The sequence below is a fragment of the Coregonus clupeaformis genome, chromosome 15 (assembly GCF_020615455.1).
Source record: "Coregonus clupeaformis isolate EN_2021a chromosome 15, ASM2061545v1, whole genome shotgun sequence".
Lineage (NCBI taxonomy): Eukaryota > Metazoa > Chordata > Actinopteri > Salmoniformes > Salmonidae > Coregonus > Coregonus clupeaformis.
Genome location: NC_059206.1, coordinates 53,424,621 through 53,712,978, shown reverse-complemented (window position 1 = coordinate 53,712,978; position 288,358 = coordinate 53,424,621). Strand labels below are relative to the sequence as shown.

At 43.7% G+C, this 288,358-nt stretch overlaps 3 protein-coding genes and 1 long non-coding RNA gene across 6 annotated transcripts; 1 reads left to right on the top strand and 3 right to left on the bottom strand.

Annotated features, from left to right (window-relative positions):
- Positions 1–49,003: 49,003 nt before the first annotated feature.
- On the top strand, positions 49,004–54,815 carry LOC121583391. Its single transcript, XR_006003512.1, has 3 exons — positions 49,004–49,044; positions 51,128–51,263; positions 54,680–54,815. It is a non-coding gene; the product is annotated as an uncharacterized LOC121583391 (long non-coding RNA).
- Positions 54,816–78,716: 23,901 nt separating this feature from the next.
- Positions 78,717–100,738, bottom strand: LOC121582724 (mothers against decapentaplegic homolog 7-like). Of its 2 annotated transcripts, none has more exons than XM_041898775.1 (4): positions 99,201–100,738; positions 98,087–98,140; positions 93,183–93,254; positions 78,717–79,643 (listed from the first exon to the last, which is right to left on the bottom strand). In XM_041898775.1, the coding sequence occupies exons 1-4, from the start codon at positions 99,667–99,669 to the stop codon at positions 79,105–79,107; spliced, it is 1,134 nt and encodes a 377-aa protein (XP_041754709.1). In that variant the 5' UTR covers positions 99,670–100,738; the 3' UTR covers positions 78,717–79,104. The 2 variants fall into 2 exon arrangements, with proteins under 2 accessions (XP_041754709.1, XP_041754710.1); XM_041898776.1 differs by having other exon boundaries at positions 93,183–93,245.
- Positions 100,739–115,437: 14,699 nt separating this feature from the next.
- Positions 115,438–277,773, bottom strand: LOC121582723 (dymeclin-like). 2 transcript variants are annotated; one of them, XM_041898774.2, is made up of 17 exons: positions 277,600–277,773; positions 269,559–269,764; positions 265,736–265,788; positions 260,025–260,118; positions 253,411–253,544; positions 248,346–248,418; positions 245,208–245,333; positions 239,076–239,218; positions 207,047–207,235; positions 206,785–206,963; positions 194,182–194,307; positions 186,315–186,428; positions 186,086–186,180; positions 163,728–163,833; positions 136,731–136,913; positions 129,897–130,010; positions 115,438–117,868 (listed from the first exon to the last, which is right to left on the bottom strand). In XM_041898774.2, the coding sequence occupies exons 2-17, from the start codon at positions 269,696–269,698 to the stop codon at positions 117,719–117,721; spliced, it is 2,019 nt and encodes a 672-aa protein (XP_041754708.1). In that variant the 5' UTR covers positions 269,699–269,764; positions 277,600–277,773; the 3' UTR covers positions 115,438–117,718. The 2 variants fall into 2 exon arrangements, with proteins under 2 accessions (XP_041754708.1, XP_041754707.1); XM_041898773.2 differs by having other exon boundaries at positions 269,559–269,759.
- Positions 277,774–279,139: 1,366 nt separating this feature from the next.
- LOC121582721 (UPF0729 protein C18orf32 homolog) lies at positions 279,140–287,963 on the bottom strand. The gene is made up of 3 exons (XM_041898772.2): positions 287,863–287,963; positions 281,100–281,337; positions 279,140–279,541 (listed from the first exon to the last, which is right to left on the bottom strand). Exons 2-3 carry the CDS (start codon positions 281,307–281,309, stop codon positions 279,461–279,463), a joined length of 291 nt encoding a protein of 96 aa, XP_041754706.2. The 5' UTR covers positions 281,310–281,337; positions 287,863–287,963; the 3' UTR covers positions 279,140–279,460.
- Between the last annotated feature and the right edge of the window lie 395 nt (positions 287,964–288,358).

Genomic DNA, 288,358 nt, shown 5'->3' with positions numbered 1-288,358 from the left:
GATTTTACATATATGGCCACTCCTCCACCTTTCTGTAATCTGTCACATCTAAATACATTATAGTAATTTACTTCAATGTCTTTAACAGAGACAGAACCATTCTGAGAGAATCAGAATGTCAGGAAATGAGTCCTGTACCAAATGTCAATTGTGTCAATTTTTTCAATCATACTTCACACATTTACTGTACGTGCATTAGCACAAGCCCCTTACTAAATTTAAAGTCAGAGTGGTTATTAAGCTCATTCCCATAAGAGCTAACAGGCATAAGGTCATCTGCGGCTATTTGTTGAGTGAGCTGAGACTTTGCCAAGGTCCCTTGCCAACCACATGAGAGCAGAGCAGACTAAGCATTTGACAGACCTCCCTCAAGTCACTGGATGCAGGGGCTGGGGCGGGAACAGGGTGAGCAGTGTTGGAAGAGCTCAGTCAACCCAGACGAAGCGCCCACCAAGGGATTTGAGCTGCTGCAGGGGACCGAAGTGGCTGCCAATGCTCCATTCTGGGTGTGCACTGGGACACTCCTGCCATGGGGGGCAGGAGTGTCCCAGTCCTGTCCTGGCGATAGGAGTAGGGAGGGGAACCAAAACTAGCCTGGGATGGAGGTTGTGGGGAAAATTGAGGAGGGTGGTGTGGAGGGCAGTGTGGCTGGCGAAGCTCCAAACTCTCAGCATATGTAGGCTGATGATGTGAATGATACATGGTGTGGACTGCATCATGTGGTGCACTACCCTCAACAGTGTATTGCCAGACCCTAGGGTAGTGGTTGGTGCTGTGTAGAGCTGGGTTGAGTTGAGGTGGGCCTGGTCTGGTAGAGCTATGCTGTGATGGGCCGGGTCTGGTCGAGCTGTGCTGATCCGGGCCAGGTCTGGATGAGCTGTGCTGTGATGGGCCTGGCCTGGTAGAGATGTGCTGTGATGGACCGGGTCTGGATGAGCTGTGCTGTGATGGGCCAGGTCTGGTAGAGATGTGATGTGAAAGACCGGGTCTGGTTTAGCTGTGCTGTGATGGGCCGGGTCTGCTAGAGCTGTGCTGTGATGGGCCGGGTCTGGTTGAGCTGTGCTGTGATGGACCGTGTCTGTTTGAGCTGTGCTGTGATGGACCGGGTCTGGTTTAGCTGTGCTGTGATGGGCCGGGTCTGCTAGAGCTGTGCTGTGATGGGCCGGGTCTGGTAGAGCTGTGCAGAGGCGGTCCGGGTCGCTCTGGATGGTTTCAGGGTGGAAATCTTTCCTCTGGAACAGGGTAGATATTACAATCTTCGCAAGGGGGAAGATGGTGGAGGCCCTCTCTATCACTCCCCTTAGTGATGTGGCCACCCTCTCCTGTTGGGCTCGCAGGAAATTGGTCCCCGTGTGAATGATGATACAGCTGGGGGAGCCAAGCTCGGCCACAGTCAAGAGCTCCATAGCTCTCTCTGTTGTGGGGAACTGTAACTTTTTCACCTTTTTATTTGGGGAAAGTTTATTATTTATTATAATATAAACTTTCCATTGGAGTCTGGCTCCTCGTCAGGTCTGTGGAGGATGGCAAGAGTGATGGGAGTAATTACAGTCCGTGAAATGGGGGTGGAGGGGGTCAGCTGGGTTGGTGCATTGGTTGGTTGGTTGGTTGGTTGGGTTGGTTGGTTGGTTGGTTGGGTTGGTTGGTGGGTTCTGATTCAGCTGTTGGCTTTGTCCTGGGTTTTTGTGGGACTCTTTGTAGAGTGGATGGTGGTGGTTGAGAAATCTCTGCCTTAGCTAAGGTAACTCCTTCTACAGGTCCTGTGGCTGGTGTTGACTGTGCTGGACAGTTCCTCTCTAAGTCTGCACACCTCCATCCTGAGAGCCTGGTTGTCCTCCTCAATGTTTTTCATTGCACACTGCATCTCCCGGATCTCATCCCTATGCTGACGCACCAGGCTGATCTCCTCCTCTATAAGATGCTATGGTACTGCAATTGTTGCCAGCAGCACAGTTACAGTCACCAATGCTCTGGATAACATGAAAACAGCCTAACCAGCTCTGCTAGGGCGAGAAAAATGGTCAGAGTGAGGTGTTCTCTCATTTATGTCTGGAAGTAGCTAGCAAGCTAGCTAACTTTAGCCAGTTAGCTTGGGTGCTTGACTGCCGTTGTGAGTCCAGAATGCTCGGATCAACCCTACTCCTCGGCCAGAGCGTCCAGTGTGCGCTATGAACGCTCCGAGAGCGAAACGCTCTTAATTTACGAACGGCCAGTCTGACAACGCTGTCACATCTGCTCCTGCAACGCCCTCTACTGCTCATCCTGTCTCCTTGACCTGCCGCTACTCCCCCAGTACTCTCTCCCTCTCCCTCTCTCTCTCTGTGTGTGTGTGTGATTGTGTGGGCGGAGACAGATGTGCTGGAGTCAGAGCAGATCCCCACCAGCTGCAACCTGTTCCATAATCAAGACCTCTACAAATACTCAGTCCTGCCACTTCCACACTGCCAGATGGTAATCTCTGCTCATTCTACCCGCTCTGACTCTGGTCCCTGTCTCCAGTCCCACGTCTCGTCATCCTGCTACTCTGTCCTGGATTCCCCACTCTACTACTCCCTTGGATTCCCCTCCAGACCTGCTCACCCTGTCTCAACCCCCCTCGCTCCGGCCTCAGCCTCTGCACCTGGTTTCCAGCAGTTTCCCATGACCTGCACTCCATCTTCCACCTGTGTTTCAATAAATACCTTGGTTACTTCATCCCAGTCTCCTCGTCTGAGTCTGCTCTTGGGTTCCCCTGTTCCACTCCACAAAACAAATGCTCTGAATTTACGAATGCCCAGAGCGCACTCTGAGCGCTCTCTGGCACTCCAGAGCGTATTTACGAACGCACCCTTAATAAGACACTCACCGGACAACTTTGATAGGTAGCTAGCTAGCTAGATAGCTTGGTTTCCATTTTCCAACAAATTTTCTTATCCCCCTGATTGGTTGTCAACGGTTACTGGTCTTGGAGCTCATGTGTTAACCAGAAACGTATTCTGGTAAACTGTTTGCCGCTAGTGGCAATACATATTGTTGCCACAGGTTTGCCACAGATTCAAATAGAATCTTGAGAGAATAGTTTCCCAGAAAAAACCTCTGGCAATCTTCTGGCAACATTTTATGCACACTATTTAGTTTCCCACAACAAGTTCATTTTTGTAAGTAGAGAGAGAGAGAGACCACAAATTCCAATTGGCTGTACTTAAACTCTTTAACATCATCCTTAGCTCTGGCATCTTCCCCAATAATTGGAACCAAGGACTGATCACCCCAATCCACAAAAGTGGAGACATATTTGACCCCAATAACTACTGTGGGATATGCGTCAACAGCAACCTTGGGAAATTCCTCTGCATTATCATTAACAGCAGACTAGTTCATTTCCTCAGTGAAAACGATGTACTGAGCAAATGTCAAATTGGCTTTTTACCAAATTACCGTACGACAGACCACATATTCACCCTGCACACCCTAATTGACAAACAAACAAACCAAAACAAAGGCAAAGTCTTCTCATGCTTTGTTGATTTCAAAAAAGCTTTTGACTCAATTTGGCATGAGGGCCTGCTATACAAATTGATGGAAAGTGGGGTTGGGGGAAAAAGATACATTATAAAATCCATGTACACAAACAACAAGTGTGCGGTTAAAATTGGCAAAAAACACACGCATTTCTTTCCACAGGGCCGTGGGGTGAGACAGGGATGCAGATTAAGCCCCACCCTCTTCAACATATATATCAACGAATTGGCGAAGGCACTAGAACAGTCTGCAGCACCCGGCCTCACCCTACTAGAATCTGAAGTCAAATGTCTACTGTTTGCTGATGATCGTGTTCTTCTGTCACCAACCAAGGAGGGCTTACAGCAGCACCTAGATCTTCTGCACATATTCTGTCAGACCTGGGCCCTGACAGTAAATCTCAGTAAGATAAAAATAATGGTGTTCCAAAAAAGGTCCAGTTGCCAGGACCACAAATACAAATTCCATCTAGGCACCGTTGCCCTAGAGCACACAAAAAACTATACATACATCGGCATGAACATCAGCGCCACAGGTAACTTCCACAAAGCTGTGAACGATCTGAGATACAAGCAAGAAGGGCCTTCTATGCCATCAAAAGGAACATAAAATTCGACATACCAATTAGGATCTGCCTAAATATACTTGATTTAGTTATAGAACCCATTGCCCTTTATGGTTGTGAGGTCTGGGGTCCGCTCACCAACCAAGAATTCACAAAATGGGACAAACACCAAATTACGACTCTGCATGCAGAATTCTGCAAAAATATCCTCAGTGTACAACAAAAAACACAAAATAACGCATGCGGAGTAGAATTAGGCTGATACCCGCTAATTATCAAAATCCAGAAAAGAGCCGTTAAATTCTACAACCACTTAAAAGGAAGCGATTCCCAAACCTTCCATAACAAAGCCATCACCTACAGAGAGATGAACTTGGAGAAGAGTCCCCTAAGCAAGCTGGTCCTGTGGCTCTGTTCACAAACACAAACAGACCCCACAGAACCCCAGGACAACAACACATCTAGACCCAACCAAATCATGAAAAAACTAAAAGATAATTACTTGACACATTGGAAAGAATTAACAAAAAAACTGAGCAAACTAGAATGCTATTTGGCCCTAAACAGAGAGTACACAGTGGCAGAATACCTGACCACTGTGACTGACCCAAACTTAAGGAAAGCTTTGACTATGTACAGACTCAGTGAGCATAGCCTTGCTATTGAGAAAGGCCGCCGTAGGCAGACCTGGCTCTCAAGAGAAGACAGGCTATATGCACACTGCCCACAAAATTAGGTGGAAACTGAGCTGCACTTCCTAACCTCCTGCCAAATGTATGACCATATTAGAGACACATATTTCCACAAAGAATTCAAAAACAAACCCAATTTTGATTATCTCCCATATCTACTAGGTGAAATACCACAGTGTGCCATCACAGCAGCAATATTTGTGACCTGTTACCACAAGAAAAGGGCCTACCAGTGAAGAACAAACACCATTGTAAATTCAACCCATATTTATGTTTATTTATTTTCCCGTTTGTACTTTAACTATTTGCACATTGTTAGAACACTGTATATATACATAATATGACATTTTAAATGTTTTTATTATTTTGGAACTTCTGGGTGTAATGTTTACTGTTAATATTTATAGTTTATTTCACTTATGTTTACTATCTATTTCACTTGCTTAGGCAATGTTAAAAGCATTCCAGGTGAAGCTGGTTGAGAGAATGCCAAGAGTGTGCAAAGCTGTCATCACGGCAAGGGGTGGCTATTTGAAGAATCTCAAATATAAAATATATTTGTTTAACACTTTTTTGGTTGCTACATGATTCCATATGTGTTATTTCATAGTTTTGATGTCTTCACTATTATTCTACAATGTAGAAAATAATTTAGTAAAAATGAAGAAGAACCCTTGAATGAGTAGGTGTGTCCAAACTTTTGACTGGTAGTGTATACATATTTAAGTGATAATGCCAGAGAAGCCGGTATTTGGAGGATATATTGGCACGGGTGTTGTTAGGCCCGAGACGAATTTGAAGCCGTTCATGACACATTCATGAGAGTTGTATGCCTATCATTCATTACATGAACCTTCATGATTGATGTGTTCATTCAAAATCAGTGTTTCTCACAAGTAATGTTTTGTCAACACATCAGTTTAATTTTATTGTGTGTTATGTGAAGAAATACATTTTGCACATACTGTAACTGTGTGAGTCTCCACAATAGGTACAGCCAGACATAAACTCATCTCAACAATAGACAACTTTTTAGGTCAGAGAACATTTGACAAACTCTCTTCAGTCTCAGTATCTGAAAATATCAAGTATGGAAAGTCTTTGTTTGGGCAATTGTAATGTCAGTGATATGATGAACTGTTGCCACATAAAGCAGAATTTGCAGAAATATTAAATATGTGTATGTTGTGTATTTGACACTATATAGGCTTGGTCTACGTGAAGCATCATCTTGACACAATGACACTGCAACAGAGGCAGCATTCATTTAATAAAGATGATTTCCTCTCATCACTGATGCCAAAAAGGTCACAAGGTACAGGGGAGCCGGATGGGTACCTTGCCTGTGTGTCAGACAAGATGGACTTTCTTAATTCCTTTCCATACATAAAGAAGCTGTCTCTCAAACTGAACACAGACCTGCCTGCCTCTGCCATCTGTAAGCATCTTTTTAGCTGTGCTGGACTGCTCTTCAATGCAAAGTGAGCCAGGATAGACTCGATTCACTTTGAAAATCAGTGTTTGCTGAAACGGAACAGTAAATTCAGAGAGAAGGGAAGGCACTAGAACAGAACTCCTTTGTTTTTTCTCAAGGAACACTACATAACCTAATGCACTCTGTACATGTAGCCTATAGCTTATGAATCTATTGCAAATCTATTGCCCCTTTTCTATTTCACTGGGTCTCAAAGATTTGTTCTTTCGTTTTGCATTTCCATGAGGTTCTGCCTCTAGAGCAGGGTTCCCCAATAGGCCTGCGGGTGATTTCATTTGGCACCCAAAGTTTTCTAAGCAAAGTTATTATTTAAAAAATTATACTAATCGTTGTTGGACATCAAAGACTGTAAAATCACCAGGAAGTCAGCTCAAACTGATTTTATTTTAGGAAATCTGTTCCCAAGTATTCCCATGCATAAATAGAGAGGCATATGTGATCGTATCCCAATGTAATCAATGTTTGAAATTATTCTGTTTTTGTCAAATACTATATCTGTTTGGGATTCTTGCGGTCAATTGCAGTGTACAAATGATTTATAACTATGTTCCAGCCCCCCGACCATCCGCTCAAGGAATAATCAGCCCACGGCTGAATGTAATTGGGGACTCCTGCTCTAGAGCTAATTTGACATCAAATCCTTTAGGCATGTCCATTTGGCCTTGTATCGGTGAGTGAGTGAGTGAGTGAAAATTTGCTCTTTTAGTATTTCTCCAGTAGGTTTCCTCAAGACATTACTGTAGTATTTACACTATAGTAGTAGTAGTATATACTACAGTTTTATTTTACTGCAGTATTTATACTATAGTTAACTGTAAATACTACAGTATACTACAGTAAATAGTTGAGTCTGCAAAAAAACTACAGTGAATACTACAGTAAAGTCCGCAAAAACACTACAGGGAATGTTATAGTATTTATACCATAGTATACTATAGTATTTTTTCATGTGGGTACTCATAACATATAGTGCCACCCACACACTAAGTGACAGTCCTGTGCAACAAGAAGACCTTAGTATGTCACTCAAGAGCGTGTCATGTGTGAGACAACTTTTTCCCAATTTTTCCTCTGTGAGACTTTTTAATCAGTTGTCAGACATTTATGATTTAATTAGTGTGACAGAAGAATCCTGCTTTTATAAATGCCTTTGAATTTTCTCTCTATTTCTGAGATGGAGATGTGGTAGACACACATACACACGCATGCACATGCACACACACAAAAACACACACACACAGGCACACACATACACCCTCCTCTGTTTCCTGACTGATCTACTCACTAACAAGACTCCTGGGTGTTCTATAGAGAGGAGCTGAGGAGAAGACTGAATAACATCTGCTAAATTAAATTGATTTAGTCCAATCTCTCTCTCTCTCTCTCTCTCTCTCTCTCTCTCTCTCTCTCTCTCTCTCTCTCTCTCTCTCTCTCTCTCTCTCTCTCTCTCTCTCTCTCTCTCTCTCTCTCTCTCTCTCTCTCTCTCTCTCTCTCTCTCTCTCTCTCTCTCTAAGAGTTTGCTTTGGATTGACTGAGCAGACAGTGAAACACTCTCTGCTTGTTCTATAGATGTACAGATGTAGGATCTTAATTTGAGCCAGTTTGCTACAGCAGGAAAATAATCCTGCAGCAACAGGAAATGTGAATTATTATGTGGATTATAAATCATGGACATTTTTGTAGGGGTTGATACATTTTTCGTAAGGGAAAATCAAGTCTGAAATTTCAAAGTTGAAATTACAAAGTATTTTTTAACCTCAAAAACACTACACGTTTAAAATGTCCTGCATTGCGGCAAATTATCCTGCAACAGGGTGATCAAATTAAGATTCTACATCTTGTATGGTATTTTTTATTTTTTTATTTTATTTTATTTGACCTTTATTTAACCAGGTAAGCCAGTTGAAAACAAGTTCTCATTTACAACTGCGACCTGGCCAAGATAAAGCAAAGCAGTGCGATAAAATCAACAACAACACAGAGTTACATATGGGATAAACAAAACGTACAGTCAATAACACAATAGAAAATCTATATACAGTGTGTGCAAATGTAGTAAGTTATGGAGGTAAGGCAATAAATAGGCCATAGTGCAAAAATAATTACAATTTAGTATTAACACTGGAATGATAGATGTGCAGAAGATGATGTGCAAATAGAGATACTGGGGTGCAAATGAGCAAAATAAATAACCATATGGGGATGAGGTAGTTGGGTGGGCTAATTACAGATGGGCTGTGTACAGGTGCAGTGATAGGTCCTCTGTAGCTCAGTTGGTCGAGCATGGCGCTTGTAACGCCAGGGTAGTGGGTTCAATCTCCGGGACCACCCAAACGTTAAAATGTATGCACACATGACTGTAAGTCGCTTTGGATAAAAGCGTCTGCTAAATGGCATATTATATTATAGATAAGCTGCTCTGACAACTGATGCTTAAAGATAGTGAGAGAGATAAGAGTCTCCAGCTTCAGAGATTTTTGCAGTTCGTTCCATTCATTGGCATTAGAGAACTGGAAGGAATGGCGGCCAAAACGAGGTGTTGGCTTTGGGGATGACCAGTGAGATATACAGTTGAAGTCGGAAGTTTACATACACCTTAGCCAAATACATTTAAACTCAGTTTTTCACAATTCCTGACATTTAATCCTAGTAAAAGAATCCCTGTTTTAGGTCAGTTAGGATCACCACTTTATTTTAATAATGTGAAATGTCAGAATAATAGTAGAGAGAATGATTGATTCATTTCAGCTTTTATTTATTTCATCACATTCCCAGTGGGTCAGAAGTTTACATACACTCAATTAGTATTTGGTAGCATTGCCTTTAAATTGTTTAAATTAGGTCAGACGTTTCGGGTAGCCTTCCACAAGCTTCCCACAATAAGTTGGGTGAATTTTGGCCCATTCCTCCTGACAGAGCTGGTGTAACTGAGTCAGGTTTGTAGGCCTCCTTGCTCACACACGCTTGTTCAGTTCTGCCCACACATTTCCTATAGGATTGAGGTCAGGGCTTTGTGATGGCCACTCCAATACCTTGACTTTGTTGTCCTTAAGCCATTTTGCCACAACTTTGGAAGTATGCTTGGGGTCATTGTTCATTTGGAAGACCCATTTGCGATCAAGCTTTAACTTCCTGACTGATGTCTTGAGATGATGCTTCAATATATCCACATAATTTTCCTTCCTCGTGATGCCATCTATTTTGTGAAGTGCACCGGTCCCTCCTGCAGCAAAGCACCCCCACAGCATGATCCCGTGCTTCACAGTTGGGATGGTGTTCTTCGGCTTGCAAGCACCGACCTTTTTCCTCCAAACATAACGATGGTCATTATGGCCAAACAGTTCTATTTTTGTTTAATCAAACCAGAGGACATTTCTCCAAAAAGTACGATATTTGTCCCCATGTGCAGTTGCAAACCGTAGTCTGGCTTTTTGATGGCGGTTTTGGAGCAGTGGCTTCTTCCTTGCTGAGCGGCCTTTCAGGTTATGTTCATAGAGGACTCGTTTTACTGTAGATATAGATACTTTTGTACCTGTTTCCTCCAGCATCTTCACAAGGTTCTTTGCTGTTGTTCATCTCTAGGAGACAGAACGCGTCTCCGTCCTGAGCGGTATGACGGCTGCGTGGTCCCATGGTGTTTATACTTGCGTACTATTGTTTGTACAGATGAACGTGCTACCTTCAGGCGTTTGGAAATTGCTCCCAAGGATGAACCAGACTTGTGGAGGTCTACAATGTTTTTCTGAGGTCTTGGCTGATTTCTTTTGATTTTCCCATGATGTCAAGCAAAGAGGCACTGAGTTTTAAGGTAGGCCTTGAAATACATCCACAGGTACACCTCCAATTGACTCAAAATATGTCAATTAGCCTATCAGAAGCTTCTAAAGCCATGACATCATTTTCTGGAATTTTCCAAGCTGTTTAAGGGCACAGTCAACTTAGTGTATGTAAACTTCTGACCCACTGGAATTGTGATACAGTGAATTATAAGTGAAATAATCTGTCTGTAAACAATTGTTGGAAAAATTACTTGTGTCATGCACAAAGTAGATGTCCTAACCGACTTGCCAAAACTATAGTTTGTTAACAAGAAATGTGTGGAGTGGTTGAAAAACGAGTTTTAATGACTCCAACCTAACTATATGTACACTTCCGACTTCAACTGTACCTGCTGGAGCGCATACTACGGGTGGATGTTGCTATGGTGACCAATGAGCTAAGATAAGGCGGGGATTTGCCTAGCAGTGATTTATACAGTGAGGGGAAAAAAGTATTTGATCCCCTGCTGATTTTGTATGTTTGCCCACTGACAAAGACATGATCAGTCTATCATTTTAATGGTAGGTTTATTTGAACAGTGAGAGACAGAATAACAACAACAAAATCCAGAAAAAAAATGCATTTTAATGAGGGAAATAAGTATTTAACCCCTCTGCAAAACCTGACTTAGTACTTGGTGGCAAAACTCTTGTTGGCAATCACAGAGGTCAGACGTTTCTTGTAGTTGGCCACCAGGTTTGCACACATCTCAGGAGGGATTTTGTCCCACTCCTCTTTGCAGATCTTCTCCAAGTCATTAAGGTTTCGAGGCTGATGTTTGGCAACTCGAACCTTCAGCTCCCTCCACAGATTTTCTATGGGATTAAAGTCTGGAGACTGGCTAGGCCACTCCAGGACCTTAATGTGCTTCTTCTTGAGCCACTCCTTTGTTGCCTTGGCCGTGTGTTTTGGGTCATTGTCATGCTGGAATACCCATCCACGACCCATTTTCAATGCCCTGGCTGAGGGAAGGAGGTTCTCACCCAAGATTTGACGGTGCATGGCCCCGTCCATCGTCCCCTTTGATGGGGTGAAGTTGTCCTGTCCCCTTAGCAGAAAAAACACCCCAAAGAGCATAATGTTTCCACCTCCATGTTTGACGGTGGGGATGGTGTTCTTGGGGTCATAGGCAGCATTCCTCCTCCTCCAAACACGGCGAGTTGAGTTGATGCCATAGAGCTCCATTTTGGTCTCATCTGACCACAACACTTTCACCCAGTTCTCCTCTGAATCATTCAGATGTTCATTGGCAAACTTCAGACGGGCCTGTATATGTGCTTTCTTGAGCAGGGGGACCTTGCGGGCGCTGCAGGATTTCAGTCCTTCACGGCGTAGTGTGTTACCAATTGTTTTCTTGGTGACTATGGTCCCAGCTGCCTTGAGATCATTGACAAGATCCTCCCTTGTAGTTCTGGGCTGATTCCTCACCGTTCTCATGATCATTGCAACTCCACGAGGTGAGATCTTGCATGGAGCCCCAGGCCGAGGGAGATTGACAGTTCTTTTGTGTTTCTTCCATTTGCGAATAATCGCACCAACTGTTGTCACCTTCTCACCAAGCTGCTTGGCGATGGTCTTGTAGCCCATTCCAGCCTTGTGTAGGTCTACAATCTTATCCCTGACATCATTGGAGAGCTCTTTGGTCTTGGCCATGGTGGAGAGTTTGGAATCTGATTGATTGATTGCTTCTGTGGACAGGTGTCTTTTATACAGGTAACAATCTGAGATTAGGAGCACTCCCTTTAAGAGTGTGCTCCTAATCTCAGCTCGTTACCTGTATAAAAGACACCTGGGAGCCAGAAATCTTTCTGATTGAGAGGGGGTCAAATACTTATTTCCCTCATTAAAATGCAAATCAATTTATAACTTTTTTTACATGCGTTTTTCTGGATTTTTTTTGTTGTTATTCTGTCTCTCACTGTTCAAATAAACCTACCATTAAAATTATAGACTGATCATTTCTTTGTCAATGGGCAAACGTACAAAATCAGCAGGGGATCAAATACTTTTTTCCCTCACTGTAGATGACCTGGAGCCAGTGGGTTTGGAGACGAATATGTAGTGAGGGCCAGCCAACGAGAGCGTACAGGTCACAATTGTGGGTAGTATATGGGGCTTTGGTGACAAAACGGATGGCACTGTGATAGACTACATCCAATTTGCAGAGTAGAGTGTTGGAGGCTATTTTGTAAATGACATCACCGAAGTCAAGGATCGGTAGGATAGTCAGTTTTACGAGGGCATGTTTGGCAGAATGAGTGAAGGAGGCTTTGTTGCGAAATAGGAATCCAATTCTAGATTTAACTTTGGATTGGAGCTGCTTAATGTGAGTCTGGAAGGAGAGTTTACGGTCTAACCAGACACCTAGGTATTTGATGAGGTATGGTAGCTAGATAATTATATTTATTCTATACTGTACATGGTTGACATTCTTTCTTGGTGAGCAGACTGAGTTTTACTGTACGCTGTCTTGGATATTCAATATACTATGGTTTTCTATCTTAGATCGAAATGCTGAAACAAAGATCATTTCAGAAGAGGGTCTAGCATATATAAAGGATTATTGTGAATAACTAACGGCTATCAACCAATCAGCAACCAAGCTAGAGAGCCAGGTAAAGTATTGCCTCTTGAAAAACACACATCAATCCATAAAATGCACAGCAGACTGCAGCTGTGACGTCTGTTAGCTGACCTATTGTAAAATGTATTTGAGCTTTACAGAGGTTAGAGAAATAAAACAGTATTAAATGTACAGAGAAGATTTGTTTCCATTAATATTTTCTCTACTCTTTTTCTCTTCACGCTCGCTGTGTGTGTGTGTGTGTGTGCGTGTGCGTGTGTCTCTGTTGGGTACTAGGATCAGACAGGATGCCTGTCTAGTGGAGTATAAAGGATTTAGGGCTGATCTAGGATCTGTGATAAAGATCAGTCACATCCCCTGGAAGGAGAGATACGATCACAGACTATACTTTACAGAACAACAGACAGTATGTAGCCGCCAGCTCTGTCGGCAGGATACCCACTCAGTCCGAGTCTAACTGTCTGATGAGTATCACGCAAAGTCCACGGGTGGGTATGGGGGTAGGTATGTTCATTTGTTAGAAGGAGTGTGATTGTGTGTGTCTTAAGTCCAGTGTGTGTGTGTGTGCGTGCGCATGCTTTTAGCTGTGCACGTGCAGTTTTTATAGTCAGGGTGTTTTCTGGACTCCCCGCTGTTCTCCTGTCTGACACTTTAATTAGATAAAAGACTGGGATTAAAGAAAATCTCAATCCTCATCCCCCTCTCCATGGAGAATTGATTTATGGTGTATTAGTGAGAGAGGAGTGTTTAGTGCAGGTCAGACAGGAGACGACATCCTGGAGGCTCCCCCCAGCCCCTCACCCCCCTTGTCAAGGAGCCCCAACCCCCCGCTGTTCCCCCTTCCTCAAGCCTGAGCCTGAGCCCCTCCAGAGCAAAACCAGACAGGACCCTGCTGTCACCCAGACTGGGGGGCCAAGCTAGCCCCACAGGGGAGTGGGGGAACTTGAAGGATGGTGGGAGGCAACCTACCGCACAGCACACAGTTAGTGCTTAGAATATGCCAGTATATTTTAAGAGTACAAAAGTCCCATTGAAAACAAAGAGACCATGGCGGTGTCAAAAACGGCACCCTATTCCCTGGTAGTGCATTAGTGAATAGGGTGCCATTTTGACACCACCATGAAGAGACGTTGAACCTTTTAGAACAATTTCCTACAGGAAGGGATGTATGTAAATCCGTCAGCGAGGCTAATTCACTGGCTACTCTAAATATTTACCCAAGCTTTAACTCTGGACCTCACCGGAATCTTTACGTTAAATAAGCAGTCTGATTTCATCTTGTAGTACATCAGCTTTTCACTTCTAAAGGTTTCTTCAGTTCGGTATTGGTGGTTCTGATGAGAACATTAACCTATTAATCCAGGACTAGGCCTATTATTTTACTCCAGGACTATGCTTCATCTGTGTCCGGGAAACTAGCCCCTGGAGTTCTAACTTCTACCCAGGTTGCTGTAGCTGCCAGGGACCAGGGGCGGGGTGGGGGCTTGGGCTTCAGCCCAGACGGCCCACCACCGATGTCTACAGTCAGTATGGCTGTCTCCAGTCGGGGGTTGGTGGGTTGGTGGGTTGTCCAGTTTGGCTGTGAAGTCTGAAGTTCTCTGGTTACCCAGGGGATGATTTTTGCAGCTCTACTTTCCAACCAGTCATTTACTTTACTGCAACAATCCACACAGGAATTCACTGAAGTCAGCATTTCATCCTTCCAGCCCAGGCCCTAACTAATAGCGGAACAGAAGTTAACCGACACAACTCAAAACATTTACCCCAAGATACTCACACAAACCGACCTCTGCTTTGTCTAGCTTTCATATTCTTCATACAGAGAGATCAATGTTTGCCTATTTAATTTCTTCAAGAAAATTCGTCACACTTTATATCTTGAAAGCAATTTTTTTGTTTTACTGTTGTAGTTGTAGCAGGGTTGTAAAATGTCAGAAATGTTGTAATCGGCATGTGGGTGTTTGTGTCTTTACACCAAACTGTGGAGAGAGCTGTAAAAATAGTGGTTCGCCCTTTGACCTGGGCAAGAATTCATTCTGCTGGAGAAAGAAAAGCTACTATCACCTACAAGACCTCTCAACAGTCTTAACATCATGTATCGCTCTATTGTAAAACAAATAATTAGATTGTTTTTATAGTACAGTTAGTTGCAATTTAAATGCACTTTCAATTAAGTTTTATTTGATTTTATATGACTGTTACAGACTGCTCTCTCCTCCATCAAACCAAATCTTTAAAATAATGTGTTTATGAATTGATGTTATTTTGTCACTGTGAGTAGAGTTCAAGAAAAGGGAGAAAGAAAAGTCAACCCTTTGGGTGTCGGATGGATCTTTCCTGTTTCATATTCTTCATATTATGAATCTTATTGGCTCATTCTTTTCACAGTGTGTTCTCGTTCTATCATTATTATTAATGTAGCCTTTTCTTTATTAAAGTCAAGACTCTGGCAGCCTAACTGACATGGCTTGTTATGGGCTGCATCCCAAATGGCACCCTATATATGGTACCTTATATAGTGCTAAATAGTGCACAAAATGTTGGTATTTCTTTGTATTTTATTGGGATCCCCATTAGCTGTTGTGAAAGCAGCAGCTGCTCTTCCTGGGGTCCACACAAAACATGAAACATCACATAATACAGAACATGAATAGACAAGAACAGCTCATGGACAGAACTACATACATTTTAAACTTCACACATAATCTACATATCAGTACATACACACAAAATACACTGCTCAAAAAAATAAAGGGAACACTAAAATAACACATCCTAGATCTGAATGAATGAAATAATCTTATTAAATACTTTTTTCTTTACATAGTTGAATATGCTGACAACAAAATCACACAAAAATTATCAATGTAAATCAAATGTATCAACCCATGGAGGTCTGGATTTGGAGTCACCCTCAAAATTAAAGTGGAAAACCACACTACAGGCTGATCCAAATTTGATGTAATGTCCTTAAAACAAGTCAAAATGAGGCTCAGTAGTGTGTGTGGCCTCCACGTGCCTGTATGACCTCTCTAGAACGCCTGGGCATGCTCCTGATGAGGTGGCGAATGGTCTCCTGAGGGATCTCCTCCCAGACCTGGACTAAAGCATCCGCCAACTCCTGGACAGTCTGTGGTGCAACGTGGCGTTGGTGGATGGAGCGAGACATGATGTCCCAGATGTGCTCAATTGGATTCAGGTCTGGGGAACGGGCGGGCCAGTCCATAGCATCAATGCCTTCCTCTTGCAGGAACTGCTGACACACTCCAGCCACATGAGGTCTAGCATTGTCTTGCATTAGGAGGAACCCAGGGCCAACCGCACCAGCATATGGTCTCAGAAGGGGTCTGAGGATCTCATCTCGGTACCTAATGGCAGTCAGGCTACCTCTGGCGAGCACATGGAGGGCTGTGCGGCCCCCCAAAGAAATGCCACCCCACACCATGACTGACCCACCGCCAAACCGGTCATGCTGGAGGATGTTGCAGGCAGCAGAACGTTCTCCACGGCGTCTCCAGACCCTGTCACGTCTGTCACATGCTCAGTGTGAACCTGCTTTCATCTGTGAAGAGCACAGGGCGTCAGTGGCGAATTTGCCAATCTTGGTGTTCTCTGGCAAATGCCAAACGTCCTGCACGGTGTTGGGCTGTAAGCACAACCCCCACCTGTGGACGTCGGGCCCTCATACCACCCTCATGGAGTCTGTTTCTGACCGTTTGAGCAGACACATGCACATTTGTGGCCTGCTGGAGGTCATTTTGCAGGGCTCTGACAGTGCTCCTCCTGCTCCTCCTTGCACAAAGGCGGAGGTAGCGGTCCTACTGCTGGGTTGTTGCCCTCCTACGGCCTCCTCCACGTCTCCTGATGTACTGGCCTGTCTCCTGGTAGCGCCTCCATGCTCTGGACACTACGCTGACAGACACAACAAACCGTCTTGCCACAGCTCGCATTGATGTGCCATCCTGGATGAGCTGCACTACCTGAGCCACTTGTGTGGGTTGTAGACTCCGTCTCATGCTACCACTAGAGTGAAAGCACCGCCAGCATTCAAAAGTGACCAAAACATCAGCCAGGAAGCATAGGAACTGAGAAGTGGTCTGTGGTCACCACCTGCAAAACCAGTCCTTTATTGGGGGTGTCTTGCTAATTGCCTATAATTTCCACCTGTTGTCTATTCCATTTGCACAACAGCATGTGAAATGTATTGTCAATCAGTGTTGCTTCCTAAGTGGACAGTTTGATTTCACAGAAGTATGATTGACTTGGAGTTACATTGTGTTGTTTTTACAAAGTGTTCCCTTTATTTTTTTGAGCAGTGTATATAGGTCAAATAGGGAAGAGGTGTTGTGCCGTGAGGAGTTGCTTTATCTGTTTGTTTTTTTAACCAGGTTTGCTGTTCACTTGAGGAATCTGAGATGGAAGGGATTTCCATGCAATCATGGCTCTATTTAATACTGGTCGTTTTCTTGAATTTGTTCTGGATTTGTGGACTGTGAAAAGACCCCTGGTGGCATGTCTGGTGGGGTAAGTGAGTGTGTCAAAGACTTAGTTCGATGCAAGTGGAGGTCATTAGTAAAAATAGAAATAGAAAAGTAGAGGGCCAATAGGAAAGTAGAGGGCCAAGAGAGCTGCCCTGCGGCACACCGATGTTCAGGACCAGTTTATTACTGGCCACCCATTCCAAAACAGACTGCAACTCTTTGTTAAGGGTTTCATTGACTTCATTAGCTGTGGTTGCTGATGCGTATATGGTTGAATCATCAGTATACATGGACACACATGCTTTGTTTAATGCCAGGGGCAGGTCATTGGTAAAATAGAAAAGAGTAAAGGGCCTAGAGACCTGCCCTGCGGTACACCACACTTTACATGTTTGACATTAGAGAAGGTTCCATTAAACAAACCCCTCTGAGTTCTATTAGATAAAGTGCATTCGGAAAGTATTTAGACCACTTGACCTTTTCCACATTTTGTTACGTTACAGCCTTATTCTAAAATTGATTAATTGTTTTGCTCATCAATCTACCCCATAATGACAAAGTGAAAACAGGTTTTTAGAAATTTTAGCAAATGTATTAAATATGAAAAACATAAATACCTTATTTACATAAGTATTCAGACCCTTTGCTATGAGACTCAAAATTGAGCTCAGGTACGTCCTGTTTCCATTGATCATCCTTGAGATGTTTCTACAACTTGATTGGAGTCCACCTGTGGTAAATTCAATTGATTGGACATGATTTGGAAAGGAACACACCTGTCTATATAAGGTCCCAGTTGACAGTGCATGTCAGAGCAAAAACCAACCAATGAGGTCGAAGGAATTGTCCATAGAGCTCCGAGACAGGATTGTGTCGAGGCACAGATCTGGGGAAGGGTACCAAAACATTTCTGCAGCATTGAAGGTCCCCAAGAACACAGTGGCCTCCATCATTCTTAAATGGAAGAAGTTTGGAACCACCAAGACTCTTCCTACAGCTGGCCACCCGGCCAAACTGAGCAATCGGGGGAGAAGGGCCTTGGTCAGGGAGGTGACCAAGAACCCGATGGTCACTCTGACAGAGCTCCAGAGTTCCTCTGTGGAGATGCGAGAACCTTCCAGAAGGACAACCATCTCTGCAGCACTCCACAAATCAGGCCTTTATGATAGAGTGGCCAGACGGAAGCAACTCCTCCGTAAAAGGCACATGACAGCCCGCTTGGAGTTTGCCAAAAGGCACCTAAAGGACTCTCAGACAATGAGAAACAAGATTTTCTTGTCTGATGAAACCAAGATTGAACTCTTTGGCCTGAATACCAAGCGTCACGTCTGGAGGAAACATGGCACCATCCCTACGGTGAAACATGGTGGTGGCAGCATCATGCTGTGGGGAATTTGTTCAGTGGCAGGGACTGGGAGACTAGTCAGGATAGAGGGAAAGATGAACTGAGAAAAGTACAGAAAGATCCTTGATGAAAACCTGCTCCAGAGTGCTCAGGACCTCAGACTGGGGCGAAGGTTCACCTTCCAACAGGACAACGACCCTAAGCACACAGCCAAAACAATGCAGGCGTGGCTTCGGGACAAGTCTCTGAATGTCCTTCAGTTGCCCAGCCAGAGCCCGGACTTCAACCGGATCTAACATCTCTGGAGAGACCTGAAAATAGCTGTGCAGTGACGCTCCCCATCCAACCTGACAGAGCTTGAGAGGATATGCAGAGAAGAATGGGAGAAACTCCCCAAATACAGGTGTGCCAAGCTTGTAGCGTCATACCGAAGAAGACTCGAGGCTGTAATCGCTGCCTAAGCTGCTTCAACAAAGTAATGAGTAAAGGGTCTGAATACTTATGTAAATGTAATATTTCCGGTTTTTATTTGTAATACATTTGCAAAAATTTCTAAACACCTGTTTTTGCTTTGTTATTATGCGGTATTGTGTGTAGGTTAATGAGGGGGGAAAAACAATTTATTTAATTTTAGAATAAGGTTGTAGCATAACAAAATGTGGAAAAAGTCAAGGGGTCTGAATACTTTCCAAATACACTATAGATAGCTCTGAATCCACGATATGGCAGAGGTTGAAAAGCCATAACATATATATTTTTTCAACAACAGGTTATCGGCAATATTATCGAAGGCTCCACTGAAATCTAACAGTACAGCTCCCACAATCTTCTTATTATCAATTTCTTTCTACCAATCATCAGTCATTTGTGTCAGTGCAGTACATGTTGAGTGCCATTCTAAGCATGCTGAAAATCTGTTGTTAATTTGTTTACAGAGAAATAGCATTGTATCTGGTCAAACTAAAGTTTTTCCAAAAGTTTGCTAACAGTCAGCTTTTAAAACCAGTAAAGGGTCCTTTACCATTCTTGGGTAGTGGAATGACTTTGGCTTCCTTCCATGTCTGAGCACAATTTTATTTCTCCAGACCCAGATTAAAAATATGACAGATAGGAGTGGCAATATAGTCCGCTACCATCCTTAGTAGCTTTCCATCTAAGTTGTCAATACCAAGTGGTTTCTCATTATTGATGGACAACAATAATTTTCCACCTCAACCACACTTTACAGAATTCTAAATTACAATGCTTTTCTTTCATTATTAGGTATTTTATGCATGAGTATGATGGCTCACAGTTTGTTGTTGGCATTTCATGCGTACGTTTGCCTACTTTGCCAATGAAATATTCATTAAAGTAATTGGCAACATCAAAAAGTTTTGTATAAATGAGCCATCTGATTGAATGAGAGTTAAATTAGTCTTTCTGCCCATAATACCATTTAAAGTATTCCAAACCTTTTTTCCATCATACTTTATGTAATTTATCTTGGTTTCATAATAACATTTATTTTTGTTTAGTTTAGTCACATAATTTCTCAATCTACAGTACATTTGCTAGTCAGATGTGCAGCCAGACTTCACCACTCCATTTCTTCGTCCCTCTCAACCATACAGCTTTTCAATTCTTCATCAATCCACAGGGTCTTAACAGTTCTAACAGTCAGTTTCTTAATAGGTGCATGCTTATCAATAACTGGAAGAAACAATTTAATAAATACATAAAGTGCAGTGTCTGGATGCTCCTCATTACACACATCAGACCAACAAATAATTGTTGTATATTCAACATAGGAATCAATGCAAAACATGATCTTTTATACACTATTTTAGATATGGCCACTATATTATGGTCAGTCCATCCAATGGGTTTGGATACAGCTTTAGAGCAAAGTTCTGCAGCATTGGTAAAAATGTGATCAATACATATTGATGATATAGTTGGTGTCCTGTTTGTAAACACCCTGGTAGGTTGATTAATAACTTGAACCAGATTACAGGCACTGGTTACAGTGAGCAGCTTCCTCTTGAGCAGACAGCTTGTTGTCTATATTCAGGTCACCCAGAAAATAGACCTCTGTTAGCATCACACACATTATCAAGCATTGCACACATATTATCCAGATAATTAATGTTAGCACTTGGTGGCCTATAGCAGCAGCCCAAAATAAGAGGCTTTAGATGAGGCACGTGAACATGCAACCATAACACTTCAACAGCATTAGACATGAGATCCTCTCTAAGCTTTAGAGGAATATGGCTCTGAACATATACAGCAACACCTCCACCATAGGCATTCCTGTCTCTTCTGTAGATGTTATATCCCTGTATTGCTACTGCTGTATCAAAGGAATTATCCAAGGGAGTCTCAGAGATGGCCAATATATGAATGCTATCTAATTTTAGCAAGTTATTGATTTAATAAACCTTATTTCTAAGGCTACATACAGTTGAAGTCAGAAGTTTACATACACCTTAGCCAAATACATTTAAACTCAGTTTTTCACAATTCCTGACATTTAATCCTGGTAAAAATTCCCTGTTTTAGGTCAGTTAGGATCACCACTTTATTTTAAGAATGTGAAAATAATAGTAGCGAGAATTATTTATTTAAGCTTTTATTTCTTTCATCACATTCCCAGTGGGTCAGAAGTTTACATACACTCAATTAGTATTTGGTAGCATTGCCTTTAAATTGTTTAACTTGGGTCAAACGTTTCGGGTAGCCTTCCACAAGCTTCCCACAATAAATTGGGTGAATTCTGGCCCATTCCTCCTGACAGAGCTGGTGTAACTGAGTCAGGTTTGTAGGCCTCCTTGCTCGCACACGCTTTTTCAGTTCTGCCCACAAATGTTCTGTAGGATTGAGGTCAGGGCTTTGTGATGGCCACTCCAATACCTTGACTTTGTTGTCCTTAAGCCATTTTGCCACAACTTTGGAAGTATGCTTGGGGTCATTGTCCATTTGGAAGACCCATTTGCGACCAAGCTTTAACTTCCTGACTGATGTCTTGAGATGTTGCTTCAATATATCCACATAATTTTCCTTCCTCATGATGCCATCTATTTTGTGAAGTGCACTCCCACAGCATGATGCTGCCACCCCCGTGCTTCACGGTTGGGATGGTGTTCTTCGGCTTGCAAGCGGTCCCCTTTTTCCTCCAAACATAACGATGGTCATTATTGCCAAACAGTTGCAAACCGTAGTCTGGCTTTTTGATGGCGGTTTTGGAGCAGTGGCTTCTTCCTTGCTGAGCGGCCTTTCAGGTTATGTCGATATAGGACTCGTAATGTTGTACCTGTTTCCTCCAGCATCTTCACAAGGTCCTTTGCTGTTGTTCTGGGATTGATTTGCACTTTTCGCACCAAAGTCTGTTCATCTCTGGGAGACAGAACGCGTCTCCTTCTTGAGCGGTATGACGGCTGCGTGATCCCATGGTGTTTATACTTGCGTACTATTGTTTGTACAGATGAACGTGGTACCGTCAGGCGTTTGAACATTTCTCCCAAGGATGAACCAGACTTGTAGAGGTCTGCAATTTTTGTGTGGATGTGAGGCTGAAGCTATGGACCCGGAAGTTAGGCTTTCTCACTCCTTCCAGTCTTTTGGGAAGGCGGGTGGACAATGAGCCTGTCGTAGCAGATGTAAGCAATGTCTACACGCTCTCTGGCAGCTTCCATGGCTGGGATAAGTTATTCCGCCTCTGGTGCACAGCTTCCGAGTAGTCCTCGTTAAGGAAGACCCCAGCTAACAAAATTACGTTCCAGGACTTCACAAAGTTATTTTAGTCCCCACATAAGTCATGATGGCATTATTGTGAAATGTGCCTTCTACGTAGCTGTGGTGTCCACTGACAAAACTTACGTCTCAAGTCTTTTCAGGACGTAGAAATGTGGGGATTTTAAACAGCTAAACAATGTCATTCAGTAATGTTATAAGAGATGTCCTTGAATCTTCCATGAACGTGCACACTGTTACGTGCCTTATTGGTACTGTAGGTACCCACTGATGAAAGTTACGTTCCCAGTAGATACCAGAAACTGCATTTTGTGGGGCTCTCAATGTACTTTCACGTTTAGCGACGTTATGAGGTTGACATAAAAATAATGTTTTCATGAAACTTCTCCTAGATGTACCTGTGGTGTCAGTTGACACAAGTTACGTCCCAAGTCACTTCAGGATGTTGAAATGAGGGGTTCCCTGAATATCTAATAACATGTATTTTTTATTTTACCGCCTTTTTGTCATATTGGTAGTTACAGTCTTGTCCCATCGCTGCAACTCCCGTACGGCCTCGGCAATGGTCGAGAGCTGTGTATCCTCCGAAACACAACCCCGCCAAGCTGCACTGCTTCTTGACACAATGCATGCTTAATACAGAAGCCAGCCGCACCAATGTGTCGGAGTAAAAAACACTGTACACCTGGCGACTGTGTGTGCGCCCGGTCTGCCACAGGAGTCGCTACAGCGCGATGAGACAAGGACATCCCAGCCGGCCAAACCCTCCCCTAACCTGGACCCAATTGTGCGTCACCTTATGGGCCTCCCGGTCGCGGCTGGCTGCGACACAGACAGGTATTGAATCAGCATCTGTAGCAACCCAGCTTGCACTGCGATGCAGTGTCTTAGACTGCTGCGCCACTCGGGAGGCCCCTTAAGACATGTCATTTAATCTACCCTGAACATATACACAGTATCCTGTCGGTAGGTGTCCACTGACGAAATATGCAAACTTCTTATTTTCTGGAATGTATATTTTTTATTATTTTACTTCAACTGTATCACAATAGATTAGTAAACAAAATCACAGCAATAAGCTCACAAAATAACAAGTCAGTAAAAACATGAACACTGCACTCCAATCAAGAACTGTAAAACTACTTAAAGCTAAAAGTGAATAACTATGTTATGTTTATTCAGGTGCTGCTGCTCCATCCTCATCCACTGTCACTTCCTCGACCAGCTCCTGGAAGTCACAATAACACAAATTGATCATATATTTTCCGTAAACAAATTATCAAAATGTCGGTTTAACTTCGACTCCCTACTACATTCCTTTTGTACTAGCACAATAATTTAGCTATACTGACCGACTGGATTCAAGTGAAGTAAAAAAAAATCAAATTAAACATAAAGTGTTATTTTTAATCATACCTTTCTCTTACTCTTGAGCCGAGCTGGTGCATGTTTGAGAGCTTCTGCTATTGTGTCATCTACCTCTTGGTAGGTAGCCTTGGGGTGTGCTTTCAGGGACGCTCCTATGTTATGAAAAAAATTGAAATAGTACATTCCATGTCATATCACCACTTTTCCACCTATGCTGGCTGAGACAGAGGTTGGATATAGACCCTCTCTTCCCTCATATGCAGTTTTGGCCATGAGACCTCTTTCCTTCACCTTTCCTTTGTCCTCTCTCTCTGATCTTAACAGGTGGTAGGATTTCACATTTAGTTTGTAACTGCCTTGTTACTGATTTAATTCATTTGAAATTGTCATAAATACACATTTGACCTACCATCACTTGACCAATAATACTATCTACTAAATAATAATAAATAACAATCTAAACTTGTGCATTTACTTACTTGTGACAGCATCATAGATTGATAGCTCATGAAAGGCCCTCTTCCCCATCCTGCCCTTCTAGGTGTAACCTGTCCACAGCTCCTCTGTTCCAATTTTTCTCATCATTCGTCTGATTCCTGAGCCCAGGTCCTGGCCACAGCAGAGGGTCAGGTATCGGATCATAAAAATAAAAATCCCACTCATTTGTGTGTTCCTCAGCTAAAACAGCTGGCCATACAGTTCTGATTGATTGTAATGAGAAATCATTTTTGTAGTGTATCATGTAATAATGGGCTAAAACTTGTGTAAACAGGCAGAGGGCTGATTGTTTCTTCTTAAGATAAGTTAAGTGTTAATTGGGAAATCAATCCAAACACTAAATAGGCATATGGCATAAATGACAACTGCATTTCATTGACATTAAGATATTTGGATTCAATAATATTGCAGGTTGCAATCTTCTCTCAAATCTGGACGCATTCAAGTGGCTCTTGATAACCAGCAAACGTATTTTTGTCCATTGCTGTTCAAATACGTGATATAGATTTCAAAAATGTTACAGGCAGATACATTTTAAATGGCCATCCCTACCATTTTCTTTCGATAGTGGGAGTCTTTAAGTGTTCACAGATATCCTTCAGTTCCTCATTTGTTTCTGCAGGGTTTTGCAGCATTTCAAGTTGCCCCAAGGACTGACTCCTTTCGCTGCCGGACTTCTATGGCCTCCATAACTTGGTTCAGAGCAGTCCTGAACTCTGTACGGATCATCTCCAGTTTCACCATTATCCTCATCTCCACTGCTTGAAGATCGGGCAAAATAATAAAGACTCAACAGTTTAGCTGCAAGCAGCGTGACGATACAAGCCATGAGTACCAGGCAGGACATGTATGAAGGCCATGTGAAATACCTCGATCAAAATATCCACCCATCATATATATTAGTAGTATTGATAACCATATAGCTCCTGACAGCCATGCAATTTGGAATTGATGTTGATAATACAAGAGAAGCAACATTTTGTAACAATAAGGCTAGCATAATATACCTTATATGTATCTAGCGGGCATCTCAGAAGCCACAGGCTCATCAATCAGGGATGGCAGCTCTTGGTCTAAAATATAAGTACAAATTCATGCTGTTATTTACATTTTCTAGATTTATGATTTCGAGATCAATACCTTGATGGCTAAAGAAACCTGATTCTGATGCTCTGTCTTGGCCAGCTTCTTCCTGGCTGCCAATTGGACTAACTGAGATTACAGAAGGAAAAAATTTAAGACATACTTTGCATGCTTTTGAAACTGGCACAGAACCAAAAGTGAAGGGATGTCAGTCAGGAGCTCAGTGGGAAGGTTAATGAATCCCAACAAAAATAAATCCTAAGCATCATTTTTTGTTTTAAATAATGCTTTTAGTTTGATGGCAAATACATACAGATATTTACAAACATGGCATCACACTTGCGTTTTACCCCAGAAGAGTATGGGGATTTCACTACTGTTGTCAGTACAAGTTTCACCCATACACAGCACCACAAGTATTTGGAAAGTTCTAACACTATGCACAAAGTAGTAATACGACTTTAAATAACCTAATGTATTCTATTGAGTGGCTTTGAAAGGTTTGTAAAGCTATAATACTTCATACAATTCAATTGTTTACCCTAACAAATTACAACCACACACTTACTGTCGCTCTGGCTTGAGGTGGCACATGGCCTCAAGTCCTCCGCATCTGCAACTTCAGAGAATATCACAGATGTCAAATCGTTACCACATTTACAGTACACGCTTAACAGATTTTCCTGTCCATCCCATACAGTTGGTGGGAACAGAACTTTGAGAAAGTAGGCTTGTTTATCAGACTTGAAACATGATGTACCTTATAGGGGAATTTCAAAGACACTGGCTCTTGAAGTTGCTAATAGAAAAAAAAAGAACTTTTACACTTTGGTAATGTGACTAATAATCAATTATGTCAAGATCAGATGGGTGTGGTAATTTCTTGTCATATCAACAGTCATTAGGTTATGATTTCATGCTGTCTCTACAATTTAAGACTAGTACTTGCATTAACTGTAAGCTTTTCTTCACCCACATACTTGAATGTGTGTCAAACTTACCATCAACTTGCTGATTATACATTTAATGACCTAGTAGCCTAATGCACGATCTTACCACTATGGGCTGGCGGAAGCTGGGGCACTGGAAGCTGGGCTTGTCTGGGTTCATTTGTCTTTTTCTGGAGTGCTTCACTTCCATCATCATCTTACGAAGCACAATACAAAAAAAATAGTCATTATTTTAATCTACTTCCTGATGCATGTAATGCACACAATGGAATAAGAGTAGTTAACAAATCCTCACCAGGTGGCTCTACACGGAATCTGATTGGTTTAGTCACCGCCCTCTTCGCTGATTCCTCGTCAGATTCAACATTGGAGATGTCAACCCCACGTTTGGCTCGTTTCTCTGCCACAGAGTAATTGTCTGTACGTGCAATAAACATAGACATAAATACTTTCCTATTAACACTGGCAAAACAGGGTCAATTGAGTATTAGTAATTCACATAGTAATACTTTCAGCAAATACATATAGTACTTAAGAGGGGGAAGTTACTGACTCTACTGACCAGGAGTGGGTTGCACCAGTTAGACGCTAATAAGGTGTAAGAGATAAGTTGGGCCTACCTACGCCCGACATAATGATTTAGAAAATTGAACAAGATGCGACATGACTAGACATGAAACACTTACCTTGGAAACTAGTTATAGATTTATACTATACGTCTACCCCACATTATACTTAGCTTTTACACCCTGACGTAGCAAACGCTATTACTTACAACCAGGTGGTGACACAGGTTTACGCCTGGCTTAGAACATATTCTACATTGGAACTAGCCTTACATATAGGAGTATGTTCAACTGATGCAACCTGCTCCAGAGTCACACAACCAAGCATACATAGCAATATAAACGGGAGTGGATGGATACAGTATAATATTATTTTGCCAGTGGATGAAAAGATGGAAATTCTGTACTTCTCCCATAATATTTTGTCGGGCCGGTCTCCTCTCTTAATCATTGTTGCGTTGGCATTTCTTGGCCAGTAGCAACACAGGACCTGCAAGATATGAGATGTTTAAAGTCAACTATTTATCCATCTCTTTGCATGAAAAGGGTAAACCATTTAACTGATCAACTCACCCCATCTCTCTTCTCCACTGCTCTGGTACAACTTCAACAGTGTTCTCTTTTACAAAATGTACAACATAATAACGCTGTGTGCCCTGTGCAGAAAAACAAAACACCAATTCCACACTGTTCAGTCTCTTGATTTACCAGCCAAGATAGCTTGCAAAACTAATACAGCTTGTGAACTTGGCTGTAGCTAAATGGGGCTTGCTACAGGCTGTGCAAGATGGTAAGCACAACACGAGTGCCATGGTCCTCCTCAAGTATAATAGCTCGCTTAACAAGACTGCTCTTTGCAATGAGACGCATTTGTGCACTCCTCGTAGTGGTGCGGAAAGTTCAATACAGTCTTGAGTCACAAGGACTCAGCGTGTAAGATTCCAGATGCTGAAACACCCTGCAGAGGTAAGTATCAGAGGCATCTTCTTGGCTCACTATCTCACAGCATGACCTATCATTAAGTATGTAGGCATTGTTTGGCCGTCTCATTTTGATGACCTGTTGGCGGGGAGAAGCTCTAACAGTGCGTTCTTGCACTCTTTACAAATTTGCACAAGTGGCCACCTCCCTGAACGGACCATCTTCTTTAGTTGTTGCAAGTAGTTCTCAAACTTGAAAGCACTACAGTTGCTAAGTCAACCGTGTTCTTAAGCATCAGCAGTGAGGTGTAGGAGGGAGTGAACATTATACACAAGAAATGTGTCTCCATACAAAACCCTTCCCTGCTCCACAAAGAAGTTCAGTAAAGCATGAGCATAGGCACTGTAGATTGATGAACGTTGAGGAGAAACCAAAATGCACATGGCAACACTGAAGGCCATGAAGTGTGTGTACTGTTCTTTAAACAAGATTATTCTCAGGACTACTTTCCCAGTATAGAGTAGAAACTGTCTGAATTCTGTGGCCTTCCAACAGTCAAGGTCATCCAATCCCCGTGGTTTGCGAGCAAAGCAGTCTGGAATTGAATCCTTTAGTCGCTTTAGTCGTAGACTGACCTCCTTGACTTGCACCAATGACAACCTGGCCCCAGTCTTTCCCCTAGTCCACATCATCAAGAGCTTCCGGGTTACGCCGAGGCAACAAAGGCGCATATAGTCAATTAGGAATGACTTCACCATATCAATGGGGAGGATGCAAAAAGGAGAGGTTTTCCCTTCATGGTGATGTTCTGGCTGTACCAATTCTCTAAAGGATTTGTCAGTTCTGAGACACAGGTTTTTTACCTGCGGGTACGTCATCCTCCCATCATACCTGCCTTTTTGTGTGCACCAGTCACAGCCATAGTAGCCAGAATACATCTTTATGCATTTTACCATGGCTTTTGCAGGTGCATCACATGTTACAGAACAAACTTTCACTTGCAGTGTTGTGTCTCCCCATTTCAAACTGGTCTGCATCAACTCTTTAAACTCCAGCAAAGTGTCATTGAGGAATTCCAGGGAGCTTGGTTTTGATGATGCCATTGCAAGTGACAGAGGAAACACTGTGGGTGGTGATAGATTGATGGAGCACAAAAGTGACCATAACGACATATTGGTACTTTTTAACAAAGGGAGACCATCCAGATTAAGGGATATTTCTAAAACATTCAATCCTCCAACCACAGATTGAGGATAGATGCTTAGATGTTTCACTAACTCCACCTTCACTTTAAATCTGACAAACTCCACGTTAGACTTGACTTCAACATAAACATTGGTATTTTCTAGAAGAGTTCTAGCAGTGGAAGGTAAATCTGGAAGTGCATCAATAGCATTGGAGTAGTACCACCTACTGTCTGAAATTCACCATCTGACTCTTCGTCAGCATGTGTTGGAAGTCTTGGAGGAGTACCACCTACTGTCTGAAGTTCACCATCTGACTCTTCGTCAGCATGTGTTGGCAGTCTTGGAGGAGTACCTTCCATTGCCTCAACTTCACTATCTGACTCAATTTTACACACAGATTCAGTAGAACTGGCATCTTCACTCTTCGTGTCAGACTGGCTGATGAGACTACAGTGCCTTGCAAAAGTATTCACACCCCTTGGCGTTTTTCATATTTTGCTGCATTACAACCTGTAATTTAAATTGATTTTTATTTGGATTTCATGTAATGGACATAGTCCAAATAGGTGAAGTGAAATGAAAAATATAACTTGTTTCAAATCATTCTAAAGAATAAATAATGGAAAAGTGGTGCGTGCATATGTAATCACCCCCTTTGCTATGAAGCCCCTAAATAAGATCTGGTGCAACCAATTACCTTCAGAAGTCACATAATTAGTTAAATAAAGTCCACCTGTGTGCAGTCTAAGTGTCACATGATCTCTGTATATATAAACCTGTTCTGAAAGGCCCCAGAGTCTGCAACACCACTAAGCAAGGGGCACCACTAAGGAGCACCATGAAGACCAAGGAGCTCTCCAAACAGGTCAGGGACAAAGTTGTGGAGAAGTACAGATCAGGGTTGGGTTATAAAAAATATCAGAAACTTTGAACATCCCACGGAGCACCATTAAATCCATTATTAAAAAATTGAAAGAATATGGCACCACAACAAACCTGCCAAGAGAGGGCCGCCCACCAAAACTCACGGACCAGGCAAGGATGGCATTAATCAGAGAGGCAACAAAGAGACCAAAGATAACCCTGAAGGAGCTGCAAAGCTCCACAGCAGAGATTGGAGTATCTGTCCATAGGACCACTTTAAGCCATACACTCCACATAGCTGGGCTTTACGGAAGAGTGGCCAGAAAAAAGCCATTGCTTAAAGAAAAAAATAAGCAAACAATAGCTGGAACGACCGAGCGAACAGACGCGAACTGGCTGAGTCAATTCAGTGGCTAGCTTTGCACTTGGCTAGCTAACAGTAGCTGCTAGGGGTAAGTCATAACCTACACTTGTGTTTTGTTTTTTACATATTGATAGCCCGAGTCGCTCAAGGAATTCGGGACATGGGTGACTAGTTAACGTTAGTTTGGCTCTCTCTGTGTGTTCGTGCCGTGAAAGGAGGGGTTCTTCTTTGTCTGAAAGCAATGGCTAGCTAGTTTGCTAACTATTCTAGCTAACTAACTGGCTGAATAAGTTGACGACGGACTCGCTCAAGCTGTCGGGACTAACCCACAACGTTAGACACGGACGATCTGCTTGTGTGTTGATACACTGGTGGTTGTTGTGGCTGAGTATTGGCGCTAAACCCTGCTGTTGGAGACCGGCATGCTAGCTGGCTGTGGCGTCTTATGACGAGGTGCCCGGACGTTTTCACGGAATAATACTGCACCTAGTTAGCTAGCTGAATAAACTAGGTTAGTCTATTTCTAGAAAACATTGAACCGCTGTAGTTTACAACAATTATAGTTTCTGAGGTGGAAGTTGGGAGAGTTATATTTGGGAGTTGTGGTGAGGGAGGCCCCGCTCTCTCCTTTCCCAGATGTTTAGTTCATTTTATTCCGATCTCCTCTGCATTATTGTAGCCATCTGCTGCAGCCTGTCAACTATGCCTCTGCCTATCCCTGTTCTCTCCTCTCCGCACAGGCTACACAAACGCCTCACACCGCGTGGCTGCTGCCTCTCTAACCTGGTGGTCCCTGCACGCACGACCCACGTGGAGTTCCAGGTCTCAGGCAGCCTCTGGAACTGCCGTTCTGCTGCCAACAAGGCAGACTTCATCCCAGCCTATGCTACCCTCCAGTCCCTCGACTTCTTGGCACTGACGGAAACATGGATTACCACTGAAAACACTGCTACTCCTGCTGCTCTCTCCTCGTCTAACCATGTGTTCTCGCATACCCCGAGAGCATCTGGTCAGCGGGGTGGTGGCACAGGAATCCTCATCTCTCCCAAGTGGACATTCTCAATTTTTCCCCTGACCCATCTGTCTGTCTCCTCATTTGAATTCCATGCTGTCACAGTCACTAGACCATTTAAGCTTAATATCCTTGTCATCTATCGCCCTCCAGGTTCCCTTGGAGAGTTCATCAATGAGCTTGACGCCTTGATAAGTTCCTTTCCTGAGGATGGCTCACCCCTCACAGTTCTGGGGGATTTCAACCTCCCTACGTCTACATTTGACTCATTTCTCTCTGCCTCCTTCTTTCCACTCCTCTCCTCTTTTGACCTCACCCTCTCACCGTCCCCCTACTCACAAAGCAGGCAATACGCTTGACCTCATCTTTACTAGATGCTGTTCTTCTACTAATCTCACTGCAACTCCCCTCCAAGTCTCCGACCACTACTTTGTATCCTTTTCTCTCTCCCTCTCCTCCAACACTACTCACTCTGCCCCTACACAGATGGTAATGCGCCGTCGCAACCTTCGCTCTCTCTCTCCCGCTACTCTCTCCTCTTCCATCCTATCATCTCTTCCCTCTGCTCAATCCTTCTCCCTCCGATCTCCTGATTCTGCCTCCTCAACCCTCCTCTCCTCCCTTTCTGCATCCTTTGACTCTCTATGTCCCCTATCCTCCCGGCCGGCTCGGTCCTCCCCTCCAGCTCCGTGGCTTGATGACTCATTGCGAGCTCACAGAACAGAGCTCCGGGCAGCTGAGCGGAAATGGAAGAAAACTAGACTCCCTGCAGACCTGGCATCTTTTCACTCCCTCCTCTCTACATTTTCTCCATCTGTTTCTGCTGCTAAGGCCACTTTCTACCACTCTAAATTCCAAGCATCCGCCTCTAACCCTAGGAAGCTCTTTGCCACATTCTCCCTCCCTGCTGAACCCCCCCCTCCTCCCTCTTTGTGGATGACTTCGTCAACCATTTTGAAAAGAAGGTTGACGACATCCGATCCTCGTTTGTTAAGTCAAATGACACTGCTGGTCCTGCTCACACTGCCCTACCCTATGCTTTGACTTCTTTCTCCCCTCTCTCTCCAGATAAAATCTTGCGACTTGTGACGGCAGGCCGCCCAACAACCTGCCCGCTTGACCCTATCCCCTCCTTTCTTCTCCAGACCATCTCCGGTGACCTTCTCCCTTACCTCACCTCGCTGATCAACTCATCCTTGACCGCTGGCTATGTCCCTTCCGTCTTCAAGAGAGCGAGAGTTGCACCCCTTCTCAAAAAACCAACACTCGATCCCTCTGATGTCAACAACTACAGACCAGTATCCCTTCTTTCTTTTCTCTCCAAAACTATTGAGCGGGCCGTCTTTAGCCAACTCTCTTGCTATCTCTCTCAGAATGACCTTTTGATCCAAACCAGTCAGGTTTCAAGACTGGTCATTCAACTGAGACTGCTCTTCTCTGTGTCACAGAGGCTCTCCGCACTGCTAAAGCTAACTCTCTCTCCTCTGCTCTTGTCCTTCTAGACCTGTCTGCTGCCTTTGATACTGTGAACCATCAGATCCTCCTCTCCACCCTCTCCGAGCTGGGCATCTCCGGCGCGGCTCACTCTTGGATTGCGTCCTACCTGACCGGTCGCTCCTACCAAGTGGCGTGGCGAGAAGCTGTCTCCGCACCACGTGCTCTCACCACTGGTGTCCCCCAGGGCTCAGTTCTAGGCCCTCTCCTATTCTCGCTATACACCAAGTCACTTGGCTCTGTCATATCCTCACATGTCCTCTCCTATCATTGCTACGCTGACGACACACAACTAATTTTCTCCTTTCCCCCTTCTGATAACCAGGTGGCGAATCGCATCTCTGCATGTCTGGCAGACATATCAGTATGGATGACGGATCACCACCTCAAGCTGAACCTCGGCAAGACGGAGCTGCTCTTCCTCCCGGGGAAGGACTGCCCGTTCCATGATCTCGCCATCACGGTTGACAACTCCGTTGTGTCCTCCTCCCAGAGTGCGAAGAGCCTTGGCGTGACCCTGGACAACACCCTGTCGTTCTCCGCTAACATCAAGGCGGTGACCCGATCCTGTAGGTTCATGCTCTACAACATTCAGAGAGTACGACCCTGCCTTACACAGGAAGCGGCACAGGTCCTAATCCAGGCACTTGTCATCTCCCGTCTGGATTACTGCAACTCGCTGTTGGCTGGGCTCCCTGCCTGTGCCATTAAACCCCTACAACTCATCCAGAATGCCGCAGCCCGTCTGGTGTTCAACCTTCCCAAGTTCTCTCACGTCACCCCGCTCCTCCGCACACTCCACTGGCTTCCAGTTGAAGCTCGCATCTGCTACAAGACCATGGTGCTTGCCTACGGAGCTGTGAGGGGAACGGCACCTCCGTACCTTCAGGCTCTGATCAGTCCCTACACCCAAACGAGGGCACTGCGTTCATCCACCTCTGGCCTGCTGGCTCTCCTATCTCTGCGGAAGCATAGTTCCCGCTCAGCCCAGTCAAAACTGTTCGCTGCTCTGGCACCCCAATGGTGGAACAAGCTCCCTCACGACGCCAGGACAGCGGAGTCACTCACCACCTTCCGGAGACATTTGAAACCCCACCTCTTTAAGGAATACCTGGGATAGGATAAAGTAATCCTTCTACCCCCCCCCAAAAAAATGTTTTTTAAAATAAACATTGTAAAGTGGTTATCCCACTGGCTATAAGGTGAATGCACCTATTTGTAAGTCGCTCTGGATAAGAGCGTCTGCTAAATGACGTAAATGTAAAAATGTAAAAGGCATGTGGGAGCCTCCCCAAACATATGGAAGAAGGTATTCTGGTCAGATGAGACTAAAATGGAGCTTTTTGGCTATCAAGGAAAACACTATGTCTGGCACAAACCCAACACATGTCATCACCCCGAGAACACCATGTTTTTCATCGGTAGGGACTGGGAAACTGGTCAGAAATAAAGGAATGATGGATGGCGCTAAATACAGGGAAATTCTTAAAGGAAACCTGTTTCAGTCTTCCAGAGATTTGAGACTGGGACGGAGGTTCACCTTCCAGCAGGACAATGACCCTAAGCATACTGCTAAAGCAACACTTGAGTGGTTTAAGGGGACACATTTAAACGTATTTTGAATGGCCTAGTCCAGGGTTCTTCAATTCCGGTCCTGGAGGGCCGAAACACTTCTGTTTTTTATTTCTACCTGGTAGTTAATTGCACTCACCTGGTGTCCCAGGTCTGAATTAGCCCCTGATTAGAAGGAGAGGATGAAAAACAGAGGTGTTTCGGCCCTCCAGGACCGGAATTGAAGAACCCTGGCCTAGTCAAAGCCCAGACCTCAATCCAATTGAGAATCTGTGGTATGACTTAAAGATTGCTGTACACCAACGGAACCCATCCAACTTGAAGGAGCTGGAGCAGTTTTGCCTTGAAGAATGGGCAAAAATCCCAGTGGCTAGATGTGCCAAGCTTATAGAGACATACCCCAAGAGACTTGCAGCTGTAATTGCTGCAAAAGGTGGCTCTACAAAGTATTGACTTTGGGTAGGGTGAATAGTTATGCACGCTCAAGTTCAGTTTTATTGTCTTATTTGTTGTTTGTTTCACCCAAAAAATATTTTGCATCTTCAAAATGGTAGGCATGTTGCGTAAATCAAATGATACTAACCCCCTAAAAATCCATTTTAATTCCAGGTTGTAAGGCAACAAAATAGGAAAAATGTCAAGGGGGGTGAATACTTTCGCAAGCCACTGTAGGTTACTTTACTCAGTAGCTCAATGGAAGTGGTCTGAAGTGTTGGTGATTCAAGCCACTGTAGATGAAAATGATTAAACAATGATATGACAATGGCTCTACACATACAGTACAATATGAATAACCAGTTAGACAACACACAGGTTTACCTTTTTTGAAGACATTTTCAATATTCAGAACACTAAGTAAAGAAATGGAAAGAACATTAATCTCTACTACCCAAGACGTTATCCATAATATCCATCTTGAATCAGAACTTAAATGAGGAAAGAGGTGACTACAGCTTCTCAGGATATCGTGACACTGCAAGGCGTTTGAATAATGTTAATGTTATAGGAAGGATAAATTGCATTTTTCATAATTTGGATTGTGCAAATTTAGACAGCCCTTTAGTAAAGATGTATGTATCAAGCCATAGCTTGCATTATATTTTTTTACGTGCTTATGCTAGTAATAGACCAAGAACACAATTACTGAACCCTGTAACACAGGCTGTGATTACACGCAGCACTATCCAAGTAACGTAGCTAGGCTAAACTACAGTGGGGAAAAAAAGTATTTAGTCAGCCACCAATTGTGCAAGTTCTCCCACTTAAAAAGATGAGAGAGGCCTGTCATTTTCATCATAGGTACACGTCAACTATGACAGACAAAATGAGAAAAAAAATCCTGAAAATCACATTGGAGGATTTTTAATGAATTTATTTGCAAATTATGGTGGAAAATAAGTATTTGGTAAATAACAAAAGTTTCTCAATACTTTGTTATATACCCTTTGTTGGCAACGACACAGGTCAAACGTTTTCTGTAAGTCTTCACAAGGTTTTCACACACTGTTGCTGGTATTTTGGCCCATTCCTCCATGCAGATCTCCTCTAGAGCAGTGATGTTTTGGGGCTGTCGCTGGGCAACACGGACTTTCAACTCAACAAAGATTATCTATGGGGTTGAGATCTGGAGACTGGCTAGGCCACTCCAGGACCTTGAAATGCTTCTTACGAAGCAACTCCTTCGTTGCCCGGGCGGTGTGTTTGGGATCATTGTCATGCTGAAAGACCCAGCCACGTTTCATCTTCAATGCCCTTGCTGATGGAAGGAGGTTTTCACTCAAAATCTCACGATACATGGCCCCATTCATTCTTTCCTTTACACGGATCAGTCGTCCTGGTCCCTTTGCAGAAAAACAGCCCCAAAGCATGATGTTTCCACCCCCATGCTTCACAGTAGGTATGGTGTTCTTTGGATGCAACTCAGCATTCTTTGTCCTCCAAACACGACGAGTTGAGTTTTTACCAAAAAGTTCTATTTTGGTTTCATCTGACCATATGACATTCTCCCAACCCTCTTCTGGATCATCCAAATGCACTCTAGCAAACTTCAGACGGGCCTGGACATGTACTGGCTTAAGCAGGGGGACACGTCTGGCACTGCAGGATTTGAGTCCCTGGCGGCGTAGTGTGTTACTGATGGTAGGCTTTGTTACTTTGGTCCCAGCTCTCTGCAGGTCATTCACTAGGTCCCCCCGTGTGGTTCTGGGATTTTTGCTCACCGTTCTTGTGATCATTTTGACCCCACAGGGTGAGATCTTGCGTGGAGCCCCAGATCGAGGGACATTATCAGTGGTCTTGTAAGTCTTCCATTTCCTAATAATTGCTCCCACAGTTGATTTCTTCAAACCAAGCTGCTTACCTATTGCAGATTCAGTCTTCCCAGCCTGGTGCAGGTGTACAATTTTGTTTCTGGTGTCCTTTGACAGCTCTTTGGTCTTGGCCATAGCGGAGTTTGGAGTGTGACTGTTTGAGGTTGTGGACAGGTGTCTTTTATACTGATAACAAGTTCAAACAGGTGCCATTAATACAGGTAACGAGTGGAGGACAGAGGAGCCTCTTAAAGAAGAAGTTACAGGTCTGTGAGAGCCAGAAATCTTGCTTGTTTGTAGGTGACCAAATACTTATTTTCCACCATAATTTGCAAATAAATTCATTAAAAATCCTACAATGTGATTTTCTGGGGAAAAAAATCTCAATTTGTCTGTCATAGTTGACGTGTACCAATGATGAAAATTACAGGCCTCTCTCATCTTTTTAAGTGGGAGAACTTGCACAATTGGTGGCTGACTAAATACTTTTTTTCCCCCACTGTATCTATTAGCCAACTGGCTAATTAGCGAACTGTCTTTAAATGTCTTTATCTGGGGAGCTGGGAGTACACTAACTTACTTGTAAGGTTTAAATAGTACACGCTGGATAACTTACCTTTCGTAAAAACTTCCAAGAGGTGAACTGTGTTCGGTCAGTTGGAGTTGATGGCGTCTTCGCTGTTCAGCCGTGTTGTTTCACTTTCACCAATTAGTACTGTAGGTGCTTCTTTCTGGTTCCAGCCTCAGAATTGTTAGTTGCCACACCCACTTTTATATTTGCAATGACGAATAATGGAGTCAAACGGAATATTCAGGATGAACCGCTGTCAGGCCACCACTACTGCTAGCTACTTTATAATTATTTTTTTAAATTATTTTTATTGTTATAGGCTACATTAATAAATGAAAATTTTATAAAAAAATATTAGTTTCAGGTAACGTTCCCTCTTCCATAGGCCTATACTGAGGTCAAAATGACATTATGAATTTCCATACATTTATTAAATCGGTAGAATTATGGAAAAAATAATTGCGGAGGGGAAGAGCTGGATCCACTTTATTCCAAGCACAAGTATGCTGGCCCCAATATCTTGGGATCTCTGTCGTGGAGTGATATTCAAAGTTCAGGGTAGATATCCTCTCTGAATAACCTCTGTTTAACATGAAAGCAAAGCTGAATTGTGCCACATTCAAGTTAATGTTGAGACTTAAATTCCTGAATTTTCCTGCATGTCTTCTTTAGAGAATAGAGAAAGGACAGCCCTAGCAACATTTTACTTTAAATGTTTATTTGGTTTTAGCATTGTTTTAATATATGTATTATGAAATACACTGTATTTACTTTAAGTGTATATATTCCAGAATGTCTATTTATTACTCTAAATGGTAACTTTATGTATATAACTCTATTAACATTATGAAATGTTCGTAGAAAGATGTTAGATAACAAGGGAGTTTTAAGTAAAATATTTAAATGTTTCTTTAGTAACACAATTGCAACGTTGTTTGCAGACACATCACAACTCTCAAATAAACATTCCAAAATGTTCTTTGGATATTCAAAAAGTAGTCTGACATTCTGTACATTTGAGGAACTTTTTGTGAACATTACAAATACTACTACAATGTCACCAAAGTGTCCTGACATTCAGAATGTCTAAAGTACTTATTCAGAACGTAACAAATGTTCCTACAAACTTAGAAAGACAACGTTACAAGTGTACCACCACTTGACTTACAGACGACGTTCCAAAATATATTTATATCATTCCGATTGTAACGTTATATGAAGACAAACCATAGCTCTAAATGTAACGTTATGAAATGTTCCTAGGATATCTCCAAAATAACATGATATTCAGAACCTTTCATGGACTACCAAGGAACGTTTTTAATGTTCCCATGATGTCTGTATAGCGACCGGATATTTATAACCTCTATAATACTTATTAGAAACGTTATGAATGTGCCTATAATGTCCCAAACGGGCTATGACATTCAGTACCTCTGGAAGACTTAAGGGGAATGTTACAAATGTCTCAGTTGGGATGTTGGTTCCTCTCAAGTTCTTGGCTCTCTCCAGAACAGCCATCTTGTCCTTAAACCTTAGGAGTTGACCACTATCGGCCTGGGTCTGTCACCTGGGCTGGTTACAGGTTTTCCAGAACTGTGGTCGCGCTCCAGCTCAATCTTCCTATGATCCATCTGCAGCTTTTCAGTGATAATTGTTTTTACTTTCTCCTCAGGCTCGGCCCAGTTCTCATGTGAAGACTCTGGTTTGCCATCCACAACGATGTTATTCGTCCTCGATTGTCCCTCTAGATAGTCTGTTTTCCCAGTCATTGTTAATAATGATTCACAAACAGTGCTGATGTCATCTCGTGTGGACTAACAGTTTGTTCGCATATTGCTGCAAGTCTCTTTCAGGACATCCTCCTCTCCTTGGGAGAACTGCAAACTGTTCTTAAGGTCCTTGACCTCTCTGGTCAGGTCATCCATTCTTTTGTTAGTTGAGTCCATCAATATTTGGACAAAGCTCTTGAACCTACTGTATTTTCCTGTTGTTGTAACAACTGCTTGTAGAATCATTTTTGTTCATTTAAAGATCCTTCACCTGTGATAGAGAAACACTGTCCTCTCCGTTACTCCCACCGGCTTTGATTTTGGATGTCATGGTAGCAACGTAGGGCAGGTTGCAGGGCAGATGGAAACAGCAACAAACAGCAGGGATTTAGACAGCCACAAGCCCGGGACAATCCGCAGTCCCAGCCACAAGGGCTAACCACGTCGCAGGCTGTGTTCAAGCTTTTAGGAAACCTTGCTAGCTTGATAGCTTGTTAGCAGCTAGGCTAGCTGCTACACCAAGCAGCTCTTTTGTTTGGCATGATCCCTGGACAGATAGTAGCAGTCCCAGAAACTGATTCTAACCATGTCATGGGATTCAGATCAAAAGTAACCAAACTTTTTCAATAGAACACTTTTTCAGAGACTTTCAAAACTTTCAAAATGATCAAAACAACAAACCAAGCTCGGTTGGAGTTCTTTGGTCCCCAGTGGTGTAAACCAGTAGTTAGACCGGATGGCAATCAGTTGTGAGGATGGGGAATACGGTGTCATTTGGAATTCTGCCTAGATGTCGTGATATCTCTCCCAAGGGTAATATTACAGAACTAAGTACGATTTATAGTAGGGAGGGAACGAAAAGTTGCCTTGCCTAATGTAATTGAAGATAAAAAAATGTAAACCATTTGAAGAATATTCAAATTCAGCTCTTCTTGACTGATATTAACCCTCTGGTTATTATTCCTACACCACAATCCAAGTATGATCTGTAGATTCAGACAGAGGTATCCCCTCCTTGATTTGAGGTAGAAATTAGTGTCACGAGTTGCTAAGCCAGAACCCAGAAGCAGACCAGGACAAGGTAAGTGAAACGAAGGTGAGTGTTTATTTACAAGTTCAATAGTGATGCTGAATAATCCAGGGAACAGAGCGGGCGGCGTTGATTAGTTGTTGGGGGTGCAGTGGTTGATCCCATCCTGGGTCGGCAGCCGCCGACCACCAGGCAGAGGTTGGATGAAGGTTCCGGACGGGTGACTGCAGATGGAACAAAACGGGGGTGAGTAAGCAACAAACCAACAAGGTGCAAAAACAACAAAACTAACGCTAGGCTCTAAGACTGATACTCTGGTAAACCTACTGTTCATGGCTAACGATCCGGCAGGAACTGGATGTTAGGCCAGAGCCTAAGAAGGGTGATGATCAGGACCAGGTGTGCAGATTGCTGATGGGATGCAGGTGCGGAAATCAAGAGAGCTCCCCCGGAGCGTTCCCGAACCCTCGGGAAACTGGAGATCACGAACAGAAAAACTAGTCACCAGACAGGACCCGACTCAGACTGCCGGGATCGTTACAGTACCCCCCTCCGACCAAACGCCACCGGGCGGACTCCCCGGAGCGCCAGGATGGAGGCGGTAGAAGTCACTGATGAGGTCAGCATCCAGGACCTGTCGCCGCGGAATCCAACTCCTCTCTTCAGGACCATACCCCTCCCAGTCCACGAGATACTGGAAACCCCGGCCCCGCCGTCTGGAATCCATGATGCGACGCACCGTGTAGGCAGGACCACCTCCGATCATCCGAGGAGGAGGAGGAGGAGGCGGGGGAGGCAACAGAGGACTGAGGAAAACAGGCTTGAGGCAGGAGACATGAAAGGTGGGATGGACTCTGAGCGTCCTCGGGAGTTTGAGTCGAACTGCCACCGGATTGATCACCTTCTCCACCACAAACGGACCAATGAACTTCGGTAACAACTTCCTAGACTCAGTCCGTAAAGGAAGATCCCGTGTGGCCAACCAGACCCTATCTCCGATGGTGTAGGTGGGAGCGGGGATCCGGCGACGATTCGCCTGGAGCTGATACCGGTCCGAAACTCTAAGGAGTGCTTTTCTGGCCCGATGCCAGGTCCGGTGGCAACGACGAATATGGACCTGAACAGAAGGCACTGAGAGCTCCTTCTCCTGAGAAGGGAACAAGGGAGGTTGGTAGCCATACAGGCACTGGAAGGGAGACATCCCAGTGGCAGATGTAGGGAGAGTATTGTGGGCATACTCAACCCAAGGCAACTGAGAGACCCAGGAGGTGGGGTTGGAAGAGGCCAGACAGCGTAGCGTGGATTCCATCTTCTGGTTGGCTCTCTCCGCCTGACCATTAGATTGGGGGGTGAAAACCAGATGTGAGACTGACTGTAGCTCCAATGGCCAAACAGAAGGACTTCCAGACAGCAGAGGTAAACTGAGGGCCACGGTCGGAAACGATATCACTGGGCAACCCGTGGACCCTGAAAACCTCCCTAACCAGGATCTCGGACGTCTCCGAGGCAGAGGGAAGCTTGGCAATAGGCACAAAGTGGGCGAACTTGCTGAATCTGTCCACGATAGTCAGAACGACCGTGTTCCCCTCAGAAGCGGGCAACCCAGTGACAAAGTCCAGGGCCAGATGCGACCATGGTCGCCGGGGAATAGGAAGGGGGGTGAAGTAGTCCAGAGCTGGGCCGATTGGTACTCTTATTCTGCGCACACACTGGACAGGCAGCAACATAACCCCGAGTATCCTCGGCCATGGCAGGCCACCAAAAAGCGTCTGCGAAGAAACGCCATTGTCCGAGCCACGCCAGGGTGACAAGCCATCTTGCTGGCGTGGGACCATTTGAGGACAGCAGGACGTACCGACTCAGGCACAAACAACCGACCGGGTGGACCGTTACCGGGACCGGGCTGAGTCCGAAGGGCCGCCAGCACCTCCTCCTCAATCTTCCACGTAACTGCTCCCACGACGCAGTTCCGGGGGAGAATTGTCTCGGTCTTGGACCCACTCTCCTCCGTCTTGGAGAACATCCGGGACAAGGCGTCCGCCTTGCCGTTCTTAGATCCAGGTCGGAACGTCAGGGAAAACTTGAATCGTCCGAAAAACAACGCCCACCTGGCCTGACGGGAGTTGAGACGTTTAGCCGATTGCACGTAAGCAAGATTCTTGTGGTCAGTCCAGACAATAAACGGTTGCTCCGCCCCTCCAACCAGTGGCGCCACTCCTCCAAGGCAAGTTTCACCGCGAGAAGCTCCCGGTTACCCACATCGTAATTCCTCTCCGCAGGCGAAAGGCGACTGAGTAGTAGGCGCAGGGATGGAGTTTACTGTCCGTGGAGCATCGCTGCGACAGGATGGCGCCAACTCCCACATCAGACGCGTCCCACTTCAACGACGAACTGACGGGCCGTGTCCGGTTGAGAGAGAATCGGTGCGTTGGTGAATCGCCTCTTCAAATCCAGAAACGCTCGATCCGCCTCCGGATTCCACTTGAAGGTCCTGATACTGGAAGTCAAGGCAGTTAACGGAGCGGCCACACGGCTGTAATCCCGGATGAATCTGCGGTAGAAATTCGCAAACCCCAAAAATCTCTGGAGCTGCAATCTCGTACCGGGCTGGGCCCATTCCAGAACCGCTCTAACCTTCTCCTGGTCCATCCTAATCTCTCCCCTGGAGATGATGTACCCGAGAAAGGATGTCGTGTGGGCGTGAAACTCGCACTTCTCGGCCTTCACGAACAGGCGATTCTCCAACAATCGCTGCAGAACCTGCCGGACATGCTGGACGTGGTCGGAAGGTTCCTTCGAGAAGATCAGAATGTCATCCAGGTAAACAAACACAAAGAGACCGATCATATCTCTCAGGACGTCGTTCACCATACTCTGGAATACCGCTGGAGCATTGGTCAGTCCAAACGGCATCACCTGATACTCGAAGTGACCCATCGGTGTATTGAAACCCGTCAACCACTCGTCCCCCCTCTCTGATCCGGACCATGTGATACGCATTGCGTAGGTCTAGCTTGGTGAACACCGTAGCACCCTGTAAGGAGTCGAAGGCAGAACTCATCAAGGGCAGGGGATACTTGTTCTTGACCGTGATGTCATTCAACCCCCCGATAATCAATACACGGTCGAAGAGAGCCATCCTTCTTACCCACAAAGAAGAATCCTGCCCCCAGGGGTGATGACGAGGGACGAACGAGACCAGCAGCTAGGGACTCCTTGATGTAGGTCTCCAAAGCCTCACGTTCAGGTCGGGAGATACTGTATAACCTTCCCTTGGGGTAGACAGCTCCAGGGAACAGGTTGATGGCACAATCATATGGTCGGTGGGGAGGGAGTGACAGAGCCTTCTGCTTACTGAAAACTTCCCCCAAATCGTGATATGTCTCGGGAACCAGGGACAAATCTGGGGGTTTAGCCTCAATCACCTGACTGGGAACCGAATGGGGGCAGGCAGTCTTGAGACAGTTAGCATGACAATCAAGGCTCCAACTCGTTACCTTGCCCGTCACCCAATCGAACGTGGGATTGTGTTCCTTCAGCCAGGGGTATCCAAGGACCAGAGGAACCTGGGAAGACGGCAGAATGAAGAATGAAATCATCTCAGAATGATTCCCCGACAACCGCATCTTAACCGGTTCAGTCCTCATCGTGATACGTGCCAGACTACTGCCGTCCAGAGTGGTAGCTTCAATGGCTTCCGGCAATTGCTCCTTGGAAAGCCCCAGCTGTTCCACCAACTCGGCATCTAGAAAGCTTCCATCGGCACCTGAATCGATAAAAGCGTTAATCGCTAAGCTCTGATTCCTGTTCATAAGGGTAGCCGGGAAACGGGGTCTGACAGAGGTATTGAGAGGTCGAAACTGGCTCGCTAAAAGTCCTCCCAACTTTAGCGAGCCGCGCGGTTTGACGACCCGACTGGAACCTGAGAAGCTGATCGGTTGGACGGAGCCCATTGCTTCTCCCTCCTTCGCTCTCGGACTCGATTATCCACCCGAATAGACAAGGCTACCAAGCTGTCCAGGTCACTAGACTCCGGATAGGAGATCAACTCATCCTTGAGCTGCTCCGACAGACCCTGGTAAAAGGCCGCTTGCAGAGCCTCCTCATTCCACCCACTCTCCACAGCCAACGTCTTGAACTCGATCACGAAGTCGGCCACGCTGCGAGTTCCTTGGCGAAGCGAAAACAGGCGCCTAGCTGCGTCCCTCCCTCGGACGGAATGGTCGAAGAGCTTCCTCATCTCGGCCGTGAACCCCTGGTATGAAGCCATGCAGGGATCCTGTCGTTCCCAAACGGCTGAAGCCCACTCCAGCGCTCGACCACGCAGCAACTCAATCACAAAGGCTATCCTAGCCTTGTCTGTGGCATAAGAGTAGGGCTGTAGATCGAACACTAATCCACACTGCATAAGGAAGGAACGGCATCTTCCCAGCTCCCCCTCATATTTATCCGGTGTCGGAACCTTGGGCTCACGGAAGGACACAGCTTCAGAAGCGGCAGGCGAGATGGGTGAAACCGGTAGTGGATCTTCCACCGGACACTTGCGTTGGTTCTGGACCTCCGTCAGACCGGTAGAAAGGTTCCGAACTGACAACGCGATCTCCTGTAGTACCGTGCTATGATGGCCCAACATCTTCTCCTGCTGGGTAATGGCATGGCGAACAGAGTCCAGGTCCGCTGGGTTCATTACTGGCCGGATCGTTCTGTCACGAGTTGCTAAGCCAGAACCCAGAAGCAGACCAGGACAAGGTAAGTGAAACGAAGGTGAGTGTTTATTTACAAGTTCAATAGTGATGCTGAATAATCCAGGGAACAGAGCGGGCGGCGTTGATTAGTTGTTGGGGGTGCAGTGGTTGATCCCATCCTGGGTCGGCAGCCGCCCGACCACCAGGCAGAGGTTGGATGAAGGTTCCGGACGGGTGACTGCAGATGGAACAAAACGGGGGTGAGTAAGCAACAAACCAACAAGGTGCAAAAACAACAAAACTAACGCTAGGCTCTAAGACTGATACTCTGGTAAACCTACTGTTCATGGCTAACGATCCGGCAGGAACTGGATGTTAGGCCAGAGCCTAAGAAGGGTGATGATCAGGACCAGGTGTGCAGATTGCTGATGGGATGCAGGTGCGGAAATCAAGAGAGCTCCCCGGAGCGTTCCCGAACCCTCGGGAAACTGGAGATCACGAACAGAAAAACTAGTCACCAGACAGGACCCGACTCAGACTGCCGGGATCGTTACAATTAGGGCCTCGATGTAATCCGCATAGCAGATGTTTTGGCGGTATTGGAGGTATAACTGCGGTATGAGCTGACAAATAGGTGAGCGGCTGCTCATGTGTGTCACAAACCACTCCCTTCCTTATAATCCCTACCATGTTCAAAATGGCGATACAAAGTGTAGGCTAAAGCATGTTTTCATGTTAATTTGGATGGGGGGGATTTATAACCTATAAATCTAATAGCGTGTATAAACTTGAAACACGGCTGCATGAATGTCACGGATTCTGCCGAGGCTGCCCCTCCTCCTTGCTCGGGCAGGTTTCGGCGTTCGTCGTCACCGGAGTACTAGCTGCTGCCGATCTATGTTCTATGTCTACCTGTTGTTGTCAGATTGTTTCACACATCTTGTAATTACTTCGCCCCTATTTAACCCTGGGGCTCCCATTGTGTTCTGTGCGTGTTTGTTGTTTGTTTTCGGATGTCGTTGGTGAGCGGGTTTATTCCTCCCTGCGTGGAGGTTTATTGATTCTTTACGTGTTTTAGTAAAGATACGTTTTCTTTGAGTTCTGTGTCCTGCGCCTGACTTCGTCTACCGCATTACACTGACACCGTGACAGAAACACGCACCTATATGGAGTCAGCAGGAACAACTGCATCTACCGAGACGATGGAGGAACGAGTCCAACGTCAAGAGACGGTACTTCAGAATCTCGGTGCCACAATGGAACGAGTGTTCCAGATGATGGAACGATTTGAGAGAGGTGGTATCCCTTCACCATTTCCAACCACACAACCACCTACAACACTGGCTACCACTTCGCCACCTGGGTCCAGTGGAATTCGGCTCTCGCTACCGAGGGCATATGACGGTACACCTGCCGGGTGCCAGGGATTTCTCCTCCAGGTAGAGCTCTACCTGGCCACCATTCACCCGGCGCCCTCGGGATACGAGAGCGTGTCCGCCCTCATCTCCTGTCTATCGGGGAAGGCGCTTGAGTGGGCCAACGCCGAGTGGGGAGGTATAGACTCGAGAACTGTCCGCTACGAGGTTGGATAACCTGTTGGCAGCCCGCGGACGTTCTGATGGGGGGCTGTCCATTCCATCCCCCAGCACCTCCGAGCCTACCCCCATAGAGCTCGGCGATGCTGCAGTTAGGGAGACTGGGAGAGGGACCGTCCCCTGCACCAAGTGTGGCCGCAGAGGACACACTGCTGGTCGGTGCTGGGGAGGGTTCTCAGGAGGTCGAGGTAGCAGGCAGAGCACTGGTCGACCGTCTCAGGTGAGTAGGCACCCGACTAACCCAGAGCTCCCTGTTGCTAATATGTGTATTGACATTATGTTTCCCGAATTTTCTCCCCATTCCCAGCATAAGGCGCTAGTAGATTCAGGTGCAGCTGGGAATTTTATTGATCGCCAGTATGCACGTAGTCTAGGGATTCCCACAGTGTCTGTTGATAAACCTTTCCCTGGTCACGCATTAGATAGTCACCCGTTAGGGTCAGGCATAATCAGGGAGGTCACCGCTCCACTGCTGATGATGACTTAGGGGGGTCATGAGGAGAGGATTAGCCTCTATTTGATTGATTCTCCTGCGTATCCTGTGGTGTTGGGACTTCCCTGGTTAACCATTCATGACCCCACGATTTCATGGCAACAGAGGGCTCTCAAGGGATGGTCCGGTCAGTGTTCAGGGAGGTGTTTAGGAGTTTCCTTGGGGGCAACTTCGGTGGAAAGTCCAAACCAGGTTTTCACCATGCACATTGCATCCGAGTATGCCGATTTGGCTATCGCCTTCAGTAAAAAGAGGGCGACTAAATTACCACCCCATCGTCCGGGGGATTGTGCGATAAATCTCCAGGTAGGAGCTGCACTTCCCCGGAGTCACGTGTATCCTTTGTCTCAGGAGGAGAAGGCGGCTATGGAGACATATGTCACCGAATCTCTGAGGCAGGGATACATTCGGCCATCCACTTCACCTGTTTCCTCAAGTTTCTTTTGAGATGGTGGGTTACGCCCGTGCATTGATTACCGTGGCCTAAATCAGATTACCATCAAGTACAGATATCCATTACCTCTGATAGCTAGTATGACAGAATCATTGCACGTGGCACGCTTCTTCACAAAATTGTATCTCAGGAGCGCGTACAACCTAGTGCGTATCCGCGAGGGAGATGAGTGGAAGACGGCATTTAGTACCACCTCTGGACATTTTGAGTATCTGGTCATGCCATACGGGTTAATGAATGCTCCATCAGTTTTCCAATCATTTGTGGATGAGATTTTCAAGGACCTGCACGGACTAGGGGTAGTGGTGTATATTGATGACATCCTTATATACTCCGCTACACGGGCCGAGCATGTGTCCCTGGTGCGTAAGGTGCTTGGAAGACTGTTGGAGCATGACCTGTATGCTAAGGCAGAGAAATGCCTGTTCTTCCAGGAGTCCATCTCTTTCTTGGGGTACCATATGTCCGTGTCAGGGGTGAGGATGGAGAGTGACCGCATTTTGGCCGTGCGTAATTGGGCGACTCCTACCACGGTAAAGGAGGTGCAGCGATTTTGGGGTTTTGCCAATTACTACTGGAGATTTATCCGGGGCTTTGGTCAGGTAGCAGCTCCCATTACCTCGTTACTGAAGGGGGGGCCGGTGCGTCTGCGGTGGTCAGCTGAGGCGGACAGGGCTTTTAGTCGTCTGAAAGACCTGTTTACCTCGGCTCCAGTGCTGGCTCTTCCGGACCCCTCCTTAGCCTTCACGGTTGAGGTGGATGCGTCCGAGGCTGGAATAGGCGCTGTACTGTCTCAGCGCTCGGGTACGCCACCTAAACTCCGCCCCTGTGCCTTCTTTTCGAAGAAGCTCAGCCCAGCGGAGCGCAACTATGATGTGGGGGACCGGGAGCTGTTGGCTGTGGTCGAAGCTCTGAAAGCGTGGAGACATTGGCTTGAGGGGGCTAAACACCCTTTTCTCATTTTGACTGACCACCGCAATCTGGAGTACATCCGGGCAGCGAGGAGATTAAACCCTCGCCAGGGAAGGTGGTCCATGTTTCTCACCCGTTTTGTTTTGACCCTTTCTTAAAGGCCAGGTTCCCAGAACGTACCGCTGGATGTCCGCGATCGGTTGATCTATTGGGCTCACACGTCACCCTCCTCTGGGCATCCTGGCATAGGTCGGACAGTGCACTGTCTTAGTGGGAAGTACTGGTGGCCCACCTTAGCTAAGGACGTGAGGGTTTATGTTTCCTCCTGCTCGGTGTGCGCCCAGTGTAAGGCTCCTAGACACCTGCCCAGAGGGAAATTGCAACCCCTACCCGTTCCACAACGACCATGGTCCCACCTATCGGTGGACTTCGTGACGGATCTTCCCCCCTCACAAGGGAACACCACGATCCTAGTCGTTGTGGATCGGTTTTCTAAGTCCTGCCGCCTCATTCTGCTGCCCGGCCTCCCTACGGCCCTACAAACGGCTGAGGCCCTATTTACACACGTCTTCCGGCACTACGGGGTACCTGAGGATATAGTGTCTGATCGGGGTTCCCAGTTCACCTCTAGGGTTTGGAGGGCGTTCATGGAATGTCTCGGATTTCACCCCGAGAGTAACGGGCAGGTGGAGAGAGTCAACCAGGAGGTGGGTAGGTTTCTGAGGTCGTATTGCCAGGACCAGCGGGGGGAGTGGTCGGTTTTCCTCCCCTGGGCAGAGATAGCCCAGAACTCCATCCGCCACTCCTCCACTAACCTTTCTCCATTCCAATGTGTATTAGGTTATCAGCCGGTCCTGGCACCTTGGCATCAGAGCCAGATCGAGGCACCTGCTGTGGACGAGTGGTTTCGGCGCTCGCAGGAGACCTGGAACGCTGCTCATGTACGTCTGCAGCGGGCCATCAGGTGGCAAAAGGCGAGCGCCGACCGCCACCGCAGTGAGGCCCCGGTGTATGCACCGGGGGACCGGGTCTGGCTCTCGACCCGAAACCTGCCCCTTCGCCTGCCCTGCCGGAAGCTGGATCGGCGGTTTGTGGGGCCATTCAAAGTCCTGAGGAGATTGAACGAGGTATGTTATAGGTTACAACTTCCTACTAATTATCGTATTAACCCCTCGTTCCATGTGTCTCTCCTCTGGCCGGTGGTAGCTGGTCCACTCCAGGAGTCTGAGATACGGGAGGTTCCTCCGCCCCCGCTGGACATCGAGGGGGCACCGGCGTACTCGGTTCGTTCCATATTGGATTCGAGGCGTCGGGTGGGGGGCCTGCAGTATCTCGTGGAGTGGGAGGGGTACGGTCCGGAGGAACGGTGCTGGGTTCCTAGGAGGGACATCCTCGATCCCTCCATGTTGAGGGATTTCCACCGCAATCATCCCACTCGCCCCGCGCCGCGTCCTCCTGGCCGTCCCCGAGGCCGGTTTCGACGCACGGCTGGAGCCGCGCGTCAGGGGGGCGGGGGGGGGTACTGTCACGGATTCTGCCGAGGCTGCCCCTCCTCCTTGCTCGGGCAGGTTTCGGCGTTCGTCGTCACCGGAGTACTAGCTGCTGCCGATCTATGTTCTATGTCTACCTGTTGTTGTCAGATTGTTTCACACCTGTTGCCCATCTTATAATTACTCCGCCCCTATTTAACCCTGGGGCTCCCATTGTGTTCTGTGCGTGTTTGTTGTTTGTTTTCGGATGTCGTTGGTGAGCGGGTTTATTCCTCCCTGCATGGAGGTTTTTGATTCTTTACGTGTTTTAGTAAAGATACGTTTTCTTTGAGTTCTGTGTCCTGCGCCTGACTTCGTCTACCGCATTACACTGACACCGTGACAATGAACTTCATGGGATTTGTCGGATTATAAAGTCTGGTGGTTTTGTTGCATCCAATGGCAGTGTCCGCGATAAGCTAATGCAAGGAACTGCTTGTGGACTTGACAGCTCTTACACAGTTCCACCTCTGACACCGCCAAAACAACCGCTATGTGGGTGTCAGCTAGTGCAGATATGAGTGTAGGCATAAGGTTGTAGCACCACCAAGCTCCTAGTATTGGATGGTTCCAGGGGTTGAGGAGATGTTGGGGGTTGGATAGATCCAGAGAGTGGGATGTCTTATTGGGGGTTGTGTTGCCTGCCTGCAAAAGATCAGAGGGTGTATAGGTAGAGGGTTGTAGCACCACCAGGCTTTAAATAAATGGCCTTGGAGCATCAGTTCTCTGATGACATAATGCCCTCATCATCCCTCTACAATAGAACTACATACAAGGCACATACAAATACAAGACATACAAAGACATACAAGGTAAACCAAAACCTACTACAGTACAACACACATACGCAAGGAAAATCTAAATACATACTGTAACGTACACTGAGTGTGTAAAACATTAGAAACACGGTTCCGAACAACTGCTCTTTCCATGACATAGACTGACCAAGTGAATCCAGGTGAAAGCTATGATCCCTTATTGATGTCACTTGTTAAATCCACTTCAAGCATTGGAGCCAACATGGGCAAGCCTCCCTGTGGAACGCTTTCAACACCTTGTAGAGTCCATGCCCCGACGGATTGAGGCTGTTCTGAATGCAAAAGGGGGTGCAACTCAATGTTAGGAAGGTGTTCCCAATGTTTTGTACACTCAGTGTACATACACAAATACATAGATCCTACATATACATATATACAGTACCGCATAACTCCACAACATTTCATTATCCAAATCAGACATTATCACGGGTATTAGGTTGCATGAATTTGAAAAAGGAAATTCAAAGAACGATGAATGATGTCTGCGATGGTGCAGCTCCGGTGAGAAAACTGGAGTAGAGGAGCCTCCCCATATACTTCAAAGTGAAATCTGTATAGTACACTTATAGACAGTCATGGTGGTGTACAGTACACACACACACACTGTTCATTCATGCCACCAGACCAATACAAATAGATTCCATGAGTCCATTCATTATCAGTGGAGCGCTGCCTTCCAACATGAGTCATAGTTGTTCCATTCAGTCCCTGTTTGTCTCTGTCTTTCTCATGTACGCACGCACACAGTCTGTGTTTGACTTTGTGAATTCTGAGATGTCTAAGTTTAACTTCATGGAGAAACTTGTTCCCAAACCTATGATGGCACTGCTGTAATGGAATGTATCTGCTATTTGTATTTACAGCTAAGTCCCCTCCTGTTCCCTGATGAAGAAGGGATGAACACTCCACTACCAGAGTCAACTCTCTGATAAGAACTGAAGCCATGTCTCATGTGCCCTCTCATCCACTGGATGTTTGAATGTTTCCTTTCCAAGCTCTGTGAGTAGCCCTGTCAATATATAATATTCTCTCATTACTGTATGTAGAGTCAATCACATACACAAACACAATCGCATTATTACATTTTACATTTTAGTCATTTAGCAGATGCTCTTATCCAGAGTGACTTACACATTTGGTGCATTCAACTTAGGATAGCCAGTGGGACAACCCTTTTTTTTATGGGGGGGTGGGGGAGTGGGGGGGGGGTAGAATGATTACTGTTATACTATTCCAGGTATTCCTTAAAGAGGTAGGGTTTCAAGTGTCTCCGGAAGGTGGTCAGTGACTCCGCTGTCCTGGCGTCGTGGGGGAGCTTGTTCCACCATTGGGGTGCCAGAGCAGCAAATAGCTTTGACTGGGCTGAGCGGGAACTGTGCTTCCGTAGAGGTAGGGGGGCTAGCAGGTCAGAGGTGGATGAACGTAGTGCCCTCGTTTGGGTGTAGGGTCTGATCAGAGCCTGAAGGTAAGGAGGTGCCGTTCCCCTCACAGCTCCATAGGCAAGCACCATGGTTTTGTAGTAGATGCGAGCTTCAACTGGAAGCAAGTGGAGTGTGCGGAGGAGCGGGGTGACATGAGAGAACTTGGGAAGGTTGAACACCAGACGGGCTGCAGCGTTCTGGATAAGTTGTATGGGGTTTAATGGCACAGGCAGGGAGCCCAGCCAACAGTGAGTTGCAGTAATCCAGACGGGAGATGACAAGTGCCTGGATTAGGACCTGTGCCGCTTTCTGTGTAAGGTAGGGTCGTACTCTGCGAATGTTGTAGAGCATGAACCTGCAGGATCGGGTCACCGCTTTGATGTAAGTGGAGAACAACAGGGTGTTGTCCAGGGTCATGCCAAGGTTATTTGCACTCTGGGAGGACGACACAATGGAGTTGTCAACCGTGATGGCGAGATCATGGAGCTGGCAGTCCATCCCCGGGAGGAAGAGCAGCTCCGTCTTGCCGAGGTTCAGCTTGAGGTGGTGATCCGACATCCACACTGATATGTCTGCCAGACATGCAGAGATGCGATTCGCCACCTGGTTATCAGAAGGGGGTAAGGAGAAAATGAATTGTGTGTCGTCTGCGTAGCAATGATAGGAGAGACCATGTGAGGATATGACAGAGCCAAGTGACTTGGTGTATAGAGAGAATAGGAGAGGGCCTAGAACTGAGCCCTGGGAGACACCAGTGATGAGAGCACGTGGTGCAGAGACAGATTCTCGCCACGCAACCTGGTAGGAGTGACCTGTCAGGTAGGACGCAATCCAAGAGTGAGCAGCGCCGGAGATGCCCAACTCGGAGAGGGTGGAGAGGAGGATCTGATGGTTTACAGTATCAAAGGCAGCAGATAGGTCTAGATGGATAAGAGCAGAAGAGAGAGAGTTAGCTTTAGCAGTGCGGAGAGCCTCCGTGACACAGAGAAGAGCAGTCTCAGTTGAATGACCAGTCTTGAAACCTCACTGGTTTGGATCAAGAAGGTAATTCTGAGCGAGATAGCAGGAGAGTTGGCTAGAGACGGCATGCTCAAGAGTTTTGGAGAGAAAAGAAAGAAAGGATACTCGTCTGTAGTTGTTGACATCGGAGGGATCGAGTGTAGGTTTTTTGAGGAGGGGTGCAACTCTCGCTCTCTTGAAGACGGAAGGGACATAGCCAACGGTCAAGGATGAGTTGATGAGCGAGGTGAGGTAAGGGAGAAGGTCTCCGGAAATGGTCTGGAGAAGAGAGGAGGGGATAGGGTCAAGCGGGCAGGTTGTTGGGCGGCCGGCCGTCACAAGTCGCAAGATTTCATCTGGAGAGAGAGGGGAGAAAGAAGTCAAAGCATAGGGTAGGACAGTGTGAGCAGGACCAGCGGTGTCATTTGACTTAATAAATGAGGATCAGATGTCGTCAACCTTCTTTTCAAAATGGTTGACGAAGTCATCCACAGAGAGGGAGGAGGGAGGGGGAGGAGGAGGAGGAGGATTCAGCAGGGAGGAGAAGGTGGCAAAGAGCTTCCTAGGGTTAGAGGCAGAGGCTTGAAACTTAGAGTGGTAGAAAGTGGCTTTAGCAGCAGAAACAGAGGAAGAAAATGTAGAGAGGAGGGAGTGAAAAGATGACAGGTCCGCAGGGAGTCTAGTTTTCCTCCATTTCCGCTCGGCTGCCCGGAGCCCTGTTCTGTGAGCTCGCAATGAGTCGTCAAGCCACGGAGCAGGAGGGGAGGACCGAGCCGGCTGGAAGGATAGGGGACATAGAGAGTCAAAAGATGCAGAAAGGGAGGAGAGGAGGGTTGAGGAGGCAGAATCAGGAGATCGGAGGGAGAAGGATTTAGCAGAGGGAAGAGATGATAGGATGGAAGAGGAGAGAGTTGCGGGAGAGAGAGAGTGAAGGTTGCGACGGCACATTACCATCTGAGTAGGGGCAGAGTGAGTAGTGTTGGAGGAGAGCGAGAGAGAAAAGGATACAAAGTAGTGGTTGTAGACTTGGAGGGGAGTTGCAGTGAGCTTAGTAGAAGAACAGCATCTAGTAAAGATGAGGTCAAGCGTATTGCCTGCCTTGTGAGTAGGGGGGGACGGTGAGAGGGTGAGGTCAAAAGAGGAAAGGAGTGGAAAGAAGGAGGCAGAGAGAAATGAGTCAAAGGCAGACGTAGGGAGGTTAAAGTCACCCAGAACTGTAAGGGGTGAGCCATCCTCAGGAAAGGAACTTATCAAGGCGTCAAGCTCATTGATGAACTCTCCAAGGGAACCTGGAGGGCGATAAATGACAAGGATGTTAAGCTTGAATGGTCTAGTGACTGTGACAGCATGGAATTCAAATGAAGAGATAGACAGATTGGTCTGGGGAAAAAGAGAGAATGTCCACTTGGGAGAGATGAGGATTCCTGTGCCACCGCCGCGCTGACCAGATGCTCTCGGGTATGCAAGAACACATGGTTAGACGAGGAAAGAGCAGTAGGAGTAGCAGTGTTTTCAGTGGTAATCCATGTTTCCGTCAGCGCCAAGAAGTCGAGGGACTGGAGGGTAGCATAGGCTGAGATGAACTCTGCCTTGTTGGCCGCAGAATGGCAGTTCCAGAGGCTGCCGGAGACCTGGAACTCCACGTGGGTCGTGCGCGCAGGGACCACCAGATTAGAGTGGCAGCAGCCACGCGGTGTGAAGCGTTTGTATGGCCTGTGCAGAGAGGAGAGAACAGGGATAGACAGACACATAGTTGACAGGCTATAGAAAACGCTAAAATAAGAGATCGGAATAAAATTAACTAAACATCTGGGGAAGCGAGAGAGCGGGGCCTCCCTCACTTACCTTTCACTGAAACGCTCAATTATAACTCTCCCAACTTCCACTTTAGAAATTATAATTGTTGTAAACTACAGCGGTTCAATGTGATTTTAATCCTTGCTTGGACTAGTCTTTTGTCTAACTGTGTTGTGTTATTGTTTTTTGTCTTCCCAGTCAAATCCTTTCCTGCCCTCAGTGGACTAGTTGAGCTCTTCAACACCATCCATCCATGATGAGCCTGTCCTGCACTGAAGCCTCTGAACACCTCAACCTCTGTCCTGCACTGAAGTCAAGCCTCTGAACACCTCAACTCATGCCTCATACCCTCATTCAATCACTGCTGTGATCCCTTCCCAACACTGTGTAAGAAGCCCTCTCAATCCCATTCCCCATAATATTTGACTACAAATGTCTTTAATAAATGTTTTATGTTCAAATTATTTGTCTTTGAAACATGCTTTGCCGTCTCTGTGCGTTCCGCACCTATACCGTTGGTCTCCCAGCCTCCACTGACGCACGCACAAACACACGCACACACGCATGCACACACAGTCACTATCACGACTCAGGATATGACCCAGATGCAGACACAGGAGGCGGATAGTACAGTTCTCCGAATATTTATTATACAAGGGGACAGGCCAAGGCAGGTCGAGGTCAGAAATCCAAGGCAGCTATAAACAGGTACAGAGCGGCAGGCAGGCTCAGGCTGTTTTACATACAGATCTCATATTAATGTATTGAATTATATATATATATATATATATATATATATATATATATATATATACACAGTGAGGGAAAAAAGTATTTGATCCCCTGCTGATTTTGTACATTTGCCCACTGACAAAGAAATGATCAGTCTATAATTTTAATGGTAGGTTTATTTGAACAGTGAGCGACAGAATAACAAAAAAAAAATCCAGAAAAAAATGTTATAAATTGATTTACATTTTAATGAGGGAAATAAGTATTTGACCCCCTCTCAATCAGAAAGATTTCTGGCTCCCAGGTGTCTTTTATACAGGTAACGAGCTGAGATTAGGAGCACACTCTTAAAGGGAGTGCTCCTAATCTCACCTTGTTACCTGTATAAAAGACACCTGTCCACAGAAGCAATCAATCAATCAGATTCCAAACTCTCCACCATGGCCAAGACCAAAGAGCTCTCCAAGGATGTCATGGTTGGAATGAGCTACAAGACCATCGCCAAGCAGCTTGGTGAGAAGGTGACAACAGTTGGTGCGATTATTCGCAAATGGAAGAAACACAAAAGCACTGTCAATCTCCCTCGGCCTGGGGCTCCATGCAAGATCTCACCTCGTGGAGTTGCAATGATCATGAGAACGGTGAGGAATCAGCCCAGAACTACACAGGAGGATCTTGTCAATGATCTCAAGGCAGCTGGGACCATAGCCACCAAGAAAACAATTGGAAACACACTATGCCGTGAAGGACTGAAATCCTGCAGCGCCCGCAAGGTACCCCTGCTCAAGAAAGCACATATACAGGGCCGTCTGATGTTTGCCAATGAATATTTGAATGATTCAGAGGAGAACTGGGTGAAAGTGTTGTGGTCAGATGAGACCAAAATCGAGCTCTTTGGCATCAACTGATGATCAGTCTATAATTTTAATGGTAGGTTTATTTGAACAGTGAGAGACAGAATAACAACAACAAAATCCAGAAAAAACACGTCAAAAATGTTATAAATTTATTTGCATTTTGTGGAGGAGGAATGCTGCCTATGACCCCAAGAACACCATCCCCACTGTCAAACATGGAGGTGGAAACATTATGCTTTGGGGGTGTTTTTCTGCTAAGGGGACAGGACAACTTCACCGCATCAAAGGGACGATGGACGGGGCCATGTACTGTCAAATCTTGGGTGAGAACCTCCTTCCCTCAGCCAGGGCATTGAAAATGGGTCGTGGATGGGTATTCCAGCATGACAATGACCCAAAACACATGGCCAAGGCAACAAAGGAGTGGCTCAAGAAGAAGCACATTAAGGTCCTGGAGTGGCCTAGCCAGTCTCCAGACCTTAATCCCATAGAAATTCTGTGGAGGGAGCTGATGGTTCGAGTTGCCAAACGTCAGGCTCGAAACCTTAATGACTTGGAGAAGATCTGCAATGAGGAGTGGAACAAAATCCCTCCTGAGATGTGTGCAAACCTGGTGGCCAACTACAAGAAACGTCTGACCTCTGTGATTGCCAATAAGGGTTTTGCCACCAAGTACTAAGTCATGTTTTGCAGAGGGGTCAAATACTTATTTCCCTCATTAAAATGCAAATCAATTCATAACATTTTTGACATGCGTTTTTCTGGATTTTTTTGTTGTTATTCTGTCTCTCAATGTTCAAATAAACCTACAATTAAAATGATAGACTGATCATGTCTTTGTCAGTGGGCAAACGTACAAAATCAGCAGGGGATCAAATACTTTTTTCCCACTCTACTATATATATATATATATATATATATATATATATATATATATATATATACAGTTGAAGTCGGAAGTTTACATACACCTTAGCCAAATACATTTAAACTCAGTTTTTCACAATTCCTGACATTTCATTCCAGTAAACATTCCCTGTCTTAGGTCAGTTAGGATCACCACTTTATTTTAAGAATGTGAAATGTCAGAATAATAGTAGAGAGAATGATTTATTTCAGTTTTATTTCTTCCATTACAATCCCAGTGGGTCAGAAGTTTACATACACTCAATTAGTATTTGGTAGCATTGCCTTTAAATTGTTTAACTTGGGTCAAACTTTTCGGGTAGCCTTCCACAAGCTTCCCACAATAAGTTGGGTGAATTTTGGCCCATTCGTCCTGACAGAGCTGGTGTAACGGAGTCAGGTTTGTAGGCCTCCTTGCTCGCACACGCTTTTTCAGTTCTGCCCACAAATTGAGGTCAGGGCTTTGTGATGGCCACTCCAATACCTTGACTTTGTTGTCCTTAAGCCATTTTGCCACAACTTTGGAAGTATGCTTGGGGTCATTATCCATTTGAAAGACCCATTTGAAAGACCCATTTGTGACCAAGCTTTAACTTCCTGACTGATGTCTTGAGATGTTGCTTCAATATATCCACATAATTTCCTTCCTCATGATGCCATCTATTTTGTGAAGTGCACCGGTCCCTCCTGCAGCAAAGCACCCCCACAGCATGACGCTGCCACCCCCATGCTTCACGGTTGGGATGGTGTTCTTCTGCTTTTTTCTCCAAATATAACGATGCTCATTATGGCCAAACAGTTCTATTTTTGTTTCATCAACCCAGAGGACATTTCTCCAAAAAGTATGATCTTTGTCCCCATGTGCAGTTGAAACCGTAGTCTGTCTTTTTTATGGCGGTTTTGGAGCAGTGGCTTCTTCCTTGCTGAGCGGCCTTTCAGGTTATGTCGATATAGGACTTGTTTTACTGTGGATATAGATACTTTTGTACCTGTTTCCTCCAGCATCTTCACAAGGTCCTTTGCTGTTGTTCTAGGATTGATTTGCACTTTTCGCACCAAAGTACGTTAATCTCTAGGAGACAGAACACGTTTCCTTCCTAAGCGGTATGACGGCTGTGTGGTCCCATGGTGTTTATACTTGCGTACTATTGTTTGTACAGATGAACGTGGTACCTTCAGGCGTTTGGAAATTGCTCCCAAGGATGAACCAGACTTGTGGAGGTCTTAGCTGATTTCTTTTTATTTTCCCATGATGTCAAGCAAAGAGGCACTGAGTTTGAAGGTAGGCCTTGAAATACATCCACAGGTACACCTCCAATTGACTCAAATTGTGTCAATTAGCCTATCAGAAGCTTCTAAAGCCATGACACCATTTTCTGGAATTTTCCAAGCTGTTTAAAAGCACAGTCAAATTAGTGTATGTACACTTCTGACCCACTGGAATTGTGATACAGTGAATTATAAATTAAATAATCTGTCTGTAAACAATTGTTGGAAAAATATCTTGTGTCATGCACAAAGTAGATGTCCTAACTGATTTGCCAAAACTATAGTTTGTTAACAAGACATTTGTGGAGTGGTTAAAAAACAAGTTTTAATGACTCCAACCTACGTGTATGTAAACTTCCGACTTCAACTGCATATATACAGTGAGGGGAAAAAGTATTTGATCCCCTGCTGATTTTGTATGTTTGCCCACTGACAAAGACATGATCAGTCTATAATTGTAATTGTAGGTTTATTTGAACAGTGAGAGACAGAATAACAACAAAAAAATCCAGAAAAACGCATGTCAAAAATGTTATAAATTGATTTGCATTTTAATGAGGGAAATAAGTATTTGTAAAACCCTTGTTGGCAATCACAGAGGTCAGACGTTTTTTGTAGTTGGCCACCAGGTTTGCACACATCTCAGGAGGGATTTTGTTCCACTCCTCTTTGCAGATCTTCTCCAAGTCATAAGGTTTCGAGGCTGATGTTTGGCAACTCGCACCTTCAGCTCCCTCCACAGATTTTCTATGGGATTAAGGTCTGGAGACTGGTTTAGGCCACTCCAGGACCTTAATGTGCTTCTTCTTGAGCCACTCCTTTGTTGCCTTGGCCATGTGTTTTGGGTCATTGTCATGCTGGAATACCCATCCACGACCCATTTTCAATGCCCTGGCTGAGGGAAGGAGGTTCTCACCCAAGATTTGACAGTACATGGCCCCGTCCATCGTCCCTTTGATATGGTGAAGTTGTCCTGTTCCCTTAGCAGAAAAACACCCCCAAAGCATAATGTTTCCACCTCCATGTTTGACGGTGGGGATGGTGTTCTTGGGGTCATAGGCAGCATTCCTCCTCCTCCAAACACGGCGAGTTGAGTTGATGCCAAAGAGCTCGATTTTGGTCTCATCTGACCACAACACTTTCACCCAGTTCTCCTCTGAATCATTCAGATGTTCATTGGCAAACTTCAGACGGCTCTGTATATGTGCTTTCTTGAGCAGGGGGACCTTGCGGGCACTGCGGGATTTCAGTCCTTCACGGCATAGTGTGTTACCAATTGTTTTCTTGGTGACTATGGTCCCAGCTGCCTTGAGATCATTGACAAGATCCTCCCGTGTAGTTCTGGGCTGATTCCTCACCGTTATCATGATCATTGCAACTCCACGAGGTGAGATCTTGCATGGAGCCCCAGGTTGAGGGAGATTGACAGTACTTTTGTGTTCCTTCCATTTGCGAATAATCGCACCAACTGTTGTCACCTTCTCACCCAGTTGCTTGGTGATGGTCTTGTAGCCCATTCCAGCCTTGTGTAGGTCTACAATCTTGTCCCTGACATCCTTGGAGAGCTCTTTGGGCTTGGCCATGGTGGAGAGTTTGGAATCTGATTGATTGATTGCTTCTGTGGACAGGTGTCTTTCATACAGGTAACAAACTGAGATTAGGAGCACTCCCTTTAAGAGTGTGCTCCTAATCTCAGCTCATTACCTGTATAAAAGACACCTGGGAGCCAGAAATCTTTCTGATTGAGAGGGGGTCAAATACTTCTTTCCCTCATGAAAATGCAAATCAATTTATAAAATTTTTGACATGCGTTTTTCTGGTTTTTTGTTGTTGTTATTCTGTCTCTCACTGTTCAAATAAACCTACCATTAAAATTATAGACTGATCATTTCTTTGTCAGTGGGCAAACGTACAAAATCAGCAGGGGATCAAATACTTTTTTCCCTCACTGTATATATATACACTACCGGTCAAAAGTTTTTGAACACCTACTCATTCAAGTGTTTTTTGTTTTTTTTACATTGTAGAATATATATTTTTTTTACATTTAAGCAGACGCTCTTATCCAGAGCGACTTACAGTTAGTGAGTGCATACATTCTTTTTTATACTGTCCCCCGTGGGAATAGAACCCACAACCCTGGCGTTGCAAACGCCATGCTCTACCAACTGAGCTACATCCCTGCCGGCCATTCTCTCCCCTACCCTGGACGACACTGGGCCAATTGTGCCCCGCCCCATGGGTCTCCCAGTTGCGGCCGGCTACGACAGAGCCTGGATACGAACCAGGATCTCTAGTGGCACAGCTAGCTCTGCGAGGCAGTGCCTTAGACCACTGCAGTGCCTTAGCCCACTGCGCCACTCGTTTGATATAGTGAAGATATCAAAACGATGAAATAACACATATGGAATCATGTAGTAACCAAAAAAGTGTTTAACAAATCAAAATATATTTTATATTTGAGATTCTTCAAATAGCCACCCTTTGCCTTGATGACAGATTTGCACACTCTTGGTATTCTCTCAACCAGCTTCATGAGGAATGCTTTTCCAACAGTCTTGAAGGAGTTCCCACATATGCTGAGCACGTGTTGGCTGCTTTTCCTTCACTCTGCGGTCTGACTCATCCCAAACCATCTCTACACTGTGTGCACAATTATTAGGCAAGTCAGTATTTTGACCATATCATCATTATTATGCATATTTCCCAACTCCAAGCTGTATAAACTGGAATGCTTATTGGATTTAAGCATATCAGGTCATGTGTATTTGTGTAATGAGAGAGGGTGTGGCCTAAGGAGATCAACACCCTATATCAAGGTGTGCATAATTATTAGGCAGCTTCTTTTCCTCAATCAAAATGGGCCAAAAAATAGATTTAACTGACTCTGAAAAGTCAAAAATTGTAAAAGAAATCTTTCAGAGGGATGCAGCACTCTTGAAATTGCTAAGATATTGGGGCGTGATCACAGAACCATCAAACGTTTTGTTGAAAATAGTCAACAGGTTCGCAAGAACCGTGTTGAGAAAAAAAGACGCAAATTAACTGCCAAAAATTTGAGAAGAATCAAACGTGAAGCTACCTGGAACCTATTATCCTCCAGTGCAGTCATATTCCAGAACTGCAACCTACCTGGAGTGCCCAGAAGTTCAAGGTGTTCAGTGCTCAGAGACATGGCCAAGGTAAGGAAGGCTGAAACCCGACCACCACTGAACAGGAAACATAAGGTGAAACATCAAGACTGGGCCAAGAAATATCTGAAGAGAGATTTTTCAAAGGTTTTATGGACTGATGAGATGGGAGTGACTCTTGACGGTGCATAATAATTGTGCACACTAATAGTTGCCCAATAATTGTGCACACATAGATATTCTCCAAAGAAAGCCAAAACCTCACTTTTACTTTCTTAAATATTCAGGTTTGAGGTTTATTCACATTTTGGATTGACCGAGAGCACTGTAGTTGTTCAATAATACAATTAATCCTCAAACATACAACTTGCCTAATAATTGTGCACACAGTGTATTTGGTTGAGGTCGGGGGATTGTGGAGGCCAGGTCATCTGATGCAGCACTCCATCACTCTCCTTCTTGGTAAAATAGCCCTTACACAGCCTGGAGGTGTGTTGGGTCATTGGCCCTTTGAAAAACAAATGATAGTCCCACTAAGCCCAAATCAGATGGGATGGCGTATCGCTGCAGAATGCTGTGGTAGACATGCTGGTTAAGTGTGCCTTAAGTGTGTCACCAGCAAAGCACCCCCACACCATAACATCTCCTCCTCCATGCTTTACGGTGGGAAATACACATGCAGAGATCATCCGTTCATCAACACTGCATCTCACAAAGACACGGCGGTTGGAACCAAAAATCTGAAATTTGGACTCCAGACCAAAGGACAAATTTCCACCGGTCTAATGTCCATTGCTCGTGTTTCTTGGCCCAAGCAAGTCTCTTCTTATTATTGGTGTCATTTAGTAGTGGTTTCTTTGTAGCAATTCTACCATGAAGGCCTGATTCACACAGTCTCCTCTGAACAGTTGATGTTGAGATGTGTCTGTTACTTGAAATCTGTGAAGCATTTATTTGGCCTGCAATTTCTGAGGCTAGTAACTCTGATGAACTTATCCTCCGCAGCAGAGGTAGCTCTGGGTCTTCCATTCCTGTGGCGGTCCTCAAGAGAGCCAGTTTCATGGTTTTGATGGTTTTTGCGACTGCACTTGAAGAAACAAAGTTCTTGAAATTTTCCGTATTGACTGACCTTCATGTCTTAAAGTAATGATGGACTGTCATTTCTCTTTGCTTATTTGAGCTGTTCTTGCCATAATATGGACTTGGTATTTTACCAAATAGGGCTGTATCCCCCCCCCCCCTACCTTGTCACAACACAACTGATTGGCTCAAACGTATTAAGAAGGAAAGAAATTCCACAAATTAAATTTTAAGAAGGCACACCTGTTAATTGAAATGCATTCCAGGTGACTACCTCATGAAGCTGGTTGAGAGAATGCCAAGAGTGTGCAAGCTGTCATCAAGGCAAAGGGTGGCTATTTGAAGAATCTCAAATATAAAATATATTTTGATTTGTTTAACACTTTTTTGGTTACTACATGATTCCATATATGTTATTTCATAGTTTTGATGTCTTCACTATTAGTCTACAATGTAGAAAATAGTCAAAATAAAGAAAAACCCTTGAATGAGTAGGTGTTCTAAAACTTTTGACCGGTAGTGTGTGTATATATATATATATATATATATATATATATATATATATATATATATATATATATATATATATATATATATATCAGTGCTATGAAAACATATTTGCCCCCTTTCTAATTTTCTCTACTTTTGCATATTTGTGATACTGAATGTTATCAGATCTTCAACCAAAACCTAATATTAGATAAAGGGAACATAAGTGGACAAATAACACAACAATTACATATTTATTTCATTAACAAAGTTATGCAACACCCAAAACTATGGAAAATATGGGAAACCAGGCCTGCTATTCATAGCAGACTTCGAAAAGGCATTTGATAAAGTTTGACTGGGGTTTATATATAAATGCCTGGAGCATTTCAATTTTGGAGAATCTCTTATAAAATGGGTCAAAATCATGTATAGTAACCCTAGGTGTAAAGTAGTAAATAATGGCTATTTCTCAGAAGGTTTTAAACTGTCAAGAGGAGTGAAACAAGGTTGTCCACTATCGGCATATCTATTTATTGTGGCCATCGAGATGTTAGCTATTAAAATCAGATCCAATAATAATATCAGAGGATTAGAAATACAGGGCTTAAAAACAAAGGTGTCATTGTACGCTGATGATTCATCAGTCCACAACTAGAATCCCTCCACAGCCTCATAGAGGATCTAGATACATTTTCTAACCTCTCTGGATTACAACCAAATTATGACAAATGTACTATATTACGTATTGGATCACTAAAAAATAAAAATTTTACATTACCATGTAGTTTACCAATAAAATGGTCTGATGGTGATGTGGATATACTCGGAATACATATCCCAAAGGAAATAAATGATCTCACTTCAATAAATTTTAATAGAAAGTTAGCAAAAATAGATAAGATCTTACTACCATGGAAAGGTACTTTTTGTGGAAAATTCGTGGAAAAATCACCCTGATTAACTCTTTAGTATTATCCCAGTTTACCTATTTGCTTATGGTCTTGCCTACGCCTAGCGAACAGTTTTTTAAATTATATGAGAGAAAAATATTCAATTTTATTTGGAACGGCAAGCCAGACAAAATTAAAAGGGCATATTTATATAATGAATATGAATTCGGAGGACAGAAATTATTAAATATTAAAGCATTAGACCTATCACTAAAAGCTTCAGTCATACAAAAGTTATACTTAAATCCGAACTGGTTCTCCAGCAAATTAGTAAGATTGTCTCACCCAATGTTCAAGAAAGGCCTTTTTCCCTTTATTCAGATTACAACCTCTCACTTTCAGTTATTTGAAAAGGAAATAATCTCCCAAATATCACTATTTCTAAAACAAGCCATAGAAAGTTGGTTGTAATTTCAATTTAATCCTCCAGAAACGACAGAACAAATAATGCAACAAATATTGTGGTTAAATTCAAATATACTAATTGACAAAAAACCTTTATTTTTGACAGAATGTTTAAAAAAGGTATAATCTTCGTAAATGATATCATCGGTAGGACTGGTGGAGTTATGTCGCACATGCAGCTAACAAAAACATATGGAAATGTCTGCTCTACCCAAAATTACAACCAAATAATTGCAGCCTTACCGCAAAAGTGGAAGAGGAAAGTGGAAGGGGGAGAAAGTAAGGAACTTGTCTGTCGGCCTTGCATTAAAGAACATAATTGGTTAAGGAAAACTGTGATAAATAAAAAAGTATATCAGTTTCACTTAAGGACCAAAGGATTGACAGCCGTCCCATATAGATTGCAAAATAGTTGGGAAGAGATCTTTGACGTACCGATCCCATGGCATAGTGTTTATGAACTGACACGCAAAACGACACCGGATTCAAAAATTTGAATCTTTCAATTTAAATTATTATATAAAATTCTTGCTACCAATAGAATGCTATTTATATGGGGGATACAATCTTCCCAGCTCTGCAGATTTTGCTGTGAAGAGACAGAATCATTAGATCATTTGTTTTGGTTCTGTCCATTTGTAGCTTGTTTTTGGACACAGGTCCAGGAATGGCTAAAGGATTGCAATATTTACCTGGAGCTAACCTTGCAGATAGCATTACTGGGTGATCTGAAAAGTCATAGTCAATCAATCAATAATATAATAATACTTTTAGCAAAAATGTTTATTTTTAATTCACAATCTGTAGAAGCAATGAGAATAGAAAGGTTCAGAACTTTTGTAAAACATCACAGTACGGTTGAAATATATATGGCAAATAGAAATCCTATATGGATGGTGTTAAGAGATAGATGGGAGGTATTGAATAGAGTTGAAGGATGGGACTAATAACAAATAACAACAAATAATAACAAAGATAGCTAATAATGTAAGCATACTGTGTCCATAATAAGTATATAGGTTGTATGTTGGGAGCTTTTGGGAAAGAGCACAGTTAGAAAGATATGGCATATAGAAGCAAACCGGATGGACATCATGAAAATGATCGGAGAGGTTGAGAGTAGAAGAAGTTCAGGAGCAAAAAAAACAAACAAAAAAATGTGTGTATATATATATATATATATATATATATATATATATATATATAGAATTATTGTAAAATTAACTCTGTCCATAAGGTGTAGATAGTAAGTATAGAACGGAAGTAGAGGCCTGGGCATTGTTGTTCACTAATTTACTCCAAGTAGGGAAAGGATGGTGGGGTTGAAAAGTAATAAAGGGGAGTATATATATAATAAAAAAAACATGGGGGATTGGAAGTGATGCAGACAATTACAGTGGGGAAAAAAAGTATTTAGTCAGCCACCAATTGTGCAAGTTCTCCCACTTAAAAAGATGAGAGAGGCCTGTAATTTTCATCATAGGTACACGTCAACTATGACAGACAAATTGAGGGAAAAAAATCCAGAAAATCACATTGTAGGATTTTTTATGAATTTATTTGCAAATGATGGTGGAAAATAAGTATTTGGTCACCTACAAACAAGCAAGATTTCTGGCTCTCACAGACCTGTAACTTCTTCTTTAGGAGGCTCCTCTGTCCTCCACTCATTACCTGTATTAATGGCACCTGTTTGAACTTGTTATCAGTATAAAAGACACCTGTCCACAACCTCAAACAGTCACACTCCAAACTCCACTATGGCCAAGACCAAAGAGCTGTCAAAGGACACCAGAAACAAAATTGTAGACCTGCACCAGGCTGGGAAGACTGAATCTGCAATAGGTAAGCAGCTTGGTTTGAAGAAATCAACTGTGGGAGCAATTATTAGGAAATGGAAGACATACAAGACCACTGATAATCTCCCTCGATCTGGGGCTCCACGCAAGTTCTCACCCCATGGGGTCAAAATGATCACAAGAACGGTGAGCAAAAATCCCAGAACCACACGGGGGGACCTAGTGAATGACCAGCAGAGAGCTGGGACCAAAGTAACAAAGCCTACCATCAGTAACACACTACGCCGCCAGGGACTCAAATCCTGCAGTGCCAGACGTGTCCCCCTGCTTAAGCCAGTACATGTCCAGGCCCGTCTGAAGTTTGCTAGAGTGCATTTGGATGATCCAGAAGAGGATTGGGAGAATGTCATATGGTCAGATGAAACCAAAATATAACTTTTTGGTAAAAACTCAACTTGTCGTGTTTGGAGGACAAAGAATGCTGAGTTGCACCATACCTACTGTGAAGCATGGGGGTGGAAACATCATGCTTTGGGGCTGTTTTTCTGCAAAGGGAGCAGGACGACTGATCCGTGTAAAGGAAAGAATGAATGGGGCCATGTATCGTGAGATTTTGAGTGAAAACCTCCTTCCATCAGCAAGGGCATTGAAGATGAAACGTGGCTGGGTCTTTCAGCATGACAATGTTCCCAAACACACCGCCCGGGCAACGAAGGAGTGGCTTCGTAAGAAGCATTTCAAGGTCCTGGAGTGGCCTAGCCAGTCTCCAGATCTCAACCCCATAGAAAATCTTTGGAGGGAGTTGAAAGTCCGTGTTGCCCAGCGACAGCCCCAAAACATCACTGCTCTAGAGGAGATCTGCATGGAGGAATGGGCCAAAATACCAGCAACAGTGTGTGAAAACCTTGTGAAGACTTACAGAAAACGTTTGACCTGTGTCATTGCCAACAAAGGGTATATAACAAAGTATTGAGAAACTTTTGTTATTGACCAAATACTTATTTTCCACCATAATTTGCAAATAAATTCATTAAAAATCCTACTATGTGATTTTCTGGAATTTTATTTCTCATTTTGTCTGTCATAGTTGACGTGTACCTATGATGAAAATTACAGGCCTCTCTCATCTTTTTAAGTGGGAGAACTTGCACAATTGGTGGCTGACTAAATACTTTTTTTCCCCACTGTACATTGATAGAAGATACAATCTATCTGCAATATTAAGCTGATCCATTCCCCCCCCCCCAAAAAAAAAAATTAAAAAATAAAATACACCCAATTCCCCTGTGTGAAAAAGTAATTGCCCCCTTACACTCAATAACTGGTTGTGCCACCTTTAGCTGCAATGACTCCAACCAAATGCTTCCTGTAGTTGTTGATCAGTCTCTCACATCGCTGTGGAGGAATTTTGGCCCACTCTTCCATGCAGAACTGCTTTAACTCAGTGACGTGTGGGTTTTCAAGCATGAACTGCTCGTTTCAAATCCTGCCACAACATCTCAATTGGGATTATGTCTGGACTTTGACTAAGCCATTCCAAAATTTCCAATTTGTTGCTTTTTAGCTATTTTCATGTAGACTTGATTGTGTGTTTTGGTTCATTGTCTTACTGCATGACCCAGCTGCGCTTCAGCTTCAGCTCACAGACGGATGGTCTGACATTCTCCTGTAGGATTCTCTGATACAGAGCAGAATTCATGGTTCCTTCTATTAAGGCAAGTCGTCCAGGTCCTGAGGCAGCAAAGCATCCCCAAACCATCACACCACCACCACCATGCTTGACCTTTGGTATGATGTCCTTACTGTGGAATGCAGAGTTTACAATACGACCAGCTGGATGGCAAAAACAGTGCTAATAGTACCTCAAAAGTAATATTAATCAAAAAATAACTATTGACCATGCCAAAAGAGTTGAAAAGGAAAGTTTTGAGTGAGGCAAAGAAGGGGTCAATTCTGGCTTTACTGGCAGAGGGATACAGTGAGCGTCAGGTTGCTTCCATCCTTAAAATTTCAAAGACGGCGGTTCATAAGAACAAGGTCAAGCAGCAGACATTGGGGACAACAAAGCTACAGACCGGCAGAGGGCGAAAACGACTCTCTACTGACCGGGATGACCGCCAACTCATTTGAATGTCACTCAATAACCGTAGGATGACATCAAGTGACCTACAAAAATAATGGCAAATGCCAGCTGGAGTGAAGTGCATAGCGAGGACGGTTCGAAACAGGCTCCTAGGGGCAGGGCTGAAGTTGTGCAAAGCTAGACAAAAGCCCTTCATCAATGAGAAGCATTGAGGACTGGAGTAAGGTCATTTTCTCTGATGAGTCCAATTTTCAGCTTTGCCCAACACCTGGTCGTCTAATGGTTAGACGGAGACCTGGAGAGGCCTACAAGCCACAGTGTCTCGCACCCACTGTGAAATTTGGTGGAGGATCGATGATGATCTGGGGGTGCTTCAGCAAGGCTGGAATCGGGCAGATTTGTCTTTGTGAAGGACGCATGAATCAAGCCACGCACAAGGTTGTCCTGGAAGAAAACGTGCTTCCTTTTGCTCTGACATTGTTCCCCAACTCTGAGGATTGTTTTTTCCAGCAGGACAATGCGCCATGCCACACAGCCAGGTCAATCAAGGTGTGGATGGAGGACCACCAGATCAAGACCCTGTCATGGCCAGCCCAATCTCCAGACCTGAACCCCATTGAAAACTTCTGGAATGTGATCAAGAGGAAGATGGATGGTCACAAGTCATCAAACAAAGCCGAGCTGCTTGAATTTTTGCGCCACGAGTGGCATAAAGTCACCCAACATCAATGTAAAAGACTGGAGGAGAGCATGCCAAGACGCATGAAAGCTGTGATTGAAAATCAGGGTTATTCCACCAAATATTGATTTCTGAACTCTTCCTAAGTTAAAACATTACTATTGTGTTGTTTAAAAATGAACATGAACTTATTTTCTTTGCATTATTTGAGGTCTGACAACACTGCATCTTTTTTGTTATTTTGACCAGTTGTCATTTTCTGCAAATAAATGCTCTAAATGACAATATTTTGGGGGGGAATTTGGGAGAAATGTTGTCAGTAGATTATAGAATAAAACAAAAATGTTATTTTTACCCAAACACATACCTATAAATAGTAAAACCAGAGAAACAGATAATTTTGCAGTGGTCTCTTAATTTTTTCCGCAGCTGTATAGGTGTTTTGGAATGAAACTCTTCAAATGGAATAGCCTCACAACTGCAAACCCCACCCATCTGTCTCTACAGGCAGGGGCAAGCAAATTCTCAAAGTATTTAAAATATTTAAAATACTATTTGAACCCAGTTCTGTGGCTAACTCACTCCGAGTGCTGCAGCACAGCCTGGCTGGGTCCTTGTTGTTGGACAGTGCCTTCAGAAAGTATTTACACCCCTTGACTTTTCCACATTTTGTTGTGTTACAAAGTGGGATTAAAATGGGTTTAATTGTCGTTTTTTGACAATCTATCGACACGAAATACTACACAAAATACTCTAATGTCAAGGTGGAAGAAATATTCTAACATTTGTAAATAATAAAATATATATATAAAAAAGAAAACACAAATATGTCTTGATTAGTTAAGTATTCAATCCCCTGAGTCAATACATGTTAGAATCACCTTTGGTAGCTATTACAGCTGTGAGTCTTTCTGGTTACGTCTCTAAAAGCTTTGCACACCTGGATTGTACAATAGTTGCACATTATTCTTAAAACAATTAATAAAGCTCTGCCAAGTTGGTTGTTGATCATTGCTAGACAGACATTTTCAAGTCGTGCCATAGATTTTCAAGCCGATTTAAGTCAAAACTGTAACTAGGCCACTCAGGAACATTCAATGTCATCTTGGTAAGCAACTCCAGTCTATTTTATTTTCCAGCTGAAAGGTGAATTTTTCTCCCAGTGTCTGTTGGAAAGCAGACTGAACCAGGTTTTCCTCTAGGATTTTGCCTGTGCTTAGCTATATTCCGTTTCTTTTTATCATAAAAAACTCCCTATTCCTTTCCAATGACAAGCATACCCATAACATGATACAGCCACCACCATGCTTGAAATTATGAAGAGTGTTACTCATTAATGTGTTGTCTTGGATTTGCCCCAAACATAATGTTTTGTATTCTGGACATTACGTTAATTTCTTAGCCAATTTTTTTGCAGTTTTACTTTAGTGCCTTATTGCAAACAGGATGCATGTTTTGGAATATATTTATTCTGTAAAGGCTTTCTTATTTTCACTCGGTCAATTAGGTTTGTATTGTGAAGTAACTACAATGTTGTAGTTTTCTCCTATCATAGCCATTAAACTCTGTAACTATTTTAAAGTCACCATTGGCCTCATGGTGAAATCCCAAAGCGGTTTCCTTCCTCTGCGGCAACTGAGTTAGGAAGGACACCTGTATCTTTGTGGTGACTGGATGTATTGATACGCCATCCAAAGCATCTGCCAATAGGTGCCCTTGTTTGCGAGGCATTGGAAAACCTCCCTGGTCTTTGTGCTTGAATCTGTGTTTGAAATTCACTACTCGACTGAAGGACCTTACAGATAATTGTATGTGTGGGTTTCAGAGATGAGGTAGTCATTACAAATCATGTTAAACACTAGGTGGTAAGGGTAGGTAACAAAGTTACGCTGATCCTCAACATGGGGGCCCCTCAGGGGTGCGTGCTCAGTCCCCTCCTGTACTCCCTGTTCACCCATGACTGCATGGCCAGGCACGACTCCAACACCTTCATTAAGTTTGCCAACAACACAACAGTGGTAGGTCTGATCACCGACAACGATGAGACAGCCTATAGGGAGGTCAGAGACCTGGCCGTGTGGTGCCAGGATAACAACCTCTCCCTCAACGTGATCAAGACAAAGGAGATGATTGTGGACTACAGGGAAGAAAAATGGACTGAGAACGCCCCCATTCTCATCGACGGGGCTGTAGTGGAACAGGTTGAGAGCTTCAAGTTTCTTGGTGTCCACATCACCAATGAACTATCATGGTCCAAACACACCAAGACAGTCATGAAGAGGGCACGACAAAGCCTATTCCCCCTCAGGAGACTGAAAACATTTGGCATGGGTCCTCAGATCCTCAAAAAGTTATACAGCTGCACCATCGAGAGCATCCTGACTGGTTGCATCACCGCCTGGTATGGCAACTGCTCGGCCTCCGACAGCAAGGCACTACAGAGGGTAGTGCGTACGGCCCAGTACATCACTGGGGCCAAGCTTCCTGCCATCCAGGACCTCTATACCAGGCGGTGTTAGAGGAAGGCCCTCAAAATTGTCAAAGACTCCAGCCACCCTAGTCATAGACTATTCTCTCTGCTACCGCACGGCAAGCGGTACCGGAGCGCCAAGTCTAGGTCCAAAAGGCTTCTCAACAGCTTCTACCCCCAAGCCATAAGACTCCTGAACAGCTAATCATGGCTACCCGGACAATTTGCACTACCCCCCCCACTCCCACCCCGTCCCCCTTTTTTACTCTGCTGCTACTCTGTTTATTATTTATGCATAGTCACTTTAACTCTACCTACATGTACATATTACCTCAATTACCTCGACTAGCCGGTGTCCCCGCACACTGACTCTGTACCGGTACCCCCCTGTATATAGCCTCCCTATGGTTATTTTATTTTACTGCTGCTCTTTAGTTATTTGCTTAAATTTTTTTTGCTTAACACTTTTTTTATTTGTTTTACTCTGCATTGTTGGTTAAGGGCTTGTAAGTAAGCATTTCACTGTAATGTCTACACCTGTTGTATTTGGCGCATGTGGCAAATAAAATTTGATTGATAATAATAATAATATGCCATTTAGCAGACGCTTTTATCCAAAGCGACTTACAGTCATGCGTGCATAAATATATATTTTTTTTGTGTATGGGTGGTCCCGGGGATCGAACCCACTACCTTGGCGTTACAAGCGCCGTGCTCTACCAGCTGAGCTACAGCGGACTATGATATTATTGCACACAGAGTGAGTACATGCAACTTATTATGTGACTTGTTAAGCACATTTTTACTCCTGAACTTATTTAGGCTTGCCATAACAAATGGGTTGAATACTTATTCACTCAATACATTTCAGCTTTTCATTTTTTATTCATTTGTTTTTTTTAAATGGACACTTTGACATTATGGGGTATTGTGTGTAGGCCAGTGACCAAAACATTTTTTTAGCCATTATAAATTCAGTCTGTAACACAACAAAATGTGGAAAAAGTCAAGGGGTGTGAATACTTTGTGAAGGCATGTCCCAGAGAGAGAGCCCAGTCGATTCACCTGCTTGCCCTGCGTGTAGTTTCCAACTTTGTGTGCTTGAATAAAAATATGTAATCATTCTCCAAAAATGCTACTTCGTTTTTTTAAGGGAAAGACCACGACCTTTCACATAATGTTCAAAGAAGTCAAACAGAGGGCTTTTTTTCTTGTTGAAGTTGATGACTAAACTGAACCCCTCCTTGTTTTTGGGGGGTTTAGAAAGCATTAAGAATACGACTGCAGGGCAGCTTAGGCAAATAATTAAGCATAAGAATGCTTGAAGTGGCTGCCTCCCTCCCTCCCTCCTCCCCCCTCAACTCTCCAAGACTTGCACCACGCCCACCCTGTAAACAGGCCGCCTCACCCCCCTTCCCCGCTGAGACTGAGCAGACAGACAGTAAAGTGACTTATCTCTCCCCCAGTGGAAGAGGGGGATGGGGGGATATGGGCAATGGGGGGAGGAGGAGGGAAATGGAGTTGGCTTTGTGTCTCCCAGAGATGTGTACTCAGTGAGGTATGCTATCCACACACACACACACCTAAAGGCATCAGCATGCTTCAGTTCGGCTGGCGCCTAGCCAGGGGAGACACAAAGCCGAACCGAACGAGTGTGCTCGCATACTCCCTTAAAAGACCTTCGCTTGAAAAACTTGAAAAAAGCGGCAATAATTTTTTTATATTTTAGTCATTTAGCAGACGCTCTTATCCAGAGCGACTTACAGTTAGTGAGTGCATACATTTTCAAACTGGCCCCCGTGGGAAACGAACCTACAACCCTGGCGTTGCAAGCGCCATGCTCTACCAACTGAGATACAGGGGACTACAATAGTACTGTTTGTCCATTTTGAGACGCCGTAGTCAGTATAGTCAGAGTTAATCTAAGATAACTCAAGAAGTTGGTCATTCATTTTGATGTTTTTGCCGAGGAGATCTTAGTCGTGCAATTTTACATCTAGCTAAGATGTTGGTGCAATATTTCTCAATGAAAATATGTGCATGAAAACGAGTCGTCTCTTGTTGAATAACAACAAAGACTTTATTGAAGAATCCCTACTGTTGACCAAACACCTTCGAAAGGGCATAGACTTCGGCTCCGAACTTCAGCTTGCCTCCATAAAAAAATGTGTGTGTGTCCCCCCGCCCCCCCTCTAATCCCTGATCACCCCACCACACTGGCACCTCCCATCCTCACCTCCCCCAGGCTGGCCCCACCAGGCAGACCTGCATGGAGCTGATTGGAGGGGTCCGTTTGTGAAGGCTGAGGGCAGCCCACCCAGCAGCACCTACAGACTGACACCATTGTGGATTCCAGCAGGGAAATTAGTCTACAGTCATCAGGGAGAGGAGGTCAGGAGAACTGCTTTTCACACACAGAAAACTAACAACAGCAAACAGAACCCCAGTACCCTCACCCTACTATACCACCACTTCCACCTTCACCCCCCTGCAACCTCTCTCCCCAGCTCAGCTCCAGGGGTCCTAGGCTGGGTTCCGCAGGGCAGCAGACAGGGTGCCCTGTTCCTGGAGAAAGCAGCTCTGGTCCTGTGTTTGTTTGGATAGTCTCTGTGGCCCTCAAACCTGTCCGCATCCCTGTACACTACCCAGACCCCAGGTCTTAGCCAGGGCCAAGCTAGAGACCTGTACTCAATTTGGTATCCACGCAGCACGCACGCACGCACACACACCCCTCCAGCTCCATGCCCAGCAACCCGACACAGCTCAGGGGAACTCCAGCTCATTCATCAACATGGCCTGGCTCCTGCTGCAGTCTGGAGCTCGGAACACTCTGAACACTCTTCTCCTCTGTCAGTGGTCGTACTGGGGTGACACATGGGCCGGGGCCTGGTTATGGGCTACAGACAGTCTGGAGATCCACTGCAGGGAAAGGCCAGGCTAGTGCCGAGAAAAGACCCCTTGTGCTGTGACGTCTCTGGAATGGTGGAGCCACTGTGCCTGGATGTCTGGCTGGCAGTGACCAGCCAGTGTATGTATAGAACAGTCTGTCTGTGGAGCTGCTATGAATGGATATCAAACAACACACTGTTAAAGAGCTCCTTTGTACAGTATAATAATATTAATAGGCAGTTTTTTTAAACGTGCAAACCAAAGTATTACAGTGTTCAGAGTACTAGTAGACTAACCATTTTAATTAATGGTAGTAGTAGGTGTTGCAGTAGTACTCAGGTTTATGTTTATTGTCATTGAGCGATTTACCCTTAGATAGGCCAGCTGCAACATCAAAATTGGCTATATTGTAAAATGTCATGAAAACAAAAATACACTTTTTGGTCTTAATTTAAGGCTAGACATTAGGGTTAGCAGTGTGTAGTAGTAAAAAATAACATTTTATTGTCACATACACTGGATAGGTACAGTGAAATGTGTTGTTTTTACAGGGTCAGCCATAGTTGTACAGCGCTCCTGGAGCAAATTAGGGTTTAGTGCCTTGCCCAAGGGCACATTGACAGATGTTTCACCTTGACAGCTCAGGTATTTGAACCAGCGACCTTTCAGTTACTGGCCCAACACTCTAACCGCTAGGCTACCTGCTGCCCTAATAGTAGTAGCAGTAGTAATAGTAGTGACAGTAGAAGTAGTAGTACAGACGTAGGATCTTAATTTGATAACCATGTTGCAGGAGAACTGCAATGCAGGACATTTTAAACTTGTAATGTATTTGATGTTTAAAAATGCTTCGGAAGTTTGTAGTTGTATTAGTATAGACCATTGGTAAAATAGCTGGCAACAATGGTAGCTAATAGTAATTGTTTTAGTGGAATTATATCTAAAAGGAATTGGGGCCGGGGTCAGCCTGTCTTGTGCGGCCGCGACACCACCCCTCCACTCCCACCTCCCCTCCCCAGCTCACCCACCCCGCTTTAGCAGCATTAGCCGAGGCCAGGGATTACAGCAGCTAGTGAGGGCACCACCCGAAGTCTGCTACTGCCAAGGAATAGACTCCCACCAAGCCCTGGTTCTACCCTCAGCCCCAGTTTTAGCCTGGGCTCTAGCCCCAGCCCCATGCAGCCCCAGCCTCATACCTATCCCTCAGGCCCAGCACCAGCCTCATACCTCTCCCTCAGCCCCATGCAGCCCCAGCCTCATACCTATCCCTCAGGCCCAGCACCAGCCCTGGTTCTTGCCCTAGCCTAGCTCCAGCTCTCAGTCCCTATCCACAGTCCAAGCCCTATACCACAACCCCAGCCCACCAGTTCTATACCGCCAGCCGCTCTCTGTTCGGTCCAGAGAAAAGGGAATCCAGACTGGGGTCAACTCCATTCCTCGCACAATGGGATTAACAAACAGTGTCGTGGTTATAACGGAATCAACATTCTATTTCCTAATAAAGTTCTAAAAGCATTCTCTGGGGGTTGGGAGGGAGTTAGTGGAAACTGGGTCTTGATTAATGTAGGTCCCTAGGTGAGACAGTGAGTGTGGGTAAATCAGGTTTAGACTGAATCTCAAATGGCACCCTATTCCACTTATAGTGCACTAATTTTGTCCAGAACCCATAGGGAATCCCATAGGGCTCTGGTCAAAAGTAGTGCACTATATAGGGAATAGGGTGCCATTTGGTACAGCAGGTTTACTGTAGTAATCCCATGGGCAGACGTTCATCTGACAGACAGCAGTAGTCTAGACATTATGTTCAGAGTGGAGCAGAGCAGAGCTCTGGATGCATCTCAAATGGCACCCTATTCCCTATATAGGGCTGTGGTCAAAAGTAGTGCACTATATAGGGAATAGGAATGCTATTTTGGACACAGTCTCTCCATGAAAACAGTCAACGAGTTCAGATTTTAAAAAATATGGTGTTTTGTAATTCGATTGACTTCAAAGGACTTGCATATTTCCATTCTGGAAAACCAACAAATTGTATTTTTTAAAATAATTTACCCAAACAGTCAATCTCAACGATATTAGCATTTCTTTCAGCCTGGTCTCATAGACTAGACGTAACATAGTAAAGGTAAATCCGGGACACTCAAATTAGTATGAAATGTTACGTTTGGTATGGTTACATAAGAAAGAAAGGTTACTTAAGGCAAAAATGAAAGGATGGAGGGTGGGTGGGCGTCATCACGGACAACTCTTGCATTTTAGCTGATTAGCAACTTTGCAACTACTTTTTAGCTACTTAGCATGTTAGCTAACCCTTCCTCTCACCCCCGAGTGGCACAGTGGTCTAAGGCTGTGCCACTAGAGATCCTGGTTCGAATCCAGGCTCTGTCGTAGCCGGCCGCGACCGGGAGACCCATGGGGCGGCGCGCAATTCGTCCAGGGTACGGGAGGGAATGGCCGGCAGGGATGTAGCTCAGTTGATAGAGCATGGCGTTTGCAACGCCAGGGTTGTGGGTTTGATTCCCACAGGGGGTATGAAAAAATATTATGTATGCACTAACTGTAAGTCGCTCTGGATAAGAGCATCTGCTAAATGACCAAAATGTAAATGTTAACCTAACTCCTAACCCATCTAACATAGCCACCTAGCTAAATGGAGGGAGACAGATTTACATTTACTATGTTATGTCTACCCCTGAGTCCAGGTTGTTCCTTTCATTTTCATTTCAGGCAGTGTAGGCTACGGTTTGTTTTGGAGAAATATGTATTTTCTCCTACACTTGAATTTAATTTCTTCACTTCCACCGTTAATAGCACATTTGTGCAAATTTGAATCTGCTGTACCAATCTATGACTCTCACCTTATAGCTCTGAAAGTTATTCATTAGGATGTTTCTCTCTTTGTAAAGAGACTCTCAGAGTCATTAAGTTATATTTTAGCACTAGGAAAACACTCATTACATGCCATCTGTTAGCTAGGAGCCGGGCACACACACATGCTAGTTAGAGAGAGCTGGGCAGCGCGTCACAGCCCTGCATGGTGTTGTGTTGGTTCTCAGAATGCTCAGCCAGCCAGACACAGCCAGTGTTTTAAGTGCCTGTTAATTTTATAGGCTGCTGTATGTCATTATTATTGCTTCCTTCCTGTGATGTCATCAGAGCAGAGGGGTGTACTACGATTGAAACTAGATCTACTCAGGGTTTTCTAAAGCTAGCTAGCTTCACATTCCAGCTCAGGCTTCATCCGTACTATGACAGTGGATATTGTTAGACCGCCTGCCGCTAATTCTAGCAGGCTTGTAACTGCGTGTGCATGTCGCACGTGGCTAGCCGAACTCTTCACTGAGACAATGCTGAAACATCAATCCATTGGCGTAACAGTGGCACATTTTCAATTGTTATCTTGCAAATTCAGCAGATTATGGGCATTTCAATAATGGGCTTGTTGAAATGCCATCTTTACTTTATTACTTATCGTTAATGTCGCCTTTGGTGTGCTTATCAAGCACCTTTTTCCCCCACTCCTATCGATAAAATAATTGTGTGTGAAGTTCCAAATGCATTCTGTCATTACTAAATGTGTAATGTGATAGGTATTTTAACATGACTATTTTCTTACACAAAAAAACGTTGAATATTTAATCAGTTGTCTTCCTCAAATGAAGGGGATGATGACTCAATCTTTGCGAGAGGGAGGGAATCTGATTTTATTGGTCCTCCACTTGCGGCTCAGACACTTCATTCAGGATAAATGGAGTTCAGAGGAGGCTGGTGGGAGGATCAATAGGAGGACAGGCTCATTGTAATTGCTGGAATAGAATTAATTCAATTTATTCCATTCCAGCCATTATAATGAGTCCATCCTCCAATAGCTCCTCCCACCAGCCTCCTCTGATGGAGTTAGCCTGCCCAGGAGCAGGTTAGTTCTGAAGGATTTGTTGCCATAGAAATTACCTGGCTAAAAAGTACCAGTTATTCCGAGTTGACCAAAGTTATTTAGCTAACTCCTCAAACCAGGTACGTAGTATAGGGCTTTGGTCGGTTAATAAGAGAGGAAGGAGAGAACATTAATTCTTCAGAAAACAACAAGAGAAAAAGCCCCAACAAGCATTTAAAAAGAGGGTGACAGACAGAGATGTGAGTTTAGGCTGTGTTAAATGACTGTAAATGGTACAATGGTTGTAAAACAATATAGAAAATAGACCACAATTTGTTGACGTTGTTTACAATGACAAGGTTAGGCAGGTGGATTGTGTCATGTTGGATAGGGGTCTGTCAATATTTAGTTGCCTTACCAAAATTCAAAAACAAAAGAGCTTTTGAGACTAATCCAAATGCCAAATTACTGTTAAGTGACAACTGACAATTGTAGTGCATGTTAGCTACTCATTTCAGCCTCTTTTAGTCCTACAGTGGAAGACATTATCATGTAAGAACATTTGCGTTCGCCTTGGTACCTACAGCACACCCATAGCAAATAAACACCAGTAGAAACATTTATTTGTATTTGTATTTTTATTTTGGCATTTCTTTGTTTGCATTTATATTAAGCAAAGTGCATCTTATTTAATTTTTTCTCATCAACACATTGCACAATACATAAATAATGATGCATATAAAACGTCTTCATATTTACAAGTAATAATATATTTATATATAACATAAAATACATTTTCGCTTTTTATTTTACTTTAATTAAATCTTAGAGTAATTTGTCATATTAAACAAGTTAATTGGGGTTTGTTTGTCTCTTCTTTTTTCTTCAAACATCTTAATTTTTTAACCTTTGTCTTCTGAAAAAAGGATTGGTAAGGGCTAGTCCGTGTCCTCGGTTCACTCCTAGGAAGAGGAGGGAGAGGAAGGTTAATCCATAATCCATTGCCTCTATCGGTTGTTGAATATAACCTCCAACCAACAGGGGCAGCTACTAATAAACTGTCTTGTGTAGCACTGGCCCCAGCCCTTCACAAAGCTGATCTGTACAGTAAACCCAGTCCTCGGCTGCTGTGTGAACTCGTGATCATTAGGCCTCTGCAGGCTGTCTGCCTTCTCAAAGTCAAAGGCCTTTATGGAGAAGCCAGGGAACACTTTATGCACCAGTAAAGTCCGCGAGTCGGGATTGTCCAGTGTGGCCGACTTGATAAAGATGGGGTAGCAGCTGCGGTTGTACACCCACACCCCGTCGGGCTCGCGACTCAGCTGGATGCCATAACCGATCTTGGTCCGCACCATTTGAACCAGCGTGCTCTTGTTGTCAGAGCTGAGCTGGCCCAGGCAGAAGCCGTTCCCCTGAGGTAGGTCGTAGAAGATGTCCAAGGAGGGCTCCTGGACAGAGTAGAGGCGCCCCACGCGTGTCTTCTCCTCCCAGTACGCAACCACACACCAGTGGGATCTGTCACCCGACTCCTGTAGAGCTTGGGAATCTATGAGAGAGAGAGAGAGAGAGAGAGAGAGAGAGAGAGAGAGAGAGAGAGAGAGAGAGAGAGAGAGAGAGAGAGAGAGAGAGAGAGAGAGAGAGAGAGAGAATGGTTACAACACTGGACTGAAGATACAACAGTTTAAAATCTGTAATTCAGAAGGAAAGATGATAGGACAGATGAGGATAGAGGGATAAAAGGAGAGATGAGGGTAAAGGATAGAGGGGAAGCAGACTGGCCAAGATTGACTTCCATTAGTGAGTCAACAGGAAAACAAATCTGGCTTTTTACCAGCATGGTGATGCAGTGGCTGAGAGCTGGGAGAGGAATTCCTATCAACAACTACTCAATAAAAGTCTTAAAAAGTCATGATACTTGGAGATAAAAGACAAACAAAACTGTTTTACTACTTCCAACTCTGACTAAATACTGTATAGACATTTCACAATATGTTCAACTACAAAGCCCTATGACTCAAAAGTACAATCAATATCACAGTGCACAAAGGAAACACGTTACTTCGGCTGCCAAATACCGCTTGTTGCATCCTTAATTTCACAATCCATCCAAGAAAACAGTACAGGAATTTCTGGAATTCGCACAAGAAAAGCAACCAGCCCAAAACACTAGGACACACACACACGTGCACACGCACACAGCCATCCAAACCCTGTTTATACAAGCCTTAATGGTTATCTTTGGTCTGGAGCCTTGTATTTTCCTTACAGGCCGACTAACAATGTGCTGGCGTCAAGTGGACGGTAAATCTGTCCTAATCATTGATTTATGGCCGTTCCCTCATTCTACCAGAGGAAATTATAAGTAATAGGTTTAATATTCAAGAGAGGGGAACCATGAAGAAATTTGGCCTATCTTTGAAAGGCAGTATAAAACCATGCTAGGACAAGGGCTGTGTCTTGAATGTCCCCCTATTCCCTCTATAGTACACTACCTTTGGTAGTCAAAGGTATTGTACTATAGGGAATAGGGTGCCATTTGCGAGGCAGACTATGAGAGCTGCTCTCCTCTCCACTCTGCGCATAGGAATGGGTTTGATTAAAGGAGAGGAGAGAGAGGGGGCCAATAAAACACACAGCAATGAGAAGCAGCAGTGACCAGAAAGCCCGTTATACTACAGCTACAAAGAACTATAACTCAAAAGTCTTCATTCCACAGTACATGAGGTAAAGAAGTTCCTTTAGTGGAAAACTAAGTGGTCTTCTGAAGAAAGGCACATAAAAAGCTGTAAATGGACAACAACGGCAGCTATGTGACTGGTTGAAAAGCTACGCCGCTCAGAAGGTCTAGAGTTTCCCCCGAGCGTAAAGAGTGTAGCGTTCAGCTCTGGTTTCCCTCCGACCCCCTTAGCGTGCCTCCCGTCTCTCTCCCTATCCCTGCCTCCATATCTCTATCCCACAGAAACCTGATTCCTAGGCAGGGGAGGGGGAGTCAGCCAGGCAGAGAGGGAGAGGAGAGAAAGAGAGAGAGAGAAAGAGCAAAGGAAAAAGTGGGCTTTTTTCACAACTTTACTTTTGCATCTCAACTTCCTCTCAATCCTTATACCGCCATGGCCTAATTACAAACAAAACTATAAAGTATAAACTGCAGAGGACCGACAGTAAACTATTTACACAGACACACACAAAGACACACACACACACTCAGCAATTATTCAGTGTTGTAGCCTATCCTCTGAGAAAGTCAGACATTCAATGGTTAAAAGTTAACTAGGAAAAAGAAAAAACCTGGAACAGAGCCTCCTCACAGACATTTCGCTCCACCCCAATCCATCCCCCCTCTCTCCAATCCTTTCATCTTTCTGGGCCGGCCGAGTGTACCCAGTAATTTGGCCAGCAACCCCGTCAGAGGAACCAGAGCCGAAGCAGAGCAGAGAGAACTGTCCAGTTATGTTAATGGGGAAGTATCTTAGTCAGCATCCCTTTTGACCAGAGCCCTGGTCAAAAGTAGTGCACTATATAGGGAAAAGGGTGCCATTTTGGATGCAGCCACAGTCTGGTCTGGCCTCCTCAGGCTGCTCTGCTACACTACAGGCATGTTATTAACTCAGCATCCAGGCTGCGACTGAAATGGCACCCTATTTACTACTTTTTACTAGGGTCCATTTGGTCCTGGTCAAAGGTAGTGCACTATATAGGGCAGGGCGGTCCAACCCTGTTCCTGAAGAGCTACCGTCCTGTAGGTGTTCAATCCAATCCTAGTGGTAACTAACCTGATTCAGCTTATCAACCAGCTAATTATTCAAATCAGGTGCGCTAGATTAGGGTTGGAGTGAAAACCTCCAGGACGGTAGCTCTCCAGGAACAGGGTTGGAGAGACCTGGTATAGGGAATAGGGTGCCTTTTCGGACGCAGCCCCAGACCTCATGAAGAACTAGTGAAAACAAGGAAAGGACAACACTAGGGAGGGGAAAACATTTCTTCCATAAAATGATTGGCTGTTCGTGGGCCGTTCTCTTTGAAGTCAGCCAATGTAAGGCTGAGGGGAATTATTGTAAATCCACCCAGCTAGCTCCCCAGCTATTAGGGACAACGTTTGTATTTACATTTTCTCAAACCGACTGAAGAGAAAAGACTGAGAAAGGAGGCATAAAGGGTGAGGAGGCCGCTCCTATGTGCTTGTCTGTGTGTGTGTGTGTGCTTGTTCGTGTGTGTGCCATCTTAAAGGCCTCAACGTTAATATTCTCATTGTTCCTTGGATGTGAGTGACTCGAGGCAAAGCTCTTAGAGCTCACCTGTGGGCTGTGCTCTCTACTCTTTCCCTCGCTCTCTCTCCCACACTACCCCCCCACACACCCCCTTTCCTCTGTTTTTTATACCTGAAAGAGAGAGAGACAGAGAGAGAGCGAGAGACTGGGCTGGCTGGCGTCGGAGGTCATTATTACACGGCTGCTTGTCTGAGCCTGTCATCACAGCCTGAAACCACCGAGGTATTCATCACACGACTACACACACTACAGAGACAGAGGGAGGGAGGGACTAGAGAGAAAGAGAGGTAGAGAGAGATAAATAAAAGAGCCCCTACTCCTGCGGTTCTGTTTCCTAGTCAAACACACACACACACACTTTACAAGTGAACACAAAAGTGAACCCACACTTCACAGTCCTGCCACCATAGAAATACAATTACAACACTATTATCTATCTCTGTGCCTGCTGTCACTGACTACAGTACAACCCAGGGAAAACCCACAGGGAAAGTATGTGGCTGTCCAGCCATCTATCAGTCCCAGGGCTCTCTATGTATCAGTCTAAACTATGTCACCCTGCAGGGTCAGACACTTCCCTTCCATCCCTCCCGCTGTCTGGCCGTCTTTCAGTGCATTGTCGTGACGATGACGGTGGCAGCTGAGGGCCTATTTTAACGTGGCTTGCTGCCTGTCGGGCGGGAGGGCTGGTGGACAGACGGCCACTATAATGACAGCATTAGAATGCATTCCATTCCAAAGTAACAGTGTTAGATAAGAGCATTAATGATCTGAGGGCTGGAACACCGAGAGACAGGGAGAGGGGCCAAGCCTCTAGTACATAGCCATGACAAAGTATGCCTAAAACCGTCCAACACACACTGTTATAACACAACTACTAAGCTATAGTTAACCATAACAGACTATTACAACATTGCTACTAAGCTACAGTTAACCATAATACAGCCATGACAAGGTTACAGCTAAAACCAACCAACTACTAAGCATCAGTTGACCGTAACAAGCTACAGTTGTTAAACCATAATAACCACAAACACTCTGTAACAGTAAGACAGAGCAGCTAAGGTTAGCAACACAATATAGAGACAGTCTACAGTAATGATTAACAGCTAAAATTGTGCTAGCTAACACCCTTAACAGACTGTTGCAAGTTGCTACCACAAGCAAAAACATAGCTAAGGCAGTGCAGTGACACTAAGGCTAACTGACTAACAGGGAGTTTGAAAGCCTGCCTCCGTTTGTGGGGCACACACACAGCCTAGTCCTGAGAGGAGTGTGTTCACAGCTTGTTCTGACAACCAGCGGGCTCACACGAAATGAAGAGAAATGGCACTACACACAGAGAGACTTGGCTGAGCCTCGCAGCGCACACACGGAGTTCCTAACACACACATGCCCTTTACATGGCAATCATACTACTCACAACCAGGTTTAAACACATTCACATTTCTCTCACGCATTAGGAGAACACATCTGCTAACACAAGAGCAAGCCTATGGACCTCCAGCAGAGCGTGTGTGTGGGTGTGAGAGAGGTGTGTGAGAAAGAGGGCCTCCCTCTCTCTCTCTCAGCCCTCTTTCTCTCCCTATCTCTCAGTTCTCTCTCCCATGGGGCTGTGGTTGTTTCCCCGTGTTGCATATATGCAGACTATGTCTAATTCCCCTGACTGTCTGTCTGGCGCTGTGACACAGTGGCTGTAGTGCTGTCTATATGTACGCACAGCCAGGGTTTTTGGCAGACAGACAGGCAGACAGACAAACACACACACAGGGAGAGAGGCAGACAGGGACTGCCGTCAGTATGACTGGACCAGAGACAGGCAGATGAATTACAGCCCTGAGCTCCGGCCGGTGGCAGCCCTCCTTTCCTCCCTCCTTCTTCCAGACTGTAGGGCAGGCTCTGCTCTGGGCCTGGGTGGGACATTCCAAACCCCGCCAACACCAGAGCACTGTTTCCACTTACTCTCCCTCCCTCTCTTTCTCTCTCCACCACTCTCTCTTGCAGCAGAGCAGAGTACAGCTCCCTCCTTTTTTTCACCCTCTCTCTGTGCGTGCTGTTTTTGTTGTCGTAGGCTGGCGTCATTTCAAACGGGTCAGTCTGAGGGGTACAGAGTGGAACAGAGAGGGAGCAAGGTACATTACCCACTCCTCCCTCCTCTTCTACCCCACCACTCCACTCCAACAAAAATCAACGATATACTCTGAAAGACAACGTATGTGTCCCAAATGACACCCTATTCCCTATATAGTAAAGTTGTGCACTATATAGGGAGTAGGTTGCCATTTGGGACACAGCCAAATACTGTGTGGCTGTCTCAAGTCCCCGCCTATCTACATGAAGATTACTAGGCTAGGCTGGCTGCTGCCATCTGCTCCAAGGCTCTTTGTTTGGCCTGTTGTTTTCTGGGCCAGCCTCTGTTCTTATAGACTCAGGTAGATGGTCTGGAATAATGTCAATACATACTCAGGCTAGGTAATGGACTTGTTTTAGCCTGGTTTAAACCATCAATCTTTACAAAACCACAAGCTCATGGACCTACGTTAAACACTAAAAAGACAAGATTACAAGCTAGTAGTAGAGGCATACAGGTCTATCACCAAGGAGAATGGAGAAAAGGAAGCTCTCTCTTTCACAACTCTGAAAGAAGCATGTTCTTTCAGTCCTCCAACAATGTGAAACATTTAGCTCCATTTCACAGGGAAGCAGACAGGCCTCCCTCTTCAACCCCCACCCCCTGTGGATCCCCATAGCCTTCTAATGGCTCCTTGTTTTACAGTCCATGGTAGCCAGCTGTAGCTGAGACTATTGGGCAGCGGAGGAAGAGAGGGGGGACGGGAGAGAGAGACTGGAGACAGCGAGCAGAGCAGTCTGGAAAAGTTAATGATTAATTCTGTCTGACTCCACACTCCGATCATTACTATTTCTGGATGTCTACACAAACACACACACTGTGAGACACACACGCGTGTACGCACGCACGCACACACACACACACACACACCGACTCGGTACTGGTACCCTGTGTATATAGCCAAGTTATCGTTACTCACTGTGTATTTATTCCTTGTGTTATTCTTTTTCAATAATTTCAATTTTTTTCTCTCTGTATAGTTGGGAAGGGCCCGTAAGTAAGCATTTCACTGTTAGTCTACACCTGTTGTTTACGGAGCGTGTGACAAATAAAATTTGATTTGAGGCACATACAAACATACACACACACCACGGGAGGCTGCTGAGGGGAGGACGGCTCATAATAATGGCTGGAATGGAGTGAATGGAATGGAATCAAGCATGCGGAAACCATGTATTTGATGCATTTGATACAATTTCACTGATTCCGCTCCAGCCATTACCACGAGCCCATACTCTCCAAATAAGGTGCCACCAACCACCTGTGACACACAGAAGCATTTTGTTATTTTTTCGCTTGCTGTTTAACCTTCAAATGTGAGTACACACTATCAACATTGGTAAATACAGAGAAGACACCTGAGAATGAGTTCTTATTTATCCTGACTTTGTCCCAAATGGCACCCTATTTTCTCTCTCTCTCCCTCCCTCCCTCCCTCGACATGAAGGGAGGAGGCGTCTTTGTCTTTCATTCATAGTCTCAACACCCTGCTCAGCCTGGGGCAAGTCTATTTCAGGGGTCACAGGTCATGACAATACATTATTTTGTTCTCTGTGTTCTCTTCTCTTCTGCTGCCTGCCTGGCCTCCTCTGTCTCTGTCTGTCTCTTCCTCTGTTTGACTACAGCTGAACTGCCTTTAATGAAAGGAAAGGCTGCATACTTTGTCAATCTTAAAACGATCTAGTAGACTGGTACGTATTGATTTATAAGCAAACACACAACACAAGTGACCTTTTAGTTCCTTTAGTTCTTATAAATGTGTCTTTGTTCTATGTCTTGTGCAAATATACAAAACAATTTATCACAACACACAAGGGATCAACTATTCTGACTATAGGAGACATTCAGTGCTTGAGCGGTGGAGTCACGTCAGTATAGTACAGTCACTGGAAGGAATGGTCCAGCTAGCCTACTGACATAATTATAGGACCATAACTTAATAATAATAATAATAATACAGAGGCTCGGCTAGATCCAAGAAGAATACGGTTCTCACACTCACAGGCCAGAAGACTGGCCAAACACACATACACACAGACACGCGCACACACAGACACTCTGTAAAAGCTCTCGAGAGGCTCCAGGGCGGGGCATGCAGAGTTATTACCCTTCTATAAATGTTATCTTTTTCCTGAGGCATCAGCCCTTCTGACAGCAGCACAATCTCAAGAGGCATTCCCTCCCCAGAAATTAGCCAAGGTAAACTCTAGCCAGTCTAAACACAACAGAGGAGGAGAGGACTGGCTCTACTGACCTACGGCTGGGGAGAGAGAGAGAGGTAGAGAGAAGAGAGAGGGCGAGAGAGAGAGGGGGAGTGAGAGAGAGGACATGAGTGTCAGAGAGAGTGACATCAGTGCTAGTATGGCTGTTCTTGAGAAAGAGAGAGAGAGAGAGAGAGAGAGGAGAGAGAGAGAAATAACATAAGTGTTGCTTTGTTTGCTAGGCCCTGTTCTGTCCCCATAGGATGCCAATGAAGGGGGAAACTGCTAATTAGGGAAGAAGCATTACATAACAGGGAAGATGTCAGCAGCTCTTTCCTCCAGTCCAGGAAGTCTGTCCATATATACATACTGACCCAATTCGCAGGAAGGGGACATGAGTGGCTGCACATACACAGAGGGGGGGAACATGTAGCTAGTGCTTCTAACTTATTTATCAATCTGAACAAATGCGTACAACAAAACAAAAAATAACTAGTACACACAAACAACAGGGACACATCTCAGAGATGGAACTAGGACCCTGCTTTTGTCATTACTCCACAGGCCAACCCAGAGGTCACTTATGTGATGATCACAGGAATTTCATTTTACTTCCTGAATTGACTGGATTGAAATGGGGGGACTAACCCATCGCCCGGCACCTTCCTAGTTCCTATACCCCACAGCCCCAGTCACAATACCCCTGGCCTTCCCTTTCTACCCCGGTCCAGGCTGGTTAACTGATTTATTATTCCAACACTACATCATTTGTGAGGCAGGGAGGTGCACCCATCCTGCCCTCCTCTGGCCCCCCTCCTCCGGCCTAGACGTCCCTGAGCGACAGAGTAAGCAAACACTACAGGGTGGAAAAGCAGGAGATGGTGCTGGGGCGGGAGGGAGGCATGCAGAAAGGCAGAAATGATGATGTCATCATGGGTCCTTCACCCCACCACAGAGCTGCCAAGAGCAGGGCTTGACTAGAACCCTGTCCCTCTGACACCGCTGTAGCGACACAGACTGAACAACAGGCAGCATTGTTCTACATCAGGATGTCAGGGATCTCCGTGGGAACCAAACCGGCGCCAGGCTACGCTGCCACAGCAACGACCATAGCGCTGGTGACAGAGCCATCATATTACAGGGAGTGCTGTCTGTCTGTCATGCAGACAGGCAAGGGTGCTTGTACCCGGACATCTGCTGTAACCAACCAGCTTTACTGACTGATTACACATGAATGGTCTGGCTGGCCGTGGTTGGAAATAGTAGAAAGAGGAGAGAGAGCACGTTGCACAGAAATCTCTCTCTACCGCTCTCTCCCTCCACCTCTCTCTCTGTGGCTAGGGGACTGGTGGTGGTGAAAAAACACACCAGGGAGAAGGAATGTTCCCCTCTCTTTTGATCATCTTCATACAATGAGTTATGTGAAAAGCCGCTGCCTTCGAGCCGCTGAGGCCAAACAATGGCCACCTTGTTCCCTGCCGGCCTCCCACCAACTCTCTCTCAGAACCCTACACAGCTACATAAGCAAGGCAGAGCCCACCCTAACCTTTCACTCTTCTCTGCCTGCCCAGAGGTAAAACTCTAGGCCAACCCGTCACTTCTTCACTCTGCCCAAAGGTAAAACTCTAAAAAAAGAAACAACCCAGAGAAAAACTCTCTACCCAGGAAAAACTCTCTCTCTCACACAACTACAGGCAGGGCCTTTCACTAACTTCACTCGGCCTGGCCAGAGGTAGGACTCTGTCAACTCTGTTCGGTGCCCCTCGAGCCTAGAGCAAAGGAATCTGACTGGACTGGAGGAGGAAACGTTGAGGGTAATAAATATAGTTGAGGTTAGGGTTGGAGATGGGGAGTGGAGCCTTACAGAACAGTCACAGAGTGGGTTTGTGTGATTTCCTGGGGGCCCAGCCTGAGCCTGTAGCATTTACTACTAATGTGTAGAGAGCCTGAACTAAACTAAATGCCTGGCCATGTAGAGTAACTGGACTGTTTTTCCTCTTCTATCCTCCCCCTCTCTCTCTCACAGTTTTTCAGATTCATGCACCATAATGACAGTGGGTGGGGAACCGTGTACGGCCAGAACCAAATTAACTCCCCGCCCGCCAAGAGAACTCCTTGGCCGCAGCTCTTGGAGAGGAAGTGGAAAGTAATGAAAGTTCCTCGCTCAGTGCAGCTCAGTCAACTGAGAAACACACAGATCGCCTTCCAAATGGCACCCTATTCCCTGTATAGTGCACTACATTTGACCAGAGCCCTATGCGGTCAAAGTAGTGCACCCTAAAGGGAAAAGGGTGCCATTTGAGACGCAACCACCGAGGAGAGGGCTGTTTTGAAATTACAGAGAGAGAGAGAACTGCTTCTCCTTTGACCATGCCTTTTCCCCTCTCTGCAAGTAAGAAAAACAAAGGAGAGAAATAAAATAAGTTTGGGGATTGAACTGAAAAGCTAGAGAAGGTTGAAGTCAAGATGTTTGGCCATTTGATTAATCAGGGATCTCTCTAAACTGTGACGAACTGGGTGTTCTGTTCAGCCTAACTCTCTCTTTCTTTCTTTCTTTTTACTGACTGACTGTCTTTAATGTTTGCTTTCCATTCAGAGGAGGCCACCCTCATCTCCCTCCCTGTTCATTGCCTTTTCCTCAAACACATTAGGTAATTTCCTGTGACTGCCTGCCCTTTCCTTCTCTGTTAACCCAAACAAGACAGGAATTGAACTAAGGGGGGACTGTAGACTGTGGCTGCTCTGTTGGAGCTGTTCTCTGAAGGGGTTCACCTCCACCACCTCACCTCTCAGAGTGGGGCCAGGGGACAATAAGGAGCTAGCTGACAATGCAGAGACTGAGAATGTGGCATAGGGTGAAAGGACTGAGAGAGGAGAGGTGTAGGCTGTAAGACTTAAACATTGAAGATAAGACGGAAAGAGAAAAGGAACAGAGTACAAAGAGACAGGCTCCTACAGCCTGGGTCAGTCACTGGTCTTCACGGTCAACTTGATGGTAGGAAGAAGAAACCCAATTGTAATGTTACCAGAGTCACCTAGTTTACACCTTATGTTAAGTGGCCAGTAACCAGTTCAGAGGGGCTAGTGGCTGGGTTCGCTAGCTAACAGTTTAATAATATACTTCGACCTAAATGTAACTTGCTGAGAAGAGGAAGCTAGGCTAGTGCCTGTGTGACAGTAGGCCGCCATCCAGTGTGTGTGTGTGTGTGCGTGTGTGTGCCCCGTCAGCCAGACAGTCTATGTCCCTGTGTGGGTCATTCTATCCCATCGTCTGACGGCCAAGGCCGTGGCCTGTCACACATACACACACACACGAACAGTGTGCCTGTCAGCTCAGCGCCACCACAGCAGAGCAGTGAGCCAGAAGGATCCTGTTACACCAGGCACTCTGGGGTCACTCCTAGCCGGCACCAGCCAGGCATGCCACCTCCGGCTTTGAACCCGACCCCCACCACTACTCACACGCACAGGGACAGAGCCCCAGCCACTCACGACATGGACCCATAGAATATAGAGGAGATACAACACCTAACCCCCCTCCAACTCTGTCGCCCACAGACAAAGTCATATAGCCTCCCAGCACTCAATCGCGCAGTGCACCAAGGACAGGAGATAGATACAACACCTCGCCCCCTGTGACCTGACTGTGCCCCCTCCACCCCCCAAGTCTCATTCACCCACAGGAGATACAGTACATACAACACCTAACGCTTTCCTCACCCCCACCTCACCGCCATCACCGCATCTGGGCCAGCCTCAAGCACCCCACCTTCTTCTCATCACCCCCTGGTCCCGACCCTTGGCGCCCACCCCAATGTACACACTATGAATCACCAATAGTACCTATACCATTACTATACTATATAGCACTTTGTGACATCTGCTGATGTAAAAAGGGCTTTATAAATCAATTTGATTGATTACAATACCACCACCCACTCAGCAAGGTCCCTCTCCGCATCCACATACAAATATTTTAATACAACAAATACAACAATCGCAAACTAAACACAAAGCCCACCCTGACCGGGGTAAGGGACCTGTCTGTGCCAGGAAAAGACCCATGAGTAGGAGGAGGAGGAACTGGAGCAGAGAGAAAGGGGCCAACATATACAAAAGAACAGACCCACTACTATGGCCAAATTCTGGTCTCTGTCCATCCCGGACTCGTGACCCTCTGTCCCAGCCTCAGGTCCAATCCTGGCCCAGCCCCGGGCCACGGCCAGTCTCTCCGGTCATCCCTGGCTCTCCTCCCTTTGCTCCACTCAGATGACGTGCTAGAGAAGGCTTTCATGCTCCTAGTCTGGCAGGCAGCCTAGTTCGCATTTGTGCTTGTCACTGTCACATTGAGGTTAACTCCTTAATAACCCTGCTTTCCAGGACCACAGAAGGCCGAGGTTAGGGACAGGGACGAGTCTGGGGCTAGGGGCCTCCCACCAGAATATAATCCTAACCAGAGCAGACCAGTTACAGTAACTAGCCTGTCTTCCTCCCACCAGATAATCTAGACCAGACCAGAGCACTAGTCTGTCTCACTATATAATCCTGATCCTGAGCCGACCAGACCAGACCATAATCAGGCAAAGGGGGAGGGGGGGAAGAGAGAGAGAGAGAGAGAGAGAGAGAGAGATAGAGATAGAGATAGAGAGAGAAAGATCTGCTATTGCTCTTTTCCCCCATTGTTTTTTCTCTTGATCGTTTCAAGTATTTAATATTTTGTCAATATCTAGAACCTTAACTGCAGATGGTTGCAAAATCATTTTTTTATTTTTTATTTAGGAATATAAAAGCTTAATGTGTTAGATACTTAGGCTTAGGTAATCTTCTTAGAATGTCATATTCCAATTTCAATAGGCTGTGTACTGTATGTGTGTATATAACAGCAGTACCATCCTCCTCCCACCCTCTTTCTTCTGTAAATAAGTCGAGAGCGCAACATAAAAAGCAGACCATCTCCATCATCCCTCCCTCTTCTTCTGTAAATACGTCTGGGTAGCAACATAAAAAGGGCAACGAGAGTGAATTAAAAGGTCAACATGGAGCCTCCGGGAGGGGCATGTTTCTTTTGTGAGAGCCCCGGGGGGAGCACAGTTTTCTTCCCTTGCCAGAGAAATCAAATCCTTGGCTCCAGGCGCCCGGGCCCTTTCCTCCTTCACTCCCTGCCGCCCCCCTCCCCTCCCCTCACTGAGCCCCATTCACTAAGGCTGGCCGGCCTGCATTGGCTCAGCCAGGAAGGAAAACAGGGGAGGGGTGCATGCCTGAGGGAGAAGAAGAGGGGGAGGGAGGGGAGGTGAGGGGATTAGCTAGTTAGACTCCAGTCTACGATTTCACAGTTTGCACTGGGGTTCTAAAAAACAGGCTAAAAACCTCTCCACAACAGAGACAGAGAGCTGCACTTTTCTGTTTCTGGAGGCTTTGTTTGCTCTGTGTTTATACACTCAGCCAGACAGCCAGCCCAGCTCACAATCTGAGTCCCCAATCTAAAAAGCCCCTATCTGGAGACCATTGACCCTCCCCCTCCTCCCTCCGTCCCTCCCAGCCAACACCCGCTCCTCTCCTAAACAAAGGAGGGGGAAGAAAAATAGGCAGTGAGCGAGCTAAGCACCCCGACCAACCAACATAAAAAAAACTTTAAAGTCTCTGTAATGAGAAACATCTGAACGAGAGAGAGAAAGCACAGCTGAATTCTTTATTTTCTTCCCTCTTTCTTTTACCCATAAACACCGTGTTATCTGCTTGCCTCTGGATGGATGGCGGGATGGAGAGAGACGCGAGAAAGGTGGTATAGCCTACAGGATTATAGGAGAAAATGTAAGACTTAGAGGCTGTCCAAAAACACCTCCCTCCCTCAGGTACAGAATATGTTATTATTACCAGAGAGAGAGAGAGAGAGCAGTAACACAGGTTAAGGCTAGCAGACCTCCCCTGCTAGCTGAGTGCATTGTGTTCAGAATAACATGGACTCAACCCCATGACCAGTCAACCTTAACCAACCCTCTAAGCAGCTTGCATGTCTGTGTTCATGTTCCCATGGAGGATATAGTATTGATAGGGCTTCATCCAGCTTTAGATGTTGTGGCCCCTTGCAGGTATACTGATGACATGATTATCGCCTCACAAAATGTATATACACACACACACACGCACGCCGTAACATCTCAGCTCAGATCCTCATCAAAGGCAAAATCAAGAAGAGCGCAAACACACACAATATACAGCGCTCTCTAAAGCAAACAGCCCTATTTTCTGTTTGGATTACATTAAACAAAACAGCATGAGGGAAAATGAAAGGCGGTAAAGAGCGCTTGTTCAATGAGCCGGGAGGATTTTATGTGGATCTCTAGAAACACTCCTCCCTTCTTTTATTACAGCGAAGAGGGGAAGTAGGGGCCCCTCCAACTAGCCACTGCATCATGACAGAAAGAGAGAGGGAGGATGGGAGGGAGGGAGGGAGAGAGAAAAATAAAAACCATGGGCTTGCGTCTTACCTGAGAGCCCCACAGGGGCCGAGTAGGTAGTTCCTCCAGTCTCAGTGGATGAAGGACCCGAGTCTAGAGAATCTGAACAAAGAGAGAAGAGAGAGAGAGAGAGAGAGAGAGAGAGAGAGAGAGAGAGAGAGAGAGAGAGAGAGGAAGTGTGTGTGTGTTAGAATGAGAGATCAACCACAGTGTGAGCAGAGAGAGCAGCTGTGAGAAGCTGTCAATCACACAGTGAAATCAATTCCTAATGAAGACACTGGACCACTGAGCTCTGGGAGTCACTCAGTCAGTTCAGACAGCTAGCCAGGAGCACCACTAATAACCTCACAGATCCACACACACAGCTCACTCCTACAAACTCACTACCTCACTGCACTTCTGTCTGGTGAAATTACCTCAAATATACCAGTATTAGATACATCATTTTTGTAGTTTGTCATTTTTTGTAATCATACAGTATTTGCGACTGAACCTTTGGTAGCACAATAATATGACAAAACAAAATAGATCAGATTCTTAACATGCTAGTTAGTGGATAGTAACATCATGAAAGTTGGCGATATCTCGAAGACACATCAAGTCTTAGCAGCCCTTCATCGACAGAGTATGAATAGTACTGACTACTAATGTGGGAGGCCTGCCCTGTGACGGCCTTCAACACTAGCCACCACTAATCCCATAATCCTCAGCAGTCTTTACTCAGTGAGACAACTAGAGCGGCCATGTTGGTGGAGAGAGAGGGAGAGAGAGAGACATAGCGAGGGGGGGGGCTGGCAGAGGCTCTGACGACAGGCTCTGGCAGGTCTCGACACACACACACAGCACTTAAAACACACAGCAGCGCCCCTGCTCTGCTCCTTCTCCCAGTCCCAACACCGTAAAACCAACCAAGACTCCCAACACAATCACATTTTCCTTTTTCCTCCAACTTTCTAAAAGGCCCAGAATAAATAAATGCCTGGCTTGGAGGGAAAAGAGGCGTTGACTTGAAAAACATGTCTGCCTCCACTGTAGCCTAGCACTACTTCACTTATCAGAGCCTGGTTGCGTCCCAAAATGGCACCCTATTCACTATATAGTGCACTACCTTTGACTAGAGCCCTATGGGACTCCCTATGGGCCCTGGTCAATAGTGCACTACATAGGGAATAGGGTGCTATTTGGGACACTGTCAGACCTAGTCTCTAATAGGAATATACAGTTTAGCAGGATACACTCCATCAAACCCAAAACAATGAGCGAAACAGGAAATAGCCCCAGCCTTGAAAACTGTGTACAGCGCATTTTCTTAATAGCATACTAGCCGACAGAGGAAACTCTCGCTCCCTCTCTTCTCCTCCTCGGTCTCCCCCCGTCCCTGCTAAGATTAACCCCCTGTGTTCTTGTGGTGGTGCCACCAAAAGGAGTTGTAGCAGCGAGGGAGACGGGTATTACACTTCAATGTAATAACTTTTCTATGTAGTATTATTATCTGTCTATAAGACTACTACTGATGAATCGGTCTGTGTGAGCCAGTCATGAATCTGTTCCAATATGTGGACTGTGACTCTGTTAAGTCTCAGCCTCCATAGGATCAAAAGGACTCTGTCAAAACGGTACTGTGGTCAACCTAACGAGATACAGGGCCACGGTCAAGCAGCCTGCCTCTCTTTCATGGCTGTCCAGGCTGCAGGCCTGGTTTCCTGGGCACGGTTCACCACAGTACCGGGGCTGAGGTGGAGCTAGTCCAGACCCAAGACCTGGAAGAACTACTGAGAGAGAGAGATGGAGAGCGGTGTAGATAGAAAGTCACGGGGATGGAGCGTAAAACAAATAGAAACAGAAAATGTGGATGAAGAGTGTGGGAAAGAAGAAAGATGTGAACAGAGTGATTTAAAGTAAGTGACAGAGAGAGAGAGGCAGGCAGCTAGCGTTTTACGACGGCAGCTTTGATATTGACAAATTTTTGGCAGTATGGAGAGAGACACGTCCATCTGATTCCTGTTCCTTAAAGAACTTCTCTCTCTGTCCTTCTCTCCCTCACTCTCCCTCTCTCACACACACACACACACACTCTCCTGTTCAGATTTACGCATGCAGCAACAGAAATTGAAACACATACCGCTGACTCCCCTTTGATGTTTTTTATAGCCGAATTATTATAGCATAAACTTCAGACATTGGAATCATCAATACACTACTAAGCCCTCATTGTTGACTGACTATTGATCATCTGTTGCTCATGTCCTGTAGGTAAACTATCCACATACACACTCAGACTTGCAGTGCCTCTGACGTGGCAGTTAGTCTATTGAACTTGGCCCGCGACCGACCAGCTCCTACCTGGGTCCAGTGAAGACTGTCTGTCTACCTTCCTGTCTGTCTCTCGAGTGGATCCTTGTCCCCATTGTACATGGCTGGTTCTGCTGGTCAAGGACGCAAGCCTTACAACATCATGCTCCTAACCCCAGGGGAGCCAAAGTTTGCATACACACACAGTACAACCCAAGGCCAGGCAGAGAAGAAAAAATGTTCTACTACACACCTATACCTCTCATAATCCATAATATATGTGTTATATATGCAGGTACACACTGTACTAGCACTCCACCATGGGGTATTCCTCCTATTGTGGAGTGATGAGGCAGGACATTGCTATGCAGACCAGACCACCATGTAATCCAGTAAGATGTTAGCATGGTAATGTGGCCTGTGAAACAAATTGTGGTGAAGAGTCAGAGGACTAAATAGAGCTGGAGTGGACACACACACAAGGACGTGCACACAGACACACGGAAGAGGAGAGGAGTCAGAGCCTATATAGAGTGGGAGGACTGGATGACTGACAGCTCCCTTGGCCCAGAGGGAATTCCCATGTCTGTCTGTCAGGCATCTCATCTGTCCTCTACATCCAGGCTCAGTGTGTGTGTGTGTGTGTGTGTGTGTGTGTGTGTGTGTGTGTGTGTGGCGTGCGCGTGCTATCGGTGTGTGTGTGTGTGCATCCGTGTGAGTCTCTCTCCCTACCCTCTGCAGCCCAGCCACGCTCCACTCTATTGTCCTATTAATATCTGTCCTCTCTCACACTCTTTAGTTTCCCTCTCTCTCGACTATATTAACATCCACTGAACCCTCGAAGAATCGCAGCTGCACATGACTTCCTCTCTTTTCTTTCCCTATGTTCAATGAAAGACACTTTCTCCTTCTCTGCTGCTGCTGTTGGGGAAACTTCTGCTGCTTCCTGCTCTATTGTTTCACTGGGCTTTTCTCTTTCTGTTTTCCTCCGTCTTTCTTTCTTCTTTCCTCCTTACCACAACCAGATGAGAGACTAGAGTGTGTGTGTGTGTGTGTGTGTGTGTGTGTGTGTGTGTGTGTGTGTGTCGTTCTCTCATTGGGGACATGGCGTATTCGTCCACATCACTCACTAAGAAGCGGCACTCCAAAAAGAGCTGCGGAAGTGTAGTAAACGGTTAATGGAGCCCTACAAGCATCCTCACAGGAAGCTGCCTCCCAAACGATGTCTTCCTACCCAGCGCTGATCCAGCCCCATTAGCAATGATGTCCCTGGGACCCTATTCCCTATATAGTGGACCATAAAAATAAAAATAAAGTAAACAGTAGTGTACAATATAGGGAACAGGGTGGTATTTGGAACGTCCCCGGAACGTTCACTCTGTGCGGCCTGATCGGAGCATGCAGGAAACCCCAAAACTGTCTGATTCATAAAAGGAGTGACTCACTCACAGCCGCCGCCAAAACACTTCAACTCACGACCTCGTCCTTGCTTAACTAAACATTGTCTCTTCATTCTCTATCTATTAAATGATGAACATGTTTCTAATGGTTTCACTTCAATCTTTAACATACACATAAAATATATCTGACCAAAGTAGAGCAGGCTATAAGGATTCATTCCATATCAGGCATGGATGAGACCCATGATAGCCTACAGCAGCAACACACACAGCATTTCATTAACTCCCAACTTCCCTTTTTTGGCAGACATTTCCTTCTAAAATGGCTCACAGACTAAACCACAGGCCTGCATACACACACAAGAGCTCCAAACATACACACATGTGACACTCCCAAATCCTCAGCTGTAATCTACAGTCAGATTAATTAAACAGATAAAACATGGCTCCAGAAATCTTTGTCTTTTTCCCTTGTGTGATCCACATTTCCCCCCAAACTCTCCCTTCACTGCAGATGCCACCACCCCCTCACTCACGCACGCACATACACAACGCGTGTGTCTTGCGTGTGTGTGTGTGATTATTTTTGTGTAACCTCCTTGCGTGTGTCTCCGCTCTCTCTCTCTCCTCTGGTGCCAATGCTGTTTATCTGTCCTGCCAGGTCACCCCCTCCAGCCAAAAGTTTGTGCAGACAGACAACCACTACAGAGCTGGTGCCAGCCTGGAATGGGCCCTGGCCTTGGCTACCTGCCATTCTATTACAGGGCCCTGATCTGCACTGGGCTGCATTGCGCGGGCAGGCATACCACTCTCAGTCTGACTACCATCATAAATCAAAACAGAGAAGGGAGCATTTCCATATACACAGAACAGAACTCAATGCACCTAATAGTGTGAATGACTGAGTTAGTATGAGACTTCCTTTTCACTAGTGTCATAATAACATGTTGTTTAGAAATTACTAGGCAAAAGTATAATGTTGTTGTCATAACTTATGTTTAACTTATAAGTTATAAGCCTATAATATGCCTTTTAGTTTTTACAAATGGAATATAACTATAATTTTCATTGAAATGAAGTGGAAACAACATTGATTAAACCAGTGTGTGCCCAGTGGGTATGCTCATTGGAAAAATACAAACACAACCAGAAACCTCAACATATTCAATTCATATTCTACATTCAAGAGAGAAACATTCATGAAAAACTATATATATTTTTTAAAGTAATAATAAAACTCACCGGGTGGTTTAAGAAGGTCCATTGGATATCGGGAATAAGGCGGAGGGGGAGACTCTGAAAATGAAAAGAAAGAAGGCATTAGAAAAAGGGTCCAGGGGAAGATAGAAACTTATGATAACAGTTTGCATTCTTTTTGAAAACTGTTTGTGTTAGCAGTGAGGGTTGGAGGCACGGCAGGCAGCAAGGCTGCGATTGCCTTGATATCTGGTGGAGATAAACAGGGGGCGCCTGGCGCCAGCCTCCAGGCAGCTATCTGACTAGGCTCCGACTCAGGCTGTAGGAGATACGGGTCTCTTCTGGCTCACAACAGAACAGGACACTCCAGTCGCAATCTCTGCCGGGCTGGCTGCAAGCAAACTAACTTGGTCTAGACTGACTGTCAAATACACATGATAGTCTACATGAAAGGCTAGGACATTTAAAATAGTTGAACATTGTGTAGGTCTGTCTTGTGTGTTATATTAGTAGTAGTCCTGACATGAAAACATGATAATGTTCAATCAAATTACTTTCAACTATATTTTTTTATGAGACAGTGGGAGAACTTGGGAAACCACATTTAACATGTGTAGGCCATGCATTCAGTATAAAAAACATAATATAAACATCTAGGCCTATTTGAATTCTTTATAAGCTTTTCCATTTAGATTTTAAAGCAAAAACAAATCTATAAATACAATACCTAGGCCAAGCTTTGCCAAACCAATAAAGAGACTACATAATATAAAATACTGCATATTATAAATTAATAAGGACATCATGTAATTACAATTGCGTTGATCTTTGTAATCTCTACATTACCTGTGAGGAGTCATTCAAAGCAAATATATATTTTTATTGTATCCCAGATAGATAAATAATAAAATGAGGGACCTCTGCCATATGGACAGATGTGATGCTGCTAAAACTGTTCTAACGTCACACCAACTAAGTCTGACCTGTGCTATTGCAATAGACACCACCTGTAATTGTGTCAACATGTCTGGCAAAGTGACATGCCAATCAATTTACCCACATATAATATATAATAGTGAAACAGATAGACCATGCCTATAATTTGCAATCAATGATTGTTTTTTTTAAACACATTATCGGTCCGTGTATATTAACTTACCGAGTTCACAAAGTCTGCTCATGTGGTGAGGATTGCAGCAAACAAGTTCTGGGTTACTTTTCCCATAGGATTCACAGCAAGATAGCCTTTTTAATTCCGAGCAATGCCTGAGGTCCGACCACCGAAACACTTTGTAGAGCAGCAAGGGGAGGGAATAAGACTGCTGACCCAGTTTGGTGTCCACTTTGCTGGGTAGGAGCAGGCAGGGGCTCCGCGCACCCCCCTTTGACTCCACCGCTTGCAAGAGCCCCTCTAATTGTTTGTCTTTAATTTTTTTCAGTATCGAGTGGGTCAGGGCTTTCAATTCAGCCTCCGTTCCGACGCTAGTTTTTCCGGCAACCTTCGTCGATTTACCCATACAGCAACCCCCGGATCCATGCGTTCGTGTATCCGCCTCCCCCTCGCCCTCGACGGGCGCACGGCTCCTCCAGAGTCGCCGGACGAGCCCCGTTCGTTTGGTCCTAAACATGCGGGACGAAAAGAGGGTTTCCCGGCTAAAAAACGAGCATGATGTCCGCAAATCATGAAGATTCCGGGATCCGAGTCCAGGCAACGACAAGCAGCCTGAGATATTATTATGTAGAAACTGGGAGGTGGAGAAGCAAAGAAAATCTGTAGCATACGCCAGTCTAATTTTCTAAAAACTAAACCCCACAAAAAAAAATCAAGGCTCCTGCCGTGATAGTAACCTTCTCTGTAAAGAGAAATTAACCATCACCTATTACTATAATAATCCTACTAATATGCAGCTATATCGAAATATAAACCTTTATATCAATGTAGGAACGCTGAGCATCTAGAATACAAAATAGCAGCATAGAGAATTTGTTACAATGTAGAGCTAGTCTACTGTGAACATTAAATGCTACATTCGTTCCATTCCATCAGTATGCTATGTATAAAGAAAAAACATTCTAACATTACTTTGCGCATATGGTTATGAGTTGGGTTTTTATGGTACTCTGAGCCAGTAGGCTAAATAGCCTGGTAAAATACTAGAATTATATATCCATGAAAAAAACGAAGCTCGCCCGTTTTCTTTAGAAAAATAATAATCCACACAACCCTTGATCCGATAGCAAAAAGGCTTTAACAAAGGCGGGTGTCTATGTTTTATCCCTTATCTTCTAAATATCATAACCGTCTGCACATGATGTGATCTTCAGTATAGATTTAGACGTTACGAGAGAACGAAATGATCCTCCAAACAGATCCAAAGCGATTGAGCAAATCCAAAACTGGAGCCGCTGAAGTGCCAGACAGAAATCTACCCCGAGTAGAGTAGTTGCGTTTCCAATTGAATACTGAACAGAGTCTTGGTTATGTTCCGTTTTACAATAATTACCTATAGCCTATATTTCTAAATATCCCTTGATAAATTAATCCAGCCACTTTTTGAATGAAGTTTCTGTAGTCTGAGGAATAAAGTGAGTTGAGTTTGACAAAGAAGTGATGCGATCTTCAGAAAAGGTCTGCGAATGACGCGAATAGCTCAAGTGCCCTTGCCTTCTCTCACTCGCTATCTCTTTCTGACTCTGTGCTCTTAGCTGTGTCTCCAGTGCGCATTGGCGCGCCCCGTCACGTGGTTGTCTAGACACCCTGTCGCTTAAAAAAAAAAAGATTGTGTTGCGCAAACAAGAGATCAAGTAGCTTACGTACAGAGAAATCGTTTGGGGGAGGAAAAGTTTCATTTTCCAAAAGTTGCAAAGTAACACAATTTAAAAACATGGCGAAACGTGTGGAGCTAGAATGGCTATTTTACTATATAAATGAAACACACTCTCGCTCTGAAAGAGAGATAAGGGTTGCCTCAGCGTAATATTTGACCAAACATTATTTGTTTGACCTTTTATTTACTTTGCCCATATGATCACATTAATGCAGTAGGCCTAAATATGAATAGGCTAACTATGATTGACGTTGATCACAATAGTAGGCTAATGAGAATAATAAGAATAACAACACTAATAATAAGAATAACACAACACATAATAAGTGTTGGTGTTATAATAATAACAATTAGGCTACAACCATATTGTTATTGTTATTAGGCTATTATTATTATTATTAGGTTTCCCTTTCATGGTGGGTAACTTAGTTGCATGTCTCTGAACCTTTTTCCCCTGAATGGTCTCAACGAACTACTGCCTCCCTCTGGTCAAATAGTTATTTCCCTGTGAAATACATCTGATGTAGGTTACCTACTTATTTATTACACATTAGGCTACTCATGGACAAGTTCACTGATGTTGTACAAAACGTTTTGTTGTATTTTTTCTTTGGTTGTCCATCCTGTTCATGTCAGAGACTGGTGACTGTTGCCAATCAGACTATAGGCCTACAGTAGTAGTTTACTAGTCACAGTTTGTCTGAGTAGGCTACTTCAACAAACCATTAACATAAACTAATCCTCTGGACTGGAGCACCACCATATGAAATAGGTTTCCTGGCCCATTGGGCTACTGTAGGGTATCTTTCTTGTGTAACTTTTCCTGTTGATACAATCAGCCTGATAGTGTAGACTAATAGGGCTCCGACCATCTGATTAAATATAGCTAAATTAATTTAGAAAATAGACCAAAGATAACCTAATTGTAAAACATCATCCAAATAACAGAATAAATAGAATACAACTTCTTTATCTATTCATTGACATAGATGGTTGAAGTAAATGTTCTGAAGAATAGCCTACTTGGGTGTGGGAAGGAGACAGAAGACCACCTTACCTCTCCAAAGTCTACAAACCTCCACCAAAAGGAATGATAACATATGACCCTTTAAAATGACTCGTTGCTGTACAGACAGGTCTGTCTCTGACTCGGTCTGTGTGTGAGTAAATTGAAGAATGCCATCCGCTGTAGCCTAATTGTGTCCTAGACGTAAGGGGAGGCAGGCAGGCAGCAGTAGCCTACTATGTTAATGTGGGTGCCAGTCAGGCAAGGCAGTGAGTGTCGCTGCAGGGCAGTGGGATGGGGTGGATGATGGTAATGATGATGGGATATGTGTGTTCTGTTCAGGATGGCAGGCGCCGACAGTCAATGGCTCAGTCTCATTGTTCCACAGATTTCCCACTGGCGCCGCACAACAGTTTAAGCTCAACCAACAGCAGCAGCACGCAACATATTTAAGGTAGTCAAAGTAATCTACACTGAAAACAACCGCTGTTCAGAACATAAAGAGTTTGTAGAATCCATTTTGTCTCTCTGTGTAATGAAAGTGGATTCACACAGCCTACAGGAAGTATTTTTATCAATACATTTTTTATTTCAAATTGGCAAAATAAAAAATTGTAGGGTAACTAGCCCCCCGAGCAAAAGGGGTATGCAACTTAATATTGGGAAGGTAATCTTAATGTTTTCTAAACTCAGTGTGTGTGTGTGTGTGTGTATATATACACTACCAGTCAAAGGTTTGGACACACCTACTAATTCACTGGTTTTTCTTTATTTTTACTATTTTCTACATTGTAGAATAATAGTGAAGACATCAAAACTATGAAATAACACATATGGAATCATGTAGTAACCAAAAAAGTGTTAAACAAATCAAAATATATTTGAGATTTGAGATTCTTCAAATAGCCATCTTTTGCCTTGATGACAGCTTTGCACACTCGTCATTCTCTCAACCAGCTTCACCTGGAATGCTTTTCCAACAGTCTTGAAGGAGTTCCCACATATGTGGAGCACTTGTTGGTTGCTTTTCCTTCACTCTGCGGTCCGACTCGTCCCAAACCATCTCAATTTGGTTGAGGTCGGGGGATTGTGGAGGTCAGGTCATCTGATGCAGCACTCCATCACTCTCCTTCTTGGTAAAATAGCCCTTACACAGCCTGGAGGTGTGTTGGGTTATTGCCCTGTTGAAAAACACATGATAGTCCCACTAAGCCCAAACCAGATGGGATGGCGTATCGCTGCAGAATGCTGTGGTAGCCCTGCTGGTTAAGTGAGCCTTGAATTCTAAATAAATCACAGACAGTGTCACCAGCAAAGCATCCCCACACCATAACACCACCTCCTCCATACTTTACGGTCGGAAATACACATGCAGCGATCATCCGTTCACCCACACCGCGTCTCACAAAGACATGGCAGTTGGAACCAAAAATCTCCAATTTGGACTCCAGACCAAAGGACACATTTCCACCGGTCTAATGTGTTTCTTGGCACAAGCAAGTCTCTTCTTCTTATTGGTGTCCTTTAGTAGTAGTTTCTTTGCAGCAATTCCACCATGAAGGCCTGATTCACACAGTCTCCTCTGAACAGTTGATGTTGAAATGTGTCTCTGACTTGAACTCTGAAGTGTTTATTTGGGCTGCAATTTCTGAGGCTGGGACTCTAATGAACTTATCCTCTGCAGCAGAGGTAACTCTGGGTCTTCCATTCCTGTGGATGAGAGCCAGTTTCATCATAGCGCTTGATGGTTTTTGCAACTGCACTGAAGAAACGTTAAAAGTTCTTGATATTTTCCATATTGACTGACCTTCATGTCTTAAAGTAATGATGGACTGTCGTTTCTGTTTGCTTATTTGAGCTGTTCTTGCCATAACTTGGTATTTCACCAAATAGGGATATCTTCTGTATACCCCCCTGCCTTGTCACAACACAACTGATTGGCTCCAACACATTAAGGAAATAAATTCCACAAATTAACTTTTAACAAGGCACACCTGTTAATTGAAATGCATTCCAGGTGACTACCTCAAGAGTGTGCAAAAATGTAATCAAGGCAAAGGGTGGCTATTTGAAGAATCTCAAATCTCAAATATATTTTGATTTGTTTAACACCTTTTTGGTTACTACATGATTAAATATGTGTTATTTCATACAATGTAGAAAATAGTAAAAATAGAAAAACCCTTGAATGAGTAGGTGTTCTAAAACATTTGACCGGTAGTGTAGGTCCCAAGACCCAGTGAGTTGAGATCATGACAAGTTAGAGACCACATTTGTGGTCTTGAGTGGTCTCAAGACCAAGACCAGTAGATCAAGAGTCTATGGGCCCTTTCTTAATTTGTAAGAAACTCAAGTAAACTTGTATACAGTACAGCACAGAGTAGGGTGCAGTATAGTAGAGTATAGTACAGTACAGTAGAGCACAGTAGAGCACAGTACAGAAGTGGTTCCCAACTGGTGTGCAGCCGCAAAACTTTTCCTAATCTTGATTATTTTGTGTAACACTCACCTATAAATGTGACCTGTGGAATGCACATGGAATCTTGACTTGGGAGCACTAGTGCTGGTCAGATAATACATATAAATGACACATGGTTACATCTGTATCGTTATTTCAAGTCCAGTGCGCCCAGTCTGTTGATACATTTGTATCATTTGAGGGGCGTGCATCTTGAGCAAAGTCATTTACAGTGGGGGAAAAAAGTATTTAGTCAGCCACCAATTGTGCAAGTTCTCCCACTTAAAACGATGAGAGAGGCCTGTAATTTTCATCATAGGTACACGTCAACTATGACAGACAAATTGAGAAAAAAAAATCCAGAAAATCACATTGTAGGATTTTTAATGAATTTATTTGCAAATTATGGTGGAAAATAAGTATTTGGTCACCTACAAACAAGCAAGATTTCTGGCTCTCACAGACCTGTAACTTCTTCTTTAAGAGGCTCCTCTGTCCTCCACTCGTTACCTGTATTAATGGCACCTGTTTGAACTTGTTATCAGTATAAAAGACACCTGTCCACAACCTCAAACAGTCACACTCCAAACTCCACTATGGCCAAGACCAAAGAGCTGTCAAAGGACACCAGAAACAAAATTGTAGACCTGCACCAGGCTGGGAAGACTGGATCTGCAATAGGTAAGCAGCTTGGTTTGAATAAATCAAATGTGGGAGCAATTATTAGGAAATGGAAGACATACAAGACCACTGATAATCTCCCTCGATCTGGGGCTCCACGCAAGATCTCACCCGTGGGGTCAAAATGATCACAAGAACGGTGAGCAAAAATCCCAGAACCACACGGGGGGACCTAGTGAATGACCTGCAGAGAGCTGGGACCAAAGTAACAAAGCCTACCATCAGTAACACACTACGCCGCCAGGGACTCAAATCCTGCAGTGCTAGACGTGTCCCCCTGCTTAAGCCAGTACATGTCCAGGCCCGTCTGAAGTTTGCTAGAGTGCATTTGGATGATCCAGAAGAGGATTGGGAGAATGTCATATGGTCAGATGAAACCAAAATATAACTTTTTGGTAATACTCAACTCGTCGTGTTTGGAGGATAAAGAATGCTGAGTTGCATCCAAAGAACACCATACCTACTGTGAAGCATGGGGGTGGAAACATCATGCTTTGGGGCTGTTTTTCTGCAAAGGGACCAGGACGACTGATCCGTGTAAAGGAAAGAATGAATGGGGCCATGTATCGTGAGATTTTGAGTGAAAACCTCCTTCCATCAGCAAGGGCATTGAAGATGAAACGTGGCTGGGTCTTTCAGCATGACAATGATCCCAAACACACCGCCCGGGCAACGAAGGAGTGGCTTCGTAAGAAGCATTTCAAGGTCCTGGAGTGGCCTAGCCAGTCTCCAGATCTCAACCCCATAGAAAATCTTTGGAGGTAGTTGAAAGTCTGTGTTGCCCAGCGACAGCCCCAAAACATCACTGATCTAGAGGAGATCTGCATGGAGGAATGGGCCAAAATACCAGCAACAGTGTGTGAAAACCTTGTGAAGACTTACAGAAAACGTTTGACCTGTGTCATTGCCAACAAAGGGTATATAACAAAGTATTGAGAAACTTTTGTTATTGACCAAATACTTATTTTCCACCAAAATGTGCAAATAAATTCATTAAAAATCCTACAATGTGATTTTCTGGATTTTTTTTTCTCATTTTGTCTTTCATAGTTGACGTGTACCTATGATGAAAATTACAGGCCTCTCTCATCTTTTTAAGTGGGAGAACTTGCACAATTGGTGGCTGACTAAATACTTTTTTTCCCCACTGTATATAATTTTACTTAGTCTGTGAAAAACATTAACATAGGCAGAGCCATTAGGCTTAGCCAGAGTCATGTATTTATTTTGGCTCTGGGCTTAGCTATACCACAGCCTCTACCATCGTAACAAAAGAGCATGGCTTTGTGTCCATGGTTGCACCTTTGCAATGCAGAAAACTGCTCAAAATTAAAGTAAAGCCCTGTTTTACCAGAGCTATGTTGTTTTTCTGGCACAGATTCGCAGAACGCTCTTAAAGGGGCACACACATATGAACCATTATGAGTAAGGAACTATCAAAACTATGAAAATATTTCAAATAAACCCTATTTAATCTACACTGAACAAAAATATAAACACAACGTGCAACAATTTCAAAGATTTTACTGAGTTACAGTTCATATAAGTAAATCTGTCAATTGAAATAAATTATTAGGCCCTAATCAATGGATTTCACAGGACTGCGAATACAGATATGCATCTGGGGGTCACAGATACCTTTAAAAAAAAAGGTAGGGGCGTGGATCAGAAAACCAATCAGTATCTGGTGTGACCACCATTTGCCTCATACAGCACCACACATCCTTCGCACAGAGTTGATCAGGCTGTTGATTGTGTCCTATGAAATATTGTCCCACTCCTCTGCGAAGTTGCTGGATATTGGCGGGTACTGGAACACCCTGTTGTACACATCGATCCAGAGCATCCCAAACATGTTCAATGGGTTACGTGTCTGGTGAGTATTTATATTTTATTAGGGATCCCCATTAGCCAAGGCAGCAGCTACTCTTCCTGGGGTCCAAACACATTAAAACACTTATATTACACGTAAAACAAATGATAAAACAGTACATCATATAACACTGTCACACCAACACAACACAAAATATATGACACCACTATACAACAATATTACAATGTATGTGTGTGTAGATTGTTTGTGCTAGAGCCCGTCTGCGTATGCATGTCTGTACCTGTGTGTGTCTCTTCACAGTCCCCACTGTTTCATAAGGTGTATTTTTATCTGTTCGTTTTTTTATCTGATTCTACTGCTTGCATCAGTTACCTGATGTGGAATAGAGTTCCATGTAGTCATGGCTCTTTGTAGTACTGTGCGCCTCCCATAGTCTGTTCTAAACTTGGGTATTGTGAAGAGACCTCTGGTGGCATATCTTGTGGGGTATGCATGGGTGTCCGAGCTTGTGCTAGTAGATTAAACAGACAGCTCGTGCATTCAGCTTGTCAACACCACTTACAAAAACAAGTAGTGATGAAGTCAATCACTCCTCCACTTTGAGCCATGAGAGATTGACATTGATATCATTAATGTTAGCTCTTGGTGTACAATTAAGGGCCAGCCGCGCTGCCCTGTTCTGAGCCAATTGCAATTTTCCTAAGTCCCTCTTTGTGGCACCTGACCACACTACTGAAAAGTAGTCCTGGTGCGACAAAACTAGGGCCTGTAGGACCTGCCTTGTTGACATTGTTGTCAAGAAGGCAGAGCATCGCTTTATGTTTTGACCATGACAGTTTACAATCCAGGGTTACTCCAAGCAGTTTAGTCACCTCAACTTGCTCAATTTACACATTATTCATTACTTTGGGTTTGGGTTTAGTGAATGATTTGTCCCAAATATAATGCTTTTAGTTTTTGAAATATTTAGGACTAACTTATTCCTTGCCACCATTCTGAAACTAACTGCAGCTCTTTGTTAAGTATTGCAGTCATTTCAGTCGCTGTAGTAGCTGACGTGTATAGTGTTGAGTCATCGCATACATAGACACTGGCTTTACTCATGTCGTTAGTAAAGATTGAAAAAATTTACTAAGGGTTGGTAACAGGCTGATTGGTCGGCTATTTGTGCCAGTAAAGAGGACTTAACTATTCTTGGGTAGCGGAATTACTTTTGCTTCCCTCTAAGCCTGAGGGCACACACTTTCTAGTAGGCTAAGATTGAAGATACGGCAAATAGGAGTGGCAATATCGTCCGCTATTATCCTCAGTAATTTTCCATTTAGGGTGTCAGACCCCAGTGGCTTGTCATTGTTGATAGACAATCCTTTTTTCACTTCTTCCACACACTTTACGGAATTCTAAACTACAATGCTTGTCTTTTATAATTTGGACAGTTATAATTTGTTGCTGGCATGTCATGCCTAAGTGAGCTAATCTTGCAAATGAAAAAATCATTAAAGTAGTTGGCAATATCAGTGGGTTTTGAGATGAATGAGCCATCTGATTCAATGAACGATGGAGCGGAGTTTGCCTTTTTGCCTATAATTTCATTTAAGCTCATCCAAAGCTTTTTACTATCATTCTTTATGTCATTTATCTTTGTTTCATAGTATAGTTTCTTATTTTTATTCAGTTTAGTCATATGATTTCTCAATTTGCAGTACGTTTGCCAATCGGTTGTGCAGACTGACTTATTTGCAATTCCTTTTGCCTCATCCCTCTCAACCATACCATTTTTCAATTCCTCATCAATCCATGGGGATTTAACCGTTTTTACAGTCATTTTCTTAATGGGTACATGCTTATTAGTAACTGGGATAAGCAATTTCATAAATGTGTCAAGTGCAGCATGTGGTTGCTCCTCATTACACACCACAGACAAACCTTACACCAACAACATAGGAATCACTACAAAACTTATTGTATGACGTCATACACTATATTAGGCCCTGCCTTTGGAACTTTGGTTTTCCTAGATATGGCTACTATATTGTGATCACTACATCCGATGGATTTGGATACCATTTTTAAAACTATTTTCTACATTGTAGAATAATAGTGACGACATCAAAACTATGAAATAACACATATGGAATCATGTAGTAACCAAAAAAAGTGTTAAACAAATCAAAATATATTTTATATTTGAGATTCTTCAAAGTAGCCACCCTTTATTAAGTGGCTAGCTATCTAGCTAGCGTTAGCAACATTTAGTGATCAATGAGACAGAGCTTGCTAACCAGCTGAGCAAACAATGTAACAAAAGTATAATTTCGGATCTGAAAAATACTCCATGAACAGGCTCTGCATTTCAGGAATCACAGTAGCAGGTACTCCTGGTGCACTGTTCAATTATTTAGCCACTTAAACACTTATTTTTTGAAGAAAACTCAGATTTTACACACTGGCTTTAATGCGATTGAAGCGTGAGCTTGTTCGAGGCGTTCTGGGGCGGGGCTTAGCGAAGGGTCAAATGTTACCCAGAAATGAGTCTATATTTTATTTACATATCATTATGTAAATAAATGTCCTAAGTTTGGAGACTTACGCTTTTATTTTTTTTAAATCGTTTTTTGGGGGTGGGACTGCAATTTGCACCACTTCTGTAGAATCAGCCATATAGTACACAACTTTTGACCAGTCCCCTATGGGGTGGCAAAGTGAATAGGGTGGTATTTCAGACACACCCTGTATATTGTGGAACAAACATAACAGACTTACTTACAGCATGGGGTCATTGGCAGGACGGGCATAACTAACCTTCTAGACTTAAATCTTACTGTTTTAGAGGGAAGGAGAGAGAGAGAGAGAGAGAGAGAGAGAGAGAGAGAGAAAAGGCTAATCTAGAGGCTAGCAGAGAGAAGTTGTTAAGGCTCCAAAGGATTTATGACAAAGAATTGAACTCTGAACCCCAGTTTTAAGGCATTATATGACATTAAAGCATGTTGTAAAAAAGCACCGTAATTTCTCTCCACAAAGAGAAAGGCAAGCTGAGGGCTACATGTACGTAATAGCCATTAGCCAATTTTTTATTTGTTTTTAAACTGCATGGATTTGGCAAAGAATTGTATGCTATGAACTCACCACCTTGATTTGAAGTTGGGAAAATTCCCTTTGATAACAGCACTATGACAAGCTGTCAGATTATGAGGAATAAAACTGTAGCTAGTTCTAACCTGAGGGAAAGGAGACGCAGGTTGTTAGCTCTGCGGTCTGGAAGTCTTGTTCACACCAACATAATGACGGCATACATTAAATTTGAAGGTGCATTGGTTGACAGTAGTGCTGCTGCTGACAACATTGCTTTTTCGATGTGCAAAGAGGAGGGATTATTGCTATGCTCAAATGTTGCAAAACTTTTTTCTTTCACTAGCCTGAGAGAACACATTCTCTAACACTACTTTGCATGTACAGTTGAAGTCAGAAGTTTACATACACAGCCAAATACATTTAAACTCAGTTTTTCACGATTCCTGACATTTAATCCTAGTAAAAATTCCCTGTTTTAGGTCAGTTAGGATCACCACTTTATTTTAAGAATGTGAAATGTCAGAATAATTGTAGAGAGAATGATTTCTTTCAGCTTTTATTTCTTTCATCACATTCCCAGTGGGTCAGAAGTTTACATACACTCAATTAGTATTTGGTAGCATTGCCTTTAAATTGTTTAACTTGGGTCAAACGTTTCGGGTAGCCTTCCACAAGCTTCCCACAATAAGTTGGGTGAATTTTGGCCCATTCCTCCTGACAGAGCTGGTGTAAACTGAGGTTTGTAGGCCTCCTTGCTCGCACACGCTTTTTCAGTTCTGCCCACAAATGTTCTATAGGATTGAGGTCAGGGCTTTGTGATAGCCACTCCAATACCTTGACTTTGTTGTCCTTAAGCCATTTTGCCACAACTTTGGATGTATGCTTTGAGCCATAAGGGTCATTGTCCATTTGGAAGACCCATTTGCGACCAAGCTTTAAACTTCCTGACTGATGTCTTGAGATGTTGCTTCAATATATCCACATAATTTTCCTTCCTCATGATGCCATCTATTTTGTGAAGTGCACTCCCACAGCATGATGCTGCCACCCCCGTGCTTCACGGTTGGGATGGTGTTCTTCGGCTTGCAAGCGGTCCCCTTTTTCCTCCAAACATAACGATGGTCATTATTGCCAAACAGTTCTATTTTTGTTTCATCAGACCAGAGGATATTTCTCCAAAAAGTACGATCTTTGTCTCCATGTGCAAAGTTGCAAACCGTAGTCTGGCTTTTTTTATGGCGGTTTTGGAGCAGTGGCTTCTTCCTTGCTGAGCGGCCTTTCAGGTTATGTCGACATAGGACTCGTTTTACTGTGGATATGGATACTTTTGTATCTGTTTCCTGCAGCATCTTCACAAGGTCCTTTGTTGTTGTTCTGGGATTGATTTGCACTTTTTTCGCACCAATGTATGTTCATCTCTAGGAGACAGAACGCGTCTCCTTCCTGAGTGGTATGACAGCTGTGCGGTCCCATGGTGTTTATACTTGCGTACTATTGTTTGTACAGATGAACGTGGTACCTTCAGGCATTTGGAAATTGCTCCCAAGGATGAACCAGACTTGTGGAGGTCTGCAAATTTTTTTCTGAGGTCTTGGCTGATTTCTTTTGATCTTCCCATGATGTCAAGCAAAGGCCTTGAAATACATCCACAGGTACACCTCCAATTGACTCAAATGATGTCAATTAGCCTATCAGAAGCTTCTAAAGCCATGCCATCATTTTCTGGAATTTTCCAAGCTGTTTAAAGGCACAGTCAACTTAGTGTATGTAAACTTCTGACCCACTGGAATTGTGATACAATTGTTGGAAAAATTACTTGTGTCATGCACAAAGTAGATGTCCTAACCGACTTGCCAAAACTATAGCATCATTCTGGTAACTTACCATTTTTCTTGTTAAATTCTGGTTGGATGAGTCCGGATTTCCTACTTAATCCCTCCGGATTCTGAGCATATTCCAACTGGGATTTCAGGCAAACTTGGGAAAGTTACTGGAATTTTGCAATCCTAGGAGTGGCGATGTTGAGTTTGATGTGGTGGGCTGATATCTGCCAGGCACAAAGAGATGCGAGTCACCACCTGGGTGTCAGAAGGGGGAAGGAGAAAAGTAGTTGAGTGGCATCCGCATAACAATGACAGGAGAGACCATGTGAGGATATGACGTAGCCGAGTGACTTGGTGTATAGAGAAAAGAGGAGAGGGCCTAGAACCGAGCCCTGGGGGACACCAGTAGTGAGAACATGTGGTGCAGGCACAGATCCTGTCCACGTCACCTGGTAGAAGCGACCTGCCAGGTAGGATGCAATCCAAGCGTGTGTAGAGCCTGAGACGCCTAGCCCTGAGAGGGTGGAAAAGGAGGATGTGATGGTTCACGGTGTCGAAGGCAGCGGATAGATCTAGGAGGATGACAATAGAGGAGAGAGTCAGCTTTGGCAGAGTGGAGAGCCTCTGTCACGCAGAGGAGAGCGGTCTCAGTTGAGTGAGACGTCTTGTAGCTTGACTGGTAAGGGTCAAGAAGATAATTCTGAAAGAGATAACAAGAGAGTTGGTCAAAGACAGCACGCTCAAGTGTTTTGAAAAGAAAAGAAAGAAGGGATAATGGTCTGTAGTTTTTGAAGTCAGAGGGGTTGAGTGTTGATTGCTTAAGGAGGGGAACGACTCTGGCCATTTTGAAGTCAGAGGGGCGCAGCCAGTGGTCAGGGATGAGTTGATGAGGGAAGTGAAGAATGGGAGGAGGCCTCCAGAGATGGTCTGGAGAAGGGAGGAGGGGACGGAGTCGAGCGGGCAGGTTGTCGGGCGGCTGGACATTACTAGTCTCAGGATACCATCTGGAGAGATATAGGGCTAGGCGTCCCTATATTTTCAGGTCAAGGTGTATGGTAGTTCTGTGAGAGTGGGACCAGTGGATTCAATAGGCTGAATGAATGAGGAGTGGATATCGTCAACCTTCTTTTCAAAGTGGTTGACCAAGTCATCCGCAGAGAGGGCGGGGGAGGAGGTGGAGGATTAAGGAGGAAGGAGAAGGTGGGAAAAAAGTTTCCAAGGGTTAGAGGCAGAAGCTTGAAATTTCGAGCGATTGAAAGCGACTTTAGCAGCGGATACAAAGGAAGAGAAGGTAGAGAGGAGGGAATGGACGGATGATAGGTCATCCGGAAGTTTAGTTTTCCTCCATTTCCACTCAGCTGCCCACAGCCTTATTCTATGAGCTCACAGCGAGTCACTCAACCACGGCGCAGGAGGGGAGGGCTGAGCCGGCCGTGAAGAAAGGAGACAGGGAGAGTCATAGGATGCGGAAAGGGGGGAGAGTACGGTCGAATAAGCATAATCAGGAGAAGATAGAGATGATATGATAGAAGAGGAGAGAGTAGTGGGAGAGAGCGAAGATTGCGACGGGGCGTGACCATCTGGGTAGGGTCTGAGCTGAGTGGGTAGGGTTGGAGGAGAGAGGGCGAGAAAAGGAAACAAAGTAGTGGTCAGTGACATGGAGGGGGGTTGCAGTGAGATTAGTAGGCGAACAGCCTCTAGTAAAGATGAGGCCAAACGCATTGCCTGCCTTGTGAGTGGGAGGGGACTGGGAAAGGGTGAGGTCAAAAGAGGAAAGGAGTATTTGTATTTATTAGGGATCCCATTAGCTGGTGCCAAGGCAGCAGCTACTGTTCATGGGGTTCAAACAATGGAAAGAAAGAGTTGGAAAGAAATGAATCGAAGTCAGGTGTCAGGAGAATTAAGTCACACAGTACGATGAGTGGTGAGCCATCGTCGGGAAATGAGCTTATCAAGGTGTCAAGCTCATTGAGGAACTCTCCAAGGGCACCTGGTGGGAGATAGATGACAACAATATAAAGCTTGAGTGGACAAGTGACAGTGACAGCATGAATGTCAAATGAGGAGATAGTGGAGATTTTCTATTTTCCCCGTCTCACTCTAAGGAGAAATGAGTTGCCCTGTGCCACCACCGTAATGACCAGATGCTCTCGGACTGTGAGTCAGTTGACGAGAAAGCATCTGGAGTATAAGTGTTCTCTGGTGTAATCCATGTCTCTGTCTCGGCCAAAAAGTGTAGGAACTTAAGGGCTGGACTCAGCCTTCTTGACCGCAGGTTGGCAGTTCCAAACGCTGCCGGTGACTAGGGATTCCACATGGGTTGTGCACGCAGGGTACACTAAATTATAAAGGTTGCAGCCATGGGTTGGGGAACGTCTGTAAAACCTACAGGGAGAGGAGCGAACAGGGATAGAAAACACACACATAGTTGAAAAAGCTTCAAAAGAGCAAAATGAGATCTCAAAATAACTAGTTAATATACTCAAGTAAGAGAGTGGTGTGGAGCCTTCCTGTTTCCTTCCTCATATAACTCAGCAACTCAGCTTTGTTTCGGCGACGGTCTTAGTTTTGGCGACGAGACCGCCGCTGACACGACCGCTGGCAACCAGGGATCAGGGTCGCATTCACTACACACCAAATGGAAGAAAACAGACCAAAATATCCACCTGAAAAAGACCCAGGTTGAGGTCTCTATTGCTTCAACTACATCTCCCAGAAGCGGTCACCTTGACTGCGTCCCAAATAGCCCCCTATTCCCAATAAAGTGCACTACTTTAGACCAGAGCCTTATGGAACCTGGTCAAAAGTAGTACACTATATAGAGAATAGGGTGCCATTTGGGACGCATTGTAATGGAAGCCCTCTGTAAGGTGACCCCTACTACAGGAAACAACAAGGTGAGCGTAGCTAACATGGCACTTTACCAAGACCTTAGCCATCTGGCGCATCTAGAATAGGTGTGTAGGTGTGTGTGTGTGTGTCATGCGAGTTGGCTAACGAAAGGAAAGAAAAGAGCAACTCTATAGTTTTTGTAACAGGCTTTGCACTACTCATCTCATATGTTTATACTGCATTCTATTCTATAATATTCTACTGTATCTTAGTCCAGGCCGCTCTGTCATTGCTTATCCATATATGTATATATTCTTAAATCCCATTCCTCACTAGTTTTGTGTGTATTGGGTATATGTTGTGAAATTGTTAGATATTACGTGTTAGATATTACTGCACTGTCGGAGCTAGAAGCACAAGCATTTCGCTACACCCGCTATAACATCTGCTAAACATGTGTATGTGACAAATAAAATTTGATTTGATTTGGAGCAGTCCAAACCCAGAAATGGAGTAGAAATGTTACATCATTGTTAGTAGCCATCTTATGGTCTATTCTTCACATTACATTAAATCAAGTATTATTGTTCTTCAGAAAGGAAAATGTAATTCAGCCATGAAAATCGATCAAATAAAGAGGAAAATGCTTGAAATTCCCTTCAATAGCGTTGACATAAACACACAAAGGATCACATTGTATTGTTAACTCCAGCTACCTAAGTGGATTCATGCTTCAATTTCACCTCCTTATAGAAAACAGTCTGTCTCTCTGTCGTCATTGTAATAGAGTGATATACAGATAAAATGTACTCAAGATCTGTACCTACCAACCCATAATTATTTTAACATACAATCATTTTTTACAACAGCTGTTTTTTATTTATGTTTGTTTACATAGGAGGTATAGAAGAGAACCATTACATTTGAAGTAGAAAGGGGGTATTATATGAAGGGAGGTGGTTGTAAAATAATCTAAAATGTAGAAGCATGGTACTTTAGTCTGTTCTTAGTGAAGTAACATTCTAGAATAATTTACTTGCACGCAAACAGCAAGTTTCCAGTTTTAACACATTGTTCTTTTTCAGCTGAAAACAGCAGTCATAACAACCCCAAATAAATATAGAGAGATAAAGAGATGATGACAGAGAGATAAATATAATGCTTTCAAGAGTGCTTCTCAAGGGCCTCACTATAGACAAGACTCTTGTTACTGAATGCAAGTAAAGAAATCTTTGGGTACATCCGAATAATCTCTCCTTTCTCCCAAAGTGAGTACTTGTTCACCACCCTTCAATGGTTTTAAATGTGTGGGAAGTAGTGAACAAGTGCACACTTCAGGAAGAAGGACAAATTATTGGGAGGCACCCCATCTTTGACTGTGTAGTTCTGTAACAGCGATGTTTACTTAAAACAGTGGATCCTACAGGTGACAAGTCTGCCTATAGGGACAACCTCTCACTCAATCATGTTTTATTATGCATGTCATGTTGATTCATACATAAATATAAATGTATATTCATTCTAAATATATTTGTCCGTTTATTTTTTGCTGAACTAAAAATATTTAAAGCGACAAAGTTTCAATAAACAGGGCACTACTTTTGACCAGAGCCCTGTGGCCCTAGTAGTGCACTATAGAGGGAATAGGGTGCCATTTGGGACACTTCAAGGAACATCTTCCCTTCAGATTCATATGGAACAACGTCTAGGAAAAGCAACAAACTTATGTTTGTATTTGTCTATAAAATAATATACATGTGTTCCCTGATCAGTACAACATTGGGGTTTCATCTCAAATGGCACCCTAATCCCTACAGTGCACTATTTTTGACCAGGCCCCATAGGGCTCTGCTCAAAAGTAGTGCACTATATAGGGAATAGGGTACCAATTTTGACGCATCCTGGAACATTTACACGTGACACAGTATACAGTTATTTTTCTATAGATAATAATTATGCTTCCTAAATTCAACTTTAAATTTGCAAATCTGTCAGCTGTTGTTGTTCTATATTGACATTAAGACAACTACATAACTACCAGGAAATAAGATAGCGTAAAAAAAACTTTTTTGATGTTTCTTTACAAGGATATTAAGGATATCATTTTGCTACTGTTGTTGCTGTTGATTGTTGTTTATGTTTTGGTGGGGACAAATATAAAAATCCATACATGAAAATAAATACAATCATAAAAAAACAAATCATATAAAACATGCAAATAAACAAATAAACAAACAAACATGATTGTGCACAAAATAACATTGGGACAACTGACTGAAAATAAGGAGAGTTGAATCAAACTGATGAAAAACGAGGACCCCTGTTTTACTAAACTACTGATAGTAAATCGTTACTGTGGTAAAGACGTGACTTAGGACAGTCACAAAAGCCTGGTCCCAGATTCTGTTTGTGACAAGATCTGGGACCAGGCTACAGCGACAAGTATCGTATTGATACCTTTAGGCCATCACCAACTGTCAACTGTCATCAACTGTCCCGTCCTCAACCCAGGATCCCAGGTGACCTGTTCTAAATTCTGACATTTTATTTATTTATTACTTCATTACTTCATTAAAAAAAAGAAAGTACAATTCAAGCAAACCCAAAAGAATCAAGGGTGAATTTGAGGTGAGGCAAAACCAGAGAAAACCAGAGAAAGACTGGACAAAAACTGTACCAAACTCCCAATAATGGAGAAAACAAAATGTCTCTGTAAAGAGGACCATCCCTAGTATTCAGTGCTGCTGTTGAGGTCTGGTTGTGGAGCTGAACCATGTGGAAGCTAGCCTGGTTGTACCAGACTGAATGATGACTCACAATGGTGAGCTCAGTGTTCAGTCTGGACTAACCAGGCTAAGTGGAAGCACAGGAGAGAAGACTGTCTGATTTGAACAAATAGGAGCAGAAAGGAAGACCGGTACTGTCCTCCTGTCGAACATCCCATAGTAACCCAGGGATCTGTCTGTGAGGGTAGAGGCACTTCCAAAGCAACGCGCACACACACACACACACACACACTAACTTCCACTAAGGTAAAATGTTCCCTTCCTCTCCCATTTACATCAATGCATGACTAAGGGAACATTTGACTAAAGTGGAAGTTTGGATTGGCCCATAGCATAGACAGACGTGAACCTCCACAATCAGCCAGAGTCCATGCTGAATAGTTCTATGCCTGTAGGGCTCCAGTGAAGGCCCACTCCAGAGTTGAAAACCAGAGACCACACATAAGGGATGAAGAAGTCTTCAGGCTGGTCCTCCTCCACGTACTTAAACTTCAGCTCCGGGAACTTCTGTTGAGAGACACAGAAAAGACAGAAGAAGAAAATGTTAAGATAAAGATCAATGGACAGGACAACCACAGAGATGGAGCCTTGATCTTTAGTCTTGGTCTGGGTCTAGAGACTTCTGGTTTTGACGCAATCTCTGGACAAACATATATGACCAGAGAAATGTCTGATTAAGTGTCTATAACTCCCTGGTTTTACTTACAGATGACAACACAAAAGAGTCAAAGTCTCTGCAGCCGGTTGGTGACAGCCAGTCAGGACAGGAGCTAGCTAGCTACAAGCAAAAACTGGCCCTGTGTAGCTCAGTTGGTAGAGCATTGCGCTTGCAACGCCAGGGTTGTGGGTTCGATTCCCACAGGGGGCCAGTATGAAATAAAAAAAAATAAAAAAAAATGCACTCACTAACTGTAAGTCGCTCTGGATAAGAGCGTCTGCTAAATGACTAAAATGTAAAATGTAAATGCAAAACCCATCCATCTGATGTAATTCCATCTGTACCAGTCTAGTTGCTGAGGTAAAGGTACTTAGGTGACCTCTGACCTTTAAACAGGCCCAGTTAACATGTGATCAGCCCTCCATTGACCTAACTGGGACACTGGAAACCATAAACTGGGAGACACAGTGCCGTGAAAAAGTTCTTGCCCCCTTTCTGAATTTTTGCATATTTTTATCAGATCTTCAACCAAAACCTAATATTACAAATAACTTATTTTATTTATTGAATTAACAAAGTCATACAACACCCAATTCCCCTGTGTGAAAAAGTAATTGCCCCCTTACACTCAATAACTGGTTGTGCCACCTTTAGCTGTAATGACTGCAACCAAATGCTTCCTGTAGTTGTTGATCAGTCTCTCACATCACTGTGGATGAATTTTGGCCCACTCTTGCATGCAGAACTGCTTTAACTCAGCAACATTTGTGGGTTTTCAAGCATGAACTGCTCGTTTCAATTCCTGCCACAAAATCTCAATTGGGATTAGGTCTGGACTTTGACTAGGCCATTCCAAAACTTAAAATGTGTTGCTTTTTAGCCATTTTCATTTAGACTTGATTGTATGTTTTTGATGATTGTCTTGCTGCATGACCCAGCTGCGCTTCAGCTTCAGCTCACAGACGGATGGCCTGACATTCTCCTGTAGAATTCTCTGATACAGAGCAGAAATCATAGTTCCTTCTATTAAGGCAAGTCGTCCAGGTCCTGAGGCAGCAAAGCATCCCTAAACCATCACGCTACCACCACCATGCTTGACCGTTGACTGTGGAATGCAGTTTTTGGTTTTCTCCAGGCATAGTGCGACCCATGTCGTCCAAAAAGTTGACTCAAGTTTGCCAAAAAGCGCCTGGAAGCACCTGGATGATCATCAAGACTCTTGGAAGAAACTTCTATGGACATATGATTCAAAAGTATAACTTTTTGGACGACATTGGTCCCATTGGCCTACTCCCGACCGCTGTCCCAATCAAAATGGTGCTGAAATTATAATCTAGTTGACCACATGCGGTTGGATAACTTTGGGAGTTTCAGTATGCAACAATTTGATACATGCCTTCAATTGCATTAGCTTACTTTATTCCAATATTTGTCATTCAGTGATATTTATTCCCACAATAATTCTCTATGGATCCATCCAGTTGTGGTTAAGAAAACATTGCATGCTTAGTGGTGGGCTATGCGAAGAGATAGGAGAAGTGACATGCCTTGCAAAGTTTAGAACTGGCAGGAGGATGGTTAACTGGCGCTGCCTAGCAACCATCAAGAGTTTAAGAGCACAGCACGTGCCAATGCCGCCTCAGCATTACGGCTACATTTCATACTAAGCCGTAGGCAGAAGTTTACCGAAATTATTACTAGGTCGTTAGGCGGAAATAAACGTTTTGGCTTTGATACCGGCAATACCTTTCAGATATACGGAAAAGGCAGAAAAAAGTTGGCGGTATGGTAAAGTTGGCTGAAAAAACGACTTCGTATTAAAGGAATATTAGAGACTCACTCAATCAGGGGGACGTGGTGGTGACCGGCCAGTGTGTGTGTGTGCGTGTGTGTACAGTGCCTTCAGAAAGTATTCACACCACCCCTTGACATTTGACACATTTTGTTGTGTTACAGCCTAAATTTAAAATTGATTAAATTTAGATTTTTTTGGTCACTGACCTACACAAAATACCCCATAATGTCAAAGTGGAATTATGTTTTTTTTTTATGTTTACAAATTAATAAAAAATGAAAAGCTGAAATGTCTTGAGTCAATAAGTATTCAACCCCTGTGTTATGGCAGGCCTAAATACGTTCAGATCACATCAAGTCACATAATGAGTTGCATGGACACACTGTGTGCAATAATAGTGTTTAACATGATATTTGAATGATTACCTCATCTCTGTACCCCACACATACAATTATCTTAAGGTCCAGTGAATTTCAAACACAGATTCAACCACAAAGACCAGGCAGGTTTTCCAATGTCTCGCAAAGAAGGGCAACTATTGGTAGATGGGTAAAAATAAAAAAGCAGATTTGAATATCCCTTTGAGCATGGTGAAGTTATTAATTACACTTTGGATGGTGTATCAATACACACAGTCACTACAAAGATACAGGTGTCCTTCCTAAGTTGCCGGAGAGGAAGGAAGCCTCTCAGGGAGGCCAATGGTGACTTAAGACAGTTAATGGCTGTGATAGGAGAAAACTGAGGAAGCCTGTACAGAATCAAAATATTCCAAAACATACATCCTGTTTGCAACAAGGCACTAAAGTAATACTGCAAAAAATGTGGCAAAGCAATTAACTTTTTGTCCTGAACACAAAGTGTTATGTTTGGGGCAAATCCAATACAACACATTACTGAGTACCACTCCATATTTTCAAGCATTGGTGTGGATGCATCATGTTATGGGTATAAATAATAATAAATGCTAAATAATAAATAATAAATGGGTATGCTTGTAATCGTTAAGGACTGGGGAGTTTTTCAGGATAAAAAAGAAATGGAATGGAGCTAAATACAGACAAAATCCTAGAGGAAAGCCTGGTTTCCACCAGACACTGGGAAATTCATTCACCTTTCAGCAGGACAATAGCCTAAAACACAAGGCCAAATCTACATTGGAGTTGCTTACCAAGAAGACATTTACATTTACATAATTTAGCAGACGCTCTTATCCAGAGCGACTTACAAATTGGTGCATTCAACTTATGATAGCAAGTGGGACAACCACTTTTTTTTCTTTTTTAATGGGGGGCTGGGGGGGGGGGGTAGAAGGATTGCTTTATACTATTCCAGGTATTCCTTAAAGAGGTAGGGTTTCGAGTGTCTCCGGAAGGTGGTCAGTGACTCCGCTGTCCTGGCGTCGTGGGGGAGCTTGTTCCACCATTGGGGTGCCAGAGCAGCAAATAGCTTTGACTGGGCTGAGCAGGAACTGTGCTTCTGTAGAGGTAGGGGAGCTAGCAGGCCAGAGGTGGATGAACGTAGTGCTCTCGTTTAGGTGTAGGGTCTGATCAGAGCCTGAAGGTAAGGAGGTGCCGTTCCCCTCACAGCTCCGTAGGCAAGCACCATGGTCTTGTAGTAGATGCGAGCCTCAACTGGAAGCCAGTGGAGTGTGTGGAGGAGCGGGGTGACATGAGAGAACTTGGGAAGGTCGAACACCAGACGGGCTGCAGCGTTCTGGATAAGTTGTAGGGTTTTTTATTATTTATTATGTAATGGCACAGGCAGGGAGCACAGCCAACAGCGAGTTGCAGTAATCCAGACGGGAGATGACAAGTGCCTGGATTAGGACCTGTGCCGCTTTCTGTGTAAGACAGTGAATGTTCCTGAGTGGTCGAGTTACAGTTTTGACTTAAATCTGCTTGAAATGCTATGTCAAGACCTGAAAATGGTTGTCTAGCAATGATGAACAACCAATTTGACAGAGCTTGAAGAACCTGGAAAAGAATAATGGGCAAATGTTGCACAATCCAGGTGTGGAAAGCTCTTAGAGACTTACCCAAAAAGACTCACAGCTGTAATTGCTGCCAAAGGTGATTCTAACATGTATTGACTCAGGGTGTTGAATACTTATCTAATCAAGATATATTAGTGTTTTATTTAGTATACATATTATACAAATTATATAATTTTTCTTCCACATTAACATAAGAATATTTTGTGTAGATCGAGAACCCCCCCCGAAAAAAAGACAGTTAAATCAATTTTAATCCCACAATGTAATGTAGAACGTCAAGGGGTGTGAATACTTTCTGAAGGCACTGTATATCTATAGTGAGGGAAAAATGTATTTGATCCCCTGCTGATTTTGTACGTTTGCCCACTGACAAAGAAATTATCAGTCTATCATTTTAATGGTAGGTTTATTTGAACAGTGAGAGACAGAATAACAACAAAAAAATCCAGAAAAACGCATGTCAAAAATGTTATAAATTGATTTGCATTTTAATGAGGGAAATAAGTATTTGACCCCCTCTCAATCAGAAAGATTCCTGGCTCCCAGGTGTCTTTTATACAGGTAACGAACTGAGATTAGGAGCACACTCTTAAAGGGAGTGCTCCTAATCTCAGCTTGTTACCTGTATAAAATACACCTGTCCACAGAAGCAATCAATCAATCAGATTCCAAACTCTCCACCATGGCCAAGACCAAAGAGCTCTCCAAGGATGTCAGGGACAAGATTGTAGACCTACACAAGGCTGGAATGGGCTACAAGACCATCGCCAAGCAGCTTGGTGAGAAGGTGACAACAGTTGGAGCGATTATTCGCAAATGGAAGAAACACAAAAGAACTGTCAATCTCCCTTGGCCTGGGGCTCCATGCAAGGTCTCACCTCGTGGAGTTGCAATGATCATGAGAACGGTGAGGAATCAGCCCAGAACTACCCGGGAGGATCTTGTCAATGATCTCAAGGCAGCTGGGACCATAGTCACCAAGAAAACAATTGGTAACACACTATGCCGTGAAGGACTGAAATCCTGCAGCGCCCGCAAGGTCCCCCTGTTCAAGAAGCACATATACAGGCCCGTCTGAAGTTTGCCAATGAACATCTGAATGATTCAGAGGAGAACTGGGTGAAAGTGTTGTGGTCAGATGAGACCGAAATCGAGCTCTTTGGCATCATCTCAACTCGCCGTGTTTGGTGGAGGAGGAATGCTGCCTATGACCCAAAGAACACCATCCCCACCGTCAAACATGGAGGTGGAAACATTATGCTTTGGGGGTGTTTTTCTGCTAAGGGGACAGGACAACTTCACAGCATCAAAGGGACGATGGACGGGGCAATGTACCGTCAAATCTTGGGTGAGAACCTCCTTCCCTCAGCCAGGGCATTGAAAATTGGTCATTGATGGGTATTCCAGCATGACAATGACCCAAAACACACGGCCAAGGCAACAAAGGAGTGGCTCAGGAAGAAGCACATTAAGGTCCTGGAGAGGCCTAGCCAGTCTCCAGACCTTAATCCCATAGAAAATCTGTGGAGGGATCTTAAGGTTCGAGTTGCCAAACGTCAGCCTCAAAACCTTAATGACTTGGAGAAGATCTGCAAAGAGGAGTGGAACAAAATCCCTCCTGAGATGTGTGCAAACCTGGTGGCCAACTACAAGAAATGTCTGACCTCTGTGATTGCCAACAAGGGTTTTGCCACCAAGTACTAAGTAATGTTTTGCAGAGGGGTCAAATACTTATTTCCCTCATTAAAATGCAAATCAATTCATAACATTTTTGACATGCGTTTTTCTGGATTTTGTTGTTGTTATTCTGTCTCTCACTGTTCAAATAAACCTACAATTACAATTATAGACTGATCATGTCTTTGTCAGTGGGCAAAAGTACAAAATCAGCAGGGGATCAAATACTTTTTTCCCTCACTGTATATGCCTGTGTGTGTGTGTGCGTGCGTTAACCCATTTTGCCTCAGTTACCTGGCTCTCCTAGCTACACCTAACCCACTCACTGAAAGCTACATACCATCTTTGATTTCAGGTGACATCAGGTGAGAGAGAACGCTCGTTAAGGAAGACCTGAGGGGTTGCTTAAGGGTTGCTAAGGTTATAGTTCAGACACAGCGGTAGGATTGTCAAATGTTTGCCTGCCGACAGTACTTAGCACCTCTGAACAGAGTGTCGGCAGTCAATCTCTTTTGTGTTCACACAGCAAAGTCCTTCAAGTCGTCAGCTACTCAGCCTTTTAAAATACTCCAAAACAGAAGGTGGCAGTAGTTTTGTTTGACAATGCATGTCCGTGTGTGTTGCTTAGCTAGTTCATGGACTAGATTCCAATGTTAGCTAGCTAGCTGCGCTAATGTTGTTAGATAGCTAGATAACTGCCAAGCAAGATGACGAAGAAACAATTTAATTCACTTTCCATAATCCCATACTGCCAGTGCCAGCCCATAGCCAAATGTTTAGCTAGCTAGCTAGCTAACGTTAGCATATTCGCTAGCTAGCACAACATAGATTGCTAGCTAGAGACATTGCAATAACTCGGCAGCTAACACAGGCAGCTGTTTCATGAAAATGAATCCATTGTGATTTAATTATAATGTAAATACCTACCCTGCTCATGCCCAGTAGCATCTAGTGTCCTTCCTACCACCGACAAGAGGCCACCCAGAGAGTCTCTCTTTCAACCAACAACCCAGCCAAGCCCATCCAAGAACTGCAGCAGGCAGGCCTGTATAATCATCAATAATACAGTGATATCTCATCATATGCCACCAGTTCACAGGGCGATGCTTGGGCCACACACTTTTCTTTTCTACTCCTTTATGCTGTGGTCAGGGACAGGCTGGGTCCATTCACTAACTGGATAGTATTATAGGCTTCATTGTGTCCACTCAACACAATAACAGTTGTGGGTATGGGGGTATCGGTCTGTGGCACAGCCTGGCATATGGGCTATGGATCCTGTGTGTTCATATGATACTCTGTATCAGCCAGTGCTTCGTCTGGCTAGCTATCATTAGGTATACAATGCATTCAAAACAGCTAGCTAGTTCATTGAAAAGCTGTCTAGATCAGTCCCTTGTTGCTTGCATGGCTTGCTGTCAATGTTGTTTTGCTAGAACTTTGCTAGCAAACTGGCTTCAGACTAATATGGTCAGGTAAACACACTACAGAGCCCAATCCAGCCACCCTTGCACTGGCCCCAGTGTTTCCTGGGAAGCAGACAAACAAGCTGGCCCAGGATTGGCTCATGTTTGGCCTGGTTCCAGCAACTCCCCTCTCTCATTCCCTTCTCTCTCCCTTCCCTGCCTGCAGAGCACACTACATACTTGGCCCAGGCTTATGCCAGTCAGAGTCAGACCAGCCCAGGCGTGCATCCCAAATGGAACCATATTCCCTATGGGCCCTGGTAATAAGTAGTGCATTATAGGGAATAGGGTACCATTTGGGATGCATGTCAGCTCAGCGCCCCCAGCCCTCGCCCCCCAGAACACAGACTGACTGACTGGGTCCATATCGACAGTAGGACTCTCTGTTCTCTCTGTTCCCACTGTTACATGGCTTAGAAGGAATAAGCTTTTCAGACCCCACGCAGACAGGGTGGAATGCAGCTAGAAGCAGATCAGAAGAAAAAAAAACTAACTTTACACACAAAACAACACACGTTTATTCTATTATTGGTACGTTTCAGGTAGATGTTCAGGTGTGTTTCAGGTAGCTGTTCAGGTGTGTTTCAGGTAGATGTTCAGGTGTGAGGGGCTCGTCTCCTACTCAGTCTGCTGGCCTCTGGAAGCCCCAGGTATGGAGCGTTCTCCTCTCTCCTCTCCTACCTTCCTCTCTTCTATCCCTCCTCTCCTTCCCCCTTCTCTGTCCCCTTCCCTCCTATCCTCCCCTACTCTACCCTCCACTCTCCTCTCCCCTCCCAAGGAGCCAAACTGTCTGTACCTTATCACTACAGAACGAGGCAGCGCAGGCCAAACAATACATTCCACAGGCGCTGTCTGTCTACATCCCAAATGGGACACTATTCCCCATATAGTGCACTACCTTTCTGGTAAAAAGTAGTGCACTATGTAGGGAATAGGGTGCCATTTGGGACTTAAGCTCTGTCTGTCGTTGAAAGTCGTTGAGCCTGATAGCTGGAGGAGTAACAACACAGGGCCGGCTCTGTTGATATTCAAATGGAGAGGAGGGGGAGAGGGGACTGGGCTCACAGTGGACCGGGAGAGTGAAAGGCAGGGAGGGATGTAGGGGGAGAGAGGTAGGCAGGGAGAGAGGGAGAGAACCTGGGAGAAGGAGAGGAAAAAACGGAGGCAGAGAGAAAGGCAGAGAGAGGGAGGATGGACAGCAGGTAGGGAGAGAGAGACAGACACAGAGAGAAAGGCAGAGAGAGGGAGGCTGGACAGCAGGTGCAGGGAGAGAGAGACAGACAGAGACAGATACAGAGAGAAAGGCAGAGAGAGGGAGTCTGGACAGCAGACAGGGAGAGAGAGACAGACAGACAGACAGACAGATTCAGAGAGAAAGGCAGAGAGAGGGAGGCTGGACAGCAGGCAGGGAGAGAGAGAGAGAGAGAGAGAGAGAGAGAGAGAAAGGCAGAGAGAGGGAGGCTGGACAGCAGGCAGGGAGAGAGAGTGGCTGGCCCCTAGCCCTGGATGGGTCCTTTGTCTCTGTCTGGGGGCTGAGGGCAGAGGTCAGACACATAATAGGGGCAGTCTGACGCTGCTGGGACACTGTGGTGTGGTGAAGAAACATCAGCTAGATATCCCTGGGGCATTCTCACCTTCTGTTAACCCTTTCATAAAGACAGACGGCCAGGGAGATACAATGAGTCAGCCAGACATGCGTGAGTCAATGTGTCTACCATGTCTACCATGCTGGTCTATGTCTAGTTCTATGTCCATGTCTAGTTCATTCACCACTTCAATGCTAATATATGTCTAGTCTAGTTGATCTGTATGTGTAATAAAACCAGTGACTGTGTGTCCAAGAGAGATAAAGTAAAAACCGGAGCCATTGAGACACAAACCCAGACTAGACCCCTTGAGATCCAGATGTCCATGGACATACATCCTTTAGCTCGTTTTAGACTATACAAGTCTACCATGTTCTTCTATGTCTAGTTTGGTCCATCTGTATAGAACCAGTGACTGACTAGACTATGTCCTATCATCATGATAATGGTAAAAGGAAGTCAGAATTAGTCATTTAAACTCCACATCCACACATTCAGCTGCTGCTGAACCCAACTCCCGTGATGGGCAGATTCAGATTCACGTTTATTAAATCTGTTTGATAGCCAGTAAAGATAGATGATCAGTTAGATAGCCAGTCGAAACCTAATAAAAGGCCTTTCCAACTATTGTCCAATTTTATAGTACTCTACCATGTAGGGCACTGAATAAAAAAATGGCATTGGTAGCACTGGTGCGCTCAACTTAAAAAAGTTAGAAGCACCACATGAAATTTTGGCGTAAGACCGAGTTTAGGAAACCCTGTGCTATAGGAAGATACAAATATTGCGCTGGTAATATGGGTCAGATCGTTTGACCTGATTGTGTTAGAAGCAAGCCATTTGCGCTGTAGTAATGGTGCAACCATGAAGCTAATGAATCTGCACTTGCTTGTTTTCTCTAGGGCACTCTGAAACAAAGGTACAGCGAAGCCTTATCATTACAACAATTATTAAACTCCTGGTTGCACAGCAAAATATTTAAATTGCACTTTAAAGACCTTCTACCAAGCCATCTCAATTTAACAAATAGCTGGGCAATGCTCCATATAAGTGCTTTGAGAGGGCAATTAAAGACTTATTGATAATTTCATACAGCATTAATCATTAGCCTATTAATTGTTATTTAGAAGATAAGGCTGTCCCAAATGGCACCGGATTCCCTATATAGTGCACTACTTTTTTTTTGGGGAAAAGGGCACTATATAGGAACTAGGATGCCATTTGGGACACAACCTAATTAAAAGAAGGGGAATGAGTGAATGCAGGGAGAAAGACAGGGAGACAGAGTGACAGGGAGACAGGGAGACTGGGAGACAGAGTGACAGGAGACAGGAGACAGGGAGACAGGGAGACAGGTGACAGGGAGACAGGGAGACAGGTGACAGGGAGACAGGGTGACAGGAGACAGGGTGACAGGGAGACAGGGAGACTGGGAGACAGAGTGACAGGGAGACAGGGAGACAGGGAGACAGGGAGACAGGGTGACAGGGAGACAGGGTGACAGGGAGACAGGGAGACAGGAGACAGGGAGACAGGGTGACAGGGAGACAGGGAGACAGGAGACTGGGAGACAGAGTGACAGGGAGACAGGGAGACAGGGAGACAGGGAGACAGGGAGACAGAGTGACAGGGAGACAGGGAGACAGGGAGACAGGGAGACAGGGTGACAGGGAGACAGACAGGGAAGTGATGAGTATCTCTCAGGCAGAGCAGACTGAGGCAGAGTTGAGCGATGGAAGGATCGATCTAGATTATCACACTGCAGTGGTAATATTGTGTCAGGATACATCAGGCAAGGCCAGCATGATATCATTACACTAAAGAAGAGATGAGAAATAAAGCTACACTAGCTGTCAATCAGACCAGTTCCATAACATGACCTGCATAGACAGACACACCTAAACAAAGATACTTGCCTAGATAAAGGATAATGCAGGGGTTCTCATGGGCAACATACGGTAGGTGTTGAAAAAGGATAATAATAATAATAATAATAATAATAATAATAATAATATGCCATTTAGCAGACGCTTTTATCCAAAGCGACTTACAGTCATGCGTGCATACATTTTTGTGTATGGGTGGTCCCGGGGATCGAACCCACTACCTTGGCGTTACAAGCGCCGTGCTCTACCAGCTGAGCTACAGAGGACTACAATCCTGTGCTACAGACACTGAATACTGTATAGTATTTGAAAGAAAACAAATACTATTTAAACCCAGGTTCTGACAGATACCTATGCCTAGATGAAGAGACTGCAGATTTTTGTCATATATGCTACATAGAGAAATGCTGAAATGGAGGGTGCTGAGATGTATAGAAGGAGGATATGGCTGGTCGTTAAACAGAACATCCCTTATATCCATTAGCTAGCTAGTTACAGTAGTAGTAGAGACAAATGCCTTCCGGTTCCAATGACATGAGACAGAATGTGGAACACATGATGAAACACTCAATTAAGGCATCTGGGCGCTGAAGATGGACCACATACCTAGGATACATATTTCCTCCTTGATTAATGTATGGATGGGGGATTGTGGGTATGCGGCATCCCGCGGCGAGAGCAAGGTAACGAGGTGCTGCTGGCAGATTTATTTCTCTCCCGGATCCCAAATGACACCCTATTCCCTATATAATGCACTGTCAAAGGTAGTGCAATATATAGGGAATACGGTGCCATTTGGGATGCAGGCAGAAGACAAAGTGTCGGAGCGGTGGCATCTTCTTGAAATGTCATTACCTGCAGCAGCATATTCACCAGGCAGGAAGGATGGCCGTGACGGGAACACTAATGCTAATGAAGATTGGAGCTGGTCTTTGTCTAAGCTCATCCCTAACTGCCCAGTCCCAGCCAAGCTCTCAACCTCCCAGCCCAAATCAAATCACATTTTATTTGTCACATGCGCCGAATACAACAGGTGTAGACCTTACAGTGAAATGCTTTCTTACAAGACCTAACCAACAATGCAGTTTTAAGAGAAATAAGTGTTACGTAAACAATAGATAAGTAAAAAAAAATCCCTTTCTCGTAACTCCCCTTTCCTCATCCCCAGCTCCCATCCTATCCTCAACCCCAGCTCCCATCCTATCCTCATCCCCAGCTCCCATCCTATCCTCATCCCCAGCCCCATCAATCCCTATCCCCAGCTCCCATCCTATCCTCATCCTCAGCCCCATCAATCCCCTTCCCCATCCCTGCTCGCTCCTACCAAAAGTAACAAAGTAATCAGATTACGTTTGGGTAATCTAAACGTTACATTACTAATGACAATTTTGGACAGGTAACTAGTAACGGATTACATTTGGAAAGTAACCTACCCAACCCTGTGTGTGTGTGTGTGTGTCTATGGTCTTACCTTGAGGCGGTCTTTGGGCAGGGCCTGTGCTCCCTTCATGATGACCTCCTGAACCCTCTCTACTGACAGGTCTGTCCCTGCTGCCTCAAGACGCTGGCTGAAGAAACTTAGCACCTGGGGGGACAGTGACACACACGTCAGGAAAAGGACCTGTGTGTGTGTGTATGTTAGCTTTAGGAACCTTTCAGTTTAACTGTTGTTTTTCAGTCTTTTGTGTGTGTGTGTGTGTGTGTGTGCGCGTAGTGTGAGAGAGATAGTGTTTTTCGTCTGTGTGTGTGTAATTGTAAGTGAACAATTACACACAGTTACAATTTGAGGTCTAGTCTTTTCATGACTGTGAAAGGCTAGTCTTTCATGAAACTGAGGCAGTGCTTTTCTTTGACACCACTGACACTCAAGAGAATTTACACTTCAATGAGTCTCGTCTCTGTACATCAATAACATATGTTGATCTGATTGAACTATCATCTCTTCTCAGCTTCTATTTGTATCATCTGGATCCTAATTCATTTAATCCTGTGCTTTGGGTCTTCACACTAGTTTACCATTGCAACAGACGTCACCCCCTCACCATCACCCCCTCAGGCAGGGTTGTAGTAGACCACATAGTGTCTCGGATCCATTTTTACTCGGTCTTGACTCAACTTCGGGACAATGAGGACTCGTAGTTTCTTCGTGAGACCAGCCGAGACCCGGGGCCTCATTTATAACCACTGTGTACATTTTACACAAAAAATAGAGATTTATAAACTTGGCGCAAGCCATACATATGTGTCCCATTATAAATTAGACCTGTTGTAAAACTGTGCACGCGTGAATGAGTATTATAACTCCACCTGAAAAAAGCCCATCATTCACCTTTTATGTTGACAATAACGCCCTTCTTTGCTATATACAGTGGGGAAAAAAAGTATTTAGTCAGCCACCAATTGTGCAAGTTCTCCCACTTAAAAAGATGAGAGAGGCCTGTAATTTTCATCATAGGTACACGTCAACTATGACAGACAAATTGAGAAAAAAAAATCCAGAAAATCCCATTGTAGGATTTTTAATGAATTTATTTGCAAATTATGGTGGAAAATAAGTATTTGGTCACCTACAAACAAGCAAGATGTCTGGCTCTCACAGACCTGTAACTTCTTCTTTAAGAGGCTCCTCTGTCCTCCACTCGTTACCTGTATTAATGGCACCTGTTTGAACTTGTTATCAGTATAAAAGACACCTGTCCACAACCTCAAACAGTCACACTCCAAACTTCACAATGGCCAAGACCAAAGAGCTGTCAAAGGACACCAAAAACAAAAAAGTAGACCTGCACCAGGCTGGGAAGACTGAATCTGCAATAGGTAAGCAGCTTGGTTTGAAGATATCAACTGTGGGAGCAATTATTAGGAAATGGAAGACATACAAAACCACTGATAATCTCCCTCGATCTGGGGCTCCACGCAAGATCTCACCCCGTGCGAGTCAAAATGATCACAAGAACGGTGAGCAAAAATCCCAGAACCACACGGGGGACCTAGTGAATGACCTGCAGAGAGCTGGGACCAAAGTAACAAAGCCAACCATCAGTAACACACTACGCCGCCAGGGACTCAAATCCTGCAGTGCGAGACGTGTCCCCCTGCTTAAGCCAGTACATGTCCAGGCCCGTCTGAAGTGCATTTGGATGATCCAGAAGAGGATTGGGAGAATGTCATATGGTCAGATGAAACCAAAATATAACTTTTTGGTAAAAACTCAACTCGTCGTGTTTGGAGGACAAAGAATGCTGAGTTGCATCCAAAGAACACCATACCTACTGTGAAGCATGGGGTTGGAAACATCATGCTTTGGGGCAGTTTTTTCTGCAAAGGGACCAGGATGACTGATCCGTGTAAAGGAAAGAATGAATGGGGCCATGTATCGTGAGATTTTGAGTGAAAACCTCCTTCCATCAGCAAGGGCATTGAAGATGAAACGTGGCTGGGTCTTTCAGCATGACAATGATCCCAAACACACCGCCCGGCAACGAAGGAGTGGCTTCGTAAGAAGCATTTCAAGGTCCTGGAGTGGCCTAGCCAGTCTCCAGATCTCTACCCCATAGAAAATCTTTGGAGGGAGTTTAAAGTCTGTGTTGCCCAGCGACAGCCCCAAAACATCACTGCTCTAGAGGAGATCTGCATGGAGGAATGGGCCAAAATACCAGCAACAGTGTGTGAAAACCTTGTGAAGACTTACAGAAAACGTTTGACCTGTGTCATTGCCAACAAAGGGTATATAACAAAGTATTGAGAAACTTTTGTTATTGGCCAAATACTTATTTTCCACCATCATATGCCAATAAATTCATTAAAAATCCTACAATGTGATTTTCTGGATTTTTTTTCCTCATTTTGTCTGTCATAGTTGACGTGTACCTATGATAAAAATTACAGGCCTCTCTCATCTTTTTAAGTGGGAGAACTTGCACAATTGGTGGCTGACTAAATACTTTTTTTCCCCACTGTACTTTGGAAGTATTGGAATTAGGCCAAGACAGTATCTAAAGGAAATAGCAATGGCGAACTTGATCAAATGTCTTTGGAGGTGGCAGAATGTTTTCTTTTGCAGTGAAATTTGCTGTTCTGACCTTTTCGGAAACACAAAAACAATAACAAATCATTTTAGACCTGTAAACAGATCATTTGCATTCAATAATGTTTTGCATTTACTTTTTCCCGAACGTAAATATGCTGCACTGGCCGCGAATTCTGAAACAAAAATAAAACTACAGTAGGCCTACATGCAGTGGTAGCCTACACACATTAAATGCAAAAGATAAACTCTGTTCACCTGTCAAATTCCATTGTAGGCCTGTGTTATAACCAGAGTTCCCTTTCAGATGCATAGAGCAAAAACAAATTATAGTAGCCTATCTAATAGACTCGAGAAATTACAGTTTTCAGACATAGCCTACAAACGTCAATGGAAAAGGTGAACCGTCTGTTCTACCGTCAAACTGTGCTTCAAATTGAATCGCATTGACCAAAATACTTGACATAGCTTATCTATTTACTACTGTGAAGTGGGTCCAATTAAATGAGAGATGGGACGAATGGTAGCCTATCCTAACTTGTTGTATAGGCCTATAAGTTATTCCTCGAGTATGAAACCATCACTAACCAGGTTTCCATCAAACCTTTCTATGCGAGTAAAGTACATGTCGGATACATTTTTTTATGACCGCCGCTTTTATGAGCAAATATTGATATAATAACCATCATATTGAAGTGAACTTGGAGTCACGTGATGACATGTGTGGTCCTCCCACTACGACTCGGGAAACCATGCAGTTTATTAGGCTTCAGATTAAATAAATTATGATGAAATTCACAGGGTGGTGAAAGTGCAAGGTGATGAGCTTGATGTTCCTTTCCAATAAATATCAAGGGTCTTATTCTAGTGACATGATGATCGATGATTGGCTACCGTTTGACAACTAAAAATAATCTCGCTTTTTTGTCCATAATAATAATAATAATAATCTCATCATGTAGGATATACGTGCGTCTAGCCAACAGCACGCAGATAGCGCTGTTGGCTAGAGTGCACGTGCCAATACCAGTGTGGGCACACTTGCTATGTAACGCAACATTTTTGGTGAGAAAACCATCAGTAGAGTTCAAAATGTATTTTTTTATTCGGTAAATGGGAATTTAACCGCAAAAGGTATTTTTATTTGCACTACGTCATCACGCACAGCCTTTTACCTGCAACAAGTCCACTTGATGGAAACATCTCTCGTGGGAAAATGCAGATTTTTTAATATTCGCATAAAAATCTGTCACCAATTGGATGGAAACCTAGCTAGAGTCAGAAAAGGTGAGGAATTGATTCTGCAATGATCAGAGACATGAAATAAATAGTAGGAAATAGATACCTATTTCGAATTATTTTAGAATCCAAAGAAAATAAATACGCCAAGATTTTTGCTCTTCTCACTAACAGCAAATTATTGCATTTTGTTATTATATTTAGCTACCTGTTTTTTTGTTATGAATAAGAGTGTTATCATGCACTGAGTGTACAAAATTAATATTGATATAATATTGAGTTGCACTCTCTTTTGCCCTCAGAACAGCCTCAATTCGTCTGGGCATGGACTCTACAAGGTGTCGAAAGCGTTCCACAGGGATGCTGGCCCATGTTGACTCCAATGCTTCCCACAGTTGTGTCAACTTGGCTGGATGTCCTTTGGGTGGTGGACCATTCTTGATACACCCAGCAGCGTTGCAGTTCTTGCCACACTCAAACCGGTGCGCCTGGCACCTACTACCATACCCCATTCAAAGGCACTTAAATATTTTGTCTTGACCATTCACCCTCTGAATGGCACACAATCCATGTCTCAATTGTCTCAAGGCTTAGAAATCTGTTTTTAACCTGTCTCCTCCACTTAATCTATACTGATTGAAGTGGATTTAACTAGTCACATCAATAAGGGATCATAGCGTTCACCTGGTCAGTCTATGTCATGGAAAGAGCAGTTGATCCTAATGTTTTGTACACTCAGTGTATATTCCCCATTTGCTACTACTAAGCTACTTTTGCATTCGTGAAATGCAATACTTCAACCACTAGAAACTGTGCGTACGCATGGTCTAAAGATTGCGGGAGGATAAGCACATTCTCACGTGAAGTTCAGTTTTTATAAATTCCAACTTTTGCGTGAAAATTGGCACACGCATGTTTTGGGGCATATTTTGTGCGTACGCAAGGTTTATAAATGAGGCCCCAGTGGAGTTAAAAACTCAATTATCAGCCCCTGTTCAGTCAGCACATAAAATCACTTTGCCAGGCCAGAGATCCACACTCCTTTCATGAAACAATTATATCTTATAGCCTATTAAAACCTGGGCTTTCTACTTTACTCGTAACATTATGGTCCTTTACTTTTGTTGAAACATATCCTCAAACCTTGTCACGCGCTTCGGAATTTCCTTGCTCCCATAGAAGGGAAGACTGTGGGAAATTGTTTGAGAGTCGCGCACTCGCTGAGGGGAGACTGGGGGAAATTGTAACATTATTTACAGACCATGGTTAGTGATCATTTGAAGAGTGGCTCTCTATTTGCCCACAGAATACATTTTTCCACCATTCTGAATGGCTAAAGAATCCATATTTTGTTCTGAAATATTGACAAATAATTACTGTATATTTGGAGCTCTTATTATGGTGCCGATCTGACAGAATTACAATCATGTACTTGACTCGTACTCGATTTGCTACCGTCTTGGTCTTGACTCGATCCCACTTTAGGTGGTCTCGAACACAACACTGCCCAGGTGTAGTCTGAAGTTAGACAAACAGCTGATAAACGTATCCTAGCAACATGGGCTATAAGATCAAGGCAGCTTGAATGATTCTGGAGAATAAATCTGCTGCTTTTCAAAAGAAGAGTGTTTGGGTGAGATTTGGCCTATAAAAAGCAAGTAATAGTCAGTCATTTTATTTCACATTACAAACATTGGGTTCTACTTTCAAAAAGGGAATGTTTCTTCTCTTTCGTTACATGCTTTCGTTACACTGGTAGTAGTCTCTTATGACAGATTCTAATTAATGTCGACATCAATATCAACATTTGGTTCTGGGTTATAAGATCACACTGGTAGAGAGCAGAGAGGAAGGAAAGAGACGAGGGAATGGATAGAGGAGACGAGGGATATGAATCCGCCCTAGGGATGTGTATCTCTCTTTTACAATGACGATTCGATACGCATCTAGATACATTGGCATAGTTTGAAACGATTGGTTGTGATTTGATTAGTGGATTTGGACGAACTGTCCTATGGTCTGTCCATGTTTCCATACTTTTGACACGGCACACTACATTGTCTCAGTGATTGCACTGCGAGAACAGCCAGGTAAGCAAAGAACATTCTACAACGGGTTGAATTTGACAATGTCATACGCAGTTACATGCATAAAACTTCAATAGGCTGAAGGAGAGGATGCATCAATTCAGTCCCAACAGATTAGAGTATTTTCGGAATAAGTCCGAAAAAAAGATGAGTAAAAAACAGTGAACCGATTCGGAACGTTTGAATAGGTTCTCTTACTGATGCATGCTTCATTTGGATCAGTTTGGGCTCTCGCGGACCGATGCACTCACATCTTCAACATTTGAACCGGGGACCGATGCGTATCGGTGAATCACTACATCCCTAATCCGTCTTCTACTACAACTCCCGACACGATCTGTGTCTGAGAACAGCATGTCTACTGATGTCTTCATTGGGTCTGAAGGTTTCCCATATGGGGTTAATTTAAGGAGCAGAAACTAAACCAGCCTTGCTCCAGAGTCCCAGGCAGACCTCTCAAACAGGCTGCAGCACATACAAGCATTAGAGGCAGCAGGGCTGGGTAACAGGGAAAGGACTAGTGAAGATTAAGCTGCCATCTGTCTTAACTGTCCCTAGACACTTGTTGGAAGACTGAATGACAGCTAGTGTAGCTCTCGACAACATAATCATGTTCTGAATTAATATTTTACTATCAGCCCCATGAGGGTACAGAGAGTGGACTTATTTTATTCATCAATACAAATCAGAAACTTGAATTGAGTTGTACTGTGCTGGTTTCTTCTTCCTTCTAACAGTTCAATAGTGACCAAAACTTACAAAGCTTTTTCACAAAACTATTCTGAAGTCTTATGCTTTCTAAATCCTGTTAATAAATTGCAAATTGCCTGTTGGATTCATGTTTCAATTCAATTTCAATTCATTGGAATGGGGTGCGCGCGTGTGTCTGAGCAGTGTCCGTCTGTATGTGCATGTGAGCACTCGTTCGTATGCCTCTCTCTCTCTCACTCACTGTGTCGAGGTTCTGCATGATGTCCTGGAAGGAGGGGTGTGTTCTGAACTGTTCGAAGAGCTCTCTCTTGTAGAGCAGGGCGTAGACCAGGTTAGGGTTGTGGTGTAGAGAGTTAGACAGACACGAGTTGATGATCTCCAGCATCATCCTGATCACCTCCTCAATCACATTCAGGTCCTGGGCCTAGAGAAGAGAGAGGGGACAAACTAACATACAGGGCCTATAAAGAGAGAAACATATGTATTTTATAAGAGACACAAGAGCAAGACACGACTTTCAGGTGAAACATTTAATGACCTGATATTTCACTTTGGGGGGAAAACTGTATGAAAGAATTACCCTGATGTTTCACCTTTGTCTTACTGCAGTAAATGTGAACTATTTTGCTAAATGTCCACAACTCTTACGCCAACACAGTGGGCATCTGGTTTAAAGCAAATAGGGGTTCCATAACCAAAAGAACAAGGCGACTAGAAGTAAAAGGAAAAGTTTGTTACTAGAATCAATGGTTTCCATTGGGTCGTAAATAGAAAGTGACGGTGTGTGAGAGCAAGGAAGGTTAAGTGTGTGTGAGTGAGTGAGAGAGCAGGGCAGCCTAGCAGTGGCTGGAGCAAGGGAGCCAGAGAGGAAGCCGGGGGCACCACTATGTCCGTAGAGGCAGTAGACAGGGAACACAGGGGTAGGCAGGCGGCAGGGTGGTTGTGTCATGTTGAGGGATACCCATTGTGATGCCTGCGTGGCTGAGATGTTATCTAGCTCCATACAGACTGTCTGGAGTCTCAGGCCAGGAACCATTTACATTTTAGTCATTTAGCAGACGCTCTTATCCAGAGCGACTTACAGTTAAGTGAGTGCATACATTTTTCATACTGGCCCCCCCGTGGGAATCGAACCCACAACCCTGGCGTTGCAAGTGCCATGCTCTACCAACTGAGCTACAGGAGGCCTACAGCACTACGCTATGCAAAACAGCAACATATTATACCTGAGAGAGAGAGAGAGAGAGAGAGAGAGAGAGAGAGAGAGAGAGAGAGAGAGAGAGAGAGAGAGAGAGAGAGAGAGAGAGAGAGAGAGAGAGAGAGAGAGAGAGAGAGAGAGAGCGAGCAGACTGGGAGTGGAGTCCCCCCGTGTTGCTATATTACAGCCCTGCCTCCCTCCATTACCTCATGCTATCGTTCACTCCCACTTTGCACAACCACCAATCGCTAGCTAACTCTGCTCAGAATTTCAAGGAACCCAGGTTATTGTAAAGGCATCAAATCATGTTCTAACAGCTCAAGTATGGTCACTCATCTAAACATGCCATTGGCCTGAATAGAAACATATAAATTATCAACTCACAATCATCAATACACCAGACAAAAAGACATGGGGGTTGTGGTGGTTAGGGCTGTGGCGGTCATGACATTTTGTCAGCCGGTGACTGTCAAGCAAATAACACCCGGTCTCACGGTAATTGACCATTCATTAACATAAACACATTTAGCATCTCCCGGCTTCCACGCATAGCCTACAAGCCACTGATGCAGACCTTTGGAACATCTACATTTAAAAAAGTATAATAAATCCATGTAATATAGCCTACAACATCACAATAAATACATTATTAATTTTAGACAGGTCTAAAGAAACATGATATGAAGAAAATGTAGTCTGTTTCAGAAGAACAGAATAGCATACTCTGAGTTGTCCTTATGTTAGGTCCTGATCTGCCTAAGCCATATGGCTGTGGGCTACACTAGTTCATTTAGCAGACAAGATTTTCTCTAAAATTCCATGGAATTATTTAATAGTATGAAGAATAAAACTGAACACAACTGAATAAAATAGAAAGGATATTTTCTCCAAACGATTTGGGGGAGTGCGCACATGCGGCTATTCTGTGTTGAGAGGTTAACAAAGAAACAGGTACTCATATGCTTAATTTAGAGTTATTTCTGTAACTTTAATGGTGATACAAACGTTGGGCTATATGTTTAGATTTTTAATACATTTTAAGGCTGCATGATGCGACTAATGATGCCTCGAATTTCCCGGTGGCATCCCCTTTGTGTGGCCATAATGACCCCTAAAACAATCCATGCCTTTTGCGGCCAGTGGCCGTTGTGTCCTTATCTAATTCCGAGGCGCATATTGAAGATCTTGGAAGAACTGTCCACATTTACTTTTGGTCAGCCAACAAGATGAGTAGGCCTAACGAACAGCAAAAGCACTAGCTTATGTCAATCTATTATCCCCCACAGTACAAAAGTTGACCCATTCTATTCTGTGCGAGAAATAAATATTCCAAACGTAGTCTGGGACACTTGTGGGATGCGATAGACCCCAAATTAAATACACCCACTAGCATCAAAACTTTTTTTTTGAAGTAATGAGGCTGACGCAACAGATCAGAACCTTTAGCTTAAAAGGTTCTTCACATTATAAGCGCAGCAATGCGCACATGGCAGTAGGCTACAAGCGCAAATGTTCCATTAGCAGGAAAACACCATTCTAAAAAGTGACTGGAAATGTGATTAACATGTAATGCTTTTGTTATACAGTCGTGGTCAAAAGTTTTGAGAATGACAGAAATACTAATTTTCACAAAGTCTGCTGCCTCAGTTTTGATGATGGCAATTTGCATATACTCCAGAATGTCATGAAGAGTGATCAGATGAATTGCAATTAATTGCAAAGTCCCTCTTTGCCATGAAAATGAACTTAATCCCCCCAAAAAAATTCCACTGCATTTCAGCCCTGCCACAAAAGGACCAGCTGACATCATGTCAGTGATTCTCTCGTTAACACAGGTTAGAGTGTTGACGAAGACAAGGCTGGAGATCACTCTGTCATGCTGATTGAGTTAGAATAACAGACTGGAAGCTTTAAAAGGAGGGTGGTGCTTGAAATCATTGGTTTTCCTCTGTTAACCATGGTTACCTGCAAGGAAACACGTGCCATCATCATTGCTTTGCACAAAAAGGGCTTCACAGGCAAGGATATTGCTGCTAGTAAGATTGCACCTAAATCAACCATTTATCGGATCATCAAGAACTTCAAGGAGAGAGGTTCAATTGTTGTGAAGAAGGCGTCGGGGCGCCCAAGATAGTCCAGCAAGCGCCAGGACCGTCTCCTAAAGTTGATTCAGCTGCGGGATCGGGGCACCACCAGTGCAGAGCTTGCTCAGGAATGGCAGCAGGCAGGTGTGAGTGCATCTGCACGCACAGTGAGGCGAAGACTTTTGGAGGTGGCTTCTTTGCTGCCCTTCTTGACACCAGGCCATCTTCTCTCCAGGAAAAACATCAGGGACAGACTGATATTCGGCAAAAGGTACAGGGATTGGACTGCTGAGGACTGGGGTAAAGTCATTTTCTCTGATGAATCCCCTTTCCGATTGTTTGGGGCATCCGGAAAACACCTTGTCCGGAGAAGATAAGGTGAGCGCTACCATCAGTAATGTGTCATGCCAACAGTAAAGCATCCTGAGACCATTCATGTGTGGGGTTGCGTCTCAGCCAAGGGAGTGGGCTCACTCACAATTTTGCCTAAGAACACAGCCATGAATAAAGAATGGTACCAACACATCCTCCAAGAGCAACTTCTCCCAACCATCCAAGAACAGTTTGGTGACGACCAATGCCTTTTCCAGCATGATGGAGCACCTTGCCATAAGGCAAAAGTGATAACTAAGTGGCTCGGGGAACAAAACATCGACATTTTGAGTCCATGGCCAGGAAACTCCCCAGACCTTAATCCCATTGAGAACTTGTGGTCAATCCTCAAGAGGCGGGTGGACAAACAAAAACCCACAAATTCTGCCAAACTCCAAGCATTGATTATGCAAGAATGGGCTGCCATCAGTCAGGATGTGGCCCAGAAGTTAATTGACAGCATGCCAGGGCGGATTGCAGAGGTCTTCAAAAAGAAGGGTCAACACTGCAAATATTGACTCTTTGCATAAACGTAATGTAATTGTCAATAAAAGCCCTTGACACGTATGGAATGCTTGTAATTATACTTCAGTATACCATAGTAACATCTGACAAAAATATCTCATAACACTGAAGCAGCGAACTTTGTGAAGACCAATACTTGTGTCATTCTCAAAACTTTTGACCACAACTGTAAAGGTGCATTTTTATGGTGAAAATGATCTTCCCCAAACTTGAAACTCACGCGCTGCATATGTATGCCAGTTAGGCTCTACACCCGTTGTAAAGCGGATTAATGTGCTAAATTTTAATTCGTTATTTGGCCACTTTAGTTGTGATACAAACATTGGGCTATATGTTTAGATTTTTAGATTTATTGTTTTGTTGTAATTTCTACCCCCATTTTCTCTCCAATTGTGTCGCAGGAAACACCGTTCAACTGACAAACTGAAGTCAGCCTGCAGGTGCCCGGCCCTCCACAAGGAGTCGCTAGAGCGCGATGAGCCAAGTAAAGCAATTCCCGGCCAAACCCTCCCCTAACCCGGACGACGATGGGCCAATTGTGCGCCGCCCAATGGGACTCCCGGTCACGGCCGGTAATGACACAGCCTGGGATCGAACCCCAGGCTGTAGTGATGCCGCAACACTGCGATGCAGTGCTTAGACCGCTGCGCCACTCGGGAGGCCGTATATGTTTTGATTTTAAATACATTCTGAGGCTGCATGATGCGACTAATGATGATTTGAAAAAAGTTGCATGAAAGGCATGAGCGCTGTTTTATTTTTTGCACAGGCTGTACACACTTCATCAGTCTCTCATTCACAATTTGACAAGCACTTGATAATGCCTCGAATTTCCCGGCAGCAAATATATCATTCACAAGTGATAGGCAAATATTGTCACCCATCAGACTATTCTTGATTTAATCTCGTCTTCACATATATTAAATAATATTTGTGTGAAATTTGTTTGATTTAGAATGGACCTTTATCATGCACCTGTCTTGAAACAGGGGTAGGGGGAAAAAATACATGTCATCTATGCACTTTGCGAATGGAGGATGCTATTCCCGTGGTTAATTTTCATGCTATCCTGTTGTAAAGAGAAGCAATGTGCTTAATATTAGGAAAGTTGATCAATAAATATAGTAGAACCTCTCTCCTAGCCTATAGAAAGCTGATCGGATCCTCCTCTTTTTAATAGAGGCCATCACTCTGTTTTCTCACGCAATTGCATAGCCTATAGAAATGTTGCGCAACATGAGCTCATGGGCTCTCATGTAGTGTTCGATTAGATTTCAGAATAAATTTGCATTGATGTCAGAGTGATTAGAGGGACAATAGAGTGCTGAGTACCAGGCAGTTAGCAAGTTTGGTAGGCTACTAATGACCATCAGCAGCATCAGAGCTTGGAGAAGTCTAATTCCATGATTACCATACGGTCACCGTAACAGCCCTAGTGGTAGTGAGGTACATCAAGGAACCCTTGGAGCAATGTTGCCCTCCATAAACATCTGTGCACCCACAAAATAAAATAGAACATATGGTATTTATGGGTCTACCACTCTATAGCTCCAAACAACATGGGTCTCCAGGGGGTCAGCTGGGTACTAGCAGCAACAAAACACTACAGCTCCAACTGCATAGGGACTCACACTGCCCTTATGACTCACAGGTCAACTCATGTCCGAACCAATTTCCTCATAGTGAGGGAGAGAAGACATCACTCCCTTCAGAGGGAGCGAGAGAAGGGGAGAGAGAGACAGAGCAGAGAGAGAGACGCATGGTATCAGCATTCACATGGTGCTGCCAGCCTGATGCTTGTCTACTTGCCATTTCACCTTTGACATCAACAGTTCCATTCTCCCTCAGTCCCACCATCCCTGCCGTCTAGCAGTGCTTATGCTATATTCCCATGGCTGAGAGGGAGGAAAGAGTAGGGCAGCGTCCCAAATGGCACCCTATTCCCTTTATAGTGAACTACTTTCGAAAAGGGCCCACATAGGGCTCTAGTCAGAAGTAGTGCATTAAGTAGGGAATAGGGTGCCATTTGGGACGCAGCCAATCATGTCTGCCAATCATGTCTGTCTGCAGCAGCAGGAGAGCTGGATCCCCCTGCGTGCATCAGACCAATTTAGACCTCAGCACTAATGGCTTCTGAGAGGCCAAGACGGAGCCAGCCCACCAGCCGAGAGTCACTGGCTGAAAATTGAGTCAGAGAGACGCAACGGGGAGCCACTGACTGAAGGACCGCAGAGCACAAATAGGAGTAGAAGGGTGGGAGAGAGAGAGAGACAGACAGAGAGAGAGAGAGAGAGACAGAGAGGGAGAGAGAGACAAAGGTCAATTCTGAGGACACAAAGGATAGATTTTTTTAAACAAAATTTATTTCACCTTTATTTAACCAGGTAAGCCAGTTGAGAACAAGTTCTCATTTACAACTGCGACCTGGCCAAGATAAAGCAAAGCAGTGCGATAAGAACAAAAACACAGAGTTACATATGGGGTAAAACAAAACATAAAGTCAAAAATACAACAGAAAATATATATACAGTGTGTTCAAATGTAGCAAGTTATGGAGGTAAGGCAATAAATAGGCCATAGATAGATGAGGTGCACACTGAATAGAAAGATGGATAGTAGGTTTATCTGAGTGATGGCATCTCCTGGCTGTAGGGCCGTGGGGTCCTCTGCACTGCCATGTGATACTTGTCTTCTGAACAGTTGGATCTCCAGTACATTACAGAGACAGAAAGCCATGCCTGTTACAGCCCAGGAGAAAAGAGAAGGCCTGGGAGAAAGCCGGTCTGAATAATCACATGCAGCGTAGCTATAGCTAGATATCATCTTTAGGGTAAGGAAGGACAGCAGAGATGGAGAGGACATACTGTGCTCTTCATCTACATCTGATAGTGCAGCGCTGGTTTGTAGATAGCTGCTACTCAGATAGCCACTGGCTTGGCTGTCTGGTGTATTACATTACAGTAGTTTGTGTTTATGAAATGACATGGGAGAGAATAGATATCAGTCCAGCTGATCAGTACTGCAGAGGTTCTCAGAGTCAGAGGTCCAGTTCAGAGATGTGAAGAATCTCTAGGAGAGCGGGTAGGAGCGACATTCAACCTACTGCAAAACCTGCATCAAAAGGATTGTATGTGCAAGAGTATGAGTATTGGTGCGTGAGTGTGTGTGAAAGAGGCAGCTTGTGTGTGAGGGAGTGTGTGTGTATATAAAACACACAAATACTCAAGATAAAAAAAGGTAGCGATATGATGTTGTCATAGAAACATGCACATGATGCGCGAACGGAACACAGATATGGAATCAAACGGGGTGTGTGTGTGTGAGTTGCTCGAATCAAAAATTATTTTTGTGTTCAAACAAACATGGTGTGTGACAGGAACTGTTTGTCTGATAACTGTTGAAAAGAGCCAGGCTGCGTCCCAAATGGCACTCTATTCCCTACATAGTGCACTACTTTAGACCAGAGCCCTCTGGGCCTTGGTCAAAAGGAGTGCACTATACAGGGAACAGGGTGCCATTTGGGACGAAGTCAGAGTCAGTAAAACGTTTATTCACACAACCATCTGCCATGTAGGACACAGGGAGGGACAAGGCCGGATTAAGAAATCATAGGCCCTGGGGCTTTGTTTTTTTAATTGGGAAAAACAGTGCTGCTGTTCGCAAAAAGATTGGAGTTTTTGAGAGATTTTTTAAATATTGTTTCTACAGACGGAGGCATTTGCTTTCCCAAACTGTACGTTTTTACCGCAATTGTATTTTGAAAATTGCAAAAGGCAAACATACAGCCGCAACCAACCATAGAAATATAATCCATAGATGACAGTTCCCATTCAAGTCAGGACTGGCAGCCATTGCTAGCGTACCCATGAGTTTAACACTCAAATTGCCAGGGTAAGAGCCGAGGTTCCAAATCCCTTCTATGGATGATATGTCTATGGCCACAACGGAACAAGCTGTATATTTGGTGCACATGCTGTCCAAATTGCGGCCTTCCTGACAACCGGTAACTGCCAAACTAAAGGAAACACTTGAGTAAATGAGGGATATAACGTTTATGTTATGGTGTGTGGGGTGCATTTTCCTTGAATGGTTTAGGTCCACTTGTAGAATCTATGCCAAGGAGCATTGAAGCTGTTCTGGCAGATCATGGTGGCCTAACACCCTTTTAAGACACTTTATGTTTGCGTTTCCTTTATTTTGGCAGTTACCTGTATGGCTTGTGATAACATTTTATCCACAGTAATGTTTTCAATATGTGGCTAAATTATGCTCTCTGGTGTATTTTGAACATTGAGAGCGGGTTCCTGTAGTTGGATAAAATAATAATCAAAATGTACAAAATAATGTTCTTATTTTTTTTGCCTCATGCCCCTTATGACCTTGGGCCCTGACAGATACATTTACCTATTATGCGGTTTATTTTTTATTAATCAGTTACCCATTCAAGGCAGGGCCCCCAGTTACCCACTTACCTCCTCTACTCCCCCAATCTGATGATTAGCAGAGCGGCAGCAGCAGGCTGTCTATACTCAATGAGAACGGGCTCCTGAGGTTGGTGGTTGCAGTAAAAATGTGTAAAAAATATATCCTACATATGCATTATATACTGTATAATATATACTGTATTACATGTATTATTATTATTTTTAGCTACCTGTTGGGCCCCCACGGGCCTGGGCACAGGGGCCTCGGCCCCGGTAAGCCCCTGCATTAATTCGGCCCTGGGGAGGGAGTGTATACATTTGTTCCCCTGGCTAGGTTCAGAAGAGAAAGTGTGTGTGTGTGTCTCTCTGTCAGGGTTTCAGTTAGGAACATTTCTGGGAAGATTTGAATTTATCAGACATCTGAGAAATTTACTGGTCATCCATATGCATTGGGTGAGTATCCCATTAGGGCGTCCTCCCAAGCAGCTAGCCCATCAAAACATGAGGGATATTGGCCAAATTAGCCACATTTACATGTCCTTAAAAACAGCCTATAACAAATTACAAAAACACTATTCCTTGTGTTTCGATGTGTAGCATATGCAAAACTTTATAGCCTATTGTTTTATTGGTTTTTAATTTCCTAAAACAATAATTGTCCACCTCACGGTTCAGATGTCAGAGATTTTAGCACTAAATTGCATGCATAGGCCTATAGGCTTGCTACGACACCGACATGCATTTCTTTATAGTCAGATACACAGATGTACAGTGCATTCGTAAAGTATTCAGACCCCTTGACTTTTTCCACATTTTGTTACGTTACAGCCTTATTCTAAAATGGATTAAATAAAACATTTTCCTCATCAATCTACACACAATACCCATAATGACAAAGCAAAAACAATGAAAACAGAAACACCTTATTTACATAAGTACTGAGGCCATTTGCTATGAGACTTGGAATTGAGCTCAGGTGCATCCTGTTTCCATTGATCATCCTTGAGATGTTTCTACAACTTGATTAGAGTCCACCTGTGGTAAATTCAATTGATTGGACATGATTTGGAAAGGCAAAAACCTGTCTATATAAGGTCCCACAGTTGACAGTGCATGTCAGAGCAAAAACCAAGCCAGGAGGACGAAGGAATTGTTTGTGGAGCTCCAAGACAGGATTGTGTCGAGGCACAGATTTGGGGAAGGGTACCAAAACATTTCTGCAGCATTGAAGGTCCCCAAGAACACAGTTGCCTCCATCATTCTTAAATGGATGAAGTTTGGAACCACCAAGACTCTTCCGAGAGCAAACTGAGCAATAGGGAGAGAAGGGCCTTGGCCAGGGAGGTGACCAAGAACCCAATGGTCACTCTGACAGAGCTCCAGAGTTCCTCTGTGGAGATGGGAGAACCTTCCAGAAGGAAAACCTCTGCAGCACTCCAGCAATCAGGCCTTTATTGTAGAGTGCCCAGACGGAAGGTTTCCTCAGTAAAAAGCAGCACGACAGCCCGCTTGGAGTTTGCCAAAAGGCACCTAAAGGAAACCAAGATTGAACTCTTTGGCCTGAATGCCAAGCGTCACGTCTGGAGGAAACCTGGCACCATCCCTACGGTGAAGCACGGTGGTGGCAGCATCATGCTGTGGGGATGTATTTCAGTGGCAGGGACTGGGAGACTAGTCAGGATCGAGGGAAAGATGAACGGAGCAAAGTAGAGAGAGCTCCTTGATGTAAATTTACTCCAGAGCGCTCAGGACCTCAGACTGGCATGAAGGTACACCTTCCAACAGGACAACTACCCTAAGCACACACCCAAGACAACGCAAGAGTGGCTTCGAGACAAGTCTCTGAATGTCCTTGAGTGGCCCAGCCAGATCCCGGACTTGAACCCGATTGAACATCTCTGGAGAGACCTGAAAATAGCTGTGCAGCGATGCTCCCCATCCAACCTGACAGAGCTTGAGAGGATCTACAGAGCAGAATGGGAGAAACTCCCCAAATACAGGTGTGCCAAGCTTGTAGCGTCATACCCAAGAAGACTCGAGGGTGTAATCGCTGCCAAAGGTGCTTCAACAAAGTACTGAGTAAAGGGTCTGAATAGTTATGTGAATGTAATATTTCTGTTTATGTATTCTTTTATAAATGTGCAAAAATGTCTAAAAACCTGTTTTTGCTTTGTAATTATGGGGTATTGTGTGTAGCTTGATAAGGGGGAAAAAGTATTTATTCCATTTTAGAATAAGGCTGTAAAGTAACAAAATGCTAAATCAAATGATTATAAATACGAGAAAAGAAATGGCATCCTACATGTATAGCAAGTTGCACAGTAGGCCGCGCACCAATGTTCTTCTCATCTTTGTCCACTACAATATTAAAACTTGTCCAATATGGAGGACATTTCCCTCGAAGGCTTTTCACTATAGGCATACTCTAACTTTCATTTTACTTCAGGCCTCCATCTTCGCAAATCAACCGTATCCCAAGGCTCCTCTCTCCCTCTCTTCAGCAGCAGGCGATTGCACATAAGGCAGTGCGCAAGGAGTGAGAGAATGGTGCTGAAGCGTAAAATCAGGATGTATGATACGCAGCCCCGGACAATTTTATTTATTGGCTTTTAAATGTATTTTATTGGCCAAAAGCCGGCAATTACCGGCTAACGGTAGCCCTGGTTTGTGTGTGTGTAGAGATCCTTTGTGACTTTCCCATCCTTTCTACAAATCAGAAAACATGAAGAGAAACAAAACATTTGTCTTGAGAGATAGCTACTAGCATGGGATGACACATGCAATTGAATAATAATAATCTCTTTTTGATAATGGCGTGCTTCCTACTAGCACTGATTTTGTGGAATTTGGAGGAAGGTTTTATTGTAAGGATCGTGATGTCTCGCCTCTATGCCCCACTGCCTTTCCTCAGGTTTCTAGCAAACCAAGTGGTGGGACTGCCGTTTGGCTGAAAAAATGAATATAGGAGTGTGCCTTTAAAAGCCAACCTGCTATCATAAAGCTGTACCTCAAGAGGCTGAGAGGGAACCCAAGTCCTGAACTAAGAACAACTCTAGTCTGGAGTCAAGAAGTCCAAAGCAGCTTAAAGACACTAATGAAATAAGCCCAGTGGCAATCTGACCGCTTAGCAATGCAGACCAACACACACACACACACACACCACCCCAACGCTCCCAGATTTCCTCAGGTCCGTTTCCATGGCCACTTCCTCAGAGTCTGCCCTGATCTGCCCGTGGCGTGAAACCCGTCTGGAGAAATATTAGCAAGGTTATTAGCATTATTACACTTTTTCTTTTAAACACAGTGTGTGTGTGTGTGTGTGTGTGTGTGTGTGTGTGTGTGTGTGTGTGTGTGTGTAGCTCAGCGCAGTGTGGCAGGGTCGGTCAGTAAATGCCAGCCAGTAAAACGCTCTGGTGATGGCTTTGCTTTGCTCATTGCAGTAAAACCTAATGACAGCTTTATATCTCCCGTCTGCTACGTTATGGAGAAAGTTCAACGACAAGACTACACTTGGCTATCGATTAGGAGAAGCCAATCATCCTTAATCACTTCCTGCAATCTGGCTGATGTCATTGGCTCTGGAAGCAGGAGAATATTAACCCACCACACATCACTAATGACACAAACAGTGCCTTAAGAAAGTATTCACACCCCTTGACTTTTCCACGTTGTTGTGTTACAGCCAAAATTTTCAATGGAATAAATGGATATGTTGTCACTGGCCTACACACAATATCCCATAATGCCAAAGTGGAATGATGTTTTTCGAAATTTTTACAATTAATTAAAAATAAATAGCTGAAATGTCTTGAGTCAATAAGTATTCAACCCCTTTGCTATGGCAAGCCTAAACAAGTTCAGGAGTAAAAATGTGCTTAACAAGTCACATAATAAGTTGCATGTGTAGTAATAGTGTTTAACATGATCTTTTAATGACTACCTCATCTCTGTACCCCACACATACAATTACCTGTAAGGTCCCTCAGTCGAGCAGTGAATTTCAAATACAGATTCAACCACAGAGACCAGGGAGGTTTTCCAATGCCTCGCAAAGAAGGGCACTTATTGGTAGATGGGTAAAAATAAAAAAGCAGACATTGAATATCCCTTTGAGCATGGTGAAGTTATTAATTACACTTTGGATGGTGTATCAATACACCCAGTCACTACAAAGATACAGGCGTCCTTCCTAACTCAGTTTCCGGACAGGAAGAAAATCAATGGTGACTTTAATGATAGGATACAACTGAGGATGGATCAACAACATTGACTGGGGAGTTTTTCAGGATAAAAAATAAATGGAATGGAGCTAAGCACAGGCAAAATCCTAGAGGAAAACCTGGTTCAGTCTGCTTTCCACCAGACACTGGGAGATGAATTCAACTTTCAGAAGGACAATAACCTAAAACACAAGGCCAAATCTACACTGGAGTTGCTTACCAAAAAGACAGTGAATGTTCCTGAGTGGCCGAGTTACAGTTTTGACTTAAATCTGTTTGAAAATCTATGGCAAGACCTGAAAATGGTTGTCTAGCAATGATCAACAACCAACTTGACAGAGCTTGAAGCATGTAGAAAATAATAAATGGGCAAATATTGTACAATCCAGATGTGGAAAGCTCTTAGAGACTTACCCAGAAAGACTCACAGCTGTAATCGCTGCCAAAGGTGCTTCTACAAAGTACTTACTCAGTGGTGTGAATACTTATGTAAATTAGATTTCTGTATTTCATTTTCAACACATTTTCAAACATTTCTAAAAACATGTTTTCACTTTGTCATTACGGGGTATTGTATGTAGATGGTTGAGAAAAACATTTAATCCATTTTGAATTCAGGCTGTAATACAACAAAATGTGGAATGAGTCAAGGAGTATGAATACTTTCTGAAGGCACTGTACCTTTCACAAGTTTCAACCCATCATCACTATAGTAGAGAACAGAGAAGAGAAAGGATGAGAGGAGCATAGGTAGTAATGTGAGAGGAAATGGCAATAGAGTATTAAGGAGGAGAGAGGGGATGAGGATAGGTAATAGATGTGGGAAGAGGCAGGTAGCTTAGCGGGTAAGAGCGTTGTGCCAGTAACCGAAAGGTCGCTGGTACTAATCCCTGAGCCGACTAGGTGAAAAATCTGTCGATGTGCCCTTAAGCAAGGCACTTAACCCTAATTGCTCCTGTAAGTCGCTCTGGATAAGAGCGTCTGCTAAATGACTAAAATGTAAATGTAAATGTGTGTGTGACTGTGACCTTGAGACAGCAGAGGCAGCCAGACCAGACATTACCAGCCTCACAGAGCAGAGCCTCACTGTGCAGTGTCTGTCTGTCTGACTGACTAATAAGGATTGATGGTGTGTCTAGGAGCAGAGGTACCGTCTGCCTCCCAAATGGCATCCTATTCCCTGTATAGTGCACTACTTTTCACCAGGGCTCATAGGGAGGGGAGGTGGTGGCCCGCCAGGCATGGACTCAAGAGTTTTAGGTTATAATTAGTCTAGCTGAAGAAGAGGAGGACAGGAAAGGATGAGGAGAGAGGAGGGGAGAAGAACAGAAGAGAGGATAGGAAACAAAAGAGGGAAGAAGACAGAAGAAGATAGAAGAGGAAGGGAATGGAGAAAGAGTAAAGAGGAGAGTAGCAGGAAGCGTTGGTGGTGGCAGCTTGCATTTCCCACTCTTACAGCTCTCTCTCCCCCTGCGGCAGAGTTCTGTCTGTAATGAGATTAGCCCACTGCACACCAGGGAATCCAGGTCAGATGCAAATGTGCAAGCTAGACGTCTGTGTGTGTGTGCTTCTAAGTGTGTGTGTTTGTGTGTAAGCTAGACGTGTGTGTGTGTGTGTGTGTGTGTGTGTGTGTGTAAGCTCGACGTCTGTGTGTGTGTGTTAGACATGCTAAGCTGATTAAATGAGAGGTGCCCCAGTCTCTCCCCATATGTAATGAAGCAGAGGCTTTTTTAAATCCAGACACCCATACCACCTGCCACATTCCCCTCTTCCTCCCCACTCCTATACTCCTCTGTCTAGCCACATTCCCTTCTTCCTCCCCACTCCTATACTCCTCTGTCTAGCCACATTCCCCTCTTCCTCCCCACTCCTATACTCCTCTGTCTAGCCACATTTCCCTCTCCTCTCTTCTCCCCTCTAATACAGAAATAGCAACATACACTGAGTGTACAAAACATTCAGCTCTATCCATGACATAGACTGACCAGGTGAATCCAGTTGAAAGCTATGATCCCTTATTGATGTCACTTCTTAAATCCACTTCACTCCTCCCTTTCACTGTAGATGAAAGGGAGGAGACCGGTTACAGAAGGATTTTTAAGCCTTGAAACAATTGAGACATGGATTGTGTATGTGTGCCAAGAATTGCAACGCTGCAGGGTTTTTCACGCTCAACAGTTTCCTATGTGTATCAAGAATGGTCCACCACCCAAAGGACATCCGGCCAACTTGACACAACTGTGGGAAGCATTGGAGTCAACATGGGCTAGCATGTGGAACGCTTTTGACACCTTGTAGAGTCCATGCCCCGATGAACTAAGGCTGTTCTGAGGGCAAAAGTGGAGGTGCAACTCAATATTACGAAGGTGTTCTTAATGTTTTGTACACTCAGTGTAGGAGGGAAGCATACTATGCATTTTACAGATATCTATATCTACAGTGAGGGAAAAAACTATTTGATCCCCTGCTGATTTTGTACATTTGCCCACTGACAAAGACATGATCAGTCTATAATTTTAGTGGTAGGTTTATTTGAACAGTGAGAGACAGAATAACAACAAAAAAATCCAGAAAAATGCATGTAAAAAATGTTATAAATTGATTTGCATTTTAATGAGGGATATAAGTATTTGACCCCTCTGCAAAACATGACTTAGTACTTGGTGGCAAAACCCTTGTTGGCATCTCAGGAGGGATTTTGTTCCACTCGTCTTTGCAGATCTTTCCAAGTCATTAAGGTTTCGAGGCTGACGTTTGGCAACTCGAACCTTCAGCTCCCTCCACAGATTTTCTATGGGATTAAGGTCTGGAGACTGGCTAGGCCACTCCAGGACCTTAATGTGCTTCTTCTTGAGCCACTCCTTTGTTGCCTTGGCCGTGTGTTTTGGGTCATTGTCATGCTGGAATACCCATCCACGACCCATTTTCAATGCCCTGGCTGAGGGAAGGAGGTTCTCACCAAAGATTTGACGGTACATGGCCCCGTCCATCATCCCTTTGATGCAGTGAAGTTGTCCTGTCCCCTTAGCAGAAAAACACCCCCAAAGCATAATGTTTCCACCTCCATGTTTGACGGTGGGGATGGTGTTCTTGGGGTCATAGGCAGCATTCCTCCTCCTCCAAACACGGCAAGTTGAGTTGATGGCAAAGAGCTCGATTTTGGTCTCATCTGACCACAACACTTTCACCCAGTTCTCCTCTGAATCATTCAGATGTTCATTGGCAAACTTCAGACAGCCCTGTATATGTGCTTTCTTGAGCAGGGGGACCTTGCGGGCGCTGCAGGATTTCAGTCCTTCACGGCATAGTGCGTTACCAATTGTTTTCTTGGTGACTATGGTCCCAGCTGCCTTGAGATCATTGACAAGATCCTCCCGTGTAGTTCTGGGCTGATTCCTCACCGTTCTCATGATCATTGCAACTCCACGAGGAGAGATCTTGCATGGAGCCCCAGGCCGAGGGCGATTGACAGTTCTTTTGTGTTTCTTCCATTTGCGAATAATCGCACCAACTGTTGTCACCTTCTCACCAAGCTGCTTGGCGATGGTCTTGTAACCCATTCCAGCCTTGTGTAGGTCTACAATCTTGTCCCTGACATCCTTGGAGAGCTCTTTGGTCTTGGCGAGTTTGGAATCTGATTGATTGATTGCTTCTGTGGACAGGTGTCTTTTATACAGGTAACAAGCTGAGATTAGGAGCACTCCCTTTAAGAGTGTGCTCCTAATCTCAGCTCATTACCTGTATAAAAGACACCTGGGAGCCAGAAATCTTTCTGATTGAGAGGGGGTCAAATACTTATTTCCCTCATTAAAATGCAAATTAATTTATAAAATTTTTGACATGCGTTTTTCTGGATTTTGTTGTTGTTATTCATTCTCTCACTGTTCAAATAAACCTACCATTAAAATTATAGACTGATCATTTCTTTGTCAGTGGGCGAACGTACAAAATCAGCAGGGGATCAAATACTTGTTTCCCCTCACTGTATATGAGATGTGTTCATTCTATCCCTATTGCAGACGTTGAGGATGTAGATGGGAAGAGTGGCTTCAGGTGTTTGTGTAGAGGTGAAACATGGTCAGTACTCACAATGATCCTATCTTGACTGACTTGTTTGGCTATTTGCATAACCGCAGACAGTGTGTGTGTGTTGTAGTAGTTGAGAGAGACAGTATACACTCAAGAGATAATTGTAAATCTGTCTACTGCTGATCCTTAGACCTGGAGGGTAGGGCTGAGCGTGTGTGTGTGTGTCAAGACTGGTTTTTAGCACTCAGCATTTGACACAGGGTCAGGGGAGGCCTCGGGGACTGTCTGTTCTGTCTGAGCGTCTACGTCCTGCTGTGTGTGTGTGTATATTTGTTCTGTGTGTGTGTGTTCTATGTCTGCCACTACCTACTCATTTACAGAGCAGGGCTGATCATCAGTTATTAATACCAACACAACGTCAATACAGCCTGCCTTCTGATATGTCACCAGGGGAATGCGCTGGTTACCGTGGTTACAGAGAGCCTCCGGGCCTGGCTATATTGAATAGGTTAGAGGTTAATGGGTCGGTGGTGAGGTGTGACGGCCAGGAGAAAGCATATCTCTCTGTGTGTGTGTCAGGTCATATCTGCTATCTGAGTGGGAGTTGAGTAGCAACACAACATAGCCTTTGTCAAGGCAGACGGATCGGTGTGTCTGAGGAGGAGGTTAAGAGACCAGACAGACCACAAAAGGACGAACAAAATGACCAAGTAGAAGTACTGTCTGTTAGTACGGTGAATTCCTATTGATACAGCTATGTGCACTATTTACTGTCATACGAAGGAGAAATACTTTCCCAAGTAATTCAGACGAAGCGTTCAGAACATTTAAAAACATATCTGAAATCATTGTATTTGAATGTGTTGAATTATCACTGGTGGTGACTATTCCATTGTGTGAGTGTGTGTGTGTGTTCTACTGCGTGTGTGTTCTGCTCCTAACAATGCTCTCTATGAGGCTGCAGGCTTAGTGAAGAGACATGAAAATCTGCAGGATTTTCTCCTAAAGCAGGAGAGCTGGCATGAATAAACAAGCAGCTTAATGTATCGGCCGTCCCGCTCCACTCGGGAGGTACTTTGTGTGTGTGTCTGTGCGTGCTTGTATGTATGTTCGGCTCCACTCGGGAGGTTTTGTAGGGGAGTATGCAAATTCCAAACCAGTCAGAACCACCTACCGCAGCGAAACACTAAAAACAACAGCAGCAACCAACGCTGCATCACAGCCCCAGGGAGGGAGGGAGAGAGAGAGGGAATAAAGGCAGAGAGAGAGAGAGAGAGGGAGAGAGAAAGCGAGAGAAACACACAGACAGAATAGAGCTGGCAGGCTGGCGCTGAAACAACAACAGTCTTTTGGGAGGCTCTAATGGGTAATTCTCTGACCTGCATTATGGCAAATAGAGGGAGGCATTTCATAATCACAATTACAACACTCTGTCCAGGGCCATCCATCCCGTCTCCCTTACTGTTATGGCCATATGAACTGGACCAGATTAAAGGGGAGGGGGACGGGGTGGTGCGTGTGTGTGTGGACGGCAAGGGGGTCTACAGCATGTTCCCCCCTCTTTCTGAAATAGAGACCTTGTTATTCCCAAGGTAAACAAACACACTTCCTGTCTGCAAAGGAAGTAATCAGCTACAGTGGAGGAGGATGAGGAGAGGGGGAGAGAGACAGAGATAGAGAGAGGCGCAGTTTCAGCAGACAGGGAGGGTCAGCAGTTTTATCGAAGCCCCTCACTTAATCACAACCTGGCTTCCACACAAGGAGAGGAGGGCCTTCTGCAGAAAGTGTCTAGGTCTGCAAGTCTTACTCCAACCACCAACCCTTTCTCACGCAACACAGTAAAGAATAGATGAAAGATAAAAGCGTAGAACTGTTTCTGTGCTCTTGGGGAGAGAAGCGGAAATAACTACAGTGCACTTACAAACACAGCACAAATCTCTATGCGTTTCTGACCAACTCCAAAGATCTTAAAATGGTCAACGATATCTAGCGACAGACCAACAGAATATAGGGCGTTAACTGAATTGAACTGATCTGTATAGAGCAGTAGTCTCAGTACTCTGAGTATTATGGAGGCTCAATTAGGGCTCAGCCCATGTAATTACAGGAGCTTTCATATGTCCGCTAACATTTCGGCTTTGACTTCATTAAAGGCTCGAGACTAGGAGTGTGTCTAGGGGTAAGTGAGTGTGTGTGCGTCTGCATGCATGTGTGTGGGAGAGTGTGAGAGAGCATGTTAAGAGACTCAAGTTCAGAAGTCAGATAAGTAGCACTTGTGGTTTGCTGAAACCCATGCTGTTAGAGGGGGCCCTATAGTGCATTATACAAGTACAACACTACCAGCCAAACTCCCATCCACCCCTCGTGCCTTCCTTACTTTCCTCAGGCACCCATGTCGGAAGACATTTTGTGGTCCTGTGTGGCTCAGTTGGTAGAAGCATGGCACTAGCAATGCCAGAGTTTGCCGTTGATTCCTGCTGGGGCCACATATGCTAGAGTACCGTACTCAACGTACTGTAAGTGTTTACTGTACTGTAAATTGCTTTGGGTGGCATATACTATTTCAGCAACATCAGTTAGCTAACCTAGCGATTGCTCAGCCTAGTGGGCTGCTGCCCATGGGAAAGGCTGGCTTGGGTTGGGAGTCTGGCCTGCCCTGACAGTTAGTTAGGGGCCAATAGGAATGCTGGCTGGAACTGGGAGGTTGACTGGTCTGGTCTGCCTAGTGCCCTGGCAGGGACAGCTTTGTGCTAATCCAGCCCCCATGACTGGCTGGTCATTGGTGGATTAGTGACTAACTGGCTGCTTCCACCTGCAGACTGTAACCTCTGCCTCAGCCTCTCTCTCCCCCTCTCCATCTAAGCCAGCAGTGTAAAGGACACGGTACATAATATACCTGTATAATAATAATATATGCCATTTAGCGATTTAGTCATGTGTACATACATTTTACATATGGGTGGTCCCAGGAATCGAATCCACAATTCTGGTGTTGCAAGCTCCATGCTCTACGTATTGAGCTACAAGACAGCAATTAAGCCTGTCCTACCCTGCCTGGCACCTCCATGCTGATGGACCCCATTAGGCCCCGAGAGCGGGGGTGGCCCTCCTGCTGCCTGTGGAGAAGATGGATACTGGCTGCAGACAGTAAGGGAGGGAAAAAGGAAGACAGAACAGACAGAACAGGCAGACGGACAGGCAGGCAGAAAGACAGGTGGGCAGCCTCTGACTCATCCTCTCTCTGTCTTTGCAGCAGTCTCTCTGAAGGTTTGCCTGCCATAAGCAGGATGACAGTGTAATGTAATGAATGAGGGGGTGTGGAGGTGAAGCAGCAGGAGAGAGAGGGATGAAATTAATCTCCTCGCACTAACAGGGTCACCTGTACATATTGTGGTGTGTCATCATAGTACTGTAGTATTCTTAAGTACTAGTGTAGCGTTTGAAAACAAACAAATAAATGATTTCCGCCTCCACAGTAGGGACCCAGCCAATCCAACGTGCATTGTAAATTCAGTCAGCCCAACAGCTTCAGTATATATGACGCAATATTCTAGCTAGCAGGACTAGCCAACAGAGGGTATAGTGCTCCAGGCTACATCAGTGAGTATACATACAGACAATTAAACAGAGCAGAAGCAGTGAGCCCACAGATGTAAACAGAGAGACATGGAGGTCTGGTATGCCATGTTAAATAAGTTATCTGTAGAGTGGATCTGTAGGGTTTAGGGTGGATCTATAGGGTTTAGGATGTATCTGTAGGGTGCATCTGTGTGGTGCTTTGCTCTCCTCACAGAGATGAGTCAAAACCACATTTTTGTTAAAAATTTATTTCAACTATCCTCAGAGGGAAAACAAAAACAGAATATATCAGCCTTCATCAAAAAAATCATTCCTGCTGCTTTTTCCTACTGAGTCTAGGCCCTAATGTTCAATGGAGCTCATCTTGAACGGACAAGGCGAGGGATTGAGTGGTGGAGTAAGAAGGGGGATGGGCAGGGGTGGGAGGATAGCGGGAGAGAAAGAGACAGTGTGTGCTTATCAGCCTTCACTTTGAAATGTTCATTAGTAAACAGACACATGACCTCCGCTGAGGGGGTTTACAGGAGGGAGGGGCTGGAGCTGCCCTTGGCCTGGGTCGGTGCCTCAGCCTGTCCCCAGGGGCCAGGGCCTAGCCCTCTAAAGCACTGACACTAACCAGACCCAGCTCCACAAACACACAGAGAGAGAGAGAGAGAGAGAGAAATACTCCCAAATAAAATATTTTTTTCAAGAAAATATCCCAATCAATTCCCAACTTCTGTGCATTTATTAATGACATAAAGCTGGGAATTATTCTGGGAGAGGGAGAAACTGCAAATATTACTGCCAGATATGTACAGTTGAAGTCGGAAGTTTACATACACCTTAGCCAAACATTTAAACTCCGTTTTTCACAATTCCTGACATTTAAACCTAGTTAAAATGCCTTGTCTTAGTCAGTTAGGATCACCACTTTATTTTAAGAATGTGAAATGTCAGAATAATAGTAGAGAGAATTATTTATTTAAGCTTTTATTTCTTTCATCACATTCCCAGTCGGTCAGAAGTTTACATAAACTCAATTAGTATTTGGTAGCATTGCCTTTAAATTGTTCAACTTGGGTCAAACGTTTTGGGTAGCCTTCCACAAGCTTCCCACAATAAGTTGGGTGAATTTTGGCCCATTCCTCCTGACAGAGCTGGTGTAACTGAGTCAGGTTTGTAGGCCTCCTTGCTCGCACACGCTTTTTCAGTTCTGCCCACAACTTTTCTATAGGATTGAGGTCAGGGCTTTGTGATGGCCACTCCAATACCTTGACTTTGTTGTCCTTAAGCCATTTTGCCACAACTTTGGAAGTATGCTTGGGGTCATTGTCCATTTGGAAGACCCATTTGCGACCAAGCTTTAACTTCCTGACTGATGTCTTGAGATGTTGCTTCAATATATCCACATAATTTTCCTTCCTCAAGATGCCATCTATTTTGTGAAGTGCACCAGTCCCTCCTGCAGCAAAGCACCCCCACAGCATCATGCTGCCACCCCCGTGCTTCACAGTTGGGATGGTGTTCTTCGGCTTGCAAGCTGTCCCCTTTTTCCTCCAAACATAACGATGGTCATTATTGCCAAACAGTTCTATTTTTGTTTCATCAGACCAGAGGACATTTCTCCAAAAAGTAAGATCTTTGTCCCCATATGCAGTTGCAAACCGTAGTCTGGCTTTTTTATGGCGGTTTTGGAGCAGTGGCTTCTTCCTTGCTGAGCGGCCTTTTAGGTTATGTCGATATAGGACTCATTTTACTGTGGATATAGATAATTTTGTACCTGTTTCCTACAGCATCTTCACAAGGTCCTTTGCTGTTGTTCTGGGATTGATTTGCACTTTTCGCACCAAAGTACTTTCATCTCTAGGAGACAGAACGCGTCTCCTTCCTGAGCGGTATGATAGCTGCGTGGTCCCATGGTGTTTATACTTGCGTACTATTGTTTGTACAGATGAACGTGGTACCTTCAGGCATTTGGAAATTGCTCCCAAGGATGAACCAGACTTGTGGAGGTCAACAATTTCTTTACTGAGGTCTTGGCTGATTTCTTTTGATTTTCCCATGATGTCAAGCAAAGAGGCACTGAGTTTGAAGGTCGGCCTTGAAATACATCCACAGGTACACCTCCAATTGATTCAAATGATGTCAATTAGCCTATCAGAAGCTTCTAAAGCCATGACATCATTTTCTGGAATTTTCCAAGCTGTTTAAAGGCACAGTCAACTTAGTGTATGTAAACTTCTGACCCACTGGAATTGTGATACAGTGAATTATAAGTGAAATAATCTGTCTGTAAACAATTGTTGGAAAAATTACTTGTGTCGTGCACAAAGTAGATGTCCTAACCGACTTGCCAAAACTATAGTTTTTTAACAAGAAATGTGTGTAGCGGTTGAAAAACGAGTTTTAATGACTCCAACGTAAGTGTATGTAAACTTCCGACTTCAACTGTATATGATTTCCATAGCCGGAGGGACATCCCATGATCATTTATTCTCTGAAGTATTTACATTGTATATAACTTACAACTAATACATAGTGTAACCATCATCCATGTACATTTTATTCAAATACTATACAGTATTCAGTGTCTGTAGCACAGGATTGTGGTCCTCTGTAGCTCAGCTGGTAGAGCACGGCGCTTGTAACGCCAAGATAGTGGGTTCGATCCCCGGGACCACCCATACACAAAAATGTATGCACGCATGACTGTAAGTCGCTTTGGATAAAAGCGTCTGCTAAATGGCATATTATTATTATTATTATTGTTCATTTGACATTCTTAATTTTTCTTCTTATAATCTTATTTTTCTTTAATTTCATGCCAATAAAGCTCTCTCTCTCTCTCTCTCTCTCTACACACATAAGGTATTAGGGGGAAACGCCCCCACTGAGCCGACAGTGTTTGAGTTCCCCTCTCTTTTTAATATCCTTCTGCTTCCTTAAAGACCAATTACAGGTTGAGGACAATCCTACATTAAACAAACATTAACTCCCTCTCCCTCGCTCTCTCGCCATAGCCTGGCCGCCATGCCAAATTACATTGTTTCCAGATGCCAGTCAGTCACACAACTCTCTCTCCCTAAATCCCTCACTCTTTCTCTCTCTCCCCCTCTCTTTTTCTCCACCCCTTCTGTCTCACTCTCGCTCTGTTCGCTCTCTCTAATCCCCCGTTCCTCCTCCCCCATTCATCCTCCCCTCAGGCAGCGGGGAACAGAATACTGTCAGGGCCAGCTGCTTTCTATTACTGCCTTTACATCCACTCTTCTGCTAAACAGACCAGAGAAGGAAGGAAGGAGGGAGAGAGAGAGAGAGAGAGAGAGAGAGAGAGAGAGAGAGAGAGAGAGAGAGAGAGAGAGAGAGAGAGAGAGAGAGAGAGAGAGAGAGAGAGAGAGAGAGAGAGAGAGAGAGAGAGAGAGAGAGAGAGAGAGAGAGAGAGAGAGAGAGAGAGAGAGAGAGAGAGGGAGAGAGAAGAGAGAAAAATTGAGACTAAAGAGGGGAAAGAGAGAGAGGGGAGGAGAGGGAAAGAGTATTGTGTATTGTGGCTGGTTAAATCTGTTTTGTCCCGCCCCACTTGGCATTGACACCGAGCAGACACTACTGAACAGGAACAGGGGAGAGGGCTAGATACTCTACCCTTCTCTAGCAGAACTGGTCAGTGTGACTTAAATCAGGTCTGCTGCCTGTGGCCAGTGGACAGAAAGCTGTCATATAGACCAATGTCCCTACAGCCCATGATAACAATAACATGCTCAGGCCAGCCAAGCCCACTGTCATTCACAAAGGGACTGTAGGACTGAATATGAATATGGGCCAGAAGGCAGGTTCCTCCTAGGTTCCAGAGGCAGAGAAGGATTTCATCAGAGAGGTCCATATAGCTCACATGGATTAGAACATATCTAGGTGTCATATGGAGCTCAGTGCTCTGAGCTGCAGCCTAGCCTAATGAGAACATCCACAGCTCTAAGCACAGGGGGGGAGGTGGGAAGCTTGTGGAGGGACGCTGTGAAGAAGGGAGAGTGAGAGGAGCACAGTGACCAGGCCCAGTCATTCAGGAGAGGGGGGTGTACCCCTTGGACCTTGAGGGAGGTAATAGAGAGAGAGAGAGTAAATCTCAGTAAGACTAAAATAATGGTGAGCATAGTGAGCATAGCCTTGCTATTGAGAAAGGTCGCTGTAGGCAGACCTGGCTCTCAAGAGAAGACAGGCTATGTGCACCCTGCCCACAAAATGAGGTGGAAACTGAGCTGCACTTCCTAACCTCCTGCCAAATGTATAACCATGTAAGAGACACATATTTCCCTCAGATTACAGAGATCAACAAAGAATTAGAAAACAAACCCAATATTGATAAACTCCCATATCTATTGGGTGAAATACCACAGTGTGCCATCACAGCAGCACGATTTGTGACCTGAAAAGGGCAATCAGTGAAGAACAAACACCATTGTAAATACAACCCATATTTACATGTATTTATTTTCGCTCTTGTACTTAACTATTTGCACATCCTTTGACATTTGAAATGTCTTTATTCTTTTGGAACTTTTGTGAATGTAATGTTTAATGTTCATTCTTATTGTTTATTTCACTTTTGTTTATTATCTACTTTACTTGCGTTGGCAATGTTAACATATGTTTCCCATGCCAATAAAGCCCTTAAATTGAAAGAGTCGCTGCAGCCTGTCACCCGTGGAGGGAGGGGGGGGGGGGTGATGAAGGCTACAGAGAGGGAGGGAGGGAGGGAGGGAGGGAGGGAGGGAGGGAGGGAGGGAGGGAGGGAGGGAAGGAAGAGACAGAGAGGAGAACAGTGGCCTTGCCAGTCTCCTATCACCAGTAACAACAGACCAAAGTTAGATCCACTATCTCCGAGGCCTCTTATCACAACACCATCTACTACTAACAAAGAGAGAGAAGGACAGATGGTGTGTCACAGAGAATTGCAGTGACAGAGGACTGGGGAGAGTGATAAATGGGGTGGGAGAGAAAATAAGGGCAAGATGGAGTGAGAGAGCAGTGAATGAGGGGGATGGGAGTGGCTGGAGAGGAACGAAGGACTAGGGGTGATCGCAGAGGGAGAAGTAAAGATGGAGAGAACTGGGAAAAGAGGCACTGGCCGGCCAAAGAGGAGGACAGGGGGAGTAGGGAAAACAGGGGAGCGGAGGAGGTGGTAGAAGCGGAGTGGTGATATTATGGTGGAGGATTGGGGATCTAGCCTGGCTGGCCAGAAGGAGATATAGGGAGGAGGAGGCAGGAGGGGCTGGCTGGCCTGGCTGTGACAGTAACGTGGAGGAGAAGGAGACTAGGGGATAGGGTGTGGAGGGAGGAGGCAGGAGGGGCTGGCTGGCCTGGCTGTGACAGTAACGTGGAGGAGAAGGAGACTAGGGGATAGGGTGTGGAGGGAGGAGGCGGGAGAGGAGGGAGGATGTTATGGCGGAGGTCTGGGGACCTGGAGGAGGGGTGAGAGTGAGGAGAGGCTCTGGCTGGCCTGGCTGTGACACAGTGAAGTGGAGGGACAGATCCCCTGTGTGGCGCTGGAGGTGGCCTGTCACCCCCCCCCAATCACCCTCGCTCTCCCCCCTTCTCACCCGTCATGCACGCACGCTCTGGAGTCATCTTTAATTACTGCCACGTGCCACCTCATCCCTTTCACCCCCCCCTCCCCTCTCCCACGGCTAGCTCCCTCCTCAGCCTTCCCTCTTAGCCTCTCCCCTACCCATTCCTCTCCCATGAGACCAAGGCCTGCTCCCTCCTCACCTATCTCACCCCTTTACTCTCCGTCAGCCTTTCTCTTCTCTCCCTCCCTCCTCTCCCCTCTGTAAATCGTGTCTGAGCTCGTGGCTCTGCGTCACGGCAGATCAGTCACGAGGCCTGACGGCAAAGTGGGGCCTGTCACTCTACCTTTGTCCTGCCTAGTCTCCCCTCATCTCCCATCCTCCCCCCTGCAACGCAGCACACTACACTTAACAACATTACTTAGTAACAGAACAAAACTGAGGTCTAGACTGGACATGAGATACGAACACAGAACAATATCCCTGAGACCTGGATGGAATCTAGTCACAACTTCTTCCATTGAGACCAGGGTCATATTTATTAGACACAAAACATAAACAGGGAGGGTACTACCTGAACTGGTCCAATAAGAAATGTCTTGTTTTTGTTTTCTGTTGCAAAACATTTTACTTACTATGTTTTGGTATGGTGTGCCCTAATGAACACGACCCCAACCAGCTTATTGTTGGAACTTGGAGACCTTCCATGATTTAATTCACACAGACATATAGCAAACATGATATAATTCATACAGACGTATTCAAAACACAATGTGACGAGGGAGGGTAATGTTTGGGTGAAGTGATATCATTGGCCAGAAGTTAATTCAGCATCAACGACTCTAGACATAGCAATGGTCTTTTCAAGTCTGTGTGTGTGTGTGTGTGTGTGTTTTTGTTTTGGCAGGAAAAAAGGCCATGAAGGTGGCATCCAAACAAAAGAGAGTGGGGGTGAAGGGTGCTTCCCTTCCGACTGTGTGTGTGAGGAACCTAAATCAGACACACGCACACACCTCCAGCCATGTCTGGGTCTGTGTGTCTGGGTGTCTAGGTTTGCGTCTGGCCTCTTGTCTCTCACTGGGTTTGCATCTGCATTCGTGTCGCCTGTGTCTTTGTCTGTGTGTTTGGGGGGGTTGTCAGATGTCAGGGGGCCCCCAGCCCCAGGCCTGCTCCCTCGCTGCAGACAAAGGAGGCTGAGGTGTGTGTGGCTGATTGCACTAGACGTGGCTGGAGGTCCAGGGGACCAGGGAAGTAGGGGAACTGTACTCACGTAGTCAGGCAGGACTGAGCTGTCGTCTGCCCGCCGCGGGCCCCGTAGAGACTGGGTAGCCTGCTCCAAAACCTTGTTGTGCTTCTTGGATAGCAGTGCAAACAGGCTGAGGGGGTGGAGAGAGAGAGAGAGAGAGAAGGGAAGAGAGAGGAGAGATAAGGAAAGAGAAAGAGAGGCAACAGCATAAATCAGACTAGCAACAACATCCTCCTCACATCTCACTCAAGAAAGACAGGCCGAGACAGAAAAGATCTAACACACAAACACTGTCGTCATGTCTAATGCTGATTGAGGTACTCACTACACATGGGTATTTCTATAAACTAGGGTACCATTGAGGATTTCCAGCGGCGGACAATTTATTACAGCTGTTGATAAATTATTGATAATAATCTGCCTTATAACAGGGGAACATAGCTACATTCAATACAATTCACAAGTTGATTTAAAACCTGTTTAACCCTTTCTCATGGTTGGTCTCTTGACGGATTTGTCCAAAGTCGTTTGACATGAAACCATTTTTCTTTCCTTGCGTTTATGGCAGTGTTATTTGTTGTAACAATACATTTTAAACATTAATTAGTTAAATTTGACATTGAACTTGAACCCTGTAAGAATCCTGGATCTTGCTGTCAGACAGAAATGCACTGTAACTACGTAAAATGTAATGTCTCCTTATGTTACGGCGTGAAACAGTTTTCATGGGCACATAAATCCAAAATAATGTATGCGATTGGAAAATTCAATGCTTCTAACAGGAAGAGTCACCTTAACTTGATACTTATAATAAATTACATAGTAATGACAACAAATGACATAGTAGCCTAGTGGGCCTATTCACAATGGGGCCGATTGAGACTTAGAAAATGTATGCCATTTTTACGCATTTTGATTTAAGCACTTCTCAATATTTGGTATTCAGACTTACCCTATGCACGTGAGAAATGAGGTTTGCAGATGTGGCTCCCTTCGAGCACTGAATACATTTAAATCAATCCCAGAAAACACACCCACTGGGTGGCCTACCAATTTGATCAGGGATTTTTTCTTCAATTCTTTTTTTCCTGTTCATTTATCTAAAGCAAGTCCTTTAAATACTGTGTACATTTATTTTGGTCGGCACAACATTAGAAGGTAACAACAACCACATGGACATGACAGCGTTTACAGAGGAAGCGAAACGAAACAATGGAATGAAATGGAATAATACGAACTGTAGACTGTTCTGAAGGAACTAGCAGTAAATTGGAAGTTAAATGTGTTTGGCTATTACTGACGGTCGATACTGATAGTGGCTAATATTTAACATGATAGAAATAGTAGGAAACAGAGAAATTTGGCATAAAATAAACACATTTGAGAGTGCCCAAAGGTTCAATTTGGTGTAACCTTAATTGTGCAATGCTTTTCATTGTCATCACATGCTCCAGGCTGCAGTAGCCTACCCATTTGGCTTGCGTCTCCAAGTTTCATCATTGCAAGTTAAAAGGCCATACAATAAAAATGATGCATAAGGCCACAGCATTTTATACTTCACTGTGGGAAAGGGTCGGAAATACCTGTCCTCTTGATATGCTTTTTAGTTTGCTTTTGTGACTGGTTTCACTTTCATCTCGAGCGATCACAAGGAAAAATCATCTAAAACAATTGCTATTTGTATTTACAATCCCCTTTCCAAATGGATTACTCATTTACCTAGCTCTTAGGCTACTGGTAGGCTACTGGTCCCCTGTAGCTCAGTTGGTAGAGCATGGCGCTTATTTTAATGACATTATTTCATATGATTTAATACGTTATTAACAAAGTGTGCTCCATTTGAATAAGAAAATAAACGTTATTATGTGAAACAAAATGTTGAATCATTTTTGAGACTACAGGAAATACAGTGGGGAAAAAAAGTATTTAGTCAGCCACCAATTGTGCAAGTTCTCCCACTTAAAAAGATGAGAGAGGCCTGTAATTTTCATCATAGGTACACGTCAACTATGACAGACAAAATGAGAAAAACAAATCCAGAAAATCACATTGTAGGATTTTTAATGAATTTATTTGCAAATTATGGTGGAAAATAAGTATTTGGTCAATAACAAAAGTTTCTCAATACTTTGTTATATACCCTTTGTTGGCAATGACACAGGTCAAACGTTTTCTGTAAGTCTTCACAAGGTTTTCACACACTGTTGCTGGTATTTTGGCCCATTCCTCCATGCAGATCTCCTCTAGAGCAGTGATGTTTTGGGGCTGTCGCTGGGCAACACGGACTTTCAACTCCCTCCAAAGATTTTCTATGGGGTTGAGATCTGGAGACTGGCTAGGCCACTCCAGGACCTTGAAATGCTTCTTACGAAGCCACTCCTTCGTTGCCCGGGCGGTGTGTTTGGGATCATTGTCATGCTGAAAGACCCAGCCACGTTTCATCTTCAATGCCCTTGCTGATGGAAGGAGGTTTTCACTCAAAATCTCACGATACATGGCCCCATTCATTCTTTCCTTTACACGGATCAGTCGTCCTGGTCCCTTTGCAGAAAAACAGCCCCAAAGCATGATGTTTCCACCCCCATGCTTCACAGTAGGTATGGTGTTCTTTGGATGCAACTCAGCATTCTTTGTCCTCTAAACACGACGAGTTTAGTTTTTTTCAAAAAGTTCTATTTTGGTTTCATCTGACCATATGACATTCTCCCAATCCTCTTCTGGATCATCCAAATGCACTCTAGCGAACTTCAGACGGGCCTGGACATGTACTGGCTTAAGCAGGGGGACACGTCTTGCACTGCAGGATTTGAGTCCCTGGCGGCGTAGTGTGTTACTGATGGTAGGCTTTGTTACTTTGGTCCCAGCACTCTGCAGGTCATTCACTAGGTCCCCCCGTGTGGTTCTGGGATTTTTGCTCACCGTTCTTGTGATCATTTTGACCCCACGGGGTGAGATCTTGCGTGGAGCCCCAGATCGAGGGAGATTATCAGTGGTCTTGTATGTCTTCCATTTCCTAATAATTGCTCCCACAGTTTATTTCTTCAAACCAAGCTGCTTACCTATTGCAGATTTAGTCTTCCCAGCCTGGTGCAGGTCTACAATTTTGTTTCTGGTGTCCTTTGACAGCTCTTTGGTCTTGGCCATAGTGGAGTTTGGAGTGTGACTGTTTGAGGTTGTGGACAGGTGTCTTTTATACTGATAACAAGTTCAAACAGGTGCCATTAATACAGGTAATGAGTGGAGGACAGAGGAGCCTCTTAAAGAAGAAGTTACAGGTCTGTGAGAGCCAGAAATCTTGCTTGTTTGTAGGTGACCAAATACTTATTTTCCACCATAATTTGCAAATAAATTCATAAAAAATCCTACAATGCGATTTTCTGGATTTTTTTTCCTCAATTTGTCTGTCATAGTTGACGTGTACCTATGATGAAAATTACAGGCCTCTCTCATCTTTTTAAGTGGGAGAACTTGCACAATTGGTGGCTGACTAAATACTTTTTTCCCTACTGTAGGTTGACTGCTATGTTAAACAACTACAGTAATGGTTGCTTTGGTTGTCGAAAGCCACGTGGCTATTGTAGTCTTTTGACTGTAAAAAAAACAGGGAGCTCTAAAGCTGTCCCAGGTGAGGCAGGCATGCGAGTGAGGGGCAATTGCATCTGCGCAATGAACTGTCTGAGCACGGGAACACGCCTAAGGTCAGAATACAGCACACTTCTGCCACATCTCCATTTCTGTGATCTCCACCACAATACCTGAATATGCGTAGAGAGAAAATTGCATTAAAATATAATTAAGTTCCATTTACGCACACGTAACTTGGGTCTGAATTCCCCCCAACATGATCTGGTGATCAGGTAATGAAAATATATGACAATTACATTTTCAGGATTCGCACAGAGCGCTTTAAGTGCTTAAAGTAGATGAATTTGTAGCTCAGAAAATCAAGTAGATCTACTGGAATACCTTGGAAATCAGACATTTCCTCAATTTGGTTTTTGAAAAGTCCTTGAAATTATTGTAGCCGATTTATAAGCTCTCCTGATCCAATATAAATATCCAATAATTTCATTTCTAATCAGTTTTTGTGACAGATGTAGACACTTTCGTTTAAATATTATTTACATAGAACGTAATAATTTGAATGCCAATGCATTGGGGAGGCCTATAAAATGAATTAGTCTTAAAGGGATACTTCGGGATTTTGGCAACAAGGCCCTTTATCTACTTCCCCAGAGTCAGATGAACTTGTGAATACAATTTTTATATCCGGTGTCCAGTATGAAGGAAGTCAGAAATAATTTCGCAAGACATTGCTAACTAGCATTAGCGCAATGACTGGAAGTCTATGGGTAACGAAACTACAGTGCCTTCGGAAAGTACTCAGACCCCTTGACTTTTTCCACTGTTACGTTAGACTTATTCTAAAATGGATTTAAAAAAGAAAAATCCTCAGCAATCTACACACAATACCCCATAATGACAAAGCGAAAACAGATTTTTTTGCAAATGTATTCAAATTAAAAAACAGAAATACCTTGGAGTCCACCTGTGGTAAATTCAATTGATTGGGCATGATTTGGAAAGGCACACACCTGTCTATATAAGGTCCCACAGTTGACAGTGCATGTCAGAGCAGAAATCAAGCCATGAGGTCGAAGGAATTGTCCGTAGAGCTCCAAGATAGGATTGTGTCGAGGTACAGATCTGGGGAAGGGTACCAAAACATTTCTGCAGCATTGAAGATCCCCAAGAACACAGTGGCCTCCATCATTCTTAAATGGAAGAAGTTTGGAACCACCAAGACTCTTTCTAGAGCTGGCCACCCGGCCAAACTGAGCAATCGGGAGAGAAGGGCCTTGGTCAGGGAGGTGACCAAGAACCCAATGGTCACTCTGACAGAGCTCTAGAGTTCCAATGTGGAGATGGGAGAACCTTCCAGAAGGACAACCATCTCTGCAGCACTCCACCAATCAGGCATTTATGGTAGAGTGACCAGATGGAAGCCTCTCCTCAGTAAAAGGCAAATGACAGCCCGCTTGGAGTTTGCCAATAGGCACCTAAAGGACTCTCAGACCATGAGAAACAAGATTCTTTGGTCTGATGAAACCAAGATTGAACTCTTTGGCCTGAATGCCAAGTGTCAAGTCTGGAGGAAACCTGGCACCATCCCTACGGTCAAGCATGGTGGTGGCAGCATCATGCTGTGGGGATGTTTTTCAGCGGCAGGGACTGGGAGACTAGTCAGGATCAAGGCAAAGATGAACGGAGCAAAGTACAAAGAGATCCTTGATGAAAACCTGCTCCAGAGCGCTCAGGACCTCAGAATGGGGTGTGAAGGTTCACCTTCCAACAGGACAACAACCCTAAGCACACAGCAAAGACAACGTGGCTTCAGGACAAGTCTCTGAATGTCCTTGAGTGGCCCAGCCAGAGTCCAGACATGAACCCGATCTAACATTTTTGGAGTGACCTGAAAATAGCTGTGCAGCAACGCTCCCCATCCAACCTGACAGAGCTTGAGAGGATCTGCAGAGAAGAATGGGAGAAACTCCCCAAATACAGGTGCGCCAAGCTTGTAGCATCATACCCGAGAAGACTTGAGGTTGTAATCTCTGCCAAAGGTGCTTCAACAAAGTACTGAGTAAAGGGTCTGAATACTTATGTCAATGTGACATTTCAGTTTTATTTTATTTTAATAAATTAGCAAACAAAAAAAAATAAACGGTTTTTGCTTTGTCATTATTGGGTATTGTGTGAGGGAAAAAAACGATTTAATCAATTTTAGAATAAAGCTGTAACCAAACAAAATGTGGAAAAGGTCAATGGTCTGAATACTTTCCGGAGGCATTGTACCTGTAACTTCCTTCATACTGGACACAGAGACATAAAAATGTGACTCGTTTCAGGAAACTAGGCGTATGTCGCGAGTCACTATTTCACAGGAGAGCCATTTGAAGGTAAACTTGTATTTATTTTTATTATCAAAATGCAGAAATGCCTTCTGGAACATGTGAAATTTTATGTGCCTTAATAACAAACTTGTATGTGATCTATAAATACGAATACAATTGTTAAATCATGAGCCTAGTTGGTTTAGCCACGGAAAAAGACAGCAACCTTCCCGCTAGCCATGATTGGCTGAGATAATGAGTGGGCTGGACATGCCGAGAGATGAGTTCGGATTGGTCTGACATGTAGCACGCTTCTGTCTATAACATGAGCTGGTCAGTATGTGTAGGTAAACCCTTCTAACACTACTTTTTAAAAAAGATATCACGTAGTAGAACTGCATAAGTGTTGCTTTCCACTTTCTGGAGGACCGAGTTTTGAAATTACAGTATGGTAGCTAAGGAGATGGAGAAAATTCTGCCGTTTGACTGCAAATATGCAGACGGAGTCGAAAAGATAACACACAGAAGAATATTGTATAAAACACCTGTCTCCAGATTACATCTTCAAACTTGGGGCAACCATGGCATCCGTGACAGAGAGGGAGAAGCATCCATCCATGTATACAGGTAAGATAGTCTAGCTAGCTACATTTTCAGATATTACATGTTTCTAATTTTGTCAGAAAGTTGTTTTCATTTCAAGTTAAAGTGCACTGTTAACTAGCTAGCTAACGTTAGCTGGCTGGCTCGCTAGCTAATGTTACATGTATGATCTGTGTAGTAATATCATTCGTATCTCAGAACCATTTGCATTGCTAGTTATAGCCTAATGTTAGCTAGCTAACATTAAACCTGGTTGGTTAGCTACCTGCAGATTCATGCAGGGTAGTAACGTTATGAGTTGGGATTATGATTTATTGTTTAACTAGCTAGCTACATGTCTAAACAAAAGACTCCACTATGCAAGTAACCATTTCAATAGAATGTTAATGATGTCACTGCGACAATTGTCGATAGACGTAACTGGTAAATTTGCTCTGGCTATCTACTCCGAATTCAGAGTACTCTCGTCTGAGTGTGCCAGAGCGCAGAATAACTGACAAATGTATGAATGCTCAACACCCGTTGAATATGGCCGGTGTCAGTAAACGTTGGGGAAAAAGCGTAATTAATTGTTGCCAGCAGCACAGTTGCAGTCACCAACACTCTGGATAACATAAAAACAGCCTAACCAGCTCTGCTAGAGCGAGTAAAATGGTCAGAGTGAACTGTTCTCTCATTTGTGTCTGGAAGTAGCTTGCAAGCTAGCCAACGTTAGCCAGGTAGCTTGGGTGCTTGACTACTTCGGATCAACCCTACTCCTCGGCCAGAGCGTCCAATGTGCGCTCTGAATGCACAATCTGACAACACTCAGTTTACGAACGCCCATAAAACACTCTGGCACTCCAGATTAAATTTACGAACACACCCGTAGTATAAACCAGCCTTTAGTCTTGAAATCTTTGGTTGTTTAGTACATGGCCTTACATGTGAATCCTTAAAGAGATGGGTAGGGCTAAAGCTTAAGAGGGTGTGAACGATGCTGAATGGGTGTAGACAAAGAGCTCTCCAGTATGTGTACCAAAACATTCAAGGGCCATTTTCTCAAAAGTGATTTTACAAGTTTATCAACTTTCAAAGCAGAATTACTTTCCCATTGTTCCTCATCTGTAGTGTCTGCTTTTATCCAAGGTAAAAAACACAATTTCAAATGTTGCTACATAAGACCGAATCGAGCCGGTCGGTAACAGTTCATTGCCAAAATTCCGAAGTAACCATTTAAAGTGGTAATGAATACTTGACACTTTTTGCATACTTTTTGGGGAGAGTTTTTCTCTACAGGCTATAAGAACAATTAAAGATAAAATGTAGGTCCTTGAAAATTCTGATTAAGTGCTTGAAAAAGTCTTTAAAAAGTCCTAAAAATAATTTGACTTGCCAATGTCTGTACAAACCCTGCAATTTTAAAGGATATATAGTCCTAGATTATTGTTAAGTGGATTTATGGGGGATTTTTTTTTTACCGTTTTGAAATGTTGATCCCAATGTTACACTTTGGACCCATTATTTATAGAAAGACCCACATATATCTTATAAAATATATATTTAGAAAACACATTCCTATTGTGAAGAGAAAGAATACAGCAATTTCTCAGGAGCATCATACAAGCCTTTATCTAAAGAATCCATACATGAAGAATCCATACATGAAGAATCCATAGACGTACGTAGCTGGAGCTTCTGTCTGCATCCCAAATGCCACCCTATAGTGCAGTACTTTTGACCAGAGCCCTACGGTGCACTAAATAGGGGATAGGGTGCCATTTGGGACGCAGACAGAAGCTCCAGCTACGTACATCTATGGATTCTTCATGAATGGATTCTTTAGATAAAGGCTTGTATGATGACTCATTCAACTGCCGAGTTGGCGGCTTGGCGTCTGCTTTTGATCCGTCTGTCTACGCATTAGCTGTCATGACAAATCATTTCAAATAGTGTGTGTGTGTCATTCCAAACAGAGGCATCATCATCACAAGGCATCATAACATGAACAACAACGCAACCAGGGGAATGAAATGAAAGCAAGGCAAACAAGCCTCACAGATACAAGTGCAGCTAAATATAAAAGAAAATAATAGAATAACAAAGAAAAGGTTTGTTGTGTGAAAGATGTAGAGGATCCTGATGGATTGACACACATAAAAGACAGATATGTGTTCCAAATGGCAACCTATTCCCTATATAGTGCACTACTTTTGATGAGAGCCCATAGAGTTAGAGGACTCGTGGATATAATCCACTGTAGCATGGACAATGCCATTGAGGGCTTCCACCATTTTAAAGTAGCCAACTTGGTGGGGATTCCTATGGGTTGGGTGATATCAGCCAATGATCAGAGCCTTCTCTTCTTCAAAGTGGGTAAAATATGGTTTGTAAATGTCTTTAAGCTATATCCCTGCCATCAATGGCCACAATAAATCAATGACATAAGATTTGGTTCAGGACCCCAGCACTGCATGTTGCAGTAAATCACAAATATTTGCTTTATGTTTTTTTTTCGATCTACAAAATTAGAAGAAAATTGACCACTTCAAAATGGGTATGGGCTCAATGGCGCTGCCTGTGCTGTCACAGACACCATAATGAGACAGATACAAAGGTGAGTCCTCTAACTCTATGCGAGAGCCATATAGGCCTTGGTCAAAAGAAGTGCACTATAAAGGGAAAAGGGTGACATTTGGGACGCACACAGAGACTGGTAGTACTAGGAAGTAAATGGCATGACAACAAGGCTGTGCAAGGGATGCTTGAATCTGATTTATCCTGAGTTCCTGACCATGTTTGTTGTTGAAGGAGACTGACTACACATGCAGCTAATCCATGTTTGGTACCCAATATCATTCAGACCTCAGACTAACGTTACTATTCAAATCAGTTTTCTCCAAAATCATCAAATAGATTCTGTGTAACAAAATATGGACGTCATTCAATCCTTGTTCTATGGGTACACTTATAACAGGGGTGGGCAAACTTTTGGGCTCGAGGGTCACATCTAGAAATTCAACGAAGGGCCGGAAATATATTTTTTGACCGATTTGTTTGTTAAAATCTATTTGTGGGCTAGAAAAAGGGCAGTTTTTGAAAATATATAGACCCATTATAACTTCTTTTTTTTTTTTTTTTTTTACCAAGCACAGATTCAACTACAAAGACCAGGGAGATTTTCGAAAGCCTCAAAGAAGGGCAGTGATCGGTAGATCGATGGGTAACAATAACAAATAAGACACTGAATATATCTTTAAGCACGGTCAAGTTAATAATTATGCTGTGGATTATGTATTAAACCACCCAGACACAAAGATACAGTTGTCCTTCTGAAATGAGCTGCAGGACAGGAATGAAACTGCTCAGGAATGTTACCATGAGGCCATTGGTGATTTTAAAACAGTTACAGAGTTCAATGGCTGTGATGGCAGAAAACGAAGGATGGATCAACAACATTGTAGTGACTCCACAATAATGACTTAAATGACAATGTGAAAAGAATACACAAATATACAGAATACAAATATTCCAAAACATGCATCTTGTATGCCACAAGGCACTAAAGTAATACTGCAAAAAACATGGCAAAGGAATTCACTTTTTGGCCTAAATGCAAAGCCTTATGTTTGGGGCAAATCCAACAACACATCACTCCTTATTTTCAAGCATGGTGGTGGCTGCATCATGGTATGGGTATGCTTGACATCGGCAAATACTGGGGAGTTTTTCAGAATAAAAAGAAACGCGATGGAGCTAAGCACAGGCAAAATCCTAGAGGAAAACCTGCTTCAGTCTACTTTACACCAGACACTGGGAGAGGAATTCACCTTTCAGCAGGATAATAACCTACAACACAAGGCCAAGTTACAGTTTAGACTTAAATCTGCTTGAAAACCTATGGTAAGACTTGAAAATGGCTGTCTAGCCATGCTCCCCAACATCTTGACAGAGCTTGAAGAACTTTGAAAAATAATAACAGTTTAATATTGCACAATCCAGGTGTGTAAAGGTCTTAAAGCTGCAATATGTAACTTTTTGGGCGATTCGACCAAAGTCACATAGAAATGTGAGTTATAGATCTCTCTTTTCATTGACAGCAAGTCTAAGAAGCGGTAGATCGGTTCTGTGTGCTATTTCTATACTTAATGTTCTTTAGTTTTGCGTCTTTTACTTTTGGTTTTGTACACCAGCTTCAAAGAGCTGAAAATACAATATTTTTGGTTATTGGAAAGGTATTTCACAGCGGTTTAGATAGTACAAGGATTCTCTACACTATGGCACTGCGTGTTTTTTTACAATCTTAAAATAGGCAAACCTTTAGAATTTTTGCAACCAGGAAATGGCAGAGCAATCTCTGCATATTGCACCTTTAAAGACTTACCCAAGAAGACTCAAAGCTGTAATCGCTGCCAAAAGTGTTTCTAACATGTATTGACTCAGGCAGCTGAATACTTCTGCAACAACTACATTTTATTTTCTTTCTATTAATCAAAAAAACAAAACAAAAAATGACATTAAAAAAAAAAAAAAATATCAATTTTAATCCCTTCTTTGTAAAACAAAATGTAAAGAAATCCAAGACATATGAATACTTTTGCAAGGCACTGTACATCATCAAGTCTCTCAGGGTCTGCTCCACTGACCTTGAGTATAGGCCACCATGGATTAACACACATCAGTATACACAACAACACTTGACAACACAGGCTACAGACCACACGCCAACACAAACAGACGGAGACACATCCTCTTTCTCTATCGTCTTTATGAACCAAGGGGGAACAATATGATAGATTTTTTGTCACTTGGCAGAAAAATATGATGTAGAAAATAATATATATAAATCTGTACAGCTACAGTCATTACTGTATGTAATTTCTAAGTAACCAGTTTCAACTGGTACACTATTGGCACCCAGTCCACTATTGAATCAAACAACCATCTTTTACATTTTACATTTACATTTTAGTCATTTAGCATACGCTCTTATCCAGAGCGACATACAGGAGCAATTAGAGTTAAGTGCCTTGCTCAAGGGCACAGACAGATTTTTCACCTAGTCGGCTCGGAGATTAGAACCAGCGACCTTTCGGTTACTGGCACAATGGTCTCAACCACTAAACTACCTGCCGCCCAGGCAGTAACATTCCTGTAATCGGTCTCTTCTATCTCAACAGAGTACTCAGCCTGGACCACAGAACATAAATCATTAAATCAATTCAGCCTAGGCTCCTTATACAGTACAGAGTGTCCCACCCAAATGGCATGCACCCACAGCCTAGCCCAGTCTCGCTCTCTATCCCCACTAGGAACAGCAGAGCAGATGGTTGCTGATGCTCACTAATAACAAACAGAGACGAGTAAACAGCCGTTTGGGAATACACAGGGGAGCTCACCGCCTAATAACACACAGGAGCAGGGCAGGCACACACACAGACATACAGCGCATTCGGAAAGTATTCAGACCCCTTGACTTTTTCCACATTTTGTTAATTTACAGCCTTATTCTAAAATGGATTCAATTGTTTTATTTCCTCATCAATCTATATACAATACCTCATAATGACAAGGCAAAAACAGGTTTTTAGAAATCTATATATTTAAAATAATAATGAAATATGACATTTACATAGGTATTCAGACCCTTTACTCAGTACTTTGTTATAGCACCTTTGGCAGCGATTACAGCCTTGAGTCTTCTAGGGTATGACGCTACAAGCCTGGCACACCTGTATTTCTCCCATTCTTCTCTGCAGATCCTCTGAAGCTCTGTCAGGTTGGATGGGGAGCGTCGCTGCACAGCTATTTTCAGGTGTCTCCAGAAATGTTCGATCGGGTTCAAGTCCGGGCTCTGTCTGGGCCACTCAAGGACATTCAGAGACTTGTCCCGAAGCCACTCCTGCATTGTCTTGGCTGTGTGCTTAGGGTTGTTGTCCTGTTGGAAGGTGAACCTTCACACCCCATTCTGAGGTCCTGAGCGCTCTGGAGCAGGTTTTCATCAAGGATCTTTCTGTACTTTGCTCCGTTCATCTTTCCCTCGACCCTGACTAGTCTCCCAGTCCCTGCCGCTGAAAAACATACCCACAGCATGATGCTGCCACCACCATGCTTGACCGTAGGGAAGGGGCCAGGTTTCCTCCAGAAGTGACGCTTGGCATTCAGACCAAAGAGTTCAATCTTGGTTTCATCAGACCAGAGAATCTTGATTCTCATGGTCTGAGAGTCCTTTAGGTGCCTTTTGGCAAACTCCAAGCGGGATGTCAAGTGCCTTTTACTGAGGAGTGACTTCCGTCTAGCCACTCTACCATAAAGGCCTAATTGGTGGAGTGCTGCAGAGATGGTTGTCCTTCTGGAAGGTTCTCCCATCTCCACAGAGGAACTCTGGAGCTCTGTCAGAGTGACCATCAGATTATTGGTCACCTCCCTGACCAAGGCCCTTCTCCCCCGATTGCTCAGTTTGGCCTGGTGGCCAGCTCTAGAAAGAGTCTTGGTGGTTCCAAACTTCTTCCATTTAAGAATGATGGAGGCCACTGTGTTCTTGGGGACCTTCAATGCTGCAGAAATGTGTTGGTACCCTTCCCCAAATCTGTGCCGACACAATCCTGTCTCGGAGCTCTACGGACAATTCCTTCGACCTCATGGCTGTCAACTGTGGGACCTTATATAGTCCAATCAATTTAATTTACCACAGGTGGACTCCAATCAAGTTGTAGAAACATCTCAAGGATGATCAATGTTAACAGGATGCACCTGAGCTCAATTTCGAATCTCATAGCAAAGGGTCAGAATACTTATGTAAATAAGCTATGTCTGTTTTTTTATTTTTAATACATTTGCTAAAATTTCTAAAAACCTGTTTTTGCTTTGTCATTATGGGGTATTGTGTGAAGATTGATGAGGGAAAAAACGATTTAATCAATTTTAGAATAAGGCTGTAACGTAACAAAATGTGATAAAAGTCAAGGGGTCCAAATGCACTTCATAAGCAGGCATAAGCTACGGACAACAAACACAATTGCATTTTATCGATGGCAATTTGAATGCACAGAGATACCGTGATGAGATCCTGAGGCCCATTGTTGTGCCATTCATCGGCCGCCATCACCTTATGATTCAACATGATAATGCACGGCCCCATGTCGGAAGGTCTGTACACTATTCCTGGAAGCTGAAAATGTCCCAGTTCTTCCATGGCCTGCATACTCACGTTCCAGTTCCTGCCAATATCAAGCAACTTCGCACAGCCATTGAAGAGGCGTGGGACAACATTCCACAGGCCACAATCAACAGCCTGATCAAATCTATGCAAAGGAGATGTGTCACGCTGCATGAGGCAAATGGTGGTCACACCAAATACTGACTGCTTTTCTGATCCATGCCTCTACCTTTTTTTTTTAAAGGTATGTGTGACCAACAGATGCATATCTGGATTCCCAGTCATGTGAAATCCATAAATTAGGGCCCAATGAATTGATTTCCTTATATGAACTGTAACGCAGTAAAATCTTTGAAATTGTTGCATGTTGCATTTATATTTTTGTTCAGTGTATATATGCCCTCTGAACAATAGTAACTTATTACAGCTAGAATCTGCAGTTGCTACGTCTGTTATTATACCCATTGATTCTTGAAGAATATAACTTAAATGCCTCATGAGCGTAGTTCAACTGTCGTACCCCATCAGAACCCAAAAAATAAGCTTGTTTTACTCCAATGTTTGTAAACAGAAATGTATACAAACACTACAGCCTCAAAACATGGTTAAAATTATAATTTTTATATCATGGATAGTCAGTCCTTGCATCCATAGCTCTGTCTATGAATTTGAGAGTGGTTACCTTTCTCCAGGTGCATCCCTCAGCTTTTTACCAAAACAGAGGCGGGTAACGCTCTGTTAATGTTTTTTGTTTCAAGTGCAGATTATAGCTTTAAGCCTGGTCTGAATGAAATGTGTGGTATGGGAATAGAAGGAGACATTCCTTCCGGTGTAGCTGTTAAGCAGCAGCTGACCTGACTAAATATTCATCCTCTTATAATAACCCACCATGGTTAAAATAACATCTGATTAAAGTCATATTTAATTCAGCCTTTACCTGGTATTGTGCTTTTGTACATGATGTTGTATTGTGTTTTTGTTGATTCTAAAACAGACACACTTGGGTATGTCATATAAAAAATATAATATTTAATTGGGGCTTTTATATGGCTTGTGTGTTTTTGTTGATTCCAAAATATAACAGACACTTGGTAGAATGAATGCGATACGGGCATGCTCAGTTTGGTTTTTGTTGATTCCAAAGCATAGACACACTACGTTGGCTTTGACTGAGATCTGGGAATGTTCATTCAGTTCATTTAACGTCTGGGCATGCTCTGAAGCTTTGTTCTCTTTGAAAGCCTAAGGGGAAAAAATGAAGGGGAACAAACATCCTTTGTTACGTGGCCTCTGTGTTTTTTATAATGGGAGTGGCTGCGGATCCAACTTTTCCCGGACCTGTTTCTTCCTGGACTAAAGGCCCCAAAGTTTCTACACATGCGCAGATCACGTTCTGACCATGTGTTTCTTTACCTCTACTTTACGGACACATTTTTGTGGTCTCCTTCCCGTCACATTTCTCACTGTCAATCGGGAATGATAATTCTTCAAGTTTTACCGGTGAAATGTCCATGCAGCATCTGCATACCAACCATTTGAACTCAATCAGTTTCACGACTTGAATGATCTTGTAAAGTGAGCGAATTTTAGAGCAGATGGGGTTAAACTATAGCATAGCCTACCTGTGTATCTTGCCTAGTGGTGCACACTGTTGAGTTTTGGCTACGAGAGAGAATTTACGTGGTGTTTTTTGTCTTACAGTACCGTTATACTATGCTACTATATTTGGTTCTGTTATGTAGAATACTATCATTATGTGATCTTGCAGACAATGATTCACCTCTGATCTAACTTTATTAAATAAGCACCATCGCCACAGTAGCCTGTTCTCTACGAGTAAAGCAGAGAGTGTGTGTAAAGTAGAGAATAAACACATGCCTAGAACGTGATCCACACATGGGCAGAAGCTTCGGGACCTTTAGTCCGGGGGCAAAAAGGTCAGGGAAAAGTCAGATCCACTGTCACAGCTTTTTTATAAAGGTGATGGGACAGAGGGGGCACACTTTTTACTAATTGATTGACAGGGCTGGGCAGGGCGCTAGCTGCCATATACTATTGTTTTGGCATCAGTGGCATGGCAGCCTGTTCTATTGTTCATGTTTAGTCTAGACACAGCGCATGGAAGCTGTGTCAGGTTGACCTACTGAGAGAGAGACAAATTGCCACCGGCGAGCAGCGTGCACATTTGCACCCACAGTCATGCTCACCTACACACACACACACACGTACAGACGCACACACACTTGCTTTATCGCTCTCTCTCTCTCACTCTTGCATCAGCAGACTTGGCCACAAAATAAACCATATAGCTAGACCAAATGGGAGAGAATCTCCCAAATATTTGCACAAAGAACCTAGCCAGATAAATGCATTACTGAGCCGAGATGTACACCTGCGCCACATGTCAGCATCATTCATCCAATGCAGGTCACGGAGTCCATTTATCATTGGCTTTATGTGGGGTGATTGAGCTACTGAAAGGTGTATAGAGATATGATTACCAGTGCTGGTTAAGAGGCCTGGGACTGGGTCTGTCTGTAGGGTAACTAAGATTCTATGGCGTCTTTTGTAGCTACGCTATTAATAAGACTGAGAGGCACACCTGGTGATCCCCACCAGCACAAAGACTCTGCCACACTGACTGACTGCAAAACTCAGCCCTAGTCTACAGCACTGACAGCAGTGGAGGCTCCTCAGAGGAGGATGGGGAGGACCATCCTCCTCAGTGAATTTCATAAAACTAAAACTAGTAAAACATTAAAAATTATCTTTTTTAGATAAAACTATACTAAATATATTTGCATCACCAAATAATTGATTAAAACACACTGTTTTGCAATGAAGGTCTACAGTAGCCTCAACAGCACTCTGTAGGGTAGCACCATGTTGTAGCTGGAGGACAGCTAGCTCCCGTCCTCCTCTGGGTACATTGACTTCAATACAAAATCTAGGAGGCTCATGGTTCTCACCCCTTTCCATAGACTTAAACAGTAATTATGACAACTTCCGGAGGACTTCCTCCAAGCTATCAGAGCTCTAGCAGCATGAACTGATATTTTGTCCACCCAATCAAAGGATCAGAGGATGAATCTAGTACCGAAAACATAAGCTACAGCTAGCTAGCACTGCAGTGCATAAAATGTGGTGAGTAGTCGACTCAAAGAGAGAGAAAGACAATAGTTGAACAGTTTTGAACAAATTAAGCAAGAGAGGGATAGATTGTCATTTGCCTTCACTTTCAGTTTCACTTACTTAGCTAGCAAATGCAGCTAGCTAGTTTAGCCTACTCAAACACCCTGTGCAAACAGTGGGGTGCTATGTTAGCTAGCTGGCTATGACTATCCAACACAACATTGGAACTCCTCCAAGTCAAGGTTTTACTAATTTATTGCCACAGGGGCCAGCCGGTGTAAGTGCTAAACTGCTTACGGACTGTACACTAATGTTACTGCATCATTGCAGAGGGTTAACTAACGCGTTAGTTCTATTAGCTATGTTGACTAAGACGATACTTTAGCTAATATGGTGACAATGATGTAGGCTGTGTGTAACAATTATGATATGGTTTGGCTTGGAAAGGTTTTTTCACCTGGTCACATACAGCTGATGTGTTGTGCATTGAAGTCCACAAGCGAAGGGATAAAAGGTGAGGAGGAGGAGAGAGCATAGATGCATGAAAGAATACAACGTGGCTGCTATGAAAGTGAACTGTGTTTATGTGTGATCAGGGGTGTATTCATTCCACCAATTCTGTTGGAAAACATTTCTTAAACGGAAGCAAACGGAACGGTGATAAACATACCAGAATTTGTCCAATAGAAACTCTTGTTTGCAACTGTTGGACTAATGGTTACACCCTAGATCAGCTAGATGCAGGCAAGAGTGTGTAAGGCGGTATTGAATGTGTCACTGTCTGTCCACGTCACTGTCCGTCACCTCAAATGTCTCTCTCGACCTGTGCACCTACGCTGTAAACTTTCATTCATATGCTAGGTTGTAGCAACATCATGATGGGTATAGGGAAAATGTGAGTATCATGTAGTAGCCTAAACCTATCGATGTTACATTGAACTGGGTGAATGGAATATGAATGACAGTCATCCAATATGCTGTAATAGAAATAAGGCCATGCTCATGAAAAAAGAAATAATCCTCCCTCATCTTCAACGGCACCGCCCGCCACTGATAGACAGACACGACTTCACATAGAACACGCATGTGTCGAATGCATCTTTGTCAAAGGTAGTGTACTAGAGATTAGGCTGTCATTTTGGATCCATTCAGGGAGTACACTATCCAGGCATCATTCCAGCATGCAAAGACGCAATGCAAATGATGCTGTGCTCATGCAGCAATCAGAAGGACGGAAAGGGGAAAGATAATAGAAAAATGAAAAAGAAGCAGGGTAGTCTTAGAGTCTGGTTATAACCTGGAAGCATAGGACTTGAGAATGAGAAAGTAAAGTGCACAAGCTCCTCTCCTAGTGCGTCGCCCGCGGTGACCAGCCAGTGTTAGTGGCGACTGCAACTGGAGTGGGGGAAATTCATATTGTCTAAAACATACAAGTATCTCCGCATGTGGAGGCTGGCGCAGCTGAAAGACAAGGGGAGAGGAGGGGAAAAAAAGGACACAAATTATATAAAATAAAGTGTTTTCTCCATTTTGTTTCTAAAAAAAATATGTCTGGTTAGCGTTTGATTTCTGCTAAAATACTTTAGTATAGTATGCTAGGGTTACAGTCGGAAAGGTGACAATGGAGTTCAAAAAGATGCGAAAGAACACCCATCATTGATTGTCAGTTTGTTTAACATTACAGCTCAATAGACATCCCAGAATAATAACTGATAATAGCCAAAGGTAATGATGGATTGGTTTTTGTGATTGACTCAAGCAAACTAGTCCCACTTGACAGTTCAAGAAAAGATAACAATGACTTTAGCCTTGAGCATGCAGTAAAATCATTGGAATAGCTCTCCTTCACGACATTGACTGTTCATGTAGCAGTCCTGTGTAGGTTGTGAAAAAGCATCAAAATACTTATACACTCACTACTGTAAGTTGCTCTGAATAAGAGCGTCTGCTAAATGACTAAATTAAAATAAAATGTTAATGTATAACCAATGCCTTGCCTGAGGCTTGGAGTTATAGATATACTTCACATGCTCTTATACAATACAGTAGTATTTTCTACTTTGTTTGTAAAATTAGATACATGTAGGGCGGCAGGTAGCCTAGCAGTTAAGAGCCCTTGGCCAGTAACCAAAAGGTAGCAAGTTCGAATCCCCAAGCTGACTAGGTGACTAATCTGTCGATGTGCCCTTGAGCAAGGTACTTAACCCTAATTTCTCCTGTAAGTCGCTCTAGATAAAAGCGTCTGCTAAATTACTAAATTGTAAATGTGTAGAGAGATGATGTAGAGGAGAGGAGGCAAGAGGTGGTTGCATCTGCAATGGGGCTGAGATGCAGCGTTTAGCAGGAAAACCAGTGTGTGAAGTACTATATAACACTAATAATATATGCCACTTAGCAGATGCTTTTATCCAAAGTGACTTACAGTACAGTGAGTCCATACCTTCTTGGTATGTGAATCTGTATGTGATGCCTACAGGGAGTTGAACCCACAGCCTCTTACCAACTAATGCACAGTCAAATCAGTGTAGCTATTGACACATCCATGTCACTGCTCTTCAGGGAAGAGAGGAAAGATGAATGAAGGGGTGGAGGGGGGTTCACTAATGTAGTGGAAAGAAAGCATTTTCACCCTCTGCTGCCTCAATATATGTACCAAAAAATGTCCCTCTTTTAAGCATCAATTATATATTTTTTTAAGTCCTTGAGAGCAAATGTGCAAATCTGACATTTGGAAATTCCTGGAGGAAATTCCCCCCAGCGCAAAATCATGAATGTACTACATTACCTTCCCCTCCACCACCACATCCCAAACCAGTCAGAGAAGAAAGACACACTGTGTCAGCTAGGCTACTCTCTTAGTAATAATAAAACATGATGGAGTGTGTGTGCATTTCTGTTTCCATTTCCCCGTGGTCACTAACAGCATTAAATGATCCTGAATGAATTGATGAGAGGAAGAGGAGAGGCCATGCACTTGTGTGGTCGTTCTGGGTGAACATTGAAAGGGAGTATGTGTGTGTGTGTGTGTGTGTGTGTGTTAGTATGTATGACCAGCGGAGTGTGTTCCTAACCAGGGCTCATCCGGAACAATTATCTGGGTGAGTCACTGGGCAAGCCCTTCACATTCATTCATATAGTTAACTTCTAACCACAGAGTCAGGAGAATCCTCCTCCCTCTCAACAGCTTGGAGTCATTACCATTACCTTCCTTGACTGACTGCTTCAAAGCCAGAATACACAACCACAAGACGTGATGATGTCTTTATTCAGAGCCAACCACAGATCTATGACAGCAAGCCTAGTGGTCTAATATGTGATGAGCCACGCGATGAGCAATAGACCTAGGCTACAGCATTACAAAGGATGCAGTTGAGGAGGACGTTGACATAATTTTGATCTGTATATCCAGTGAAATAACTCATAATTTAAAAAAATAGAAAGATAGTAAAAGAAAGTCTAAATAAACACAAAGCATGTAATTCCAAGCACTTTCCCACTAACTATGCGTCTTATTATGACCACCAACTTTATTCCATCATCAGGGGCTCCCAAGTGGCGCAGCGGTCTAAGGCACATCATCTCAGTGCTAGGGGTGTCACTACAGACCCTGGTTAGATTCCAGGCTGTATCACAACCGTGATTGGGAGTCCCATAGGGCGGCGCATAATTGGCCCAGCGTCATCCGGGTTAGGGTTCGGCCAGGGGAAGGCCGTCATTGTAAATACGAATTTGTTCTTAACTGACTTGCCTAGTTAAATGAAAGGTTAAAATAAAAATCAGGGTGGAGTAAGTGTTCGTGTGAGTGAGTGTGTTTGCTTATACACGTGTTTGTCTTGTTTGTGTGCTTAGTAGAGTATCAAGTCGTCAAGGCATTCAGAGAAGCCAAATGAAATCACCAACTCAAATCATACATAAAATAATCACCATATAAAATAGTACCACTCCACCCTACAGGATAATTTATAAAACAGAATAATTACGCACAATTATTACCCTTAAATGCTGACCTTTTCCTTTAATTCCGTAATGCACCAAACCCACATGGTCACTGGCACAAAGGGAAATGTGTATGACTTAACCCAGCTGTACTTCCAATCCACCAATCTAAAAACACTGTTTTCAATCTGGAAGCAGTGTGTCAATCTGCAAGAAATGGATCGGAATGTGATAACCGGCCAATATAACGATCGACTACCTTAGTCATTTTACACAGTGGTTATGGAAATGTTAAAATGATGTGTTGTGATTCAATCCATGCTAATGCTTGCATGCTGGTGTGGTGATGTGGCAAGGGTTGGTAATCTGTGGTGGACCTTAGAACATGAAGAACATTTTGTATGGTAATGTTTGTGACTGAACAGTGGCAGACTTCAGTACAGAAGGTACTGTAGGCCATGAGTCAAAGAAGAAACAAACGCGTAACGGTAGCTAACTCCGTTCCGTACATATGTGGGCAACCACGGCACTCAAACGATGCTGCAATGAAAACTAATGGGAACTAAGTTTCGATCCAGCGTTGATTGACATGATAATGGACCAATAGTATTGGAGAAAAGTTGAAAAAACTGACCGAGCTGACGCTGTATGTTAAAGTGTGACATGTCACAACGTAACGTACGGCACGCATTATTCAACTCATTCTGTGCCGTACAGCCTCTTTCCACCAGGTGTAGCGCTTCTCTCGCAGATTAAAAACAAGAAATGATCAATGGTGAGTGTAATAGTGAGTGTAAAGTTAATTACTTGTGAGTTCATCAATAGTTAATTCAATCAATTGTTAAATTTCCACGTAATCACTGCGAGCCATCATGACTCTCAAAAACTGTGACACCCACAGTTTAATTGTGAAGATAAATTTAGTGCCGCCCTAAAAACCCAATTCAAATTCTACACAAACCTTCAAATAGGTATGTAAATGAGACATTATATAAACTCTTTATATTTAAACTATTTACATTTTAGAGGTGATAAGTTGGACAAATCGGGTGAAAAAAGCCGGTTCCCCACACGACATTTCTCCCCATTTCACTATGACGCAGTAGCTTTCGCTTCCCCACCCGCCATTTTTTTAAAAGACCCGGCGAAGCTCCATTGCTTTTTTCAATCATGCAGAGACGGGCAGCATGAAGGTCTCGTCATTGACTTTGCTGAAAAGGGGAGAAATTCTGCTTTACAATGGTATTCATAATACAGTTGACCTGGAAGTACTACGTTTTTGGGGCGCTAAAATAAGGTCAAATGTACGGAACAGCGCGACGTACAAAAGTGCGTTAGCTACCGTTAATCAAACGACTCATTTAAATCCTCTCTGATGAGGACGTTCAATCCAACCTTTGATTTTCTCCTCCTCTACTGCCTTGGTGAGGGAACCCTGCAACATCAGAAGCTAAGAAGATGGGTGGAGTCTTTCCCACTCTCAGCACAAAACACAACCCTGGAATATCTACACCAGACGGTGCTGCACAGACCTGCTAAAACTCTACAATTTGCAGTCTACCAGTAGGCTTTAGGTTCGAGTTGAGATCGTATCTATACCCATTAACATGCATTGGCCATACCCGTGTCTGTGTTGACAGTCAGCAATAGTTATACGGAGGATGTAGCTGTAGCCTCACCTGATGATGCGCTGGGCTGAATACTGGTGTAGGCAGCGGAACTGGGCAGACATATTGGCCAGGGCAGCCAGGCAGTTGGTGTGCAGGTACTTATCCTGGAAGAGAGGATATGAGAGACATGTAATGACCTAACTGGAATTCCATTGAGACCATCTTGTGTGAAAAAAAAGCTAGGAGAGGGTAAACAAAGTGTATGTGGGTTTGGGTGTGTGTGTGCGTGTGTACTCACCCTGGTCCGTGTCATGTTGAACTGGATGGTGCGTATGACCACCAGGATGAGCAGACTCCCCAGGGAGATTTCTGTTAATGAACGCTCTGAATACCACGTTATGTTTTTTAATACCTGGGAGAGAGGGAGTTCAAGCGAGAGAGAGGGAGAAAGAGAGGGAGGGAGGGAGAAAGAGAGGGAGGGAGGGAGAAAGAGAGGGAGGGAGGGAGGGAGAGAGGGAGAAAGAGAGGGAGGGAGGGAGAAAGAGAGGGAGGGAGGGAGGGAGAGAGGGAGAAAGGGAGGGAGGGAGGGAGGGAGAGAGAGAGAAAGAGAGGGAGGGAGGGAGGGAGAGAGAGAGAGAGAGAAAGAAGGAGCGTGAGTAACTACTCAGCATTTAATATTTTTTAGCAGTGGAGGCAAAGGTCGTGGAGGGGGGGCAGGGTCCACAGCAGCATGCCCCCGGGATATTTTTTTGTAGAAGGACTGTGAGAAGGTCATTTCGGTTTACTTTTTAAAAGTACATTATACTCCAAAATGAATGAAAATCAAATGATTCCGATCTATCTATAATCCTCCCAAGATTGAGCTTTCCAGTTCCTGTCACATGATCTCAGTATATCCATCAGACGTGTTGCTGTGCGTTTTGTTGCTGTGCGTTTTGCTGCCAACTTTACTTTATTTTGCTAGCTGACAACTTTATGTTTTTTTTTGTTTTGTTTTGTTTTTAATTACCGTTTATATTTTTAGTTTTTCCATCGCAACTTTTTTCCCTCATTCAACTTTTTTCACTCCGGACGCTTTATCTGGACATGGTTCGTCAACATCTTCAACAGCCGAAGCTAAGTAGTAACATTAACATGATGTCTTCTAATTGCAGTCGCTGTACTCATAATATACAGGAGAACGATCGCCTTACGGCGAGAATAGCTGTGCTACAAGCCCAGCTTCAGACGCAATCGTTAGGCAAGGGTAATTTCAGTGTAGGAAAGGAAGAAACAGCGTCTGTGCCACCAGTAAGTACAGATAGTAACGTTAGTATAAATCCCCCCGCACAGTCCCCGCAGCCGGACAACTTTCTCATGGCTTCTGGAGGGAAATACTGTTGGAATGCTCAACCGGTGTCGCTCATTCAGCCGACAGAAACTTTCAACCGGTTTTCCCCATTATGTAGCGAGTCGGAGTCTGAGTCTGAGTCTTCTCTTGTCTCTACTCCTCCCGTTACGGGGTCTGAGACGCCGAAGGCTCCCACCATTAGCTCTGACAAATTGAAAACCCTAGTCATTGGCGACTCCATTACCCGCAGTATTAGACTTAAAACGAATCACCCAGCGATCATACACTGTTTACCAGGGGGCAGGGCTACCGACGTTAAGGCTAATCTAAAGATGGTGCTGGCTAAAGCTAAAACTGGCGAGTGTAGAGAGTATAGAGATATTGTTATCCACGTCGGCACCAACGATGTTAGGATGAAACAGTCAGGTCACCAAGTGCAACATAGCTTCAGCGTGTAAATCAGCTAGAAAGATGTGTCGGCATCGAGTAATTGTCTCTGGCCCCCTCCCAGTTAGGGGGAGTGACGAGCTCTACAGCAGAGTCTCAGCACTCAATCGCTGGTTGAAAACTGTTTTCTGCCCCTCCCAAAAGATAGAATTTGTAGATAATTGGCCCTCTTTCTGGGACTCACCCACAAACAGGACCAAGCCTGACCTGCTGAGGAGTGACGGACTCCATCCTAGCTGGAGGGGTGCTCTCATCTTATCTACCAACATAGATAGGGCTCTAACTCCTCTAGCCCCACAGTGAAATAGGGTGCAGGGCCAGGCAGCAGGCTGTTAGCCAACCTGCCAGCTTAGTGGAGTCTGCCAATAGCACAGTCAGTGTAGTCAGCTCAGCCATACCCATTGAGACTGTGTCTGTGCCTCGACCTAGGTTGGGCAAAACTAAACATGGCGGTGTTCGCCTTAGCAATCTTATTAGGATAAAGACCTCCTCCATTCCTGCCATTATTGAAAGAGATCGTGATACCTCACATCTCAAAATAGGGTTACTTAATGTTAGATCCCTCACTTCAAAGGCAGTCATAGTCAATGAACTAATCACTGATCATAATCTTGATGTGATTGGCCTGACTGAAACATGGCTTAAGCCTGATGAATTTACTGTGTTAAATGAGGCCTCACCTCCTGGTTACACTAGTGACCATATTCCCCGTGCATCCCGCAAAGGCGGAGGTGTTGCTAACATTTACGATAGCAAATTTCAATTTACAAAAAAGGCGTTTTCGTCTTTTGAGCTTCTAGTCATGAAATCTATGCAGCCTACTCAATCACTTTTTATAGCTACTGTTTACAGGCCTCCTGGGCCATATACAGCGTTCCTCTCTGAGTTTCCTGAATTCCTATCAGACCTTGTAGTCATAGCAGATCATATTCTAATTTTTGGTGATTTTAATATTCACATGGAGAAGTCCACAGACCCACTCCAAAAGTCTTTCGGAGCCATCATCGACTCAGTGGGTTTTGTCCAACATGTCTCTGGACCTACTCACTGCCACAGTCATACTCTGGACCTAGTTTTGTCCCATGGAATAAATGTTGTAGATCTTAATGTTTTTCCACAAAATCCTGGACTATCGGACCACCATTTTATTACGTTTGCAATCGCAACAAATAATCTGCTCAGACCCCAACCAAGGAGCATCAAAAGTCGTGCTATAAATTCTCAGACAACACAAAAATTCCTTGATGCCCTTCCAGACTCCTTCTGCCTACCCAAGGACGTCAGAGGACAAAAATCAGTTAACCACTTAACTGAGGAACTCAATTTAACCTTGCGCAATACCCTAGATGCAGTTGCACCCCTAAAAACTAAAAACATTTGTCATAAGAAACTAGCTCCCTGGTATACAGAAAATACCCGAGCTTTGAAGCAAGCTTCCAGGAAATTGGAACGGAAATGGCGCCACACCAAACTGGAAGTCTTCCGACTAGCTTGGAAAGACAGTACCGTGCAGTACCGAAGAGCCCTCACTGCTGCTCGATCATCCTACTTTTCCAACTTAATCGAGGAAAATAAGAACAATCCAAAATTTATTTTTGATACTGTTGCAAAGCTAACTAAAAAGCAGCATTCCCCAAGAGAGGATGGCTTTCACTTCAGCAGTAATAAATTCATGAACTTCTTTGAGGAAAAGATCATGACCATTAGAAAGCAAATTACGGACTCCTCTTTGAATCTGCGTATTCCTCCAGGGCTTAGCTGTCCTGGATCTGCACAGCTCTGCGAGGGCCTGGGATCGGGAGAGACACTTAAGTGTTTTAGTACTATATCTCTTGACACAATGATGAAAATAATCATGGCCTCTAAACCTTCAAGCTGCATACTGGATCCTATTCCTACTAAACTGCTGAAGGAGCTGCTTCCTGTGCTTGGCCCTCCTATGTTGAACATAATAAACAGCTCTCTATCCACCGGATGTGTACCAAACTCACTAAAAGTGGCAGTGATAAAGCCTCTCTTGAAAAAGCCAAACCTTGACCCGGAAAATATAAAAAACTATCGGCCTATATCGAATCTTCCATTCCTCTCAAAAATTTTAGAAAAAGCTGTTGCGCAGCAACTCACTGCCTTTCTGAAGACAAACAATGTATACGAAATGCTTCAGTCTGGTTTTAGACCCCATCATAGCACTGAGACTGCACTTGTGAAGGTGGTAAATGACCTTTTAATGGCGTCAGACCGAGGCTCTGCATCTGTCCTCGTGCTACTAGACCTTAGTACTGCCTTTGACACCATCGATCACCACATTCTTTTGGAGAGACTGGAAACCCAAATTGGTCTACACGGACAAGTTCTGGCCTGGTTTAGATCTTACCTGTCGGAAAGATATCAGTTTGTCTCTGTGAATGGTCTGTCCTCCGACAAATCAACTGTACATTTCGGTGTTCCTCAAGGTTCCGTTTTAGGACCACTATTGTTTTCACTATATATTTTACCTCTTGGGGATGTTATTCGAAAACATAATGTTAACTTTCACTGCTATGCGGATGACACACAGCTGTACATTTCAATGAAACATGGTGAAGCCTCAAAATTGCCCTCGCTAGAAGCCTGTGTTTCAGACATAAGGAAGTGGATGGCTGAAAACTTTCTACTTTTAAACTCGGACAAAACAGAGATGCTTGTTCTAGGTCCCAAGAAACAAAGAGATCTTCTGTTAAATCTGACAATTCATCTTGATGGTTGTAAAGTCGTCTCAAATAAAACTGTGAAGGACCTCGGCGTTACTCTTGACCCTGATCTCTCTTTTGACGAACATATCAAGACTGTTTCAAGGACAGCTTTTTTCCATCTACGTAACATTGCAAAAATCAGAAATTTTCTGTCCAAAAATGATGCAGAAAAATTAATCCATGCATTTGTTACTTCTAGGTTAGACTACTGCAATGCTCTACTTTCCGGCTACCCGGATAAAGCACTAAATAAACTTCAGTTAGTGCTAAATACGGCTGCTAGAATCCTGACTAGAACCAAGAAATTTGATCATATTACTCCAGTGCTAGCTTCCCTACACTGGCTTCCTGTTAAGGCAAGGGCTGATTTCAAGGTTTTACTGTTAACCTATAAAGCGTTACATGGGCTTGCTCCTACCTATCTTTCCGAGTTGGTCCTGCCGTACATACCAATACGTACGCTACGGTCACAAGACGCAGGCCTCCTAATTGTCCCTAGAATTTCTAAGCAAACAGCGGGAGGCAGGGCTTTCTCCTATAGATCTCCATTTTTATGGAACAGTCTGCCTACCCATGTGAGAGACGCAGACTCGGTCTCAACCTTTAAGTCTTTACTGAAGACTTATCTCTTCAGTAGGTCATATGATTGAGTGTAGTCTGGCCCAGGAGTGTGAAGGTGAATGGAAAGGCTCTGGAGCAACGAACAGCCCTTGCTGTCTCTGCCAGGCCGGTTCCCCTCTCTCCACTGGGGTTCTCTGCCTCTAACCCTGTTACAGGGGCTGAGTCACTGGCTTGCTGGTGCTCTTTCATGCCGTCCCTAGGAGGGGTGCGTCACTTGAGTGGGTTGAGTTACTGACGTGATCTTCCTGTCTGGGTTGGCGCCCCCCTTGGTTTGTGCTGTGGTGGAGACCTCTGTGGGCTATACTCGGCCTTGTCTCAGGATTGTAAGTTGGTGGTTGAGGATATCCCTCTAGTGGTGCGGGGGCTGTGCTTTGGCAGAGTGGGTGGGGTTATATCCTTCCTGTTTGGCCCTGTCCTGGGGTTTCTTCGGATGGGGCCACAGTGTCTCCGGACCGCTCCTGTCTCAGCCTCCAGCATTTATGCTGCAGTAGTTTATGTGTCGGGGGGCTGGGGTTAGTTGGTTATACCTGGAGTACTTCTCCTGTCTTATCCAGTGTCCTGTGTGAATTTAAGTATGCTCTCTCTAATTCTCTCGTTCTCTCTTTCTCTCTGAGAACCTGAGCCCTAGGACCATACGTCAGGACTACCGGGCATGCTGACACCTTGCTGTCCCCAGTCCGCCTGGCCTTGCTGCTATTCCAGTTTCAACTGTTCTGCCTGCGGTTATGGAACCCCTACCTGTCCCAGACCTGCTGTTTTCAACTCTTAATGATCGGCTATGAAAAGCCAACTGAGATTTATTCCTGATTATTATTTGACCATGCTTGTCACTTATGAACATTTTTGAACATCTTGGCATGGTTCTGTTATAATCTCCACCCGGCACAGCCAGAAGAGGACTGGCCACCCCTCATAGCCTGGTTCCTCTCTAGGTTTCTTCCTAGGTTTTGGCCTTTCTAGGGAGTTTTTCCTAGCCACCGTGCTTCTACACCTGCATTACTAGCTGTTTGGGGTTTTAGGCTGGGTTTCTGTACAGCACTTCGAGATATTAGCTGATGTACGAAGGGCTATATAAAATAAAATTGATTGATTGATTGAAATGAGCCCAATAACATATTGCCCCAAAAATATTTTAGGGCCAACTTTTTATCATAGCCTATATATGGGACCATTCCATATTATCAGGCAGGTGTGCTATTAGCAATAAGCAAGGTTTTTAACTGGATCAAAAAGGGACTACTTTCCTGCAATTCTATAAATGTTTTCCATGGAGCGGAGAGAAAATGTTAATTCTGTGTTCTTACGCGCAAACATAACAAAATCAATGGGGACCTCAATCGGGGACCCTGGGCATGTGCCCTGCGTGCCCGGTCGGTAAGCCAGACATGCCAAAAGTACTCCTAAATTCATTGTTTTAGCTTTTATTTAGGTGATTTCTAGTTCTCAAATAAAATACTTCTAAATGAATACAGGGGAAACACTGGTACTGTACAAATTAAGAGGAAAAGTTGTAACACCGCCAGCAGTGCCAGCTATCATCGTTTTCATCACAAATAACTTTTTTCTCTGTAAAACACAAATACCTTCTTTCCCTCTCTCTCCTAAACAAGACATTTACTGTAAGTGTTTCATGCAACTTGACGGCTCGATTCTTTTCCCATTCCTACAGTAGGCCTATCACATCTTGTTGTCAACCTTGTGTTTCCAGGGTGCTTAGCACCCATGGTAACAGCCCTTCATGTCAGAAGTAAAGTAAGGCTTGGTAACGGTTGGCAGGACAGGATGTCATAAGGTTTGGCATTACTTAATGTTGGGGAAGGATATGGATTCTGAAAAAGCAATCCACACACACACAAATACACATTAAATAATGAATTTGAGATTGCGCCTTCTTATTCACTAACATGCAGAAATAGAATAACGCCCTAATTTAAAGACTTTCACAGATTTAGACTTCAAAGAGATAATTGGTGAAATTGACTAGGCTGCACCAGTCATTTTTAGAGTCTCTATCAATGGCTCAGGTCTGCACTATCAAATACAACAGAGGTTGTAGAAGCCTAGCTGTGATGTGTATAATACATGATCTGAGTCAATCTACCTGGCTCTGCATACACTAAATGGAGTCACAGTGACACAGCACCTTAGGCACTGGGTGACAACGAACAGCAACTGATGGACAAAACATGGACCAACATGGCAGTCTAATCCCAGGCTCAACACACAGCCCCAAAACACCACAACGGCACTAAGGCACTTCCGCATAGATATTTCCATGATGAAAAGCGCCCGTCTGAATATTGAGAGCTGGCCTGACCGTGGTTGGTTTACATTGAACCTAGTGCTGCTGGAAATTACATGTCAACAGCAAAGAGACCAATGTCAAATGGATGTTCATCCAAAACATATCGAGACTCAGAGAGAGGTCTGCTGGCAGCCACAGCCTAGGCTTTAGGATTTCCTGCTGAGAGAGAGGGGGTACGTCCCAAATAACACAATATTCCCTATATAGTGCCAGAGACAGAGACACATTCATATGCAGCCCACAGCCAGGAGACTGAAACTCGATAGGCTCCGCATGTACGGAGAAATATAGAGATAGGGGAACGATTTTAAAATGTCAAAAATGATTCACACAACTGGAATGTAATGGAAGAGTGGAATGGCGTCAAGCATCGTATCCTAAGTGGTTTAAAGGCTCTCTGTTCAAATACACGGTGAATTCATTGACAAGCTCAGAAGAAAGAAATAATGAAGACTGAAATAGACAGAGGGAGATGGGGACTTGGGGAGCATTTCTAAATTATAGACAGTGCCTATCATAGAATGTAGTGTTCTTATCTGAAATGACGTTTGAGAAATCGTACTTCATACAGAGAAATGTCTCAGACGTCTATAATCAGAATGTGCTGAAAGGGAATAAATGTTGTTTGCAGGGCTGTGTCTCTTCTGTCACACCAATTACAGATGTGCATCATTTGTGTGTGACACTGGAGTATATTTTCAGCGCTTAATCAATCCGGGATACTACTCACCACTTCATGTATGGATCTGTTGAAGGTATCATCCTCAGTGAGGATGAGGAGGATGATGAGGGCCATGTAGACGTGATGAGAGTTCCTGTCTTCCACATGATACAGGATCTCGAGGATGGGCATCACCTAAGGAGGAGGGGAAGGGGTAAAGTAATTAGAGAACGAACATATTCGTATTTTATTTTATATATTTAGCCGGGATAGTCCAGTCAGTAACACATTACACTGTTTTCCAGGATGTCCTGGCCTACTGTGTGTGTGTCTGCATGGTGTTTCTCCAGGGTATGTGTCTGCATGGTGTTTCTCCAGGGTATGTGTCTGCATAGTGTTTCTCCAGGGTATGTGTCTGCATGGTGTTTCTCCAGGGTATGTGGCTGCATGGTGTTTCTCCAGGGTATGTGTCTGCATGGTGTTTCTCCAGGGTATGTGTCTGCATGGTGTTTCCCAGGGTATGTGTCTGCACTAGTGTTTCTCCAGGGTATGTGTCTGCATGGTGTTTCTCCAGGGTATGTGTCTGCATGGTGTTTCTCCAGGGTATGTGTCTGCATGGTGTTTCTCCAGGGTATGTGTCTGCATGGTGTTTCTCCAGGGTATGTGTCTGCATGGTGTTTCTCCAGGGTATGTGTCTGCATGGTGTTTCTCCAGGGTATGTGGCTGCATGGTGTTTCTCCAGGGTATGTGGCTGCATGGTGTTTCTCCAGGGTATGTGGCTGCATGGTGTTTCTGTATTGATGGTTTAACTGCCATGGTTCAACTGCCATTGTGTCAACTTCTGTTGTGAAATCCTGCATTCCTGCTGTGCAGACCGACAGTGTTGCAGAATAAGCAGGCAGAGTGCACTGAGCAAGCTCTGACACGCATCCGACATCCCAACACACTGCATCCCAGACAGCACTGAGAGAAAGTGTGTGTGTGTGTGTGTGTGTGTGTGTGTTTAGGCCTCCAGCATTGTTCCACAGTGGGGTGCTTTGGGAAGCGATGTGTGTGTGTTTGATCAAGCATGGTTCCACTGTGTGTGTGGGAGTGATCCTCTGTCACAGGTGGGTTCTGCAGAGCAATGGTCTGTGGCGCTCCCTAACTCCCTAATACACTTAAAACCTGCTTAGAGGTGACGTCACAGCGCACCCCAGAGGACCAGCTGTCTACTGCGCCCCACTATGTCAGCAGGGAACAAAGAGGATGACTCAGATTACCCAGAGTACATTTCAGAGTTTCCGTTAGGAAAATGTGGTGCCGGACAACATGACCAGGAAGATGTTAAATTTACCGTCCATTCCAGAAATGTACCGGACCCATATGTTTTGGGTGCGTAACCCATTAGGGCGTCCACCCACGGTGCTCAGAATGAAATAAATCACATTTATATTATGGTAATTAATCTTAACAGAACATGCAACTCCTGTAATGAAACAGCCAATAAAAATGTCATTTTCCGACATTTGCCAAAATGCAATTTGCAGGAAAACACCATTCAAAACAGCGCACCTGATGTGAGCGAAAATTCTGAGATGAATATTCTCCATTATAAACTTCTAAAGATGCAACAACTAAAATGGATTGCTAAACTTCCGTTTTGAGCAGGTCACTTGTCTCCGTGCTACGCTGTTTGTTGCTGATTGGCTATATGCCAAACTTGACGGTTTTTACTTTTTTATACCAACGTATTTTTTTCTGGGGGTAGATCAGCTTAATATTGCAGATAGATTGTAACTTCCATCAATGTAATTGTCTGCATCACTTCCAATCCCCCATGTTTTTATATATATATATATACACACACACATACATATATACATATATATATATATATATATACATACATATATACATATATATATATACACACACATATATATATACATATATATACAGTGGGGAGAACAAGTATTTGATACACTGCTGATTTTGCAGGTTTTCATACTTACAAAGCATGTAGAGGTCTGTAATTTTTATCATAGGTACACTTCATCTGTGAGAGACGGAATCTAAAACAAAAATCCAGAAAGTCACATTGTATGATTTTAAAGTAATTAATTTGCATTTTATTGCATGACATAAGTATTTGATACATCAGAAAAGCAGAACTTAATATTTGGTACAGAAACCTTTGTTTGCAATTACAGAGATCATACGTTTCCTGTAGGTCTTGACCAGGTTTGCACACACTGCAGCAGGGATTTTGGCCCACTCCTACCATACAGACCTTCTCCAGATCCTTCAGGTTTCGGGGCTGTCGCTGGGCAATACGGACTTTCAGCTCCCTCCAAAGATTTTCTATTGGGTTCAGGTCTGGAGACTGGCTAGGCCACTCCAGGACCTTGAGATGCTTCTTACGGAGCCACTCCTTAGTTGCCCTGGCTGTGTGTTTCGGGTCGTTGTCATGCTGGAAGACCCAGCCACGACCCATCTTCAATGCTCTTACTGAGGGAAGGAGGTTGTTGGCCAAGATCTCGCGATACATGGCCCCATCCATCCTCCCCTCAATACGGTGCAGTCGTCCTGTCCCCTTTGCAGAAAAGCATCCCCAAAGAATGATGTTTCCACATCCATGCTTCACGGTTGGGATGGTGTTCTTGGGGTTGTACTCATCCTTCTTCTTCCTCCAAACACGGCGAGTGGAGTTTAGACCAAAAAGCTCTATTTTTGTCTCATCAGACCACATGACCTTCTCCCATTCCTCCTCTGGATCATCCAGATGGTCATTGGCAAACTTCAGACGGGCCTGGACATGGGCTGGCTTGAGCAGGGGGACCTTGCGTGCGCTGCAGGATTTTAATCCATGACGGCGTAGTGTGTTACTAATGGTTTTCTTTGAGACTGTGGTCCCAGCTCTCTTCAGGTCATTGACCAGGTTCTGCCGTGTAGTTCTGGGCTGATCCCTCACCTTCCTCATGATCATTGATGCCCCACGAGGTGAGATCTTGCATGGAGCCCCAGACCGAGGGTAATTGACCGTCATCTTGAACTTCTTCCATTTTCTAATAATTTTTCACCCCAGACGCTTTATCTGGACATGGTTCTACAGGACCTCTACCAGCCGAAGCTAAGTAGTAACATTAACACTATGCCATCTAATTGCAGTCGCTGTACTCATAATATACAGGATAACTATCGCCTTATGGTGAGGATAGCCGTGCTGCAAGCAAAGCTTAAGACGCAATGGTTAGGAAAGGATGAAACAGTGTCTGCGCCACCAGTAAGTACAGATAGTAGTATAAATCCCCTCGCACAGTCCCCGCAGCCGGACGATTTTCTCAAGGCTTCTGGAAAGAAATGCTGTCGGCATGCTCAACTGGTCTCGCTCATTCAGCCGACAGAAACTTTCAACCGGTTCTCCCCATTAAGCAACGAGTCGGAGTCAGAGGCCAAGCCTTCTCAGGTCTCTCCTCCACCCGTTACGGGGTCTGAGCCACCGAAGCCTCCCACCATTAGCTCTGACAAATTGAAAACCCTAGTCAAAACTCCATTACCCGCAATATTAGACTTAAAAATAATCATCTTGTTTACCAGGGGGCAGGGCTACCGTCGTAAAGGCTAATCTGAAGATGGTGCTGGCTAAAGCTAAAACTGGCGAGTGTAGAGAGTATAGGGATGATGTTAGGATGAAACAGTCATAGCAACATAGCTTCAGCATGTAAATTAGCAAGAAAGATGTGTTGGCATCGAGTAATTGATGAGCTCTACAGCAGTTTGTAGATAATTGGCCCTCTTTCTGGGACTCACCCACAAACAGGACCAAGCCTGGCCTGCTGAGGAGTGACAGACTCCATCCTAGCTGGAGGGGTGCTCTCATCTTATCTACCAACATAGACAGGGCTCTAACTCCTCTAGCTCCACAATGAGATAGGGTGCAGGCCAGGCAGCAGGCTTTTAGCCAGCATGCCAGCTTAGTGGAGTCTGCCACTAGCACAGTCAGTGTAGTCAGCTCAGCTATCCCCAGTGAGACCGTGTCTGTGCCTCGATCTAGGTTGAGCAAAACTAAACATGGCGGTGTTTGCCTTAGCAATCTCACTGGAAAAAAGACCTCCTCCATTCCTGTCATTATTGAAAGAGATTGTGATATCTCACATCCCAAATAGGGCTACTTAAAGTTAGATCCCTCACTTCCAAGGCAGTTATGGTCAATGAACTAATCACTGATCATAATCTTGATGTGATTGGCCTGACTGAAACATGGCTTAAACCTGATGAATTTACTGTGTTAAATGAGGCCTCTCCTCCTGGTTACACTAGTGAACATATCGCCCGCACAGCCCGCAAAGGCGGAGGTGTGGCTAACATTTACTATAGCAAATGTCAATTTACCCCCCAAAAATGACGGACTTTTGAGCTTCTAGTCATGAAATCTATGCAGCCTACTCAATCACTTTGTATAGCTACTGTTTACAGGCCTCCTGTGCCGTATACAGAGTTCCTCACTGAGTTCTTTGAATTCCTATCGGACCTTGCAGTCATGGCAGATAATATTCTAATTTGTGGTGACTTTAATATTCACATGGAAAAGTCCACAGACCCACTCCAAAAGGCTTTCGGAGCCATCATCGACTCAGTGGGTTTTGTCCAACATGTCTCCAAACCTACTCATTGCCACAGTCATACCCAGGATCTAGTTTTGTCCCGTGGAATAAATATTGTGGATCTAAATGTTTTTCCTCATAACCCTGGACTATCGGACCACCATCTTATTACGTTTGCAATCGCAACAAATAATCTGCTCAGACCAACCAAGGACCATCAAAAGCTGTGCTATAAATTCTCGGACAACCCAAAGATTCCTAGAGGCCCTTCCAGACTCCCTCCACCGACTCAAGGACGTCGGAGTACAAAAATCAGTTAATGACCTGAGGATCTAAATTGAACCTTGCGTAATACCCTAGATGCAGTCGCACACCTAAAACCAAAAAACATTTGTCACAAGAAACTAGCTCCCTGGTATACAGAAAATACCCGAGCCCTGAAGCAAGCCTCCAGAAAATTGGAACGGAAATGGCGCTCCACCAAACTATAAGTCTTCCAACTAGCTTGGAAAGAAAGTACAGTGCAATATCGAAGAGCCCTCACTGCTGCTCGATCATCCTATTTTTCCAACCTAATTGAGGAGAATAAGAACAATCCAAAATGTATGTTTGATACTGTCACAAAGCTAACTAAAAAGCAGCATTCCCCAAGAGAGGATGCCTTTCACTTCAGCAGTGAGAAAAGATCATGATCATTAGAAAGCAAATTACGGACTTCTCTTTGAAAATGTGTATTTCTCCAAAGCTCAGCTGTCCTGAGTCTGCACAAAACTGCCAGGACCGAGGATCAATGGAGACACTCAAGTTTTTTAATCCTATATCTCTTGACACGTTCATGAAAATAGTCATGGCCTCTAAACCTTCAAGCTGCATACAGGACCCTATTCCAAATAACCTACTGAAAGAGCTACTTCCTGTGCTTGGCCCTCCTATGTTGAACATAATAAATGGCTCCCTATCCACTGGATGTGTACCAAACTCACTAAAAGTGGCAGTAATAAAGCCTCTCTTGAAAAAGCCAAACCTTGACCCAGAAAATGAAAAAAATAAAATAAAAAAAATATTTTAAAAAAAATCGGCCTATATCGAATCTCCCATTCCTCTAATTTTTTTTAGAAAAAGCTGTTGTGCAGCAACTCATTGCTTTCCTGAAGAATAAAAAAAATGTATACGAAACGCTTCAGTCTGGTTTTAGACCCCATCATAGCACTGAAACCGCACTCGTGAAGGTGGTAAATTACCTTTTAATGGCATCAGACCAAAGCTCTGCATCTGTCCTCGTGCTCCTAGACCTTAGTGCTGCTTTTGACACCATCGATCACCACATTCTTTTGGAGAGATTGGAAACCTTAATTGGTCTACCCGGACAAGTTCTTTCCTGGTTTAGATCTTATCTGTCGGAAAGATATTAGTTCGTCTCTGTGGATGATTTGTACTCTGACAAATCAATTGTATGTTTTCGGTGTTCCTCAAGGTTCCGTTTTAGGACCACTATTGTTTTCACTATATATTTTACCTCTTGGTGATGTCATTCGGAAACACAATGTTAACTTTCATTGCTATACGGACGACACACAGCTCTACATTTCGATGAAACATGGTGCAAATTGCCTTCCCTGGAAGCATGTGTTTCAGACATAAGGAAGTGGATGGCGGCAATTTTTTTACTTTTAAACTTGGACAAAACAGAGATGCTAGTTCTAGATCCCAAGAAACAAAGAGATCTTCTGTTGGATCTGACAATTAATCTTGATGGTTGTAGTCTCAAAAAAACTGTGAAGGACCTGCAATAGACTACTGCAATGCTCTACTCTCCAGCTACCCGGATAAAGCTCTAAATAAACTTCAGTTAGTGCTAAACACGGCTGCTAGAATCTTGACTAGAACCTAAATATGTGATCATATTACACCAGTGCTAGCCTCTCTACACTGGCTTCCTGTTAAGGCTAAGGCTGATGAAGGTTTTACTACTAACCTACAAAGCATTACATGGGCTTGCTCCTACCTATCTCTCCGATTTGGTCCTGCCGTACATACCTACACGTATGCTACGGTCACAAGTAGCAGGGCTCCTTATTGTCCCTAGAATTTCTAAGCAAACAGCTGGCGGCAGGGGTTTCTCCTATAGAGCTCCATTTTTATGGAATGGTCTGCCTTTCCATGTGAGAGACGCAGACTCTGTCTCAACCTTTAAGTCTTTACTGAAGACTCATCTCTTCTGTAGGTCCTATGATTGAGTGTAGTCTGGCCCAGGGGTGCCAAGGTGAACGGAAAGGCACTGGAGCGACAAACCGCCCTTGCTGTCTCTGCCTGGCCGGTTCCTGTTTCTCCATTGGGATTCTCTGCCTCTGACCCTATTACGGGGGCTGAGTCACTGGCTTACTGGTGCTTTCCATGCCGACCCTGCATCATTTGAGTGGGTTGAGTCACTGATGTGATCTTCCTGTCCGGTTTGTCGCCCCCTCGGGCTCGTGCAGTTGAGGAGATCTTCGTGGGCTATACTCAGCCTTGTCTCAGGGTAGTAGGTTGGTGGTCTGTTGATATCCCTCTGGTGGTGTGGGGGCTGTCCTTGGGCAAAGTGGGTGGGGTTATATCCTGCCTGGTTGGCCCTGACCGGGGGTATCGTCGGACGGGGCCACAGTGTCTCCAGACCCCCCCCCCAGCCTCCAGTATCTATGCTGCAATGGTCTATGTGCCGGGGGGCTAGGGTCAGTCTGTTATATCTGGTGTTATTATCCTGTCTAATCTGGTGTCCTGTGTGAATGCTCCCTCTAATTATCTCACTCTCCCATCCCGGAGGACCTGAGCCCTAGGACCAAGCCTCAGGACTACCTGGCCTGATGACTCCCTGCTGTCCCCAGTCCACCTGGTCGTGCTGCTGCTCCAGTTTCCACTCTTCTGCCTGCGGCTATGGAACCCTGACCTGTTCACCGGACGTGCTACCTTGTCCCAGACCTGCTGTTTTCAACTCTCTCTCGCTCTACCGCACCTGCTATTTCATCCTCTAAAAAGCCAAGTGACATTTACTCCTGATGTACTGACCTGTTGCAACCTCTACAACCACTGTGATTATTATTTGACCCTGCTGGTCATCTATGAACGTTTGAACATCTTGGAGAAAAATCAGAAGGGGACTGGCCACCCCTCAGAGCCTGGTTCCTCTCTAAGTTTCTTCCTAGGTTTCTGCCTTTCTAGGTTTTCCTTGCCTTCTACATCTGCATTGCTTGCTGTTTGTGGTTTTAGTTTGGGTTTCTGTATAGCACTTTGTGACATCTGCTGATGTAAAAAGGGCTTTATAAATAAAATTTGATTGATTGATAATATGACTAGGACTGTGCCTTTGGATTCTGGATAACAAAATAAAGTTGATATGAAAACCAATAGAACAGGAGAGAAATGCTGGTTTCAATGGAATATGAGGAATACTTTATAAGTCTTTCTGCCTAGGCTACTTTGAAGCAAGGTAAGACATGGCTCATACAGTTTTTTACAATCACTTTGGCACTAATTTCAGAACCTTGACGTCATTTTTCAAAACTCAAAACGGTCATCACTTGTAACACAGGCTGTCCAATGTTCAAAACATTGCATTGTGCATTCATATCTTTAAAGAAATCTTGCACTTGCATAATCATTGGTTCAAAAAACAAATTTATTGTGAAATACCAATGAAACGTTAATTTAGATCACCCACACACAACCGATAGTTTCACTGTGTCATTGTTCGTACAATCATTAAATATTGTAGTACAAAATAGGTGATACATGTTTCATTATGGTACTACATGTAAATACATCCCTGTAAAAGTACTGCAGTAGTAGAGAGAATACTACAGACACAGTGGAATCATTGAACAAAATCTGAAATATATTGGTGATAAACAATACAGTACTGTAAAACATCAAATGAGGTGTTCCTCAACTTGCTTGCTTGTACTGTAAAAAGCAAAACATAGGAGTGATTACTGTACTTCTACATTTTCATCAACTTGATCTTGTGGATTTGGCCACTGGTTCTCATCTACATCACAATGGATGTTTTCATTAGCCAAACATCTTGGAAAAAACCTTTGGGCATGGCGAATCCAGGCCTGGAGAAGAGTGACTTGTTCATGAGGGCGCCCTATCATAAACCTTCCATCTCCATGTGGAGAAAAATTCCTCAATCGGGTTAAGGAAAGGAGAGTATGGGGGTAAATACAGGGTGGTAAATTGTGCATGGGCCTGAAACCATGCTTGCACCATATGAGCTTGGTGGAACCTGACATTATCCCACACAATGACATAGGTCACGCAATCAGCTCTACAGACCTGATCGAGCTCATCAAGGAAGGTTACAAGGAGAGCTGCATTATATGATCCAATACGAGGTCTGCGTCCCACCACACCATCTTCTGATATAGCCGCACACATGGTAATGATGGCCCCACGTTGTCCAGGTACTTGGATGGTTGCCCGCTGGCCAATGAAATTCCGACCTCTCCTCCTTGTCTTGGCCAGGTTAAAGCCTGCCTCATCCAAATATATGAATTTGTGATGGTTGTCATCAGCATCCAGCTACATCACCCTCTAAAAATACATTTTGGAAAGAGATTTACCGATTACTGTACAATGTAGAATTATTAGGGAATTTTATTACAACAGCCATCTTGAAACTGAACATACCTGAACATACTCAGTCCTCATTTGCTTCACTCTGTCTGCATTTCTTTCAAAAGGCACACAGTATAGTTGTTTTAAAGACACCTGGTGCCCTTTCAGCATGCGTGCAATAGTCGGCAAACTTATGGATTCCACATTGTTAACATGTCTTCATTGTCCAAGATATGCTGGCGAATTTCTGTAAGGCGAAAATAATTTAATTGGTCAGTCAGAATTTTGTCAGATTATTGAGGCCACGGTTGACCTTCTGAGGTTTGGTTGTATCATTGTAGCCGCCTCAGTCATTGTCATACCATGATTTATGACATGGTCTACAACTATTGCTCGGATTTCATTGGACTCTTTGCTGTTGCTGCCACTGTCTTGGTCCGTGGTCTTGTCCTCTACCACGTTCCCCCACACCTCTCAAACAAGGCCCACGACAACCTCTCAGAAGGGGTGCTTGTCCCCTGCCATTCCTTTGACCAACATGTCTTCCTCGTCTTCCTCCCACCACTGCTTGACCTATATTGTGACCTGGATCACCTGCCGGCTCCATGTTACAGTACGTATCGCTATGTTGTTGCAAGTGGATCCCAATCAATTCTTTATATACTCGTTCCACAATGTGAACTCAATCATCAGTAACGAGTTGGCAGAATTGGACAAGCAATTACAAGGGCCTTCATCCATACAGTGCAGCACTGTCAATACTGTAAATAGTCTGAAAAGGTGGTACATGGGACCATAGAAACGGTGTCTGATAAAGAATGATGATGAAATATTACATCCATAGATAATGTAGTCTAATTGGTTCATGCTCCACGCTAATTGGTGACAATGAATCTCGTTATCTTGAAACTTTCATGATCTAAACATGGAATATTGTTTGTCTGTTTCCATACAACTATGCATTAAGAGTAATGCAACAATTACTTATCATTTTGAGCAGTTGTATCAGTTGATAGTTGGATAATTGTAATTAAATGAATAGACACTCATCTGAAATGTAATGTGTGAATTGCCTTTTGAAATAGTAGTACTTTGATGTTAAGTTGTGTCATATTGAACAGGTGATTTTTGTTAAATGAACAAATGATCTTAGTTTTATGTGTATTGTATCCAAGCAATTGAAAAAAGTGCATTTTGATCATTGGTTGTGAGTTTTGTGTCTAGAGTTTTGAAAAATGACGTCAAGGTTCTGAAATTAGTGCCAAAGTGATTGTAAAAAACTGTTATATGAAGTAACACGTTCAGGTTTCAAACAATTAAGTAAATGTTTTCAGAATGCATACTGCCTCCAACTCACATTGCAAAGTGATGGGTGACGTGCTGATAGCCTGCCTACTGTTACCGATACACTTGAATGGTGAATGGGAGGAGCGTTTCAATTACCAGTTGAGAAATAAAAACAGTAGCTCTTTTTAATCGTGGCCATAAACAGTTTTTAACATGCGATTGCACTTAGAATTGTTCCGCAATAATTGGGCTTAAAAAAGCATGTTTCAATTCAGCAGCAACGAGCTGAGGAGTGCTGTTTGACAAGTGATATTCCGCTCAAAATAGTGTGCTAGTATAGTATACAATAGTATGTATGCTGTGCACGTGTGGTAAATAAGATACATGACGACTAACTAAAATACACACGCCCTAATTTAATTCCACTAAATGTAACAAATTAACCTAGACCGATAAGCATGACGGTCAAATGATATTTCCATCAATGAATAAAAAGCATTCTTTTGCAATGGGATTGTTTTTTCTCCCGGTCAATTTGGCCGGCAACAATTGTATTTATCCAACATTTATTTTGTTGCCAAAACCCGCCCATTACCAGCTAAAGGAAATCCTGCTACGATTGCACCTTCAGAAGGCTTCCTCTGGATCCTAGACCATTAACAGTAACAGTAGCAGACATGTATGGGAGCACAGAAGCACACAGGTCAATGTCTGTGTGGGTAATGAGTTGTTGGTTTCGTGTTTGTGAAAAAAATTAACAAAAATCCTTCATGGATAATTTTTTTATTGTATTAACACCACAAAAACTGAGAGCGTCATGTGGATGTAGAACGAGTTTACATTTTTGATTACTCTGCCATTTTTAAAGTCATGCTCTTGACCGTTCCTATATAACAGTGTCGTTGTTAGAATCTTAATATCAAACAGAATGTGTGTTATAAGCAGTTTTAAGAGGACATGTCATTATTCCCCCTTGCCCTTCATTCATCGCCAGTGAGCCTGTGCAGCTGATGGCCCATCCAAACTAGACCTAAACTATATCGAAACTAGTTTCACACATACAATAATAGTTAGCCTAGAGACAAGATTAAATTGACAATAGTCTGATGTGTGACAATATTATAAATCGTCAAATTGTACATGAAGAGCTGGACGCAGCTTGGAATTGACACACAGGCAGGGAAATAGAGCGCCAAAAAATAACTCTTTCAAGTCTTCCTATAGAGTTACATGCAGGAAATATGTTTTGATTTCTATATAGCATCGGAAACAGCAGATTCTGCCGTTTCTAAAACACTTACCTTTGTCAAATAACTCCCAGAATTCAAGAGGTGAGCTCTATTTCAAAATATCACTTGTTCCAAGAATAACCGCTGTTCCATGCGTTCAACATGTGAGCACTCGCGGCAGCATTGCTCAGGCTACTAAGCAAAGACTAGTAACATAATACAACTTAAAATTCTGTTCTTTTGAAATACATTTTCTAATTTCCATAATGTTTCTAAAGACCTGCCAAAACAAAATTAATGGATTTATTTGCGATTGGATTTAACTCTTCAATTTTCGTGGTTTTTCATTTCTACATATAGCCTACAGTAACAAACGAATGAAAATGTTATTATGGTCTTTGAAATCATTTTTATTTTGCATTCTAATGTTACCTGAGACCTTCATAAACAGAACCAAAGGATAATTTTTCCAATACGATATATGAAATGTATTTATTAGACTGTTAGAATGTTGATGTACAAAAGACGTGTCATTGGCATGAAGGGGGGTCCCTCGAGGCCTTTCTAGTGTTAACTCACCAGGTTCTCCATGTTTGTGTGTGACAGCATGTACACTCAGTGGCTAGTTTATTAGGTACACCACTCCGTTCACAAAAACATTGCCTGGTCCGACCAATCCCGGTTCCTGTTGCGTCATGCTAATGGCAGAGTCCGGATTTGGCGTAAGCAACATGAGTCCATGGCCCCATCCTGCCTGGTGTCAACAGTACAGGGTCGTAGTGGTGGAGTAATACTTGATACTAATTGAGCAATGTTTCTATGCCCTGAAAAATGCAGGATGTTCTGGAGGCAAAGGGGTGTTATACCCGGTACTAGATGTGTGTACCTAATATACTGAGTATATGTCCTCATGTTTTGACGCAGCAGTGTGCAGAGAGTAGTGTGTGTGCGCATGTGTATTAGCGACTCTAACTCACCAGGTTCTCCATGTCTGTGCGTGACAGCATGTATGTCCTCATGTTGGTGTTCTGATGTAGCAGTGTGTAGAGTAGCAGTGTAGCCTGGTCGGATCTCTGCTGCTCACACAGAGCTGTGTAAAGGCTGTTGAAGTTGATCTGGAACATATGATGCTGCTCTGTAGGGATGGACGACGTGTCTGTGGAAAACACACACATGTTTAGTACCCATTCATTGAAAGTTCCCCGTCATCTTTTACTGGTACTAGTGCATATTCTGTACCTTGTGTGTTTTTGAAGCATTTGACAGCCTGTCTGTAGGGGTTGGGACAGTCGTTGGGTCCATCTGTCAGATTGACTAGCACCAGGAGCAATAACAGGCTCTGATTGGACAGTGGCAGAGGGTTCTGTTCCTGGTCCAATCCTGGCTTAGTGCCAGCTCCACCCAGCGTGAACACACTCCACAACCCACCTGGAGGAAACACGGGGAAAGAGAACATTAATATGGAGTGGCTGTGGTTCCAACTTTTCTGGACCTTTCTTCTTGGGGGCTAAAGGTTCAGAAGCTTCCACGCATGTGTAGGATTCTCTACTTTATGCACAGTCTCTGCTTTACTCGTAGAGAACAGGCTACTCTGGCGAATGGTGTTTGTTTAATAAAGTTAGATCAAAGCTGAATCAATGTCTGCAGGACCACATAATGATAGTATTCTACATAACAAAACTAAATATAATAGCATAGTATAACATTACTGTAAGACAAAAAACACCACCTAATTTCTTATGAGATTTTAGGATGATTGTGAGAATGATCACATTCTTCTCATGGGGTCACAACTCAACAGTGTGCGAGACTAAGCAAAACATGTGGGGTTATACAGCCCCCCCCCACCCGCTCACTGCAGCGCAAGATAGAACTTTGTGGAATAACGCAAATCTACGAAAAATATAAACGTTCTGTCACAGTGAAAATACTAAATTCGGGAAGTCCAATCGATTGTGAGATATGTGATACATTTGGGTCACGGGTTCACAATTGTACCTTTTCCATCTCTGCCAAGCAAGGATGAAACAGCAGCCAGCTCACGCAACACACACACACACACACACACACACACACACACACGAGGGTGCTCCTCATAAACACAACACACAGGCAGTTTTGAAAATAGCCTATATCAGACATTAGCACATCACCAGATCACAACACGCCTTTTACTATATTGTCAGAAGCATCATCAGACCTCGGTAGTAGCCTATTTCATGTTGTGCTCTAAAAGATGGCATTGTAGCCACACAAATACATTAGAAGATAATTGTCGATCTAATCAGAAACACTGTGCTCACAATTGTAATCTCCTAAATGATGTCGCTGGTGTATTTTGTTTGAATTTTGGAATATATTGCGCAATAGGCTGTTTTTACTAGTCGCAAGCCCATCCAGGCTTGAGTCCCGTGAGCGAAACGGACATAACAAGTGTCACGCCCTGACATTGAGATCTCTAGTTGAGTTGGTCAGGGTGTGAAATCTAATTTATATATTTCTATGTTGGCCGGGTGTGGTTCCCAATCAGAGGCAGCTGTCGGTCGTTGTCTCTGATTGGGGATCATACTTAGGCAGCCATGTTGCCTACCTTAGTTGTGGGATATTGTTTCTGTTTTTGCTTGTTTGATGTTTAGCCTCTTGAACTTCACGTTCTGTTGGATTTTGTTATTTTGTCGGTGTTTATTAAAATAAACGACTATGTACGCATACCACGCTGCACCTTGATCCGATCCTTTACACAACGAACGTGACAGAAGATCTCACCACCAACGGACCAAGCAGCTTGGCCAGGAGGAGCAGACATGATGGACACAGGTGGGGAAAACATTCTGGACATGGGAGGAGACATTGGCCGGTAAGGGACCCTGGGCGAAGGAAGAAGCCCAGGCAGGAGAGAAAAAACGGCGACTCAAAAGGTCCCGATCACGAAGGAAGCCCGAGAGGCAGCCCCAATAAAAAAATTTTGGGGGGCACACGGGGTGGTTGGCGGAGCAGCAGGAGGCCCTGGAAGGGCTGATGGAGAGGAAGATAGCGATAGAAGAAGCCGCTATGATAGATGCCCTCCAAGACCTGCAGCTCAGTACTCAGAGGAGACCACCGCCTTACGGGAGCTGTTAGTTAAGAGGGAGCAGGAGCTGCAGGAGGCCCACAGGGAGAAGGAATCAGTGGATGCACGGAGAGAGGAGCAGGCCAGGCAACAGGAGGAGCTGAGAGAGGAGTTAACCCTCCAGCAGCAGAGAGCTCGGTCCTTAGAGCAGAGGCTGGCGGAGCCAGGTTTAGCAGAGCCAACTCCGCGTACTCGCTTTGAGGAGCGTGTGACCGTGCAGGCACCAGGCTATGCGCCGGCTTTACGCACTGTGCCGCCAGTGCGCCTTCACAGACCGGTACGGCCCGTGCCTGCTCCTCGCACCAAACCAGTGGTGCGTGTCCCCAGCCTGGTACGGCCCGTACCTGCTCCTCGCACCAAACCAGTGGTGCGTGTCCCCAGCCTGGTACGGCCCGTACCTGCTCCTCGCACCAAATCAGTGGTGCGTGTCCACAGCCCAGTGCGTCCTGTGCCAGCGCCCCGCACTCCAGTGATGATCCATGGCCCGAAGCCTCCAGTGATGATCCATGGCCCGAAGCCTCCAGTGATGATCCATGGCACGAAGCCTCCAGTGACGATCCATGGCCCGAATAATAATAATAATATGCCATTTAGCAGAATCCTCCTGTGATGATCCATGGCCCGAAGACTCCAGTGATGATCCATGGCCCGAAGACTCCAGTGATGGTCCATGGCCCGGAGCCTCCTGCGACGGTATGCAGTCCAGAGCCTCCAGCGACGGTCTGCAGTCCAGAGTCTCCAGCGACGGTCTGCAGTCCAGAGTCTCCAGCGACGGTCTGCAGTCTGATCCTTTACACAACGAACATGACAACAAGCTCAAGAAGGGTATACTGAAGCAAAGTTTACCCCACATTTTAGATAAGAAAATATCTGCCTACCTTCGTCATGTCAACCATCCATCCAAATCAAATAATCAAAATGTTCCACCTTTTGTCTTTATCAACATTCACATAGCCTATTCCATGATGTGGGGTAACCGGGGTTAATCAATGAGCAACACTGCAGCTGTTGATTGCAGTGACGGGCATTCATCACGACAGTATTCACACCCCTTGGAATAAGGTTTTGAAGTGTCTGTCCTATATCTAGGTGATATAAGAAAGCTCAGGAAATATATATATATATATATATATATATATATATATATATATATATATATATATATATATATATAATATACATACATACACACACACAGTGGGGAGAACAAGTATTTGATACACTGCCGATTTTGCAGGTTTTCCTACTTACAAAGCATGTAGAGGTCTGTAATTTTTTATCATAGGTACACTTCAACTGTGAGAGACGGAATCTAAAACAAAAATCCTGAAAATCACATTGTATGATTTTTAAGTAATTAATTTGCATTTTATTGCATTACATAAGTATTTGATACATCAGAAAAGCAGAACTTAATATTTGGTACAGAAACCTTTGTTTGCAATTATAGAGATCATACGTTTTCTGTAGGTCTTGACCAGGTTTGCACACACTGCAGCAGGGATTTTGGCCCACTCCTCCATACAGACCTTTCGGGGCTGTCGCTGGGCAATACGGACTTTCAGCTCCCTCCAAAGATTTTCTATTGGGTTCAGGTCTGGAGACTGGCTAGGCCACTCCAGGACCTTGAGATACTTCTTACGGAGCCACTCCTTAGTTGCCCTGGCTGTGTGTTTTGGGTCGTTGTCATGCTGGAAGACCCAGCCACGACCCATCTTCAATGCTCTTACTGAGGGAAGGAGGTTGTTGGCCAAGATCTCGCAATACATGGCCCCATCCATCCTCCCCTCAATACGGTGCAGTCGTCCTATCCCCTTTGCAGAAAAGCATCCCCAAAGAATGATGTTTCCACCTCCATGCTTCACGGTTGGGATGGTGTTCTTGGGGTTGTACTCATCCTTCTTCTTCCTCCAAACACGGCGAGTGGAGTTTAGACCAAAAAGCTCTATTTTTGTCTCATCAGACCACATGACCTTCTCCCATTCCTCCTCTGGATCATCCAGATGGTCATTGGCAAACTTCAGACAGGCCTGGACATGCGCTGGCTTGAGGAGGGGGACCTTGTGTGCGCTGCAGGATTTTAATCCATGACGGCATAGTGTGTTACTAATGGTTTTCTTTGAGACTGTGGTCCCACCTCTCTTCAGGTCATTGACCAGGTCCTGCCGTGTAGTTCTGGGCTGATCCCTCACCTTCCTCATGATCATTGATGCCCCACGAGGTGAGATCTTGCATGGAGCCCCAGACCGAGGGTGATTGACCGTCATCTTGAACTTCTTCCATTTTCTAATAATTGCGCCAACAGCTGTTGCCTTCTCACCAAGCTGCTTGCCTATTGTTCTATAGCCCATCCCAGCCTTGTGGAGGTCTACAATTTTATCCCTGATGTCCTTACACAGCTCTCTGGTCTTGGCCACTGTGGAGAGGTTGGAGTCCGTTTGATTGAGTGTGTGGACAGGTGTCTTTTATAAAGGTAACGAGTTCAAACAGGTGCAGTTAATACAGGTAATGAGTGGAGAACAGGAGGGCTTCTTAAAGAAAAACTAACAGGTCTGTGAGAGCCGGAATTCTTACTGGTTGGTAGGTGATCAAAAACTTATGTCATGCAATAAAATGCAAATTAAGTATAAAATACTTGTTCTCCCCACAGTATGTATGTATGTATGTATGTATGTGTATGTATGTATGTATGTATGTATGTATGTATGTATGTATATATATATATTAATTTTTTACACATATTTAATCCCTTATTTTTGTTGGCACAAAACTACCTCCATACTTCCATTAGTTTGTATGGGTTACCTTCAGACGAGTCCCATGACACTTGCGCAAAGCGGAGAACACAATCGTGTTTGTGAGAGCCTCACCCTTTCCATAGAGTGGTCATAATAGTTTATAGGCCAAACCGTTTGGACGCTACAGACGTTTTCGTGAGAAGAATGATTTTCGGGATGTTTCACGGTCTGACAAACACCGCAGTAGCTCGGCCACCTTCTACAGCAGATGCGGAAGGCAGACATAGGCGGATGTGGTGGATTGTGACGATACCCATGCAATATCTCTAGCTTAAACTGACAGATTTTGATGTGGATTTTTATGTTAATTAGAATGACGCACGGGTGCGTCAATAGACTGAAGGATTTCAATTCTTCAAGCTCTGTCAAGTTGATTATCATTGCTAGACAGCCATTTTCAAGTCTTGCCATAGATTTTCAAGCCGATTTAAGTAAAAACTGTAACTAGGCTACTCAGGAACATTAACTGCCGCCTTGGTAAGCAACTCCAGTGTATATTTGGCCTTGTGTTTTAGGTTATTGTCCTGCTGAAAGGTGCATTTGTCTCTCAGTGTATGTTGGAAAGCAGACTGAACATGGTTTTCCTTCAGTCCTTGCTGATGACAAGCATACCCATAACGTGATGCAGCCACCACCATGCTTGAAAATATGAAGAGTGGTAATCAGTGATGTGTTCTGTTGGATTTGCTCCAAACATAACGCTTTTTATTCAGGACATAAAGTTCATTTCTTTGCCACATTTTTTGCAATTTTACTTTAGTGCCTTATTCTGTACAAGCTTCCTTCTTTTCACTGTGTCAATTAGGTTAGTATTGTGGAGTTTCCTCCTATCACAGCCATTCAACTCTGTAACTGTTTTAAGTCACCATTGGCCTCATGGTGAAATCCCTGAGCAGCTTCCTTCCTCTCCGGCAACTGAAGGACAAATGTATCTTTGTAATGAGTGGGTGTATTGATACACCATCCAAAGTGCAATTAATAACGTCACCATACTCAAAAGGGATATTCAATGTCCGTTTTACATTTTTACATTTTTTATAGCCATCTACCAATAGGTGCCCTTCTTTGCAAGGCCTTGGAAAACGTCCCTCGTCTTTGTGGTTGAATCTGTGTTTGAAATTCACTGCTCGACTGAGGGACCTTACAGAGAATTGTATGTGTGGTGTACAGAGATGAGGTAGCCATTCAAAAAATAATGTTAAACCGTATTTCTGCACACAGTAAGTCCATGCAACTTATTATGTGACTTGTTAAGCACATTTTCACTCCTGAACTTATTTAGGCTTGCCATAACAAAAGGGGTTGAATACTTATTGACAAGATATTTCAGCTTTTCAATTGTAATTAATTTGTAAACATTTCTAAAAACATAATTCTGCTTTGACATTCTGGGGTATTGTGCATAGGCCAATGACACAAAGTCAAGGTGTATGAATACTTTTTGAAGGCACTGTATAATCAATACACGACTTTCAAGGAGTAGGGTATTTACGCGTGTGTATTTGATACAAACAGGCTATAAGAATACTTTCACATTTTATAAAATTAGCCTACATCATCACATTCTCTTGCTCGCTCGAGGAAGGCAATTTGGCCCTGGCTTGCAAACTAAATCCCCTGCATAATTTTGTAAATGATTGTCAATATTCTACTGATTTAAAAAGTAAATGTAGGCTAATCAATCATGTAATAATAGCATAATTGATTTACCCCAATGAAAACTTGGACAGTGAGCATGAATCGCATTTCGATAGATGCATGCATTAGTACCTAGGCTTTCTTTTATATCTGCAAAATAAATTAATTTACAAAGATATGTTCACTGTCAGCTGGCTACTGTAGGAAAGTTACAATCTAATGAAACATTTGTTACATAAGTTAACGTTGTTGCACACTCACTTGTCTTTCCCTCTCATTTTAGTAGATATATTTTGCCGTAATGATCTGGGGCCATATCCATAAAGCATCTCAGAGTTGGAATGTTGATCTAGGATCAGGTCCCCACTGTTTTTTCATTATAAACTAAAAAGCCAAACTGATCCCAGATCAGCACTCCTATTCTGAGACTCTTTGTGGATATGGGCCCTGATCACACCATGCAAGGAGGGATGTAGCCTACGGTCAGAGAGGAAAGATGGACAACGTTGATTGGCAGGTGAAATGGGGCTGCAAGGTAAAAGTGGGAGGCGCGATTAGATCGGCTCCTTTCCTCCTTGCTTGGCAGAGATCTCAGAAAAAGTAAAATTGTGCACCCGCGACGCAAAATTATCACAAAAATGTATATGCCATACCTCATAATCGATTGGACTTTATTATTCTCGCTGTGACAGAACATTTACATTTGTATACTGTATTTGCGTTATTCCACAAAGTTCTATCTAGTGCTGCAGTGAATGGGGGTCTGTATAACCCTGTGATGTAGCTCACGCTCTACCTCACTCTCCCTGAGTGAGAGAAGCGCGCACTTTGACAGACAGTCCAACAACGAGCCAGCAGGGTTTAGGAACAGACACATATTCGAAATTTGCCATTATTCCCCTTTAACACCATCTGCACACTGTACATAATTCAAAACACTGTACATAACTAAGATCTAAATGCATATTCCCATGTAGCCTGTTTTTTGTCCACCCATTTTGGTTCTGAAATCACCATCACCCAATAAATTAACATGTCATTTTTGCAGATTAAGTGTTTGAGCCAGTAATGTATCAATAGCTGTCATCAAGGCAAAAGGGTGGATACTTTAAAGAATCTAAACTATAAAATATATTTTGATTTGTTTAACACTTTTTTCGTTACATAATTCCATGTGTGTTATTTCCTAGTTTTGATGTCTTCACCATTATTCTACAAAGTAGAAAATAGTAAAAATAAAGAAAAACCCTTGAATGAGTAGGTGTCCAAACTTTTGAATGGTACTGTATGTCGTAATATGAGCAAAACATGTTAATGAAACTACCATTTCTTGAAGCTCCCGATAACAGTTATTGTGCCGACGTTGCTTCCAGAGGTAGTTTGGAACTCGGTAATGAGTGTCGCAACCAAGGACAGACCATTTTTACGCGCTTCAGCGCTCGCCGGTCCCGTTCGGTGAGCTTGTGTGGCCTACCACCTTGCAGCTGAGCTGTTGTTGCTCCTAGACGTTTCCACTTCACAATAACAGCACTTACAGTTGACCGGGGCAGCTCTAGCAGGGCAGAAATTTCACAAACTGACTTGTTGGAACGGTGGCATCCTATGACGCAGTAAAGACCATTCTACTGCCAATGTTTGTCTATGTAGATTGCATGGCTGTGTGCTCGATGTTATACACTTGTCAGCAACGGATGTGGCTGAAATAAATCCAATGCACTAATTTGAAGGGGTGTCCACATAATTTTGTATATATAGTGTACATTCAGATCAGTTTGGGGTCCGCGGACCGATGCAGTAGTATCTTAAACATTTGAAATCGGGGACCGATGCGTATCGAAATAAGGAAATAAGCTTTAAAACTTCTATATGCCTTATGGTAAAATGTGCAGAATTGCAGGAAATTAGCTGTAAAACAGAAGAAGAAAAAGATCTATGCCCCACAGCAAAAATGAGTAGAATTGCAGGAAATGAACTTTAAAACGTACATTTCTCTCCACCATCAAGAGGGGGGCCATTAAACTGTTTTGCCACGACGTGGGGGGCCCTCCAACCAAATCCCACTTAGGCCCCCTAAAAGGCTAGTGCTGGCCCTGCCTTCGGATCCATAGCCACATTAATATTGGTAACACTTTCTATGAATACCCTCTTCCCTGTGCTTTATAAGCATATTTATAACATCTTATAAGCAATGCGAAACGCATGATATAGGCGCTAGTAACTGCTCATAAATATATTATTAAAATATTTTGTAGACGTAAATGTATAGTAAATGGGACAGTGAAAAGAAGCAATCTACAAGACCTGGGACAGAGGAATGTAAGGACAAGAATTGAGATGTTGCTATTCAAAATAATCACTGCGTTGATGCTGAACATGGTATTGTATTTTTTTAACACAGTGCATTCTGGCTCTACTAAGCCTTACACTCTCAGAAGAAAGAACACAGACAGTGTGTTAGAAGACTAATCTTTATCAAAGTGAAATGGATATGTCTCCATCTAGAGGTGATAGAAGGAACTACATGACAGACAAGAGTCCTGTTTCCCAGCCTGACCGCTCTTCCTACACAATTATGGGCAGTAATGGCTCTGCTATGGTCAATACCATGTTCCTTCTTTTATCTGCTGGGTTAATCCTTTGGTCCATATTCCTCTGTGTGCTTGGAGAAAGAACTGAAGCACAGCAATTGCATTTTGTCAATGTAAGATGTAAAATGTGACTGGGGAGCAGTAGTCTTTGTGTGTGTGTGTGTGTGTGTGTGTGTGTCTGACTCTGTCCAACTCAGCCTAATGCCCTGTAGCTGGACTGTATGGATCCGGTGGGTGGAAAAACTGCCTTGACGTCTCAGCGTCTCAGCCAAAGGACATAAACAAACACCATCCACAGCAAAAAAAACAACAGACCATGGTGACTTCCCCGCTTTCCCCTCTGTCCGGTCCCCCCCAGTACCCCGTCTGGGTCTGTGGTGTGTTAGTGACGCCCTAGCCCCCAGTCTGTGGCTAGCCCAGCGGCCACAGTGCTGCCCCAGCACTCCAAGCTAATTCCTTGCATGGCGTCTAGCGGTGGCGGCTGGCAGCAGTAACCCAATGGAGCGGGGGAGTCTGGGGGAAAGAGGGAGGGGAGGAGCGGGGTAGATAAGCAGCCCTTGTGACTGAGCCCTGCTCATCACTGGCACCAGACCGGCTACACCACACCCATCTCTGTGAGAGCAGGTCTCTGTCCAAAATGATACCCTATTCCCTATGTAGCACACTACTTATATATAATAATAATACTACTAGAAGTGCTCTATATAGGGGTTAGGGTGCCATTTTGGACGCAGAACAGAGCCAGGGCCTGCCTGGCTGGCAGCAACGCTTCCTGACTCACTCTACTGACTCTCTTTATCAGTCTCTCTCTCTGCGTCTCTCTCAATCGCTTTCTTTCTCCCCCCTCCTTACTCTCCTCCCCCTCTACTCCTTTAACCTCACTGTTATGCATCTGGCTTGCTTCCCCTGCCTGCCCACCACACAAATACAATAATGTAATATTGCATGTGCCTCTCTGGCCCTGTCGCGCCATTACAGAAGAGGAGGAGGAGAGGTTTAATGTGGACACAGGGACTGGCGCCTGGGATGGAAGCAGGCAGGGTGCAATGAGGGCACATCCCCGGCTCCAGGCTAGTCCTTGGTCTGCTTCACCACCCACAACAACAACAACACTGCCCTTCTCTTGCTATTCTACCAGGAATTAACACTGCAATCCGTTCATGCCAGTTTGGCATTTCTCCCCAGCTATAAGGCTCCCTCTGGGAAAACATTTCTACCGTATTCTTGTTCACCCAGCATGCTGTTGGTCTCTCAGGGTTCTATATGTGTGCTATTAACAATGAGTCATACACTAACAGCTAGCACCATCATAGATGAGACACTGGCATGACATATTTGAGAACTGTACGTCTGCTCAATCTCATCTATACTGTTGTGAGTCTAACGGAGGACGATATGATAGGCGATGACTCAACAATTGATGGCAGTCAGTAAAGCAGAACCAGCAAAGTAACACCAGCCTACACTCTCACAAGTCCCACACAAGATTTGATCCAATGTTTGACACCTTGGAGGTGGTTTGTTTACCTGTTGTTCAAGCTACCAACACTCTCTCTTCCAACCCAGCTTACTAACAGCTCCCTCCCACACAACATTTATCACGTTTCTTACACCCTAAATGGTTTGTTTAACAATTTGAGTTCCTAAACCTTTCACAAATGCTGAAATCCTACGAACCATTCACACACAAATTCGTTCTGCACACGATTGATAAATGAGAGAGGGTCGGGGCAATTTCTCAAACCTCTGCTTCCAGGAACAAGTAATTTTGACTGGAAACATGAAAGGGAGGGAGAGGGGAGCAGACAGCAACAGAATGTGTGTCTGTGTGTGTGTGTAAGGGGAACAGAACAGACAGAATGTGCTGGTTATTTATTTCCAGTCTTAGTTTTATTTGCAGTAGAGCAAATTAATTAGGACATTGTGGCGGAGGGACAGCAGCTTACAGACAGACGTCGTGAGGCCTGTAGGCGTGCTCATTTACCAACAATAGGAAAAATATGCGCACACACCAATAATTTACCAGGAGAAATATACACACAGCAGAACACACAACGCCGTGCCAACTGCCGACACACACACACACACACACAGTGCATTCGGAAAGTATTCAGACCGTTTGACCTTTTCCACATTTTGTTACGTTACAGGCTTATTCTAAAATGGATATTTATTTATTTTCTCAATCAACACACAATACCCCATAATGACAAAGCGAAAACAGGTATTAATCAATTTTAGCAAATGTATTAAAAACTAAAAAACAGAAATACCTTATTTACATAAGTATTCACCCGTTGCTATGAGACTCGAAATTGAGCTTAGGTTAATCCTGTTTCCATTGATCATCCTTGAGATGTTTCTACAACTTGATTGGAGTCCACCTGTGGTAAATTCAATTGATTGAAAAATGATTTGGAAAGGCGCACACCTGTCTTTATAAGGTCCCACAGTTGGCAGTGCATGTCAGAGCAAAAACCAAGCCATGAGGATGAAGGAATTGTCCGTAGAGCTCAGAGAAAGGACTGTGTCGAGGCACAGATCTGGGGAAGGGTGCCAAAACATTTCTGTAGCATTGAAAGTCCCCAAGAACACAGTGGCCTCCATCATTCTTAAATGGAAGAAGTTTGGAACCACCAATACTCTTCCTAGAGCTGGCCGCCCGGGAGGTGACCAAGAACCCGATGGTTACTCTGACAGCGCTCCAGAGTTCCTCTGTGGAGATGGGAGAAACTTCCAGAAGGACAACCATCTCTGCAGCACTCCACCAACCAGGCCTTTATGGTAGAGTGACCAGACGGAAGCCACTCCTCAGTAAAAGGCACATGACAGCCCGCTTGGAGTTTGCCAAAAGGCACCTAAAGGACTCTCAGACCATGAGAAACAAGATTCTCTGGTCTGATGAAACCAAGATTGAACTCTTTGGCCTGAACGCCAAGCGTCACGTCTGGAGGAAACCAGCACAGCTCATCATCTGGCCAATACCATCCCTACGGTGAAGCATGGTGGTGGCAGCATCATGCTGTGGGGAAGTTTTTCAGCGGCAGGGACTGGGAGACTAGTCAGGATCGAGGGAAAGATGAATGGAGCAAAGTACAGAGAGATCCTTGATGAAAACCTGCTCCAGAGCGCTCAGGACCTCAGACTGGGGCGAAGGTTCACCTTCCAATAGGACATTGACCCAAAGCACACAGCCAAGACAACGCAGGAGTGGCTTCGGGATAAGTCTCTGAATGCCCTTCAGTGGCCCAGCAAGAGCGCAGACTTTAACCCGATCGAACATCTCTGGAGAGACCAGAAAATGGCTGTGCAGCAACGCTCCCCATCCAACCTGACAGAGCTTGAGAGGATCTGCAGAGAAGAATGGGAGAAACTCCCCAAATACAGGTGTGCCAAGCTTGTACTGTCATACCCAAAAAGACTTGAGGCTGTAATCGCTGCTAAAGGTGCTTCGACAAAGTACTGAATAAAGGGTCTGAATACTTATGTAAATGTATGAAAAAAAAAACCAAAAAACTGTTTTTGCTTTGTCATTATGGGGTATTGGTACTGTCTGTAGATTGATGAGAAGAAAAAAACAATTGAATCCATTTTAGAATAAGGCAGTAACGTAACAAAATGTGGAAAGAGACAAGGGGTCTGAATACTTTCCAAATACATAGATACACTCAGACACACACACAGAGATCTATGCAGAGACACGAGTACACAGTCACACACACACATATGATCACACACAGCCCACCAGACCTCATGCCCTGTATGTATGCTCTGTGGTGCCATTGCAGTACATTATTAATAGGTTGGTTTGGTCCCCTCTCAACTATGACAATAGGGTTCTGGCAGCTATTCCAACCATTTGGAGCCAGAGACTCACAGAATGATTCAACAATTCAACTTAGAGAGACTGATGACTTTATTCACAATACATGCTGTACAGTAGGGTTCCCCAACTGGCAGCCCGTGTGCCAAATTTTATTTGTCCCCCCAAGTTTTCTCAGCAAAAAAAATACTTACGTAAATGTGATATTTATGTTTTTTTATTTTTAATGAATTAGCAAAAAAAATCTAAAAACCAGTTTTTGCTTTGTCATTATGGGGTATTATGTGTAGATTGATGAGGGAAAAAATACTATTTAATCACTTTTAGAAAAAGGCTAACGTAACAAAATGTCAAGGAGTCTGAATACTTTCCGAATGCACTGTACATACATAGATACACTCAGACACACACACACACAGAGATCTATGCAGAGACACGAGTACACAGTCACACACACACACATATGATCACACACAGCCCACCAGACCTCATGCCCTGTATGTATGCTCTGTGGTGCCATTGCAGTGGATACTGTAGCTAAGAAAGTAATACTAAGTGCATGTTGTGTAGTAAGCTGTTAGTAGCCCATGTGCCTCACCCTAATCATTTGGTCCCATTTCCCCTCATAACTTAGCCTACTGTTCTATCTTGGTGGTGCACATGTAGCCTATAGCCTGTTTTATTGTAAGAGCTTTCATTGTATGCTTATATGCCCCCTTTATTTATCCTATGGTTCTAACTTGGTGTACAGGGAGAATACTGTAAGAACGGCCCAACAGTTTGTGGGAACCGTTTGTCACCATTATAGTGCAATTCATGTATTGTTTAGTGTTGTGTTGTGGTTTTGCTGGCATGCATCTCAACATTTTTGGGAAGTTTGACCCACCAAGATTGACATGCTAAAATCGCCACTGAGCATAGGTTGTGCACTCGGCAAACAATGAGAACGGGAAGACTGGAATAATAATATTGAAAAGCATTAAAAATAATTGCCATAACCAATGTAACAAACATTGTAGATTAGAAATTATAGGAATGTACTACTGTTGATATATGTAACGGGGAATTGATATACACTAACAATCAAACAATCTACACAATGAAGTTATGAACAATGAATGTGCACAAATTGGCGGAAGAGAGCACATTCTGGAGAGAGAATTGCATTGTGCATCTGGGTGCAATGGTCAATCCGACGTCTGCATCGGCCATGCAGCATTTACGGTGACTTGGCCTCAGCAGAAGTCAGGGAATTCATACTTCTTGTGCTTCACGGAGCAGTGCAGAGCTGTTGTCAAGGAAGTGAGTTTGTGTTTATACAGGATGTACCGCCCCCACCTTCCGTCAACCAATCATGTCAATGCAGAGCTATACAGAGCCCTCCGCATTGTTAAAACATTTGGGAGGCGCATGGCGATGCGGTACAGAGCTCAATTAGGCCTCTGGAGGTTCCGCAATTGCGTCACACCCTCCATTAGAGCCTCTAAACACATTTTCGGATCAAGCATAAATTGGCTTTTAGTCTACGCCTCCGCAATGGATTAGTTCACTTGGATGGGCGCAAATATATATACAGTTGAAGTCGGAAGTTTACATACACTTAGGATGGAGTCATTAAAACTTGTTTTTCAACAACTCCATAAATGTATTGTTAACAAACTATAGTTTTGGCAAGTCGGTTAGGACATCTACTTTGTGCATGACACAAGTAATTTCTCCAACAATTGTTTATAGACAGATTATTTCACTTATAATTCACTGTATTACAATTCCAGTGGGTAAGAAGTTTACATACACTAAGTTGACTGTGCCTTTAAACAGCTTGGAAAATTCCAGAAAATGATGTCATGGCTTTAGAAGCTTCTGATAGGCTAATTGGCATCATTTGAATCAATTGGAGGTGTACCTGTGGATCTATTTCAAGGCCTACCTTCAAACTCAGTGCCACTTTGCTTGACATAATGGGAAAATCTAAAGAAATCAGCCAAGACCTCAGAAAAAACAATTGTAGACCTCCACAAGTCTGGTTCATCCTTGGGAGCAATTTCCAAATGCCTGAAGGTACCACGTTCATCTGTACAAACAATAGTACGCAAGTATAAACACCATGGGACCGCGCAGCCGTCATAGCGCTCAGGAAGGAGACGCGTTCTGTCTCCTAGAGATGAACGTACTTTGGTGCGAAAAGTGCAAATCAATCCCAGAACAACAGCAAAGCACCTTGTGAAGATGCTGGAGGAAACAGGTACAAAAGTATCTATATCCACAGTAAAACGAGTCCTATATCGACATAACCTGAAAGGCCACTCAGCAAGGAAGAAGCCACTGCTCCAAAACCGCCATAAAAAACCCAGACTACGGTTTGCAACGGCACATGGGGACAAAGATTGTACTTTTTGGAGAAATGTCTTCTGGTCTGATGAAACGAAAATAGAACTGTTTGGCCACAATGACCATTGTTATGTTTGGAGGAAAAAGGGGGTTGCTTGCAAGCCGAAGAACACAGTTCATGCTGTGGGGGTGCTTTGCTGCAGGAGGGGCTAGTGCACTTCACAAAATAGATGGCATCATGAGGAAGGAAAATTATGTGGATATATTGAAGCAACATCTCAAGACATCAGTCAGGAAGTTTAAAGCTTGGTCGCAAATGGGTCTTCCAAATGGACAATGACCCCAAGCATTCTTCCAAAGTTGTGGCAAAATGGCTTAAGGACAACAAAGTCAAGGTATTGGAGTGGCCATCACAAAGCCCTGACCTCAAACCTATACAAAATTTGTGGGCAGAACTGAAAATTTGTGTGCGAGCAAGGAGGCCTACAAACCTGACTCAGTTACACCAGCTCTGTCAGGAGGAATGGGCCAAAATTCACCCAACTTATTGTGGGAAGCTTGTGGAAGGCTACCCAAAACGTTTGACCCAAGTTAAACAATTTAAAGGCAATGCTACCAAATACTAATTGAGTGTATATAAACTTCTGACCCACTGGGAATGTGATGAAAGGAATAAAAGCTGAAATAAATCATTCTCTCTACTATTACTCTGACATTTCACATTCTTAAAACAAAGTGGTGATCCTAACTGACCTAAGACAGGGAATTTTTACTAGGATTAAATGTCAGGAATTGTGAAAAACTGAGTTTAAATGTATTTGGCTAAGGTGTATGTAAACTTCGGACTTCAACTGTATATATATTTGTTACAATCTTGGTCAACCAATAGCCTAACGACCAAACAATCGACCCGTGGACTAATTGGGGTCAGCCCTAAGATTTTATACACACACACATACATACAGTGGGGAAAAAAAGTATTTAGTCAGCCACCAATTGTGCAAGTTCTCCCACTTAAAAAGTTGAGAGAGGCCTGTAATTTTCATCATAGGTACACGTCAACTATGACAGACAAAATAAGAAAAGAAATCCAGAAAATCACATTGTAGGATTTTTAATGAATTTATTTGGAAATTATGGTGGAAAATAAGTATTTGGTCAATAACAAAAGTTTCTCAATACTTTGTTATATACCTTTTGTTGGCAATGACACAGGTCAAACATTTTCTGTAAGTCTTCACAAGGTTTTCACACACTGTTGCTGGTATTTTGGCCCATTCCTCCATGCAGATCTCCTATAGAGCAGTGATGTTTTGGGGCTGACGCTGGGCAACACGGACTTTCAACTCCCTACAAAGATTTTCTATGGGGTTGAGATCTGGAGACTGGCTAGGCCACTCCAGGACCTTGAAATGCTTCTTACGAAGCCACTCCTTCGTTGCCCGGGCGGTGTGTTTGGGATCATTGTCATGCTGAAAGACCCAGCCACGTTTCATCTTCAATGCCCTTGCTGATGGAAGGAGGTTTTCACTCAAAATCTCACGATACATGGCCCCATTCATTCTTTCCTTTACACGGATCAGTCGTCCTGGTCCCTTTGCAGAAAAACAGCCCCAAAGCATGATGTTTCCACCCCCATGCTTCACAGTAGGTATGGTGTTCTTTGGATGCAACTCAGCATTCTTTGTCCTCCAAACACGACGAGTTGAGTTTTTACCAAAAAGTTCTATTTTGGTTTCATCTGACCATATGACATTCTCCCAACCCTCTTCTGGATCATCCAAATGCACTCTGGCAAACTTCAGACGGGCCTGGACATGTACTGGCTTAAGCAGGGGGACACGTCTGGCACTGCAGGATTTGAGTCCCTGGCGGCGTAGTGTGTTACTGATGGTAGGCTTTGTTACTTTGGTCCCAGCTCTCTGCAGGTCATTCACTAGGTCCCCCCGTGTGGTTCTGGGATTTTTGCTCACCGTTCTTGTGATCATTTTGACCCCACGGGTGAGATCTTGCGTGGAGCCCCAGATCGAGGGAGATTATCAGTGGTCTTGTATGTCTTCCATTTCCTAATAATTGCTCCCACAGTTGATTTCTTCAAACCAAGCTGCTTACCTATTGCAGATTCAGTCTTCCCAGCCTGGTGCAGGCCATAGTGGAGTTTGGAGTGTGACTGTTTGAGGTTGTGGACATGTGTCTTTTATACTGATAACAAGTTCAAACAGGTACATTAATACAGGTAACGAGTGGAGGACAGAGGAGCCTCTTAAATAAGAAGTTACAGGTCTGTGAGAGCCAGAAATCTTGCTTGTTTGTAGGTGACCAAATACTTATTTTCCACCATAATTTGCAAATAAATTCATTAAAAATCCTACAATGTGATTTTCTGGATTTTTTCTCAATTTGTCTGTCATAGTTGACGTGTACCTATGATTAAAATTACAGGCCTCTCATCTTTTTAAGTGGGAAAACTTGCACAATTGGTGGCTGACTAAATATTCCCCCCCCCCACTGTATATATATAAATAACACATATACATAGACACACACACTACCAGTCAAAAGTTTGGACACACCTACTCATTCAAAGTTTTTTTACATTGTACAAAAATAATGTGGGACTATCATTTGTTTTTCAACAGGACAATGACCCAACACACCTACAGGCTGTGTAAGGGCTATTTTACCAAGAAGGAGAGTGATGGGAGTGCTGTATCAGATGACCTGGCCTCCACAATCACCCGACCTCAACCCAACTGAGATGGTTTGGGATGAGTTGGACCGCAGAGTGAAGGAAAAGCAGCCAACAAGTGCTCAGCATGTGGGAACTCCTTCAAGACTGTTGGAAAATAATTCCAGGTGAAGCTGGTTGAGAGAATGCCAAGAGTGTGCAAAGCTGTCATCAAGGCAAAGGGTGGCTATTTGAAGAATCTCAAATCTAAAAAATATTTTGATTTGTTTAACACTTTTTTGGTGTCTTCACTATTATTCTACAATGTAGAAAATAGTAAAAATAAAGAAAAAACATTGAATGAGTATGTGTGTCCAAACCTTTGACTGGTACTGTACAGTCGTGGTCAAAAGTTGAGAATTACACAAATATTAATTTTCACAAAGTCTGCTGCCTCAGTTTTTATGATAGCAATTTGCATATACTCCAGAATGTTATGAAGAGTGATCAGATGAATTGTAAATAATTGCAAAGTCCCTCTTTGCCATGAAAATGAACTTAATCCCCAAAAAACATTTCCACTGCATTTCAGCCCTACCACAAAAGGACCAGCTGACATCATGTCAGTGATTCTCTCGTTAACACAGGTGAGAGTGTTGACGAGGACAAGGCTGGAGATCACTCTGTCATGCTGATTGAGTTAGAATAACAGACTGGAAGCTTTAAAAGGAGGATGGTGCTTGAAATCATTGTTCTTCCTCTGTTAACAATGGTTACCTGAAAGGAAACACGTGCAGTCATCATTGCTTTGCACAAAAAGGGCTTCACAGGCAAGGATATTGCTGCTAGTACGATTGCACCTAAATCAACCATTTATCGGATCATCAAGAACTTCAAGGAGAGAGGTTCAATTGTTGTGAAGGCTTAAGGGCGCCCAAGAAAGTCCAGCAAGCGCCAGGACCGTTTCCTAAAGTTGATTCAGCTGCGGGATCGGGGCACCACCAGTGCAGAGCTTGCTCAGGAACGGCAGCAGGCAGGTGTGAGTGCATCTGCACGCACAGTGAGGCGAAGACTTTTGGAAGATGACCTGGTGTCAAGAAGGGCAGCGAGGAAGCCACTTCTCTCCAGGAAAAACATCAGGGACAGACTGATATTCTGCAAAAGGTACAGGGATTGGACTGCTGAGGACTGGGGAAAAGTCTTTTTCTCTGATGAATCCCCTTTCCGATTGTTTGGGGCATCCGGAAAAAAGCTTGTCCGGAGAAGACAAGGTGAGCGCTACCATCAGTCCTGTGTCATGCCAACAGTAAAGCATCCTGAGACCATTCATTTGTGGGGTTGTTTCTCAGCCAAGGGAGTGGGCTCACTCACAATTTTGCCTAAGAACACAGATGAATAAAGAATGGTACCAATACATCCTCCGAGAGCAACTTCTCCCAACCATCCAAGAACAGTTTGGTGACGAACAATGCCTTTTCCAGCATGATGGAGCACCTTGCCATAAGGCAAAAGTGATAACTAAGTGGCTCGGGGAACAAAACATCGACATTTTGGGTCCATGGCCAGGAAACTCCCCAGACCTTAATCCCATTGAGAACTTGTGGTCAATCCTCAAGAGGTGGGTGGACAAACAAAAACCCACAAATTCTGACAAACTCCAAGCATTGATTATGCAAGAATTGGCTGCCATCAGTCAGGATGTGGCCCAGAAGTTAATTGACAGCATGCCAGGGCGGATTGCAGAGGTCTTGAAAAAGAAGGGTCAACATTGCAAATATTGACTCTTCACATAAACTTAATGTAATTGTCAATAAAATCCTTTGACACTTATGGAATGCTTGTAATTATACTTCAGTATACCATAGTAACATCTGACAAAAATATCTCAAAACACTGAAGCAGCAAACATTGTGAAGACCAATACTTGTGTCAATCTCAAACCTTTTGACCACGACTGTATATACATCTATACAATGCCTTCAGAAAGTATTCACACCACCCCTTGACTTTTTCCACATGTTGTTCTGTTACAGCCTGAATTTCACTTGAAATGTTTTGTCACTGGCCTACACACTGGTCCCATAATGTGTTTTGACATTTTTACAAATAAATAAAAAATAAAAAGCTGAAACGTCAACCCCGTTGTTATGGCAAGCCTAAATGAATTCAGGAGTAAAACTTTGCTTAAAAACTCAAATAATAAGTTGCATGGACTCACTCACTAATAGTGTTTAACATGATCTTTTAATGACTACCTCATCTCTGTACCCCACACATACAATAATCTGTAAGGTCCCCTAGTCGAGCACTGAATTTCAAACACAGATTTAACCAGAAAGACCAGGGAGGTTGTCTAATGATTTGTAAAGAAGGGCACTTATTGGTAGATGGGTAAAAATAAAAAAGCAGACATTGAATATCCCTTTGAGGGTGAGAAAAAAAATCTACTTAATCCATTTTGAATTCAGGCTGTAATGTAACAAAAGGGGAATAAGTCAAGGGGTATGACTACTTTCTGAAGGCACTGTATATACAATGCATTTGGAAAGTATTCAGACCCCTTGACTTTTTCCACATTTTGTTACGTTACAGCCTTATTCTAAAATGGAACAAATTGTTTTTTCCCCACATCAATCTACAAACAATAACCCATAATGACAAAGCAAAAACTAGTTTTTAGAAATATTACATTTACATAAGTATTCAGACCCATTATGCAGTACTTTGTTGAAGCACCTTTGGCAGCGATTACAGCCTCAAATCTTCTTGGGTACGACGCTACAAGCTTGCCACACCTGTATTTGGGGAATTTCTCCCATTCTACTCTGCAGATCCTCTCAAGCTCTGTCAGGTTGGATGGGGAGTGTCCGCGCACAACTATTTTCAGGTCTCTCCAGATATGCTTGATCAGGTTCAAATCCGGACTCTTGCTGGGCCACTCAAGGAGACTTTACCCAAAGCCACTCCTGCGTTGTCTTGGCTGTTTGCTTAGGGTCATTGTCCTGTTGGAAGGTGAACCTTCACACCGCAGTCTGAGGTCCTGAGTGCTCTGGAGCAGGTTTTCATCAAGGATCTCTCTGTACTTTGCTCCGTTCATCTTTCCCTTGATCCTGACTAGTCTTCCAGTCCCTGTTGCTAAAAAACAACCCCACAGCATGATGCTGCCACCACCATGCTTGACCGTAGGGATGGTACCAGGTTTCCTCCAGACGTGACGCTTGGCATTCAGGCCAAAGAGTTCAATCTTGGTTTCATCAGACCAGAGAATCTTGCTTCTCATGGTCTGAGAGTCCTTTAGGTGCCTTTTGGCAAACTCCAAGCGGGCTGTCATGTGCCTTTTACTGAGGAATGGCTAACGTCTGCCACTCTACCATAAAAGCCTGATTGGTGGAGTGCTGCAGAGATGGTTGTCCTTCTGGAAGGTTCACCCATCTCCACAGAGGAACTCTGGAGCTCTGTCAGAGTGACCATCGGGTTCTTGGTCACCTCCCTGACCAAGGCCCTTCTCCCCGATTGCTCAGTTTGGCCGGGCGGCCAGCTCTAGAAAGAGTCTTGGTGGTTCCAAACTTCTTCAATTTAAGAATGATGGAGGCCACTGTGTTCTTGGGGACCTTCAATGCTGCAGAATTGGTACCCCTCCCTAGATCTGTGCCTCGACATAATCTGGTCTCTGAGCTCTACGGACAATTCCTTCCACCTCATGGCTTGGTTTTTGCTCTGACATGCACTGTCAACTGTGGGACCTTATATAGACAGGTGTGTGCCTTTCCAAATCATGTCCAATCAATTGAATTTACCACAGGTGGACTCTAATCAAGTTGTAAAAACATCAAGGATAATCATAGTAAACAGGATGCACTTGAGCTCAAATTTCGAGTCTTATAGCAAAGGGTCTGAATACTTATGTAAATATGTTTTTCTTTTTTTTCTTTTTAATAAATTTGCAAACATTTATAAACACCTGTTTTCGCTTTGTCATTATGGGGTATTGTGTGTAGATTGGTGAGGAAAAAAAGTTATTCAATCAATTTTCGAATAAGGCTGTAACGTGACAAAATGTGGAAAAAGTAAAGGGGTCTGAATGCTTTCCGAATGCACTGTATTATATATTTTTGGGCTTCTGTTTGGGTTATGGTATGGTCAGGCATAAGCTACGGACAACAAACACAATTGCATTTTATTGATGGCAATTTGAATGCACAGAGATACCGTGACGAGATCCTGAAGCCCATTGTCGTGCCATTCATCCGCCGCCATCACGTCATGTTTCAGCATAATGCACGGCCCCATGTCGCAAGGATCTGTACACAATTCCTGGAAGCTGAAAATGTCCCAGTTCTTCCATGGCCTGCCTACTCACCAGACATGTCACTGATTGAGCATGTTTGGGATGCTCTGGATCGACAGCGTGTTCCAGTTCCCGCTAATATCCAGCAACTTCGCACAGCCATTGAAGAGTGGGACAACATTCCACAGGCCACAATCAAGCCTGATCAACTCTATGCGAAGGAGATGTCGCGCTGCATGAGGCAAATGGTGGTCACACCAAATACTGACTGGTTTTCTGATCCACACCCCTACTTTTCTTTTTTAAGGTATCTGTGACCAACAGATGCATCTTTGTATTCCCAGTAATATGAAATCCATAGATTAGGGCCTAATGAATTTATTTCAATTGACTGATTTCCTTATATGAACTTTAACTCAGTAAAACTTTGAAATTGTTGCATGTTGCATTTATATTTTTGCTCAGTTTAATTGTATGCGCACGGACATGCACACTCACACACAAAGCACCACTTCTGGTGTCTCTACATTGTCAGCTGCTTTGTTCTGTACAGGAAGTTGGACACCATGGTCCCCGCGCTGGTCGGATTGACGTGAAGCAAAACTGGCACCCAGACACACACACACACACACACACACACACACACACACACACTAGTCAATGTGGGGCCAGACACCCAGACAGGGTGTATCCCAAATGGCACCCTATTCACTATGTAGTGGACTACATAGGCCCATAAGTCTCTGGTCAAAATTAGTGCACTATGTAGGGAGCAGGTTGCCATTTTGGACACAACCAGACAGACATGCCCTTCTCACTCCATGATTATGCTCTGCTCCACTTCCTCAGGGCAACACTGAGCTGGCAGGCCAGGCACCACTAAACTTCACTAATAACCAGGCTAAAAGCTGAATGCCTTTAAAAGCTTTCTTCTTCCTTTCAGTTTTGCTTTTTCAGACCATTTCTTTGAGGAAACCATGTGAAGTTAAGTTAATCCTTCATACATTATTATCTGCCATAACACAGATAATCAGTCTGATTATCTACCTGCCTACACACACACACACACACCAAACAAACATACCAGTACACACCTCACAACTAGGGCCAGGAGTTTTTCTCCTGACAATGTGATCTGAACATGAGTTTCCACATAACTCCTGGTCCTAATCCTGACATGATGTATCCTCCATGTTGATGTCTTAATAACGTCCACTCCCTTTCCAGCCCCCCACACTCCAGCCCAGAGCATGCCCCATCTGGTAGTACTCCGGGCACTTAAACTGACTAATCCAGGCCAAGTTATGGTCCCCTGTCCAGGAGGCAGGAGCTGGGCGAGGAAGCAGGGGCCAGGGCGAAAGAGAGAAAGAGGCAGATAGACAGACAGCAGGCCCAGACAGGGACTAGCAAAGGGAGTGGGGACGGGTCGGGGCAGACAGACCCATGCCTACTGTAGACAGGGTGCTAATCCCCACAGCAAATGCAAAAGACTATCTTGAGAAATTGTGGTATACTCGAGCACCGCTTTATCGGAGCCATGGTCTGTTTTGGGAAGACCCAGGCAGGCTGCCAGGACGGGGTGGGCCGAGGGGTGTGGGTGGGTGTGTGTGTGTTTGTGTGTGGGGGGGTGGTAGCTTTTGGGATACTGGACAGGAAACATACTGTACAGGAGGCATGTTATGCTCAACAGATTACAAAGCCCTACTGGCACCACTGGTAGTAACTCAAACACAAAAGAACTGGAGCAACTGCTACCACTGGTATGTGGGGAGACATACGTTTGGGTACAGATGAACTACAACAGACAGCATACAGGACGGCATGTTTAACAAATTACAAAGGCTACTGCCTGCCACAAGTGATGACGACGACTCAATGCATACAGTACAAAATAAATGGAGCAACTGCTATCAACGGTATCAATGCCATTGTATGTTACTGTGCATAGATTTAGCCTAACTGTTTTCCAACTGCTGTTTGTAAGAGTTTGCAACGGTTTTCACTGGAAACTAAGCCATATGTCTGTCTGGAATCACCTTAGATTGTAATTTTGCCCAGAGCGTTAGAGCATAATGATAATGACAGTACAGTAAAAGGGAAATTACAATCCAGTTGGTTGGGTGGCTTCAAAGCTCTCTTTCCTCTCCATAGAGACAAATAAGAGGGCTGATATAAAACTGGTTTGATGAATAGATGAATGGAGATGAATATGTTGGCTACCGCCCTGCCTACAGACACAGCCTGACTGACTGGCTGTAGCAGGCTAAGTGATTGACTGACTGACTGGTTGGATGGCTGACAGACTTCCCGGGAATACCCCACTAAAGATCACATAGACACAGGGCTATGAGTAAGACTCCACACATACTCTGTTCTGTGGTGCCATGTGAAACAGGATCATATTATCATGCTGGGACTGGGAGAGAATCAGTAGAGGGGAAATTGTGAGGCCCTGCCTTGAAGAGAGGAAACAATGCATCAAACAGAAATAAAGCAGTGAGTGTCTGTCCATCCATCCAGGCCCCATCCCATCTAGAGACCAGAGACGAAGGGTGCATAGTGACAGTCAGGATTCCACAGTTCCCTCCCATTCATTCAGATTCACCACGTCGCCGAGTCACACGTGTGATCACAACGATTCGATAGAGAGCCTTGACCAAACCCGTCTGTCTGTCTGCCCAGGCCTCCCAGGCATGTTGGCTGTTTCTGCCACATTACACACTTTGTTCCAGTATGGAAACCCCAGGCAGTCTCTAGTCTGTGCTCATCCAGTGAGGGGACGATCTGTCCCAGTTGTGGACGTGACTAGTAAGCCAACATCCGATATGGCGTCTGTCTATGTGTGTGTGGGGGGGGGGAGGAGATGAGGCAGTAGCAGACACTGAGGCTCTTGGGGATTACAGAGAGGTCAGGGCATAACTCAGACCTCTGATCACACAGTCAGGCAGTAGCTCGCTACACACAGAAACACACACACACGTCAGAGACACAGACAGAGACAAGCCGGCTGCTGATGGCCCGCTGATAGGCGTCTGCCACCAACAAAGAGCACTTATCTGTGGGAAACCGATGACCGCCGTTCCATTCAGACACACACACAGACTCTCCCTCTCTCTCTGGTCAAGGGCTCTCTTTATCTTGTTTTGTTTGACAATGGGCTCTTCTTTTTCCCCCTATTCAGACAGCCTCTCACTCCCTTCCTCTCCCTCAGTCTCACTTTGGCCATGACACGGCCGCTCACCCTCTTTCTCTTCTATGATTGACCATGGTTGTATCTCATCTCTTTCTTTAATATATTTCCCTCTAGTTGGTTTCATCCCCCTCTTCTCCTATCACTCTAGCTCTCGGTCATGCTCTCCAACAGGGCCCTGTGTCCTGGTAGGTCTAGAGATAAATAAGACCATTGTTGCGTCCTTATGATCACAACAACGTTATAAGCACTACATTTATTTCATTTCCCTTTGCTTGATTTTGCTTCTCACGGTTTGCCGTGTCTTCCTTTCATTATGAAATGGGATCTTTCATCTTCACAAAGTGCATTTGGGAGTAGGAAGAATTCTCCAGTCCTCCACTGAGAGAGCGCTGAGTAGCGGTCCCATCTCGTCTGATGAGGAGCGTTTCCAACTGGCCTCTTCCTGTTCCCTGAAAGTATTTCCTTCCTGCTCCTCCGCTACAATCACATAGGCCTAGCTTTCCCATGGAGCAGGAGGACTCTGTGTGTGTGGTGTGGCGTGTGCGTGGTGTGCGTCTGGTGTGTGTGTGTGTGTGTGTGGTGTGTGTGTGTGGCACCATGAAGAGCAGGAGGTACAGGGGTGGCAGGAAAGCACAACATGCCAATACTAACTAAACCAGGGGTCTCCAACATTTTCCAGCATGAAAGCTACTTTTTTTAAATGAAACGTGTCGCCAGCTACACATTGTTTTCTAGCTTTCAAATAGGCACATTCTTCTCTTCTCCTCTCCCCATGCAACTTCCCCGCAAGTCTTCCCCCGGGTCATTCTAAGAATTCATGAAAAAGACCATTTCTCAGGGGTCACTTTTCAGATGTATTATTTTTTTTTTTAAGTGTCATTCTTCCTGGGGGTTCCACTGTCAGTTCCACTTTAAATTAAAACAAGATGGCTAACAAGAGATGGCTAACAACAGCAAGCGAGCTGCAATAAAAACACAGTTCCACTCACCAGATAATGATAATTTGAAATGTAACTTCTTGCTGAAAGTTATTCTTGAAAAGGGAGAAGCTAACAAATTAGCAACAACATCCTTTTTGATAACACCTGCTGCAGCCGCTGAAAACTAGCCGACAACAAAAGCTATCTAGCTAACTATCTAGAAAACTACTGCTCGCTATTGCGCAGTGACCTGTTTGCATTCAAGAAGGCAGAAGTTTCCATACGTTTTTGTAAAAACAGTCCCACACATTAAGTCAAACTGTAATTGGTTGATTCCACGGTCATTCCAAAATTTGGCCGTAATACAGTTGAATGGCAGATGCCTTTATCTAGCTTCTGATGGCCTAGCCAATGGCTGACTTAGCTAGCTAGATTTGTCTCCCCAGGGACCAGCAAAGAAACAACCTGATTTGATCTATTTCTCTCTTCAGTGTTAACCCTTTCCTTTCCATCAAAAACTGAAAAGATTAAATCAGAACATTATTGAAAATAATTGTATAATTATCATTATAATCATTATTTTTCTGAAGGGGTACAAGGCCCATTGTTCCCCACTGTGTTTGGGTTAGTAATTATTTGTAGAGTGGCTCTATTTTCCCACAGCATGCTTTTTTTCACTATTTAAAGAATCCATATGTTGTTCTCAAATATGAACACATAAATAATGGACATTTTGAGCTCTTGTTATGGTGGTGATTTGACAAAATTGCAATCATGGTCTTGAATTGGACTCACATTTTTCTGGCCCTAGTCTTGACTCGGTCACGGACCCCTTTTCCCCCTCCCAGTCTCGGTCTAGACTTGGTCTTGCCCCCCTCCGGTCTTGGTCTAGACTAGGACTAGATTTGCTCCGGTCTTGAATCGGTCAAACCAGTGTGCCTGGCACCTACTACCATACCCCGTTCAAAGGCACTTAAATATTTTGTCTTGACCATTCACCATCTGAATGACACACATACGCAATCCATGTCTCAATTGTCTCAAACCTTAAAAATCCTTATTTTAACCTGTCTCCTCTCCTTCATCTACACTGATTTAAGTGGATGTATCCAGTGACATCAATAAGGGATCATAGCTTTCACCTGGTCAGCCTCATGGAAAGAGCAGGTGTTCTTAATGTTTTGTACACTGTGTACAGTATAGCACAACTTTGGATTTCACGGAGTGATCTTTTCTCCTCACGCTTCGGCCATGCAGTGATCCTCGCAAAAAAGTGATAGATGTCCTCGTTATGAAATTATCAACATTACTTGAACTATCTATTGTAAGCCCCGTTCAGAAGGTATAGTCAGATGAGCATTGTCTCCAGTAGCTTTCTTTTATTCAGGTAAAATACTTTTTTCAACAGTGCATAGATAATAACCTAGCTAGTCTCTCAACTAATAAAGCCTAATATCATGCAAGCCATTTTAGCATTTGAATGCTGAAGGTGCCGCGCAGCTATGCAAGATCAGGAAACTGCCACCTACATCACGGTGGTCAGCGTGCGAAGATGGGCACAGTGCGCAGTTTGACTAGGCTACTGATATTGCCTGTTCAACATGTAAAATTACTTATAGATATATGACTCTGAAGACAAATATATGCAGCTCAAAACTGAAGGAGAGGATGCATCAGTTGTCACAAAATATTAGGTATTTTCGGAAGGTAGAAAGAATGTAATATGAGCAACAACAAAAAAAAGTGAACCGGCGATTCATAACATTTTTATAAATTTTCTGACCAATGCATGCTACATTTGGATCGGTTTGGGGTCCGCGGACCGACGCACTCGTATTTTAGACATTTGAATCTGGGACCTGGAAGTCTAGCTTAAACAGATGGATTTTGATGGAAATTGTTTTATTATGCCAAATAGATTTCCCCTCGGGCATCGTCTCTAGGGGGGGTGAGCCAGCCCAGTCCCGTTAGTGTTACCACCTCCACATCCTCTGTGATTGTCCAGGGGACTTTATGCTGCACACTGTTATACAAATACCAATCATTCTTCGGCTTGGCTGTTGGACAGAACAGGCTCGTTGTCCTATATAAAGACATTAGTGTGAGTAGGGTACTAAAGTTTGATTTACAATCAGGGTGCATTGTAGACTGTAGTTAGCTGTAGCCTTGGCATGCAGACAGACAGTAGCTAGCTGCCATTGTAGAATGACGCCATTCTACGGTAGAATGGGAGAGGAGGATGTGTATGACGAAGCATAAAAAGCTGACAGAGGAACTAAGTAACGAAGACACTAACACCATAAAGTACAAACACCTGTATAGTCTGGTTGGTAGAACAGGGCTCTTTCTCGGTCTCTAAATCTATCTTTGAGCACACAGCCTTCCTTATGTGTCATGTCTGATCTGTACAGGTCAGACTACAGAGTGGACTGTCTGATAGATAGAGGGGAGCTGCCCTGTCCTATCTATGAGCACACAGCCCTCTGTCGTACTGTCATTCTGAGAATGGGAGATATTATGGAGCAATCTCAAGGCCCTAATTCTGGCGCACAGATGGATAGACACAAATTTTTTACATTTTATTAATTTAGCAGTCGCTGTTATCCAGAGCGACATACAGTTAGTGCATTTATCTTAAGATAGCTAGGTGAGACAACCACATCACAGTAGTAGTAAAACAGACGTCTAACCTCCCGCTGAACCCTACCCAGCAGCCTTTAGTGGCCTGTGAAGGGCCTTGTGTACTGAGTGGGGCTGAAGAGAGAAGAGGGAAATTTATGGGAAATACAGAAGTGGAGAATCAGAGCAGTGGGAAACAAAGCGACAAAGAAAAACATCCACTTTGCTAACACACTCTGCACTTTGGAGTAAACCCATTTCTTCCACTCAGCAATGCTCTCCTGTCTCTCTTTATGTGATCTATTTTTTATTTATTTTTACTATCAGTAAATTATAGATACATCTCTTATCTCTCCAAGTAGCATTGAGCTCTAGGCCGTGACCCACAGCCCCCATCCCAAATAAACAGAAAGACAGAGAGCCAGAGAGGGCCCTGGACATCCAGGCTGTGATTTGGCCAGGACAGGCTTTCTGGCTTCCCCTGGCTGTTCCTGGCCAGGCCAGCAAAACATTTATTATGACTGGTTATCTTTTTATCACAGGCTCCATCCAGCATTAGAGGAAGAGAAGGTCCTGTAGCTATGTGTGTGTGTGTGTGTGTGTGTGTGTGTGTGTGTGTGTGTGTGTGTGTGTCAGAGACCTAACCAGCCACATCCCTGGCACTGAGAGATTCCCACAGTTAAAACACAACAGGCAGTCATTGACTCTAAGGGACCATTGTTTACTCCGCTATAGTACTTCACTACCTCCCATTAAAACAGGATGTGTCACAAATGGCACCCTATTCAGTGCACTACTTTTGACCAGGGCCCATGGTGCACTATTTTTTACCACAGACCTATGTAGGGAATAGGGTGCCATTTGGGACAGAGCCCTGGTATCACAGAGAGTGAGGACTCTACGAACTAACTATAAACAGGAAAACCCCAATTCAAAACAAAGGCAGCTATACCACAGTCATTAAATAAATTATATATTTTATCAATGAATCTCCATCGATCAAAGAGGTCTCTAAAACAGATATATTGTTCTATCACAGTGGGAGAAGGCTTCTAGAGAGTAAAATACGAGAGGGTTGTCGAGTGTCTTGGTTGCCCTAGCAACCCTGTCTCCTGTGTGTGTGGGCAGCGTTCAGAATGGCAGACTATAGCAATGACAATGATGACAATGATGGTGGGGATCAGTCGGACAATACCTTACACATAGAGAGGGAGTGAGTGTGTAGGGGAGTTACAGCGTGTTGTTATTCAATGCACAAAATACCCCTTATTCATCAGGGACTACTGGCTATGATTGGAAATTGTTACAAAATACCATTGCAGTGTCATTTTCGGCCATCAATGATTTCAACACAAAGTGCCAATTCAGATTCCAACCAAAGATGATAAATTGACCCAGAGAGAGACAAGAGGTCTGACATCACTGTCTCGGTCTGTTCCTGGAAAATCAGGAAGTACAACAGGCAACACAGAGTCTGACAGAGTCTCAGAGCTGTTCATTAAAGTGAAATGCATCCTTGCTCTCTGGATGACGGAGACACAGATTCAGTACAGTCATGCCGGCGCTGTCTGTCCTCTACTAATATGTCTGAGAGAGTCTTGGCTTACATTAGTACAATTACATTTTAAATGTTGAAATGATGGGATGTAAACTAATCCTGTGATTTATGCGATTTCTGTTCAGACGAGACGATGCAACGTATAAGATGACACATTTATTTTTAGATGATGTCATTTCCTGGCGCTCTCAGATCAACCCTTACTTATAATTGCATCCCATCAAATATCTGTGTGTGTGTGTGTGTGTGTGTGTGTGTGTGTGTGTGTGTGTGTGTGTGTGTGTGTGTGTGTGTGTGTGTGTGTGTATATACACACACAGTACCAGATAAAAGTTTGAGTGTTAAACAAATCAAAATATATTTTATATTCGAGATTCTTCAAATAGCCACCCTTTGCCTTGATGACAGCTTTGCACACTCTTGGCATTCTCTCAACCAGCTTCATCTGGAATGCTTTTCCAACAGTCTTGAAGGAGTTCCCACATATGCTGAGCACTTGTTGGCTGCTTTTCCTTCACTCCGCCATCCGACTCATCCCAAACCATCTCAATTGGCTTGAGGTCGGGGGATTGTGGTGGCCAGGTCATCTGATGCAGCACTCCATCACTCTCCTTCTTGGTAAAATAGCCCTGTTGAAAAACAAATGATAGTCCCACTAAGCCCAAACCAGATGGGATGGCGTATCGCAGCAGAATGCTGTGGTAGCCATGCTGGTTAAGTGTGCCTTGAATTCTAAATAAATCACAGACAGTGTCACCAGCAAAGCACCCCCACACCATAACACCTCCTCCTCCATGCTTCACAGTGGGAAATACACATGCGGAGATCATCTGTTCACCCACACCGCGTCTCACAAAGACACGGCAGTTTGAACCAAAAATCTCCAATTTGGACTCCAGACCAAAGGACACATTTCCACTGGTCTAATGTCCATTGCTCGTGCCCAAGCAGGTCTCTTCTTCTTATTGGTGTCCTTTAGTAGTGGTTTCTTTGCATCAATTCAACCATGAAGGCCTGATTCGCACAGTCCCCTCTGAACAGCTGATGTTGAGATGTGTCTGTGACTTCAACTCTGAAGCATTTATTTGGGCTGCAATTTCTGAGGCTGGTAAATCTAATGAACTTATCCTCTGCAGCAGAGGTAACTCTGGGTATTGATGTTTTTTGCGACTGCACTTGAAGAAACTTTCAAAGTTCTTGAAATGTTCCGTATTGACTGACCATGTCTTAAAGTAATGGACTGTCGTTTCTCTTTGCTTATTTGAGCTGTTCTTGCCATAATATGGACTTGGTCTTTTACCAAACAGGGCTATCTTCTGTATACCCCCCCCCCCCCCACCATGTCACAAGACAACTGAAAGGAGGAAAGAAATTCCACATATTAACTTTTAAGAAGGCACACCTGTTAATTGAAATACATTCCAGGTGACTACCTCATGAAGCTGGTTGAGAGAATGCAAAGAGTGTGCAAAGCTGTCATCAAGGCAAAGGGTGGCTATTTGAAGAATCTCAAATATAACATATATTTTGATTTGTTTAACACTTTTTTGGTTACTACATGATTCCATATGTGTTATTTCATAGTTTTGATGTCTTCACTATTATTCTACAATGTAGAAAATAGTAAAAATAAAATAAAAACCCTTGAATGAGTAGGTGTTCTAAAACTTTTGAACGGTAGTGTGTGTGTGTATACGTAATGTGCGTGTCTATGTCTGCTCCTTCTTGTACTTACTTGCTACGCCTGAGGCGAGTCCGTAGAGCAGGCCTCCTCTGTCAGACTGCTGTTCAAAGATGTGTGTGGAAGGAGGTGGACATTTCTCCTGTCTGATGAAGTTATACAGCAGAGTCTTCACCAACCGACTGGTCAGGGATAGACTGGGGGAGACGAGACAAAGACAACGAGACAATTAGTGACACTAAGTCAACACACAAGCCAGTGGCGTGTATTCATGGATGCCAAGGGAAGCCAGGCTTCCTTCAATTCGCAAGAGGCTGAATGTGTCTCACTGAAGAACGCATCCGAACGAGCAAAACAGCACACCTCTGTCTCTGTAAGCCATCTATCTGATGCTGTCTGGTCAAAAAGTCTATGACATGGTTGCCGCCTGTAGCATTGAATGCAAGGGAAGCCAGCGAGCATTTGGCCTCCCTTGACAAAATAAGTATAAAATAATTGCCAATCAGCGTTAAGCTAAACTGAGTGAGCTCAACTGTGAATGGTCCTGGCGCACCAAAGAAAAGTGTGAAGGGAAGCCTGTTTGGATTTGGCGTCACTCCTCTCAAATCGCATCGAGAGCATACATTTACATTTTAGTCATTTAGCAGACGCTCTTATCCAGAGCGAGTTACAGTTAGTGAGTGCATACATTTTCATACTGGCCCCCCATGGGAAACGAACCCACAACCCTGGCGTTGCAAGCGCCATGCTCTACCAACTGAGCTACAGGGGACTATCATTGACAGAAACAACTTGAATTGTTGCATCTCGTTGTGTTGTTGTCCTCCGGTGGCTAGCTAGCTAAAATAGGCCCTTTCCTAAATTAGCCATGGATGGCGATAGGGATTTGGGCTTGCGGTTTTACTTAATTCTCAGTACTGGTCAATGAACATAACGGTGATTCTGATCCAAGATGGAAGTTCAACACACACACAGAAATCAAAACCATGGACAGCCACATCATATTTAGCTTAAGTTGAATGGACTAAATCGTTTTTGGTATCTTTTAGTTGTCACTGTATTAGACTAAGCAGAGGTGATATGATGATGTTGAAATTGAAATGGTGCTGGAATAGTGGAGGCAGCGCCTGTTTTCTTTGCAACTTGCGGTAACTATCTGTGGTTCTAAATCAATAGTTGTTTAGTGGTCCGAAAATGTCGGAAACTTGCTTGACCATGCTGTAGGTCATGTAACTGTTTGTTACATGCAATATGCTTTGTGGACTTCAACAGACAGAGGTTGCTTTCCGGTTTTGTGACGAAACAAAGGTGTGGTTGAATTTATTCTGCCACTGTCTTCTTATGGTCTCGGCCTTTAGGCCTATATATCACGGTCGCAAGGCATATGAACTAACAGGTTATAGAGCAAACACAATTATCAGAACACTTCGGTTGTAATATGGCATTTTTTCTGGCTTCCCTAGTGATTTTACCCACTCACCGCTACTGACACAGAGACCCAGTAGACCTGCTAGCAATAGATGGGCATGACAGTGTTTCATGTTATCATATCTTATCACAGGTTATCATATGTTATTACATGTTATCTATCACATTATCACTATCATCTAAGTGATAATGCCCTCGAAGCCGGCGTTTGGAGGATATATTGGCACGGGTGTTGTTAGGCCCGAGGTGAAGTCGAGTTACCAACATATTCAAATAACGATTGACATATTTTCATTACAAAGTTATTTTGATGAATTTATTCATACTATTATTTCATCCTTCCACAAGATATAGTCCCGACACAAATCTAGGGTTGCTACCCAAGCCGGCTGGTCGTTCGTTCTATCGGTTCGGTTGCTAGAGACACGACCCAGTCGTTCAGTCTTTTTGTTCTGTATCTATGGACGCGACCCAGTCGTTCATTCTTAATGTTCCATTGCCATACTGGCTGGCAACGTTCTTATCCCTTGCTTTCTAGTTAGCCAACTACGGCTAACTTACAGTCACATCAAAAAGTGCAGCCAGAATTACAAAGTAGCTGCATTTGCATTTGTTTAAGCTGTTTTCTAGAGACATTTATTTGGATACATCCATAACAATGAGCTAATGAGGCGCGATTTTGCCTGGCATAGAAAATGTGCTCTCTCGTCAGGACACTGTTGTTCAGGGAAGCTAGCCAATAACACAGCTAACACAATCACTTCAAACTGAAGCTGTATAGACTGCAAACTAGATGCAACTCGTTTCGTTGTACCTTTTTTTCAATTGACATTTCTTTGTATATATCCATAAAAATTATGCCAGCCAATTCATGACTTCGATTTTTTTGGTTGAGAAACGCTGCCTGCCGGTCTCATCCCTACACGTTCATTACTATGGGACAGCTGGAGATCGAATTTGAATATTGAAACAATGTTGCAAATGTCGGAGAGACAGACAGCAAGGTTTATACAAATCTCCGCTGTTGAAAACTAAATGTTAGTCTAAAAGAATAGTGAGATGATGTCTAGATTGCTTTTATAGTGGAGATCAAGTTAAAAATTGCTTGGCTGGGCTGATGAGACAGTGGATTGTGCAGTCAGATGGAACAGAGTAAATAGGCATTTTAACATCATAGATTTAGCCGGTGGTAACTTGTGGAATAGACACCGGCTGGAATGCAGTTTTAACCAATCAGCATTCAGGATTAGACCCACCCGTTGTATAAAATATGGCATATTCCTGACCTATGCCATTAATTATTATTATTTATTTATAATTTTTTTAGGTGTAGATCAGCTTTAATATTGCAGATAGATTGTAACTTCCATCAGTGTAATTGTCTGCATCACTTCCATGCCATTTATTTGCAGAAACAATGAAAAGACTAATACAACAGAAAACAAACTTAGATTATTTAAAAAACTTTTGACCATTTCACCTGTACCAGTTGTTTACCTACAAATGTATTGTGAGTGAAACAGAGTCTAAGTTTCTCAACAAAAAAAAAAACCTTTCTCTCAGGAGTGATATTAAAATATGTCAGGACTCAGGAGAGAGGATGACTGGCCTTTCTGTGGTTAATAAGTATTTACTGTTTTTAGAAGTTTTTGTGGGAAACCAAGCTATTTTCTTGTTTTAAAGTTAGACAGATACTGGAAAACTGCCCAAGAAAAGCAGCGGTGGGCTTCCATTTGTGTTTGAATGTGAGGAGAGAAACAAACTCTATTGTGAGTGGCTATATATGCGTGTGTGTGCGTGCGTGAGAGACTGTGTGTGCTGCGTGTGTGTTGCGCGTGTGTGCGAGACCCGAGAGAAGTGGAGCGCTTAGAGAAACAGCTTGTGTTTGTTTTTGTGGGCCTTGTTTTTGGCTGAGGCAGAGCTTTCTTGTGTGCCCTCGCCAGACTCCCACTGAACCTCAGACAGTAGGGCCCTGGTCAAAAGTAGTACACTATATTGGGTATAGGGTAACATTTGGGACGCACTCCTCCAGACCCACCAGGGAGATGACTGGCTCCTTAGTGGCAGAGACCGAAGTCTTGGCTGGACCACTTTCCGTGGCCATTACTCGGAACTTGATAATGTTCCTCGTAACCCTGTCTGGAACAATCTGAATCAGAATCTGTAACATGTAGCTATCTGTTTTCAAGGACTCATGGAGACTCCTGCTAAAGTTTCTTAGTTAGGATCATGTGATTGTGTCATTGTAGAGACTCGCTTGCCAAGGTTACTTTTAGGTCATGTGATTATGCAGAATAAGAGTGAATGGGGAAAGCATTGAGACTACAGTCACACCATGTTAGTTCAAATCAAATCACATTTTATTTGTCACACGTGCCGAATACAACAGGTGTAGACATTTCAGTGACATGCTTACTTACAAGCCCTTAACCAACTTTGCAGTTTTAAGAAAGAATACCCTAAAAAAAATAAGAAATAAAAGTAACAAATAATTAAAGAGCAGCAGTAATATAACAATAGTAAAATAACAATAGCAAGGCTATATACAGAGGGTAACAGCACAGAGTCAATGTGCGGGGGCACTTGTTAGTCAAGATAATTTAGGTAATATGTGCATGTAGGTAGAGTTATTAAAGTGACTATGCAAATAGATAAACAGAGAGTAGCAGCCGTGCAAAGGAGGGGGGGTGATGCAAATAGTCTGGGTAGCCATTTGATTAGATGTTCAGGAGTCTTATGGCTTGGGGGTAGAAGCTGTTAAGAAGCCTTTTGGACCTAGACTTGGCACTCCGGTACCACTTGCCGTGCACTAGCAGAGAGAACAGTCTATGACTAGGGTGGCTGGAGCCTTTGACAATTTTTAGGGCCTTCCTGACACCGCCTGGTATAGAGGTCCTGGATGGCAGGAAGCCTGGCCCCAGTGACGTACTGGGCCGTACGCACTACCCTCTATAGTGCCTTGCGATCGGAGGCCGAGCAGTTGCCATACCAGGCAGTGATGCAACCAGTCAGAATGCTCTCGATGGTGCAGCTGTAGAACCTGTTGAGGATCTGAGGACACATGCCAAATCTCTTCAGTCTCTTGAGGGGGAATAGGTTTTGTCGTGCCCTCTTCATGACTGTCTTGGTGTGTTTGGACCATGATAGTTTGTTGGTAATGTGGACACCAAGGAACTTGAAGTTCTCAACCTGCTCCACTACAGACCCGTCGATGAGAATGGGGGCGTGCTCAGTCCTATTCTTTTTCCTGTAGTCCACAATCATCTCCTTTGTCTTGATCACGTTGCGGGAGAGGTTGTTGTCCTGGCACCACACGGCCAGGTCTCTGACCTCCTTCCTATAGGCTGTCTCGTCATTGTCGGTGATCAAGCCTACCACTGTTGTGTCATCGGCAAACTTAATGATGGTGTTGGAGTTGTGCCTGGCCATGCAGTCATGAGTGAATAGGGAGTACAGGAGGGTACTGAGCACACACCCCTGAGGGCCCCCCATGTTGAGGATCAGCGTAGCGGATGCGTTGTTACCTATCCTTATCACCTGGGGGCGGCCCGTCAGGAAGTCCAGGATCCAGTTGCAGAGGGAGGTGTTTAGTCCTAGGGTCCTTAGCTTGGTGATGAGCATTGGAGGGCACTATGGTGTTGAACGCTGAGCTGTAGTCAATGAACAGCATTCTCACATAGGTGTTCCTTTTGTCCAGGTGTGAAAGGGAAGTGTGGAGTGCAATAGAGATTGCATCATCTGTGGATCTGTTGGGGCGGTATGCAAATTGGAGTGGGTCTATGGTTTCTGGGATAATGGTGTTGGTGTGAGCCATGACCAGCCTTTCAAAGCACTTCATGGCTACAGACGTGAGTGCTACGGGTCGGTAGTCATTTAGGCAGGTTACCTTAGTGTTCTTGGGCACAGGGACTATGGTGGTCTGCTTGAAACATGTTGGTATTACAGACTCAGACAGGGAGAGGTTGAAAATGTCAGTGAAGACACTTGTCAGTAGGTCAGCGCATGCTCGGAGTACACGTCCTGGTAATCCGTCAGGCCCTGCGGCCTTGTGAATGTTGACCTGTTTAAAAGGTCTTACTCACATCGGCTACGGAATGTGTGATCACACAGTCATCCGGAACAGCTGATGCTCTAATGCATGTTTCAGTGTTACTTGCCTCGAAGCGAGCATAGAAGTAATTTAGCTCGTCTGGTAGGCTTGTGTCACTGGGCAGCTCGCGGCTGTGCTTCCCTTTGTAGTCTATAATAGTTTGCAAGCCCTGCCACATCCGACGAGCGTCAGAGCCGGTGTAGTACAATTAGATCTTAGTCCTGTATTGACGCTTTGCCTGTTTGATGGTTCGTCGGAGGACATAGCGGGATTTCTTATAAGCTTCCGGATTAGAGTCCCGCTCCTTGAAAGCGGCAGCTCTACCCTTTAGCTCAGTGCGGATGTTGCCTGTAATCCATGGCTTCTGGTTGGAGTATGTATGTACAGTCACTGTGGGGACGACATCATCGATGCACGACGTCATCGAAGCCAGTGACTGATGTGGTGTACTCCTCAATACCATCGGAAGAATCCCGGAACATATTCCAGTCTGTGCAAGCAAAGCAGTCCTGTAGCTTAGCATCTGCTTCATCATCCCCTCCGGTGCCATTACACAATCTTCACAATCTGTGTGTTTAGGTATGTAGCAGACCTGGATTCAAATAGTACTTGATTTCATGCCTCCACTCACCATGGTCCTGTGTGTGTGTGACCATCTCTCCACTCACCATTGCCCCTTCATCAGGTACTGGTAGATGAGTCCGTCTCTCAGGATCTCCTTGTGGAAGAGTTGGTAGGAAAGCAGCACCAGCATGGTGGTCACAGCCTCAAACAGGATACTGTACGTGATGTCCCTATAACACAGAGAGGGAGACAAACACACAGTGTGTTATAGAGACATGATTTGGTGACCGTGCTGCACAAAGCCTATGAGCACAAAATGTCAACATCTTGTGCTCAAGCCTGTACAGTTCACAGGAAACACACAGGGAACATAGTATTCTGAATGGAACTGGGGAGTACTGAGGAGGACATTAGGTAACAATAAACTGCTCTCGCTCATCTCATGAGTTGGCCCACATGCAGTGACTAACAGATTGAGCATCTCTGTGTGACATGATTCATTTGTCTATAGTGACACTGGTCGTGACACAGTGAGCCCCATGGTCTTTGAGCATCAGTGTCACCACCAGTCTTTCCCCGCTCGCTCTCTTTTTCTGTCCCTCCTACTCGCTCACTCTCCTACTCTCTCTTTCTCGATCCCCCTCTCTCCCACTCTTAACCCCCCATTGTTCCTCTCCTTCCTATCCCCCAGCTCTTCCAGTTCCGCCTCTCCTCCGTTCCGCAGCCTGTGATGTCACGTCACAGATGCCTTCCACTTTCAGGGTTCTATTTTTACCACTCTTCTCGCTTAAGAGTGGGGGGCTACTCAACTGACACAACCAACACCATTGTGGTGTCCCCACACACACACAGGTAGTGGGAGGTATGGAGGGAGGGATCGATCTAGTCTTCCTCTTGGCATTAAACACACTAACTGGCACACACAGATTATACAGTCTGTACTGTATATAAAACATATGTGCCCTTTAGGAGTTTATTTTCCTTTTCAGTTTACCACACAAGCTACCATGGAAAACATCTCCAAATGGTGCGTGACTGTCCTAGCTACTGTACTAGGTGACTGTTCTAGTTAGGCCTACATTTTTTTCATCGGATAAATGGTGAGAACAAGTGATGGATCCTAAACAAAAGGAAATCAAATCAAATCATTTATTGATTGCTGCAGTCCATCACTGGTGCCTCAAAGTCAACTCTCAAAATATTTTTCTAAACATTCTTGAATGTTTAAAAAAAAGCAAATCGGAGACATTCTTGAATTCTCCCAAACGTCAGACTTTCTGTCCCTCTCCTCTCTACTCGGAGCACGTAGATAGGAAACGAGCCGACGACAACAAAGCGAGAAAAAAAAAAAACAAGGACGTTGTGAAGCTCCAAACAATGAAGAATGGAATGAAATGCTGAACCAAGTCAAACAACGAGTGAGAGAGAGAGAGAGAGAGAGAGAGAGAGAGAGAGAGAGAGAGCAAGAGAGATGTTTTTTTCAAACCCCTGTCAATCATTTATTTCAAACCTCAAACAACCTTTGCCTGACCTTGGCTCTCATGTGAAGAAGAGTAATTACATCAGTCAGTCATCCTTTTGTCTTTGATAGTGTTACTACAAGGAGAGTTTAATAATATATTTACATAGCAAAGTGTGTTCCACTCTTATAGAGTAAGGTGACCGTCGTGCACTCCTCAATCACTATCCTCATCATCCTGGTTCATAGGTTCTAGGCATGACGGACACATGGAGGAGGAACGGAAGACAAGGACATCCTGAGAACATTCCATGGAACATTGACATCGCCATGCCGATGCTTTCATATTGAGTGTGAGGGAGGGAGGCAGTCTTGGCCTGGAGCATGGCCATACTCACGACACACACAAAGAAGGAGATTCATGCTTTCAGCACAGGCACTTTGACAGACCTTGAGAAGTGAATGGCATGCCTAAATAATAGGTGTAGCCAGGCCTATATAAAAAGTAATAGAAATGTCGACCATGAAAACTAAAGGCAAAAGAAATAGACATAGAAATTAGGGTACTGCTGACTGTTTGATGAATTTACACACAAAGACACAAGCATGCGCGTGCACACACACACACACACCGCTGTGTGTTGGAGAAGCACAAAAGCGAGCGAAGACAAGAGGCGAAGCGGAGAAATGCCTTTGAAATGTACACCAGTGCCACCAGCAATGCCGGGCCAGATCTGGGCCGACTCACTACTACCAGCCCGGCGCCACAGAACCCAACAAAGCCCTTGAGCCGGAGCGAGATGCCCAATCATCACAGCAGAGGCTGTGTCCCTATTTAGTGCACTACTTTTGACCAGGGCCCATAGGGCTCAGGTCAAAAGTAGTGCACTATATAAGGAATAAGGTGCCATTTGGAATGCAGCCTGTGATACACACTGACCATCCACTCCCACTACTCCCTCCCCAGGGCATTGGCTCCGTGTCCCACCCCCAAACAGGGGACTGTAATTCAGCCATCCAAGGGGCTCCTCTCACCTTACCGCCTGCCTCTCCCTTTGACCCTCCCTACCCAACCCTCAGTATCTCTCAACCGCCTCCTCCTCACTCACTGTGTATGTGTGTGTGTGAGAGAGTGTGTTCACCCCACCAGATGGACCATGAGACCGCACTGCAATTGGAACCCAGAGATCCAGTGACCCTCTGCCTCTGAACCTCTGCCAGAGACCTCTATTCTATCTGAGACAGAAAGAAAAATATATAAAAGTAGGCTGGCACACAAAGAGAGAGGGGGAGAGAGAGAGAGAGGCTGGCAAACAGAGTCAGAGATGCAAGATGATTAATGAATAGAAAGACAAAAACAAATATGGTGTCCTTGGTTTGACACCAGAGGACCTTGTGCATTCATAGTGGAGCTCAATGAGATTGGGCAGAACACAGGATCATATTACCTCTGTCTACCCCCATCTGCCCCTGTCTGGGGTCCAAAGCCACCACTGATACTTCAACAGACGGTGTCATTAGGACCAGGTTATGGTGTCATTATTTTAGGTTTTATATTAAAAAGGGAGAGGTATAAAATGCTAGGAGTCTAACTGATATAGTAGGTGCAGAGAACCTGTCCTGTGTAGAGCTGGCCTTTCATTTTTCACTGTCCGTGTACTCATTAAAGCACGTGGAGGTTGTCACAGGGGGTCCAGACTCACCACACCTCACTCTGCTCCCCTCCCTCTATGCCATTCCCTCTACCCACCTTACCCCATTCCCCCAGGAGAGGTATACTCACAGCAGGGGCACCTCCACCACCAGGTGTACCAGGTTACACATCAGCTCTTCCAGCAGTACCTCGCTCCCTGTGTCTGGAGAGAGCGAGAGAGAGAGACTGGGGTTAAGCCAATTACCTAGCCTGTCTCTGCTTTCACCCCCCTTTCAATTAGATCAGCCAGTAGCTAAAATCACTCCCCTACCACGGTAAAAAAAGACCACTGTGCCCATTTCGGATCAACGGGAAGCTGTGGAGAGTGCGACCCAAGCTGACAGGCAAAAATAAGCACATAAGAAGAACACAAGGCACAGTGGGAAGGCTCCATAGGACGCATGGCCTTGATACTGATTAAATATACACTAAGTGGCCAGTTTATCTAGTACTGGGTCGGACCCCCTTTGCCTTCAGAGCAGCCTGAATTCTTCGAGACATGGATTCTACAAGCCAGAAACGTTCCACAGGGATGTTGGTCACACCACCACCACCAGCCTGTACCGCTGACACCAGGCAGGATGGGTCCATGGACTCATGCTGTAAATGCCAAATCCTGACTCTGCCATCAGCATGACACAACAGGAAGCGGGATTCATTGGACCAGGCGATGTTTTTTCACTTCTCAATAGCCCAGTGTTGGTGATCGCGTGCCCACTGGAGCCCCTTCTTCTTGTTTTTAGCTGATATGAGTGGAACCCGGTGTGGTCGACTGCTGCAATAGCCCATCCGTAACAAGGATCGACGAGTTGTGCGTTCCAAGATTCCGTTCAGCACATCACTGTTGTACTGCGCCGTTATTTGTCTGTTTGTGGCCTGCCAGTTAGCTTGCACGATTCTTGCCATTCTCCTTCGACCTCTCTCATCAATGAGCTGTTTTCACCCACAGGATTGCCATTGACTGGATGTTTTTGTTTGTCGCGCCATTCTCGGTAAACCCTAGACATTGTCGTGCGTGAAAAGCCCAGGAGAGCGGCCGTTTCTGAGATATTGGATCCGGCGCGCCTGGCACCGACCATCACGCCACTCCCAAAGTCACTCCTTTAGCCTATTCTAACTTTCAATCAAACGGTAAATGATGCCGGTCTGCCTGCTTTCTATAGCAAGCCACGGCCACGTGACTAACTGTCTTTGGGAGCGATCCATTTTTGTGAACTGGGTGGTGTACCTAATAAGTGAGTGTATATACACTAGACTAGTCTATGTTCATTGGCAAAGCCAACAGGGATGAAACATCTCTTGTACATAATTTTATCATGGCAATGTTCATATATTGTTAACCTAATAGGGTTGACTTCAGGGGTTCCTGAATATCACACAGTATATGCTGTATATCTATGCTATATAATATATGTTTAGATATCTTTACACTTCAAATGGCCATTGTAATGGACACAAGATGCAAACACTATTATAACGTATTATACATATTCAATGTTACTCTCTCCATGTTCAATTTCCTGTGACTACAAGACTATTCCCTGTCTACACATTTATAGTATCACTCTGTGAACACCAACAGAGAAACAACATAAATCACAAGAATAAACACTGCTCTGTCTCAGTTTTGGTTTCTGCAACCCCTGGCAATACACCATTGAACCCCCTCTCTCTCTCACTTCCTTCTTCCATCCCTCTCTCTCTCTCCATTTCCTTCTACCCCTTCCCACTCTCCCTCCTTCCCTCCAGGGAGAGAGAAGGTTTGAAAGAGACACAGTGGAGGGTGAAGACAGCCTGTTGGCACCATCTCCTCCTCCGTCTCCAACAACTTCCAATTAAGCGTTTCCAGCCCTCCTCTCTGTCCCCCTCTTGTCTATTCCCACTAACGTCCCCCTCTTGTCTATTCCCACTAACGTCCCCCTCTTTTCTATTCCCACTAACGTCCCCCTCTTTTCTATTCCCACTAACGTCCCCCTCTTTTCTATTCCCACTAACGTCCCCCTCTTCCCCCTCTCTTCCCATCAACGTCAGCCCAACCCTTGGGGACCAAGGGCTTAATGGGAACCCATTCTAGACTACAGAGATGTTATATTAACTCTGATGATGGGATGTGATGCCGTTTTTCCACATTTCTCCCTCTCTCTCCCCCCTCTCTCTGGAAGGGTGACCTACCCAGCAGCCACTGAATACAATACCAGATGAGGAAATGGAGTGACTGAACTTGCAAAGGGATGAATGAAGGAACCGCAGTTCACATAGGCTTAAGTGTGTGGCAGCTTCAGAGTGTGTGTGTTTAAGACATCAGTCACTCAGATTGTGTGTGTGTGTGTGTTAGGGTTTCCATTAGCCAGCTATCGGACGATTAAAAAAAAGAAAAGCCGATAAATAAAACTGTTGCCAGCCAAAATGACCGGGAGAATAAATTTTTTATTGCAAAATAATGCTTATTTATCAACACAGCTATCCCATGTGTACAGCATAAAGAGCTGGATTTCTCCTGCAGCTCCTCAGCAGGTTTCTGCTGAAGTAAAACGTGCTTCTATAAGCCCATTCATGTGCAAGAATTCTAAATGCAATCTTGTTAAAAACTGTTTTCATGGCCACAATTAAAAAGAGCTAGGCCTATTATTTTTATTTCTCAAATGGTAGCCTAATTTTACAATTTACAGCACTTTACAATATGAGCAGGAGGCAGTATGCATTTTGAAAACATAGGCCTACTTAATTGTTTGAAACCTGAATGCTTTACTTCATATTATGAGGCAGGTCTTCCCTTGCTTCAAAGTAGCCTATAGGCAAATCCGACCATGGAAAAGTGGAGGCAATTATTTTATAAAGATTTCATAGGCGGCGCGTTAGTTTCAAGTTTGGGGAAGCTAACAATTTATCCTACCATTTCTACCGATCTGCGTTCCAGTTTTGATTTTCATAAGCGCATTTGTGGAACAGTTTCATTACAATAATAACGTTTTTGTTTCTCAAAATCATTGTCACATGGTAAAACATAAAAATCGGAATTAAAAAGGTAAAAATCTAAAAGTTAAAATTCAACTAATGCGAGAGCACCAGCCTCTGCAATATGGACACATTATGCATACATTGATACACCGCGATCCCATCGGCGGCTAAAGAAATGAGCGCATGGAACTCATAGTCTATGGGCCAATGCAGCAGTAGGCCTATAACTTCCATTGTCAACTCATCTCTCTACTCAACCTGTCTACCTCCCTTTCTATAAGTCTTAAACTACTCTTTTTATCAATTCCGTATTACATACATTTACTACTGGTGACATATGTAACAGGGAATTTTAAAAATTAACAATTTAAGGGCAAACAATCACACAATGAAACAATGAATGAACAAGAATTTGGCGGGGGACAGCTGAGTCCTTCTGGAGAGAGACTCGCCTATATCTTCTCCACACACCACTCCCCTTCTTCTTGTCGCAACATTTTAAATTATACTCAAGACACATTATTTTCACACATATTTGAGATGCTTTTCCCTGACAGATGCAACTCAGTAATCAGCTAGGCTTGCTCTGCCCAAATTGCGGGATTCCCAAATAGGCATAGGCCTACAAGCTGTGCAAACCTGGTCAAGACCTACAGGAAACATATGATCTCTGTAATTGCAAACAAAGGTTTCTGTACCAAATATTAAGTTCTGCTTTTCTGATGGATCAAATACTTGTTCTCCCCACTGTATATATATATATATATATATTTTTTAATGGTCCTCGATTCCTCTGTGGCTAAGTCACGCTTTCTGGTGAAGTATTTGAATGATTTGATTTATTTCTGTATAGACAGGAGTAATTATATAATTTGGCAAATGTATTAAAGACTCTCCTGTTCTATTGGTTTTCATATCAACTTTCTTTCGTTGTCCAGAAGCGAAAAGCACAATCCTAGTCATATTAGCAACCCATTCTAGTTGTTGCATCTTTAGATTCCCCCTCTTTCTACGTTTCTAAAGGAGATTTTTTATCTCTGATACATATGGAACTGCTCTCATCAGGTGCACTTTAGAATTGAGTTTTCCCGCTAATTGCATTTTGGCAAATGTTTGAAAATTATGTTTTATTGGCTGCTTCATTACAGGAGTTGCATGTTCTGTTCAGATGAATTATCATAATCTAAATGTGATTTCTGTCATACTGAGCACTGTGGTTGGACGCCCTCCTAATAGGTTATGCACCCAATGCATACAGGTCTGGTAAATTTCTCAAATGGCCGGTAAATTAAAATATTCTAGGTCACGGTGCCCGGCACCACGAAACCGTGTTGTGTGTGCGTGTACTCCGTGCAAATGTTTTCTTTTTCATAGGTCAAAGTAAAACACACAATGTAATTTCCCAATAATTCACCATACAACTAAGATGTTTCCCCCTTTCTCTCCTTGGTTTTACTGAAAAGCAAAACATTTCCCACTATACAGGATGATTCCCTCACCATCACATCAGACTAAATTCACTCAGATGGTTAGCTAGGCTATGTGATCACTGTAAATTATTTCTCGCTCATAGGCATGTAGTAAAACAAAGACCATATTTTCCCCATAATTTACTCTTACTGGCAGGGGATAAATGAAAGAAAAAAGCAGCCATAATAACCGCAGTTCACTGTGTGGCACCTTCAGACCAAAGGTGGCTGATGGCACCTTAATTGGGGAGGACCCGGCTGGAACGGAATAAATGGAATGTTTTCGAACACGTCAAACATGTGGTTTCCATGGGTTTGATTCCATTCCATTCACTCCATTCCAGCCATTATTATGAGCTGTCCTCCCCTCAGCAGCCTCCTGTGCTTCACACGGTGTGTTTAAGACATCGTCAGTCTCTGTATGTGTTCTGTGAAATTCACCATTTGCCTCAGAGTAAATCACATCATTTCCTCATCATTTACTTAATCAAAATGTTTACTCTTTTCCTCACTTGTTTTACTATAAAGAGAAGCATTTCCCAATTCCCACACTAACTGCTCTCTTGCACTCTCCCATCTGCATTGACACACTGTACTGGCCGTGCTTCAGTATCGGAAAGGGGGATGGATTCGGAGGTGGAGAGACGTGTGTGCGTGTTTGTCAGTGTGTGGAGGGATGGATAAAGAATACAGGTCTGGAGATGGATGGAGGGATTTCTCTCACTCACCACAGGAGCCTGGCACCCTCTCCTGGTAGGAGAACTGTAAGTGCAGCTCCTCCTCTGTCATCTCCCTGATGAAGACTTTGAGCAGGCAGCGGATCATGAACAAGGCATTGTGGGCCTGCCAGATGAACAGCTGACTGGAAAGGGGGGGGAAAGAAGATTACTTTGTCAATTGTCAGAGAGTCACTGGTTGAGATTTGTAAGACAAGAGTAATCTAGGCATCGTAATTCACACAAATACTAAACATGAAAATCAGGCACTCATTCCATTGTGTCAAATATGCTCATTGTTGACGTAAACTGATTTGGTTGGATATCTTATTAAGTCCTGAGTACCACTATCTATAGACTGGGGGGAGGGGTTGATGGGAACTGTGGACATAGTAAACAACCCTGTCATAAAAACGTGTGGCAAGGTGGCCTTGTCAAGGTTATAGACAGAGGACATCCTGTGACATAGAGATGTCCTGTGGCCCCTTGGCTTGTCCTCAGACTGACTGGCTCCTTCAGGGAGACAGCAGTTGTGACTCGTGACACATCCGCTACAGAGACACGCAGCAGTAGCCTTGACTACTTGTCTACTCTCAGTCACAGACAGTTACCACAGCCAGGAAGGATGGATGAGCCTCTGCTCTGATCTCTGGTGGTCACCAGGTCATATAAGCACACCAACCAAGCCAACACTCACATAAACAAGTCACAGCAGGTGACAACAGTCATGACTCGTGACAACAGTCGTGACTTGTGACATCTGCTATAGAGACACAACAGCAGCCTTGACTACCACCGAGGAAAAGAGCAACCTCTCACAGTGACAACAGCCATGACAGTCACACACATGTACCACCAGTTCATTTAAGCCCACCAATCAACACTAACAAACACACACATACAAGCCAATATTATGACCAAAGGCATGTCCCAACAGTTCATGTAAGCACACTAACCAACACTTATAATCAAGCCAATATATGACCAAAGCAGCTGCATGCCTTGTAAATAAGCACACCAACACCCACATCAATACACATTCAAGCCAATATTATGACCAAAGTAATACAGGTAACTGCCAAAATAAAATAAAGAAAACAAGTATATTGAAAGCAGATGCTTCCACACAGGTGTGGTTCCTGAGTTAATTAAGCAATTAACATCCCATCATGGTCATGTATAAAAATGCCCAGCTGCCCATTATTTTGGCTCCATGGCTAGAAGAGATCAGTGATTTTGGAAGAGGGGTCTCAAAGGAGCATAGGGGGATAAAAGTGTGTGTGTGTGTGTGTGTGTGCAGGGTTCAACACTAACTTGTTCTACTGGTAGCACTGGTGCTATCAACTTTTTCAGTTGGTGGAACCAGCACATGATTTGGTCACACCATTTATTTAAACAATTGATAATGACCTGGCCTGAGTCCCATAATGCACCTGCATTCCATACAGAACCAGGCTAATAATGACTATCCATGTTTAAATTAGCATGCCATTGTGTTCTTACATTGGATAGATTTACTGTAACAGCAAAGAAAAGAGACTTAAAATAAAGTGCAAAATGTATTTACTGCAGATTTCACAGTGCCATGTTTTCTTTTCTGTGAAAACTTCTAGAGCGCAGAATTTGAAGATTTTTTTATTTATTTGATACCAAAATGATACTATGACAAAAAACAAACAAAAACGGGGAGGACTGATTACAACCTGTTTTTTCATGGTTTCCGCTCTCTAAATCACACTTTTTAAATATAAAAACAAAACGTCCACAACAATACTTGAACCGCATAAAAGGGACAATTTTTTTAGTCTGAGAATCTGATAATATTTTTTTATGGTGTAGTTACCCTTTAATTCAGGTGCACACCAGCCAGACAGTTGTGTTTGGCTAGCGGTGTTTCTGTAGCGCACTTGTGGAGTTTTCAAAACTAATGGCCACTGGATTGATGCAAATAATCATTATTCTGCCAGGTATGCTACTTTGTAGTTACTTTGCTTACCTATTCTTGCCTTAGCATTTACTGGTAGATATCATAACTTGGAACATCTTTCCTACTGCTGTCGGTCATCGGTAAGCTGTTCCAAGCAACAACCAGCTGTTTGAGAGCTGCGCACTCTCATGCCTGATAGATGATATATAGGCTATATTTGTGCAGCGCACGTGATAAATAATCAACATAATGAACTAACAGCTTCAGGAATCCCTGTGTTTTTAATAAATTATCTAGCCTAGATTAAAAATAGCATTATTACTATTTATTTTTTCACTGGCCACTGACATGGATGATTGACTGGGCTGGAGGGTTTCTAAAACCTGCCCGGGCCAGCCCTGTGGGCTATGTGGAGCCCTAACGTATTGCTTGGTGACCTAAACTGGGATATGCTTAACACCCGGGCCGTCCTACAATCTAAACTAGATCCCCTCAATCTCACACAAATTATCAAGGAACCTACCAGGTACAACCCTAAATCCGTTAACATGGGTACCCTCATAGATATCATCCTGACTAATTTACCTTCTAAATACACCTCCGCTGTCTTCAACCAGGATCTCAGCGATCACTGCCTCATTGCCTGCGTCCGTAATGGGTCCGCAGTCAAACGACCACCCCTCATCACTGTCAAACGCTCCCTAAAACACTTCAGCGAGCAGGCCTTTCTAATTGACCTGGCCTGGGTATCCTGGATGGATATTGACATCATTCCGTCAGTAGAGGATGCCTGGTTGTTCTTTAAAAGTGCTTTCTTCTCCATCTTAAATAAGCATGCCCCATTCAAAAAATTCAGAACTAAGAACAGATATAGCCCCTGGTTCACCCCAGACTTGACTGCCCTTAACCAGCACAAAAACATCCTGTGGCGTACTGCATTAGCATCGAACAGCCCCCGCGATATGCAACTTTTCAGGGAAGTCAGGAACCAATATACACAATCAGTTAGGAAAGCAAAGGCTAGCTTTTTCAAACAGAAATTTGCATCCTGTAGCACTAACTCCAAAAAGTTTTGGGACACTAAAGTCCATGGAGAATAACACCACCTTCCCACAGCTGCCCACTGCACTGAGGCTAGGAAACACTGTCACTACCGATAAATCTACAATAATCGACAATTTCAACAAGCATTTTGCTACGGCTGGCCATACTTTCCACCTGGCTACCCCTACCCCGACCACCAGCTCTGCACCCTCCGCTACAACTTGCCCATGCCCCCACTGCATCTCCTTCACCCAAATTCAGATAGCTGATGTTCTGAAAGAGCTGCAAAATCTGGACCCCTACAAATCAGCTGGGCTAGACAATCTGGACACTTTCTTTCTAAAATTACCCGCCGAAATTGTCGCAACACCTATTACCAGCCTGTTCAAAATCTTTCGTATCGTCTGAGGTCCCCAGAGATTGGAAAGCTGCCGCGGTCATCCCCTTCTTCAAAAGGGGGTGACACTCTAGATCCAAACTGTTACAGACCTATATCCATCCTGCCCTGCCTTTCGAAAGTCAAGTTAACAAACAGATCACCGACCATTTCGAATCCCACCGTACCTTCTCCGCTATGCAATCTGGATTCCGAGCTGATCATGGGTGCACCTCAGCCATGCTCAAGGTCCTAAACGATATTATAACCGCGATCGATAATAGACAGTACTGTGCAGCCGTCTTCATCGACCTGGCCAAGGCTTTCGACTCCGTCAATCACCGCATTCTTATTGGCAGACTAAATAGCCTTGGTTTCTCAAATGACTGCCTCGCCTGGTTCACCAACTACTTCTCAGATAGAGTTCAATGTGTCAAATCGGAGGGCCTGTTGTCTGGACCTCTGGCAGTCTTTATGGGGGTGCCACAGGATTCAATTCTCGGGACGACTCTATTCTCTGTGTATATCAATGATGTCGCTCTTGCTGCTGGTGACTCTCAGATCCACCTCTACGCAGACGACACCATTTTCTATACATCTGGCCCTTCATTGGACACTGTTAACAAACCTCCAAACGAGCTTCAATGCCATACAGCACTCCTTCCGTAGCCTCCAACTGCTCTTAAACACTAGTAAAACTAAATGCATGCTCTTCAATCGAACACAGCTTGTACACGCCCGCCCGACTAGAATCACTACTCTCGGCGGGTCTGACTTCGAATATGTGGACAACTACAAATACCTAGGTGTCTGGTTAGACCGTAAACTCTACTTCCCGACTCGCATTAAGCATCTCCAATCCAAAGTTAAATCTAGAATCGGCTTCCTATTTCGCAACAAAGCCTCCTTCACTCATGCTGCCAAACATGCCCTTGTAAAACTGACTATCCTACCGATCCTTGACTTCGGCGATGTCATTTACAAAATAGCCTCCAACACTCTACTCAGCAAATTGGATGTAGTCTATCACAGTGCCATCCGTTTTGTCACCAAAGCCCCATATACTACCCACCATTGTGACCTGTACGCTCTCGTTGGCTGGCCCTCACTACATATTTGTCGCCAAACCCACTGGCTCCAGGTCATCTATAAATCACTGCTAGGCAAATCCCCACCTTATCTTAGCTCATTGGTCACCATAGCAACACCCACCCGTAGTATGCACTCCAGCAGGTATATCTCACTGGTCATCCCAAAAGCCAACACCTCCTTTGGCCGCCATTCCTTCATGTTCTCTGCTGCCAATGACTGGAACGAACTGCAAAAATCTCTGAAGCTGGAGACTCTTATCTCCCTCACTAACTTTAAGCATCAGTTGTCAGAGCAGCTTACCGATCACTGCACCTGTACACAGCCCATCTGTAATTAGCCCACCCAACTACCTCATCCCCATATTGTTATTTATTTAGCTTATTTGCTCCCCAGTATCTCTGTTTGCACATCATCTTCTGCACATCTATCATTCCAGTGTTAATACTAAATTGTAATTATTTTTGCACTATGGCCTATTTATTGCCTTACCTCCATAACTTACTACATTTGCACACACTGTATAGATTTTCTATTGTGTTATTGACAGTACATTTTGTTTATCCCATATGTAACTCTGTGTTGTTGTTGTTTTTAAATCGCACTGCTTTGCTTTATCTTGGCCAGGTCGCAGTTGTAAATGAGAACTTGTTCTCAACTGGCTTACCTGGTTAAATAAAGGTTAAATAAAAAAAAAAAAAAAAAAAAAACACAGACAGGGGCATTCCCATGCTGTTGTTGCCTCTTCAGAAAGTAGGTTTATTTCTGGCCAATTGCACATTACTGTTTGAATATATTAATCTAATAAAAAAAGAAGCAAATTGTGAACGAAAAACTAACGTGACCAGGAAAAAATTCACATCCTTGTGACCAGTTTTGGTCGCGGTATCGAACCCTGGTGTGTGTGTGTCTCAGTCACCAGATCTCAACCCAATTGAACACTTAGTGGAGATTCTGGAGCAGCGCTTTAAACAGCATTTTCCACCACCAACAAAACATCAAATGATGGAAATTCTTATGGAAGAATGGTGCCGCGTCCCTCCAATAGAGTTCCAGACACTTGTAGAATCTATCCAAGGAAGTATTGAAGTTATTCAGGCAGTTCGTGGTGGCCCAACACCCTATTAAGACACTTTACGTAAGTGTTTCCTTTATTTTGGGAGTTACTACTAGCTTCTAACTGTGGCGAGGTTGTATGTGAATCCTTGTGAGGACACCCACCATTGTACGAGTGACATGACCCGCACAGTTCTATGAGAACGAGCGTAGCTTTGCAGTTCACACAAACATCAATATCTTTACATTTTGGAATTTTTTATGTGTTTTAATGTTTTTCTCCAAGAGTTTTCCCATGCAGACACCTTTCCACCACCGCACACATCTGGTCCATCAGATCTAGTTGGTAAACATCGAGCCGCCCTTATTCCACTAATTACTATGAAGTTTTAGTTGCTGTCTCTTACTTACTGGAATCTGACAGCTGGTGTCTGAGAACCGCTGGTGTGTCTCTTGCCTTACAGCTGCTCCTCTTCTTTTATAAGTGACCATAAGTGGGATCTCTCACGGGTGTCATTAGACCGCACAGCCACTTCCGATCCACAACTACGGTTCACATCTTGTGACAAAATCCCATGGGGTTCATGACCAGAACGAACCACAACACAATGTAAATGACCCATGCCCAATGCAAATATGCCTCCAATTATGTGGGTAAAAGTGGAAAACCAGATTGAAGGGAGGAATAACTAACTCACTCCACCCTCAGGTTTATGAATGAAACATCAGATCATCTGGATTTCAAATTGGATGAGTTGGATCTCCCATCCAGAGTGATGTTGGGTTTGTCACCAACACATCCCAAACTATACCTTTGGGTGGATTCCCATGGGAAATGGAAAATGTAAATGGTTCTGCTACAGCATTACCACTAAATAATGAGTACAAGGCATATTTATTGCTAAACTATCCATGTCAATGTCCAAAACTCTAGGCCTACATCTGGATTCCCATGGGAAACGTCAATGGCTTGAGCATGACCATATCATCCCAGTCATTGACTTAAACATAAGGCGTACAACACAGGGCATAGGTCTACTTATTATTGAACTACTCAATTGAGATCACTGATTCCCATCCCATCACTTGTTCTTGGAACAGCACTTGTTATTTGGTTTTACACACAGTACTCACTCTTGGCATTCTGTGGATATTTTCAACTCTTTGGTTCTTCCCAGGAAAATTCTCACCAGGGCTCCAAAATTCCCTGTTCTGGGATTGTTCTCAACTGTAGGAGGGACAGAGAAAAGAGGAGAGAGGAAGACACAGCACATGGTATTAAAAAATAACTGCTTGGTGATTCTGACACACAGTACATCAATAATCTACACTGAACAGAAATATAAACGCAACATGTAAAGTGTTGGTCAAGTTTCATGAGCTGAAATAAAAGATCCCAGAAATGTTCCATACGGACAAAAAGCTTAATTCTCTGAAATATGTTTATATCCCTGTTAGTGACCATTTCTCCTTTGCCATGATAATCCAGCCACCAGACAGGTGTGGCATATCAAAAAGCTAATTAAACAGCATGATCATTACACAGGTGCACATTGTACTGGGGACAATAAAAGTACACTCTAAAATATGCTGTTTTGTCACACAACACAATGCCACAGATGTCTCAAGTTGAGGGAGCTTGCAATTGGCATGCTGACTGCAGAAATGTCCACCAGAGCTGTTGCCAGAGAATTGAATGTTCATTTCTCTACCAACGTAGTTTTAGAGAATTTGGCAATACATCCAACCGGCCTCACAACCGCAGACCACGTGTACGGCGTCGTGTGGGTGAGCGGTTTGCTAATGTCAAAGTTGTGAACAGAGTGCCCCATGGTGGCGGTGGGGTTATGGTACGGGCAGGCATAAGCTATGGACAACAAACACAATTGCATTTTATCGATGGAAATTTTAATGCATAGAGATCCTGTGACAAGATCCTGAGGCACAATGTTGTGCCATTCATCCGCCGCCATCACCACGTTTCAGCATGATAATGCACAACCCCATGTCACAAGGATCTGTACACAATTCCTGTAAGCTGAAAATGTCCCAGTTCTTCCATGGCCTGCATACTCACAAGACATGTTACCCAATGAGCATGTTTGGGATGCTCTGGATCGACGTGTACGACAGCGTGTTCCAGTTCCCGCCAATATCCAGCAACTTTGCACAGCCATTGAAGAGGAGTGCCACAGGCCACAATAAACAGCCTGATCAACTCTAGGCGAAGGAGATCTGTTGCGCTGCATGAGGCAAATGGTGGTCACACTAGATACTGACATATGTATATCTGTATACCCAGTTATGTGAAATCCATAGATTGGGGCCTAATGAATATATTTCAACTGACTTATTTCCTTATTTTAACTGTAACTCAGTAAAATCTTAGAAATTGCTGCATGTTGCGTTTATATTTTTGTTCAGTATGTATGCATGTACAGTACCAGTCATAAGTTTGGACACACTTACTCATTCAAGGGTTTTTCTTTATTTTTAGTATTTTCAGCATTGTAGAATAATAGTGAAGACATCAAATCTTTGAAATAACACATATGGAATCATGTAGTAACCAAAAAACTGTTAAACAAATCAAAATGTTTTATATTTGAGATTCTTCAAAGCAGCCACCCTTTGCCTTGATGACAACTTTGCACACTCTTGGCATTCTCTCAACCAGCTTCACCTGGCTTTTCCAACAGTCTTGAAGGAGTTCCCACACATGCTGAGCACTTGTTGGCTGCTTTTCCTTCACTCTGCCATCCGACTCATCCCAAACCATCTCAATTGGGTTGAGGTCGGGGGATTGTGGAGGCCAGGTCATCTGATGCAGCACTACATCACTCTCCTTCTTGATAAAATAGCCCTTACACAGCCTGGAGGTGTGTTGGGTCATTGTCCTGTGAAAAACAAATGATAGTCCCACTAATCCCAAACCAGATGGGGTGGCGTATCGCTGCATAACACTGTGGTAGCTATGCTGGTTAAGTGAGCCTTGAAATCTAAATAAATCACAGACAGTGTCACCAGCAAAGCACCCCCACACCATAACACCTCCTCCTCCATGCGTCACAGTGGGAAATACACATGCGGAGATCATCCGTTCACCCATACCGTGTCTCACACAGACACTGCGGTTTGAACCAAAAATCTCAAATTTGGACTCCAGACCAAAGGACAAATTTCCACCGGTCTAATGTCCATCACTCGTGTTTCTTAGCCCAAGCAGGTCTCCTCTTCTTATTGGTGTCTTTTAGTAGTGGTTTCTTTGCAGCAATTTGACCATGAAGGCCAGATTCACAGTCCCCTCTAAACAGTTGATGTTGAGATGTGTCTGTTACTTGAACTCGGTGAAGCATTTATTTGGGCTGCAATTTCTGAGGCTGGTAACTCTAATGAACTTATCCTCTGCAGCAGAGATAACTCTGGGTCTTCTATCCCTATGGTGGTCCTCATGAGAGCCAGTTTCATCATTGCGCTTGATGGTTTTTGCGACTGCACTTGAAGAAACTTTCAAAGTTAATGAAATGTTCAGGATTAACTGACCTTCATGTCTTAAAGTAATGATGGACTGTCGTTTCTCTTTGCTTATTTGAGCTGTTTGTGCCCCCCTACCTTGTCACAACACAACTGATTGGCTTAAACACATTAAGAAGGAAATAAATCCCACAAATGAACTTTTAAGGTGGCAAACCTGTTAATTGAAATGCATTCCAGGTGACTACCTCATGAAGCTGGTTGATAGAATGCCAAGAGTGTGAAAAGCTGTCATCAAGGCAAAGGGTGGCTATTTGAAGAATCTCAAATATAAAATATATTTTGATTTGTTTAACACTTTTTTGGTTACTACATGATTCCATATGTGTTATTTCATAGTTGATGTCTTCACTATTATTCTACAATGTAAAAACATTAAAAAATAAAGAAAAACCCTTGAATGAGTAGGTGGCGTCCAAACTTTTGATTGGTAGTGTACATACATACAATTCAGAAAGTATTCAGACCCCTAGACTTTTTCCACAGTTAGGTTACAGCCTTATTCTCAAATTGATTAAATCGTTTTTTTCCCCCTCATCAACCTACACACAATACTCCATAGTGACAAAGCAAAAACAGAGCTCCAGAGTTCCTCTGTGGAGATAGGAGAACCTTTCAGAAGGACAACCATCTCTGCAGTACTCCACCACTCAGGCCTTTATGGTAGACGGAAGCCACTCCTCAGTAAAAGGCACATGACAGCCCGCTTGGAGATTGCCAAAGGGCACCTAAAGGACTCTCAGACCATGAGAAACAAGATTATCTGGTCTGATGCAACCAAGATTGAACTCTTTGGCCTGAATGCCAAGCGTCACGTCTGGAGGAAACCTGGCACCATCCCTACGGTGAAGCATTGTGGTGGCAGCATCATGCTGTGGATCTGTTTTTCAGCAGCAGGGACTGGGAAACTAGTCAGGATCGAGGGAAAGATGAACAGAGCAAAGTACAGAGAGATCCTTGATAAAAACCTGCTCCAGACCGCTCAGGACCTCAAACTGGGGCGAAGGTTCACCTTCCAACAGGACAAAGACCCTAAGCACACAGCCAAGGCAACGCAGGAGTGGCTTCGAGACAAGTCTCTGAATGTCCTCGAGTGGCCCAGCCAGAGCCCGGACTTGAACCAGATCGAACATCTCTGGAGAGACCTGAAAATAGCTATGCAGCGACGCTCCCCATCCAACCTGACAGAGCTTGAGAGGATCTGCAGAGAAGAATTGGAGAAACTCCCCAAATACAGGTGTGCCAAGCTTGTAGTGTCATACCCAAGAAGACTTGAGGCTGTAATCGCTGCCAAAGGTGCTTCAACAAAGTACTGAGTAAAGGGTCTGAATACTTATGTAACTGTGATATTTCCGTTTTTTTATCTTTTTATAAATGTCCAATAATTTCTAAAAACCTGTTTTTGCTTTGTCATGATGGGCTAGTGTAGATTGTTGAGGGGGGAAAAAACAATTGAATACATTTTAGAATAAGGCTGTAATGTAACAAAATGTGGAAAAAGTCAAGGGGTCTGAATACTTTGTGTGTGTGCGTATGTATGTATATACACACTACCGTTCAAACGTTTGGGGTCACTTAGAAATGTCCTTGTTTTCGAAAGAAAAGCTATTTTTTTGTCCATTAAAATAACATCAAATTGATCAGAAATAGAGTGTAGACATTGTTAATATTGTAAATGGCAATTGTAGATGGAAACGGCTGATTTCTAATGGAATATCTACATAGGCGTACATAGGCCCATTATCAGCAACCATCAGTCCTGTGTTCTAATGGCACGTTGTGTTTGCTAATCCAAGTTTATCATTTCAAAAGGCTAATTGATCATTAGAAAACCCTTTTGCAATTATGTTAGCACAGCTGAAAACTGTTGTGCTGATTAAAGATGGTCCCGTGTAGCTCAGTTGGTAGAGCATGGCGTTTGCAATGCCAGGGTTGTGGGTTCGTTTCCCATGAGGGACCAGTAAGAAAAAAAAAATGTATGCACTCACTAACTGTAAGTCGCTCTGGATAAGAGCATCTGCTAAATGACTAAAATGTAAAGAAGCAATACAACTGGCCTTCTTGGAGCATCAGCAATTGTGGGTTCGATTACAGGCTCAAAATGGCCAGAAGCAAAGAACTTTCTTCTGAAACTCGTCAGTCTATTCTTGTTCTGAGAAATTAAGCCTATTCCATGCGAGAAATTGCCAAGAAACTGAAGATCTTGTTCAACGCTGTGTACTACTCCCTTCACAGAACAGCGCAAACTGGCTCTAACCAGAATAGAAAGAGGAGTGGGAGGCCCCGGTGCACAACTGAGCAAGAGGACAAATACATTAGGCGCCTCACAGGTCCTCAACTGGCAGCTTCATTAAATAGTACCCGCAAAACACCAGTCTCAACGTCAACAGTGAAGAGGCGACTCCGGGATGCTGACCTTCTAGGTAGAGTTTCAAAGAAAAAGCCACATCTCAGACTGGCCAACAAAAAGAAAAGATTAAGATGGGGAAAAAAACACAGACACTGGACAGAGGAAGATTGGAAAAAAAGTGTTCTGGACAGACAAATCGAAGTTTGAGGTGTTCGGATCACAAAGAAGAACATTTGTGAGACGCAGACCAAATGAAAAGATGCTGGAGGGGTGCTTGATGCCATCTGTCAAGCATGGTGGAGGCAATGTGATGGTCTGGGGGTGCTTTGGTGGTGGTAAAGTGGGAGATTTGTACAGGGTAAAAGGGATCTTGAAGAAGGAAGGCTATCACTCCATTTTGCAACGCCATGCCATACCCTGTGGATGGCGCTTGATTGGAGATAATTTCCTCCTACAACAGGACAATGACCAAAGCACAGCTCCAAACTATGCAATAACTATTTAGGGAAGAAGCAGTCAGATGGTATTCTGTGTATAATGGAGTGGCCAGCACAGTCACCGGATCTCAACCCTATTGAGCTGTTGTGGGAGCAGCTTGACCATATTGTACGTAAGAAGTGCCCATCAAGCCAATCCAACTTGTGGGAGGTGCTTCAGGAAGCATGGGGTGAAATCTCTTTGATAAATTGACAACTAGAATGCCAAAGGTCTGCAAGGCTGTAATTGCTGCAAATGGAGGATACTTTGACGAAAGCAAAGGACACAATTATTATTTCAATTAATCATTATTTCTAACCTTGTCAATGACTACATTTCCTATTCATTTTGCTATATTTCCTATTCAAACTCATTTCATGTATGTTTTCACAGAAAACAAGGAAATTTCTAAGTGACCACAAACTTTTGAACGGTATATATATATATCAGGCATAACACACAAACCAACAAACATGAGACGTACTCAGGATCTTGGCCAGGGGAATAACAGCCTCTTCCAACAGCTTGGAGTTACCACTGTAGAGGAGAGAGAGTGAGCGAGAGAGAGAGAGAGAGCCCGAGAAAATGTTGGTCAATTCAATAGCACAGCACTGTGGAATTCCGGATGGTTCTCATCAGCCTACTGTGCCCTCTACTGTCAAGTTAGCATAGTCACAACACACTCATTCATAGAAATAGAATTAGAGTACTATTATATACAGTGGGGAGAACAAGTATTGGGGGAGAACAAGATACACTGCCGATTTTGCAGGTTTTCCTACTTACAAAGCATGTAGAGGTCTGTAATTGTTATCATAGGTACACTTCAACTGTGAGAGACTGAATCTAAAACAAAAATCCAGAAAATCACATTGTATAATTTTTAAGTAATTAATTTGCATTTTATTGCATGACATAAGTATTTGATCACCTACCAACCAGTAAGAATTCTGGCTCTCACAGACCTGTTAGTTTTTCTTTAAGAAGCCCTCCTGTTCTCCACTCATTACCTGTATTAACTGCACCTGTTTGAACTTGTTACCTGTATAAAAGACACCTGTCCACACACTCAATCAAACAGACTCCAACCTCTTCACAGTGGCCAAGACCAGAGAGCTGTGTAAGGACATCAGGGATAAAATTGTAGACCTGCACAAGGCTGGGATGGGATACAGGACAATAGGCAAGCAGCTTGGTGAGAAGGCAACAACTGTTGGCACAATTATTAGAAAATGGAAGAAGTTCAAGATGACGGTCAATCACCCTCGGTCTGGGGCTCCATGCAAGATCTCACCTCGTGGGGCATCAATGATCATGAGGAAGGTGAGGGATCAGCCCAGAACTACACGGCAGGACCTGGTCAATGACCTGAAGAGAGCTGGGATCACAGTCTCAAAGAAAACCATTAGTAACACACTACGCCGTCATGGATTAAAATCCTGCAGCACACGCAAGGTCCCCCTGCTCAAGCCAGCGCATGTCCAAGCCTGTCTGAAGTTTGCCAATGACCATCTGGATGATCCAGAGGAGGAATGGGAGAAGGTCATGTGGTCTGATGAGACAAAAATATAGCTTTTTGGCCTAAACTCCACTCGCCGTGTTTGGAGGAAGAAGAAGGATGAGTACAACCCCAAGAACACCATCCCAACCGTGAAGCATGGAGGTGGAAACATCATTCTTTGGGGATGCTTTTCTGCAAAGGGGACAGGACTACTGCACCGTATTGAGGGGAGGATGGATGGGGCCATGTATCGCAAGATCTTGGCCAACAACCTCCTTCCCTCAGTAAGAGCATTGAAGATGGGTCGTGGCTGGGTCTTCCAGCATGACAATGACCCGAAACACACAGCCAGGGCAACTAAGGAGTGGCTCCGTAAGAAGCATCTCAAGGTCCTGGAGTGGCCTAGCCAGTCTCCAGACCTGAACCCAATAGAAAAGCTTTGGAGGGAGCTGAAAGTCCGTATTGCCCAGCGACAGCCCCAAAAACTGAAGGATCTGGAGAAGGTCTGTATGGAGGAGTGGGCCAAAATCCCTGCTGCAGTGTGTGCAAACCTGGTCAAGACCTACAGGAAACGTATGATCTCTGTAATTGCAAACAAAGGTTTCTGTACCAAATATTCAGTTCTGCTTTTCTGATGTATCAAATACTTATGTCATGCAATAAAATGCAAAATTCATTACTTAAAAATCATACAATGTGATTTTCTGGATTTTTGTTTTAGATTCCGTCTCTTACAGTTGAAGTGTACCTATGATAAAAATTACAGACCTCTACATGCTTTGTAAGTAAGAAAACCTGCAAAATCGGCAGTGTATCAAATACTTGTTCTCCCCACTGTATGTCTCTATGCTCTTATTGGCTAACTCCAGTTTTCCAGCACTACCACTAGAAAACACCCACTCCTGTTATGTGCCTCTCTGCTGTAAATAAGCTTGTACTGTACAACCAGAAAATACCTACTACCATTTTTCAGCAAGCTGTTACTGTAACTTAAGGTCAACTATATTTACTGTCACCTCTGATCATAAAGTGTGTTAGATAATTACTCCAAGTCAGCAGATGTGTGTAAACCGGAACCTAAAAGCTGTTTGGCTTGGAAGACTTAAACTTCAAGTTCTTAGCTAATGTTGACAGCCTGGTGTAATTTAGGCCTTCGCTGCATCCTGCACCTTAGCTAATGTTTGCAGCCTGGACGCGTCCCAAATGGCACCTTATCCCTAATGTAGTGCACTACTTTTGACCAGGGCCCATAGGGTTCTGGTTAAAAGTAGTGCACTATATAGGGAATAGTGTAGGGTGTGAGATGTGACTGAAATTTTGCGGGTGGGACAGAGCGAGAGAGGGTGGAGGAGGAGACTTGGCTTAAAGCGCTGGGCAAGGCTTGACATTAACTTTTTTAGCCACTTGTCCTTTGGACAAGTAGGACTGATTTTTCAGATGTCCGAAAGCTGAAGTCACTTGTCTCCCCCCTCCCAAAAAAGGTCCAACACCATCGGCCAAAAGGGTGACTGAAAATGAGTGAAGAACAAATAATTTTCTTTGCCTGCCCATAGACAATGTTATCGGCTCCTAGCGGCCATCCCAAATTATTATTTATTTATTTTAAAAAATATGTTTAAAACAAAAACTGCTAGCGCAAGCTCGCACGCTACGGGAGGGACATTGACTAAATATATTTAGAGGAGCAAATCTTTTCCATCAGCCTATTCCACTCTGGTGGAGCCTTGGCAAGAAAGAGATGTGTAGTAGCCAAGGTATATCTGGCTATCTGTGTGTCTGTGTGTGCTGAAGTGCACAGATGGAACGAGTGACACAGTCAAAGAGCCTTGCTGGCTGTGCATTCTGTGATGGGTTGTAAATCATCATGGGCTGCAGACCTGTGCCGTCCTCAGAACTGGATAAACTGTCGCATTTTTGCCTTTATGTGTTGTAGGTAGGTTGCACATTGCTAGTATAATATGGAAATGGGGCTTGAACAACTACACATCATTTCTTTCATAAGCTTTCCTTAGCTGTAGCCACGGTAAACATTACAAAACCGGTGTTGGATCTACTTAAAATAAGCACTATGCAGAAATCGCTCCGCCATTTCCTGGTTGCTAAAATTAAAAAAGTTAGCCTAATTTCAGTTTGTGACAAAACAAGCAAGTACAGTGTAAAGAATCACTGTACCATCTAAACCGCTGTGAATTTTCCTTTCTATAACCCAAAATTGTGTTTTCAGCTGATTGAAGCTGGTTTACAAAACCGAAAGTAAAAGACGCAAAAAAGAAACTTAAGAACGGGACCCATAGAAATGGCGCACACAGAACAGATCTACCGCTGCTCAGACTTGCTTTCAATGAGAATGACAGATGTATAACATACATTTCTACGTGAATGTAGTTGGGTCGCCCAAAAAGTTACATGTTGCAACTTTAAACCATTTCCCGAAATGTGAAATTATGTGTGATAGCAACACCTGTATTTGAACAACAACCCAATTTGATTAAACATGAAACAAACAGTCTAAAGAGAATACATAATCAGAGAGGTACTGGCCTACGTTATTAGCCTGGTCCCAGATTTGTTTGTGCTGTCTTCCCAACTCCTATGGTTAGTTGTTGTTGTCTACTACTTTATCATGGATTGCGTCCCAAATGGCACCCTATTCCCTACCTAGTGCACCATGTTCTGAGTTCTCACGTTATGGGAAAAGTGGTCCAGCCAAGACGTCTGTCTCTGGCACTAACTCGTCAGGTGGCGGGGTCAAGAAGAGCACATAATGATTCTGTCTGTGGTGTAAGGATACGTGACATGTTCTTACCTGCTAGTGGGGCTGATAAATGTGAAGGAGATTAGCTGGTTCCAGAAGGGGTCATTCTCTGAGATGGACTCCGTGCCGATCAGGGTCCGGAGGCTCTGGTTCTCTGACAGGTCACTGACCTGGCTGGTGTTGGCTCCCATCTCCTGGGATGTGGATCTATGGAGAGGCTGTCTCTCACTGCCTCATCTCCCACATCAGGCACTGTACTGGGGAACAGAAGGAAAATTAATCAATAGTATCACTGCACTCAGGTTATCAAGATTATGAACTGAACTAAAACGTTTGTTATGGTTCATGAAATAGGAAGTAAACTGAGTCCTCATTCTAGCCTAATTCTAAATGAATGGGGCCCTAGTTCAGCTGTTAGTAGATCCTCTTCTTTACCGGAGACCTAGGCCTACTTCTGATCTATAAGAATCTCCCTGGTGAGAGCTGCTTATATAAAGTTAGGAATGCTCTATTTGCTGCATTAAGCTACATTCTGTATTGTAAAGTTATGAAGCCTGGGCCTTACTCTACTCACACCATCAGTCAGAAGCTAAATGTATGGCATCTCAGAAATGTTCTTTATCTTATTTAAAGAACTGCTTGACCTAATTGTACATCTGGCCAAATCTGGTTTATGATGCACATCTGTCTGTCTGGCAGCATCCTCAAATCCAGACAAAATACCTTGTGGGGATTTCGAGCCCTTTTTGGAAGTGTTTGAGCTTATTTTCATTATGAAATACGATCCACTTCGCAGAATAATGAACCTAATCAAAATCCAATCATATCCCATTTTATTGGTCACATGAGCCGAATACAACAGGTGTAGACTTTACAGTGAAATGCTTACTTACGAGCCCATTCGCAACAGTGCAGAGTTAAGACAAATATTTACTACTCTATTGCAGTGAATGATCAATACACTCTTCTCCCAAACAGGTAGGCTGGGAGAGGGATCTCACTTTTGACTGGGAGAAATGTGTCACGATATCAAATCAGTACTCCAGGCTTCCCTCCAAAAGTGACAGATTTTGCAAGCTCTGATTTAGCCACAAAAGGGAAGCAAGGGTAATAGAAAAATATGACTCCCTGGCCTTGGGCATAGTAATGAATAAGGCTACGTGGCATGTTCATCATACAGTACAGTGGTATAACATGGCATGAGTTTACTCTCTAGTCTATGGTTTCCTTTAGTACACATATTACATTTGATTACACCCATGTCATGTGGGAAGTTCCACGGTAACAGAGACAGATTTTTCACTTTAGAATGTATGCCAAACAAAAACCTTTGATTTTAAAGTTTAACAGACCATACTCTACGCACAAGGAAGGACTACTTTAAACAATTTACACTGAACATTTTACAAAACCATTTACTGCAGATACAGTTTGGTAACAGAATTTCTGTAAAATCTCCCTCCGTTTTTTTATGTGACCATGTTTTCCAAAAACAGTTAAATATCTGCTTAGAATTAAAAGAGATTCTCCGGTACTATACTTTTTAGCCAGTAGTTCTGAAAGTAGCACTCATGAGCTAAAAGTGGTTCCTCTCCCTCTGCTGTGTCCACTGAGCCCACCCTGCAACCTCATTGGATAACGCTGGGCAGGCCTCTTGCTAGCTGTCACCCAAATGTGAGGAGCTGAATCTCGTTGGCTAGAACTCAAATTGCTAGGGGGCTAGCCCATGTGGGGGAAAATATAGAGAAAATGTCACAGCACAGCTTCAAGAAAACAGTCGCTTTCAAACTAGGGATTTCGTGGCTAATTGAGACAGTAATTCTGCTGATAGATTATGCATGTATGATCTACACATTGACACATCCAGCCCAAAGTGGGAGGTTTGGAGAGAAAAAAATGATTAGACGCCAAAGTACCGGAGCATGTCTTTAAAAGGTGTAATTGCTCAGCCATTTCCTGGTTGCAAAAATTCTTATAGTTCGCCTAATTTCAGTTTATGTGACAAAAAAAAGCAAGTATAGTGTAATGACTCATTGAACCATCTAAACCACTGTGAAATATATTTTCCATAAGTTAAAATATTGTATTTTCAGCTGTTTGAAAATGGTGTAGAAAACGGAAAGCAAAAGACGCAAAAACTCAACTTAAGCATAGAAATAGTGCACATAGAACAGCTATACCGCTTCTTAAACTAACTTTCAATGAGAATGAAGATCTATAACTAACATCTCTATGTTAATTTGGTGGGGTCACCCAAAAAGTCACATACTGCAGCTTTAAGATTCAAAGATGTCTGCAGGAATAATGGGGTGTCTGCTATGACATAACACCTTGAGTTTGAAAACATTTATTTTGGTTATTGAACTACAGTAAGTGAAGTGGATTTACACCCGGTAACAGAATTGCAGTAAAGGAATTTCATCATGTGTCCCTGATCTGTACACAGAAATGCATAATTATGGATATAATTTCCACTTCATGGTGATGTATCCTAAATAGGTACACAAAAGGTATAAATATGCAATATCCTCCTTCGCATATTTGGGTATTGTTCTACACACTGGCTATTATTTTAATGAGCTTTTTGGTTGGTCCGGAGTTTGGTCTGGACCAAATCTGAACCAATCGTAGACGTCTATGTTTAAAATGTTTGGACATCAAAGTACAGCACAGTAGAGCTCAGTAGAGTACAGTACAGCACATAATAGTAGAGTTCAGTACAGTACAGTAGAGTATAGGCTAGTTCAGTACAGGCTAGTTTGGTACAGTACAGCTCAATACAGTACATTAGAGTACTCAACTCTAGTGTGCTCTACTGTGTACTGTACTGAACTAGCCTGTACTGAACTAGCCTATACTCTACTGTACTTTGCTTAACTTTTTACTTTACCCTGTGCTCTACTGAACTGTTCCTCACACTTCTAAAACACAGACGTCTATGATTGGTTCAGATTTGGTCCGGTCCAGTTTGGTCCAAATTAAGGCTGCTCAGGACTGTGCCAAAAACGACATCTGTTGACATTGAAATAAAGGCCAGGTTCAGATTGACAAAATGTCTACTACTTTTCAACGTCCATGGACGTCCAATGTTGGTCGGTGCTCAGTGGGTAAGGATGCTGGTTACAGTAAATGGAAAGAAAGGGGGCTCATGGGTAGGTGTCAGCCAGGCGAGGTGACATTAACTGGAGAGAGAGAGGGAGGGGTTGTCCAGACTGTTTTCACACTTGCTTTGACGACCAGATGACCATTGTATTGCGTCAGATAGCGCGTCGATTCCGCCTGCACTGATCAGTCTCGTACATCGCAAAGGGTAATGGGATAGCTAGAAAATAGTTATCGTTCGGCTACAATGTGCTGTCTAACGTTAGAAAATATTACCTAGGTGAGATGATCGCCAAATGAACCTAATTTCATCCTCAAAACAGGCTGAATTAATAAAATCAAATAATGTTGACGCGTTTTGGTTAGGGAAGTCGTACCATTTTTGACATCTACCAAAAAAGTTATGTGCTTTAATATCTAGGTTTCCATCCAATTGATATCAAAAATTAGGAACTATGTTTTTTATTTTTGGATGGCGGATGCTCTGGAATATTAACATTATAACCCTCGAGTCAATTTTTCGCCCCCACGGAAACCCCGCTGTGTCTCAATCCACTGCATCCGCCAATATTGGCCTTCTGCATCTGCGGTGAAAAGTGGCAGAGCTACAGCGGTGTTTGTCAGAACATGAGACATCCCGAAAATCGGTCGTCTCACGAAAACGTCTGTAGTGTCCGAATTTGGCCTAAAACTATGACCCCTTTATGGAAAGGTGAGACTCACGAACACGCACATATTGGTGGTTTTGCTCTACTGCCCCCACAAGCGTCACGGGACTCGTCTGAATTCGGTCCTGCCGATCTGTCAACTTCCACATTTTGTTATGTTACAGCCTTAATCTAAAATTGATTCAATTGTTTTTTCCCCTCAATCTACACATAACACCCCATAAAGACAAAGAAAAAAACATGTTTAGAAATATTTCTACATTTGCACAAAAACTGAAATATCACATTTACATAAGTATTCAGACCCTTTACACAGTACTTTGTTGAAGCACCTTCGGCAGCGATTACAGCCTAGAGTCATCTTAGGTATGACGCTACAAGCTTGGTACACCTGTATTTGGGGAGTTTCTCCCATTCTTCAAGCTCTGTCAGGGTGGATGGGGAGCATCGTTGCACAGTTATTTTCAGGTCTCTCCAGAGATGTTTGATCGGGTTCAAGGCTCTGGCTGGGCCACTCGAGGACATTCAGAGACTTGTCCCGAAGCCACTCCTGCGTTGTCTTGGCTGTGTGCTTAGGGACGTTGTCCTGTTGGAAGGTGAACCTTCACCCCAGTCAGGTCCTGAGCACTCTGGAGCAGGTTTTCATCAAAGATCTCTCTGTACTTTGCTCCGATCATCTTTCCCTCGATCCTGACTAGTCTCCCAGTCCCTGCCGCTGAAAAACATCCCCACAGCATGATGATGCCACCACCATGCTTCACCGTAGGGATGGTGCCAGGTTTCCTCCAGACGGGATGCTTGGCATTCAGGCCAAAGAGTTCAATCTTGGTTTCATCAGACCAGAGAATCTTGATTCTCATGGTCAGAGTCCTTTAGGTTCCTTTTGGCAAACTCCAAGTGGGCTGTCATGTGCCTTTTACTGAGGAGTGGCTTCCGTCTGGCCACTCTACCATAAAGGCCTGATTGGTGGAGAGCTGCAGAGATGGTTGTCCTTCTGGAAGGTTCTCCCATCTCCACAGATGAACTCTGGAGCTCTGTCAAGAGTGACCATCGGGTTCTTGGTCACCTCCCTGACCAAGGCCCTTCTCCCCCGATTGCTCAGTTTGGCCAGGTGGCCAGCTCAAGGAAGAGTCTTGGTGGTTCCAAACTTCTTCCATTTAAGAATGATGGAGGCCACTGTGTTCTTGGGGACGTTCAATGCTGCAGAAATGTTTTGGTACCCTTCCCTAGCTCTGTGCCTCGACACAATCCTGTCTCAGAGCTTTACGGACAATTCCTTGGACCTCATGGCTTGGTTTTTGCTCTGACATGTACTGTCAACTGTGGGACCTTATATAGACAGGTGTGTGCCTTTCCAAATCATGTCCAATCAATTGAATTTACCACAGGTGGACTCCAATCAAGTTGTAGAAACATCTCAAAGATGATCAATGGAAAAAGGATGCCCCTGAGCTCAATTTGGAGTATCATAGCAAATGGTCTGAATATTTATGTAAATATTTGCTAAAATGTCTAAAAACCTGTTTTCGCTTTGTCATTATGGGGTATTGTGTGTAGATTGATGAGGATTTGTATTAATTTAATCAATTTTAGAATAAGGCTGTAACGTAACATAATGTGGAAAAAGGGAAGGGGTCTGAATACTTTCCGAATGCACTGTAGGATACATTTTCTAAAGATCGACATTTTTATCTGTTTGACAGTGGTGGATTTATATTTCATAAATTATTGCGACAAATGGAAACTGTGTTTTCGAATAAATGATGATTACCTAATTATTTTGAAGGTACGTGGGGCACGTGTAATTATAAACCTCCACTCCACATTTAATTCTAAATGCCGACTGCTTGCAAAATATATATTTTTCAACTATAAAAGTTGTTTCTTTGCAGGACAAGGATTGACCTGACTTTCAAGCAGGCCTGAAATGCTTCGCTTTGCTTTTCTGGTTGGCTGGCAAGTTTCACCATCCAATAATTACAGGAGTGCAAGTTTCACCATGGAACGGACCGTGGCGATATGTTGGCACATTATGTGCAATTTGCCTAAATGGGTAATGGAAAAACCACTACATTTTTATTCAACACTGTAGGTTTGAGCAAATGTTTTATTTTTGTAGGTGTGACATCATTACGTCAAGCCGTTTTCAATCGACACAAGATAGTTAAATGGAAACGCACCCTAGCAGGAAATTGCATCTGTTTTCTAAGCAAACGTTCTAAATGTCGACCCCAAAAAAATACAAAACTCACTGGACAAGTTAATGGAAACATAGTTATTGTGACAGATACAACGTTCCATGGCCTTTTCTCATTTGAGCAAAAGTCTGTCCTCCACCCTCTCTCCTCCGTGACCTGGAAACCGATAAGTGGTCGAGGAGATATCAATTCGTTAGTATGCGAACCGAAGAGTGTCCTCCCCTCCTCGATAGCCACCTTTCATCGAGGATAGTCATGTGTTTCCTATCTGAGTCCATCGCAGAATAGTTTCGAAATCAGTTTTTGTTTTGTCGGAGGAGAAAAGCATGCACACGTTTAAAAACAATATGCTACTTATCGTTTTATTTATAAAATGTCTTGCACAACCTCATTTATTTTATCACTTTACACATTTAGTTTGGGATCCACCCCTGTAAACGTCATTTGCATGATGCTGCGCGAGTGGAGATGGGAGTCATTTTATACTAGTGCATTTTTCGTCAACTTTCTGTATTTTTCAAAAGGAGGCGAGAGAGGACAGGACGCAGGAGTTAAGTAAATCCAATTGAGAAAAGGCCCATGAGCTCGTCTGACTGAGTAAGTAGAAAAACAACCTAAATCTCGCAGTATCCCTTTAAACTTACACAAGGCAAATAATTTCTCCAAAACTAAATATAAAGTGTTATTAGTTGGGAGGTGATTTCTAAGACCCTTTTCCATCTGTTTGACCAGAAATCAAAGCCATTGCTTATTCCTAATATTTAGGATAGACAATTGTTGAAAAATGTATATATGCCTTAATTTCTGAAAAATATACACTTAGCTTTAATTTGACATGCTCCTATTAACTTCACATGTGCTCATGGGTCCACATATTGTGCTCATGGAAATGACCATGTGCATTATCAGCCACAGTGCCACATCTGTGTCAAGTGTTTAAAAACTCACTCTTCAAATTGGACACGTTTAGATAAAACATACATTCAAATCTGATACATAAATAGTCCACTATAATATACAACTTGGCTCTAACAAGTGACAAGAACTGGTCTAGCCCTTGATCATGACTCAGTTCCATTACACATAAGAGTAATTGGTTAAAGGCTTCTTCTGTATGGGGTAGTTTTTTTAAGAGCCCTGACGATCGGTCAGAACATTAACCCGCATCACTTGTGGTACAGTTTTGTTAACATATCAGAGATAAATAAATGTTATAATAAAATTACATTGATACACACCTTTATAGGGTTAGTGTTCCCACAAGGCCATATCTCCATGTGACAGCGCGTGTTCTCGGCAAATTACCTGTGCTAATTAGCTATCTGCATCTCCTATTAACGCCTGTGTGTGAACGGAAGATGGTCGCCACAAACGTGTTGTCACTGAAAAATACTGTTGGCTGCAAGTGTTAGAAAAATCTAATTCAAATCAAAATGTTATTCAAGTAAAATAAAACCGGTTAAAACAGTGTACTGTAAGTGTGTATTTTGCATTTGTGAAATGATATTGATGTGATATAAAAGTAGAGGGATTTATGTTTCTAGAACCGTACCGCAGTTGAGAATCGATTCCCATTTAGATGGAGTATTTGGCTGTTTTGGCTTCCAGAGCCAATTCGCCTTTAAACAGAACATGTAAATTAAGGTCCTTGGACGATAAGGAGTAACATTAGGCATCAAACTGTGTGACACAATGTAATCAAGTAGGTAGCTTGGTTAGCCATAGCAACCTCACTAGCTACAGCAGCCACAAACCTGCATTTCACCCTCCTTGCACATCTGTGGCTGACAGTTAGTTATACCTTTTCAGTAAAACAAATATACATACATACCGACCACACAAGTACAAGTTACAATACAAAAAAAAGTGTTCATGACATGGACTTGTCAGCTAGCAAGCCAACTAACGCTAGTTAGCACACACCCTAACTGCAGCTAGCTTACTAGCTAACCGCAAAACAAACGGCCTAAATGCAGCGGGCAGACAGCCTTCCTTAAAGGTTATGGAACTTGTCAGGTGAAACAGATGTGTAACTGACATGAGATTAAAATAACACTAGCTAATTAATTGAGTAGCTAGCCAGCTATGTCTGTTGGTAGCCACTAGCATTAGCTGACAGCTCACCTGTCAAATGCACTGCTCTCGTGGCACCTGGCCAGGTTCTTGGCAGTCTTCTGCTTACTGAACAGTAGATAATGCTGTAGATGTCAATGATAGACAACAGTTTGCTACTTTGAGAAACCTCAGATTTTGACGCTAGTCCTCGTCCAACATATTTCCACGTAGCCACAGACTTGCGTGAACGTGTCGTCTGACAGTTGGGCGGAACGTGCATAACGTTGAAGATAGAAATATATAGTACGGACACAACACATACACTTTATCAAAGCCAAGTCGACTCTAGACATTGTATTTCTATCTGAAACGTTCACTCGAATGTTCTGCCCTAAACTTGATTGAGCAGTTTCTTAGCATGTCATGTGTCTTCTTCAAACCATATTTTTTAATAATTTAAATATTTCTGTGGCTAGGAATAATATTCCATATATTTTAACCTTCTTTGTCATTGTAACTAGAGCATGGGTCACAGACATTTCTCCCTCGTTGGCCCTAGTAGTAGCTAGAAGAGGTAAATCAACTTTAAAGATGAGGCTGCAAAAACTCTGCGGGCTGATTTCCCAGACAGATGAAGCCTAGTGCTAAACTAAAAAGCAATTTAAATTGAAGTTTTTAATTGAGCGTGCTTTAGTCCAAGCCTAGGCTTAATCTGTGTCCGGGAATCTGGCCCTCAGTGTGGGTCTGATGGGGTTATTATAAAAGTAAAGAATCAACGACTTTTATCCTATTATGGTTATAATATAAACATCCCTGTCTGCTCATGTATGCATGAAAAATACTTATCAGATATAGCTGAAACTGATTTTGAATAACATATGGGCAAATCATTCTATGCTGCAATGAGATCTAGCATGTTTCTGCTCTCTTAAAAATGACAGCAATGGAGTTGGCAAGAGCACAAACAGATTTGAGACCAGGCTAAATGAGATCCACAAGGAGAGAAAGAACAATCAAAGTAATCCATATAGCTTTATTTCTACATTGCACATAAAGTGGAATAAAAGGAATGTTTTAAAATGTCAATTTTAATTATTGATAAATCTATTTCAAAATTATAAAATATAATATGTACTAAATACTATACAGAACTAGGGAATCATCAGGGAATCAAGCATGATAAACCAAAGGCAGAAATATCATCAATTTATTAAAGGTGCTTCACATAGGATTTTTGCATTGTCATTTCAGGAAATGTCCATAATATATCTGCCGCTAATAGTGGAATGATAGTGTTTCACAGTATTACTTACCCTCCCGTGATATATTCGCCTATTGAGTTCTCCCACCGGAGTGGCATCTGTTGTCAAAATTTTCTGACTTTGTGGCTTTGGACCACAGGCACCAAAAGTTACTTTTGGTTATGGTCCACCAGCTTCAAACAGCGGTAACAATGATATTTTTTTTGTTATTGAAAAGATAATTCACAGCGATTTAGATGGTACAATGATTCCCTACACTGTTCAGTGCTTGTTTTCTCACATAAATTGAAATTGAGTTAACATTGTAGAATTTTATCAACCAGGAAACCACAGCCACAAAGTCAGAACAGCTTTCACATTTTGACAACAGATGCTGCTGCTCCAGTGGGAGAAATCAATAGGCGAATATCACAGCCAATCACACCACAGTGAAACACTATCATTGCAGATATATTATGAACACTTCCTGAAATTACAACGCAGAAATTAAAAAAGAGCATCTTTAATCAATCTTTCAAAGCAATTATAGTGAGCATTATGGAAATTGTACCGTGTGTGTTGCTAGGTTAAATCCAGGCCAGCATTAAAAGATTCTACATTAGTCAACTTCATATTGTATTAAAACACTTTCACAGTGATAAATATAACTTAAGGTGTAAAGTGAAATGTCAGTCAGTCTTCTTGTCAGAGACTGTAGTAGCTGATCCATTTGCAGCCGCTCCATTAGCAACCAGACCGTTGACTTCAGTCTGAAAAGAGAGATGGCTTCATTAGTTGACAAATGACAACAGATATAAAGCAACAGTCTACAATGTTCACTCTAACATGTTCACTCTAAAGTAAGTGCATGGGATGATGCAGAGTCTATCCAATCAGTAAAAATAAAGGTTTACTATCTGTGACGTATGTATTAGTCTCAGAAATCCCAGACCTATGCTGGAACATTGTTAACATTGTGGGAGACAACCCGTCTGCCTAGGGAGACAATGCATGTATACTGAACAAAAATATAAACACAACATGCAACAATTTCAAAGATGTTACTGAGTTACAATTCATATAAGGAAATCAGTTTATTTAAATAAATTCATTAGGCCCTAATCTATGGATTTCACATGACTGGGAATAGAGATATGCATCGGTTGGTCACAGATACCTTTAAAAAAAAGATAGGGGTGTGGATCAGAAAAACCAGTCAGTATCTGGTCTGCCACCATTTGCCTCATGCAGCGCCATACATCTCCTTTGCATAAAGTTGATCAGGCTGTTGATTGTGGCCTGTAGAATGTTGTCCCACTTCTCTTCAATGGTTGAGCGAAGTTGCTGGATATTGGCGGGAACTGGAACACGCTGTTGTATATGTAAATCCAGAGCATCCCAAACATGCTCAATGGGTGACATGTCTGGTGAGTATGCAGGTCATGGAAGAACTGGGACATTTTCATCTTCCAGGAATTGTGTACAGATCTTTGCAACATGGGGCCGTGCATTATCATGCGGAAACATGAGGTGATGGCGAAGGATGAATTGCCTCAAGATCTCGTCACTATCTCTGTGCATTCAAATTGTCATCGATAAAATGCAATTTTGTTTGTTGTCCGTAGCTTATACCTGCCTATACCATAACCCCACCATGGGGCACTCTGTTCACAATGTTGACATCAGCAAACCGCACGCCCACACGATGGCATACACGTGGTCTGCAGTTGTGAGGCCGGTTGGACGTACTGCCAAATTCTCTAAAATGACGTTGGAGGTGGCTTATGGTAGAGAAATGAACATTCAATTCTCTGGCAACAGCTCTGGTGGACATTCCTGCAGTCAGCATGCCAAATGCACGCTCCTTCACAACCTGAAACATCTGTGGCATTGTGTTGTGTGACAAAACTGCACATTTTATAGAGTGGCCTTTTATTGTCCCCAGCACAAGGTGCACCTTTGTAATGATCATGCTGTTTAATCAGCTTCTTGATATACCACACCTGTCAGGTGGATGTATTATCTTGGCAAAGGAGAAATACTCACTAACAGGGATGTAAACAAATTTGTGCACAAAAATAGAGAATTAAGCTTTTTGTGCGCTTGGAAAATTTCTGGGATCTTTTATTTCAGCTCATGAAACATGGCACCAACACTTTACATGTGGCTTTTATATTTTTGTTCAGTATACAATGTATGTCTTGCCTTCCTCAGCATTTATAGCCAGTCTGTGCCTTGGTCACCGGAGGTTGCTACAGGCGCAGTCTACTAGTGGTGGCACACTCTCCCAGTCCATAATCCAATAACAGGTTTTGGGTAATGTATTACCTTGCATGGTTCATTGCTCATCACTGGGCATCCATTGCTCTTTTCACTGGCTTTCATATCACCAGTTCCTGTAACACTCTCCTGGACAGCTTTTTTTGTTGGCCAAAATCGGCTTATAATTGGACCAATGAAGGGGTAGATGATGGGTTCAAGGAACCTCTTATACACCCACAAGAGAACAGGAATGACGATGCAGGGAATGCAGACCATGGCTGTATCTCAACTATAAACGGACAACCTGCAACAGAGGGGACAGAGAAAACAAGGTCAATCATTTCTCAAATGTTGTTTCATTAGGTAAATGGCTACTCTTATCTACAGTAATACAGTGTTGCCTAAAATGTGCTCCCATTGTCCTGCACTGGAAGCAATACTGCATTTTTTAGCCACAATAACATACAGTACCAGTCAAAATGCATTTCAATTAACAGGTGTGCCTAGTTCATTTGTGGAATTTATTTCCTTCTTAATGCATTTGAGCCAATCAGTTGTGTTGTGACAAGGTAGGGCCGGCGCACGCCGGCTGAGGTGGGATTCCGGCCCTGCGGGGCCGGGCGCACCACCGTCCCGTCTCGCCCGCTCTGTCGGGGAGGTGGAGCGTGGGCGCGTGCGATAGGACCCGAAAGATGGTGAACTATGCCTGGGCAGGGCGAAGCCAGAGGAAACTCTGGTGGAGGTCCGTAGCGGTCCTGACGTGCAAATCGGTCGTCCGACCTGGGTATAGGGGCGAAAGACTAATCGAACTATCTAGTAGCTGGTTCCCTCCGAAGTTTCCTTCAGGATAGCTGGCGCTCGAAGTCTCGCAGTTTTATCTGGTAAAGCGAATGATTAGAGGTCTTGGGGCCGAAACGATCTCAACCTATTCTCAAACTTTAAATGGGTAAGAAGCCTGGCTCACTGGCTTGGAGCCGGGCGTGGAATGCGAGCCGCCTAGTGGGCCACTTTTGGTAAGCAGAACTGGCGCTGCGGGATGAACCGAACGCCGGGTTAAGGCGCCCGATGCCGACGCTCATCAGATACAGAAGACATCCCTATTTGGTAAAAGACCAAGTCCATATTATGGCAAGAACAGCTCAAATAAGCAAAGAGAAATGACAGTCCATCATTACTTTAAGACATGAAGGTCAGTCAATCCGTAAAATTTCAAGAACTTTGAAAGTTTCTTCAAGTGCAGTTGCAAAAACCATCAAGCGCAATGATGAAACTGGCTCTCATGAGGATCGCCACAGGAAAGGAACACCCAGAGTTACCTCTGCTGCAGAGGATAAGTTCATTCGAGTTACCAGCCTCAGATTGCAGAGCAAATAAATGCTTCACAGAGTTCAAGTAACAGACACATCTCAACATCAACTGTTCAGAGGAGACTGCGTATATCAGGCCTTCGTGGTCGGATTGCTGCAAAGAAACCACTACTAAAAGGACACCAATAGTAAGAAGAGACTTGCTTGGGCCAAGAAACAAGAGCAATGGACAATAGACCGGTGGAAATCTGTCCTTTGGTCTGATGAGTCCAAATGTGAGATTTTTGGTTCAAACCGCCGTGTCTTTGTGAAACGCAGAGTAGGTGAACAGATGATCTCTGCATGTGTGGTTCCCACCATGAAGCATGGAGGAGGTGTTATGGTGTGGGGGTGCTTTGCTGGTGACAGTGTCTGTGATCTATTTAGAATTCAAGGCACACTTAACCAGCATGGCTACCACAGCATTCCCATCTCGTTTGGGGTTAGTGGGACTATCATTTGTTTTCAACAGGACAATGACCCAACACACCTCCAGGCTGTGTAAGGGCTATTTGACCAAGAAGGAGAGTGATGGAGTGCTGCATCAGATGACCTGGCCTCCACAATCCCCCGACCTCAACCCAATTGAGGTGGTTTGGGATGAGTTGGACCGCAGAGTGAAGGTAAAGCAGCCAACAAGTGCTCAGCATATGTGGGAACTCCTTCAAGAATGTTGGAAAAGCATTCCTCATAAAGCTGGTTGAGAGAATGCCAAGAGTGTGCAAAGCTGCCATCAAGGCAAAGGGTGACTACTTTGAAGAATCTAAAATACATTATGATTTGTTTAACACTTTTTTGGTTACTACATGATTTCATATGTGTTATTTAATAGTTTTGATGTCTTCACTATTATTATACAATGTAGAAAATAGTAAAAAAATAAAGAAAAACCCTTGAATGAGTAGGTGTGTCCAAACGTTTGACTGGTAGTGTATATGGTGAGAGCATATGAGAACATGTGATATGTGGCAAGTAAACAAGACTTGAAAAATAGACGATGGGCCATAGCAAGCCATCTGGAAGAGTTGTTTTTTACATACTAAACTATACTGAACAAAAATATAAACGCAACATGTAAAGTGTTAGTCCCATGTTTCATGAGCTGAAATAAAAGATCCCAGAAATTGTCCATGCACACAAAAAGCTTATTTCTCTCAAATGTTGTGCACAAATAGTTTTGCATCACTGTTAGTGAGCATTTCTCCTTTGCCAAGATAATCCATTCACCTGACAGGTGTGGCATATCAAGAAGCTGATTAAACAGCATGATCATTACACAGATGCACCTTGTGCTGGGGACAATAAAAGGCCACTGTAAAATGTGCAGTTTTGTCACACAACACAATGCCACAGATGTCTCAAGTTTTGCGGGAGCGTGCAATTGGCATGCTGACTGCAGGAATGTCCACCAGAGCTGTTGCCAGAGAATTGAATGTTCATTTCTCTACCATAAGCTGCCTCCAGCGTCATTTTAGAGAATTTGGCAGTATGTCCAACCCGCCTCACAACCGCAGAACACGTGTATTTCTGTCTGTAATAAAGGCCTTTTGTGGAGAAAAACGTATTCTGATTGGCTGGGCCTGGCACCCATGTGGGTGGGCCTATGCCCTCCCAGGCCCACCCATGGCTGCCCCCCAGCCCAGTCATGTGAAATCCATAGATTAGGGCATAATTAATTTACTTCAATTTCCTTATATGAGCTGTAACTCAGTAAAATCGTTGAAATTGTGGCATGTTGCTTTTATATTTTTGTTCAGTATATTTAGTTATAGAAATGTGATACCATCAATGCAAGCTGTAAAATGACTCCCAACTTAGAATGCAGCAACCTTAGTAGTGTGGCTAGCAGGAGCAGATGGCTTTATCACTATCTAGCATGTCATTCTGGGACAAGGAGCGTTTTAGCTATCAGTTTATTCCAAGTAATAATTTAAGACTACAAAAATCTATAGGACAAGTAGTGTAGGAACCGCTAATTCAATTCATACTGACAAATAAGAAATGCCACATTATCCCTGTCAATAGTTGGAGTACGATGATTGCAGAGCACCCTACCTCAGACTGTCAGGATGTTCATTTTCTAGCTCAAACTACATTCCTTTGCTGTGATGATTTATTTTATTTATTCTTGTCTCATCTCACATGACCTATTCAGCTCTCCTGTGTCCTACTCCCTGAGATCAACCAAATGCTATTCACCAAGCATTGGGCTGATTCACTCATCTGTGAGTAGAACTATTCTACTGCAGTTTGAACTAGCTCTGCCTTCACTATTTAGACATTGGGAGCACAAATGCACTGTTGTCTTTTCTTTGTGGATGTCTTACACCCTCTAGTGCATTTTAGAGTTGAAGAACACCCACTACAGATACACGTGCTTGTTTGAGCATCTTTATTCATTATTGTTCTATTATATTACACATAAGAGTCATTGGACAAAGGAGTCTTCTGTACTGGGGAGTTTTGTTAAGAGCCCCGACTCTCGGTCTGAACATTAACACGCATCGCTTGCGGTACCTTATCTTTCATATTAGCGGGGGGAAAATGATGCAAAAATGTTACATTCACACACCTTTATAGGGTTAGTGTTCCCTCACGGCCATATCTCCATGTTACAGCGCTTGTTTACGGAAAACAGACGGAAGAGGACCACCTGTGCTAATTCGCTATCTGTGTGTGTAAGCCTAACTCGGGAAGTGTTTTCGAAGTGTGCTTTTGTCAGATGGAGGCACCCATAGCAGTATGGATCTGTGCAAAACTGCTACAGTAAGTGTATTTTTTTTATTTGAAGGATTCTTTCTCGCTGATGAAAGACAAGGATCATATGTTTTGAAAGCCGCATCGCAAGTGTTGGGATTGTAGTTCACATGAGCCAGTCGTGGGCGAAGCTAACCGCTGAAAACTGTAGGGAAAACGCAGAATGCCGCCTAGTGTTCTCGAGAGCTAGCGTCGGCCCACCACCATAGTAGAGACGTCAAACGTTCAGGCTGCTGCACAGACACCACGGAGGCTCTAGTCTAGAGTGCCCTGGTTAAATTGTGTTTGAGAGCATTTTTAAACTCTAAAATCAGGGAAGTGGCAACTGGCGGCCCGGACCCCTTTTGAAGGCCCTCGGATAAATTCCCCCCCCCAAAAAAAAAAAGTTTAATCAAAAAGGAGACTCAGTTGGGGTCTCAACTTACTGTTGTGAGTTAGAATACACAAGGTGCAATTTCGAAATTTGGTTGTGCATCAGCAATTTGTCTCGTTATGTCAGTCACTGATAGTCAATTAGCCCATGTCAGATAAAAATGTTTTGGTTGCTAACTTAGTTTAGTGGCCAGCTTTTTAAACTTGTTATCATGGTCGAATTACCCGCCAGGGGGCCCCTATTGATTTTGTTAGTCTCACTCAGATATCATAATTTATTAAAAACTGCAAACATTTCTCTTCACTCTATGGCAAAATGTGTAGAATGGCATGACATTTTATAAAATAGTTACATCTTCTCTCTGCCCCATTGCAGGAAATTAGCTGTAAAACAGCTTATTTTCCTCTCCGCCCAATGGCCAAATATGTGGAATTGCAGAAAACTTGCTTTAAAACTGCAACATTCTCTACACCCCATGGAAAAATTAGCAAAATTGCACGAAATTCACTTCAAAACAATTCTCTCAGCTGTCAAAAGCGGGCCACTAAAATGTTTTGCTGGTAATGTGGGGTGGGGGTGGTATGGATGTGGGTACACAGAACTTGAGCACCCCCCACCCCCATCAAAGTTGCCCATCCCTGCTCTAAATGGGTTTTAAAGCATTTTTTTACTCTCTAAATGGTTAAATGAGTGAGAAATAGATGTCATTGTTGCAATGGTATGTGTTGCCCACTCACAAACTATAATCTTAAAATTGACATGTTTAATTATTTTGCCATACTAAATTATTGTATATTGCGCTAATTTCCCTAATGCTGACAGTTTGTGTTACTACCTTACACAAGCTTGCATTTTCACCCCATAAATTTTAGTGGAAAACATTATTTTTACCTCAGATTCGTGATGTTAGTATAAAAGTTTATAGTCATCACGATGCCATAAGATTGATTGCTTAAAACAGATAAATATCTTTGGTTTTGTGCCATTGATTTTGTCACACTCTGGGATGCGCATAACTCAGAACGCGTAGTTAATGAAATGGCACGGACAATTCTGGGGTCTCTCTGTAAATCGCTGGCCACACACCAATACATGAATAAGACATTCGAACTATCACTTAAATAGCAGCCAACAGTTGGTTTGTTACCTTTTCCGTGATGGCAGCCTACCGAAATAAACACCAGACATTCCAAAATATAGATATAAGCCTACTTCTACAAGTTCTCATCTAACCAACCATGTATAGGTTATTCCACGTTTCAGTGTGGCCTTTGAATAGTGTTAGTTTAAACAGCACTACACCCCAAACGTTTGTCCCCTGTTCTATTGTCTTCAGCGTGACATCGATGGAAGTGATTAACAAAATAAATGTGTTGCGTTACACTTACCCAGTTGGCGACCCACATGAATGAAAATGTAGCTAGCAATTTGTCCTCTAACCAGTGATGTACACCTTATTCCGTGTTTTTTGTTTTGTTGCGGTGTTCGTTTTAACAGGACGCGCAACCTCATCTCACTCGATCTCATATCGAGTTATTGACAAATAAGTGTTGCATTTCTCTTTCCGTTTTGGCAACCCCCAAATCCAAATGCATGCTCCAAAATGTAGCTCACCGTCTTCTCTAACCAGTGATGTCAAAAATCTAGTTTCCATGTGTTTTTTTAGTTGTGGTAGTTTCAACAGCACTTACAACCTGATTTCTCCCCTAATCCGTATGATTGTATTGCCACTTGTCAAAACAACAGGGTTTATGGTGCGTGTGCAGTTTTACAAGGCGCTCGTTAAAAAAAAGTATTGAATTTACTATTGTTGCACATGTATGTGTAGATACTACATTTTAGGTTTAGGTTTTCAATACCACGAACTGTTTCTGCATATTGCTTATTGATTTGGACAGGTTAAAACTGTGCTTTGATATTGGGCTATTTATCAAAAAGTATTGTCAACAGGAAGCAGCGAAACCATAATTTGTAACTTACATTTTAGGAATATAATGTACTTAATCGGGTAAAAACAGCTGAATGAGTCCAAAAACCTGCTGCGATTGATTGATTTTGATGATATAGGCCTACCAGAAATCACCAAAACGTTTTGCCCTGCCTAACCGTAGTATGGCAGACTGTTTAGCTGCACATCAATGAAAGCTGATATTTTTGTAGCCAAATCCTGCAAATTAGCTGTGTTAAAAAAATGTATTATCCTCCTAATATGGTTCATGAAATTGGCAATAAGTACATTAATGTAACGTTAACGTGTAGTCAACTTTAACAGTAACGTTAGCCTATCTGTTTGATATCTCTAGAAACATTCTAAATAGCAACTACCGTTATTCAACAAGCTTTTGATGCTTACCTAAATCAGAAATTATGATTATTTTCAACTCTTGGGTAAAAGCGAATGTACGTCTTATTATCGGAAGTGTTTTGATGTTGCGCTGCGCAGACGCGGACTGAAATTACGTCATTTCTGAAAGGACGTCATTTCCGGATTCGCCAATGAATGGTCGTCACAAGTTTCTATTTGTAGAATGTATCTTATTCAAATGTTATTTTAAACCTAACCACACCCCTAAGCTTATGCCTAACCCTAACCTTGAATTAAAAAGCTACATTTTGTTTTCATTAATTTTTACGATATAGCCTATTTATACTTTGTGGCTGTGCTATCTAGTGGAAACCAGATGATCGGTGCGTGCTGTACAGTAGCAACACTAACATTTCGCTGCTTGTAACAATGTTTATTTTTACACCGCTGTTCAAAGCAAAGACGCAGACTGTGGTCGCAGAGGTGATTTATTTCTAATCTCGAGGTCTACGAATAGTATTGAGTGATTGACTTTTTTACCCTC

Bases quoted from the DNA above. Each gene is read 5' to 3' on its own strand.
- LOC121582724 (XM_041898775.1), bottom strand. From the start codon at position 99,669: ATGTTTAGGACCAAACGAACGGGGCTCGTCCGGCGACTCTGGAGGAGC. The intron at 98,141-99,200 runs GTAAGTTAATAT...TTTCATTTTCAG, and splicing joins GAGCAGACTTTGTGAACTCG to AGTCTCCCCCTCCGCCTTAT. The intron at 79,644-93,182 runs GTAAGACGCAAG...TCTCTCTCATAG, and splicing joins GGCCCCTGTGGGGCTCTCAG to ATTCCCAAGCTCTACAGGAG.
- LOC121582723 (XM_041898774.2), bottom strand. From the start codon at position 269,698: ATGGGAGCCAACACCAGCCAGGTCAGTGACCTGTCAGAGAACCAGAGC. The intron at 248,419-253,410 runs GTGAGTGAGAGA...CGCTCTCTCCAG, and splicing joins GAGGGTGCCAGGCTCCTGTG to ACACAGGGAGCGAGGTACTG. The intron at 239,219-245,207 runs GTGAGTGGAGAG...CGTCTCCCCCAG, and splicing joins TACCTGATGAAGGGGCAATG to TCTATCCCTGACCAGTCGGT.
- LOC121582721 (XM_041898772.2), bottom strand. From the start codon at position 281,309: ATGGTCTGCATTCCCTGCATCGTCATTCCTGTTCTCTTGTGGGTGTAT. The intron at 279,542-281,099 runs GTAATACATTAC...CTCTCTTTTCAG, and splicing joins TGAGCAATGAACCATGCAAG to ACTGAAGTCAACGGTCTGGT.